Source organism: Ascidiella aspersa, chromosome 4 (assembly GCF_963924565.1).
Source record: "Ascidiella aspersa chromosome 4, kaAscAspe10.2, whole genome shotgun sequence".
NCBI classification, from domain to species: domain Eukaryota; kingdom Metazoa; phylum Chordata; class Ascidiacea; order Phlebobranchia; family Ascidiidae; genus Ascidiella; species Ascidiella aspersa.
The window spans coordinates 5389333-5641620 of NC_139450.1; the positions used below are offsets into that span (position 1 = coordinate 5389333).

Sequence of the window (252288 nt, forward strand, 5' to 3'; positions counted from 1 at the left end):
AATTTCGCCCAGTTCCAATGCGAACTGTGTGAGCTACAGGCGTTTTACGATTATCGCGATCGGTTATGAATACGAATATCGGTTATCGTCGATTTAAACCCTTATCCCCCATATCAGTGGCATCGTGTGTAGCATCGATGGAAAGGTGTGATCAAGGTCTACCCCAGTTTGTTGGTTAAACGGTTGGCAAGTGAAAATTTCACTTCATTTTAAGGGGATGCTACTGGGAGCAAAAATCGCGATATTGCTCATATTCAATTATAAAAATGAAATTTTCTAAACTTTCAAATTTTTCGAATTTTCTTTTTTCATTGGTCAGGTACGCTAGACTTAAACGCCGTGCTAAAATTTCGCCCAGTTCCAATGCGAACTGTGTGAGCTACAGGCGTTTTACGATTATCGCGATCGGTTATGAATACGAATATCGGTTATCGTCGATTTAAACCCTTATCCCCCATATCAGTGGCATCGTGTGTAGCATCGATGGAAAGGTGTGATCAAGGTCTACCCCAGTTTGTTGGTTAAACGGTTGGCAAGTGAAAATTTCACTTCATTTTAAGGGGATGCTACTGGGAGCAAAAATCGCGATATTGCTCATATTCAATTATAAAAATGAAATTTTCTAAACTTTAAAATTTTTCGAATTTTCTTTTTTCATTGGTCAGGTACGCTAGACTTAAACGCCATGCTGAAATTTCGCCCAGTTCCAATGCGAACTGTGTGAGCTACAGGCGTTTTACGATTATCGCGATCTGTTATAAATACGAATATCGGTTATCGTCGATTTAAACCCTTATCCCCCATATCAGTGGCATCGTGTGTAGCGTCGTTGGAAAGGTGTGATCAAGGTCTACCCCAATTTGTTGGTTAAACGGTTGGCAAGTGAAAATTTCACTTCATTTTAAGGGAATGCTACTGGGAGCAAAAATGGCGATTATATCGCATGGTTATTTATGAATACAAATATCGGTTATCGTCGATTTAAACCCTTATCCCCCATATCAGTGGCATCGTGTGTAGCATCGTTGGAAAGGTGTGATCAAGGTCTACCCCAATTTGTTGGTTAAACGGTTGGCAAGTGAAAATTTCTCTTCATTTTGAGGGGATGCTACTGGGAGCAAAAATGGCGATTATATCGCATGGTTATTTATGAATATAAATATCGGTTATCGTCGATTTAAACCCTTATCCCCCATATCAGTGGCATCATGTGTAGTATCGTTGGAAAGGTGTGTTCAAGCTCTACCCCAATTTGTTGGTTAAACGGTTGGCAAATGTTTTTATATTTTAATATTCGGCGAATATTAATATTCAACATTAATATTTTTTTAAATTTTAAATTTTTTTTTTGATATTCCTAAAATATAGACCTGTATTAGTGTGGTTGTAAAATATTTTTTTTCTAGGTGCTGAATAAATACGTTTATTTTGCCTTTGAAATTGTAGGATGAGATAGGGCGAGATTTTGTAGGTTGGCTAGCTCTTGGTGTTACATCCATGCTAGTTTACGTATAATGTTATCAGATAATGGCCGACCAGCATTGCAATTTTGTAAACTTTGGTTAAGATTGATATTAGGATAAAGCGGGGCAAAACAGACCCCTCACTTTTCTCGGTAATGAAAATTTCCAGCGTCAATATTTTTTACTGAACAGTGACCAACGTCCAAAAAACGTTGGTGGCCACAAATTAGACATATTTGATTTTACACAAACCAGGGAGGGGAGAAAATGTGTTTTGAGGGATGTTGATATAAGGATAGCACAGTAAATGAAGCGGCGCTGGTTTACAAGCCCAAACATTGTCCCTTGTCTAGACCAGCGGCCTAATTTTTAGAGAAATTAGGTTTATATATATTGTTGGGGCAAAAACGGACCCCTGAATGGGTCAAAATTGGTTGACAAAAGTGCACTTTTTGATACCCATGTTACAGATCTCAATGTTATTGCTTATATCCACAACGAAACTCGGTTTAATCAGAACTATGGGAGTACTTACACCTTAAAGATAAAAATTAGGCATACCATCAAGTGCCAGATTGGAAACTTCAGATTTTGCAGCTTGAAATTGCGCGGCTGTAACAACATTCCCGTCCAAATTTGCGCGGCTGTATTCACCTTATTTGTAATATTAGCACGACTGTAAATGGGAGTACAGGACTGAAAACCGTTAGCGCGACGAAGGTTCTGAGCGATTTTTCGCGGCTGGCCGCATTTAACGTTGATTTTACACGAAATGTGCGGCTATGACCGCGGCTGAGCGCTAAAATGCGCGGGGGACTTATCCCCTTACTTTCCAACCTGGTTCAAGTGTACAAATTTTAAGCATTTTAAAAAACGCATGGATTCAATTTGTTAAAGACTTTGACATGTTTTTATCAATTAGTGGTAACAACAGTAAAATCTTTACTTTTTTAAATATAGTTAATAGCTTTTATCGCCACTCTATTCATGTGCTTTGACCTGCACTCATAGTTATATCTCTCCTCGAGCAGACTCAAAGCTATAAGACCAACATTAGAATAACATCAAGATCAGAATAAAACACATGTTGGAATTAGACCAAAGTAGGATGAATAAAATCATAATAAGGTATTCTTTGGAATGAGACTCAAACCTGTTGTAATAAGACCTATAAGCAGCCAGGAAAAGGTCTAAAAAATATTTTTCCTAAACTCGTCCCTATTCCTGGCTTTAATATCACCTTATTGGCACACATTTCCTTGGTTTTCCGGCGGATTCTTCAACATACATAGTCACCAAGTCGCCATCTTTCTGCCACGCTCTGTTACTGTTCTTAATATTATGGTATTATATATAATCCTGCATATGATGTTGTTTTTATAAGTCTTATTGTGGGTTCCTTCTTAAACCAGTCTATTTGTAATTTGACTAATTATGGCAACTTTGCCACTCTTCTTTGTTTAATCAATTTTTTCCTACATATTTGACATTTTATGTCTTATTCTTTGCTTCTAGGCTTGTTTATTGGAAACAAACATACATAAAATAATATTGTAATGTCTGAGGCAGATTTTCACAAGCTTCTTTTGGATTTGGCATCTCCCGACAATAATTGCCGAAATGAAGCGGAGGTAGTTTTTTGGAGAATTTGATACTCTAAATAAACTTAATAGTCTACATTCTCAAAGAATACATGTTAAACCTGTTGCAAAGCTTACATATATTGGTGTTGTTAACATAAACATGTATAGCTTCAATTTTGACTTTGTTGGCCCATGTTTTTGTAGTAGAAATAGTACAACAAACATTTCTTGTGCACAACTTAAATGTAGCTTCAGGCTGAAAAAATCAATCAGTGTTGTTTGGTAAGGATTTGATATGGAACAGACCCCTGGCTAGGAGTATTTACATTCAAATGTGAAAAACTTTTCCTATTATTTTGAAGTAAATAAACTAAATTTAGACATTCAACTTCTGTAATTTATTTTTGTCATGCAATTTTTGAACTGAACTTATTATGCAAATGCCTGGCTTCAATTGATATTACAAAATCGATTAGAAATTTTAAGGCAAAAAAAAAAAAAACTCTGTTGTGAATCATTTTTTTAATTTCAGGAAAAGTATGACAATGTTCCGCTGCTGACTCGCTTTAAGATGTTAGTGACAATAATGTCAATGCAACATCCTAATCCAGAATTGCATCAGCTGTCAGCAGTTCTCTTGAGGAGAGTGATTACTACCAATTTTGATGAAAGCTTTTCTCAATTAGGTAATAGAAAAAAAATTTAGATCCTTTTGCTCGTTATGCTAATTTAAGTATATACTTTGTTACAATTATTTATATTTTATATTTTGCACATGTTTCTATTTTGTTTACTATTTTATGTTTTATTAGATTGCTGAACTTTGTTATCTGTAAAAAAGAAAAGTTTTTCTCTTTTATATGTGTTATATTTGGACATTAAGGACGATAAAAATCGTAATAACTAGGGCGATTATTTTTTACCTTGAAAAATTTTAACTCACAAAACAACCTTCAGACGAAAACGCAAAAGCCGAAGTGAAACAAAAGATTATTCAAAGCATCGAGGTTGAAAGCAACGAGGTTGTGCGAAGAAAAAAGGCTGACTGTCTAGCAGAACTTGCAAGACGACTTTTTGGTAACACTTGGTTTTCAATTCATTACATATTGATATGTCGGCGATTCCTATTTATTTATACATGTTCCGATTTTGTTTATTTTGTGTTGTGCCACTAATACTTTACAGTACAAGTAGTTTTATCTGTTATTAGGTGCATACAAAAGTTAATTTTGTTTCCTGTAAAGATAAACCTTAAATAAATAGATTAAATATCTCCCTATTACTTTCTGTTTCCATATTAAAAGCTGGTTGCTGCATTTTTGGAAATTATTATATTGAGTTGCTATTTTAACAATTACTTTTCTATTAGATGAAAATGGGAACAATCTGTGGCCGCAAGTTCTTAAATTCATGTTTGACTGTGTAAGTTCGAACAATCTCGGTTTGAAAGCTATTCCTTTGCATATATTTTGGTAAGTATTTTCTGTTCTTTGACAAAGAGTTTTTTTTTCAGAAAAATATGAATAATAGTTAAAAGTAATCTAAACTAAGCTTAAATCTATAAATTTTGAAATATGGTACATGTGATTCAAACAATAAGCGAAACAGGTTTCAAATGTAGTGTTTAACAAGTTTTGCATGTAACAACAAGCAATGGCATGTTGGTTGCGCTGCAGTGCAAATAACTGCTAAATGAATTATCAAAAGGTGGTTCAACTGGTTTAGTGTAATCTCTAGCTTACTATGGTATTATGAAGCAGAGAATTTAAGAATCTTTATGATATTTAAAGTAAAACCCACTCTAATATAAAAGATCTGTTAAATTTATTGGAATGGTAATCTGGAAAAATGGTAATCAATATAATTTAGTTGAATTTCAAAAAAACTTTTTTATTCTAGTTTTATGGCACAGATATTCAAAATTAAATATTAAAAATTATTTTTCATGCTTCTAGAATGTTCTTCAAGAAGTTTATCTTTACAATTAACGCTATCTCCTCAAATATTTGGAGATTTAGAAAATGGCCAATTTTGACTAGTTTCTATATACTTTTGGTTACCAAATTATTATAGAATGCTGAATGTGTACTTTTTTACACCTAATTTGTAATATGATACAATTCTCTCGATTTCTAGTTGACCTCATTTAAAATATTGAAAACACTTTTATTTAGTCAGTTTCCCGGCATATTTGGAAATCAGCAAACTCATTACCAGGAAGTCATTCACCAGATGTTGGGGCAGTGCATGCAAACCCAAGATTCTCAAGAGGTAACCATATAACTAACTTTCCCTAAAGCAAATTCGTATCATAAAATAATGCATATTGACCTTTTTGTAAACCATCCTTCTTCTTTATCGATTTTCTTAGGTTGAATATTGTTGCTTAAATTGTAATACATGGACATTAGACATCACCTGTTATTTTTAGTGGGTTTACCTGGCTTATATGGAATTCTATGTTTCTATTGCTTATACCCCTTACTATTGTATACATTGTTGTTCACTTTTTCTTTTAGATACGATTTCTTGCCGCTAAAGCCACCGTTTCATTTCTGTTGAACAACACCACAGAAACACAGCTCATACGCAACTTTCAAAATCTTATGCCTGGTGTCCTACAGGTATTATTAGCCAAAAAAATCCAACTTGTGTAGTATACAGGTATCATTTTTAGGGAAATTCATATTTTTAGGACATTGTTTGATGATGCTTATTTCCTAACCTAGTGGATGTTTCCAAACAATTTTACCACTCAACATAATTTGCTCCGAAGATATAAGGAGATAAAATAATTTAACGCTGTTTTTAAATCTACTTTGGCATGTCCGTTTAGCAAATAGCTTCCTAGCTTAAAATAAAAAAAATAGGAGTTATTAAGCACGAAAGTTTACAGTAACATCATAAAGCTATAAATATTTATTCAGATGAATACACATTTGGCCATTAAAGGGCATTCTTGTAATCTGAATTGAGTAAAAAAATGTTTTCTTATTTGTTTTGCATGCAAAACCTTTCAATGGTAAATTTGTAAGAAAATATTTTTTGCTAGTTTTTCCATTATTTTTACGCATGTTACAGAAATAATTTATCTTGTATTTAAATTCAGCATCATATACATAGTATTATTTGGCAGACTTGGACAACTAGATTTATTTTAGCTTTTAAAAATAGATTAGAATTAGATCATTTCGAGTTTTCTCAAAATAGATTCCAATTAGAATTACCGAATTCTTAAAAAATATCGAATTTGAACTAGAATTACATTTGATTTTTTACAATCAACTTCATTTAAATCGAGAACTATTCTAGTAAGAGTGTGAATGGTCAATATATTTGTGCTAATTTTGATGTATTTTAGATTAAGATATGTTTTTCAGACTGTATAAATTAAGTTCCAACAAAAGAGTTTTAATTCAAATTCTTTGTTTTCACTAAGAGACTAAGAATGTCGTTGGACAAAGTAGCATTTTGGTAAAATCCGAATTAGATTAGAACTAGAATTAGAGCGCACAAGCAATTCACAAATTAGATTAGAATTAGAATTAGCCGCATTTTGCTCTAATTCATTGAATTAGAAAACTAGAATTATCTAATTGTCCAAGTCTGTTATTTGGCAAATGTTATGTGTAATGCCTAATACAGTGGTTCTTAATTGGGTAACCCTGGGGAGCCATTCCTAATACTCAAGGGTGCCGAGAGATATCTGGGAATCTTTAAGAAACTGATTTTTGCTGAACTCTTGTAACTTTTTTTGTAAAGATTAGAGTGGAATAAATCCAATTATACCTTTCTACATTGTGTAGAGTTGATGTGTGTTGTTCCATTTCTGTTTATTGTCGCATTCTAGTGAATTACCTATGGAAAGATCTTGTAGTGGGTGCCGCAATCTTTTTGTTATTTCTGAGGGGTGCCGCTAGCCATAAAAGGTTGTGAAACACTGGCCTAGCTAATGCATTATTCTTCATTGCTAGCATGTTTTATTTCAGGCAGCACAGAAGATTCCTGTAGTATTATTTGACTAATGTAATTTGTGCAATGCCATATATATTATTCCTAATTGCTAGCATGTTTTGTTTCAGGCAGCACAGGAGAGCGCAGAAGATGAACAGGATGGAGTTTTTAAAAGCCTTGTTGAAATGTGCGAAGATGCACCCAAATTGGTCAGACCACATGTTGAAAACGTCCTCGCGGTTTCACTGAAGGTTTGTCATTGTTCAGTCTATATACCCTACCACTGTGATGGCACATGCTCCCTAGTGGAGACAGGTTGTCGTCGGATTGGACCTCTTTCTTGGCCAATGGAAAGAACCGATCCACCACATTTACCTACTTTCTTTACTTTTACTTACCTGTCCCTAGTAAAAAATGTTTGGTACCAAAAAATGCCAGTATAAAGTCTTATTTTTCAAATCATTTTTTTACATAGCTTGCCAAATACTGTCTGTATGACTATTGAGTGACAATTATATGCATAATCTGATGTCGCCTTAGGTGTTTTTAAATCCAATGAAAGTCAAATGCTTCCAACCGACATTGCAGTGGCAATGGAATATAAGTTTATATAATAAAAGTAAAAAAAAATGGTAAAATGTCCGTCAAAACCAAACGTAACACTTACATGATGCACGTATAACATGTTATATTTTACTTTTGGTGCTCTTTGTTAAGCTATAAGCTTGAAATTGTTTACTACCATTAAAAGTAGAATGCGATTTTACACAAACTCTTAGAAGCTATTTCAAGAATTTTCATTACTTATTTCAGTGGACTGCAGAGTATCACCGGTTGCACTTTTTGGGTTGATCTAAGTCGGTGGTCGGCAAACTGTGGGTTGCGACCCAAATTGCGATTATTTTTTGACCTAAAAAATAGAAAATTTTACAATTTTTTGACCTGTTAGAAATACATTGATTTAAATAACCTAGGCGTCGTTAATCACGCGTTTTTTTATACCGTATATTGCTCTAATAAAGATATAATACGGTTAAAATGACTTTGAACATAAATCAAAACTAAGTTTTTTTGATAAATTTGAACGATAAATTTCAAAACAACTAAAAGACCATTTTTAAAAAGCAGACTATAGTAATTATTTTTTTAGACGATTTATGTGCATTTTTATTCGATTTTGATTTTGAAAATGTTGACAAATTTTGACTTAACAGGTAAATTTTGACAAAATTTTGACTTTTTTGACAAGTCAAAACATAATCGATTTTTTTATGTAACGCAGATTGTTGCGGACTGCGACCTGATGGACAGCATTCGGCAACTTGCTCTCGAAGTGATTGTAACACTGGCTGAGACGGCACCTGGCTTGATCCGAAAGCAAAAAACTTTAATACCTTCTATAGGTAAGAAAAATGTCGCTTTCATGGCCTATTAACGAAGTATAAGCAACAAACGATGTTTTAAAACAGATTACAAAAAAAAATAAGCATTCTTATTTTCTGCAATTGGTATTCATATCCGGTTCTTGGTTATCCTTTGACAAGTAAAACTCATAGTTAAAAACATGAGTAAAAACAGGATCAGACGTTTTGTTTAAAGGAAAATATATTTCGCCAAAGTGGCATCATCAGTTCCTGTAAGAGTACAAATAAATAAAATCAGAGCGCAGCCATCAACAAACCAATAAAAGTAAACAATAAAAACAAAACGTCTGATCCTGTTTTTACTCATGTTTTTAACTATGAGTTTTACTTGTTAATATACGCGTCAGCGGAGCAGTGATCGACTGGCTAAAACCTGCCGCCGATGGTTTTCGATTCTATAAAGATACACCCTATTGTTGGTTATCCTTTAGTACGGGTAGATCTTTAACAATAAACTTATCTGAACTCCAATATAGTTTATTGATTTTAGGTTTACCACTAAAAATATGTTTTGAGGAAAATGACTTGACCTGGGGTGTTTCCATTGAGCTTTTTTATGAATTTGGGTTATTTATCTTACCTTTTGCGCATAAAACAATTTGCTTGCTATATGTTTCCTTCCGCCTTCCGGTTCACTTTTTTTCGGTATGCTGTTTAATGCAAACTTGGACAAGTAGATAATTCTAGTTTTTTAATTTAATAAATTAGAGCAAAATGTGGCTTTTCTACTTTAATTTAGTTTGTGAATTGCTTTTATGCTCTATTTCTAGTTTTTACCTAAATCTGATTTTACCAAAAATGCTACTTTGTCCGACGGCATTTTTAGTTACTCAGTCAAAACAAAGAATGTTGAAATAAATACCCTTTGGTCGGAACGCCTTGCAGGTGATTTTCACAATCTGAAAAGCATATTCTAGTTCTAATTTAATTCGGATTTTACCAAAAATGCTACTTTTCCAGTGCCTCAGATGTTAGCCTTGATGGTGGATCTTGACGAAGATGAAGCTGCATTGGCCGAATGGTCGGTGGCCGACGAGGCTGAAGAGGACGACTGTGATGCCAACACTGTAGCAGGGGAGAATGCCATCGACCGATTCGCTTGCGCCCTCGGAGGCAAGACCATTCTGCCGCACATCATGTCAACTGTGCCGCCCATGCTTCAAAATCGTAAGTTCTTCTTAAAGTGTCAGTCGACGGGAGACGCACAAAGCCGACAGAATAATGCGCTGCGTGTTTTTTGATGCTGCTGTTTTGCCTTCGGTTTTGTTTGTAAATTAAGAGTGCTTCAAACCGAAAAGTATTAATATATTTACCCACCTTTTGTTTGCGATTTTTGCTTATTAAAATAATGTTTGTGTGTCCCCATTTGTATCATTGTTGAAATATCTCAGATTTTTTTACGTTTTTTAGATGCCCAAAATTGTATAAAACCTTAATTTGCAAAAATTAACACACTCGTAAAAAACACGCCCGATAAGAGTGTCAAACTTTTTTTTTTTATCTTTGGTGAATCATAAACAATGCTCAATTTTTTCAATTTCTTGCTCGTCAAACATTGTAAATGGTTTCGTAAGAACAACGTTTGCCAAAAACACATCGTTTTTAGTAAAAATTGGCAAAAACATATAGTGCTTCACTGCTTAGTGCCACATAACCAGACCCGCGATTGTCCATTAACCATCATGCCCTGTTCTGTTGCAGCTGATTGGAGATACCGACACGCTGGCCTCATGGCAATCTCAGCTGTGGGCGAGGGATGTCACAAGTTCATGGAGGAAATTCTCGGTCAAATCGTCAACGCCGTGCTGCCCTTCTTGCACGACCCAGTTAGTAAACCGCATTTATTTTTTATTTTTTTGACTACCAAGGCTTACGTTACTGAGAGGGTTGTCCGGACCAAAATGTCGGATCGGAGCTGACACCCGATACCAAGTTATCGCATCGGTGCTCGATCCGCAATTCAGCGCAAAACAAAATTATTTTCAGCGGTGAATTTCTGAGAAAATATTTAGTTATAATATGAAAAAATTCTCATTGCTATTGCACTTGTGAATTTGAAGTGTTGCCTATTGGGCTATATTAATGACGTCAATTGGTAATAATGATGTCAATTGGGATCGAATCGCGATACTTTTTGCCCAAAATGTATCGGTATCAAAAAAATAACATATTAATTGTTAGGATAGTTAGTAGGCAAACAACATGAGCAGGCGGGGGTCATAACAGCTCCTAATAAAGCGCTAATCAAATGAAAACTGTACAAAAAATTGTGCAGCTCATCCTATTATCCGCTAGAGCAGCTATTCTTACACTTTGGAGTACGTTTACCCCCGAGAAGACTCTAGACACAGCATTTTAGACTATTTTAAAAAGAATCCCCTATATAACTATTTTTTTACTCATTCAAAATTACTTTGGGAATCGCTCCACCACGGTTTTTAATCTAAGTCTTATGTCTTTCAAAGAAAAAAACATCCCCACTTACATTATCTTCAACTCACGATTTTTTTAAAGTTTACTTGTTATTTTTTAAGTATAATGACTACATTTTTTAGTATAATGACTACATTTTTAGGTATATTGGTCTTCTGCTATGTGTTTCCACCAAAATTTTCTTTTGTCCAGCATCCCCGCGTTCGCTATGCGGCGTGTAACGCTGTCGGCCAGATGTGTACCGACTTCGCATCAACAATGCAGAAGCAGTTCCATGAGAAGATTGTGCCCTCGCTGTGCTCTGTACTGGAAGACCACAGCAACCCAAGAGTGCAGGTATTTAAGTATGAAAATATGCTAAAAATTTTTACCTTTTTGACCGATTTGTAATTTGTAACTGTGCACTATTTCGATTTAAAATCGTGTCCAACCTTAAATAAACGAACTCTTTATGTCTTTTAATAGTGATTATTTTATAAGCGTAAATTTAATTTTCTTTGTTAAATCCGGACATTCTTCAAGAAAATAGGAACATTTTCCGAATTGTATATGATTGTAATATGGTGTAGGTGTAATGCACAAAAGTCGGGGGGTCGCATAGGTTTTTTTTTAACTGAAAAGGGTGTGCAAAAACTAAAAGGTTGGGAATTACTGTTTTAGAACAACGAATTTCAGATTAAACCTTTTTTCGCCAAAAGTTACTTTATTACTAGTGTAGGAGTTAAGCAACCCCAATAGGTTTGCATTTTGCTTAAAACGTAAACAAATCTTTGGAGCATAATGGTTGCAGGTTGTAGTAAGACGCAATAAGAATATCAAAGCCCATACAGAAGTAGGTATCATTTTGAACGTTTCGAATAACTCTTTATTCATTTTCAACATCCTTATTCGAAACGTTCAAAATGATACCTACTTCTGTATGGGCTTTGATATTCTTATTACGTAAACAAATCTGTTCTTTAACTTTTTGAGGTTACTGTTTAATTGTTGAATTTCGTCACAGGCTCACGCGGGAGCAGCTCTGGTGAACTTCGTGGAAGATTGCCCGAAAACGGTTTTGCTACCGTACCTCGATCCACTCTGTTCGAAATTGGAGGCCGTACTTTCAAACAAAATCCAAGAGGTGTGGCCGGTTTGGCGTTTTGTTGTTTTTTGGCCAAATTTCACAACTTTTTTTAAAGTGATCGTTACTGTTTTTTACCATATCACATCAGTGAAGCTTAAGAACATTTGCGGCGCGTTTTAATGCAACTTTTTCTATCTGCCGAGTAGCGCGAAACGTTTGTTTTAAGTGTTTGCTTCGCCTATTGGCTAAGATTGTTGTCTAAGTCTTATTTTGGAGTCAATTAAACATTAGGTGTGTTATAAATTAGATGTATCCTAACTATTGTATTTCGTGAAATATCCTTATTGGTCAAAGTTACCAATTGGAAATAGTGAAAGCCTAATGCGCTTAGAAATATTTAAAATTCAGTGTAAACAGTATCCAATTGGTTCTAATTGTGTAGCGCACATAAATCGTAATTTTAACAATTCAAAACAACAGCAACAGCAGAAACAGTGATTTTGTTTGACATTCGAAATAATTGAGCAAATATTCGCGTTCAAAGCTGTTATACCGCTTGTAGCGGAAATGTTAAATCACTGGCGTTATATGACGATCATTCTTCCGCATATTGACACCATGCTTCAATTATCGGCGGCGAAAGCACCATTTCGAGATAACAAAATAACTCGATAATTGATGACGAAAAATATTAAACTAAGTACAGAACTTGGTAAACCGAAAATCAGTTTGTTTAGATGTTATATTGAATCACTCTAAGTAAGATACATATTAAAACATCCAAACAAACTGATTTTTGGTTTACCAAGCTCTGTGCACTTAGTTCAATTTTATCATTTTCACCTTTCATATTAAGACAGATTCTGTTATTCGAAAGAAAATTCTGAATATTTTAATTAATGACGATGTTGAATAAATTGCGCAACCTCGAAACAGTTTTTTTTCTGTGCAAGCCTTGCATTATCGCCTTTGCTTGTGGTTTTGCAGCTGGTGCAGAAAGGAACCAAACTGGTGTTGGAACAAATTACCACGACCATCGCAGCTGTTGCCGACACCGCTGAAGAAACCTTCGTCAACTTTTACGACCGCTTCATGCCTTCGCTGAAATACATTATGGAGGTGAGCTTTGACGATTTGCCGAAATAGAAGTGTTCCAATTTGCAAAGCGGTTCGATCAATGTTGTGGCGTTGTTGCATTCTTCACCTGCTCCACCATGATTTTAAGTTAAAGTATAAGACCAAAAAGAAGAAACACAGGGTTGCCACAATGTCGTTAAACTTTAAAAGTTTTTGAATTAATTTGTGTATGGAAAAGTCTTTGAAAAACTCTATGTATTTTGAAGGTCTTTCAATTGATTTTATTTCCAAATTTCAGCTCAAGTTGTTTATTCAAATATGCATTACAGTTTTGATTTTGTAAATATATTTTTCATTGTATTGACCATGGATTTTATACTGTTTTATTTTCGAAGTATATTAAAAAACGTTAAGCAACCGAATTTCAGGTGTTTAAAAGCCTACAAATGTTTCTTTTAAAAGTCTTTTTTTTAAATGTTGTGGCGACCCTAAATTACCAAAATTTAAGAAAGAAACATTGTTATCCATGGTAAAATAAATAAAGATTATATGAAAGGGCCGTGGTTGCTCATCTCAGTAATGATGTTGGTATTGCCTTTAGAGTCTTTCAAATCACTTCTATTCCGCCACACTGTGTTAATTTTGTTTATTTATTAAATCTTGTTTAAAGACACCTCGACATTTTTCGAAAGTTGTTTATAACAGGGTGCACTATGCACGGGTCTGTAAGGTCGCTTATATTATAATTAATCGGAAAGCCAATAAGTTCCAGTAGATCCACATCATCTTGATTAAGACGTTTCGATACGAACTTGTACCATCCTTGGTTAATGAAACTGTGAAGTAAATCAAAGCATCACTTATATAAAAGGTTGTTTATAACATTACGACGCAGAACGCCCACAGCGAAGAACTACGAATGCTCAGGGGAAAGACGATCGAGTGCATCAGCTTGATTGGCCTGGCAGTTGGGTCCGACAAGTTCATGCCGGACGCTCAGGTACGTTGCAATAAAGTTAACTCTACAATTCAACAATATAGATACATTTATTTATAGTTAATTGAGCAATTCAATTGCATTGAGGGAATATGCGATACTTGGTAGTTATTTTTTTGGGCTTCTTAAAACGGCCAAGGCGTCATTACTGCCGACTAATAAGCAGATTCGCAGGTTTAAAACGTGTGTGGGTAATGTTTAAGGTTGCCTGGCCGAAAATTTTGTGGTTTAGAATAGGGTTATATTTTTTACTTTGCAAGAATAAATTTAAAGAAATTTTTTTTTCTGCTTGCCATCTTTTGTATGATACTTGAAAAAAATTAAACTCATTATTTTTTTTCGTGTTTACTATTTTTTGTTATTTATCTTAAGCGGAGCAATGCAAATTATTCCATTTTAACTGCCAAATTTTCCAGAATCCAGATTTTTTTTGTCGCTCCACCCATACAAGAAAATATTCTCAAATATCTAATGCTCTAAAAAAATTCAATATCTAACGTTCTTTGCAATAATCACAAAACAAAATTCCAAGGCGAAACTTTGCTTTTATACACAAAATATTAGACTAGCAACTTTTGCTTGTCAGGCGATTATGGAACAACTGTTGAAGACGCAAGCCAATATTGAATCTTGGGAAGATGACGACCCGCAAATATCTTACATGATCAGTGCTTGGGCCAGGTCAGTAAATGCTTACGCGAAATATCTATGTAGGAAAAGCTTGTAAAGTATTCTAAATTATAATATGACAAACGGGTAACATTTTGCAGTAGCATTGAATAGTGTATTATAATATGAACGGGCAACATTTTGTAGTACTATTGAATTGTACCCCTATAAGTGGATTGCTGAATATCTACCGTATTTAGTTAGGTAATTCCGGATTGGGGCCTCAACAAAATCGCACATTTCTCCAGAGCCGAACTCAGTTCTTCGGAGTCGGACTCGAGTTTTTGTTTTTGACCGGAGTCAAACTAGGGTTATTTTTAACCGACTCTGCAGCCCTGGATGCCTGCTAACTGTCTTTATTATTGTTTTACCAAATCTGGTGCACAGAATGTGCAAGCTGCTCGGTCAGCGCTTCGTCGAATACCTGCCCGTGGTGATGGGACCCCTAATGAAGGCTGCTTCTATCAAACCCGAAGTGACAATGCTCGACTCGCAAGATATGGAATCGATCGATGAAGACGATGGTTGGGAATTCATCAAGCTCGGAGATCAGGTATAGATAAGGATTAGCGAAAAGTAAAATGTTTTTTTTTTAGTTTCAGCTTGAACACTTTCGTTTCTTGAATCTTCTTCAAAAATGAAACCTAATGATGTCCGTTTAATGGAGAAATCATACGTCTGTTTTTTTACAAACAAAGAAAAATATTTTTTAATGTAATTGTGCTTTTTGTCTAAACTTTACAATTTATAACGATTAAAACTGGTCTTTTACAAAGTATGTAACTATATTGTGGCCATTCTGAAGTCGCACTGGTTAAGATGTGAATATTAATAGTACACCCAGCTTGAACATTTTTCTTGGAATCTTAAAAATTAAACCTATGATACCCCTTCCGGCGTTTAATGGCGAAAACATACTTCCATTCTGAAGTCACACTGGCCAATCATTAAAAGATGCGCATATCAATAGTACACCCGGTTTGAAAGGTTGAACAAAATACTTGCTTCAAACAAAACGTCGCTCTATGTCTAAAGTCGTACTTTCCCAGCAAAGTTTTGGTATTGGCCATAGTAGATTTGTTCGCAGCATTCCATTGCCTAAAAAATGTCGACCTATAGCTTTTCCCGTTTACATTCTTAGCAAAGTTTTGCTAGTAACCTTAGTACAGTTGGTCGCGGCATTCTATTGCTTAAAAAATGTCGACCTACCTTTTCCCGTTTGACATTACCAGAAAAGTTTTGCTAGTAACCTTAGTACAGTTGGTCGCGGCATTCTATTGCTTAAAAAATATCCATCTCGTTTGACATTCACAGCAAAGCTTTGGAATCAAGACGGCTGGTCTCGAGGAGAAGTCGACCGCCTGTCAGATGCTCGTCTGCTACGCGAGAGAGCTGAAAGAAGGATTTGTCGGCTACGTTGAGGAGGTTGTCAAGCTCATGGTACCGCTGCTCAAGTTCTACTTTCACGATGATATCCTTTTTTCTACGATTCTTATGCCGTTCATATGTTAATGTCTTGAAGTAAGACTGGGATTTGGCGTGAGTAACTAATGACGTGGACCGGGGACTTAGCTTGCTATGAGTTCAAAATGACCTAAAAAAAAATGAGACTTAGACTTTACTTTAAATTTGTTTAGAACTTAAAATCACTTATTTACAGCTCTGGTCACAATTTTATTTCAACCCAAGTCATTTGTCCTAAAGAGTTAAGTCAAGCTAAGTCCTTTGAAAACAGTGACTTAGGTGCAGTCAAGTCAAGTCATTACAACACTTCAAAACGCACACTTCTTGACCTGCAATTTTGCCACCGCACGCGTAAGGTCGTGCACAAATTGAGATAAATAGCCCAATTTTATTAAAATTTTTTGTAGAAAATGCTTAATGACAACACTTTCTAAACCCAAGTCATTTGTCCTAAACCCTTAAGTCAAGTCAATTTATTTGCCCATAAGACTTAAATCAAGTCAAGTCTGGTCATGTCTATTTCTTCAAAAGATTTAAGTCTAGTCAATTTGAAAATAGTGACTTAAGTCCAGTTATTTACTTAAGTCATTTGTCCTGAAGACTTTAATCAAGTCATTTTGGTCAAAGACTCAACTTAAGTCATTGAAAAACAGTGACTTAGCTGCAGTCAAGTCAAGTCATTACAACACTTCAAACCGTACATTCCTTAACTCCTAATTTTGCCACCGCACGCGTGAGGTCGTCAGCTGCCGAGTCAATCCCCCTTCTCCTTGAGTGCGCCCAGCTGAGGGGCAACGAGTACGTGGGTCAGATCTGGGGCTTCATCGCTCCCCAGATGCTGGTGGCGGTCAAGGACGAACCGGACAAGGACGTACTGTCTGTGGTCATGGAATCGATGGCGAGGGTGAGTTGCTTGTTGTTTTTTTGGATGGTCAAGTTCTCAATATGGCAGACGGTGTGTTTTATACGGTGGATCATGTTTGTATTTTATTTATTTTTTTTTGTAACAGGTTTTATTAATTCTTAAATTTATTAATATGAATATACTGCTGTTGTCACAATTGTAAAGTTGTTTTTTACGATAAAATTTTATTAAAATGCCAATTTTCGATGAATTTAAGGGCAATCTTCTTCACGGCAATATAATTGCAACTGTGGACGAAAACAAAATATTTTTTCGACAAAACATTTTTTTTTAAATACCATAAAAAAATTGTGATTAATGTAGTGTTTTACCAACTCGGAGGTAGCAAAGTACACATGTTCGATGAACAATTAAGCCACTGCAAGCCCCATCTGAATTTAGGCTCATATTTGTATGATAATAAAAAAAATTATAAAAAAATAAAAAAACGCTGGGCAAGCGGATAATTAAGGCATTTTTTTTTGTTTTTCTAACTTCGGCGATATATCTTAATCGTCTTTATCGCATTGTGTATAAAATGCGATAAAACGATTAGGATATATCGCCGAAGTTAAAATAAGGAAAACAAAAAATGCCTTGTTGGTGTGCGTTCCGTGAAAAGAAGTTTTCTTTACGCGATCCTTTTTTACCATTTTGAGTTGTGCAGTGGTGGGCTTAAATCTAACGCATTTTGCGCAGAGCATTGAGCTTCGTGGTCGCGGGTGCTTCAGCATGGAGCAATACCAGGAACTGACTGCCATCTTACGCACAATGCTCGATCAACACTTCCAACGGGCCCAGGAGAGACTAGAGAAGCGTCACGACGAGGATTACGATGAACAGGTGCATTTAGTGTATAGTTGTGTAGTGTTGTAATCAGGGGTGTGGAGTCGGTTAAAAATACCCCGAGTCCGAATCCTCGAGTTTGGTAATAATTTAAATTAATTTGATGTAAAATGCAAAAAAAAAAACTATTTGTGTGGTGTTGTGCGACAGGATTACAAATTGAGATCGACTGATGTTACTTGTTTTCATCGACAACGGATTTTTTATGTTTTTGCCAATCGATGCCTCGATACAAGTTTTTTTGTGTATTAACTTCGTAGGATGCTGAACACTGTAAACTAAACAGTGTGTTAAATCAGTCAGTAATAATAACCAATCACAAATTCGCGAATGAAAAAAATAAGAAACTTATTTATTTTTAAGGCAAAATTATATAAAATTTTTGTGGTAAAATATCGGCCAAAAAGAACCGAGTTCATAGAAATTGATCAACTATTATAAAAAATTGTTGCACGCTTTAGGAAAAAACATATTTTATCTCAACATGGTTTGCAACCATAATTTTTTTTATAGTAGGATGTGCTCGCCCACGGTAATTAAAACTCCACCAAGCAAGAGAAAGTAATCCCACACGATTTTTACATCCCTTTTCCTTGCTATTTACAGTATTTTTTTTTCATCTTTTCTTGCTTGAGGTGGAGGAAGCGTTGCAGGATGAGGATCAGGACGACTTCTTTATCCTCTCAAAGATCGCAGACATCCTCCACGCCCTCTTCGGTTGCCATGGCTCTGAACTCTTCCCATTGTTCGACACTCTGCTCCCTCACTACGCAAAACTGCTCGTAAGTCGCGCCATCCAAAATATAAACTGACACAAGATACCTTCGGAGAGGCTTACCGAAATCAGTCAGCCTCATCAGGATTGTACTATTGGGTGCCGTTATGGTTGGCCAGTACGAAGGGCTTGAGTGGATAGTACGAAGGGCTCGAGTGGATAGTACGAAGGGCTCCAGATCCAGGAAGGCTTGATCACAGAAAATCCGTTTTGTGTCTGTACGTTTCAGTTGCTGAAATACCACAAACCTGATCCATTGTATTACCTCTATTGATAATGATTATTTTGTTTAATTAATCAGGGTTGTTACAAAAAGTCTTTGAATTTCCAGACACTCTGCTCCCTCACTACGCAAAGCTGCTCGTAAGTCGCGCTATCGAAAAATACAAAAACATGGAAACTGACACTAGATGCCTTTCCTTCTGGAGTCGTACTGGCCGACGATAACGGCACCCATCAGTACAAGTTAAAGAATTTTAAAAAGATTCAAGACCTTTTGTGACAACCCTAAAAATGTTCCAAATTTAACATAATTATTGTCAATAGAGTTTAGAGCAAATATATTTTCAGTAACTTAAACGTGCATATACACAATGTGTGCTCTGTGATCAAGCCTTTTTGGAGTCGTACTGGCCAACAATAACGGTCCCATTGTAATTATGGTACACAAGATGCCTTCGAAGAGGCTTACCAAAATCATTCAGCTGACATTGATTATATTTGTTTTGCTTTTCGAATCACATACAAAAAAATGTCAAGTGATTTAATTTTGAATTGATTGAATTAGTATAAATTTTCTCTAAAAAGTTTTTGAATGTATATAAACTTATTTCATAAAAGAGTGTGGTAACCCTACTTTTTTATTTCATAAACCTAAAAGCCAAAAGTTTAAAAATCTTCATCCATGCTGACTAGCTTTATCGTTTATACTTTATACCACTCAACTCATTTCTAGGAGCCACAGCGACCTTGGGCTGACCGCCAGTGGGCGTTGTGCGTGTTTGATGACGTCATCGAATTTGGCGGTCCAGAGTCTATCAAGTACAAGGATGTGTTTTTGGGGTAACTGCTATCCTAATATGCAAATAATTATTTAAATCATCGGTGGAAAAAGTTCAATTTGTAAACAAACGCTTTGTTAATTGTTTATTACATACGGAAAGACAAATAACGTTCAAGTTTAAAAAGTTAGTCCTCAACTTCTCGATTTCTTGTACAATATGTTTCCCCAAAATAGCACAAATGTAAATTTTCGAAGTCGGTGGTGTTATTTTAGTTATGCACATACTCGTCAATTTTGTTTTTAAGGAAATGAAAACATTTATAATTTCACGTATGTTTTAGGTATAGTTGCATAACGTCATTTGCAAGTTTGCCACAAAAATTGCGGGCTTTTTAGTTAAATAACTTCTCAGTTCGTACCGTGCTTTTTTTCCACCGTGCTAATCTAATATTCCGGTAGAGTTATTTGAATTATTTTCTTCAGGTTATTGCTTGAAAGGTTGTTCCTTGGCGGGCAGTTGTCTCAATTTCTTGTACAGTATGTTCCAACAACAAAGCATACACTTTCTGAAGCCGGTATTAATGTTATTTGAATTTATTCTTCAGGCAGTTGCTCGCTTATCTGGAGGACGAATCTGGCGAGGTCCGACAAGCAGCTTCTTACGGGGTGGGAGTCATGACTGGGAAGGCTTGTGAAGCCTACGCTGACGCAATTAAAGGTAAATCGTCGTTTCAGTTACACTATTAGATCGAAATATTCTTTTTTAGACTTTCCTGTATTAGCCAAAGTAAGTTTTTAATAAGTTTGGGCATTTAAAATAGAAACATATTTCGGCACAAAATAAGGCATCATCAGTCTCTTAATTCAATTCAATGGATTGAAGTTTTTTAAAATATACGGAATCTGACGCTCAAAATAAGTTAAATATTAGTGCAAAAATTTCCAAAACCAAACATTTCGCGAACAAATAAAATCAACTTGGCGCCGAAAATTGCAAACTAAATGCGCAAAAAAACATCTCCTCGCCCTCACAGGTAATAACAATAAATACAATTTAAAGTATATTCTTTAGACGTTCCTGTCTTAACCAAAAAGTAATTATTTGAAATCGAAAACGAACCGCTTTTTACCCCCTCCCCTTTTAGACGCAATCCCGCGTCTCAGGCGCGTTATCGAGGGGCCACGGGGCCGGGGCGCCCCGGGCGGCCACCTGGCTCATGACGACATGGCACCGCTGGAGAACTGCATCTCTGCCCTGGGGAAAATCCTCCGCAACCAGCCGCATCTTGTCGGATCCCAGGAGGAGGTTGCCCAACTGCTCCGGCTCTGGCTCTCCTGGCTCCCGGTGACTGAGGACAAAGAGGAGGCGGTCCATGTGTACGGATACGTGTGTGAGATGATAGAGAGGTGAGCGCTCTTTTGTGTTTTATCAATAGTTTTTAAACCTACGATTGCGGCTTGCATATCAATTAGTACACCGAAAGCCAACGCAGACTTACCGAATCTGTCGATCAATGATGCAAACAGGGCAGGCTACAGAAACAACTAGCTTGCAGTGAGTTTTAAAGTCACCACCTCCGGCCTTTCTTGTGAAGTTGCTTCTGCTAACAGAATGTATCCAGCAATGGCGTCATGGTTGTTTAGCGACTCGTTCCTTTCTGAGCCTGTGTAGCTCAGTTAGTAGAGCGACGGTCCCGGTATAACCGGAGGTTGTAAGTTTGAACCTCACGGCAGGCTAGTTGTTTTTAGCTTGCCCTGCTTGCTTCATTGATACGCAAGCCGTAAGCGTTTTCAACTTCAGAAGGGCTATATCACAGTGGTAAAACACTTATGTGTGTGTATCTTTCTCTAAATGCACTTGATATTACGTCTACATTCATCACTGAAGATTTCCCATTGCCCCAAGAAAGCTCAACACATGACGCACTTTAGCGTTAATTAAGTAATTCGTTAAGGTGCATCGCGGGCCGCACAAAATGTGCCTACGGGCTCGAGTGTTTAAGACCCCTGGCTTAGTGCATTTCTATATAGCCACCATTTATACTAGCCATTTGCCGTTTCTGAGACTCTTATGATTTGTAATGTTCTTGTTACATTTTTACGTATATTAAACATATGTCTTGTAATAAATAATAGTTAACTTAAGGATTTTTATTTTTCCATGCTAGCAACAACCCGATCCTGTTGGGGGAAAACAACTGCAACTTGCCAGCTGTGATCTCTCTCATTGCTGATGCTGTTTATGGCGAAGCACTACAGGAATCGAAGGAAGTCAGCAACAGACTCAACACAATTTGCAAACAGATCAAGGTAAAATATCAACTCAATGGCACAATATCGCTTTAAAAATGGATGTCTGACGTCTGTATTAATGTTTATGTGTTTTCAACATGCAAATACTAGTAGGGGTTAGAAAATGGCTTAGTGTTAAAATTATTAGCGGGTTTGTGATGTACTATTTCAATTGTTGTATAGGCCTGATTCTGACCATTTAGGCTTATTTCGACGGGTTTGCGACTTACTATTTTTTAGAAGTTATTACGACTATTATAGGTAGTATTCCTATTTTGGCCTCATTCCGAACGGTGTTTTATTCCGACGTTGATGTTGTTCTTCTTTAGTTCCATGGCTGGAGCCGTTTAAAACTAAACCGGTACTTTTTATTCTTTTTTCGTTACACAACGGTTGGAAATTTTACTTCATCCAAATAACGCTATATCCATTACCTGGCGGATTTTTATATCAGTAAACTGTTAATAGTGTACATAAATAAATCAACCATATTTGGTCGACTAAAGGTGTGTTGGGAATTTCTCCACACAAATTAAATTTTATGCAAAAAATGTAGGTTCCACAATTTTAGCGATTTATGGTAATTACGAAATCTTGTCGATGGTTCCGTCCTTAAAATTGTATTAAAAGCTAGCGTCAAACTCTGTCCTTGTACCTAACTTTTCTGCCTACCGAAAACTTGAAATTTGATTGACAGCTGTCGGCGAATGACGTGTGGAACACCAGCCTAGCGGCACTTCCCGAGCCCATACAACTGTCGATGAACAATTTCATATGCGACATCGCCGCCTAAAAATAGCCGGTTTGCCATCAATTAAGTGGCGCTCATAATGGCGCGTGTGTTTTTTTTTTGTACATGATCTTGCTACAGGTTTACCGCCGAGTGTTTCGCCATGTTTTTACGGTATGCGTTTCATCCCCCAGTCATAATGAGTGCTCTGCGCGTGTACATTTTCACCTTGCATTCATATTTTTTGCGCAGCAATTTTTCGAGCAATTCAACTTTTGCCAGGGCGGTATATTTTTTGCCCAGTTCTTGTACAAGAACAAGCATGGCAGCGTGTAGGCAAATGCGAGAATACGCCTTTTTTGTATTCTCGTTATTTGTTTTTTTGCGGCGAAGCTTCCTAGACGAGAATACGCTTTTTTGTGTTCTCGTTATTTTGTTTTTTTGCGGCGAAGCTTCCTTTTTTTCGCAGCCTATTATCTCGCAAGGTGCGACTTTTTTATGCAAACAAATATTGTATTTTTTACAGTGGGACTTTCTTACCACCGGATGTTGCAAAAGGTCTTGGCCGTGGTAGTTCTCTGTAATGATTTTCGGGTGTAATGTACTCTATACTATTTTAATATTTCCAATAAATTCAGTTTTCTATTTCGTGGGTTATTCTACGGCTAGTTCAGAATTGTACCTTTTTCGTACTCTCTCTAATTGTACTTTTTCTTGTTCACTGTCGCACCATTAACTGCCTTTTTAGCAGATTCGTTTGCCTACTGCTACTGCTGCTATATTTTTGGCACCTTTTTTGCCACTCCGATTTTTTATTTCTTGTTTTGTTTTAACACTCTTTTTGTCAAACAAACACCATCAAAAGCATGTTTCGGTAGGTTTTTCTCGCCTTGTTGTTTGTTTTTAAAAGTCTAATGCTTTGACATCCAAAACAAAACACTAATAGGGTGATCTACATTTGTAAAGAGTTCTTCCAAATAACCGAGTGTTATTGAGTCTTTTTTGACTTTTTTGTACAATGGGGTACTACTTTTTCAGTATCGCCATGGTTGGCCGTTTTGCCGCCATTTTAGCTGCACAATCGTTTACATGTGTTAGTAAGCTACAATAAAATCTCTTTGGCTTGGAAAATGATTTCTATGCCTGTATCAGGTAATATCCATCGACATCCAGGTAACATAACATACGGTGTGATTTAATTTTGAAATCCTGTTTAAATCACAAAATCAACAAAAACTGTTCGTCAAGTTACTGGTTGTCGAGTTATTGAAGGCCAAAAACACGCTCTGTTGGCCAATTGAGTTTTTGGATTGATAAACTACCATTTTATGAGTATCCTCGTATAACGGGCAAAGGTTGAGAACTAATAATTCAGCAATAATTAGATTCACAACTAATTTGACGCCTAATTGCCATCCATATTAAATTGTATAAACTTTTAGATGCAACAATATACCTGAAAGCCATTTATATTTATTTTAAACGAAAATGTAATCCCTCGTACACAAAACACTTTGCCTGCTAAGGAACAACATACTTAGAATTTATAACGGAATTCGTTGCAGCTGAAGTTAGTCAACATACTGTACTTTGGTCCTTTACGGCCGTCGGCAGTTTGCAAAAACTAGCGAGGTAAAAACCAGTTGTTAACCGGTGGGTAAAACTAACCCTGAACGAGTAATTAAGCAATTTTGACAATCATACGAGTTCCTTTTTTGAACGCTTAAAAAGAAAACTAGTGTTTAGCCTTTTTAATTTTTAAATTGATATTTCGCCAATTCAGTGTTTTTTACTTATTTATATAATCGCTGATTGTAATTTTTTTCTTCTTTAAGCAGTCTTCAGTGGTTGTGAAATTAACTACCTACAATTTAGGGTTTGATATAAATCAACAGTTTTGAGCTTTGCTAATCCAAAGGCAACGACGTTGAATTTTCTCTGCCCGTTGCCTCCTTTGGTTCTGTGTCCACACTGGCCACTCCCTTGCACAGGAAACAGCACATCGCTGTACAACCGCACATGCCAAGACCGAGCAGTATGTAGGTGATGGTGATCACCCAGAAGGCAAAGTAGTACGTTGCGTGGTCGCAATAGATCGGTAGACGCGGGTCGTCTGTTTCTGGAGCGTAGATGCTGTACACCCAAACGTTACCTACGAAATAAATTTGTAACACTGAACGATATACAAGGTGTCCTGTGATTTCATGCAAAATGTTGGTGAGTTTTAATGACTTGACTTTAGTCACTGTTTTCAAATGACTTGACTTAACTTAAGTCATTTGGGCAAAATGACTTGACTTAACTTAAGTCATTTGGGCAAATGACTTGACTTGACTTAAGTCATTCGGGCAAATGACTTGACTTGACTTAAGTCTTTTGGGCAAATTACTTAGGTTGAATTGAAGTGCTTTCTGTAAGTCTTTTTTTAATAAAATTGAGCTATTTATCCAAATGTTTGCACATAAAACAATTTGTTTGCTATAAGTTGCGTTTTTCTCATTTTTTAGTTCAGTTATTGCTCATAATCGTACGAGATTAAAAATTCCATTAGTTCAACGTTTTATTTTTACGACAAGGACATGACTTGAAGTTGACTTGCTCTAATTATGACTTGACTGGGACTTGACTTGCGCAACCGATGACTTGGACTGCGACTTGACTTGTTATTTATTCAAAAAGACTTGACTTGGACTTAAGTTGTTTTACAAATAACTTGACTGGGACTTAAGTCATTTCAAAATGACTTGTTTACAACACTGACTTTTTAAACCCAAACCACAAATAGAGGGTATATGAAGTATCAAAAAAATAAAGCAGTGCAGCGATTTAATACAGAAGGGTTAAATCCTGGTGTTGTAAACAAGTCGTTGTGAAATTACTGAAGTCCAAATTAAGTAATTTGTAAATGCCAATCAAGTCATTTTTAACGCAAGTCCTTGTCATAAAGATTACACGAAGCTAAGCTATTAAAGTTGGGTAAACTCGTCCGATTAAGAGCAATACTTTCATTAAAAAAATACCAAAAACGTTATAGAGGGCCAGCAAATTGTTTTATGTGCAAAAATTTAAAAAAATAAACAATTTTACCAAAAAATGCTTTATGAAAACCCCTAATTTCATTTGTTTAAGAACTTCAGTTAAGTTAAGTCATTCTCCCGAAAGACATAAGTCAAGTCAAGTTATTTGAAAAGAGTTACTTAAGTCAAGTCATGAACTTAAGTAGCCTAATTACTACACTGTTGAATCCTATTGAACGACTAAACAATTAAACGTTGAAATATTTCTTAACTTAATTAACAACCTGCAATGAACCAAGCAAAGCTGAAGCAGCCGAGCAATCCGGGGTAGGATTTCAAACAGGCCGTCATTTTGCCCTTCTTGTCGCTGTCCTGTGGTTTCATGCATTTGTCACGAATGTTGTCAAATATTGTGGCCAGTTGGAGTACAGCCGAGGTGGATCCAGCAACCACCAACCAAATCGGCACGAATCTCTCAATCGGACAGTTGTCTATGTTTATAGCCCCTGTGCATATAAAGTGCAAAGTATCACCTTCAATTAACTTTTAATTAAGCTGTTTCCCAGTTTAACGTTGAGTAATTTACTATTGTAGTGTATATAGCAGGGGTGTCCAACACGCGGCACGCGTGCCAAATGTGACTCGCAACCTAATAAAATGGCACGCAAGCCTTCCAAAAAATGCTAAATTTGTTATTCAACCAATTGTCATAAAACAATAAATTTGGTATCCAGCCAATTGCCATTGTTTATTTACACTAGCATTAGCGACAATTACTTCTGATATTACAACATTATACTTTAGTGGAGGCGAGCATTCATATAATTATATAGCTTGGCGTGAAGATACAAGTCAGCTTACGGACAGACGATTAGACGCAGTAATGCGCATTACTGCTACACAAGGCTAATCTTTCATGTTTGGCTGAAAACGAACGTTTGCAAAGAAGCAATAATGGTCAATTACAAATGTACAAATGTAAAGTTTTCAGGTTGCTTGGCGAAAATATAGTTTGCCATAAAAAGCTATTTCGAAAGTTTATATTCAATAACTCCTGCAAAATTTGTTTTTTAAAGTGGAAAAAGTTACGTTGGATGGCAAATCACAATCGAAAAACACAAGACAATTTGGTATCGGATCGGGACCGATATCTGGTGGCAAACGATTTTTTGTGTAAACGACTTACCCACTGTAATCATGGCGACTGGTAAAGCCAACAGCAAAGCATTTCCAATGGTACAATCGACTGTAAACATACAGGAAGATGGTTAAAAAGAAGGATTCTTGCAAGGTAAACAATTGACACACACTTGTCCAGCAACACATTATACAACGAAGGAAAGGAGTGACCTTTGGAATTAATAATTTATTATTTTAACGGCGTTGTTTTGTTCAGGGAGTCCTGCAATTGGGCTGTTGTTTAAAACAATCTATCTAGGGGTTGTCATCGTTGCAAATTATGCATGTCGGTGCCTTGACGCGCATTTAACCTCTGAAGCTTGACGTTACAAAGCAATACTGACGTTACAAAGCAATACTGACGTTACAAAGCAAAAACTCTCATGTCGTCCCAAAATAAGTCATCTGAAAACAGTGACTTGACTTGTGAGTTAGGTGCAGTCAAGTCATTACAACACTTCAAACCGTACATTCCTTAACTCTTAATTTGGCCACCGCACGCGTGAGGTCGTCAGCTGCCGAGTCAATCCCCCTTCTCCTTGAGTGCGCCCAACTGAGGGGCAACGAGTACGTGGGTCAGATCTGGGGCTTCATCGCTCCCCAGATGCTGGTGGCGGTCAAGGACGAACCGGACAAGGACGTGCTGTCTGTGGTCATGGAATCGATGGCGAGGGTGAGTTGCTTGTTGTTTTTTTGGATGGTCAAGTTCTTAATATGGCGGACGGTGTGTTTTATACGGTGGATCATGTTTGTATTTTTTTTTTTTTTTTTGTAACAGGTTTTATTAATTCTTAAATTTATTAATATGAATATACTGTTGTTGTCACAATTGTAAAGTTTTTTACGATAAAATTTTTTTTTTTATTAAAATGCCAATTTTCGATGAATTTAAGGGCAATCTTCTTCACGGCAATATAATTGCAACTGTGGGCGAAAACAAAATATTTTTTCGACAAAACATTTTTTTTTAAATACCATAAAAAAATTGTGATTAATGTAGTGTTTTAACAATTCGGAGGTAGCAAAGTACACATGTTCGATGAACAATTAAGCCACTGCAAGCCCCATCTGAATTTAGGCTCATATTTGTATGATAATAAAAAAAAATAATAAAAAAATGAAAAACGCTGGGCGAGCGGATAATTAAGGCATTTTTTTGTTTTTTTAACTTCGGCGATATATCTTAATCGTCTTTATCGCATTGTGTATAAAATGCAATAAAACGATTAGGATATATCGCCGAAGTTAAAATAAGGAAAACAAAAAATGCCTTGTTGGTGTGCGTTCCGTGAAAGAAGTTTTCTTGGCGCGATCCTTATTTACCATTTTGAGTTGTGCAGTGGTGGGCTTAAATCTAACGCATTTTGCGCAGAGCATTGAGCTTCGTGGTCGCGGGTGCTTCAGCATGGAGCAATACCAGGAGCTGACTGCCATCTTACGCACAATGCTCGATCAACACTTCCAACGGGCCCAGGAGAGACTAGAGAAGCGTCACGACGAGGATTATGATGAGCAGGTGCCTTTAGTGTATAGTTGTGTAGTGTTGTAATCAGGGGTGTGGAGTCGGTTAAAAATACCCCGAGTCCGAATCCTCGAGTTTGGTAATAATTTAAATTAATTTGATGTAAAATGCAAAAAAAACTATTTGCGTGGTGTTGTGCGACAGGATTACGAATTGAGATCGACCGATGTTACTTGTTTTCATCGACAACCGATTTTTTTATGTTTTTGCCAACCGACATCCAATACCGACACCGATTTGTTCTATACACCTATAGTTTGATAATAATTTGAATTAATTTAAAGTAAAATGCAAAAAAACAGCTATGTGGTGTTGTACTACAGAGGAACTAATTGGATCGACCGATATTACTTTTTTTTGCTCCTATACCGATAACGGATTTTTTATGTTTTTGCCAATCGATGCCTCGATACAAGTTTTTTTGTGTATTAACTTCGTAGGATGCTGAACACTGTAAACTAAACAGTGTGTTAAATCAGTCAGTAATAATAACCAATCACAAATTCGCGAATGAAAAAAATAAGAAACTTATTTATTTTTAAGGCAAAATTATATAAAATTTTTATGGTAAAATATCGGCCAAAAAGAACCGAGTTCATAGAAATTGATCAACTATTATAAAAAATTGATGCACGCTTTAGGAAAAAACATATTTTATCTCAACATGGTTTGCAACCATAATTTTTTTTATAGTAGGATGTGCTCGCCCACGGTAACTAAAACTCCACCAAGCAAGAGAAAGTATGCGCCGAGTCAAATCCCACACGATTTTTACATCCCTTTTCCTTGCTATTTACAGTCTTTTTTTTCATCTTTTCTTGCTTGAGGTGGAGGAAGCGTTGCAGGATGAGGATCAGGACGACTTCTTTATCCTCTCAAAGATCGCAGACATCCTCCACGCCCTCTTCGGTTGCCATGGCTCTGAACTCTTCCCATTGTTCGACACTCTGCTTCCTCACTACGCAAAACTGCTCGTAAGTCGCGCCATCCAAAATATAAACTGACACAAGATACCTTCGGGAGAGGCTTACCGAAATCAGTCAGCCTCATCAGGATTGTACTATTGGGTGCCGTTATGGTTGGCAGTACGAAGGGCTTGAGTGGATAGTACGAAGGGCTTGAGTGGATAGTACGAAGTGCTTGAGTGGATAGTACGAAGGGCTCCAGATCCAGAAGGGCTTGATCACAGAAAATCCGTTTTGTGTCTGTGCGTTTCAGTTGCTGAAATACTACAAACCTGATCCATTGTATTACCTGTATTGATAATGATTATTTTGTTTAATTAATCAGGGTTGTTACAAAAAGTCTTTGAATTTCTAGACACTCTGCTCCCTCACTACGCAAAGCTGCTCGTAAGTCGCGCTATCGAAAAATACAATTATACAAAAACATGGAAACTGACACTAGATGCCTTTCCTTCTGGAGTCGTACTGGCCGACGATAACGGCACCCATCAGTACAAGTTAAAGGATTTTAAAAAGATTCAAGACCTTTTGTGACAACCCTAAAAATGTTCCAAATTTAACATAATTATTGTCAATAGAGTTTAGAGCAAATATATTTTCAGTAACTTAAACATGCATATACACAATGTGTATTCTGTAATCAAGCCCTTCTGGGGTCGTACTTCCCCAGCTCTAACGGCACCCATGTATAGCACACAAGATGCCTTCGGAGAGGCTAACCAGAATCAGTCAGTCTAATCAGGATTGTAATATGTTCAGAAACTGAAACGTACATATGCAGTTATACACAAGGTGTATTCTTTGATCAACCCCTTCTGGAGTCGATAACGGCCCCCTGTATAATTATAGTACACAAGATGCCTTCGGAGAGGCTAACCAGAATCAGTCAGTCTAATCAGGATTGTAATATGTTCAGAAACTGAAACGTACATATGCAGTTATACACAAGGTGTATTCTTTGATCAACCCCTTCTGGAGTCGATAACGGCCCCCTGTATAATTATAGTACACAAGATGCATTCGGGGAGGCTTACTGAAATCATTCAGCTGACATTGATTATATTTGTCTCGTTTTTCGAATCACATACAAAAATATGTCAAGTGATTTAATTTTGAATTTATTGAATTAGTATAAATTTTCTCTAAAAAGTTTTTGAATGTATATAAACTTATTTCATAAAAGAATGTGGTAACCCTACTTTTTTATTTCATAAACCTGAAAGCCAAAAGTTTAAAAATCTTCATCCATGCTGACTAGCTTTATCGTTTATACTTTATACCACTCAACTCATTTCTAGGAGCCACAGCGACCTTGGGCTGACCGCCAGTGGGCGTTGTGCGTGTTTGATGACGTCATCGAATTTGGCGGTCCAGAGTCTATCAAGTACAAGGATGTGTTTTTGGGGTAACTGTTATCCTAATATGCAAAATAATTATTTAAATTATCGGTGGAAAAAGTTCAATTTGTAAACAAACGCTTTGTGAATTGTTTATTACATACGGAAAGACAAATAACGTTCGAGTTTAAAAAGTTAGTCCTCAACTTCTCGATTTCTTGTGCAATATGTTTCCCCAAAATAGCACAAATGTAAATTTTCGAAGTCGGTGGTGTTATTTTAGTTATGCACATACTCGTCAATTTTGTTTTTAAGGAAATGAAAACATTTATAATTTCACGTATGTTTTAGGTATAGTTGCATAACGTCATTTGCAAGTTTGCCACAAAAATTGCGGGCTTTTTAGTTAAATAACTTCTCAGTTCGTACCGTGCTTTTTTTCCACCGTGCTAATCTAATATTCCGGTAGAGTTATTTGAATTATTTTATTCAGGTTTTTGCTTGAAAGGTTGTTCCTTGGCGGGCAGTTGTCTCAATTTCTTGTGCAGTATGTTCCAACAACAAAGCATACACTTTCTGAAGCCGGTATTAATGTCATTTGAATTTATTCTTCAGGCAGTTGCTCGCTTATCTGGAGGACGAATCTGGCGAGGTCCGACAAGCAGCTTCTTACGGGGTTGGCGTTATGACTGGGAAGGCTTGTGAAGCCTACGCTGACGCTATTAAAGGTAAATCGTCATTTCAATTACACTATTGGATCAAAATATTCTTTAGACTTTACTGTCTTAGTCAATGTCAGTCATTTGAAAGAGGAATATATTTCGGCACAAAATAAGGCATCATCAGTCTCTCGATTCAAATGAATGGATTGACTCGAATGGATTGGAGCTTTTTCAAATATACGGAATCTGACGCTCAAAATAAGTTAAATTATAGTGCAAAAATTTCCAAAACCAAACATTTCGCGAACAAATAAAATCAACTTGGCGCCGAAAATGGCAAACTAAATGCGCAAAAAAACATCTCCTCGCCCTCACAGGTCATAACAATAAATACAATTTAAAGTATATTCTTTAGACGTTCCTGTCTTAACCAAAAAATAATTATTTGAAATCGAAAACGAACCGCTTTTTAACCCCTCCCCTTATAGACGCAATCCCGCGTCTCAGGCGCGTCATCGAGGGGCCACGGGGCCGGGGCGCCCCGGGCGGCCACCTGGCTCATGACGACATGGCACCGTTGGAGAACTGCATTTCTGCCCTGGGGAAAATCCTCCGCAACCAGCCGCATCTTGTCGGATCGCAAGAGGAGGTTGCCCAACTGCTCCGGCTCTGGCTCTCCTGGCTCCCGGTGACTGAGGACAAAGAGGAGGCGGTCCATGTGTACGGATACGTGTGTGAGATGATAGAGAGGTGAGCGCTCTTTTGTGTTTTATCAATAGTTTTTAAACCTACGATTGCGGCTTGCATATCAATTAGTACACCGAAAGCCAACGCAGACTTACCGAATCTGTCGATCAATGATGCAAACAGGACAGGTTAAAAAAACAACTAGCCTGCAGTGAGTTTTAAAGTCACCACCTCCGGCCTTTCTTGTGAAGTTGCTTCTGCTAACAGAATGTATCCAGCAATGGCGTCATGGTTGTTTAGCGACTCGTTCCTTCTGAGCCTGTGTAGCTCAGTTAGTAGAGCGACGGTCCCGGTATAACCGGAGGTTGTAAGTTTGAACCTCACGGCAGGCTAGTTGTTTTTAGCTTGCCCTGCTTGCTTCATTGATACGCAAGCCGTAAGCGTTTTCAACTTCAGAAGGGCTATATCACAGTGGTAAAACACTTATGTGTGTGTATCTTTCTTTAAATGCACTTGATATTACGTCTCCATTCATCACTGAAGATTTCCCATTGCCCCAAGAAAGCTTAACACATGACGCACTTTAGCGTTAATTAAGTAATTCGTTAAGGTGCATCGCGGGCCGCACAAAATGTGCCTACGGGCTCGAGTGTTTAAGACCCCTGGCTTAGTGCATTTCTATATAGCCACCATTTATACTAGCCATTTGCCGTTTCTGAGACTCTTATGATTTGTAATGTTCTTGTTACATTTTTACGTATATTAAACATATGTCTTGTAATAAATAATAGTTAACTTAAGGATTTTTATTTTTCCATGCTAGCAACAACCCGATTCTGTTGGGGGAAAACAACTGCAACTTGCCAGCTGTGATCTCTCTCATTGCTGATGCTGTTTATGGCGAAGCACTACAGGAATCGAAGGAAGTCAGCAACAGACTCAACACAATTTGCAAACAGATCAAGGTAAAATATCAACTCAATGGCACAATATCGCTTTAAAAATGGATGTCTGACGTCTGTATTAATGTTTATCTGTTTTCAACATGCAAATACTAGTAGGGGTTAGAAAATGGCTTAGTGTTAAAATTATTAGCGGGTTTGTGATGTACTATTTCAATTGTTGTATAGGCCTGATTCTGACCATTTAGGCTTATTTCGACGGGTTTGCGACTTACTATTTTTTCGAAGTTATTACGACCATTATAGGTAGTATTCCTATTTTGTTCTTATTCCGAACGGTGTTTTATTCCGACGTTTATGTTGATCTTCTTTAGTTCCATGGCTGGAGCCGTTTAAAACTAAACCGGTACTTTTTATTCTTTTTTCGTTACACAACGGTTGGAAATTTTACTTCATCCAAATAACGCTATATCCATTACCTGGCGGATTTTTATATCAGTAAACTGTTAATAGTGTACATAAATAAATCAACCATATTTGGTCGACTAAAGGTGTGTTGGGAATTTCTCCACACAAATTAAATTTTATGCAAAAAATGTAGGTTCCACAATTTTAGCGATTTATGGTAATTACGAAATCTTGTCGATGGTTCCGTCCTTAAAATTGTATTAAAAGCTAGCGTCAAACTCTGTCCTTGTACCTAACTTTTCTGCCTACCGAAAACTTGAAATTTGATTGACAGCTGTCGGCGAATGACGTGTGGAACACCAGCCTAGCGGCACTTCCCGAGCCCATACAACTGTCGATGAACAATTTCATATGCGACATCGCCGCCTAAAAAAAGGCCGGTTTGCCATCAATTAAGTGGCGCTCATAATGGCGCGTGTGTTTTTTTTTTGTACATGATCTTGCTACAGGTTTACCGCCGAGTGTTTCGCCATGTTTTTACGGTATGCGTTTCATCCCCCAGTCATAATGAGTGCTCTGCGCGTGTACATTTTCACCTTGCATTCATATTTTTTGCGCAGCGATTTTTCGAGCAATTCAACTTTTGCCAGGGCGGTATATTTTTTGCCCAGTTCTTGTATAAGAACAAGCATGGCAGCGTGTAGGCAAATGCGAGAATACGCCTTTTTTGTATTCTCGTTATTTGTTTTTTTGCGGCGAAGCTTCCTAGACGAGAATACGCTTTTTTGTGTTCTCGTTATTTTGTTTTTTTGCGGCGAAGCTTCCTTTTTTTCGCAGCCTATTATCTCGCAAGGTGCGACTTTTTTATGCAAACAAATATTGTATTTTTTACAGTGGGACTTTCTTACCACCGGATGTTGCAAAAGGTCTTGGCCGTGGTAGTTCTCTGTAATGATTTTCGGGTGTAATGTACTCTATACTATTTTAATATTTCCAATAAATTCAGTTATCTATTTCGTGGGTTATTCTACGACTAGTTCAGAATTGTACCTTTTTCGTACTCTCATTAATTGTACTTTTTCTTGTTCACTGTCGCACCATTAACTGCCTTTTTAGCAGATTCGTTTGCCTACTGCTACTGCTGCTGTATTTTTGGCACCTTTTTTGCCACTCCGATTTTTTATTTCTTGTTTTGTTTTAACACTCTTTTTGTCAAACAAACACCATCAAAAGCATGTTTCGGTAGGTTTTTCTCGCTTTGTTGTTTGTTTTTAAAAGTCTAATGCTTTGACATCCAAAACAAAACACTAATAGGGTGATCTACATTTGTAAAGAGTTCTTCCAAATAACCGAGTGTTATTGAGTCTTTTTTGACTTTTTTGTACAATGGGGTACTACTTTTTCAGTATCGCCATGGTTGGCCGTTTTGCCGCCATTTTAGCTGCACAATCGTTTGCATGTGTTAGTAAGCTACAATAAAATCTCTTTGGCTTGGAAAATGATTTCTATGCCTGTATCAGGTAATATCCATCGACATCCAGGTAACATAACATACGGTGTGATTTAATTTTGAAATCCTGTTTAAATCACAAAATCAACAAAAACTGTTCGTCAAGTTACTGGTTGTCGAGTTATTGAAGGCCAAAAACACGCTCTGTTGGCCAATTGAGTTTTTGGATTGATAAACTACCATTTTATGAGTATCCTCGTATAACGGGCAAAGGTTGAGAACTAATAATTCAGCAATAATTAGATTCACAACTAATTTGACGCCTAATTGCCATCCATATTAAATTGTATAAACTTTTAGATTTAACAATATACCTGAAAGCCATTTCTATTTATTTTAAACGAAAATGTAATCCCTCGTACACAAAACACTTTGCCTGCTAAGGAACAACATACTTAGAATTTATAAAGGAATTCGTTGCAGCTGAAGTTAGTCAACATACTGTACTTTGGTCCTTTACGGCCGTCGGCAGTTTGCAAAAACTAGCGAGGTAAAAATCAGTTGTTAACCGGTGGGTAAAACTAAACCTGAACGAGTAATTAAGCAATTTTGACAATCATACGAGTTCCTTTTTTGAACGCTTAAAAAGGAAACTACTGTTTAGCCTTTTTCATTTTTAAATTAATATTTAGCCAATTCAGTGTTTTTTACTTATTTATATAATCGCTGATTGTAATTTTTTTCTTCTTTAAGCAGTCTTCAGTGGTTGTGAAATTAACTACCTACAATTTAGGGTTTGATATAAATCAACAGTTTTGAGCTTTGCTAATCCAAAGGCAACGACGTTGAATTTTCTCTGCCCGTTGCCTCCTTTGGTTCTGTGTCCACACTGGCCACTCCCTTGCATAGGAAACAGCACATAGCTGTACAACCGCACATGCCAAGACCGAGCAGTATGTAGGTGATGGTGATCACCCAGAAGGCAAAGTAGTACGTTGCGTGGTCGCAATAGATCGGTAGACGCGGGTCGTCTGTTTCTGGAGCGTAGATGCTGTACACCCAAACGTTACCTACGAAATAAATTTGTAACACTGGACTATATACAAGGTGTCCTGTGATTTCATGCAAAATGTTGGTGAGCTACTGTACTTTTTACAGTGTTGTAATGACTTGACTTGACTTAAGTCATTCGGGCGAAATGACTTGACTTGACTTCAGTCTTTCGGGCAAATGACTTGACTTGAGTATTTTGGGCAAATTACTTAGGTTGAATTGAAGTGCTTTCTGTAAGTCTTTTTTCAATAAAATTGAGCTATTTATCCAAATATTTGCACATAAAACAATTTGTTTGCTGTAAGTTGCGTTTTTCTCATTTTTTAGTTCAGTTATTGCTCATAATCGTACGAGATTAAAAATTCCATTAGTTCAACGTTTTATTTTTACGACAAGGACATGACTTGAAGTTAACTTGCTCTAATTATGACTTGACTGGGACTTGACTTGCGCAACCGATGACTTGGACTGCGACTTGACTTGTTATTTATTCAAAAAGACTTGACTTGGACTTAAGTTGTTTTACAAATAACTTGACTGGGACTTAAGTCATTTCAAAATGACTTGTTTACAACACTGACTTTTTAAACCCAAACCACAAATAGAGGGTATATGAAGTATCAAAAAAATAAAGCAGTTCAGCGCTTTAATACAGAAGGGTTAAATCCTGGTGTTGTAAACAAGTCGTTGTGAAATGACTGAAGTCCAAATTAAGTAATTTGTAAATGCCAATCACGTCATTTTTAACGCAAGTCCTTGTCATAAAGATTACACGAAGCTAAGCTATTAAAGTTGGGTAAACTCGCCCGATTATGAGTAATACTTTCGTTAAAAAAATACCAAAAACGTTATAGAGGGCCAGCAAATTGTTTTATGTGCAAAAATTAAAAAAAAAAAAATAATTTTACCAAAAAATTCTTTATGAAAACCCTTAATTTCATTTGTCTAAGAACTTAAGTTAAGTCAAGTCATTCGCCCGAAAGACATAAGTCAAGTCAAGTTATTTGAAAAGAGTTACTTAAGTCAAGTCATGAACTTAAGTAGCCTAATTACTACACTGTTGAATCCTATTGAACGACTAAACAATTAAACGTTGAACGATTTCTTAACTTAATTAACAACCTGCAATGAACCAAGCAAAGCTGAAGCAGCCGAGCAATCCGGGGTAGGATTTCAAACAGGCCGTCATTTTGCCCTTCTTGTCGCTGTCCTGTGGTTTCATGCATTTGTCACGAATGTTGTCAAATATTGTGGCCAGTTGGAGTACAGCCGAGGTGGATCCAGCAACCACCAACCAAATCGGGACGAATCGCTCAATCGGACAGTTGTCTATGTTTATAGCCCCTGTGCATATAAAGTGCAAAGTATTACCTTCAATTAACTTTTAATTAAGCTGTTTCCCAGTTTAACGTTGAGTAATTTACTATTGTAGTGTATATAGCAGGGGTGTCCAACACGCGGCACGCGTGCCAAATGTGACTCGCAACCTAATAAAATGGCACGCAAACCTTCCAAAAAATGCTAAATTTGTTATTCAACCAATTGTCAAAAAATAATAAATTTGGTATCCAGCCAATTGCCATTGTTTATTTACACTAACATTAGCGACAATTCCTTCTGATGTTACAACATTATACTTTAGTGGAGGCTAGCATTCATATAATTATATAGCTTGGCGTGAAGATACAAGTCAGCTTACGGACAGACGATTAGACGCAGTAATGCGCATTACTACTACACAAGGCCAATCTTTCATGTTTGACTGAAAACGAACGTTTGCAAAGAAGCAATATTGGTCAATTACAAATGTACAGATGAAAAGTTTTCAGGTTGCTTGGCGAAAATATAGTTTGCCATGAAAAGCTATTTCGAAAGTTTACATTCAATAACTCCTGCAAAATTTGTTTTTTAAAGTGGAAAAAGTTACGTTGGATGGCAAATCACAATCGAAAAACACAAGACAATTTGGTATCGGATCGGGACTGATATCTGGTGGCAAACGATTTTTTGTGTAAACGACTTACCCACTGTAATCATGGCGACTGGTAAAGCCAGCAGCAAAGCATTTCCAATGGTACAATCGACTGTAAACATACAGGAAGGTGGTTAAAAAGAAAGATTCTTGCAAGGTAAACAATTGACACACACTTGTCCAGCAACACATTATAAAAGGAAGGAAAGGAGTGACCTTTGGAATTAATAATTTATTATTTTAACGGCGTTGTTTTGTTCAGGGAGTCCTGCAATTGGGCTGTTGTTTAAAACAATCTATCTAGGGTTTGTCCTTGTTGCAAATTATGCATGTCGGTTCCTTGACGCGCATTTAACCTCTGAACCGGTTGTTAATTAACTATAGTTTGCTGAAACTATTTGGCCTGACGTTACAAAGCAAAAACTCTCATGTCGTCCCAAAATAGGTCAACGTAGCCTAGAACAATTTAGATATGTCATTTTTTGGGTTAAAACGATCGTTTCAACTAATTAAATCGTCCTCTTTGCCTAAGGCTAGTCACAAGCATATATTATATCCTTTGTGGTACATAGCCTCTTTTTAAAACAAATTTACAGAAGCAGGTGTTTCTACCTGTTTAAACTTGTAGATTATAGTTATCTCAATGGATCCGCAACCTTTTAGTGTCGCGCCAAACTAAACCTTAGAAAGTCTCGGCGAACCGTTTTAAACTTTCACTAACAATTTTTAAAAACCGTGTGGATTTTAAGAATTTGTTTATATTAATACATCTAATTAGGGGTGGGCCTAAGATTTTTGTCATTTAAAAATAGGCTTAATTATAGTTAAGAAGGAAGAAACGCGCAAAGCTAGAAAAATGCTGCGTAAATAGTTAAAAGATAGTTAAGTTGGGAAAACTTTTATTTTAAAAGATTGCTGCAAACAATTTCCACTTAAGAGAGTTTTTATGCGCACGATGCCTTTAAGCTGAAAAGGTTCTTCTAAAACTCAAATATACAAAGCGCATATTTTGCATTTACCTTTAGTCAAAACAGCAAAAAAATGTTGGACATGACCTCGTGCCCAGTTTGTTAAACAGGTTTTGGGCCGAATGATTTACAGTAGGTTGCCGTCCTCGGCTTCAGCATAGGGTAAAGTACAGCACTGACAACATATCACACATTAAACACCAAACGATAAATAGCTAAAAACGCGCATGAAACGTAGAAATTGGTTATAAATTTCCAGTCGCCTTACTGTTGTCGTTGGCAATTTCGTAGCAGTTTTTGGCGAAATCTTGCTTGTTCTCTGATGTCTTATGGGCGTTTTTGATTTTGTCGATCACGCTTTGGTAGGAGGGCGGCTGGTCATTTTGGTTGCTGGACCCGCCATAGACTGGAAGGCCGTTTTCCACATTGACACGGTCTTGCTCTGCACGCGTCGAGCTGGAACCCATTATCTTTTCAATTCAATGGCCAAAGGCTTTTTTTAGGTAATAATATAGACATTTTTACTGTTATTCAATAAGCTACATATTTCATGTGTGAACAACATAGGGCACCAGTCTGGCCAAGGGCACCTATTTTTGTGATTATACACCACTACAGACTTTTTTATGCAGTATATTTAACCTTTATATCGTATGTTGTTGTTTCTAACTGGGTTATTGACAATTTAAAATGAATCTAAGTTAGTGAGATCGATGCCAATCCGATAGCGAATTAGTGTAGGGATGATTTGCGATTAAAAGCAACAATTTTAGCTTTGAAAGATAAACTTGTTGACAATAATAAATGAAGGTAACTGAAGTTCTTAACTATATGATGTAACCGCCTGAAAACAGGGACGCCGGAGAGGGAGGCGCGGGGGGGCAAAAGTGCCCTTTTTATGAAAAAAGAGCTACGGAAAAAGGCAAAAAAAATCGTAAAATGACATGGTTGGCATTTAAAAAACATTTTTGGTACCAAGACAATCTAGAGGGGCGTGGCCCCCAAAATTTTTTCAATATTTCGGCTCGCTACGCTCACCTGCGGTCTATGTTGCCCTTACCAAAAAAGTCGCCCCCCCTTGCCCTGAAATCGCTCTGGCGTCCCTGCCTGAAACCTTAAAATGATTACTCTTGGACTATTCAATTCATTTATGTTGTTTGTTTAATCATGGTGCTGGCGACATTGGTATTGGCTCGGAACGTGATATTGTTCTTCCGAAATACCGTATATCGGTATCGACAGAAAAGTATGGGATACCCCTGATTAAACGGATTGTAACGAAAGGTGTTATAAACCAATGTGCGCCGCGTCAGTATTTCATGTTCGATTTTGGTCCGAAAAAAAAAAAAACGGTTGCACCACTCTGTACTAAGACGTTCCTCGCGAGCAAGTAAGATATAGTTTTAAACTGCTGACTGGGCTGCAGGTTTAGATATAGGCACTGTTTTGTCCACTAAAAATGCACTGTTTTGTCCACTGAATATACACCTCCGCTAAAATACTTTCTTTAAGCCGCAGCAATTGTGAAACACATTTTGACGATAACCAAAAAACGCACAACATGCTGTGAATATTTTACAATAAACCTCACATGCTACGGCGGAATTTCGTTCACCGTCCACCGAACATTATATTTAATTAATTTTACACTCCAGCCAGAGGTGTTTAGCTGTTTGTAAGTCCATTCGCCTTTGCGCTAAACTGAAAGCGACATGATCGTTACCCAACGAGATACGAGAAAGGCAAAATCAGAATAGCTTCCCAACCATTGCGACCACGCCCTATAGGAAAACGCAGTTAATTTGAAAGTTCATCAGGACTTGCTTGGGGGTTGAGAAAACGCTATACTTGTAAAATACTGGTGGTCATTGCTCTTCGTATAATTTAACCTGGCACAGAATATTCAGGTGTTTCCCAACTAGCCAACTCGTAATCAACGTTAGGCAATAAAACGTTTTTGATAGCTATTTTGAGATAAAGCAAAAATGCTATTCCCAGCACATTCGTTTTCGCCATACAGCAATCACTGTTAATATCCGATTGGCGCGACAGTACAAACGTTGTGTGGCGGATGATTTCCATGAAAAGCAGACATAATCGAACCCGGTTAATGCGAAATGCTCACATCAATCCCAGTTGAATATAAATTCAATATACAGCAATACGTCGCTTTGACGGATTAATTCTGTCGAAATTTCCGTGTAACTCTACTACGCCATTGTTCGGCCTTCTAATATAGACAAGGCGTAAAAGAAAAGTTCGTTTATTTCGATTACATTAATTATATCTGTCATACAATCAGGGGTGGAAATAGAACGATTTTCTTACGGGGACGCTGAATTTTTTTTAACGAAGAGCATGAAATTTTTAGAGATGACGTCACAAAATTACGTCATAAAGGGTCGTGTGAAACACGTAACCTTAATAAACCTGAGGCTATCGTTCGATGCTGTGTACAAATATTCAAGTGAAAACCTAGTTTTAAAATCTTACCAAATTTATTTTAACACACGAAACGAGTTTTAAAAGTTGGAATTGCAAGAAAGACATAAATATGTAAGAATAAATATAATAATAATACTTGAACAACCCAAACCCAAACTCGCACCATAACGCAAATATTCTTAGACCATTCAAGGAGACGGTTGGCTGACTTGGTAAAAAAGGTCATGCATGGTAAAAAAAGATAAGCGCTAATATCTACTCCCGATAACGCTAATATGTACAAAGCAACGGCTAGCGTTACAATTATGTTTCCTTTGCCTTTCGTAACAATCCGTGCACATGGCGATTCGACATTTTGCTGTCTAAATTAAGATCTATTAATTGGTGGCTGTTGCGGTCTTGCAACATCTTTAGCCGTTAGTAATTACTTAAGGAATACTAAATTAACACACTCAGTAACCCAGTGGGTTTTAAACATTCGTGCATTTCATAGGCGCCGGTTACCACGCAATTTACCTCGCGAATCTGTGTATGACTATAGCATGTGATATCACTCTTTATTGTGTAGATAATGTTGGATCATTAGGATAGTAATTAGGATAGAAAGTAGATATAAGTTTTTGTTCGAGAATGTTATAGATCGCTAGCGTATTGTCGCTATGTATTGCTGCCGTTTCAAAGATATGTTCTATGATAAGGGAAAATGTTATGTAAAAGTCTTTAAATATAGTTGTTGATTGTTTAGTCGATAATGTATATAAGTTATTGTAATGCTTAAGCTCGTTTTTGTTGTCAATAATTAATAATGGAAATTACGTTTCTTGGTATTTTTGAGAATCAGGCAGATAGTCTTACTGCGGCAGAACATTAGCGCTAAGATACAAATAATCAGAACTCACGCTAAATTTTTATTTACGATATATGAGATCGTAAAATTGGTCCCCGAATATCGTAAAAGTGGCTTAAATTGCACCATCGGCCATATGTCCTTTTTTTCCTTTGCCACAGTGATACTTTCAAAATCGAGATAAAACTTCGATTTTACACAGAGATTTTATATAAAATTATGAAAATCTTTTATGGCAGACCATTTAATTTGAGTTCCTTGAACAAAGTGTTTTTATTGCCTACTATATGTTTTATCCTTCATTATAACGAATTTGATCAACAAAATATTTTTCTCTTGTTTCCGCCGGCGTTCGTACAAATATTGAAATCGAGCGACAGATCATTTTGAATGAGATAAATTTAAAAGAATTGGTTGCTCTTAGTATATTGTAGCCGTTTCGAACGTATTTTTGTTCACTTTTACCCACAAGATTTTTATTCACTTTTATCGACAAGAATCTTTACATCAAAAGTAATAGTTAGCTTTCTAACTAACCTGGAAAATATTTGCATGTATTTTTGAACCAACAGCGCCTAACAGTGGTGGGTAGATCGTAAAACACATGCCCACTAGACATAACGGTTTGTTGGAACAAAATGAATATTGGAGGGTTTATTGGAACTTGAAAGGGTGCCTGTATGATTAGAGGTGTCTAGTCTAGAGGTGGGGGGAAATAAAGTTGGGAAAAATAATTTCTCATGTCTTTTGCTTCAACTTATCGAAAGGTGTCCTACCGGAACTAAATCGCTTTCATTATATCGGGAATTTAGAGCAGAATTACCTGAAGCAAAAATGGCTACAAATACATGATACTGCTTGCACCTGAATTCAATACGTTCCATGATTTGTAATGTAAATGCATGGTTCAAGAAAACTAAACACAGAAGACTTGTGAAAGATAAGAGAAAAAATCGGACTGTCTGAATCAGTTTTCTCAAGCTATCAGTTACGACCAAAAATTGGGTCGCCTTCCGATTTGGTTGGTTTGCCTACTGCAGTGGTTCGCATGACCAGGGTTTTTTAAGGTTTGGTTTGGGTGACCGCTAAGTAGTTTTAAGAGACCGCAAGTGTTTCATTTAAATACCAAAAAGTTGCAAGTCCAAAATATGGGAAACCGCTGGAGAAATTTGGGGGACCGTTTCGGTCTCCCAAAACACCTTAAAAAAACACTGCACATGACTATATCTATAAAATTGGCCATGAGATTTCGATTTCGCAAAATTTAAGAATGTTTCAGAAGCAATGTGAAGCTATGGCTAATATTAATTGAATTCGCACTGATTAATGCCAATTTCGAACGTTCTGTGGAAAGAATTGTTTCGCAAAAGGTTCGCTGTTGTACTTACGCATATAGTTGTTGACTCGCAGCACTGAAAAGGTTAAAAACACTGGCCTAAATGCATAAGATCTGTCAGGATTTTAAAGAAAAAACATAAAAATGCATCATAGCAAAAACACAACAGCATACATACCGTCTGACACTTTGCCTCTCTCATTTTCGACTGGTCTACTCGTGTTAATTTTTCATATAACATTGCATCCTGTTTCGACCATAAAATTGTTTTGAATAATCAATTTTTATTTGATAACAAACCAAAATCCCAAGCTAGAAAACTCTAAACAGTTATCAAGTAGGCCGCATATAAAGAGACTCTTTATAACCTAACCTTTTTAAATCTTGGCAGTGTGTTGAGAATCACTAACTTAAAACACTGGACCCTATCCAGCCGAACTTGATTCTAGTGCGGTATATGTTTGCTAAGAAACCACCACAACTTATACCAATATTATTGTTTATTTGTCTTTAATTATGAGGCGTTTAATAATTACGTAACCGTGGGTGACTACAGCAGTTTGGCGAGCGTCCAGTAAATCGGGGATTTAACAGCGGGCAACAACTCCGTGGCCCCGGCTTCGATTAAATACGGACAGACAGATGGATAGATATAAACGGGCGTGTCAACAGAAAACAACAACAGAAAGAAGCAATAAACAACTCGTACAATATACAAAAAAAGACACAATGCGCGAAAAAAACACTGAACACATATGCTGTTGCTGAAAGGAGAGCGAGAAAGGCGGCGCTTTTGCGCGAACGATCGCCCGTGACAAACCATGCTTCTTTTGCAGGCGATCGTTCGCGAACGGCGACAGGTAAAGTTCCAGCACACGACGAAACATAGAAACAGCGCCGGAAAAAAACAAGGGCTTACCGAAAAAAAATCAGATCACAACTATATACTCCCGGGTGTAAGATCGCAACATAATATGCTGATTGGCTCGTTTATTAGTAAGGCAACTTTACAACGAAGAGATAAGACTAAACGCCGACGCACTATAGGGGTAGGGCGGCCTACTTTGTACTGCATAACGAAAAAGTAAACCGTTGGCACGAGTACATAAAGATAAATACAGACAGGAAAGGGATGACTTTGTTAAAGTCAACTATTTGCAAACGTGATTCTACAAAATCGAGCAGCACCTGTTGTAAAAATTTTCGGACGTGGAGCGGCCATCCCGTGCTCGCTTCCCACCGTTTGTCTAGTTGTTTTTTTGTTTGGTTTCATTTCTTTGTCAGTCGGTGTGTCGGTGTGTGTGCGCCCGGGCGCGGGTGATTAAACGTTGACTTTCCGGCACACCTGGCATCTGCTGATGCGGTTTCGCAGGTTGCCCGCCTTCAGGGTCTCCATGGACGGCGTGGCGAACTGCTCGACCAGGTCGATGGTGGACAGCCAGAAGCTGTACTGGTTGTTGTAGTAGAAGCAGTGGCCGCGGGCTCCGTTGCATTCGATAAAGGGCGTCGCGCGGAAGTCTTGAAGGCACGAACCGGGGCTGGACAGAGACTGACCGCTACCCTCGGCACCGGCGGCGGTGTGCTGTGGATAAATTGCCGATTAACAGGGAGAAGAATGAAGTTCAAGGTTATGAAGCACTGTTGTATTGACTAGAGTCAATGATAATGACTTTACTGCAATTAAGCTACTGTTTTCAAACCACTTGACTTGACTTAAGTCATTTAAGAGAAATAACTTAACTTAGATTCAAGTGATTTACAAGAATTACTTGACATATGTTAAGGTGTTTTAATTAAATGCTTTTAATAAAAAATAGTTATTTAAAGTCAATTAACAAATGTGATAAATGTTAACTTGTATGTGTTACGTTTTTTATGGTTTCTTTGCAAAATATCGGACGAAATTGAATGTGTTCACCATTTTTAGAAGTTTATTATCAATTTTTGATGCAAATGCTGGGACTTGAAATTGAGTTGCGTCACTAATGAAATGACTTGGACTGGGACTTGACTTAATACTTAATGAAAGCGAATTGACCTGGACTTAAGTCATTGCGCAAATGACTTGACTGGGATTCAAGTTATTTTCAAATGCCTTGTTTACAACCATGTTTAAATTGAAAGAAAAATCGCAACATCAACGGCTACAATCGTTGTATGGCCGGGCTCTTCTATACCTACCAAGTTGCTTAACGATAAATCTCGTAGTGACCAATTTCAGATTTTTTTGATATTTTTAAATGGATAGTATTGATAATGCTATGAAAGCTTTCTCTGTCCGATTGACATAAAAAGTAATCGGTCTTCCAGTTGTTGATTCGTTTGAATGCAAAGTATTAAGGCATTCCTCCTGAGTCATTTTATCGTTTATTGAGTGCAGTATATGATTTGTTAATCTTTGCCCTAAAGAGTTATGGGTATCTAAAAAAATTCTTTTTCAAAGGGAATAACGATACTAGAAATTTAACATACTTTTCAACTTAATACATTTGTGTTTTTATTCCTTTATACAATTGTTGGTGTATATCATGAAATAGGAAATTCATTAACAAAAAAATCATAGATTAAGTTAAAGGATCTTTCATTTTACAGAGTTCCATGCTATGAAAAATTTCCACTTAAACAAAGCTTCCATGCGCAAGTCGCCTTTGGTTTAAAAAGCCTCTCTCAAAACGCTAATATACTTAAAGGCAAACTCGATTCGCAGGGAGCGCGAATTGTTTTGCATTTTCGTTTGGTTAACATTGTTAAAAATAGGAGGCATGGCCTTGTGCCTAGCTTCTAAAACAGGTCGCGGGTCGTATGATTTTCATCGGCCGATCCGGCCCGCGAGCCGCAGGTTGCCGAGCCCTGGTCTAATGTAGCGACTTGCCGGCCAGCGTAGAAATACAATTTTTATAGGGTTTTCTCACCATTGCAAAACTGTAGCCGATCCACATCCCAGACCATCCAGGCGGGCATGGGGGGATCACCATGTCTTGGCTGTGCACGGCGACAGCGATCGATATTGATTCACAAACGGCGCATCTGCTGATGTGCTCTTGGACCTGGCGCACAACAAACAAGAATAGTTCGTTAAAAAAGGTGTCAGTTGTTCGAAGACTGCGTTGTGTCAATTCTGATATTTTGCAATGTCTGGGTTTTACCGCAGATAAACATCTACGGATATGAACTATTGGCTCTAATGTTTTTTTATTGGCGTAAAGATGGATCTAATTTAAATAGTCTGTACAAAATAAAATCGCCTGGTTTTTAATATTATAATCTCTTTCCGATTTTGTTCCCTTTTTTTAATGAAGACATTATCTGCGCTATAAAGTGACTACGTTGAAATAAACAATAAAAGTATGAAAAATCGAATACTACTATAGCTATTCAGTAAGTCTTGGGACAAAACAGTTTAATGCTAAACATGGAAAACTTAAACCTTATACCGTACCCTAAGATATATAGCGCAAATCATAATTTGCACAAAACTGTAAACCTTTTACCGTAAGAAAATATTGCAAAAAATAATATTTCGCACGAAACTCTATAGTACGCTGGCTGTTGTTATGCTGCGTCCTAATTCGATCTGGCGTGGGCGCTGGTTTAAACATACCATATCTACGCCAACTGGCATCATTGGGATAGGGGCCGTTGTCGAGAGCCAATACGACTTGTCGTTTCTGCTTCCGTACTTGCACACGTTGTTAGTGTTGCAGTAGAGGAACGGCATGGAGTTAAAGCGACGCATACACGAGCCAGATTGACCTGTGAAGCGCAAAACACTTTATTTCGTCTGAATTTTCAGGTTGAACGACTCATCATACATTAGGGAGGGCAAAATACTCTAGCAAAGCGAGCAAATTCAGGTCAGACACAATAAACAGATCTTAAAAGTTAAGATTGTGTCTGACCTTAATTTGCTAGTTTTGCTAGATTATTTTGCTGTTACTGATCAGGAATTAAGGTCAACATTCATCTTGCAAGGGTCAAGGTGATTTCTATTATCACATATTCAGTGCAACATTAAGGTACGTGATTGCTCGGCTGTCAGGTTTTTGGATGCCTTTTCACTTGATTGGAAGTTTGATTTTTCAGAAATGAAAATCGTTTAATCAGCCTAATACAGTTGCTGATGGAAATGCCACGCAATCGATTTCTATTTTAACGTGATTTACACTTGATTTATGATTGGTGAAAGCAGGACCCTCCTGGGAGATTTAGAATTAGGCAGTTTTGTAATGACTTAAGTCAATGACTTGATTTAGGTGCACTTAATTCACTTTTTTCAAATGACTTGACCTCACTTAAGTAATTAAGGGAAAATGACTTGAAATGATTTAAGTCTTTCGGACAAATGACTTGGGTTAAAACGAGGTGTTTTCAGTAAGAATTTGTTTTTATAAAACTCGGTTATATATCTTAATTTTTCTACATAAAACAATTTGCTTGCTATATGCTGCGTTTTTTGTTACTTTCAGGTTGTTTTACTACTCGTAATCGAGCTCGTTTACCAAATTTGGTAGTTTAAGGTTGACCTTTTATGACAAGGACTTGACTTGAAATTGACTTGCCATAATTATGACTTGACTGGGACTAGACTTGTGTTTTTTTGTAAAAGACTTGACTTGGACTTAAGTTATTTTACAAATGACTTGACTTGGACTTAAGTTATTTAACTAATAACTTGTATGGGACTTTAGTCAATTTAAAAAGACTTGTTTACAATACTGGAATTAGGTTTTGAAAATCTTGGATGTAGCGTTATAGGTTTCAGGTGACGAACAGCAGAAGCCAACCCAAGCCAAACCGAAACAAGAACGAATATTGCTAAACTTCAAGTCGAACATACCGAGGTCCTGGCCGTGCGCCTTTTCGCTTCCTTCCATATAGAGCAAGCTGAATCCGTCCCAGAGCTTCGTGGTGCCGACCGGGCATTCCGGAACGTCCACGGCCTGACTGTGTCGCACGATAATGTGGCCCGGCGGTCGGACGCGGCCCGCTTTTCCCGGTTCCCCCTGCAGGCCATGTTGGCCGTTGTTGCCGCGATATCCCTTCGGCCCGTCGAAACCCTGCGGACCCGGATTTCCGCGCTGGCCGTGAGTTCCGGGGGTGCCGTCTCGGCCTCGCGTGCCCTGCTCCCCGTGTTCGCCCTAAAGTGTAAGCAACACAAATACAGGTGTTTATTTCTTTGAAATAAATGTGCACAAAATAATCGAAATAAAATTGATAAAAATTCGATTGATATCGACATTCGCGCGATGGTTGAAACGACGAAATGAAATCTTCACAATTTCGTTTCGATACGATGTGAGCCAATACCGACAAAATGAAAATGCTCAGGCTAACGTGTTCAGTGTTCATTCCAAGCTGTATGTAATAAACTAGGTAGGCCCAGTGGTTCTCAACTTCCTTAGCTTACGGATCGGTAAAATTTCGAAACAAATTTTGCGGACCGGTGGAAAATTAAAAATCAATACAAAATGTAATTACGACAAATGTATGCAACCTAAAAGCAAATAATGTAGGTAAACAACTAGGTAGGTTACAAAAAAAAGTGATTATCCTTTAAATAAATGCGCACAAATGCTGGAAAGACGTGCGTGCGAAAACATTTGAGGATTACAAAGGTTCGCTTAGAAGTCATAACCAATCCAAAAAATTTCATCACTAGGAAATACGTAGTAAATACCCCCTCCCCTATGTAGAAAAAGTCAATGTTAAACGATGTTATGTTATATTAGCAAACTCGTGCATTTTACAAGTTTAGGAAAATCGTCTGAAAAAAATATAGCCATAAAAAATTAAAATCACGGATTTGCTCATCACTTTACACTACAATAGGTTTTTTCAATGTTTGCATTGTTAAAGGAGAACACAAACTATAGTTATGAAGGCAAGTTGTCGTCCAGTTCTATAGTCACTCCTGAAACGCTACTCTACGCAAATCTATAAAAACAACGGACAAAAACCTCCGATCGTACATACTCTAGTCTAAAAGGGAAAAAGCAGTTAAAGGAGGATTTTTGGATGGACAATTTCGGAGAAAGGATGGTGTGCTTATTGAGAATAACACAAGACAAATTCTATTTATAAAGCAACACAAAATGCTACTTCCGTAACTGGTAAAAATTACACTGATTTTTGCACTCTGCGAAAATATAAAAAAACAACAGACAACCAAACAAACCTTTAATCCCTTTTGACCGGGGAATCCCCTTCTACCGGGCAGCCCGGACATTCCTATGGCCCCGGGTGGACCAGTTTCTCCCTGCTCCCCTGGAACCAGATCGGATGGCAGCACGGAACGGCCTGGAATCCCCGATTCGCCCCTCTCTCCAGCCGGCCCCGGAAAGCCAGGTGACCCCGCTGGCCCGGTGAATCCCCTCTCACCCACCAATCCGTTGGGGCCGGGCAGTCCTTGCAGACCCTGGTCACCCTTTGTCCCTGCGAGAGGTAGTTGAACGATTTTACAACCAGATATTTAACTTTGTTGCAATGTAAGAAAATAAATATGATGTGTGCAATAAATGTAAGTTTGCAATAAATGTGATTTTGCCATAAATGTTTGTTGCGATAACTTTTTGCAACGTAAGAAAATAAATGTAAGTTTGCAACAAACATTTGTTGCAAAACCTTTGTGCAATGTAAGAAAATAAATGTAAGTTTGCAATAAATGTAATAAACTGCAATTTTCTATCCTCGCAGCTATTGGCATAATATAATGTCACTTGCAAAATATCTTGGAAAATAATGTGTTTATTGACTTTAAGTTTAGCACACATATGACGGAATTGACACCTTGCGTATAAGACGATGTCTTTCTTAGTTTTCTAACACGGAAATAAATTGTTGAAAGAATACCGCACTTTTGCAAAGTCAGGCGTCACATTTACCCATAACATACATTTGTCCCGTAATCATCTCACGTACTGTATGTAAAACTAAAGACTTCGCATATTCAATATTGTACGGTATCCCAAATATAAAAGTAAGACAGATTAATTTAGAAAGCTCCAAACCTTTTATTCCGGGCACTCCTATTCTTCCAGGCTTGCCATCAAGGCCAGATTGTCCGGGCAGTCCATCGAGTCCGTTGTATCCAACCTCTCCTGTCACCCCCTTGGACCCTTTACGGCCCCGACGCCCGAAAAAGCCCTGTTCGCCTTTCGGACCTGGTGGACCTATATACGGGCACAGAAAAAAATAAGTGACACTCTTTTCTCTGTGATATACAACGTTAGGAATGGCATGGATTAATCGGTTCTAGTTGATTCTAAAACGCGTTCAGGGTTGTTGTGCATTTTCAAGCACAAAACATGTTTAGTTATATAGTTAACATAGTCTTTTAACCTAATTTCTGTTGAATTAATACAATTTTTCAGGTCAACTAAAACTTAAATACTATGAAACGGTTGCACTTTTATGACTCATTACAGTAGGGCTTTTTAATCGTAGTGTTACGTTGTCGCAAAGCGTATATTTTTATGAAGTTAATTAATTTAGAAAAAACGGTAAAAATATCAATTAAAAAACACTTTTATGTTTTTGCTGTGATATAATCCCAGTCGACACGATTATTGTCAAAAAACGAGGTTAATTTAAAAACTCACCATCGATTCCGATCAGTCCGTGTCTTCCAGTGTTTCCCATTTCTCCTTTTTTGCCCGGAAATCCTGGCAGTCCAGTTAAGCCAATCTCGCCACGCAGACCGGTCAAGCCTTGTACGCCTACAAATAAAAATAAATTGAAGATATCTGTTAGGCCGCCTTTGAAACATTGGGTTACTAGCAGCGGTTCTCAACCAGTGGACCATTGAAACATTTGAGGCTATAACGGAGTGTTGCTCTTCCAGCAGAATATATAATAGATCGACGTTTCGACGTGCTATACAGAACGTCTTCATCAGGATACTGACGTTACATGTAAAACAGATTCCTTATAAATCCGTTATATATTATGCCTGGCAACAATAGCTTATTTCATTTGAGGCTATGTTACGGGAATACGGTGCTACTTAAAGTTAAACTAACATGTTTGTTTGACAGGGTGTTGTCTTATTACGTTAATGTCATATTCTTAGACTGAAAATGAAATCTTCACAATTACGACATGATGAAAACAAACAAAAAACATCAAATGATCGGGCAACTAGCGGTTCTCAACCAAAGCTTTGAGGTGGGCCATAGACCGATTTAAAAAAGCTAGATTTATTAAAGAATTTAGTTTCATTTGTGTCAATGTACTTAATTTTACAGGAAGAATGGCTTGGGGAGAAATTGAGAAGGCAGCAAGTAACTCACTAACGGTTTAATAAATAATAATCTGTTTCAAAACATGTCCTGCTTTTCTTAGTTATAAACATATTTTATAAGTTTTTTTATAAAAAATGATTAGGCCAGATAATTTTTGTGCAACGAAATTGGGTGACAAAAGAAAAAAGGTTAAGAACCACTGTAATAGAGGATCCGGTGTTTCAATACTGATTAAGTAACCAGTAAGCGCCGAAAGGCTTTATTATTATTTTGTTATTATTTTAGGTATGAACTGCCTCAAAGATTATTGCTATCTTACGGGCTGGCAAACAGTGTAGAATTTTGGCTTTTTTTAACAGGTACACTACATCGTTGCATATTTTGGGGCAAAGCTACAAAATCAAATCGTTTCAGAAAAGCTATGCTTTTTCATCGATATATTTTTTGAAACCGCTGTAAAATAACACAGCCAAGCACTTAATGGTTCATCTGAATACATCACACTGATCAGGCCAGTGGATAAAGCAGTTTCAAAACAAAGTTTTTCCTATGTATTTGGAGATATATGTCTTTTGGAGCGATTCAAATAACCATACCTCAAATAATTATTTTTACTGGCATTACTTACCCGGTAATCCTCGAATACCAGGGAACCCGACTGGGCCATCGTTTCCTTTTGGTCCCAGGTCGCCAGTTTCACCCTTGAAGCCTTTAAAACACAAAATATAACGGTTTAAAATTCTAGGCGATAAATATGAGCACAAACACAAAAATGTAGGTTTCAGAGTGAATAACTGATAACATTAAACAACGCAAAACCTGGTTATGACATTTTACTATTTTTACTATTTGCAAAGTTGAAAATGAAAAAAGAGTTATTCGAAACGTTCAAAATAATGCCTACTTCTGTATGGGCTTTGATCTTCTTATTACGTCTTTTTATTGTAGAAATTATAAACTATTTATAATGCATTTAACCTACCCATTGGCCCAGTTCGACCTTTGGGTCCTGGCACAATTGATCGCCCTGGAAGACCCTTGGGGCCAGGTGGGCCCGAGAGGCCATCCATGCCGTGTACACCAGGAAGACCCAGGTTACCTGTAAATACAGCGTATTTCTTTAACAGAGTCAGCATTAAACGTGTACTGTTAAATAAGCTTTTGCTTCCAGGCATAATATCCAGCCAGTAACTGCTGGATGAGCAACACTTAGTTATATGTACTGCAAAAATTTGTAAAAGTGCTGAAACAGGTTTCTGCTGCGAAATTATGTGTCTGGACCACCATTTTATTCGCTCTCACCTTTTTCGCCCTTTTCTCCCTTCAGGCCCACGAGGCCAGCTCGGCCAGGCTGACCGAAAATTCCTGGAAGTCCGATGACGCCTTTCTCGCCTGGCAAACCGTCGCGACCTGAAAGCAAGTGATTAAACCATAGAAAAAAAAAACACAAATGACAATATGTGAACAACACAGTAACCTTATTTGTTTGATGTCGAAAAAAAAAAACGTTTACGCTTACTTAATCCCAGAAATTACTTTGTGGTCTTGGTATTTTATATGTTTTTGCTACGTTCCTTAATATTCGCTCTCTGAGCGGATAAATCATGTTTAGGCAAAGTAAAATTTAGCTGTTTTTCTGTCCTGGATTTTTTTTCAAAAGAACTATGAAGCGAACACAACATTTTTTTCATAAAAATACAGAAAATTTACTTATTATTTTGGTAATACCCAAGTGCAGTTTTTACAATAAAAAATAGGAGAAAGGTGTAGTTTAAACGACATCGCGCAGTACACAGTGATTTAGCATTCGAAATTTTGAGAGGTGTTTTATTGAGTGATTGCGCGTTTAAGTTTTGCGAGCTGATTTACGTGGCAATTTGCTCAACAGGAGCACAATTTCACCATCTCCAAAATAACCAAAGCTAAAGCGCAACATTAAACAAGACAACAACATGATTATTATTTCTTAGTTAATATGCTCTGGCTATTAAGTGTTTTCCTAAAGTGACTTACCAGCGTCGCCAGCGGGTCCAAATGGTCCCCGTTCGCCTTTAAATCCAGGCGCGCCGTGAAGTCCTGAGACGCCGCGGGCTCCCTTTAGTCCTGAACGCCCGACCCTCCCCGGTTCGCCGTCCTTTCCGTCCAAACCGGGAAGTCCATCCAGACCTGCAGGGCCAGGTTCTCCAGTTGCACCTGTGAGCAAGTATAGCGTTTTAGACAAAAAAAATGAGGTTCGTTGCAAGCAGGTTAACATTGTTAACCACTTGTTAATGCACCTAGGTATAATAAACTGTTCTGCGGGGGGATTTGAAGCTTTAGTCAACGTCTTGAAACGACTAATGTTTTTCAAGTTACGGTTCTCAAAATTAAAAAAAAAATCACGGACACATTTGAAAAAAAAACAGGTATAGCCGTCAAATGTTACTGGCCAAAAAAAAATTGGCTTTATTTATGAATAAATATTAGTCGGCGAAGAGTAAAGGAAATAAAAACCTTAAAAATGCAATTTTCTTAATAATTCCTTATCGCCGTATTCGACATTTTAGTAAAACAGGCTTATTTACACTTTGCCAACGCCACGATGGGTTGGGATTGCGCTAGGATGAAGAAATTAAAAATCGAAAGGGGTTACTATACATTTTCGTACAAAAAACAATTTTCTATTGGCATTGTTAGTTGCGGATTCACAACTGCCACTACTTTGATATATTTACATCGATTTTAGCGGCTGTTCATTGGTTAAACGCTTCAATCGATTGGACTTCAGCTGGCGATAAGCGTACCACGCCAAGTAATCCGTACCTTTGTCTCCCTTGAATCCTCTGAATCCCAGGGGTCCGTCCACTCCTTGAAATCCAACCTCTCCCTTGGCCCCAACACCCCCGGAGATGCCGACGTTGCCCATGGAACCTTTCTCCCCCTTGAAGCCACGGCGTCCAGGCTGCCCGTCCTTACCAATTTCCCCGGACGGCCCCGGTTCGCCGGTCGGGCCAGATGACCCTTTCTCGCCCGGGACGCCCTGGATGCCATCGTCACCTCTCGGACCTGAAACGATTTAGAACAGACAGATGTAGCTTTTGCGTGTATATAAACTGTTGTTACCAGGCATACTAATATTTAAGCTGGAAAAATCTTGCCAGCCTTCTGGTGACAAGCATTTTGGCCCAAACTCTTCGTTTTTTAGTCCCGTCTCTAAAGTTAAATTCTGTGTCTCCCTAGCGTTTAGTGATAAACAATGTTTAGTGATAAACAAGGCAATTAGCAAGGAAAATAATGATGAAAAAGAGTTTAGAGAATAAAATTAGAAATTATTTTTTTTAAATACAATTTTTTGGGAACCAATTTTTTTGGTTTTCTGGCTGATTCTTCGGCCGACATAGTCGCCAAGTCGCCAGCATTCTGCAATTCTGGACTAATATTAATCAAAAAATATTAATTTATGTTAAGCGTTCCGTGTCATCCACCCTGATGAAGGCGACTTGCATAGGTTGCCGAAACGTTGGTAAATAATTACAATTACTAGAAGAGCTGTTTTTGCGTGTATATCTGGTAAAAAATTATTCGTGCAATGTTGCATACGGAAACCAGAAAGTGTGTTGCGTTATAAATGAACTAGCGTTAAGCAAGATTTAAGTTAACATTTCACCAATCAACAATTTCAGTCGTACCACAGAAAATTTGGCTAAAAACAATTAACAATGTATCAGCAACTATTTTATAGTCATTATTTTTATTGTGTAAGATCTTTACAACAACGCAGCGGCCAACGCCTTGCTCACAAGCTGGTGCATAGTAAAATAAGTGGTCTGTTAAAAAATACCTCGTTCTCCAGTAATTCCAGGTTCACCGTCGTCACCTTGCTCGCCGGGAAATCCCCTGAATTGAGACAAACCGCCAGGTGGCAGGCTGCCCTTCTCGCCCTTGGGTCCAGATTGGCCCGCGAAGCCAATCAGACCTGGAAAGAAAATGATAAATACAGCGTTCGTGAAAGACAGAATGTGAACAGCAGCCTTCTTAGTTCAAATAGATGCCAAAACCTTAATTAAATTGAGGAAATTAGATGAAGAAACTATATTAGAAGTTGTTTCTTTAAGAAGATTAAGGGGTTTTAAAGACGCTCAAATTGTTCAGGTATTTCTAAGTTTATTTAATTTTGGCCAGTGTTCAGTTGCATGTGACTTCTATTTGCGGCTGTTTAAGACATTGGCCTTCAAAATTCAAATTACCAATTACCTGATATTTATACAACCGACAACAAATGTACTGTACAGCACGCTCACCAATCGAAAAGAGCAGAAATACTATAGTTACGCAAAGCGCATTATCAGTTCTGGCTAAAAACTTAATTCGAATGAATCGTTTTGAATAAGTTGTTTTAAATCGTTTTCATACCCTTTGTGTTTCTGTTTGCATCTTACGATATGGAGATCAACAACTAGCAGTGTGGAACAGGCTTAGATCTCAATATGAACAATAAAAATAATAATAATATTAGTTTTTTATCTACCTAACTTAAGTTTTATCCTTTTCGATGTCACTCGGACCAACTCGTCCTATTGACATCTTACACCTCCACTAATCACCATTGATTCAACAACGTACCTTGATCTCCCTTTCTTCCTGGCAAGCCGAACATCCCGTCAAATCCAGCGAATCCCTTTAAGCCGGGTTTTCCCGGTGGACCAGCTTCGCCTGGGTATCCTTGCACACCTTCGAATTAAATGTAAATACGTTTAAGACAGATCAGTGAGCCTGCGATGGATTTCGGTGTTCTAATGGTACGTAAGCCGTAATCGTTGCCGTAATCGTTCGTTTTTGAAGAACTAGATCGCAGTTGTGGAACACATATGCGTGTGTATCTTTCATTACGTGTAAGATAATGTAAATTTTAGTGGAATTCTAAACAATGCGTTGGTTTATTTATTTAAAAAGGTGAGGTATTTATCTCAATTCATTAAATTCGGTAATGGTAAAATTCTTTCCAAACCAACAGAAATGTAAGGTGGTAGGATTAACGTTATGTGTGCTAACAGCACTCGTAAATACTGCTCGACTCTTTAGCGCAGTGATTCTCAACCTTTTATGGCTTACAGCAACCCTCAAAAAATAGTCGATAGATTTTCTGCGCCCCAACTAGAATTTTTAGTATAAATGTCACTATAAATGGATGTAGAAAAATGTCATTTGATATAATGGTCTCTAGTAGTACATAAAAAGTTGTATCAAGAAGCTTACCAATTAAGAAGAAATCAGATTCTTAATTATTCTCAAATATGTCGCGGCACCCGAGCATTAGAAATGGCACACCGGTTGAGAACCACTGCATTAGCGGTATATCGCCAATATTAATTCATAAGCCTGGTTAAATCAATAAATTACGAATTTACGGACAAGCGAGATGACTGGGTCATTTCTACTGACCTGTTTGGCCTTTAGTTCCCTTTGGTCCTGGGCGTCCATCGAGGCCATCCTGACCATCCCGGCCACTTTCACCACCTGGTCCCCTGTTTCCTTTTGGTCCTGGCAAACCTAAATTATCCAAACCAATATTTGATCGTCGTGTTTTGTTGAGTGACATAATAAAGTAAGCGAGGTTAAAAATGCAAATATACGATTGTGTTGGAGATTTGAGGGGTGTCAATAATAATTAGAATAGAAACACGTTTCCGTAGTTTTTTTCATTTTTTTTAATTTCTGGTTTATTCCAATGAAATTGTTTTTGTATTTATCAGAACCTAAAAAAACGAGGTTTATACTGAAATTATTCAACTCTTTGAATATTGTTCTTGGTCTTGTTCAACCAAAACGATAAATCAATTACTAAAACATATACTGTAGTATGTATTGTATATATACATTATATATATTCGCCTATACTGGCATCATCAGTTCCTTTTGCAATTAGAAGAACGGTTTTTAAACTGTGAGTTTTCTTGTTGATATACGCGTCAGCGGAACAGTGATCGACAAGCAGAAACCTGCTGACAATGGTTTCGATTCCATAAAGACACGCCCTTTTTTGTATATATATTTATAATATGTCATATAACCGAAGTGTCTCCATGCATACCTTCAACGCCGGGGATTCCAATAACTCCCTTGACTCCCTTCAACTTTCCGCTGGCCGCTGGACCCGGGGGTCCGACCTCACCCTTCGCGCCTCGAATACCCACGTACCCCTTGTTTCCCTGGGGTCCGGGTAGTCCGGCAGGACCCTGTCTTCCAATGATGGCGGATTCGCCTTTCTCGCCTGCAAATTAAATGTCGGTGGTGAGGTTAATTTTCAACGCGTAGCCAGGTTCTAGGCCAGGGGTATTAAAACTGGGGTCGTGGGGCAGAGGCGTAGTCGGGGTATTTTGCGCCCAGGGGCAAACTATAAAATGGGCGCCCCTCCTCCAAGTTTAACCACATTTTCTATTACATTGACATAATATACCTTACTTTATACGGAAAAACAATTTAAATTTTAATAAAACATTGTATTTAAAGAAGAAGCAGCCTTTTCTTTGCATTTTAAGCCTTATTTTGGCGCCCCTGTATCTTGGAGACCGGGGAAATTTGTACCCCCAAATTTGGCGAAAGATTAAAGTGGCCTAAAATGCTTATATTAGCGTTTTATGTTTCATTCGTTGGTGGCGCTAGAGCCTCACATGCGTGTTTTACAGGTTATTGTCTAACCACAATTCATAAAGTTAAGCGGGATGGCCATTACCCAACCTGTCGCATCTTAATAGATGCTATTTTTATTATCGTTCGTCTTTCTATTTTGTTGTTTCAGCGTAATTAAAATAAAAATTGTCTAACCACAATGTGAGATTATTTCACTTATAATATTACCAAACAAATAGCAGGCGACTGACAGAAATTAATGAATATTTTATTTCATAAACAAATATTTTGACTGAGGAATGTTTTGAATCTCGTCATTTATGAAAGTTCTTTTAGTGGGCGCATCAACTATTCTTCAAAAAAATTAGTTATAAAATAACTTACAGCAAATCTGGCAGCAAAGTGTTTGTATAGAGACTTCTATTACGATTCATAATTTTACGGTTTTACTGTAATTATATATAAGTAAATAGCTTCTGCTAGTTCAAAAAACTTACTTTTTATTTATATAAAAAAGTTCACTTTCCATTTAATTATTAAGCTCCTTAACCCTGACGCTTACCTTTAAAGCCGTCAAGTCCTTGTGGGCCCGGAAGACCGCTGACTCCGTCCAGTCCTGGAAGCCCCGATGCACCGTCCGCCCCCCTCGGGCCAGGCTCCCCCACTTTTCCCTGCGGCCCGAAAGGCCCCGGTAGGCCCGGAAGCCCGTCATTACCATCTGGACCATGTGGTCCGGGAATGGAGTCCCCGGTCTCTCCTTTTGTGCCGTAGTCACCGTCCAGACCGTCTTTGCCGGGGGGTCCTCGTTCGCCCACTGGGCCAGGCATTCCGCCTTCACCTTTTTCGCCCCTTTCTCCCGTGAACCCTAAACGGGGTCAACACACAAAAAGCTTTACAACCTTAACAAAAAATCCTGTTTCGACCTTTGGGCGTTTCGGAGGAAAACAAAGTGCGAATTCTGTGTTTTTCAACACACAAAAAAAATTATATTTTGGTAATTTAATTAATGACTTCATCCAAGTCGAGTCTTTTGTCCGACAGAACAAGCCATATCATTTTAGCAGAACGATTTAGGTCAAGTAAAGTGGTTTAAAAACAATGATTAAGTGCACAGTCTTTCACTTAAGTCTTTACACTGTCAATGCACTTAACAGAAGACAAACCACAACATAAAATTTGGTGTGAAACGGTCAGGACCAGTGGTTCTCAAAGGGGCCACTTGGCTTCCTTAGGAACGAATTTTGAAATTTAGGAAGGAAATAGATTTTAGGGAGAATAAAAAGCTTATCTTCATTGTGATTGGTATTGAAAGAGTCTATTAGGCTCATAATCTAAGTCTATACCTACGTCATAAGATCACACAAACTCTTTCAGACGAATAGCGCATCCAAACTTTGTAACAAGTCGTGGCTTTTGCCGCAGATGTGTCTATTGCAGTTTTACATTTATTTTTTTTTAATTTCTCGAATCTTTCCTGTAGGTCTAATTTTCTGTCGGCAGAGTACATTAAAGTAACAAATATAAAAGGTAGAATATTTCGTGATATTTTCTGGGAAGGAATTTACAGTGTTTGGGCTTGTAAGGGAGAAATATGAAAAATAGCTTTGAGAACCACTGATCAAGACACAGGTCAGGACTCTTCCCCGTAAACTGATTTAATTCCGTGTTCACCAATTACTAAATTTCTGCGACGAAAAATGAGCACACGAATATATAAAATATTCGTTTAATCTACGGGTCAAGATACACATAAGGCGTTAAATCCTTAACAGCAATTCCTGTTTAGACCTTTAGTTGTTTCTGAAGAAAACGAAGTGCGACTTTTCTGTGTTTTTTCGCGATAGAAGCAAATACGCTGCTTTTTATTTCGGCTATATTCTTTCTTACACGTATACGCTGCTTTTACAAAAAATGTGTTAATCTGGGACATTTATACTCTGGAAAAGTTTGCTCACAATAGACCAAATAGGTTAAATAAAGCTTGCCGAAAATTCTCGATAAAAATTTATATTTCATTATAGGCCCTCTTTTAGCCATCAATATGTATTTCATAAATTTCCAATAATAAATAAGGAACTGTATTTCATTATTCGAATTAGGAGCTTTGCCTACATCTTACTTTTTTATTAAACGTTATTGAAAACTACATTTTAAATGGACATCAACTTTTAAAAAAATACATTTTTTTTAAATAAAAAAACAAAATACAATATTTGTAGATATATATTTTTAAATATACGTCACTACTTGTTTCGGTCATACCTTTAGCGCCGGGGTATCCCGGTGGTCCTGGCTGTCCGATGTCCCCAGCTGGTCCATTTACTCCGTTGGCGCCGACCAGACCCCCGGGGCCGGGATTTCCCTTTTCACCCTTGTCCCCGACGCGCCCGACTAATCCGGGCTCCCCGGTCGGACCCATTTCACCCTTGGGTGCTTCCTGCATAAGGAGCTTGCCAGGGGATCCTGTAAAAAGTTATTTTTTCAGTTATTCAAAATTGCTTATATATATATAGCAATTGTAAAATTGCTCTTCCGGCCAAATTTTATTAAAGTACCAACGTTTCGACCATCTATTCGGGCAATCTTCTACAGGGTAAAGAAACAATGCCTGATGGCAGCAACATCATATTCAATTTTATAAGTTTTTCTTAAATAAACAAGCGTTTAATAATCCAAGTATCTAAAAAGAAGCTCTTCTGGTACTTATCCGTTTTCTCCAACGTTTGGGCTACCTGTGCAGGATGCCTTCACGAGGAAATTCTACAACACCATGTCGTTGCATTTCCTGATGAAGGCATTCTGGTTAGGTAGCCGACACGTTGGACAAATTATATAAGTTCTAAGTACAGGAGAGCTTTTTGTCAGTATATTATGCATGGTAGCTAGAGCATAATTAACCCAGGTGTAATACGACACTTCCTCGTTGTAATTGAAGCCAACTGAGATTATCTTTGACATTAAGAAGGTGTACGCGAATTACTTCACGTATATTTAACCCAAGTATGATTTGATACTCGGAAATTGAATGACAGATTGGCACAAATATTTTAAAGGGAGTTCTTTAGGTTTGCAAAGATATTGGAATTTTTAAAACATTGTGGGGTCTTTTGTGGTGTTAACTAAATTGCAACAACTTGCCCTTTTGTCCCTGGACTCCTTGTGCGCCCACAGGTCCCTGGTCGCCCTTTTCTCCTTTGGAACCAAGTGGTCCCGGGTAGCCGAACCCATCTTGGCCAGGTGCTCCGTCGATTCCTTGTGCGCCATCAAAACCTCTCACTCCTGCTAAACCGATCATTCCACGGGGTCCAATGTCACCCTGCCGGTGGAAATTCAGAATATTAAAAACAACAGCTACAAAATCAGTCTGAAACACAGCATACAAAGCAAACCAAAAAGGAAAATAAAAAACACAAGAAGTTAAGAGAAATCGAAGTTTGGCACACATAACGAAAACTTTTAACGCAGTGATTCTTGATCTTTTTCCTTGCTGCACCCCATTCAAAACTCCATTCAATTCTCGCACCCCCTTATAGAATTGCTTAAATAACAAAACCATTGGTATTTTATTTTTATACAAGTAATTGATAAAACAGCAAAACAATTCCAAAATATGAGTTAGTTTCACATTTAACTGAGCGATTTTTGTGTTGACTTAGCATCCTGGCACCCATTGGGGTTGCGAGCACCCCTGGTTAAAAAAAAACTGGTTTAACGGGTCATTAATTAACATGACAATAACCTGGTTAGTAGAGTTGTACTTTTATTTCGGAATGTTTTGTGCTAAACATGTCAGTTTTATGTAGAAAGGGTATCAAAAATATAATAGAAATAAAAAAGTCAACAATTTATAAATAAAAACTTAGTTTGAGACAGTCTAAGGAGTAAACACAGTATAATTTCAAATCGTTTGAGAACATATATCTATGTCAACAACATAGGGTTTGTTCAAACGTTTCAGAATATAAAACTAAACGGTTAAGGTTCCATAAAGTTTAATATGCAGCTTAAGTCGTAGAAACCAACTAAAAAGTAAACAAGCCTTTACCCCAAAGCACTTTATAGACCAATCTACCGTTTGATCAGAACGGAAATGGAAAACATCAAACAACTAGTTTGAATTTGGAACATAATGGTAGGATGTAGTAAGACGTAATAAAAATATCAAAGCGTTTCGTTCAAAATGATACCTACTTCTGTATGGGCTTTGATATGCTTATTACGTCTAACTCAGGAGTTCTTAAACTGGGGTCCATGGACCCCTTGGGGATCCATGAATTAGTTTAAGGGGGTCCATGAAGGCCTAATTGAAATATTAGTGTATATTTAACAAGTAATCATTTTTCAAAGAAAACAGTATAATTAAAAAGAAAACGGTTTTGCACCGACTTTGTTTAGACTCCATATCATTTTCACATTTTTTAGACCGAAATTAGCATACTTCTGAAGTCGTCATTTTTGAAAATTGTTTGCCTACCGTGGTCCACGCGAAGCAAAACTACATTTTTGGGGCTCGCGGTAAAAAAGTTTAGGAATCCCTGTTTTAAACACAAAAAAAAAACAGATTACCTTTTCTCCCTTAAGTCCATTACGGCCTCTTCTTCCGTTTTCGCCAGCCAGTCCATCGGCACCCTTTGGCCCAGCTGGTCCTCCTTGGCCTGGTTCGCCCTTCTGTGCCACCAAATTGTCGGGAATTGATGGCGTATCCCCCTTGGAACCTTTGGCTCCAGGCAGGCCGGTGCGACCAGGTGGCCCCTGTGAACAACGGATTAACGTTGGTTGCATTTAAAGTTTCTTGTTCGCCTATGAGCACTGAACTTTTATAGTATTTGTCCTTTTTGAAAAACTATTGTTTTCAACAATAAAAAATAATGCGTTTTGAACAACTGCTGATTTTGTCTGGCGTGAGTAAAACTTTGTTTTGTGGCAAAAAACACGAACACTCAGGTTTTTACGTTAACGATCACCGCTACACGTAATTATCTTACTTGAAAATACTTGAAATTCAGGTGGAAAAAGTTTTTTTTAAGTATAATATTTTTTTAACAGCCGTTGGTAACTTTAGCATCAAATGATCCGTAATAAGTTTTTAATTAAGTTAAAAGCTGAGATCCGATCGTTAAGTTATGACACTGCGTAAACATGCTAAATACAGCACTGCTTAAAAACTTATTTTGAAAAAAAATTTTACGTCCATGTACACCGACTTTTGTTTTACACAGGGGTGCTCAATATTTTCCGCTAAATATGACGTCACAAAATGCCCATTAAAAAGATGAATTATTATGTATAAAGTACTTATTTACCTTTTGGTGTTATATACTGTCACTGCTTGACGAACAAATCCCACGCATCAAACAAAATACAACAATTTTACAGAAATATTTATCTTTATTTGAGGGTCTGAGCATCCCAAGTTTATTCTAGTGCAGACCTTGGCAAACTACGGCCCGCCAAGCAATATCATCCGGCCCGCGGCTTATTTTCATCAAAACTATTTTAGGCAAAAATACGCCCTTTTTTAATAATTTCAGAATATTTTATTGAATCAATACTCTTGTAATGCACCTTCACCTATTACCACTATTACCAGCTTGTCAAAACAAGGATATTTAAAGTTTATTTTAATAGAAATCACACATTTTTTCGAGATCCCGTTTTTTGAAACGGTCCACTAAGACATTTTCTGTTTCTGGCGACCCGCTGTCAAAACTAATTACCAACCCCCTGTGCTAGTGATTCTTGAAGCACGTTAAACACCCCAAACCCGGCGTCCATGCTTACGTCAAATCCAGTTTCTCCTTTTGGTCCGAAATCTCCGGGTTCGCCGGGCAGACCGGCTTGTCCCGCAAGTCCAGGTAAACCAGCAATCCCGTCCATTCCAGGGAAACCGGGCGGACCAGGGCTGCCCTTCTGTCCCACAGCGTCCTGGCAGTCACACTCGCCCCCCTTGACGCCCTTTGGCCCGTCGCGGCCGGGAACTCCGAAAACGCCTGAATTATATAATGTAGGTTGATAATGTTGGCCACTTTCCGCCTTAATTGTAAGGTTTGAAAAACATTTTTTCAATAAAGCATCTTCAACTTGGGTACACTACGCACGGATCTGTAACGTAGCTTGATAAATAAATTGCAAAGCTAAAAAGGTCGAGTAGATCGACATCATCTAGATTCTAGATTAAGACGTTTTGATGCGAACATGGCTGTATCATCTTCAGTTAAAATTAATTTTCGAGCTACATCCTCAATTTTTTTAGGAAAATTATTTTTTGGACCTAGCTTGATCTTAAACTATTATTAGTGCCAGGGATGTTCGATCTTTGACATTTCATTCCGGTATGTTGAGCGAAAGGTATCGCGATCTAATCCGAAATGACGTCATTACTAAGTAAACAAGGTCAAACATACAGTGGCAATGTTTTTCAAAGTATATGACCGAAATTTGCTTTTGCGCTAGAAAACCTTTTCGTCTTCTATTTTTAATGTAATATTTTCTTGGAAATATGCCTTTAAATATAGAAAACTCTACGTTGGATGGCAGAACATGTCTGATTAGCACAAATTAATTTGGTATCGGGTCGGCACCGATATCACGCCAGTATCGGACGAGTATCGATACCACGACTTGGCATCGGGTATCGCCTCCGATCCGATATTATCGGACATTCCCGACTAGTGCACAAGACGTTAAAAGGACTAACAGTTGTTATGCCAAAACTTCACACAAAGAATTCTGGTCAAAAACATAACTCTTACGTTCCTGCATTGCCAAAAATAAATTCGCATAAAATAACGTTTGATTTTATTTCTCAAACGAATTGGTATTCGAGATTTATCCAACTTACCTCGAAGACCTTTTTCCCCTTTCGGTCCTTGCACGCCAGTGGGGCCAGGGGGGCCGGCGACCCCCTCGTCTGGCCCCAGAATTTTTCCGGGCGCCCCGGCGGCTCCACGAGGCCCGACTTTACCGGGTTCACCTTGCATCCCGGGGAGGCCATCGACTCCGTCGGTGCCAGGAATTGAGGCGCCGGGTTGGCCACGCTGCCCCTTGGCTCCTGTCATGCCCGGAAGGCCGATGGCGCCGTTTTGACCGTTTGGTCCAGCTTGTCCTGAAAACAAACATATTTTCCGCGATAAAGGGCTTATTCGTGGATAACAATGTTATTATTGGGTACAGTACACTATTATGCACGGAACTGTAATGTAATAGCTTGATAATGATTTACAAAGCCTAAAGGATCGAGTAGATCGACAGCATCTTGATTAAGACGTTTCGTTACGAGCCTGTATCATCATCTGAAGTTAATGTGACTGAGAAGCAATTCAAGCATTGTCTCTTTATTAGGATTTGTTATCAAGCTACAATGTTATCAGTTGTTATGGTCTATTGATCAACAAACGGCTTCTAAAACAGCTCCCTGCAAAAAATATTTCTTCTCCGCCGTTTCGGCAACCTATTCAATTCACCTTCTTCAGAGTGAATGACGTCAAACGCCCATAGTTATGGTCTATTGATTTTGATGGTCTTCAAATGTTTTACAACGGATTTTTCTGCTGTATTTTACACTTAACTTCAGGCAAAATTCTTGTTTCACATAAATGCCTTAGAACAGGTAACAGGTTTGAAGCAGTGGATAATTAGGTCAAAAAACTGTTGTACACAAATGGTCAAACATCACCACCGATCAAACTAGATTTTACTATCAAAGACGATGGGAAGTTAACCTCGGACCTTTTAAAAGAATGTTTATACTTCTGAAACAAAGGTTAAACGTCTTACTTTAAAATTTAACCAATATGCTCCTTATGACAGCAATTTTCTAATTTGAACTGTAGGACAGTTTCAACGAAGTTCTTTATCAGACGTTAAAAGCGCTTCTAATATCTCGAAAGTCAGGATGTGCTTGTCTCAATGAGTATCAATACTCGATTGGTGAACGGTAAGCATTTCCAAAACCCAACGGCCAAGTTTAATCTCACCTTTTTGTCCAACCTCTCCCTTTGCACCGACTCCAGGCAACCCGGGGCTTCCGGCCAAACCGGGGGGCCCCACGAACCCAGGTACACCAGGGGGTCCCGGCATACCGCTCAAGCCCCCTCTACCTGGGGACCCGGCGCGACCAGGTGGCCCAACTTCACCGATGATGCCCGGAGGTCCAGGAATGCCTTGAAGACCCTTTGAGGTAAAAGCAACGTTATGAGGTAGAATACATATGATTGAGAGATGACAGAAAGGCTTGGTTTAGCTGTCAGCCAACTTTAGTTTTTTTACACGTTGACCGTTTGTGATTTGTTCTGTTTTTGATGTTTAGTTTCGCGGAATATTATTCGAGATCAACGAAGTTTACAAATTAAATTAATTTAACAATTATTGTTGTTGCTAATTTAATGAATTGCCACGGCTAGCACTTTTGATTCTTACTTTTTACCTTAAGGACCCAATGCTTTCCTTAATTACGGCGGCATTTTTAAAACAACAAATTAAAAAAATACGCTACACAGTGAAATATATGGACACACAGTGTTTTTTTAAGGTGTTTTGGAAATTTCTTCAGCGGTTTCCCAAATTTTGGACTTGCAACTTTTTGGTATTTAAATGAAACACTTGCGGTCTCTTAAAACTACTTAGCGGTCACCCAAACCAAACCTTAAAAAAAAACCTCACACATATCATATGTGTTCAACAGCAGTGACCTAGCCCTTCTGAAATTGCTCGAATGGCTTTCGATGTACGCTACACACAATATAATAGTTACTCTTACCTTTCACCAAATCGCTTAAATCAGAACGCATACAAACGAATTGCTCGAAAACATTTTAGAAAATGTGACGCGGGCGCCTAAAAACTTCCACGGACCCTAGTTTGAAAACCACTAACTGCGACTCCACTTGGGTAGTTTAGTAAACTAGAATTGAAGTGTTAGTCGGCATTTTCTTGAAAATGGTTTGATTTCGGGGTTTGGTTATTTCACAAAGGCGTGATAGAGAATCGTTGTTACCTTAAGCCCTTTGAAACCTTGAGGACCATCCAGTCCTGGCATTCCGGAGTCTCCTTTCATTCCAAGTCGTCCGGGAATTCCAGAAGGACCAGTTTCTCCTTGTGAACCCTTTAAACATTTAAACCCCATTATTACACATATACATGAGTCGGCCAATAGGTATTTAGCGGATTTACTTAAACAAGCCTCTAAATGTAACATGAACATTTATACCTAATGTTATAAAAAACTACGTTGCGCGAAAACAGATAAAGGGGTTTTGCGTACTCAGAAAACCCCTACCTAAGTTTACAACCATACGCCACTACTTGGAGAACGACCACGAATTTAACACATTAATACAAGTGTGGTTTATCAGGTGGCACTATTTTACGACAAATTGTTTTAAAATCTTGACAAGCGTTTGCACAACCGTGCCTTATCTTCATCTATATATTATACTTCAATATTCTTATCGCCTTTTACTCGCGCGTGTGCTTATAGTTCGTGCTTTTTAACAGCATTTATTTTTGCTTTGACCCGATGAAGCACGGTTATGTTATACGAAAGCTTGTCAAGTTTTCACTACAATTTCTCATTATATAGTGCCACCTGATTACCCAATAAAAAAATAGACAAATACGGCCATTTACAAAGATTACCAGGAGTACATGACTGACGACTGTCTACAATTAACCATAGTCACCTTTCCACCGTTGAATCCATCTACACCAGCGATGCCAGGCGGTCCTCGTGGCCCTGCAAGACCGCGCACGCCTTTTTCTCCCTTTGTGCCTTGCATGCCTTTGTAGCCCTGCGTGGGAAGAAGTTGTAGGCAAGTTACGTTGTTGGCAACTTGCGATGTTTTGTTTCATTACTGGCAGAGGGCATATTTTATAGATATAAGAAGAGTTTAAATACAAACGAATATAACGTTGGATGCACCATGCACGAATCTGTAATTTTACACCATAGTAAAAAATCAATCGCAAAAAAAATCTTACAATAGATCCTGGGTATCCCTCGTCTCCTTCGATTCCTGCCTCTCCTTTTCCGCCCTGTTAAACAAACAAATCGACATGGTCAGTTGTTGTTATTATATGCCAATGCTGGTTTAGTTAAACCTCAAAAAACGAGAATCGATTCTATTCAGCTCCCAAAGTTATGGTTCTCACTTCGTTAAGATAGAGGGTCGTTAAAATAAACCAAGGGTGTCCAACATGAGGCACGCGTGCCAAATGTGGCATGCGACCTAATAAAAAATGGCACGCAAGCCCCTCAAAAATACAGCCACTTGTCAAAAACGCTAAATTTGTTATACAGCCAATTGTCATTGTTTATACACACAATATAAAACAATCCCAGCAATTACGACAACAATCAGTTATTTAATATTAGAAAAAAATATTTGCTAAACTTTTGCACGGGAAGAAGTTATAAGATAAAAATTGGCACGCCGACATGTTTGAGTTGGACACCCCTGAACTAAACAATTCGCACAACAAACCAATAAGAAAAAACATGCAAACGAAGAATTTTCGTTGTTTTTATTTCTACTTTGTACGGTTGTGCGAAAGCTGGTCGAGAATCAATACAATCTGTCTTTGTATAGTGGCACCTAAGTACCTTATTTAGTATTAAACAAAAACGGCCATTTACAAAGATTGCTTTTACCTTCTTTCCTTCGGCACCGGGTAGGCCTCGAATTGGAATCACATCAGAGCCGATCGGGCCTGTCAAGAATCCAGGGTTGCCAGGCTTTCCGGATGGACCGGCTTCTCCCTGTAGTAAATAATTGTTACGGCTTTACTTTATCTAATTTAATTTGTTACCAAAAATACTTAACTAAAGCCGAACGTGAGTTCTTAGTTCGGACTTTATTTCAGTTTAACACTAAAAAGAATGGTTTTGTAATCACAACACTTAACCAAGTCTATAATTTATTAAATGGCATCATATAAGCAATTATAACGTTTAAACAAATCCACTTACAGGCCGAATATCGTATAAAATCGTTAAAACCGCAAGGTCCTACCACACTCAACTCTACTGCGCTTAAAGCAGTGTTTGGTCAGAAACCTGCAGTGCCGGTGTATAACACAGCCGAAGGTTAATATTGCCTTACCTTATCGCCGGGCGGTCCTTGAAATCCAATGGCCTTTAAACCTTCGGGCCCCCTGTCTCCTTTTATTCCAGGTGGCCCCTGTTGAAAAGTGGTGCATCGTTTTTCTTAACTTCATTTAACAAAACTATATGGTAATCATATCGGAAAATTACATAAAAAGGGCACTGAATATGTGATAATGGAAATCACCTTGACCTTTGCAAGATAAATCTACCTTATTATTTGATCATTAATTTATTCGAATTAAGACATACTGAGATTGCCTTTGCTGGCAAAATATATTTTTAGACCTTTAATAGTGTCTGGCCTAAATTGCTAGTTTTGCTAGAGTTTTCTGCTGTTACATAAAAAGGCGTAACTTTTTGGCCGGTTTGAAAGCTCACTTTAAAAAGGGTCAAGAATTTTAATCAAAATTTCATTTTTTAACGAGATTTCATCGATTTTTACTTACTGGAGGGCCAGGTGGACCGTCGTAGCCTCGTGGTCCAATAGGTCCTGGATGACCGGGAAAGCCGTCTGGGCCAACCGGGCCGAATGGACCATTGTCCCCTCGCTCCCCTTTTATCATGTTTTCGTCACGGATCACTGCTGGTTCTCCTTTCTGACCCGAAGGTCCGTCATCTCCCTTTAAAATCAAAACAACCCAAATGACGATTCACAGTGTTGCAATAACTCAAGTCAATGTCTTGATTTTAGGTGCACTTAAGTCACTGTTTTTGAGTGACTTGACTGTTAACAATTCACAGTGTTACAATAACTTAAGTCAATGATTTATTTTAGGTGCACTTAAGTCACTGTTTTTAAGTGACTTGACTGTTAACAATTTACAGTGTTACAATAACTTAAGTCAATGATTTATTTTAGGCGCACTTAAGTCACTGTTTTTAAGTGACTTGACTGTTAACAATTCACAGTGTTACAATAACTCAAGTCAATGACTTATTCTAAGCGCACCTAAGTCACTGTTTTTAGGTGGCTTGACTTGACAGCCCTTTGGTTAAAACGACTTGACTTGCTAAAATCTTTTGGCCAAATTACTTGGGTTAAAATGAAATATTTTCATTAGGCAATTTTTTAAATGAAATTAGGTTATTTATATATTTTTTGCACATGAAACAGCTAGTTTAACGTTTGATTTTTAAGACAAGGGCTTAACTTCAAGCTGACTTGCTCTAAATATGATTTGGTCTTGACCTGGGCAACTGATGACTAGGACAGGGACTTGACTTTTTTAATTTTATAAATGACTTGAATGGGACTTTAGTGATTTTATAATGACGCATTTACAATACGGAAATTCACAACAGAATTACAAACAAATTGTTTTAGAATGCTTTAAGCGTTAAAATGATTACTAGACGCAAAGAATGTTTTATAATCCTAGTGGAAAAAAGATTTAAAAAACGTCTTACGTCAAGACCGTCGATTCCGTCCAGACCTGGGGGTCCTTCAGGCCCCATCATCCCCTCGGTTCCGTTACACCCGTCTTTTCCGGGAAATCCCCTGGGTCCTGCTTCACCCGGATGTCCGTGGATTCCATTTATTCCAGAGAAACCTGGAACCCCAGTTCGGCCCTGAAATTTAAAAGTTCACCTAATGTAATACAGTGTTTGAATGGCTGAAGTGGACTAAGTTATTGTTCGAAATGACTTGACTTAGTTCTACTTCACCAAAGGCTGGGTTTGAAGTAGCATGTTGAAAAAATGACTTTAGGGTGAAACAAGCGATTTTAAATTTCAATTTTCTGATATTCTAGAACTTACCTGATGTATAAGCGTACATAGTTTGGTTGCTATTACTTTGTTTTTTTATTAGTTGTTAGGTAAATGCTCAGAACGAAGCCGTATTTTACTCATGGTACTTTAAACTCTTTTTTTTTTGGTTAATTTAAGTCAACTTTTATGCCAATGAATTGACTTGATGGGGCAATGACTTAGATCGGGACTTGAGTTGTGTCAGTAACAACTTGAAGTTTGCACTTTAGTTTGTTGTAAATGACTCAACTTTAGACGTCTGCTGTTTTACAATACGACACCACTTGCTCACGACAAAATTAGGTCTAAAATACTACTGAAATCCTCATAGAGAATATCAAAGCCAAAATAGTACGTCGAAATTGATATTCTTGTTACGCCTTATAGAAAAGGTTCATTAAATTCAGTATAACTTTCGTTTCTCACCCTGTCTCCCTTGAGACCCTTAATCCCGGGATAACCAGCACTTCCGGCGTAACCTTTGGGTCCCATGACTCCTTCAGGCCCTTCGAAGCCAGTCTCGCCTTGCGGTCCTTCCTTGCCCAATTTGCCAGGATAACCCTTCGGAAAGAAACAGTAACTTTATGTTGCGTTACAAATGGAGCATATTTTATTGTCTGAGACATTTGAAAATACTCTGACGAGCGAATGTAATACAATGTCGCAAAATATATAAACCAGATGCCTTCAGAAAGGATATTACCTAAATCCGTTGGTTCTATCAAAATTATATTGCAAAGCAAGGTACGGCGGCCAGACAAAATTTTATTCTTTGGAAAATGTCGACGGAATGGCAACAAAATATAGAACGGTCGATTGAAGTAATTGTATGTTGACTAAACTTAGTTTACCTAAGAAAAAACGGGACTTTTAATTAACAAATTCGATTTTTTAAGATTTTATGTGATTCAAAACATCTAAGAATTATAAGCGGGGAGTTGTAACGCTTAGGTCCGAAACTAATAATAGGATAAAGATTAAACAAACTACATAAAAAAGGAAATAAACAATAAACTTTGAGTTACTCGGCAGCGAAAACAGCGGTAAACAAGCAGAAACTTGCCGTTAATGCTTTTGTATTACACAAAAATACGCCCTTTTATAAAAAGGAAATACAAACGCGAATCACTAACTACAAATAATAACTCTGTTTGTCGGGGACATAACCTCCGTTAGTTGGTTACCTAAATAATTTCGCGGAAACCAAGTGGTATAATAGAATGCTCTTAAAACCATACAAACGCCGACATGGTTTGCTAAACATCCTCCGATCAGGCTACGGCCTGTTTCAACATCCACTGGACAGTAAGGCGGTTCGATCGGCCGCAAAAAGATTTACAACTGCGGCGAAATAAAAATAGCCGTTTCGCGTATATGGCGGCGACTTTTTGGTCACTCTCCTGGGCAAACATGACCTAAATCTAAATTGTGCTTTAAGGAGGAATGAAAGCGATTGCCTGCTTAATCGTTAACCCGTCGCGTATTGTTGGCTTAACGGCGCTGCGCTATTCCATGTCATATTCGGCGTTGCTGCGTCGTTTGATGCGACGACCTAAATCAACAGTTGTGGACTCGGACAACGGTCAGGCTAGTTTTGAGTTTTTTCTGACTTTGCTCGTACTCACCCGTCGCCCTTTCTCCGAAACGCAGTGCGCGCATTTTCCCAGCTTGGCACAGTCGCGCCCGCCGCACGGTCCCTTCGATTTCTTGCTCTGAGGAAAACAAACGAGAAATCAATTAATTATATGTACACATCTTGTTTTTGCCGCTACTCTTTTTTGGTTTGCTATGGTTTTCTATTGTTTACTATGGTATGTTTCAGACTAATTTTTGTCCGAAGCTTTATAGAAAAAGTAATTGTACAACTTTCAAATTTTCAGACTTGGCGTAGAATGGTATACAGGTGCATATATTAGGTTTAGGAGTCTTCACCCCTAGGGGGCTTTGATTGGGAAAGGCGGAGGGGAGGGGAGGATTAAAATAGTGTGACGTTATCGTTTTAGCTCTTTAAGCTATCGACTCCTATCTAGATAGTTATACCTCCTGCAATGCTCTTAGGCTGAAATGTTGTATGAAAGTGCCAGGCGATACTTCACAGCTTTCAATACGAGGTACCTGCTTCTTTTCGCAAGGTAACAACATGAACATCAAAACAGACGTGATGCTCCCAGCGTGCTACAAACACACTTGCTGAAAGACTAGAGGCCTTTCGTTATCGCTAATTGTTTTCTTATCGTGTTGTTACTCGTGCTCTTTTTGTGTTTTTTCTTTGTGTTTTTCTATATATTGTAATACGAGCGTTCAGTGTCATTCACCCTGACGAAGGCGGCTTGTATAGGTTGCCGAAACGATGGTTAACAATTGCAATTACCAGAATGAGCTGTTTTTTTGTTAATAATACTATGTCAGGTAGCAAGAGTTTATGTACCTGGTTAATACTCGGTAAATAACTATAGTTACTTACTGTAAAAAGTCAAAGTCATTTTGATTAAGAGACACAACTTTTAACACAAATAATCGCAGATATTTTAAGGCAGGTTTTCTCATAAACCAAAAAACAAAACTAGCCAGAAACGTAGCATTTTGATGCTAATTGCTAAGGACATATTTTTTCCATTAAATAGTTGTTCTTTCGGCAAAATTTTATTATAAAAGTGCGAAACGTTTCGACCACCTATTCGGGCAATCTTCTTCAGAGCAATATAATTGCAATTGCAACTAAAGGCGAAAACATATATATATATATATATATATATACCAGGCAACATCTTTTTTATTACTTCAAATCAGATTGCATTAACGTAAAAGTAAAGTTTAACGTGGAGTTGAAATCGTACCATATACAACGTTATTAGCGGTCGTTCAAAAGGTATAAATCAGTTTAGTTTAAGTAGGCCGGTCACAGCTGTTACAGCTCACGGGGAACATGTTTCCACGTCGTCGTATGCGTTGTCGTAAGTTTTTATGACATGTGGTAAACACTTAGTTTAATGGCGACTTTTGACTATAAAAAAGCACGGCCATAAATGACAAAAATGTTGAAAATTTGCAACTCTAGGATCGAACCAGAAAGTTGCAATTTTAACCCAATTAATATCATGCCAAAATTTTGCCATTTTCCCTTGTTTTCCGAAGAGTGTATCAAGCCTAACTTCGCCTATAGTTTCCATAAATACTGCGCTTCGAATCGAACCATTTAAACTCGATTTTAACAAGGGCATTCGCACATTTAATGAGCACACGAATCGATCTGAACGACGACAGAAACGACCGGCAATTTCAAAAGATCACGCTGACCACTGACCGTTTGATTCTGACCCTTCGCAAATCCAAAGTGACCGGGTCAGGACTGCGTGAAAGGGGATATACGCAATTACTTGGACGTCGCCCCTTGCCTGCCTGCTGCCGCGCAGGACGCCCACCCAATTGAGGGGCAATTTCCAACGGGGGGTCAGCACATAAAAAGTGCCAAATCAATTCTCGGTAATGCTGTTTTGCCGGCCGCAGGAAACCGGGCGGTTTGTCAAGCAACTCTACAACAAAGCGAAACGGCGAATCGTAAAATCTCGCAAGGCCGATGACGTATTTGCGAGTTGCTTTCGGTGCAACGCCCGCTTGTCGTTTTTCTAATGGGAGTGGGTTTTATCGACGAAGCGCAGGTCGCGAAACGAGCTTTGAAAGTCTACCGGCACGATTCGTACAACTACATACGGGTGGAAATAACGTAATGACAAGAATATGAGCGACAGCAGTGCAACTGTAATCAAATTTGTGGAACTGTTTTAGCCATCGATATACCATGCACTTTGCACAATAAAACTCATCAAATACGGCGTCGTCAGGAAAATTAAACCCTTGGATTCGATGGGTTTCGTCCACCAAGAGTGATTTCCATTATTTTATTCTTTTGACAAGTTGCGGAGTTTCTTGCAATCATTATGTTTCATTTAGAAATTCCATCTTTAATAACCTTACATAACCTATATAGTCTAATTACAACTTTTGTGCGTTTTTTTCCTAAACGGACTTTGAAGCAATATATAGTAACGCAAATGGATAACTTAGAACTCAACAGGGTGACGCCTAACAAAAAACAAAACAAATTTAAATGAAACTACTGTAGGCTGTGTTCATCATCAAATCGTGAAACAACGAATATATGTCGATGTATTTGAATTAAGATACTGATGAACTTGGCAAATTCACACTTTTTGCGTTTTAGTTGTTGTGGTTCCAAAAATTAAAAAATATATCAAAAATTGCTTCTTAGTTAGCTGCAAATCAAACACGAAGGTTTTTTTCAGTTAATTTTTGTCAATATGGCTTGACCTAACAAAGAAAACATGGCCCTCAATATAATGTAGGCCGTAGGGAATCGCCACAAAGAATCGCATATATCAGTTGGTTATATATATAATGAGGAGATTGTCACAAACACAGAGTTTTTTACATCAAAGAAAAGCACATATGAGGCGTCGGGACTTAACAGTAGAGTATTTTAAACGTGCTATGTACCATCTGGGTGCGCTACACTTTTTGGGCTTCTGTAAATTACGTTTTATCCAAAAGCCGCACGACGCTATGTTGTGCGATTGTGCATTCCAGGCTTTGTTTGGAAAAAAACTATTGAAAATAATTTTGCGGCGTAAATTGGTGTCGTTTGGAAACAGTAACTAAATCCACGTGAGTCTGTAGTAACGTACTTTCCTACAATCAAAATCGTAGGGTGGAGCTCGATTGCTAATGTAAAATGAAAGATTTTAAAACTTTTTTTTTCTACGAAGACAAGTACGTTTTGCAGTTCTCCGTGTTAATTATAATTTTACTTTTTTCACTGGAAGAATTGGGTATTAAGCTTAACTGCGAGAAAACCAATAATTTATTTATTCCTGTGCAGTTTCTGTATATTATATATATATACACCTCATACTCGAAGTAAAAAACACGGATTTACAAGGAAAATGTTAAAAAACTACTTCAGCAGAATACTAGGTTAGACATCATTAAGAATTGCCAAACTATAATATTGTGCCTTTGCATATTATCAGACCAATTCTATAGTTCAATATACATAAAATGTATAGTCAGTGGGGAGTAACATTAACAGTATTTATTTTATTTTTTATTTTTTTATTTGAAAAAAAATCTACTTTTGCATATTATATAAAGGGCGACCGGCTGAAGGGCAGAACATTCCGATTAAACTGGTTCGACATATCATGAAAGCTTTTTTCATTACATTAATCCGTGGCCGTTTTGGGGTTAGGCCGAGCTTACTGGACCCATAATAACGGCCTCTTATTTTAGCACTCCGATCGGAACCAAAACAGTGTTACACTTTAAAAGTAATTGCAACATGGCTACACGTAAACCAGCGGCGAAAAAAAAATAAACAACTTTGATCGCATGCGACCGTAAAGGTAAACACAGCCCGGTCGTCTATTATCACAATCCGTCTTACTCTTTTGTCCTGGCGTTAATTACAAAACGCTTGGATTAGGAGCTGTAACTCAAATGAAGTTCCGTCAATCCAGATTCGATACTAGATCAGTTTCTGGGTGGCCCAAAGTAAAGTTTCAAAAAAAGATGTTCTTGCCAGATTTTAAGCTATGAGCGCTATGACCCTTTCAATTGTTTTTAAAGAATAGTGGACTTCAACAAAGCTTACTTACGTAGCACAGAAACACTTTAGTCCTGTATAACACCGTATGCTACAAAATTGAAATGTGTACACGAAATGTGTTCTATGACCAATGTACCATTTTTCTATTTTTACAGATCGGGCATCCTAGTTGGTTTAAATCTTGTTTGTATGAAGATAAAATACTTTTATCAATCGCAGATATTTTAAGGTTTTTATTATAGCGCGAATCGCCTAAATAATTTTTCGGTTCGTGTGGATCAGGGTCGGCAAAGAATTTTTAGGGATGACGTCATAAAACAAGTAAACTTAAAAAAATCGCTCTTTTCAGTTTAACAAATGTGTCACTGAAAAGAACTCTAAATACTAAAGCGTTTTTTTTTTCTTGTGAAAAAAGAAAAATGTTAGGATTTTATTTAGGCCTTCATGGACCCCAAAACCTAGTCGGCGTACACCCTTAAGGGGTCCATTGACCTCAGTTTATATAATATCCTGATTTAAGGTAACATTTCTGACGGAAACAGTGAAAGATCTAACTGAGTAAAATAATTTTATCGTGTGGCATAGGTAGTACTGCGTAATAAACATACATTTTTTTGATTAACTTGTATGGTACTACTTAAGACGGGGGCCATTTGCCTATTTTTAACCAGTATTTATAAATCCTGGAAACCGGGACACGTTTGTCATTCTGCAGTTCCTTTTGATGCCTCCTGAATTAAACAAGTTATGTACGGGAGAGGCCCTACTGCGAGCGTGTGTTCTACAGAGAACGCTTTGTGGGGATGTCAGACAGGTTTCTTTTAGCCTTTCGAACTGTAAGAACAAACAAGTTGGTGAGCAGCCAGAACTTGAACTCCCTAAGCTCAACCCAGAATCTCACCAAAACCGTGACGTAATGTGTTAAATTTTCAATGTAGAGGTTAGTCTAAGCAGAATACACTAGGAAAGCTAGCAATTCAGGTCAGACACAATTAAAAAGATCTTAAAAGATATATAGGCCTATATATTGTGCCAACAAAGGCATCGTCAGTATATCTTAATTCGAAGGAATCCTTGTTCATATATATATAAAATATATATTTTAAGATATTTTTAATTGTGTCTGGCCTGAATCGCTAGCTTTGCTGGAGTATTCTGCTGTTACTGATCAGGAATTAGGGTCGACATTTATCTTGCAAGGGTCAAGGTGATTTTATCAATACACATTCAGTGCAACATAGATGTGAGTATGGGATATTCTAGAACAAGCATCAGGTTGACCGCATCAACAAGATAAAAGGCAAGTGGCTAAACAAACTTGACGCTGCTGTGAAACATTGTCGACGATTGTATCTCCTTTCATTCATCAGTCGGCAAACATTTATTGGACGTTGGGCAAATTTGTCGAGCACTTAAACGTTCGGAATCGGAGATGCAATGGTGGGTCGCGTAGGAAACGAATCTCTTCAGAAGATTATCGCTATTCAAACATGTTATTTGTGGCACAAGCGAGTGTGGCGATGTTTCGGGCTATCTGTGTCAGCAAGTTCGAACAAACGCAAACCTTAGTTTTTTTAGATCGGTCACTTTAATTGCGATTAGTTCAAAACAGTATTTTAAGTTTGCAAAAGAAAAAAAATATATTTCCAGTTTACTTACGGCGGCGTCGACTTGCAGTAAATCAATGCAGCATAGAACAACCAGGAATACGCTGAAAGTAAAACGTCCATTATTCAGTTGTGTGGTTTTATAGAAAATCATCCCGCCATAGGCCGATGAAATCATGTTTATTGTATGACATAAACTATAGGTACTACTCAAAATCGAACATTTTGTCAAGAAACTGCAATATAAGTAATTCAACCGTATTTAGAAATTTCAATGCAGTATTAAGTAATGGCTCTGAACAACATTTTGCTCTCGGTAAAAAAGTCCCGCCCTTTATAAACGTATTTTTTAACCCGATTAAATACATTTCCCCAGGTGTTTAACACTTGGCATTTGTAAGAAACTAAACATCGTCACACTTTGTTACAGTATGTCACCTTATATATAACGTTAGGACGGATTTTTAAGTCACTTACACTACAGGTACTAAAAGGGCAACATTTTTACTGGCAAATAATATATTCAAGTTTTAAGAGAAAAACTGCGTTGTTGGGTAATCTCAAGGCATGGTGTAAAACAGAAACTCGGAAGGTTTGATCTGGTGGTTGTTTCAGGCAAATAAATCGCGTCAAGCATTTGCTTGATTAGTAACTTGAACACAAATAAATGGAATAACGGATTACGGTAACTATGTCTCTGGCCAGCATAGTGCAATTGAAACAAATCGGTCAGGTAGAACTAATCTCCACGGGGTGCCGATGCAGTAAACTGGGTTTGGTGCAACAAAAGCTATTATTGAAAAAATACAACAAGTGTGGTATCGGATTTATAAAAAGAAGCGCATATCTTTGTGTAGGTTAACTACATATTACAAGGCAAAGTGCGTAACTGTAATGCCCCAACAAAAAAGCCAAAGCGGATTGCATTTTTAACGCCCGTCTGTCCTACTTCCGAATTAACCTGCAATTAATAACGTCATCGTGTGATACACATGATAACGTCATCGTGTGATACACACCTTTTTGGCCACAATACTCAACAAACAGGCAGTTTACCCTTCTCAAACCAACAGACATTTTAACCCTAAAGTTCAGACGCCTGTACAATAAAACAATGTACAATTGTTCACCTATAAAAAACGATTTTTTTTAAATTGGGTCGATTGTCTTAATTGGCAATCACGAAAAACTGGTTAAGGTTATTTGGTCGCATTTGTTTTCGCGTGTTTATATATCACAAAACAGGCCATCACTTAAAATCTTGAGTATAGCACAAGACTCATAACCGACGCAAAATCGCAGTTCTCTAGGCGTTGACATTTGACGTTCAAGTTTGACGAAAGTTGTCCCACTGACTTAATGAGAGCAAGTAACGGTCAACAACTGCTGCTGGGATTCGGTTATCCAGGTCAACAACTGATTTGTTTACCGAGTTCGCTGATAGGTGATTGACACCATCAAAGCTACTTTGCCTATTTCAACACCCAGGCGGGTGTCAATGGATTTTCCGCATTATTTTGACAGCGGTATGTGTCAATTTTTGCGAAACACTGCCCAAAATTGCCCAAGCCTTAGTAAAAAACAAATTAACTCCAGACCAAACTGAAGAAAAATTACGTCTTGTTTCAATGACAAACCAACTTTACAAGAACATACCTACTCAAATAAATAACAACTCAAATTATCCCAGGATTACGAAGTTTAGAAAACACTTTATGTACTTCAGTATTTAAGGTATATACTTTAGCATTTAAGGTATATATATATTCTAAGCCAACGGTAAATACTTACAGGCATTGTGCCGAAAATGAATAAGGTTTCGCCATCATGAAAGCAACAGTTCAATTTCTGTCAAACCACCAAGCTCCTGTTAAAAATCGGCAACTTTAATGAACAAACCAACGTTCAGAAATGCGAAACAATTGTGAACAACATAACAATGACAAAATACTAGTTAAGTAACGTATACGCTGGGTGTGCTTAGGTCACCAAAACCTTATTCAAACCTCATCGGGAAATCAAACTTACATTGGCGGCAGCTGCGATGCCCAGACCCGGCGACGGTCAAATCTCGGTAAAAAGTCGTCAGCAATTCGTCAATTCTTTAACCAATAATCCAAACAATCACCCTTAAAAACTGCCTATTGCTAGCTGCCTTAACGTGCACCTGGCCCCATGCAACAAATAAACCGCGGGCCTCAGCAGTGCGACAACAATCTCCTGCAAGACGAACAGCACGAATAACGGCAAGCAAAATCGCCTGGCAAAATCGCAAATCGAAATAGGAGCGCGAATACTCGGGCAAAGCGCGAAACCCGTACGACGACCAGCGATCGCTCTCTCAGTCGGTCGCGGTCCAAAGAAGGTTCGCCTCTCCCTCTCTCTCTCTCACTCTTTTTCTCACTCCGTCACGCCGAGAGCGCGCGCTCCTCCCAGGCGCTTGTATCTCTAATAAGCCGCGCTCTGCTCTACGTCTATCTTGACTTTAAGGTCGTTTACGGTGGCGGTGAAAGTCGAATGCCATAGCCCCGGGGCTGGCCAAGTAGCACAGGCGACCTACGAAGATCCTCAAAAAATGCCGCCCTGCGCCGTTTCACGGTTCGCAATTCACAATTGGAACTCACACAAGGCGTAGCTAGTTCCGCGAAAGCTCGCTGGCCTGTAAAGCCGAAGCTAGACGTTTAATTCACCACACTTGAATCTATAGGCATGTTTAAGTGCGCCTTCTAACCTCATTTTACGGCGATTAATTTTTAAACTTTGCAAAGCTCTCATGCGATAGCTGGCGCGTACATCGATTAAACATCAATCGACAGCGTAGAAGGGCCGTCGACGTTTTTATTTCTGAAGCAAAGTTTGACTCGAACAAACGCTGAATGGCAGCAAATCTCTGTTTACCCTGGCGTACAGCCGAATCCCATTTGAAAGCGATTTGCGGACAAACATTGGAAAAGTGGATTTATTTATGTGCCAATTGACTTTCGGCGAGATAAAAATAGAGCCGGCGATCCCTAACGCTTTTAACAAAGGACGGCGTGCGCTTTGGGAACTGTGACATTTGCTATAAGCCTTTCCGCTTTTTATTGATTCTGCTCGCACCGCTGCAAATACTTAAATAAATGCCACTATCCGTCGCGTATAGCCTATATACAAAGGAATCTTGTGAAACTGTAAACTTCATAAGGTGAATAAACCATTTATCCAGTAGGTTTCTATCTCTGTTATAATTATTTGAACGATTGAGAAATAAAGGTTTTTTTCTCACAAATGCTGTTGGTAATATCAGAATAATAACAATTGCGTCCGAACTTTTGTAAGAGAGGATTTAGTTTACTTCTCAGCCGCATTAACTGAAGGTGGTAAGTTCGTATCGAAACGTCCTAACCAAGATGACGTCTACTCGCACTTTTTGGCTTTGCAATTCATTATCAAGCTGTATTATGTTAGCCCATTGTGTTTCGTGGTTCTTCGAACACCATTATGATAGATTGCAACCCGTATACGCATCACTGCACTGTTGTAACAGTTTCATAAAACGGCAGCTAGAAATCGGTGACCTTAAGCTGCCGCTGTATGCAGATTTGCGGAGTTGAGTTAGCGCGACAAAGGGCGTCTAATAATGAGATCGGATTCTCCACGCAGCGGGACGCTTCTAACATAGGAATCGCCTCTGACCAATATTAACGGCAGCTGGACGATTAATAAACGCGAAAAGGTCACAAATTGGACGCCAATTCAGTCGTTACCATCCACCCGTTTGGTGCATTGGAGCGCAATGCCTTAAACTTAAAGCGTGGCGTCAGTCTAAAGGGCCTTGTTTTCTTTCAGTGTCACACCCAACTGATAAATAGCGCGGTGTCGGCGACCGGCGGTCGGCAAGAAAAGTGTCACGCTGCGATCGGACTGCACAGCACACAAAAGGAAACTTCTGGAAGGCGCGGGGAATAGATCGATCAAAGCGTTCAAAAAAACTGTTACACATGCCACGAAAATGCAACAATTCTTTTGAGGGGTTTCTGCAAACAAAAGTTATTTTTTTGCCTAAATGCCCCAGCTTATTTTGTGTTTTCTGCACGTGCCATATCTAAAAACTCCGTCAAGCAGAGCTGATCATTGTATCAATGAACATTGATTAACGCAACGGCGTGACCGAAAATGATTCTTAAAAACACTTTTATGTACATTTTCCTAATAAAAGCTTAGATATTAAGCAAATCGAAACGCCGCTTGCTAATATAGTCCAAGTAAATGGAGTCTAACAACATTCAGTGCTAAAAAGTTAGTTTTAGTTAAATTCATTTCTTTTAATTGATTACTTCTTAAATATACACTAATATTTCAATTTGGCCTTTATGGGCTCCCTGAAATTAGTTCACGGATCCCCAAGAGGTCCATGAACCCCAGTTTAAGAACCCCTAATATAGTTGAATGCTTAAACAACCAAGATCCATTGCTTCGTTCTCTCACAAAATGCGAAAAACGAACGCCGGCCGTTTCTGTGTTTGATTTGAGACGCGAAAAAAAAACACGCCTCCGACAGTCTCGGGTTTGCAAGGCTGGGATGTAGAACGCGAGTTTGGCTATTCGAAGGAGGAGTCGTTCGCCACACTTTCCACGAGAGTCGGGCGCGACATGAAAGCAGCCCGCGCGATGAAAGGGACAGAAACGAGCCGATTTGTGGGGCATAATAGCGCTGGGGCGTCGAACTGTGTAGTCCCTTGTGGCTCGCCTGACCCGATTTCGTGTCTTTTGCGCCCGGCGCCGCCTGCACAAACCCGGAACGCCAGCGCCGCTTTTGTTGTGCGACATGTTCCGCTAATCGTTTCTCGTTTTGTGTCGAATGTTGATTGGCGGGTCACTCGAGGATGATCCCTTAGTCACCGAGTTTGCCTATTTCCGTGGAACAACGGGATTCCGTGTGTGCTGCAGAATGTGGAAAAAAACATTGATCAATTTCCGGCAAAATTTTATGAATGTTTTTTAAACGTTACCTTAATCAACAATATATGTGGAGAAAGGTTTTGTCAAATTAGCCTGAAAACTATTTTTATTGAGTAGTGAAACCGCTCTAATTGGTAACTGATCGAAATTAAGCTCAATGATTGCCGATAATCGTCGCTCCCAAGTCATTGGTGGCCCTGAATGACTCCTTTGATAAAGAAAAGGGATGTTTCCCGTCGCCCTTTAATGGGCTTCGTGAAAACTGCTCGGCCGTAATTGCTTGAGGTCGGGCGACTACTGAAGCCGACAATCGTTAACGGATTTACAAAATTAAGGGGATGTAATATCGAAGTCAGACGCTTGCGATTCTCCTTTTAGCCAAAAGCGGATAAGGTTGTCTCGCTTCTAGAAAGATCCCAGCTTTACTCCAGCATTTGCTAGAGGGACAGTTGTTTGGCTAAAACTTGATTTACCGTTAAGTTTTATCGGATCGGCACCGATACAATCCTAGTATCGGACAAGTGCAGATATTATCACTTGGTATCGGCTCCTTGCGATTTTATTCAAGCCGCGAACGCCCGGCAACAGTTTTAATCCTCGAAGTTTAAAACTACATTTTGCGATCTTATGAAAGCTGATTATTAATACGATTTTCTTTGTACGTAGTTTTAGATGCACTTTTCTCCAGGGCCACTCTCGGGTTCCGAGCACTAAGAGTCATTTATAGCTCGTTTTCACCAGAAGAGCGATTTCTACTAAACTCTACCACCAAGAGTCTTTGTTCGCGGATGAGCGACTTTCCCAAAGCACGACACGCGCGTGTCATAACCAGCGCCTCAGCCGGTCGCCACCGCTTCCTTTGTGCGCTTGTTTAGGTAACGGAAACGTCGGGATCTGGGCGAGTATTGAAACGACGGCTCGACGCACCTGCGAGGAAAGCCCGGGCTTTCAAGAGGTGTTGTTGAATCGCCGCTTATCACTGATCCGATTTGCGGATTGTCGCTGGCGCAAAAGCGGCTCAAAATGCCTCGCTTGGTATCCTAAAGACAACTGCATGGTAGTGTGGTGCGACCAAAGCGGGTCTTCCTTAGAGCCATCGTGACCAATGACGCCCTGTGCTCATTAGGAATTAAAAACTCGGATAGATGTGTTTTCTGCTGCGATGCTTTGGAAACTGCAACGCACGTGTTTTATTTTTGTACCAAAGTAGTAACTGCCTGGATCTCGGCGAAACTTTTGATCGATGTGCTCCCTAATCATGTTCATATGTTGTTTGGTATTGTGGCAGATCAATCTGAAACCCGTTTGAATTGATCCGTGCCGAATTTAAATATGTTTCTCAATATGGTCAAATCGGTCCAGAAATCGGAACATCTTATCGCCAATAAAAATTATGAAGTTAATGACTTTCTCTGCAAGCGGACATGGCTATTTTGAAGCTCAGTACAAGAACCCCGAATCCCCGACTGTATTTCAATGCCTTCCTGCTAAATCGTCGCTTTCTGGCATGTGTTTTATCCTGCTTTTTTCGCAATCGTTTTGTTGTGTCGATATAGAAATAATATATCTTTTGATAAAAAATGAATGAAAAAAGAAGAGAGCGAGTTTTTATGCACGCCAAGTGCCTACTACTCACGGTTTAAATGTCAGCGGTCATTCTGCATTAGCGCTCGCGCCGATATCTCGCGGCATATCCTTGTGATCTTGGCAGCAGACAAATTCGAATCGCTGTTGCGGTCAGATTCGCTGCTGGGAATGCAACACCGCTTCCAAGTGGAAACTGTAATCCGACGCCGATAACTTAATTTCATTCTTAAAAGCCACTTAGTTAATACTCGTACGTAAAGGTTCTGTGCGTTCGACTAAGGAGCGCTTGACATTTGCACCGACCGAAACTCGATAGCGCTCAATGGAGCCTAATTCCCAAGGCCAAACAGGCAGCTTATGTTTCGCGAACGCGCCGTGTTTGCGAAAAGGGCAATGCCAACTGGGTGCTTGCTACAAATCGGAACGCCGTGGGGAAAGATAAGGCGCAGTGGGAAAGGCGGGCGTCCCGTGAAAGCAAACCGCTGTTCACGACCTGAATTTCGCCTTGGAGAAGCTGTCCCAGGGACGGTGTTAATGTTAACCGCGGAATTCCTACACGCGGTTTACGTGTTTACCCCAGATTGCTACTGACATGGGGGAGGCGAACATTCCTGTTTTTTATTCCAATACGGACATAGCTAAACGAGTGCAAAAGAAAAACAAGAGGCGAGTTAAAGCACATGTGAGAAAGCGACGATTTAGCAGGGGGGCATTGAAATACTGTTGGGAATTCGGGGTTACTTGTAAAGGCACGAATTCGGCGTATTTAAAATGGTAAACAACAAAATGCCAAACCTCAACAAACAATTCAACAGGGTTGCGAAAGGGCGACTAACATGCCGATGTATATCTCGGCCTCATTTCGGGGCGGATCGCCGTTGCGAGTTTTTCAGAATTTAAAGCACAGATATACTCGAGTGTTCTATTGACTTGGTTATATAAACAAACTTAGAAAGCGTCGGTAATGTATTTGCATACTTACAATGGCATATAACGAGCAGCGCACATAGCAGTAAGCAATTTAACAAATCATTGTCAACATCAGTTCCAAACATGAGAGTTGCAGGCTTGTTTTGTAAGGAAATTAAAAGTTTTTGAAGAGGCGGCGAAGATGTTGATGCATATCTCGACACCGTTTTGGGGCGCAATGCCGCTCAGCTGAAGCGGAAGGGCGAGAGGAATCTCTGCACGGTCGCGGTCTAAAAAAAGAAACCGACGTAATGCAGTTTGCACGCTCGTCAGATTTCGCGGAAGCCGATTAAGATATCGGTCAATCTGCCTGTATAGAGCCATTCTCAGACGTTGACCCAAAAGCAGCTACGCGTTTTCCGCAATAGGCGAACACTAAGGAAGCAGGTTGTTGCTCTGGCGAAAAGTCACAGGTCCCTTTATTTTTTTTGTGTATTTTCAACATGTCCTACCCCCACGCCATTGTCCCCTTGTTTTTTCTCGCGCCGGTGGACCTGCCCGCTTGTACAAGCTTCGGGGTTTGAAGTGGCCGCGAGAGAAGGGCCGGGCGCGCCGATCCCCCCGAGGACGGTTTCCGGTTCCAGCGAGGCCCGAGACTGCGCAGCGTGGCGGCGGAATGCGCCCGGCGGAAGGGAGTTAGCATTGGCGCTCGGCGCTAGCGGCGTCGGTAGGGCGATAAGACGCGGAGAAATGCAAACATTGCATTGCGCTTAACCTTTCACGCCTCGATACATTTCGCTGGGCCGTCCCGGTGAGTTCGAGCCCACTCGCTCGCACCCAAGGACGTTGTTGACTCTTTGCGTTGCCTGCGGTTTGCTGGTTTTTCGTAGTGGGTCTCTGTTTGCTGTTTAGACCTGCAGCATCCAGCCGCTTATTGGCGCAACAACCAGACGCGACGCGACTATATGTATCCTGTCTGGTACACCTGCTATTATACTCGGACGTTACGCCTTGCGCAACCCACGCGTCTGTGCGTTTATTTTAGGCGCCGCTCCTCAAACAAAGCACTGGAAAGTGGATTTGAATTTGGCTCTAAATCTTCGCTCCAAATCCCTTCGTGCCCACGTCAGCAAACGGCGACTAAGTCATTGCCAGACGTCGGGTCCGCAAAGGTCGGCGCCGTGCCAAAACTCGGACTCGCCCGCCAGTTTCTGACGTCACCGGCATAGATACCGACGCGTATCCGTTGTGTCGAGACGGGGCCAGGGTCAAGGCGAAACGTCACCCCTAGGTCGTCGATAATTGCCCCCCGCTTTGGGAGAAATAGAGGGCGCCGCGTCAGGGGCTAGTGTTACTTTCCGCCGAAATTGGCGACGTCAACAGAATCCGAAAGCTTTTGTACGACGATCGTGGAACTGCCTACCATGTCCGGCTCCCACACGAAATTACTCAATGTTTTCACGCCGCCAGGTCGAGCGGCGTTTTTGTGGCTTTCTGCTGGGAACTTTTCCTCGGCGGTTTGCCAGGAAGTCTAACAAACATCCAAGGTGTTTTTGCGCCCGAGTTTTCGCTCCTTTGGGGAAGTGAACCCGCTTAATTCCTACGGGCTGACTAAACCTTTCACTCACTCGAATCGGCAACAGTGTCAAGCGTATAGGGCGAACGTTTCGAGTGCAGCCTTCAAAACACGTCTGGGTTGACGACCGCAAAAATTCGTGCCAACGCCTTGGCTTCGGGAAAACATCTGTCCTGTCATACAACGCGTGTGCTCTGTATACGTGATCGAAATGGACAGGCGGTTTCAGACAACTAAACAACCGTAGACAATTTCGCGCGCGACACATCGGTTTATTCAGGTCCCAATTTCAGCCAAATGGCAATGACGTCATCGATTTGCCGATCCTCTAACGCAGCGGTTCCCAAACTGGGGCCGTAGTAGAACAGTTTCAGAGGGTCCGCAATGGGAATTAGTATTCAAGTTTAAAAATATTAGGATTTAGTGAACGATTTTGAACATTATGTGACATCATAAACCATCTATTACGCGGTACTACGATCTATCAGCGTTCGCATTAGTTAGAAAGTCGTTACATTATAGAAAGAATCGTGACTGTACTGATGTAGTGCAAGAAACAGGGGCCAACTGACCCTTAACTTTTTATAGGGCCGCGAAATATCAAAATAATTACAAAGGGTCCACCAGGCAAATTTTTTAGAAAAGTTTGGGGCCGCTGCTCGAACGGCCAGGGCCATTCGGCGCACCTGAGAGATCAACACGCTAATGCTGATGGACGATCGGCCAAGTAGGCCCCTTGCTTCGGTTTCCGGCGGTTAGATTCGCCAGGCCCAGGGAAGAATCTAAATATCATCGGCGTCGGCGCGCCTTCGCCTCTCCGCACGCTCTCAAGCTGGAACAACGGTCGGAGCGCAGGCGAAATGCCGGGCGCCTTATCGAGCGTCGTAAAGTTGACTGTTGACACAAGCCACGGCGCACGGGCAAAGTAGGCCACCACCACCGCCGCCGGTTACCTTTACGTGCCGTACAGTTTCCGCCAGCCTAGAGATCGCGATAAATCTAGGCGCGACCTCCCCCGGAGATGCACTTTAGATTTCGGCCTAGGAATGTTTTATCGTCGCACTTCGTGACTGGCATTGTTGGCAGGGTCAAAGGGTTGCCGGCCCACTTTCGTGCCTTGCAAGTCGCGTGCTCACAGTTTAATGCGGATTTTTTCGGTTTGTGCTCAAATAGTTTCGCTCCTTAATTCGGCTTAATACGTGTGCTTTGGGTCGCGGGTACAACTCGCCCACGCGCCTGCTCGCTCGGCAAACCTTTCACCAACTCGACAAATCGTCACCTTGGGCAAGTGCAAGTTTTCTTGTTTGACGGCTAACTGCGCCAAAGAGGAGGAGCAGGAGCGAGAAAGAGCGCGTGTTTGCTCTCGCAGCGCCAAGCGCCTTTCTCTCCTTTAAATGAGCGAGGGCACTGTCCTTGTTCAGCGAGCCGTGACCTTCGCTCCTCGCCTTTTGCTCCTCGCCGACTTCTCTCGTCGCGATTTCGAGGCAGATTATTGCTCGCAGCTCCTCGACCAGCAACAGACCGCGCGCGAACGGGATAGCCTAGTCGCCGCGAACCTTCATTCAGTCGACTCGATCCCGCCCGGGCGTTTTCACGACACTTTGCCGGACTTGCGAAATCAGCTTGCCTTTCGCCTTCGATTCAGTTGCCAGAAGCTGACGTTCGGCCCGAGTTTTTACCTGTTTCGTGTATTCAGTGCTAGTTGAAGTTACCTGCTGAAAATCGAAGTCTTCAACGTTGTTCAACAAGCGCCATGACGGCTGAGAAGATTGGTTGGTTTGCAGCCGCCTTTGTGTTAGGTGTGTTGTTCGCCGAAAGTTCAATCCAAGCTAAGGTAAGCTGCATCTTTTTCGTGTTTTGTTTTATTAACTTTTAAATGTTTTCTAGCAAAAGAAACCGTACGCTTTTAGTTTAGTGTTTCATTAAAGACCTATTGCAAGGATACTGTGTTTTCCTTGAAAACGTAAATCTTGCTAAAGTTTAAGGACCTAGAATTCGTTTACGAAATGGTAAAGCTGCATATTTGTGTTTTACACTGTTAGTACATTTTAGAACCTATGCTTTACTTTGAAACCGCCAAATTTAAAGTATTGCTTCTAACAAGACGGCGACGATATTTTCCTATTAACACCAAAATATCACAACAAAATCACAAGGAATTGTCGATAGCCTTGTGACCCTTTTATTTGAATTAATTAGCGATAGTAGAGATATTTAATTAAAAAACAGTAAAAGTTTACCACGGGATACCTGAAGGTACAAAAATACGGGCAGGCAAATCTGTTGCCGTTTTGTTGTGTTATTTCTTATCAGTGGCATTATTAGGAGTGTGTGAAAAGGCTGTCCCCAACTTGACTTACCAAGACCTGTTTTGTTATTAAAAATCATATCGTTAAGCAGGAAAATACCGATGGTTAAATCTGTTGTATTTTTGTTGTGTTATTTTTATCAGTAGCGTTGTTAGGAGTGTGTGAAAAGGCTGTCTCTAACAAAATAACCAATTAACTTACCGAGGCCTGTTTTGTTGTTGAAAATCATATGGTTAAGTGCAAAAATACCAATGATTAAATATGTTGCATTTTTGTTTAGGCATTTAATTAGCAGTGCCATTGTAAGGCGGTTTTAAAAGGGCTGTCTCCAAACACAAAATCGATTTATTATCTAGGGCTTGTTTTATTATTTAAAATCGTATCATTAAGCGCAAAAATACCAATTATGTTGCATTTTTGTTGTGGTATTTATTTTAAGAGGCACTGTAATTCGATATGTGGAAGGGCTGTATCGCGCGACAAAACCGATTTACCTAAGCGGGGCTGCTTTATCACTCAATAGATCATTTTATGGGTGTTAGAAATCGCCATTGCGAAAACCATTAGCACGATTGGCCACGGCAATAAACGAAATTCCGACCATGTTGGCAAGAACTCTTCGCGTGAGATTTACAGGACGGCGTGAACGTGCGGCAAAGATTTCGCGACCTTCTAATCGCGTGAAGCGTCGTACAAGGACAACGTGCCTTGACTTTTACAGGCCGCATCATCAGCGCGTTTGTCAGGTCGCAAGTGCCATAACACACCTTGACAAATCGCGAACACGTAATCCGCGTATTGTTAATTTCCCCCTATTACCGTCCTTCGACGTTCGTCGGCGACTTGCGACACGCCCGCCGATGGCTGGTTATTTATTTACGACGCCCTATAATGTCGTGGAAAACAGTTTCGCGTCATATTGCGATTGTTATATGGAGCGGCTGCGAAAAATGCCCAGCGAAGATTATAAACCAAGCCGAATTGCGCGCCCAGCTGTACTTCGAATCACGCCATGGCTATTAGGCTATTTAGGGCAGGTCATCCTTGTGACTTACGTGGCTTCATACCGCGCAGAGCATCTGGAATGGCCATTGTCGTTAACCTTACGACACACGGACGGAGGTTACGAGTTTTTTACTGCTGCAAAGGCTGCCGCGTCCTTTTGGCTCGTGTGCCATTTCGATAGCTGTGCCATAATAGGAATGCAGGAAGTCGAAGTAAATCGTGGCCGTCGAAAACCCGCCAATGCTTGGCTGTTGTCACCACAAGTCTACCCGCCCCGCCTAACACAAGATAACCGGCGAGACTTGAACATAGTTTACGCACAATTATAGGGTTTTAATTGATTAAATTTCACAGTGGTCAAATTTAATTTCACAGTGGATTAACCTTATTAAACATTATTTAACATTTATCGCATTTAAAATCAAACCTAATTTGTTTATAATATGCTAAAGAAATGTTAATAATTTAATTGTCACGTTTAACTTCATAGCTATATTTGTGCAGATCTTGATACGTATCACGTTTTGTAACATAAAGCAAATTGATATGATCTTGACGTTTTAATTGCGATTAATAATTTCGATTGAAATTAAGTTTTCATTTCGATGTTTGCTTCATTACGTCGTTCCGATATTTACTTTCTTCAACCGCTCAACTTACAATTAAAACGAACTCCTACGAAGAAGGCCAACTTGCAGGGCATGTTAGCAAAGATAAAACATGTTTTAAAATCGCACTTTTCGTCACGTTTTCGGAGGTGGCCTGATTGCAAGTGTTTGCCTAGATGTACTAATCAGGCGGAACAACGTCAGTCTGAGGTTCAGTCCACGACACTCGTCATTATGTCGCACATTTGGCCCTAAGCGCCTGTCGCATACCGTCCGTTGGTCGCCCTTGAGGCCCTACCACATGTGCGTCGCATAGGGCCGTGTTTACAACTCACGACCAACATGGCGGCCATGACCCCTACACCAGCACACCTTGTTTGACGTTGACCGTCGTGGCCTGGAATCACGCTCGCGGCGGCTTTGAAGTACTAAAGCTGGCGAAAGTTGATTAAACAGATGCCCGGCTGTTTGACGAACACCGTCATCAGCCTTTGGCGAAAGGGGTTGACAGCCCCGTGATTCGCACTTTGGTCACATGCCTGTCCAATGTATTTTACATAGTGCGACACATTGTCTGCTCAATCACATACGGCGATAATAGGCAGCCTAACTGGAGCGCTCAATCAAATCTTGACCGGAGAAAGTCTCTCCCGGGTCGACATTGTTTTACAGACTTCCAAAATTGATTGCTACGTTTTTACGAAAAAATATAGCTTAGCTGAGTAAAGTGGTTTAAAGTTATGGCGCGAGTAGAACGCCTTAACCTTTGCGGCTTTTCTGGGTACATTTGTTTTAGAAAAGGCGGTTATATTTCCAAGTAGCGTGTGCTGTTTTTTGGCTTCCCGGTTATTTTGAGCGATTGAGAAAGGCAAGTTAATTGTGAGATAAGTAAGCGGATTTGCGATTGGGATTTAATAAAACATTGCGTTTTCTTCTTTTCCCAGCTGATAACATGATTACCAAGGTCGCCAACTTAAATGGGACCCCGCAGTCACCACCCACTAAGTTTTAATTTAAAAAAATAAGGCGTTGACTGGGCTTTGCGGCGTTGATTATTGCCTTCGCGAGTCGCCTGTCAGACTAGGACTAACCGCTAACTTCGCACGTCCAGCTAACCGCTGAGAATGGTCGGTTGTAGCGTCTTATTAAGCGTCTGAGACGTACAATTACGACAGGAAGGTAAAAATTCATTTTGTCTTCACTGTTTTCGGCGCCCGACGACTTTAATGTTGTGTTGTGCGCGACCATAAACAGCGTATAGGTACCGCCCTGGCTAGACGGTGGCTTTTAAGTGGGCCTGTGTAAAGTTGTCACGGGAAAATAATCTAAGTGTAATTGCTCAATTGGCCGGCTTGTGTGCTTGTTTTGTGGGCAGGAAGTTCGTAACGGGGATGTTGATTAACGGGTATTATGACACTGCTAGGAAGGAAGTGTGATCATATCTAGCAATTACCTGTGATGTTATAACAATTAAGTGACTGTTTCGCCATATTTGTCTTTCTGGAAAATTCTATTGAACAACACTTATAAAATCAACAACCACCGCAAAAATGTAAACGACGTCAATTTGTCCACGTCAATGCAAAAATTAAGATATTCTGTGGAAACTTTACTGTTGCGATTTTACTTATTTTGAATTATACATTTCCTGAGATTATGAATATTTTATGTTGAATACAATAGTTTTAATGTTTAGACTAAAGAGAAAACACTTTATTTAAGGCAGGCCTGACATTCCAGTTTACTTAGTTATAGTTACTTGAGTTTGCATGTTGGGGAACACCCTTTGAGATTTAGTGGTAATTTGGGAAATACCCTGCTTCTCAATATGTAAATAATTTGGTTTTTAGTAAATTAATATGGTTATTGAATGTAATAAATACACCCTGCAAGTACAAAACAAAAATCAAAGGTAAAAAGATTCCTAGTTTTTGGAGAGCTTGTCTAGCCTGTTATTTAAAAGATTGTCATCTATATGGCCTATAAACTCATTTACCACACCTTGACTTCTACAATAAATGCTTTGGCATACCTTATACTGTCAAACGCTTATTATTAATTTATCCAAACCAATAGCCAGAACTAATTTGGTTAGAATATCAAAATACTGTCCTAGTCAAAACTACCACAATACTTGTTGTTAAGTTGTTCAGGAATGTGAAACACCGATTAACGCACACCGCAATTATTATGAAAACCACCACAATTTTAGAATTATTTTTGAAAATATGACTTCAGAAATATTGAATGGTTTTTAAATATATCTAAATATCTGATTTCCCAAATGTATTTGTTGACATAATTATTTGTTGACATAACCAAATGTATTTGTTGACTGATTTAAACTCTTTAATTATGAAGTTTTTAAATTAATACCAATTTCTGTTTTATAGTCTGTGTCATATGGAATCTATAGTGGAGACTGCGGTGGACCCAAGATTTACTGTAATGCATCCAAAGGAGATCGGGTAAATACACAATAAGGTTACCTTTTCAAAGTACATCTATATATCATATTGTTCACACTGTGCTCTTTAATTTAGGGACCTCAAGGCTTTCCAGGTCTGGCTGGACCCCCAGGTCTTCCAGGATTTCCAGGCCCAGAAGGACCCCCAGGACCAAGAGGTTTAACTGTAAGTCTTCTTCGGTTAATGCAACCCTCTAAAACGAGGTCTTAGATTTGATATAACAATGTTTTGCTTGCTCATAATAGGGTGAAGATGGTCTTGATGGACAAGGTGGACAAAAAGGAGAAAGGGTAAGTCTGATTAAATCGTTGTGATTTGTAATTAGTTTTTTTACAACTGTATTGCTTGTTTTATCGCACGGTGTTTCACTTTACAATGTTTGTATGGCAGTTAATCTTTGTTTATCACCACAGCATTTTATTAATCTTGGTTAACCATGTTTCAAATTTTGTAGGGTACTCAAGGACAACCTGGCTATCCTGGATCACCTGGTATTCCGGTAATATTTCTAAAGACATCATGTTATTTTAATTTGATCAGTTTTTAGTTTATGACAAAAAATCTTTTTTAGGGTATTCCTGGTTTGCAAGGCCCCCCAGGAGAAGAAGGTATCCCAGGATGTAACGGAACTAAGGTACGCAAACACCCTCTTCTTTATGTAGTGATACGTTGTAATTTAAATCCACTACAAGGAAAACTTAATTTAATATTAATTTCAGTAAGAATATTAAGACCTACAGAAGTGGGTATCATTTTGAACGTTTCGAATAACTCTTTATTCATTTTCAATATAGTCTGACTATGATCCCTAGTTCTGTATGGCCTGTGATATTCTTACTACAACCTCCAACCATTATGCTCCAATATTTATTTTAACATAGGGAGAAACTGGACCTGTTGGTCCCGAAGGTCTTCCTGGAAAAATGGGAATTCATGGACGCCCAGGACGACAAGGATTCAAGGTTTGATTGGCAATCCTTGTTTTAAATAAGAAAAATTGTTTTAAATAAGAAAACATATTCAGTGAGCAATCAAACATTTGTCAGGTGTTTTATGTGTGATTTTTCAGGTGTTTTATTGTGACGTTTATATTTTAGGGAGAACCTGGAGAGGTGATTAATCTTGTTGCTGGAACGAAAGGTGAACCAGGACTGGCTGGAAGGCCTGGACCAAGGGTAAAAACATTTTTCACTAGATATTTACTAAATTTCTGTTGAAAATATTTACAAAAGACTCATCAGAATAATATGGAATAATTTTAAAGTATTTTTTTATTAGATATACGTATTTTATTCAATGTAAAAGACAAGTGTGTTTTATTTATAATGATGTAATCAGTTATAAATTTATCTTGTACGTAAAATAACTGACTTTAATATTAAATGCAAAAAAACGAAATTTTTTGTTGAAACGTTAAATAATAAAACTATTTTAATCTCACCCTTTTAATTTTAGGGATTTGAAGGTGTAATTGGTTTGCCTGGACCCATTGGACCATCAGGGCGTGCCGGTCCTCCTGTGAGTTAAATATGTGCTATTTGTTTGCTAGTTCTGTTCAATAAGGTTTGCTAAGTAAATTTTGTTTATTACCTTAGTCTTGTTGTTACTCTTAACCATGTATTTTTAAATGGTTTTAATATTCTTTTTAAGGGACCACCAGGACCTCAAGGCCTCACTGGGGAAAAGGTATATATAATTTATTGTACAAGTTTTTGCAGTGTTAAATAATTTGAACAGGATGAAACAACACCTTTTCTGTTTTAAATAGGGTACCATGGGCTTGGCCTTTGAAGGAGCCAAGGGAGAAAAGGTATGTTTTACATAAATATTATATATTAACATTATATTGATTTTAATAGTTTGGATTTACAACATAAGTATAACAATTTTAAAAACAAAGTAGCCATTTAAAACTCTTATTGTAAATAAAGCAACATTTAGCCAAATATGTATTGTTAATAACTTAATATAGTTGTTATTATAGGCCTACTACCAAGCAGGATTGTCAAAAAGCCATTGCTATCTTATTAAACTTTGATGCAATCTTCTTAACAGCATTAACTGAATAAAATATAAAGTAATTCTTTTGCATGCCGCTAAATCGGTGATTGTAGTTCGCTTAATTTTTCCGCAATCTAATGCTCTAATGTTCTGCTGCAATTCAACACGCACTTTACGTAGCGCTGTGTACATATGCTACGAATCAGGGCTGCGGAGTCGGTTAAAAACAACCCAAGTCCGACTTCCAAGTCCAACTCCGGCCAAAGAAATAAACCCGAGTCCGGCTTCCGAGTCCCGAGCCTGACTCCGGTCAAATGTGCGATTTTGTAGAGTCCCGAGTCCGGCCCTGACTCTACAGCCTATATTAAAATTTTCGTAACTAAATACGGTGTAAATTAAGCATTTAACTTCATGGGTGTCATATAATTTATCCACTCACAATACATGGCTGGAAAATATTCCACTATATGCTATTCCACCTTTCCAGTTGGCGGCCATATCAGTTTAAAAGTTTGGTACTGTGCATGCGTATGTCGGACTCGGGACTCAGGTAGTTTTACGTAATCTTACTCGAGTCCCGATTCCGACTTCAGCAAAACAAACCGACTCCTTGAATCCCGAGTCCCGAGTCCGACTCCGACTCCGCAGCCCTGCTACGAATCACTGCAATGAAAAACATCACCCGCCCTAATTGCCGTTGTGTTGTGTTTCTTTTTGCTTCTTGTAATGGCTGCTGCTTCCCTGCGCTGTGCATGGCTTAAATGAAGGGCGAAACCGGCGTTCCAGGATCGTCGGGAATCCACAGCGACCTTGACGCCCAAACTGGCCGGAGCGAGAATTTCCTCGTGGGTGATTTAGCTTATGCCGTTGTCCAACCCCAATGCATGCGCCAACAAACCCCAAAGCGACAAATCATCGACTTGCAGACTTTCTCACCAACTTATGCTTCCTTGAGTGGTCGTTTTGACAATCCGATTTGGCCCGTTGCGTTCAAAGTTTGGCTTTTGCAGTGAAAAATACTCAGGTCCAATTGGTTTCCTACTTAAATCCAGCACACAACAAAATTTGACAAATTTCCAGTGTTGTTAGCAAGTCATTTTGAAAAGGCTTAAGTCCAAGTCAAGACATTTTTGTGAAAAAGTAACTCATTTCGAATTGACTTAAGTCACAGTCACTTGATTTGTAAAATAACTTAAGTCTAAGTCAAGTCATATGTAAATAAACTTAAATCTAAGTCAAGTCATATGTAAAATAACCTAAGTCCAAGTCAAGTCTTTTCAAAAAATAGAAAGTCTAACCCATGTTTTTTAGCTCAATGACTCAAGTCCAAGTCAAGTCATTTGTTTAAAAATCTTAAGTCAAGTTAAGTCATTTGAAAACAGCGACTTAAGTCATATATTGACTTACGTCATTACAACACTGCAAATTTGTATTTCAATTAAAAGCAGTAGGACGACCACTGCATTTTTTACTGTAAATGCCAAGCTTTGTGCGCCGAATCACGACAAAGCAGCAATGATTTCCTGCATCACTGCTCCAAATGCAATACTCGAATAATTATTTTTTGACCCGTAAAAAATACTATAGTGGCACAATAAAGCGGAAAAAAACAGCAGCGACACAAGTGATTCTTGCTGCTTTTGCTTTGTGCTTCGTATTCGACAAAATCGGCAAACCATTAAGCGTATATGTCAACCTGATAGGGAGAAATGGGTACTTCCGGACCTCCAGGCCGCATAGAAGAAAGTAAACAGTCCCCGGAAGAGGATTTACCACTGACAACCGTAAGTTAACGCAGCAGCCAATAACATTGGACATGTATATCCACTTACGACAAGTACGGCTTCCCAAGTAGCGTTTATAGTGAGGCACGAAAAGTGTATGTGCGAGTTGGACAGGAGTATGTTTTTGAAAGAAGTTCTGATCAGTGAGGAAAAGTTTAGTAAAAGTGAAGAGAACAAACGATAAACGCCTGTCGTCTATTTTAAAGTGTTGTCACAATTCAAAAATGTAAGTCAAAGTGCGTAGCTTTACTTAATATCCAATTTTCGTAGATCATGCTTAAAGGGTCCAGAAATTTGTAGCGATGTGTGTTTTCAGCCGTTTTGATTTTTTTTAAAGATTTTAAGATAAACAAGTTATCACAAACTCTTGAAACTCCGTTAATTGTACACAGTCGAGTTGTTAAAAAATATTACAATAAAGTCGCTTTATTTGAAAGGAAAACAAAGGCAGGTCATATTCTGTTCAAGAAAAAGTTGTCACTGGATGCGGACATATTTCCGGAGCTCGTAAACGCTGCTGGCTCCTGCACAATCAATTAAGGCGCTGATTCGTAATTGCTGCTTTCGAAAATTGCCCGCTTCATTGAGCGTATAGCCCACTCGTGCAAGCGTAGAGTCACGCAGCCTTTCGATTTGAAACCGAATTTCATGCGCCGAACTGTTTGCCGTTAGGGGACCAGGGGAATCCCAGGCACGCCAGGCCGAGACACCGACGACGCGTCCCAAAAGGCCGACGACGAAGTAGCCGTGAGTATGATAAAAATCGCAATTTGCTCACAATTGGTTAAGTATGAAGTTCTGGAAGGACAGGGTTGAGCATTAATGCGAAAGAGAGAGGCCATGGAAAAAATAAGATATACTTCACATCACCGTAAATGTGTGCTTATGTAAAATAACAACAACGTGACGTAGGTGCTTTTATGGGTTTATCAGCTTTCTCGTTAGAAATTTCATTTTCAACAGTTGTTTAGGAAATGGTATATATAATGAGTAACAATTTTTAAAGTGCTGAATAAAACTTTATATTTTGTATTTTTGTGTTTTTGTATGGCGAAAAACTTATTATGTTCTTTGGGGTTTGTTTGCCATGGTAAACTTCATTCTGTTTTCTAGCCTACCTGTAAAAATACTATAGTTTAATTATAACGTTTGTAAGCATAAGTCGTAAAAACATTGTTAAACAAATGACCCTAAAAACAAAACCTATTTTTACATACCGTTAAACGCCTGTGTGCAGTAAAAATAAATAACGGCAGCTGGCACAAAATTAAACACTCCGCTTTTTTTGTTAAATTTGCAGGGGCCACCCGGACCAAAAGGAAAAGTGGTAAGTTTGTGTGTCTGGCTTGGTTCGTTGCCCGCTCTCAGCCGTCGTCTAACAAGCTTCTGTTTGTTTTCAGGGCGAAAAAGGCGAAGCCGGCGAAAAGGGAGACCGAGGAATTTCCGGCGAACCCGTAAGTCGCCTTTCTTCGTCGCAACAACTAACCACCTTATACAGGCCCAGTCGACTAGACGTTGTTTTTAGAGAGTGGTTCCCAAACTTTTTTATTCCGTGGCAGTGACGTAGCCAGCCGAAAATTTTTTTGGGGGGCCAAAAAGTTGGAATGTTTTGTTTAGCTCTTAGCATTTTATCAACTGCCGTAACGAACACAAGTAACAATGCCAGCAAACCGTTTTGAGCAGCAACTGACTGAGTGTTAAACGCAATACTCAAAAAACAGTCAATGAGCAAAAACTGTCTGAAAGTAGTAAAAGTACATTAATGTATAGTAAATGTTATTATAACTACATCGTTATTGACGTAACAATGCCTGACAATTGAAGGTGTGGCATGCCTGTGATCAAATGTTGTGGTACTGCTTATAAATGATACAAAACAAATTATTAAGAGTAAAATATTTATAAATTTTTTGGGGGGGCCATGGCCCCTCAGGCCCCCCCTGGCTACGCCTATGTTCCGTGGCCTAATTTTATTTCATAAAACAATTTGTGGCCCACCATGTGCCGTTACCTTTTTGTTATCCCAATTTACGCCTACATAGTCAGATAATTTCCCAATAAATACATTGATTCTAAGAACATCCAAATAATTTTTTTAGTTCTGGCTCATTTTTACATTGGAATTAAATATCTTGATGACAATAAACTGAATTTAAAGTAAACTGACGTGCTAGCTGCGTAGCGAAACAAACATATGTGGTGAAATTTTGCCTTTAAGTATATAGTTTACAAATACCAAAAGATAGCCTCGTTCCTATTATAGTTTTAAACATGCTAACAGCTATTTTCGTAAAACATAACACATTTAGTTGCAATATTTTCAAATAGCTCTATGGCCCAATGAAAATAGTCTTGTGGCCAACATCTGGGCCATGGCCCACAGTTTAGGAACCACTGTTTTAAGCTTAAGCAACTGGGCGTCATGAGCCCTAAAAACCGACACTTTGTCGCAAATTTACCTTTGAATTTATATAAAGTCGTTTTGTTTACCTGGGTTACTGTAAGAAGTATCCAAACAAGTTGTAGGGTTAAAAAATAAACCTTTCTTGTGAAGATTACTAAGTAGTCAATAGCTTACACGACGCTTTTTAACGTGTATTGTTGACACCTTATATTTACGTAGAAACCATCTACGCTTCTTTGTAGCACTGCGTATTTTTGACCGACGGGTGTTATTCCATTTTTCGTTAATTTGTGGTACGCTTTCGAAGGTGATCCAAATGATTTTTATTTCAGGGTTACCAGGGTATGAAGGGCCAAAAAGGCGGAAAAGGCGAACGCGGCCCTCTTGGACCTCAGGTATACTTATAAGCTCCGTTCATGTTTGTACTTTTTTCGGTGTTTCCTTAACAAAACTGTAAACCTGTTTTTCCATTTCAGAGCACTAAGGTCGGCAAACCCGGAACACCTGGAACCAACGGACTTCCCGTAAGTGTGTTTTAGTGGCCTTAATTGTTTAGCACGCTGATCAAACGCGCAAAGGGCGTACGAGCTTTACATTCGATTTAAGTTGTGAAGGCAAATAATTGCGAATTTGAAAAATGATTTTAATAGGCCCTGCCCAACAACGGAAACTGACCTATGTAGAGCGCAGTATATTTACTCTGCTCAACTAAGTTTTATACTTACTGAGCTCAACTTTTTTATATCAACTGTGCTCAACCTTTTTTAGATTTACTGTGCTAAACTTTTTTTATATTTTCTGTGCTCAACTTTGTTTTCAATTTACTGTGCTTAACTTTTTTTATCAAAAAACGCACCCAGACAGCTTCTTAGACGGTACAAAAAGCAAAAAGGAAGTAGTAAATAAAATCTGACGCCCGTGGTTTGTTTTTCACAGGGCGAAAAAGGAAACCGAGGTTACCAGGGCTATCCGGGCAACGATGGACTGAAGGGCAGCAAGGGAGAAACAGGACCCACTGGAACGCCAGGCTCAATCGGAATAACCGTAAGTCGTGTGGTGTCTTTAGATTTCAAAATCGGCCAGCTAACATACGAAATGCCAAAAAAATTACCTAACCTTGTGCCTGAATCGTTAGGTTTTTTTGTGACTGATTACGTGAAAAAAAAACTTGTTTTTTGAACACGTGGTGTTTTTGTCCGAATTATTTATTTATTTATTTATTTTTTTCGCCAGTCAATTTTTTTGTGGCTCACTTTTGACAAAGGAAAAAAAACAGAGTTGGAACATGAAATTTTCACAACTGTTAGAGACCCTTCCGAAGTTGTTTCTCATTTCGTTATGTTTTCCTGTGTCTGATTTTGTTAAGTTTTCGCCCCATTTGCAGCTCCGTCATGGTTTTTTATGTTGGTTTTGTGAAAGTTGATGGATAACGCAAAACCAGGGCGTTGAATTTTCTTAAGCCGTTAAAAACGATTAGAAACCCAGAATGATAAGAATTGCCTTTAACCTTTTATAAGTGAGATTAGGATATTTTCAGTCAAATTAACTGATGATGATACAAGTTCGTATTGAAACGTTTTAATCAAGATTACATTTACTCGACCTTTTTGGCCTTAATATTCATTAACGAGCTACATTGCAGATCTGTGCATAGAGTATAGTTAAACGTTAAAAACATATTGGTAGTAAACTGCAGGAGCCGTTTACTTTTGAGGTGGCTGTGTAAACTAAGGAAAAAATGCCGAGCAAAGTGTTTGACGCGGAATTTGTGGAATGCCGGTAGATTATTGTTTCAGCAGTTGGTCGCAAACGGCGGAATTTTCTTAACTCGCCCTTTGGCAAACTATAACTCCATATAGCGGGACGGTTTGCGATATATATAGACTGCGTGCCCGAAGCCACAAAAACGCAAGTTTACGATTTGATGTTCGTGCCGTTGCCCCTTCGATAGTTAACTGCAGGTGCTCGTATGCGCAATGCAAACAACTATGAAGTGCTTACCAGTGTTGTAATGACTTAAGTAAGTCAATGACTTGACTCAATGACTTGACTTAAGTGAACTTAATCACTGTTTTCAAATGACTTGATTTGACTCAAGTCGTTTTGGTAAACCAACTTGACTTGACTAAAGTTTTTTAGAAAAATGACTTGACTTGTACTTAAGTCACTGTTTTCAAATGAATTGATTACACTTGAGTTGTTTTGGTAAACCAACTTGACTTAACTTAAGTTTTTTAGAAAAATGACTTGACTTGCACTTAAGTCATTCAAAAATGAATTGGGTTGAAATTAAGGGTTTTCATTTACCATTTTATTATGAAATTGAGCTATTTAACGCAAGTTTTGCAGATGCAACGAATAGATTGCTACATTTGTTATTTTTTAGTTGTATTTTTGCTCAATCGGACGAACTTATCCATTTTAATGGTTTATCGTTTTGTTATTATATTAGTGGCTTGACTTGGAGCTGTAATAATGACTTGACTGGGACTTAACTTGGGCAACTGATGACTTTGGACTGGGGTTGGCGATTTTAAGACTTGACTTGGACTTAGGTTATTTCACAAATTACCAGACTGGGATTTAAGTCATTTCGAAATGACTTGTTTACAACACCGGTATTTACGATTGTACAATTGTTCTTCCGGAAAAAAAAAAATATATAAAAATGCCAACGTTTTGACCACCTATACGGGCAATCTTCTTCAGGGCAAAATAATTCAAAACTAAAGGCATAATTTTTCCCAGAAGAAGATTGCCCGAATAGGTGGTCGAAACGTTGGCACTTTAATAAAATTTTGCCAGAAGAGCAATTGTACAATTGAAACAATGCCTGGCAGTAACAGCATATTCACGGGTTTTTACATTATGTCCAACAGGGAGACAACGGTGAGCCGGGTCCAATCGGCTTGAAAGGGGAACCTGGCCACATGGGACCAAAAGGACCCATGGGCTTCGCCGGTGAAGACGGACTAGATGGCCCACCAGGCTCACCTGGCCTCCCCGGCCCGGGTGGCGAACAGGGACCCCCTGGACGCGCAGGATACGGACTGCAAGGACAGCCCGGTGAACCAGGACCACCCGGAAGTGCAGGTGCCTAGAGCTTTTTAAATCGTTTTAAAGAATGTGCAATGCCACGAATAGCGGTTATTTTCTTAAAAATAGTTTAAGTCTACTTAATGGTCCTAAATGTGCGATTTTTAACCACAAAAAAGTGTAGCGAATAGATAAGTGTTTAGCGCGTCTGAAACTTGTTTTTGTTTGCGTATATAAACAAGTAGATCTCAAAGTTTAAACTTTAAAAAATCGAACATGTTTTTATGGTAATATTGCTTGTTTCTACAATTACGTTCTATTGGCAATTGGTTTCGTTTGAATATACTTTAATTTAAATGTATAATTCTTATACCAGCCTCGCTTTCCCCAAACCTTAGAATTGATAAACCTCCCTTTAAAATTCATCCATTTTCAATTTTTAACAACTAGTCAATTAATTTTTCGGTTGTATGTTATCACTTTAAATTGTAGAACGAGGGTTGTTGCGTCATAATCAGTTATCGCGCTACGCTGTCACGTGACTTCTAAAAACGGAAAAAAAAATAAATCGGAAATTCTGTTTTTTAACTCACGTTTTTCCAATTGCAGGCCTTCCCGGCAGCCACGGACCACAGGGCCTGAAAGGCGCCGTGGGCGAGAAGGGTCAAGACGGCCTAAGTGTGGTCGGACCGCCCGGCCAAGACGGTCGAGTAGGCCAAGCCGGCCGCCCGGGACGCCCTGGCCCCTCTGGCCCGCCCGGAGAGCCCGGCGCCGACGCCGAGATTACCCATGAAATGATGGACAAAATGGTGACTCCCGGAGAGACAGGCCGTCCAGGCCCGCCTGGCCCACCTGGCCGCCCAGGACCCCCCGGATTTCAAGGTTGGTGACTTTTGACTCAACAGTTTGTCAAAGATGGCTGACCTCTCAAATAGCAGCTTGCCATTCAGGACAACCTGTGAAAACAGTTCACTGTTTTTGAAAAAAGTGACTCCGTGATTTCTTTTTCTGTTTGTTAAACAAAGAGGTAAAACAAGTGGATGGTTGTAAGATGTAGTAAGAATATCAAAGCCCATACAGAGTCTCATGCAGAAACATCAGATGTTGAAAATGAATAGGGCGTTATTCGAAACGTCCAAAATGATAGCTACTTCTGTATGGGCTTTATAATTTTTACTACGTCTTACTACAACCTCCAATCATTATGCTCCAATGGATTGTTGTATCTTTGCAGAAGCTAATGTTTCATGTTTTTCCCCTGATTTCCGCTTTTTATGAGGGAAATGTTCCTGCTTTTTACAGATTTATTAGAAAGTCTGAAAATTTTTTTTTTTTTGAAGGTAGGGACCTGATTTATAAATAAAACGTGTTTCGGGGAATTCTTATAAAACAAAACGTCAAAGGCAAATCATTAGCGAATTTCCAAAAAGTTTACAATTATGGCGATTGTCGGTAGTCTTACGATTTTTACAGAATTTTAAACTTTCACCTAGTTTTATGAATTTCGTCTGAGCGATTTTTTGTTATTTTCGTGCAGGAGAAGGCGGATCACAGGGACCTAAGGGAGACGAGTGTGGGGTCTGTCCCGTCGGACCCAAGGGCTCCACGGGCGAGATGGGTTACCCCGGCAACCCAGGAACCCACGGTGAGATGGGCAATCATGGCCAACCCGGCGGCAAGGGTGAAAAGGGTATTGAAGGATTTTCAGGACTCACAGGAGCCACGGTAAGAAGAATAAGATCACGAATTTTTTTGAAATTTACCTTATTTTTTTCGGCTGGCTTCGCTTAGGTCAGTTTTTGTTTTATTGTATTATTAATATAAATTTTTTCCGTTAATATAAATTTTGATTAGTTCTTGCTTAAAGGTAGAAGCTTATTGATAACATCCACGTTTTGTTTTAAATTTTAAAATTTGACATAGTTAAGCTGTGAGTTGAAAAAGGCATTTTATCCAAGGCATTATAAAGACTTATAAAATATCAAGCAGCATGTGGAACATAATATTTTGACGCCAAATTTTACACCTGATAAGGATGACTGTATATCAGCGCAATTTTGCTCATTAGTATAAAGTCTCATACTATTAGGGTTTTACAACGTATCTTGGACTTAATATACCAAGAGAGAGTTTGTAAAACAGTGTTTCTCAGCCTTTAATGGCCCGGGGCACCCTTTAGAAATAATAAATATATTGCGTCATTCCTACAAGATTTTTTCGTAGGTAATTCACTAGAATGTCACAATAAACCGAACTGGAACAACAAACATCAACTCTACGTAACGTAGGAAGTTAAAACTGGATTTATTCCACTCTAATCTTACACAAAATAATCTTACAGGTGTTAGAGTTAAGCAAAAATCAGATTCTTAAAGATTTTCAAATATTTCTCGCCACCCTTGAGCATTAGCAATGGTACTGTAAGATTATGTAAAAGATAGAAAAAAGAAGTTACGCGTCATTCACACTCCTTTAGCTATAACTTACTTCGCTACTAACCCTTTTTTCTTATGTTCAGGGTCGACCGGGACCCCAAGGAGACGTCGGTGCACCCGGGCCCAAGGGTGACGTGGGTGACCTGAGGGTCGTCCGAATCAAGGGTGAAGTTGGGGCACCTGGGGCCGTGGGGCCAAGCGGACAGGCAGGCGCCAACGGCCAGCCCGGCAGGTAAGATTAAGTTTTTTGGTGGAATCATAACAGTTAGTAGTAGGCTGTTGACTTTGCTCAGTGTTCATTTTATGAATGGTCGAAAGTTATAACGGCGTATAAGAGCTTTTATTACTGCGTTTAAACGCCATGGGTATATTTTGTACGGTTGTGTAGTAGTTTTTTATTGTTTACTTATTTGCCTTTGCAATTCCAATCAAGCTTTTTTTAACGTTTGTTTTTTTAATAATCAGCTTAAATACTATATTATAAAAAAAAGGATTGCTTTGTTCACCAAGTAACTCACTTCACCACAGCGCAAGTAATGAGAAAGGGAATAGGTAAAAGGCAACGTTTCAATATCGCAAAACATAGTTTTTTTTAGCTTTCATAGAAACGATATATATTCAGTTAAATACTTGAAAATTTTTAACGTTTGCTTAAAAAAGTTTTATTGTTTTAAGATAATGTTTCTTGCGACTTCTGGTAGCCGAAAATTAATCGATTACAAGGTAAACCACTAATTACAAGGAATTTTCATGCGAGCATACGGCAACGGTATTAAATACCCAATATCAATCACAATGCAAAACCAATCAACCCCTCCCTTTGCAATCAAAACATGCCAACGACTTAATTATTTCGATGGTGCGATTTCATGTTAAAAATGTTGAAAAAAACGTTCACGTGAAACTTTTTAACACTCGAGTAAGTTTCAAAACGGTTCAAATATAAATACAAAATTTGATAAATTATTGGGGGGTTAAAACACTCAAAAATATTCAATTGGAACTGGAGTTTGAGAATACAGTTAAAATAACAAGCGGCCATTACAAAAAAGATTAGATTTTTGAGCCTAATGTGGTTAGACGGAACAGGAAGTCAATACAGAAGTAGGTATCATTTTGTGAACGTTTCCAATAAATCCTTAATCATTTCCAACTTCAAGATTTTTTTAATTTTTAGATATTTTTTACATTAGATTTTTTCATTTAATTCTCACCTATTTTTACCTGAAAAGTCTAAATTTAACAACGTCTTATAGAATGACAAACTCCGAGTATGTTTTAGTGCCACAATTATACGTACTTAATCACCTTAATCAACTAAAACGCAGTGATATTTTACGTTTGCAGGAGACTAGGGATGTTCAAAGTAGAATATCGGATCCTTAAATTCGAATTCAAATGGGATTCGTATCCAATTCTGCTGTTTATTTTTGGTAATTGGAACCGATATAATTTAATGATTTACCGCCGATGGTTGCGCCTAATTGCACATACGCCAGTGGCGAGTTTAGATAAAGGCCTGTTGCTGTGGCGACACATTTGTAGTGCTTGCTTTAAATGTAGTTTGGTAGTGCAGTGTCAGAGTTTTTTCAGGCGACCAATTACTTCGCCTCTCGCGACAACTTTCGCCTATTAATTAAGTGTCAATCAAGCGTTATTGGACGAGCGACTAACGTGTAGTGACAGGTGCGAAACATTATCGAGGTTAAATAATAATTTAAAAAATTATACTAGGATTTGATATTCTGGATTCGAAGCCTAAGGTTCTTAAATCCCCTGGGATTCTGCTTTGAACATCCCTACAGGTGCTGAAGCAACACTTTACTTAACCTTTCTGCAGAAACGGAGATAACGGCTTCTCCGGCGCCAAGGGCAAGAAGGGCGAAATCGGTATGCCCGGAGAGGCCGGACCTGCCGGCGAAACCGGAAACCCGGGCCCACGTGGCCTGGACGGCCTTGCCGGTGCCGATTTGCCCGGAGAAAAAGGCGAGCAGGGTCTCAGAGGCGAGCCCGGGCGCCAGGGCGATTTGGGTTATCCCGGTCAAAGAGGTAAACTTGTTTGAAAAAAACTGTTGTTAGCTGTTGGGTGTGTTTGGATGTTTGGCGAACTTCATATTTCATATTTCGCCGTTTTGTAACTGCTATGACCTGATGAAGCCAGACTTGGACAACTAGAAATTCTAGTTCTAATTTACCAAATTAGATAAAAAAGTTTATTTTTACACACGATGTTAGTAATGACAGACTTGTCATGGGTCTACTTTTTGAGACTTGATTTACATTTCAAGAGTTGCGAGGGTATTAGGCCGATTGTAATATTTAAAACTGTCCTATTTTTTTATTTTCTTCTCCGCTTCGCCGAATCCAATTCCACGTGAGTACGTGAAACGTCCGAAGTACTTAAACATTCGCAAAACCGAAGTAAATCGTATTTTTTTTTAATATTGTATTTCTTGGATAAAAGTAGTAGATAGTTCAAAGCTCAATGAAAGATACACACACATATGTGTTTAACAACTGAGATCTGGCCCTTCTGAAGCTGCTTTTTAACCAATAATTACGGCTTAAGTATAATTAGTACACCGAAAGCCATCGCAGACTCACCGAATCTGTCGATCAATAATGCAAGCACGGTAGGCTAGAAAAACAACTAGTTTGCAGTAGGGTTTCAAATTTACCACAGTCTGGTGGTATGGCTGGAGAACTTTACTTCAAGTTAGTTATTTTTCTAGCTTGCCTTGCTTGCATCATTACTCGACAGATTCGGTGAGCCTGTTATGGATTTCAGTGTAGTGCAAAGCTTATCGCTAAAAATGTTTTTTCACAGGACAAAAGGGAGAGCCGGCCGTTGCCATAACAATCACGGGACAGAGAGGAGACAAGGGGATGCAGGGATCCATCGGACTTCCGGGGTCACCAGGAGAGCGCGGCGAGACAGGTGAGTGAAAAATATCAGCAAAGTGGAAATCAAATTAGGTTGTCGAAGACTGGATTGTTAGATACAAGTCGACTCAGCAATCACTCGAAAACGCACATTTATGTCATATACAGATCCCAAGTAAATAGAAGTATTATTTCTTCGCTGTCATTAACAAACAAACTAGTGTATAGATGATAGATTCGACACCTTTAAATTGAATTAAATGTTATTTAATATTGACGAACAAGTATGATTTTCGCCATTGATTATTGATATAAACCTTTTGCCATCGATTTCCAAAAGTTTTGTGTCTTATACGACCTAAGCTGAAAGGTTGACAAAAAATGTAAACGAAAGATTCTTTCTTTCGATTAAAATTTCACAGAAGCATATATTCGCCTTATGAATAGGCATCATCAGTTGGTTATGTAGAATTTAAAAAAAATTCTTTAAAATTTTAAGAAATAATTGATGTTTTACATCTGTTTTTTTTTATAAACAAGGTGATAGGACCGATATTCAGCGTCCAGTTTAGTTTTAAATCAGAACGACGTGTAAATTTCGGTAAACCATTCACAGGCGGCGTTGGTCCTCGTGGACAACCCGGATTTGCTGGGGACAAGGGGGTCGCTGGGCCTCCAGGACCACGCGGCGCCAGTGTGGTCGGTGTACCAGGTTCCAAGGGCGCCACTGGAGCCCCAGGAAGCCCAGGGTGGCAAGGACGTTCCGGTCCAACCGGACACGACGGAATGAACGGCATGGACGGCCTTCCAGGACCAAAGGTTAATGATAAATTCGATTTTCTACTAAAAATGTACAATATCTAGTTCGAATGAACTTTGGAACACAAAACACGGATTTTTTTTTAGTAATTTTGATAAAAATATCAAAGCCATAATATTCGATAAAATCGACTTTTCACAAATTACAAACGTTTCAGCAATACCTCATGCCATTATCAGTGTAAAAATCAAGTGAAGATAAAAGCGATAAAACATAAAAAGAAAGGAAATTTTTATGTTATTTCGCTTTATGTTTATACGTTATTTGGTAAACCAATGTTTTTCGTCTCATTTATTTTTATTGTCGTTTTTTATGCGACATCTCAACTTCAGATTCGTTGTGAAATGTTTATTGTCACCTATACTTAATAATTCGTACATATATGTGGACAGTCAGAATTTTTCGAATAAACTTTTTTTCGAATAACAGAATCTGCCTGAATTCGAAACATGAAAACAAACGATTCTGGTTGCACATCAATGATAAAGATAAAATTAAGTATAGAACTTTGTAAACCGAAAATCAGTTTGTTTGGATGTTATACGATAAATATAGGAAAGATTCATCCGAATTTAGATACTGGTGATGCTGTTAGTAACAAAATATGTTTATCATATAACATCCAAACAAACTGATTTTCGATTTACTAAGTTATGTACTGGAAACCTTCATGGGATTAAACGTAATAATAAGATTTCCAGCTTACCTCCAAATTATTCTGCCAATTTAAACATTCGTCATTCTTTCGCTAACACGCAATGTTTTACAATTCCAGGGTGAAAGCGGTTTCGGTCTACCAGGACCGGCCGGCCGCGACGGCGCCGACGGCGAGACCGGACCCCCTGGCCCAGCCGGTGAACGGGGGCCTGTTGGGGCGCCGGGACGTCAGGGCTACGCCGGGCCACCGGGAGAGGCAGGAAAGGACGGTAAGCTCGCTGTCTGCGGATTTGTCAGATAAATTTTAAGCCTATTTTTGTGAAGAACTTTGTGATGGGTTTATTAAAGTGACACAGTCAACATAAGGCTTGTGTAAAAATAGTCGATTGCCATTTATATTTAAAACTTGGCAGGTTTTTTGTGGCCGGACACGGTCATATGAATGAGACGCATGATATGAGCTTTGTTCATCCCAATTTATACAATTATTTCAATCGTTTTTTGACTTTGAAGTATGATCTTTGAAGTATGAACTATGATCCCTCTGTTGATCATTTAATAGCGCAACACGTTTATATAAAAGATACGCATGATATGAGCTTCGTGCGATCCAACTACCTAAATAGGCCTTGACTTTGAAGTATAATAACTGTCCTCTTGTATACGATCAACATAAAAGCGCCAATCGTGTTTTCCAACCTTGTACCCAATTAATCAGGATAGAACAACATTAGCAGGTGCCAATGAACTGCTCTTGTAAAATTACGTTGGGCTTTACCAATTTCCCGGCATAACCAATATCGACTGGACACCAATTGCAAGACGCCAGACGACAATAGCAACAATACGTTGTTCGTTGGCGTTTATTTTTGGGTGTTCTCTCGTTTTTCAAAAAAAGGTTTCAACACTTTGGCGTTTCGTTTTGTTGGTTTATGTCAATTATTTTCGCGCGTTTTCCAATTTTGTTGAAGTTTTTTTTTTTTCTAATCCTGTTTTATGTGCCCCCCCCCCAACAACGTTAGTTTTTATTTGCGACAGGAGAGCCAGGCAACGCAGGACCCAGGGGTTTCACCGGCGAAAAGGGTGAAATCGGAGACGCGCGAGTCGGACCCATGGGACCACCTGGACCCCGAGGCCCCCTTGGAGAGCAGGGTGCGTTCTTCGTTGTCTCTTTGGAAATTAATCGTTAACTTTAACTTCATTGAATAATGGCTGAACGAGTTTCAAACTGATTAAAGCATTATTGCTAAATGACCGTTAAATATTTACTTTTTTTACGCATTTTTATGACGTGTGTAACAACGCGTCAATGCTACATTTTATTGTAAAAAAAAATGTATTTCCTAAACAAGAAAAGTAGTTCCTAGTGATGACTAAGTGGTAAATTTATAATTTTCTTGTTCATATAACATACCTGTGACAAAAAACTATTCCTTCACTATTTTAAACTATAAATTAATAAACAACATCGAAATTTACAGGCGAGCCAGGGAACCCAGGATTCAGGGGCGAACCCGGCCTTCCCGGAAATGACGTCATGGGCATGAAGGGAGAGCAGGGCGAGCAGGGCTTGGAAGGCCCGGTCGGCCAGAAGGGCCAGACTGGCCCACTGGGATTCCCGGGTCGCGACGGACTGGATGGTGCCGCAGGAGACGATGGTGAAGAGGGAACACCTGGACAAAAGGGTGAACGCGGTCTTCCAGGACAAATCGGTAGGTTTTTTTTTATTTGTATATTTTTTTTACAGATTACGCGTTTTGTATTTAGCGGAAAGTTTTACATACAGCGGCTTAGCGAAGGCTTGGAGTTAAAACATGGCTAACTCAGCAGACAAATATTTAAATTTGCTCATTTTAAATCGATAATATAAAAAAAAGTCATTTTAAATCGATAATAAAAAAAGTCGTTTCAAATCGATAAAATAAAAGTCATTTCAAATCGATAATATAAAAAAAAAGTCATTTCAAATCGAAAATATAAACAATAAAGTGTTTGAAACTTAGGGTTACATTTACTTGGAATGGTTAAACTGTTTTTAATTGATTAAGTTTTTAAGTGAAGTCGTCCACGTTTTAACACGACGGTTGTGTTATTCTTAACACTACGGTTTTAAAGATTGGGTTTTATTTTGGCACAGCAGAACAGAATAGTGCTTCTCAATCATTTTTCAGCACAGAGTGGGCCTTTCTTGTATTTTGTTATTGTTGGCCTAACTAGCTACCTTCACATTGTTTTAGTACCATGTGTAGCGGCGAACATTTTTTCTTAATTTTTTTAAACATTTTTTTTAATTTTTTTTTTCAAACATATTTTTTAATTTTTTTTCAAACATATTTTCTTGTTTTTTTTTTAAATCGAGGCAACCGACACTAGCTGTTCCTTGAAATATCATTGAATCCCATCGTCAACGACATAACTTTTTCAAGGTGCTCCGGGTTTCGACGGAGGTGCCGGAGTCCCAGGCGCTCCAGGCCAAGACGGCTTACCCGGCTCGCCAGGGTCCCGCGGAGACAGGGGATTCACCGGACGATCGGGCTTCCCGGGTCAGAAGGGTGAACCGGCGCAGCTTCTCGACAGCCTCGTCAGCAACGGAACGAAGGGAGAGAAAGGTTAGTTCCAAGTTGTTTTGCCTACATCTGTGTATTGCTATACAACAGCGGTTCCCAAACTGGGGTCCGTACATTAAGAGATGGCGCAATGAGAATTAAGGCCCGTTTACACTACAGCTGCAGTGATCTGCACTGGGCGTAAAAATCGCTCCAAAACGTAACGTTTTTCTATTGCTGCACTGGGCTTGAGTTTAGCAAAGCGTGGAAATCGCTCCAAAGCGTATTTTTTTCCAGCTGCACGGGAGCCTGAGTTTAGCAAAGCGTAACTTTAAGCTAGCTGCAGCTGCTGCACGGGGCTTGAGTTTAGCAAAGCGTGAAACGCTCGCCACAATAGAATTTAAATGCAAATTACGCTTTGCTCAGCTCAGTGCAGCTGTAGTGTAAACGGGCCTTTTGTCTTTAAGGGTATAAACTATACATTAGGCTTCAGCGAATGTTTTTCAACATTAGTCCATGTTTTTTAATTATCTGTCATCAGTCATCACTATTGTCTTTCGTTATGATTTATTATTTGATCACATAGCGAGTTTTATGATGTCTCTTAGGACAGCATAAAGCATCTATTATGCTGTACTACCTGCTATCAGCGAATCGTTCGCATTAGTCAGAAAGTTGTGACATTAGAGAGAATCGTAACCGCACTAGTGTAATACAGGAAACATGGGTCAACTGACCTTTGTAGGTTCGCGAAATATCAAAATAATTGCAATGGGTCCTCCAGCCTAAATTTTTAGAAAAGTATCCACGAAATGGATACTGGTTTAGTCTTAAAGTTTGCCGTGTCATATCTTGTTTTGTCTGTAAACTAAGTGGCCCCAACCGATACTGAAGTGGGAATTTTTAAAATGAACATGGGTTGAAGTTCAATGCGATTAATTGCTCCGAAAAAGCTTTGCATTCAATCAGCACATATATGGGTGAAACTTATCAATTCAATGTATTTTATTCAAGTTTCGGAAAGTCGTTATCAGTGTGCGGGAAATTTTTAACAACACAAAGGCTTAAACAAGTGGTTTCATAATTCATTCAAATCGAATATAAATAAAAAAACAATGATATTAAAACAAAAGCCATATAAGTGTATGTTAAGCATCAATTCAAGCGACAAAGTAGTAAAACCAACTGCCGTAAGGACAACTACAATGTCAAGGCACCATGTGCTCAGAGACCTTTGACCGCAAGTAGCACAGTGATTATACATAATTAAATTAATTATAAAACACTTACACTGAAATGCGCAGGTTAATTTGTCCCATTCAAAATTCCCAACATACAAACTTTCTGTAGCACTTGAAGGCGTATATAGCGTGCTCTTTAATTTTTTCACCACCTAAAAATTATAAACAGGTCAAAAATCACGTTATTTTCGTGTTTTGCAATCTACGTTGTGCCTCACACAAATATTGAAACTTTGACTGTCACGGACTTTAGCAGTAAAATTTTGCTGTTATTTCAGGCACACCTGGCATCGTTGGCTTACCTGGAGACAAGGGTTCCGAAGGCCTGCCCGGTATCAAGGGGGCCCGGGGATTCACCGGGGACAAGGGCGCTCAAGGAATGAAGGGCCGACCCGGACTCGACGGCCTTCAAGGATACGAAGGACTTCCAGGTATGCTATGTGTAAAAGAAGTTTTAACGCGCAGTTAAAGTTGTGCAAAACAAGTGAACAATTAATCTGGTTGTGTTCATACAGTAGTTTTTGTCACTAAACCAACTTACATCGATGAAAACGGAATAAATACCCAAACGATTAGGAAAACTGAAAATTTTTGCAGGTTGTTTCAAGATAGTGTTGTTGTTGTGTTTCAGGCCATCTACCGTAAGCTGGTATTAGATTAGCCTAAATGATATCTGTTATCAAATATCGAAAGTTGACGAAAAGTATGTTTGTAGTTATTGTCGAAAACATGGTTTTGCAAACTACCGCCGAAAATATCAACTATACCTGAACGCATTGTTGTGCAAGACATTAAGTATTTTTTTTTTCAAAAAATAACGTGTCAAATTATTATTAGAGCAAGTCATCTTGAAGTCATGAAACCTGTAAAAGTGGTAAACTTGTTCCGATTTGGAATAATAAGTCAACTAAAAAAAACAAAATAAATAACTAAAATTTATGACAAAATGTTAAATACAAACACAATTCTAATCCAAGTCATTAGACTAAATGAATTAAGTCCTAGTCAAGTCTTTTGTCCAGAAGACTTCAGTCAAGTCAAGTCATTTTACCATATCGACTTAAGTCAAGTCAACTTATTTGAAAATTGTGACTTAAGTCAAGTATTTGAGTTGAGTCGTTACAAACTGCCTGAACGTAACACAAACATTGTAACTGCGTTTCAAACATAGGCGAAAGCGGTGAAAAGGGCGAAGTCGGACTTGCAGGTTTGACCGGGCCCAAGGGCACTCGCGGAGAAACTGGACAACCAGGCAGACCCGGCGGTCTCGGCCCGTTGGGCCCACCAGGCGAGAAAGGCGCCACGAGCACGGTGGCCGGACGGCCAGGAAGGCCCGGACCAGCTGTAAGTAAAAAATCAAACTAAAATGATCACTAAATATAAATCGCTCTTCTGGTGTAAACGAAGTATAAACCGACGTTTCGATAAATGTAGCTTAAAATAGACAGTGGACAAAAGTCCCCGAAATGCCTGTGAAATTTGTGAAAAAATAATATCAAAGCCATCAATGATGTTAAAAATAAATAAAGAGTTATTTGAAACGTTCAAAATGCTACCTACTTCTGTATGGGCTTTGATATTCTTATTACGTCTTACTATAACCTCCAACCATTATGCTCCAGAGAAATTGTAGGAGATTAACATTTTGCCATTTTGTAGTGCGACATTACTGTAACAAGCAGAATAAAGACTATTTGTTTGTAGCTTATTTAGGCTTTGCTTGGATAATGCCAGCGTTTATGGGTATTTTTTCAGTCTGTTTCATTCGGAGACCAGCGCATTTTAAATAAATATTATACGAGCCACGTACGCTGAAAAATATTCAAAAATTGAAAAAATGTGGTTAAAAAATGGGCAGGGCAATTTAAGAGTAGCGACAGCTTGAAAGTATACCAACAAAAACCAGCAGCTTTCTTCTAGTATTTTGATGCTCATTTTCGATCGTTCAATTCTCAATTCGCCCTGAAAAACACGACTAAAACTGGAACAGATCACATCCGTTAATAATTTATCAGTAAAAAAACAATTATTTCGCGTTAGTAATAAGCTGTTATGTAATAAAACTGTTTCTCAGTAATAAGCTGTTATAGCATAGTGCCGCTTTGTAGTAATAAGCTGTTATAGGATAAACTTAGTATTTTGGCGATCATTTTCGATACTTAAATTCCCAATTCGCCCTGATAACGACTGTTATTAAGCGCAAGAATTAGTTCGTAATTAAGAACTTACCTTTATCAACACAGGGACAAGATGGTTTGGACGGACGCCCCGGCCTTCCAGGCAACGACGGTCCCATCGGCGAACCCGGTTTGAACGGCGAACCGGGTGTCAAGGGTGAACAAGGAATTCCCGGCGGAAGGGGCTACACCGGTCGGGCCGGACTAAAGGGCGCCCCTGGAGCTCCAGGGGAGACCGGAATATCTGGCACCCCCGGTGACGATGGACTTCCAGGTAGAGATGGAGTCTTCATGTTGTGTTTATATATTTTCTCATTGTGGAGTTGGAATTACTATCGCGTAATATAATCTAATTCCTAAGTTGTCCAATCATGGAAAAATATAGTGTCATGGAAAAATTTAGCACCGTAGAGAATATAAATTTGTTCGCACTTGATCACATATTTAGACTATTCATTAAAAAGGCTAAAGCAGGGAACGTTTTTGAACACTGAACAGTATTATATGTATGTGTATGATCGTATAAAACGGTCATTGTCAACTCACATATTTGTATTTTGTACAAAAAAAAAACAGTTTTTCTTGTTTCAATAAGCCTAATCATACATCTCAGTTAAAGCACAAAATCTGGTTTTACATTTTAATATCTGCGGGAGATCTGTTATTAAACTTTAATCATACATTGAAATCTCCACTTTAACAACAACAAAAAATCGGACGATGTCCGAATAAAAATAATCTTCTTTCGAAACATTTTCGACCTTAAACAACATTGTTTCATCATGTAGGACGCGACGGACTACCTGGTGAGGCTGGTGCCACCGGCGCCGTTGGCCAACCAGGACGGGACGGACTCACCGGGCCCGCTGGACCAAGGGGATTCACAGGACAGTCGATCGCGGGACCGCCCGGTCGTCCAGGCGGACTCGGTATGCCCGGAAAGAAAGGAGAAACAGGACCGGAAGGACCACAGGTAAAATACTTTTTCACTAATTTTGCGTAAAAAACGTAAATAAACCGTATATTAGCTTTACGGTTTCTTCCACTGTAAAAATACACAATACTGGCCCACCGACAATTCAATACTGCATGTGAGTCAGCAGGATAAAAAGCTTTGTCTATACATTTTGTATTCTATATGCAATAGGTCCAAGAATGTCCGATACTTCGTTTTTATTGCGATACTGCGCCAGATTTTGGCTCCACTAGATTCAATACCAAAACTTTTGTTGTTAGTACAGTACTTTTAAAAACTGCAACATTTAAATTAAAAAAAAAAACGCTCAGTTAAATCCAAACATGGCTTAAATGCACGGATACCACCCTAGAATTAGACGAGTTTTTTTATATGGTACTGTAGATCACTTTCAATGTGAAGTTGCTTCTACTAACAGAATGTAGCAAGCATTGGCGTATGGTAGTTTATCGAATCGCTCCTCTCTGAGCCTGTGTAGCTCAGTTGGTAGAGCTACGGTCCCGGTGTGACTGAGTTCGTGAGTTCGAACCTCACTGCAGGCTAGTTTACTAACAGGAAGTAGCAAGCATTGGCGTCATGGTTGCTTCTCGAATCGCTCCTCTCTGAGCCTGTGTAGCTCAGCTGGTAGAGCGACGGTCCCGGTTTGACCGGAGGTCGTGAGTTCGGGCCTCACTGTAGGCTAGTTGTTTATCTAGCCTGCCTTGCTTGCATCATTGATCCACAGATTCGCTGAGTCTGCCACGACTTTCGGGGTACTACATTTCTCTCATAGTTGAGATTTGTTTGTTGAAGCACAAATCCGTACTCGTGTCTTGACTTACTACCGGCGTAACCTCGCCTAAGTTAAAAATACTCGCAAAATCAGATTAATCGTCTGAATCCAAGTTCAAACTCCGTGTTGTGGTGCTTAAGATAGATAAGCCGCGCCGCAACAAACACGGGCGATTCTCAAATCACCAGAAGTGTTGGGTTTTTTAAGTCGGGTGAGGCGTCTTTAGCTACTGAAAGATGCCGGGAGAAAATCCTGGTTTGTTAATTCGATTTAAACCGAGACGGCGCCAGTGTGATGTTGTGCATTACGCGATAAATTACGTCGCTGTAAACAATACCCCCACCACTTGACTTGACTTAAGTCTGTTTGACAAATGACTTTACTTGAGTTACGTCTTTTGCGCAAATGACATGGGTTTACATGAAGTGTTTTCTGTAAGCATTCTTTTAACAAAAAATTGCACCTAAAACAATTTGCTTGCTTCATGTTACTTTTTTTTCATTTTTGTAGTTTAGTTGTCACCAATAATAATCAGACAAACTTACCAATTGAAAGTTTACTTTTTATGACAAGGGCTTTCTTTGGCATTGACTTGCAATAATTATGACTTGACTGGGACTTAACTTGTTTTATTCAAAATGACAAAATTAGACTTCAGTTCCTGTAAAAATTTTTGACTGGGGGTGGGACTTAACAGATTTAAAAATGACGTGATTACCACGCTGCTTACATTTGAGACGCGACCTTCGGTCTTTGGCTTTTCGCGACGCGACCCTACCCAGTAGGTAGGCACTAGGCCAGGTAAAAAAACGTCTCGCGAAAATCACGTTCCCGTCAAAACTGCGAGACGACGAAAGCCGTTTTAGCCGGGTGCGGTGGCAAACGGTTTCCTGCATCAGCCTAATCCCGCATATCGCTTATCGGTCTTATCGCCGTTTCTCGTTGCAACGGAAAACACAGCTCCTGTCTTTCGCTCTTGAAAATGAACGCGCCCGCATTTACTTAGTCTCTTTAAGCTGCGTACCCCCGCACTCTTTTTGCCTTGTTTTGGCCCGGCGTGGTTTTTTGCTTTGTGCACAGCAGACTGTCGGGCATCAAAACCTGAATTACCTCAACGCGACGGAATTTTTCGAGTTTTTTTTGCCGTTGCTGCCGTCTTGGACGCGACCGCTGCTGAATGCCTTTTCTAAAATTGGCGATTTTTTCGTTCGTCTTGTGGCTGGAGATCGCCGTTTAGCGATAGAAATTTGATAGGAGCTTCTTAAAAGATTGCGAACCCTGTAGTCAATTTTCGAACAATAACTTTTGTTGATTTGTGTTTTATTTTTACTGTTAAGTTTTTTAACACCCCAAAAAGTTGCAATTCGTAGCATCTTTCCAGTCCGCAAGTTTACAAAGAAGATACACAGCAAACTTACGAAATAGCAACAGTACCTACAAATAAAACACGTTGATAGAGACTGTTTTAACACCAGTGCGAAGAATACTAATACAGTTAATTTCATTTCGTTTTAAAGCCCGACTGGACTGAACAAAGTTAATATTCCGTAAATTTAAATTAAACTATTATTTTATGCCTGGCAAGCTGTATGTGCAAAATAAGAAGATATCTCCTCGTCCTTACACGTAAATGTTGACAATCACTTAGAATAGGATCAAATATTCTCAGTCATTTGTAAGACCTTTTTAATCAAGAGACTGGTAATGTCTTATTTTGTGGCAAAATATATTTCTCTTATAAATTGCTATGGAACTTATAAATGAATGACTTTGATTAAGACAGGAAAGTCTTTAGAATATTTGCCATTTTATACTTCTCTACTTTTCTCAGCCAAGCCAAAATATGATACCCTTTAAAGTAATTTTTACGCCGTCGAATCTTAACTAATAGGATAGCTGTTGTACAAGTGTGAACAAGTGTTTCGCGGCGTGCGTTTCGAGTTGAAGTAAAGTGTTTTGGCAAAAGTAAAATGTACAAAGGAAAATGTCTAATATTAATAATTATTTGGTATAAAAGAGTTTCAACCGAACCGGTAATTGTTTTTTGTCTTCTGTTGAATATTTGTAATGGTTCAATATATAGCGCAGTTTACACGAATACATGATAATGTTGCAATTCAGTATATCAGGGAATAAGCGGTTTAAAAAAAAGTCGTGCCTTGACTTACTGAACAATATTTTCAATTTAAAATTGTAATAGACTTACCTAAGTCTTTCAATCTACTTTATTCCAATCTGAGGCGTGTAATTCCTAAAGTGTAAAATTCACGCGTTCGAGCATCACTGAGAAATACTTTTGACTTGAACCCTAAAGTAATGTTAACACTTTTCTGTCCAGGGCGACCACGGACCAACAGGAGAGAGTGGAGAAACCGGACCGGAGGGTATCCAGGGCGAACCCGGCCCACCTGGCCAACCCGGCCCGCGTGGACTGTCTGTGGTCGGTCCCAAGGGCGAAGTGGGACAGCCTGGACTCGCCGGACTGACCGGTAGGTGTCACTGTTTGAAAATTTTAATAAAATTACCCCATACAGAGTTTCTTAGCTGTGCGTCGTTTAAATTTTTGCAAATGACTACGTTTCGTATCTAAATTCAATTGCGGTGATAGCATAAGCTTATTTCATCCCCGGATATTAGTATTCCCTTATATGTGCGTTAATGTTATGAAAACTGCAGCAATACACGTCAAACAGCGAATAAAGCTTGACAAACACTGACACAAAAGATCAAAAAGTGTATATGAAAAGCGCATTGCATCTATTTGGGCAAAGTGTAAAAAAATGTGTTTTTTTACAACCCTATCCATACCTAATGGCTAATGCCCTGTATTTAGTTAACTCATATGTTTTCAAAGGAATCCCAACAGAGTTGATCTGGAATTCTATCATTTAAATGTGCAATAAATTTAGGCTTCTTCTCATGGATGACTTGTTCTTCCGTTTTGCTCAATTTTTTCATGATCCCCATGCGCTTCGCAATAAAACGCATTTATCGACTTGCAGGTGCACCTGGCGCTCCTGGCCCGATCGGCGCCCCTGGAACCGCTGGGGAACCTGGTGAAAATGGAATGAAGGGAGAGAGGGGCGCAACCGGCTTTAACGGCTTCGACGGCCCGAAAGGACTCGACGGAAAGCCTGTAATTTTATTTCTATTTTACTTAACTTTTTCATTTAACCTTTTTTTTCTTTCGTTGCCAATCTTGGTTGCACAACGTAGCAGAATAATTGTTTTTAAATAAAAACACTATAAAATAGGTTTAGAAAATAAAAACAGCAGAACATATGTCAAACAGATTATTTATTTTACCGTGTATTACATGAGTAAATATATATTTTAAGTAACTTCCATTTTGGTCTTGAGTTACTGTGTTATCAGCTAGTTGTACAAAAAATGGTTTTGTTATTTAAGCAATTCTAGAAAAGTTGCGAGAATTGTTTGATTTTTGAAAGGGGTGCAGCAAGGAAAAAGGTTAAGAACCACTGTTGTAGACTGTATCTTTCTCGATTTTTAAACTTGAGTTTTACTTGTTCTCATTTATCTTAAGTTTTATTGTTCATAGTTGAGGTTACTAAGGTGACTAAGGTTACTAGCACATAAGTGTGCTGTACAGGGTTGTGATCTACAAGTGTATTATACAGAGTGGGCCAAAAGTAGGCTTACAGTTATAAGAAGTAGGGTTTGGGTCTAAAAGTAAATTTTTTGTTCTGGGGTTCTTTTCATACATGTTTTTTTACAACACCCCCAAAAAGAAATCCATTGGTGTCAGGTCAGGTGAGCGAGGTGGCCATTCCATGCTACCTCTTCTTTCAAGCCAAGGTTGTGGAATAACTGTAAGCTTACTTTTGGCCCACTCTGTATAATAAACTTGTAGATCACATCCCTGTACAGTACACTTATTAATAGTATCCTTAGTAACCTTATATGTGAAGAATGTATGAATTTAAGCTCTATTAAAGCGTTTAACTTTTAACACGCGTTCGTTCAGGGTCGGGACGGATTCGACGGCCTGCCTGGAGAACCCGGTGACATCGGCGAGTCGGGTCTGACCGGTCTTCCTGGCCGCAACGGCGCCCCTGGCGAAACTGGAGCAGCAGGGCGCGACGGAATTGTCGGACCTAAAGGAGAAAAAGGTAAAACAATCGCCATTTCTCTTCGCTGTCGTTTGCCCGTGCGACTTTGCGCTGGCAATTCAACCGCAAAACATATATATTAGCTTACCTTGATATTAAGTCTAAAGCCAAAAAGGTGGACAAAGCACTGTTGGGCTTATTATCTAATTAAATTCAAATTTGTGTTTTTTACTCCCCCCTTTAAATGTGCCCCTTTTAAAAATTACCCCCCTCCACTACTTTTTGAAAATATTTTAATTTATAGAATTTCAATTTGTAGTAAATGTGAGCAGGAGGAAAGTTTGAGTACCCCCCAAAAATGTAAAAAAACACTTCCCCTAAAAAAAATATTTATATTAAATTGTGACGACAAGCATCACTTGTGGGAAGCTTTGAATTACTTCTCAGTCACATTAACTTAAGATGATACAAGTTCGTATCGAAACGTCTTAATTAAGATACTGTCGATCTACTCGACTTTTTTGGGCTTTGCAATTCATTATCAAGCTAAATAACAGATCCGTGCATAGCTTACCTGAACTTAACTTATTTATTGTATCATCTTGTTGGATCTATTTCAACAATTTTATGAGAAGTTTTAATTCACATTTATTCTTTCATGGACTATCGTTCATTACAACTTTCCAATAAAGAATACATATCTCCGTATCAACGGCATATTAAATATTGTCACGCTCATAACCAAAAGTGCCTTAGCCATTTTTTTCCAGATTTTAGAATGTTTGCTTAAGTCACTCCTTTTTACCACCCCCATCCATAGAAAAAAGTGCTTAAGTCATTTTTAGGTCATTTCGCATGCGCATGTGCAAAAAATACTTAGGCACTTTTCTATTGATATGACCTTCCGTGTACTTAACCACCATATTCATTTCCAGGTATCTCTGGACTTCCCGGTCTCGACGCGAGGCCAATCGTCACAAAGGGTGCAAAGGGTGAAGTTGGCCTTGTGGGGCCACGTGGGCCAAAGGGCAGCCCCGGCCCGGCCGGACTACCCGGCTTCGCAGGAATGCCCGGTGACTCTGGCGAGCCTGGGTCGGCTGGACTGGACGGACTGCCCGGACTCAGTGGGGACCGCGGATCACCTGGACGACAGGGACCAACCGGTGGGTGTAAATCCGTATTTCTATGTGAAATAGCCACATCGATGACTTGGTTTGATTTGTGTGGGTTTAATTGCCCTTCACACGGTTATATAGTGGCACCTGATTATCTTACCTTAAACTTTGACTCCCTAGAGGGCATTTTTTTCTTTACCAGGGGCCAGTGTTTCTGTGTGAAATAGCCACACCCATGACTTGGTTTGATTTGTGTGGATTTAATTGCCCTTCAAACTGATATGTAGTGCCACCTGATTATCCTACCTTTTTTGACCCCCTAAAGTGTTTTTTTTCTTTACCAGGGGTAGTGTTTCATTGTGAAATAGCCACACCGATGACTTGGTTTGATTTGTCTGCGTTTCATTGCCCTTGAAATTTAGATAATTTAAATGCTTATGACAGACGCTAACGCGCGTCAAAGTGTGAACCAACCTAACCATCCTCCCGTTTCCAGGCAACAGAGGACCATCGGGCGAAGACGGCATTCCGGGACGCGACGGTCTTCCAGGAGAGGCAGGATCATCTTCCCTCTTCCACGGATACTTCGTTACGAGGCACAGCCAGACGACTTCGGTGCCCGACTGTCCGCTCGGCATGCGTCGTATGTGGAGCGGTTATTCGCTGCTCTTCATTCAAGGCAATGAGCGCGGACACGGACAGGATTTGGGTGAGTAGATATGCCTTGGCTGCTGCTGATTTTTCTTTGTATTTAATGACGTTGGCCAACTAAAAAGTTTCCGCATTTTTTTTTATTTCGTTGAACTAGTAGCAATGAATATCGCAGCTACGTGACAAAGCAATGCAGAGTTCGAAAAAAATTGTAATATCATTTTAAAATCCCACTAATTTTAAATTCAAGTTTTTATTTATCATTTTTTTATAACCTTTAAAGTGTATATAATTCTGTCTTTTCGGAAAATTAATTTTCGATATTTTATTTATCGTCAATTGCCTCCTATAGCCCATGAAAAAAATGCCTCCTACAGCCCATTTAAGTGGTATGAAAACCATTTTTGTTAGTTTGTTTTTTCAAGTTGTTTTTAGTTGGTTAGTTCGGAATCTATCAAATTATTATTTACCATATCAAAACATAAATGCCAGAATTTTGTCACGGTCTCACAACACTTTGTGTAAACACCTGTTCAACATCAATGCTAAACTAAAAATAATATCTGGCATTTTATTAACTACTGAGTTCAACATATTTTCAACCTAGCTATAACATAACCAGAATATTATATAATTGCTTGCGTGTTACTCCAGGAACCGCCGGGTCTTGTCTTCGCCGCTTCAGCACAATGCCTTTCCTCTTCTGCAACGTGAACAACAACTGTCGCGTGGCTTCCAGGAACGACTACTCATACTGGCTTTCCACGCCAGAACCCTTCCCCATGTCCATGGAAGCCGTAACAGGTAAACAAGTCATAAACTATACATATACACCTAGCGTGGCTTGAAAATTTGCCAGTTTAGGAAAATTCAGACCACCGAGTCCAACTGCGGCTAAAAAAATAAACCCGAGTCCCGAATCAACTCCTGTATTCCGCCAGTTTACGTATCTAAATACTGTGGATATTGAGCAATCCACTCAGAGGGGTCAGTACAGTATATTAGTTACCCACTTACAATACTTGATTGGAAACTAACCACCGTATGCTATTCCGCCTTTAAAATTTACATTTGTCGAGTCCCATATCCCGAGTCCGACTCCGCAGCTGCTTGAAACGGCAAATCCCAACAAACCGCAAGTTCCTTGTTAACCGTAATGTTCCTCGTATTACCAGGTGCCAACATCGAGCCGTACATCAGTCGTTGTTCGGTGTGCGAGACTCCGTCGCTGACCATTGCTGTCCACTCCCAGTCCGACATCGTACCTAACTGTCCGGAGAGCTGGACAAGTCTCTGGATCGGATACAGCTTCGTCATGGTGAGAAGTTGTATTTTTTGGTGGACGACTTGGATGAGTGGTTTTCTTATTGACATTTCGCTTGGAAAAACAGCTGTTGAGTGTTTGGTCCAGGATAGCAAGTTGAAATCGTAAAGCACAAGTCTATGTGTAAAACAATTTTTCAGAAAATGATTCCTAAAAGGTCTTTATATTACTTAATAAATACTATAGTGGTGCATCGAGTTTCACATGAAAAAAAACCGCTGGTTGTAAGTTTAAATTGCGGTACAACCAATTGAAAAAATTCTAATCCAATTTGTTAATTGCTTGTGTGCTCTAATTCTAGTTTTAATCTAGTTCAGATTTTATCAAAAATGATACTTTAGGCCTACGCTATGCTAAAACGTATAAAAACAATCACAAAAATATTTGCCATTTAAATTCCTAGAATAATAAATTCCTTTTTAAACTTGATTAATTATGAATAGTTAAATGTAATTCTAGTTTAAATTCTAATTGATATTCTCGTGTTTAACAACTGATTTGAGTAAATGTGAATGATATAATTCTAATTTTAATCTAATTTGAAAAAAAAAGATAAAACAAATCTAGTTGTTCAAGTCTGTAAGGAACCGCGTTCTCACGATCCATTTGTTCCGTCTTCTAACTCCTTAAATTTCCCCTTACGCAGCACACCGGAGCCGGAGCAGAGGGAAGCGGACAGTCGCTCCAATCTCCCGGATCCTGCCTTGAGGACTTCAGGGCCGGACCGTTCCTGGAGTGCCACGGACGCGGGACTTGCAACCAGTACGCCAACGGCTACAGTTTCTGGCTGGCCACCATCGGACGCGACAACCAGTTTGCGTGAGTAGACCTTTGCTGGTTAAGTTTTTTTTTTTTTTACTAAGTTTGTTTCCTTAAATATCCGTTTACGGTTATTACTGCTTGTGACGCCGACTGGAGATGTTCGCTACTTGACGTTTTATTTCGATAGCCAATATTTTTAACGAGAAAAGTATCGCGATTGTGGCAGTATCGGTTCTCGTCCGATACTTAGTGGTATCGGTGCCGATCCGATATCAAATTAATATTGTTTTTAGCTGTGACTTCCAAACCAACGCAGCAAGTTTTACCTTAAAATGTAAATTTAATAAAAAAAATAGTAGGGAAAAAATTTTAACCCAATTTATTTAGTAGGGTAAAAATTTTAACCCAATTTAATTTATTATCAATAAACTTAATTTTTGCGTAATAATCTGGAAAAATTACCTTCAAGTGTTACAAAATGTCATCTATTTTCCTTGTTTGAGGATTGTAATGACGTCATTTAGTATCGGATCGCGATATTTTATCTTTTTGATAAAAAAATGGGTATCAGTATCGAAATGAAATGTCAAGTATTGAACATCCCTAGTGGTAAAGGTTGATCTGCAACTACACTTTTACTTCATGCACAAAACGGCACGGACCCCCGTTACAAACCCTAACTAACCCGTGTGTTTCGATCGCAGCAACCCCAGATCGGAGACTCTCAAGGCGGGAACCCTTCGTCAGCGCATCAGTCGTTGTCAGGTTTGCATGAGGAGCGACCACGACGTCGGACCAGGTGCCGCGACGCCAACTAGACCCCGAACTGACGGCGATCGCTTCGACCTTAACCGCAGGAGATCGGCCGACGACAGCCGCAGAAGCCATCACCACGGCCGTGGCCACCACGTCGGACCCCAAATGGCCGCCAGTCAGCGGTGAGGGTCTCCCCCTTATGACGTCACGGAAGCCACCCCCTGGCGTCGCGCGCTTTTCGCGCAAACTCCCTCTCTCTCTGTTTTATGAACCATGTTTCTGAACTTTAAAACTGGATGTGCGGCTTGATCAGAAAAACAAAATCGCTTTTATGCTGATCGCGGCGGTTTTTGTTGTTCTGCGTGCGCGCCTTCGTTTTCTTGCAGTTTATTATTTAAGTAACGCCCGCCCTTTCGTCACGGTTCTATAGCAGCAGTGCGGTCGCATGTGCGCCGACTGTCCTGTCGTTGTTCGCTACTGCTGCTGTCTTCGTTGTGCTTGTCCTTGTCGTCTTTTGTTTGTGTTCTTTTTCGCCCGGTGCCAATTGCAGTCGTGTAGCATTTTATTACTTATAGGAGCGCGTTTGTCGGTCTGTGTGTGTTTGTTTTTGCCGCCTTCTTTTTAGCTTCTCTTTTGCCCCCCTTCGCGCACACATACCCATCTATCAAGCCTTTTGTTTCGCGCATCAGCATAACGTTTTTTTTTCATTCTACAGTATATGCGTTAAATACTATACACGCGTAAAATCCAAACGCTAGATAAATACCCGAGTCACAATTCATGCCACGATTGATTAGAGTTATCACAAGCACGCAATTGAAATTCAAACTAGTTTTCATCTCACATTCGGCTCCAGTTTCTTTCTTCGGCCTTTTTTTTGCTTTTTTGACATCGAAGACGTTTAATGTGTTATGTAGCTTTCGCACTTTCTCTTTTTCTGTCCCCCGTTTCTCTAATCCCGTCTATTAATTTGCCCTTGCGGTTCTTTCTACTACATCTTAGATAATGCAGCATATTTGTGTTAACACGATAACACCACCGTTACCTACATAAGCCACGTAGTCGCAAATGCTTTTAGTTGTAGATAACTAACGAATCAGAATTACCGAAATTTCCAGCCCAACAAGTTTAGTACAAGTAACCTTTCAATAAATTAATAGAAAGAAGCTTTTGTAGTTAACTAACATCTACTAACATCAAAGTCCTGTCGCCCAAAGTTCTACACCTTACTAAACCAAGCTTTTTTCCTTTACGACGCAGTGTTTCTTTTATGCAAGTCGCGTTGCAGACGTGACGGTGTAACTCTTCCACAGCCCTTACAACCATACGCGAGAAATTGACTCCGCTCGTAAATAATAACTTTACTAACCAAAAATGTTTTGCCCAACGCTTTGGTTCGCCAAGCGTCGGGCTTAGGTCGTCATTACAGCCCAAACGCAGTATTATCTCAAGTATCGGGCACCCACACTTGCTGTACAGTATCGAGCTTGTCCCGTGTCTGATTGTCGTCGATTAACAAGTAACAGCAGTATACACTCTATATTTTCCAAATAATTCTAAAATTCCGTCATTGATATTTTATTAAGCAAAATGTTCATCGGATGCTAAACTAAGTTAATTTTATTGAATTTTTTAACTAAACGGTAATTTATATAGCGGAGCACTTTCAGAAGTAAGGAATCTCCCGCCAGACAATAAAATATAAAAGAAAGATTCTTGCTATCAATTAACATTACGATAAGACTTTGGAACACAATATACTCCAAAGTTTGTATATTGCACGAAGTGAACGTCTCTCATCTTGAAAACAGATTTTCAACGAGGCTAGAAAGACAATCAAATAAATTCACAGTTGGTCCATGTTTGTGTCTCTTGGCCTGTCGGTGACTTTTTTTCGAAAAACTGCTCGTATTGCTTTTTGCGACCTGTTTGAAATCGCCATTTTTTCACTGCTTGCGACGAACGACGCCTTACCCATATATATTTACTCACCATTTGCTGCACCGGCAGCTATTGTGCCCTTTACAACTAGCCTACATTATATCTTCGTAAGGAATATACGATGCAGCATTGAAACTCGTAAATAAACTTTTACAATACCAAACGGCACGGGTGTACTTTTGTGCAAGTTCAGGAGGTATATGGTCAATAGAATTCGTAATTATCGCTCTAATTCCCAAAACTACATTTTAGTAACAATTGATTGGAAACTGGGACTTAAAAGTCAATACAAAAACTCTTCACAATACCAGTTAAACGGGTTAAATTACACTAAGCGCTGTCAAAAAGTGTATTTAACAACAGAGTATATTAACGTCCTCCTCAGGATAACAGTGTCAATATAGTTTTACTTAATAGCTATACAATTTTATCTCAATAAAGTTTAGCATATTTTATCTAAGAAGACATAATATATTACAAATTTAAAACCGATATAGTTGCATCTCACGTGTAGCCCATACTAAACAACCGACGGTAGATAAATGCCCGTTTTGAAATGACAAATCAGAGTCAGTCTTATTAGCAAAAAATGTAATTAGGTTAACCGTTTTTGTAAACATTTTAGTTGGGATTTTTATTAAATACTAGCAATCAGTAACCTAAATGAAAGTAAATGATTTTTTAACTACATTTTAATGGATAAAAAGATAGTTTCTGACTTAAGGTAGGCTACTTTATGTTGATGAATCATCGACACTTAAGCGAAACAGCTATGGTGTGTTTATAAAAGTTCAAAATTAAAAAACAAAGCAAACAAACATTGATCTTCTGAAAAACGCTTTTTATAAAGATATTGTTTGAAAACCGTGACTGTAACACTCCAACTGAACTTCAGCCTTAGCCTACACATTGTTGTTTTAGCGAACGGGTTTCCCCGTTTGCAAAAAAAGAAACTGCTCTTGTTTTTTTAAAACGCCGCCATGTTTTCCTGCAAGTTTTAACATAAAACACTCCGCCAATACCAACAGAAAGCGATTAGGGGCCGCGCGCAAACTAATTAATTAAGCCGCCCGTATACCTCTAGACTTGACGGCACAACCTTGCGCTGTGCAGTCTCAGCGAACGAAATTGATCGCGCTTAATTGCCACTGTCGCTAACGATTTCTGGCCTTTTAACTCGATTAACTTGCACCCTAAATCGCTGCAGTCAGGTTTCACTTCACTTCAGCAATCGATTTTTCTTATACCCGACCCTTTGCACGCCCCGAAGTCAATTTGTTGATCCCGAAGGTCCACTTTGCGCGGATCGAGCGATCTCGGTGGAACTTTCGATCAAAGGATAGTTGATCCTGCTGGCAAAAACAAAAACGACCGGCTGGAAAGCATTGCGCGATAGAATGTACGAGAAGAAAATCATGTCACATTGTTTTTGTTTGTCAAGGGTATTTGAGTTGAAAGAGGAACGTTTTGAATAAATCTTCAAATAATGTCCGGAGGTTGTAGTTAGACGTAGAATGAATATTAACGCCAACTCAGTATAAGGTATCATTTTGTAAACGCTTTGAATGAGTAAATATTAATTTTTAACATCGGTATATTTGATTTGAATAAAGAATTAATAGAAATATTTGGAAGAAAAGTATTTCTAAAAATTGGATTTTAACACGCCGGCTTTTATAATATAGGCTACTTACAAACGTCGTTTTTTCTAGTATACACATTTTGTCTGATTTGAGTTGCTGATTGTCTTGTTATTCAATGGCTGAATGCAGGTTTTTTTTAAGGTTTGGTTTGGGTGACCGCTAAGTAGTTTTAAAGAGACCGCAAGTGTTTCATTTAAATACCAAAAAGTTGCAAGTCCAAAATTTGGGAAACCGCTGGAGAAATTTGGGGGACCGTTTCAGTAACCCAAAACACCTTAAAAAAACACTGGCTGTATGATTTCATACGATACGTTTGTATAATAGGAGTATAGTCTGGGACATACCGTAAAAACTAAATCGCTATATCTTTTGTGGGCAACACGTCGCTAAACACTTTTTAATGTGTAAGCAAACACACTTATCTTTATTCTACACTTCTGAGTCCTAGTTCGTTTTTTTCTAGAAAAATATAGAATTCAAGTAATAGGTTTAAAAAATATTATATTTTTTATAAACACATTTTAGTGTGAGGTTGAAAAACGTCTTTGGAACTTCTAAACATGGGTTTTTGTCATGTTTAGAAAAAGGAAAAGATGTTAGATTTAATCGCTGTTATAATAATTATTACGACACGGTTGAGAATTGTTGTTAAAAGATAAACAAAGTAGGCTTAACTATTTACGGATCTGTAATGTAGCTTGATAATGAATTGCAGAGCCAACCAGGTCGAGTAGATCGACATCATCTTGATTAAGACGTTTCGATACGAACTTCTATCATCTTCAGTTAATGTGACGGGCATTCACTGAGTCATCGTAACTGAAGATGACACAAGTTCGTATCGAAACGTCTTAATCTATGTCGATCTATCCGATTTTTTTGGCTTTGCAATTCTTGAACAAAATTGTCAAATGTTTCAACTTCTTTGGAACACATGCCTTTGTGAAATATTCGATTCAATAATAATATGAAATAACTTGATCCTAGTTCTGATGTAGTATGCTGAGATAGTGATACAAAAGTGGCCGACGTACGTTAGAAATTTTATTCGTAAGATACAACACTCTAACTGAGTTTTGCACTTCCAATTTGTTTTCTGAGATTTAGATATACTCTTGTGTTATAACCGAAAAATGCTCTTATCTTGGGGCTTCCTACTTTCGACTGTTGTGGCCATCAGTGTTGCGATGAAGAATTCCGACCACCTCATTTTGCAAGGAACTCGATGCGTCTCCCGGTAATGCGTTGTTTCTATTTATCGAATCAAGAAAAGTAAGATCTAAAATTTGCATTTTTCCCTATAGGTGTCTGCAAAATCACGCAAAGGCGCTTCTCAAACACCGAAAGACGTTGAACGCCTCGGCAAGTACAAGTTTACTGAAAGGCTAAACCAGTGATTCCCGAACTGTGTGCCGCGGTACACTAGTGTGCCTCGAAAGATTGCCAAGTGTGCTGCGAAACTTCTAGTAATTTCACAAAAAGGCATTGTAGACTTAAATACCAATTCCCATTACAAATTAATCGTATTGGGACATTTACATTTAGTTTGACGTGTGTTAAGGACGAATGTAAAATGACTCTACTGTTGTTCTGCTGAAAGTGTGCAGCGAAATATTGAATTTTTAGTGTGCCGCGAGCCAAAAATTTTTGGGAACCTGTGCTAAACAGTCTTACCAGACTTGGTATATTTAATCCTTCCATAGATAATTTTAACTTTTAATAGAAGGAAGTTCCATATTACAACTATTCACGCGTTGCAGTATGTTTTATACATATTTATTGATTTGTCCATATACATGTTTATGCATCAGACCCGATCCTGAATGAACAAAGTTTTATTTATGTATATAGTTTTCCACTACCTAAGCCCTCGGAAACCTGTTATAGGTCAAAGGCTAATTTTCATCAGTTTGTTCGGGTTTTAATTTTGTATCTCTGGCCTAATGGCATCGTGATTTCTTTTTTGACATGTTAAAACAGAAGTCGGCAAGTTTTTCCTGGCGGCGGGTCTGACCTAAACTCAGAAAGGTCTCTGTGGGCCTTACACAATATTAACTTATACTTTTGTTAAAACGTGTAAATTTAGGCATTTATTATGACTCTCATTTAAGGGCGGATTTTATATTTGAAAATTGGTCTAATTAGCAAGCTAGATTAAACAAAAACATACTATGTTCATATTTAAAAGACTAGTGCGCAGCACAATACAATGCATTTAGATTTATTAAGTTGGTGAAACCTTCTTTGTTGATAGTTTCCGCCAACATACTGGCTGTGGAAATAAGATTCACGCAAGGCGCGAAAGGGTTTACGTTTACGCATGGTTAAAATAGGCAAAAATATAGAGAACGGTTTCTTGCCCGGTTGACAAAAGAGGTGGCTGGCCGGATGATATACATTTAGCGGGCCGCGGACCGCAGGTTGCCGACCCCTGTGTTAAACTAACGAAAGGCAGCCAAATTCTTCTTAGCGTTCTGTTCGTTTGCAAACTAGTAACATGGGCTATGTATCTTGGTTATAGGAAAACTATAGCTGAGTCAAAGTAACGTGTGTGTTATATTTGTTAGGAGGAAATAAACCCGTTAAAATGGTGCGCCTTCTCCAAAGCGCAAACTTGTTCCTCTTGTATTCGGCCATGTGAACAACGCTTCGCCACCCTTCCGCAGTGCATGGCATTTTGTGAAGGCGACATAGATTGCATGTACAGGTAGGAATGTCTGGTATATTAAGTTTGGAGCTTTCACGTGATAAAATTATGGTCATAACTTGAAAAACCTACTCTCAGTATTAATGCTTATACGTTAAGTGTCATTAATAGAAAAAATACACTCATAAAATGTAACAAAAAATTGGCCAAGTTGTAACAAAAGACATGCCAGTCATTTCGTATCAGATCAGCCTTATAGTCGTATAATTAGCAGATACACATTTTTAAAACATTCCATTTTTGTTTTTCTTAATTAACAACTTAAAAAATAATTACATTTTGTCAAACATATCTATCAACGATTACGTGTCCCCATTTGTGCAAAACAAACCTGTTGCCTATTTTCGGCAAAATGATGATGCAGTAAAAAAGTCGCGATTGTTGCATAAATCTCGTTTCAAGCCATTTTCGCATTTGCAGCTGCGCATACTTCGAGGACATTTCAGGGACCAAGATGGGCTACTGTCCGGCGCCGACAGCCTACAACTCCACTTTAAGGACTCCCACCAATCTCGTTCCACGCAGCTCTTTAGCCCCACCGCGCGGTCACAGTGACGTGAGATCGGCGAGAAATTGCACTTCGACTTGCCGCACCGACTACGACTGCCGAAGCAACCGTAAGGTATCGAAACTGACTTGAAATTAACTTGCTGTAATTATGACTGCTTGTTATTTTTTCAAAATAACTTGACCTGGACTTAAGCTATTTCACAAAAGACTTGATTTGTTCACAACACTCGTAAGTCAGCAAGTTCTAGTCTTGTTTTGATTCTACTTAGCTCACAATCGCTCCAGCTTCCATGCCAGTATTATAAGCAGGAGTAAAGGGAGAGTTACCGAAGCGATGAATTATTTTTGTGCCATAACGTTTAAAATGTTAAGGTATGACGTCACAATGATACGTCATAACTGGACGTCGAAAACAAGTAACGCGATAGGAAACCTGAGGTTGACGTTCAATATAGTGCACGAGTATGCAACTGAAATCCTAGTTTAGAAACATTAAAAGCATGGCGAATGGTCTGGTTAAAATAACATTTGTGTTTTACTGTTCAGTGCTGCGTGGTTAATTGTCGCGGTTTTTGTCGCCCTCCTCTCTCAAAGCAAGCATGGTTGCCTCTCAAGTTGCCCAGGAGAAGCGTCACGATCAGAGAGACCGACGATGGACAGTCGGCCGTCTTAATTTGGACACAGGAAAAGAACGTAAGTCGTTCAAAAACTCTATTTAGGTTAAATTTGTCATGTTTATTTTAGGGTAGAAAGAAGTTATAATTTGATAACGTTAAATTTTAACCATTTTTAGTTGCAAAATTTATGGTACTAAATAAACAAACGTTGTTGTGCAGTTTCACCCTGTGTGGACGATGTATTTGGTGCAACAGCAATATCGACTTTCTCGCGGAATTCCTAAGCGATTTAGAAAATGGCAAACCATTACACAGGTATCGGAACTTACAATGCTGACTAACATAATCGTTGTGTTACGAATTTATAAATATATAAGATATTCTGCTCATTAACCTTATTTTATTATTTTGCGAAACCGCACGCAAACACATTATAATAAAATACTAACACTGTCTTAAAACTTTTTTGTTATATAGCGGTAGACTACAACTGTAAGCATTTATGGAGTACCAAAAATATATAGTCCATATACATTAGACTTTTATAGTGAAAACTCCCGATAGCATTATAAATTTACCGTTACTCTTTTCTTTCTAAATTTCTTGATTTAGAAAAATGCCAGTAGATTTGTAAACAAAAAATTCGAGACAAACTTGCGCAAATACGATTTATTGTGTAATTTTTTACCGATTTTACACTTGAAAGTTTTACACGTAAAGAAAATGATAAAGCACATGCACCGCTTTCAAAGTTTTTAACTATTTTGGACCGCTTATAATTACCCGAAACTAATTTTGCGATTTAGACATCGATGATGTCAGCGACATTGGTGCACCTGAGACGTGGTTACTGGTACCGGTTTCGTGTCGCACCGGTCAATGTTAACGGAACCAAGGGCTTTACGCTTTTGGAGCAACCTTTCAGACTTTCAGCTCGTGAGTTTAAATAAATGTCAGACCTGAGATATTTTGCTTGATTTGGAATCGGTAAGCTAAGCAAACGATTTTTTTATGAACAATCACGTTGAAAAAACATATATTTTCACTTAGTTTTTAACGTTTATTTTATCTAATATTCTTGTTTATGTATGAAGGACTAATATCAGTAATTTTTCTTAGAAAATATTTAGGTTTATTAAGTTAATTTATAAAAGGGTCGCTAACTGCGCTGGGAAAAATAACTGAGGTAAAAGTTTTAGCTAAAATTTATACTGTATTTATCCAGATCCACGTGAAAAAATATCAACTCCGAGTATTGTAAGCACATTTTGTTGCTGGAATTTCTAACAAAGTTTAACACGTATATTATAACTAAATAATGTTAGAATGGTTGATTAAATAATGCCACATACAGCGCTTTGGCAAATATCACCGGTAAACAAATCGATTTATTTTTTTTAAATAGAAGGGTAAATATTAAGCGATACAGATTTTAATTTGAATCTTAAGTATAACATTGTTCTGTTTGCCGAAGTAAACCAACTATGAAAAAAATCAATGGAGTCGAACCGTTTGACTTTTTCGGTTCAGGTTCGGTTCGGGTTTAAGGATTTTGCGGAATACGGTTCAGTTGCGGCTTCGGTGCGGAGCAATTTAAAAGTTTCGGTTCAGCTTCGGTTCCACTGAATTTTATTTAAAACCGGTTCATAAAGTTCCGGTTAATTTTCACAAAATTTCGAACATGGCATGCCTTGACTCTGTAAAAAGCAAGTTGTAACGTCATGCTGAAATAAACCTCTTTTTGACAGGTTCGGGTTCGTTTAAGGTTTTTTCAAAATATTCCGTTGCGGTTCCTTAAAATCTTACAAAAACGGTTCAGGTTCTGGAAAAATTGGCCCAAAACCGGTTCATAAAGTGCCGGTTCGGATTCGGTTCGTCTCCCTGTTTAAAATCCTCTTTTTTATTTTACTGATAAATTTAACACCTCCATCGTGGTTTGCCACAGCCCCTCGCAGGCCTCCGGCACCAAGCAACTTGGAACAAGTGAGTTTGCGCATCGCACGAGGCGGCAAGTACAGCATTCAAATCAGATGGAAGCTGGTCGACTACGCAGACAGCGACCTGCCCATCACAGGTTTGAACAGTCAGGAGGAAATCAGAAAACAGGCGGCCGATAAATTTGTGGAGCCATTTATATGCTGCAAAAATTTTTACTAACCTTTTAAAGTTGTTATTTAAATAAGACTGACCGGTAGTTTGTTCAATTAAGAATGAGAATTATGAATTTAGCGAGTGTCTAAAACTGAACAATTTTTTTACCAATGTTATTTTGTCTTGCCGACACATTGAAGTTAATACTTAAAAAGTCTGTATTTAAGTTATAAGTTCGTCGTTAATTGGTCTGAAAACGGATTGGGTGATCGCGCAATGTTCCGTAGGTTAGGCTTTATCAGAGTGAAATAAAATTAACCAAAAACAGTTGAAAACAAAAAAAAAACAGAGATTTAAGCGGGGCACCATCTATTTAACTGCAAACTCGAGAAAGAGAAAGGGAAATACACTTTTAACTTTTCATTTTTTTTAAATCTGTTTTTCGGGGGCCCGTAATACAATTTTCTTAAAAAAAAAAATGTTGTCAACTGTTTATGGCTTGCGGCACCCCTCACAAATAATAAATAGATTGCGGCACCTCTACAAGATTTTTTTGTGGATAAATCACTAGTTCACTAGAATGTCCCAATAAACGAGAAACAACACACGTCAACTCTACACAAGATAGGAAGTTATAATTGGATTTGGTCCACTCTTGGTCCAGATTTTCAAATATCTCTCGGTTGCCTTGAGCATTAGAAATTGAACCCCGGTTGAAAACCACTGTATTGGCCTATACAGCCCTACAGTTCCACGTCAACTAATTGTAGGATTCCACGTCACGTGGGTGCGGCGAAGCGTGACCGGCAATCGGGTACGTCACGGCGCGAGGCGTCGGTTCGTTAAAGTGCGACCACGGGCCAGAATCACTCGGAACAAGCAATGGACACTGTGGCTGAGAAGAATGCGGATGTACGTGAGCTACAACGTCTCTGTGGTGACATCTAGCGGATGGATTAACAGCACGCAGTTCAGTAGAGAGACGATAATACAAGGTATACTATAGAAGCACGTTGGTACAGATTCTTTGCTTTAGATTTTTAGAACAACACATAATTATTTTCTGTCAGTGAATGTTTTCGAAGCTAATTATTTGAAACTTGTTTTTGTTTGATGTTAATCAAAACGTTGCAAAATTTATGCCACACACACTTCTAAAACCTGCAAGAAGAGCTCAAAATTGTATAAAATATAATGATTTCGCCCACCTTCATGGATCTGAACTTATTTTGTAAAAATAATGACTTATTTTTCTCCAATTTAAGGCGTAAAATAAAGTTGCTTGCAGTTTGTTATGTTTTGGTGCTTTCATTGCAAAATGTTTCTTGAAATTTAATACACTAATTTTAACGGTTTAACATTTTTGCTCGATGCCAATAATATTGGCTTGAATTGACTTACCTGGCTAAAATTCCCAGAAATAAAAGTCATTAGAGACACTTATACATGGATTTCATGAAAAAATAGTTTTGCCATTCACTGTGGCATGAATTTTAGGATTTGGAACGAATGCACAAAACTGATGTTTACATTGAGGTTTTTACCTTCTTTTTTCAAGTGAAATTTCCCCACGACACTCCAAAGCAACAGATCAGCAGCTTTAAAGTTGCGCCACCCTTCCTCATAAGCAACAACCGGGTGTCAGTGAACATCACGTGGCGATTTCAATTTACCGGTGAGTGTGCTTACTTGATCGGAAACAGTTGAAAAACTTTCCTCCCAAGTGCGCACTTATAACAAGGGATGTCCGATAATATCGGATCGGAGTCGATACCCGATGCCAAGTGGTGGAATCGGTACTTGTCCGATACTAGGGCGAAATCGGTGCCGATCCGACAGCAAATTAATATCGGAATTTTAGCCATGATTTGCAATATAATGCGGCGATTTATACTTTAAAAAGTGAATTATTAAGTATTAGGTTACAACTGAAAGTAGCTAAACATATTAAAGCTGAAGCAAATTTTGGCATTTTAGTCTACAGGAAATACTTTGGGCGTTTTACTTTTATCTTTTTTGCTTTTGTGAGGATAGCAATGACGTCACTTGTTATCAGATCGGATCGCGATATTTTTCCTGGCAAATATCGGTTATCGGTATCGGAATGTCAAGTATCGGACATCCATACATAAGGTTGATGTATTAAAATGTTTAATGATTCTATCAGATTAAAATAGAACTTTACTGCCATAGTCTCTAAAGGTAACGGCTGATAAACCCAATTGTCTTACCTCAATACTTTTTGATGATTATTTTAAATTCACCGATAAGTGTAGCCAACTTGATCCTGGAACATGTCGAAGCAAATTGTTCCAACCTACGTGTGCCTAAGTTTGTATTGATTAAAAATGCAAATTTGTATTATCTTTTTAACACTAATATGCAGTGTTGTAACAACTTAAGTCGGTGACTTGCACTTAATTCACTGTTTTTAAATGTTTTGACCTGACTTAAGTCTTGTGGGCAAAATCACTTAACTTGAGTAAGTCTTTTGGACAAAAGACTTGACTTGGCTTAATTATTTTGGGCAACTTTACATTGGTTGACTTATTGCTCGTAATCGTAAGAGTATACTACTTTCATAAAATTGCGTTCAACTTTTTTGACAAAGAATTGACTTGTCCTAATTATGACTTGATTGAGACATGACATGCTATATTCAGAAAGATTACTTGACTGGGACTTTAGTAATTATTTTAATTGACTTGTTGGCAACACTGCCAATAATTAAAACAAAAGTTTTATTTATCATTATTTATTTTGTAAATTTTTAAGACAAATGGTTTAGCACTTCTTCACTAGATTAGAACAGTCAATTTCAATTTTTAACAATAAATATTCCGTTTAAAATTTGTTTACAGAGGCGCCGGAAAGCGTTGTTCGCTTCATGGTCGAATGGAGAAGTCAATTCTGTCTTGATAACGCACTTCAGTCTACGACGGACCGCGAAATTACCAATGTGAGTTACCAGAAAGCACACCACAACTTTGTATAATGACAAAACTAGGGCTTGGGTACACTATGCACGGATCTATGTAGTTTAAAAATGAATTGCAAAACCAAAAAGTTCAAGTAGGTCAATATCATCTCGATTAAGTCGTTTTGAAACAAGCTTGTATCATATTTCGGTAATTTTTAACTAACGATGATACAAGCTCGTATCGAAACGTCTTAATCAAGATGAAGTCAGTTTACTCGACCTTTTTGGCTTTCCAATTCATGATAAAACTAGGGATGTTTATGCAATAAAGGACCATAGGATCGTCAACACATTCTTTGCTGTTAGCGATGTGAGATACTTGACATTTAATTGCGATTCGGATACCAGATATTTTAGATAAAAAGTAACGCGATCCAAAGCGAATGACGTCATTATATGGTTAAGATAATCTAAGAAGATGAAATTGAAACATTCGAAGGTTTTTCGAAATTCAATTTTTCAGAAAATTTTGATGAAAACAAAAACTTTGCTGTAGTGTTAAAAGTTGAATTACCTCTAATATTAACTTACTGTTTTTTGAACAACAATATTTGCTGGTACTTGTCCATAGCAGTTGCTGTGGTTTTGCCACGATATTCGAGATTCAAAGCGTAAATGTCAGGTATGGATCAAAAGTAACGATGTGTCCTCATGATGCAATTGGCAAACTCAGTTAATCCAAAATACCAAAGCGGTTTTGTATCTGCTTAAAGGGAAAATTTCCCTCTTTTTCCTGGCCGCCACATCGTGTGATGTGAACGCGCGATTAGATAAGACGTAATAGACGGTTTAAAATTGTATCGATATTTCGGGGTTGTGGATTTCGCAACGAGAAACAGCGGTAAACAGGAAATGAGATGTCTGGCGATAAAATGGCAAGGGGTTTATATCAGGATTGTGTCGACTAAATATAACAAATATGTTGTTGTGCTTTCGAAACAGTAAAAACTTAATTAGGGTCTACAGCAGGGGTTCCAACCCTTTTTTACACTGAGGCCCCTTTGAAGATTTTAAGAAATCAATGGCCCCCCTATTTTTTATTTTTTTTATTACCCCCTAAAATTATAATTTATACAGTAACCGGTAGTTGGAGAAATAAAAACTTAAAGATGATGAATTAAAAAAATATTATATTTTAATTTGTTTCATGTCCCCCTTAAAAAAGCCCATGGCCCCCAGGTTGGGAACCCCTAATATACAGGGACAGAATACGTTGGAGTAGAAAGAAATTAGCTATTTGAAAATTTAGGAAATTAAAACATACGTTTGTTTAGAACTTAAGTAATTCGTGTATGTAAAGTAAAATCGTAAATTATAGAGGACCTTGCTTTTGTTAGGCCCACAAACAAAAAACACAGAAAATTTATGAATCTATTTTGCAAAAAGATGTACCCTGATTAAGAAAATACGAACCAAAACAAAGCTATCACTGAAAGCGTGATAAACAAAATCGACCTACTATACGGCACTATTTATGTTTGGCAAAGTTTAGCCTCCATGTTTCAGCTTGAACAAGGGAAGTCAAGCTTGCAACGTGCGCGGGTTTGCTTAATGCAGGTTGCACGTTTAAACAGGGCTTTTTAACGCCTCTGAACACTAAAGCTCAGTTATAATTTCTTATTTATCCAACGTTCAATACCAGGGTTTCTTAACCAGGGGTGTGAGAACTGTTCCCAGGGAGTGTTGGGATGCTGAATCAGACACAAAAGAAAACTACTGTAATTTATTTCTTTGATCAGTTAAATTTAAACTGACTCACATTTTGGTATTGTGTTATAGTGTTATCAGTTATACTTGTATAAAAATAAAATTACAATGGTTTTGTTATTTAAGCAATTCTAGAGGGGGTGCGAGAATTGGTTGGTGATTTGAAAAGGATGCAGCAAGGAAAAAGTTTAAGAACCACAGTTCTATACCAAATAGCAGCAAATAGCGCTATAGCTTATAGGCTCATGCACCAACTTGTTCAACCCATTCTACTTTGTGTAGCGGCTCGGAATGCTTTTGGACAATCTCCAAATGGCCTGTCACTACATCGTGTCTGTCCAGGCGCTTTACGGCTCGATGCGCCACCAGTGGTCAAACACGGCCATAACCGCCTTTTTCACTCCGCCCTGCGGCGTCATGGAGCCCAATCTTCTTCGGACGTCGAACGATTCTTGTTCCTTCGGTTGGTATTGCACTTTACGCACATATTTTATTGGCTCCTGCCGACAAATAAGGGCCGTAAAGCTATTGCAAATAATTTGACGCTTCAAACGCATACTGTATATCAAGAGTTGGATTTATTAAATTATAATAATGAATGGTGTGAAAATCACCACGTTCCGACCAAAATTTAAATGCTTTATTTCGACAGAGACACTAAAAAATGCCGTTGGACAAAGTGGAATTTTTGGTGAAATCCGAATTAGATTAGAACTAGAATTAGAGCACATAAGCAATTCACAAATTAGATTAGAATTAGGATTAGTCGCATTTTGATCTAATTTTTCGAATCAGAAAACTAAAACTAGTTGTCCAACTCGGCATGTTTGGCGAGGCGTAAAACTACAACAACTTTTATGTCTTTTGCAAAAACCAAAGGAACAGTCCCGAGCAGACCGCGCAAGTTGACCGCCACAAAACTGCCCGGAACCCGCTCAGTCGTGGTCAATTGGAGGGCGCCGAGGTTTCCCAACACCTGGTCCGACTTTCGCCTTGTGGGCTACTTCATGTACTCGGACGCTCGCCAACAGCGCGGCTTAAATTACACCTGGTCGGCCATCCCTCTGAAGGTAATGAGAGGTGTTCCTAATAGAAACAATCTATTGGAATATTTGTATTCAATGTTGTTATTGATATTAGCGCTGCGTACTCGGAGTTGGTTTGTTTTTCTGAAGTCGGACTCGGGACTCAGGACTTGTGTAAGACCACGTAAAACTACTCGAGTCCCGAGTCCGACGTATGCATGCCCAATACCAAATTAAAAAAAAAGCTAATTAATTTGACAACAATTTTCGTTTAATTGGGTTTTTGTAATATATTTCTAATTTGTAAATATTGTTACACAAAAATGGGATACCACTACTTTTTTTTCAAGGTAAACACTTTGGTTTTATTTTAGTTCTAAAAACTAACGGTCGCTTGTTTTCCGCATATGCATAAGACGGTTTTCAAAGTGTCTTTAACATTTAAGCTATCTAAACAATAAGGCAGGTTCTAAATCGCTTACAGCCTATATTACAACAGTTTACATGCACAGCAATAAAACTGTGGCATGATTGATTGACCAAAAGCAAACAATACAAGTCAGCGAAAATGCGCGACGCTCTAACGTCTGTGACTTGTACAGGTTACACCGCATTGGCAGCTGCGTGATCTTCGCCCCGACCGAGTCTATCAAGTCCACGTGCTGGCTGTTTACAGCTTAGCAGCCGCCGGTCTAGAAGCTTCGATGCAAATCAGCACCTGAGCTCATCATAACAGCCCTTTCCTGGGCGGATTTGAGGGATTGGTAAACACCAAAAAGAACTTTAATTTTCAAAGAAAAACAAACTGTGCATTTTGCGCGAAAAAAGTTTCTTTTTTTTCCATTTGCTTTCAGACGTTGTTCAGATTCCAGTGTAAAATACGCAATTTTACACTTGCAATAGTGATGAAACAAGTAGTTGTGATTTGTTAAGCAAATATTTATTTCAGAAATATTTAACTTCCTTTTGCTGACCTGCTGTATTATTGCCAATGTATCGTAAGCAAAAATAGTCTCCTCCATTTTACAATTCTGTGCGAAAAACCTGGTAAATCGCTTTCGCAGTTGGTTTATATACATTAAATCTGTGGTTTTTCAATTCAATCACTCGGAATTACACCAAAATACATTTACCGGTAGGCTAATCCCTTTTGCTAATTAAGGTATTCGTTTTACAAACGTTGTAAAACTCTAAAACGTAACGATATACTTCGACAGTGGAATATTGGTGTAAATATCAAGAAAGTCCCTTGATGGAACTCTATCTAACTCTAATTACTGCTTTTTCTACCTGCCACAAAATCTGACAATTAAACACTGATGTCCTTTCCTTCTGCTGTGCGACCGAGACAGCACCACATGTGTTTTTTTGTTAATTGTATATTGAAATGTGATGGTAACAGTATCATCGGTACAAGTATAGATACGCGAAACGAACAAGAAGTTTCCGATATACAGAGTGTTATTCTTGGGTAAATATATTGCAGGTTCACGCCGGGGCTATTGGTTCAAGTTGCACCAAAACGCAACTCACGAACTCGTGCGAAAAATACGATCGTGTCATGTATATTTAGCTGTCGAGTCAAAACGAAACAGAAGGAATCGTTCAACGCCGAGGGGTGAACTGTGCATGACAAACAAAGTAAACTTAAAATAATTAACAATAATTTTTTTTCTCCAAAAAAATGGTCGCACATATTTTTTTTAACAATTATTTTCAAATAATACGCGCTTATAGTAGCGCATCGCGCAACACACCAGTAACTTTCAACAAAACAATGTATCAGATTTTCAAACATTACCGAAACGGGGTTTGGTGGAATAACCATTTGCAACAGTGGTGGGCAGTTTTTAAAATATTTTTTGCTATTTTACGATAAAAGAGCTCACAAAAATGACTTTGGGCAACGTTTTACATTTTTCAGCGCGTTGATTTATGCACACGTACCAGATTGCGGCGAATAGTTATACCACCACACCCCTGCTTGGGGGTGCAGAACATAAGAAAACGAAAACGGGACGACGTGGTGCTTTTACAAAGGTGCCGTCGTCTAAAGTCGCACTGAAAGGAACTTGGAACGAAAGAGACTCGCTACTACCGACCGCACAACAAATGTTGGTTAGTGCGCGGTAATGTGCGAGGGTTGGAACGCTGGCCGTTGGACGACGGGCGTTCACCCCGACTCTGATGTTACTCCTATACTGGATAAAGAGATTCTACAAGCTATAAGACGCGGAGAGAAATAAACACGATTCGGTGCGCGAGAGAAAAAGAGAACTGGGGTTAGCGTTGGAAAGGAAGGTTGGTGGGGGGCACAGTCGTCTTTCAGACCCTTTCAGGTAGCGGGAGCAAAGCTGGGTTCTAGGAGTGGGGTCTGCCTCAGGGGTCAGGGGGTTGGGAAGTGTGTGTAGGGGGAGAAAAGGGGGGGTCGCAACTACGCAAATCAAGTGCTCCACGACTGGGCCGTGATTTCGAAGCGGGCTTTATAAATAGGCGTTGAAAGAAAACGTTAATGGCTGCTGCCTTGGGTGTGTAAAAAGAAAAGTAAATAGGGGACTGCTGTAGTCGCTGAGGCGGCGGGAGCTGAAAGCAGATTGGCATTCGAACGAGATGTATTGGTGATTTGCGCGGATGGCTTTGGGTTAAGGGTTCAGATTAAGATTAAGGGGAAAGAATTTGAGTTGGAGATTAGGAAATGGCCGCGGCTCTTTTTAGCAAATGCAGCAAACCTTAGTGATGCGATACTTAACACAGGCCTGGCTCGTTAATTAACTATTAGTTTTACGCAGGAGTTAAATATTTACGCGCGTGGTTACTCAAGAACGAAAAACGGGGGGTTAGGGTTAGAACAAAACAACACCGAAATCTACAAAGGATATGTATGTACAGGATAAATTGTCTGGGCGCTTGACGGTGGCCATTTGGCCTAACCGGGGAATTGGCGCCGATTCGCGGGCCGAATGAGTTTGCGCCACTAATGCGTTCAGAACTTTGTTAAGTTAAGGCACAAAGGAAGAGGGTAATGAGCAGCTGTGGAGTCCAAAGATACTAGGTATCACGCGGCGAAGCAAATTACCTAAGTCGCTTTGAAGGCTGTTCACTGCGGCGTGCTCGCAAATTTGCAGTTCTGGTTTGTACTTATCAGGACCAGCCCTTTGCATTTCGTGGGTGACTAAAGCCGTAACTTATGGAAATCAAAGCTGCAACGTTGCGCCATATCATTATCTGGACGCTTGTTTAGGCGTTTAGAACGCCATCGAAGGTTTGGCGGCTGCACGGCGCCGTCTTGCGGAGAAGCGTGTCGAAACGCGAGGCCGCTACGTGGCGCCATTGGTTGGTTAGCGTTTGCACATTTAATCGGTTAGCGCGCGAACACAAGGAAACACAATAGAGCGAAGAACAAGTGATCGGTTAGGGGTCCACACTGGAATCAAGCGAAATAAATAGGATTTCGCGCGAATTGCCGCATTCGATGCTGGTGCCTTGGGCACAGCTGGGGGTGGCCAAAATAACACTGGCGAAAAACGAAATAACGTCAGACGATTGCCGACTTGTGAATGCGACCAAGTGATTTTCGCGTCGCGAGAAAGATTTATCAGCGGTATGACAACAAAAAACAAAACAAAGTTGGTGTGGCGAAGAAAGGTGAAAACGTGGGTAAAACGCTGTAAAAGGATGCGAAATGTGCGCGTGGGGATGAGTCGAACTCGCCGAGTTAAAAACAGCGGTGCTATTGTTTCGCAGTGTGTGTGTTGTTTAATATTAAGGATGTCGAACTTATAAAACTTCAACACGAGAAGCTTTTTCCGTGTGTTAAAAACGCGCCATTTGGAAATATGTTAGCGTCGCCATCAGAAAACTGACAAAAGCTGGGAAGAAAGATTTCGCTAAAATGAAAACAACGGCGTCCACTTGTCACAGTACAAAGTAAAATCGAGACGTCGGGGAACGAACAGGTGCAGGGGTAAAAACGCAAGGCGATAAAAACACGAGACCAGGAACATGTAAGTATCTATAATACGGGTCGGTCGTTTCTTGTACGACGAGAAAGCAAAATGTGAGAGCCGTATCAAAGCCCATACAGAAGTACATAGTTGAAAATGAGTGTACAACCAAATTGAAAATGAATAAAACATAGTGGAAAATTAATGAAGAGTTATTCGAAACGTTAAAATGCTACCTACTTCTGTATGGGCTTTGATATTATTTTTACGTTTACTACAACCTCCAACCATTATGCTCCAAAATGTGAGGGCGAAGTAAGTTGCCGTGCTGCCGCTTAGCCGTGCGGTCGATAGGTAAAGCGCTTTGCCTGTACACAAAGTGCTGCAGACGTGGCCGCCTGAAAAGGTCATGATTTCTTGCGGTGGCGTTAATCCAAGGCCATAGCCCGGAGCTAGGCGCCGATAAACCAGGAGTGCTGTTGCAACTTTTGGCCGAAAGGATACACGCTGCCTGCTACGGTTTACACACCAAATAAGGGTCTCGGCAACTTGAGATAAAGTAAACTATGGCGCTTATTTAGCCGTCCGATCGATAATGTGTTCGGTTTTTAGTCTGTGGTGAAAAAACAATAAAGACAATACTGTCTCGCTTCTGAAGCGAAACAAGGAACCCGATTTCGTTGGCGAGAATGAAAAAAAACACGATATATATGTATATACACACAGTACACGGAGAACAGGCACAAAAGGAGAACCAAACGGCGAAATCGGAACACAAAGAGCGAAAAGTGGTACGCGAATATGGGAACAGGGGGGTGGGTTGACAAACGAAAAAAAAAATCCGGGGGTTGACAAAAAAGAGCACACAGGGATAAAAACAGCGACGGCTAGTCGCGGTAAAAAGGCTTCGCTTTAAATAGAACGCGATCGAAGAGCAATGGAACTTTGCTGAACTGAAGTAGGTCATACCCCGGATGGGTCGGCGAGCCCGTTGGGGTAACCGTGGGGCAGAGTAGGGAGAATCCCGCCGGAAAGGACACCCATAAGGCTGGGGTGACCCAATGCGCTGACCGATTGACCAGCGGGGGCATCTACGGTTGCGAAAGCGGCTAAAGGGTGACCGTCCATAATTGACCGGCCCTCCGCGGGGCTTGTTGGGTTAGAGGGAAGGTGGTAGAACTTGCACTGGTGTCGGGTGCAACGCCCTGATGAATAATGGAGAAACATTGGTTATTCCGGGCTTGCAGGTCAAACGGTGGCAGTCGTGTAAAGATTTGCCATACTTAGTGTTTTATTTTAATTCCGAAAGCCGAACGACAGTGATCGGCAAACTGTTTCTGCCGCGGCCAAAAAGTACTCAATTGGAGCTATTGAAGCATTACGACAACAGGGTAAAAAAAGAAGGGGAAAGCTTTTAAGCTTTTAGCGATGGAAAATTACCCAAAAAGCGTAAATTTACGACGTGCTATTGGCCTATTGCAGCCTTGTATATGGAGTTGCAATTTGCTTCCATGATAAGACACTAATTACATTTGTTGCCCAATTTCACGGTGTTTTATTTGAACTATACCTCCTTAGGTAAATGGCGGATTTTGTTCGTTTACCATTTTTGAGATACCTATATATCTACATCGATCACAGACCATAATTTTAAAACAACAGAATACGCTAACAAAAATCTAAGCAGTGAAAATGTGTGAGATTTAGAATTCCTTAACCTGGTGCGCGAAGACGTTTTCTGTGTTTTATCTCAAAAGAAGTGACGCCCTAACAGTTTCGTAGTGCTTTACAAAGTAATACATAATGTAATATTTAGGTTAAAAGCTTGTGACTGGATCACAAACACTAAGAAATACGGAAAAAATGCTCACTTAACGTTGAACAAATATACATAAAATGGCGCCCATCTTACCTTGGAGTGCGTTGCGGCAAACGGTCACTTTATCGTCTTTTATTTCAACATAATCTGCAAAGGAAGAAAACTTATTGTTAGCTTGAAAAGGGAAACATTTGGGATAAGCTTATTTTTGATTGCTGAAACAAAACTGAACTGGCGCAAAAGTGAATTAAAGGAGTTGAAATTACAACAACACAATGCAGCAGTGGCTTAGCGGCCTGCTTTCCACTTTACAGATTAGTCGAGTCGAAAGGTTGTAGGTCAATAAAATTACGAATGCGGCCGGTGTTATCCGCGAAGAAAACCCACATAAAATGGATGCAAGGAGATGTGTGCCGTTTTGCTACTATTAGTTAAACTATATTTCTACTTCTACTTTGACCTGATGAAGCACGGTTGTGCGAAAGCTTGTCATGGATCCATACAGTTTGTCTTTATATAGTGCCACGTTGATTACCCTTAAAATTCGTCAAATACGGCCGTTTACAAATCTTAAAATACTACAGTTAGATTTGAATGGGAAGGAGATTGATTCTTTTTTTGTAAGTTTTTTGATTATGGAATAACAAAAGGATTCTATCAGGTTAATTATTTTCCAAAACGTAAATATTGTGCAAATTTGTAAGGTTGAACTCAGATGACTTTTGTATAGGTAGATTTTCTTTACCAGACAGCAGTTTTGTAGTAACATCAATTTTGAAAAAAATGGAAAACTATGAAGGTATTACCACTGATGTGTAACGGTTATTTCAGCGAAAAAATCTAAATGTAAACGCTTCGAGTGGGTATAATACGAGTAGCCGATATAAAATTGATGATATTAAATGGAAATAAAACAAAAAAATAATTGCGCAACTCGTTGCCCGGCGAATTACGGTCGCAAACAAATTACAAGGATTAATTTTCAAACAGAGTGAAAACGAACATATAGAAAAGGCCGTTCAGGTGTAGTGGTATACCAGCATATTTTGTAGTGGCATACCAGCATATTTTGTAGTGGTATACCAGCATATTTCCTGCAAAAACTTAATGTGTGTGCGAGAATCCACTGGAACTGTAGATAGGATAATATGCATAGCGGTCAGAGTCAGGTTCGGCTGAGGCAAAAATTGTTGAATGAGATGCTGTTTCAAGGTTATGTGGGAAGCACAAAGAAATAAAAAAAAAGTGAAATTTAAAAATTGTGCACGTACGAGTACTACTTGGAAAAATTTGGAGACTTAGACCAAATTTTAGGTAAAAGTTGTGATACAGATCTGTTTAAGCTATAGAGAAATCCTCGTTCGTCAAACCGGTCTTGTTGTTCGAAATTGCCGTATGTGGACTTCAGAGGTTGTAATCCGTTACTGTTTTTGTAATAAAACGCGCGTTTTTAATTTGCGAGCGAAATTAAAAGCTCGCAGCATCTGATATAAAGTGCGGCCATTTTGTCATCAATTTCATGCTTAATTACATTAGCGCACAAGGTACTGGAGTCGCACGACTCACAAAATGTAATTATTTAAAACAATTAGGAATGGTAACAGCAACATTTGGCACAATCGCCGAAGAATTTGGGATTAAAAAGTAATATGCCCAACTAAGGCACCGGACAAAAAAAAACATTGGGAGTTTTAGGACACTGACAAACAAGACCCATTAAAAGAACATAGTAAAACTACATCCGCATTAATAATGTCATTATTTTTCTGTCGTTCTCAAACGCGTTGTTATTGAGGTCATTTGAAACTCTAACCCTCTAGTCGACTAGGACAGAATTAATGCGATTCGTGGACGACCCATGGGTTTATAGACACGCGCGCGAAAGAAAGAAAAACGGTGCAAAAAAGTAATTAATTCGTGCAGCCGATGTCAGCCCACAAAACACCACGTAAACCAGAGATTGCGTGCAACGCGGGGGGCACATGCTGCCGTTGTAGGTTACAGCCGCCGATAATTGCTGCTGCGCTATTTCAGCACTTCTTCCCGGGCTCGCTATACCTTCCCGAACGTGAACAAAACGGCAGTAGGGCCGCACGCACTTTCCCGACTGGTAGTCACGGCACACTGTCATGCTGGTAGCGCCACCCGCGGACTGCTGCTGCTGTTGACTCTGATGCTGTTGCTGTTGATTGGACATTTGGGCTTTCGCCGTGGCGTATTCGGCGCTGAGCTGTTGTCGCGAACGTCCCAAGGTATAGGCGGGTTGGCGTAAAGCAAGCGGTGAGTAAGGGGAACACGAGGCCGGTTAGTCAAGGTTACAGGGTTTGTGGCAAGCGAAAGGAAATCACAGTGCGCTATACCGGGAGATGCCGCATCGTATTAGATCGATGCTGTGGCTGGTTGAGTTGTCGTATTGCCGAACAAATTCACACAAAAATGTGTAAAATTTTAAGGTAACTGGTAAACATATTAGGCTTCGGAGCATAATGGTTGGAGGTGGTAGTGAGACGTAATATCTGTGCCTTCTTACAATGTTGAAAATGAATAAAGAGTTATTCGAAACCTTGAAAATGATACCTACTTCTGTATGGGCTTTGATATTCTTATTACATATTAAGCTTATATAATATAAGTCGTGGAAGTCAAATGAGGGTATTCAAATAGGCAAATAAGATTATTAGTTTTTAATTTTTTTAAAGTAGTCGCGAACCACTTTGTTCAATTCACTTCAAAATTTCGATTTTTATCGAACTTAAACTCGTTGCTTATTGACATCTCCCGGTATCGCCATACTGATTAGGTAACGTATCACATACAAAGCAACGTATAGTCAAAAAAGCGGTCGGTTAGTAGGGTCAGTATGGACAAAACAACGTCGACAAGCCGCTATAGTCTAAACGCACACACATACACAAACGAACGAGCTTGGTACAGTTAAACGTCAAAAAGTACATCAAAATGATCTAAAAACACCGACCTGGCTGGTTTGGCCGTTGAGCAGAGCGTAGCTAGCAGCAGCAGCCGCCGATCCGCCAGGGGCGCTGGCGCTGGTCGACGGCAGACTGAAGGCTGTGAGCTGTGCACTTTGGGCGGCGCCTGGTCCGGCTAACTGGAGCATCGGGAAAGAAGCGGCTGCGAGGAAGGTAAGGGTAACAACATTGTGTGTCAAAGCCCATACAGAAGTGGGTACTATTTTGAACGTTTCGAATAACTCTTTATTCATTTTCAAAATGACTATGTCCATAGAATGATAACCATTAAACCGATAAAAGGATGGTGGAAACGTTAGGTCTAATTTAACGGCAATTAAAAAAAATAACATTTCTTAAATTTGATCACAAACATGTACATAACAGTAGCCAAGAAATGCTATAGTAATCAAGATGATTTTATTTAGTGGTAAAAGAATACATATTGATTTCGTCAGCAAAGGCACCGTGAGTATACCTTAATTCAAATCAATGGAAAGAAAAAAAAATGTATTCAGCATTTTATCCCACCCAAATACAAAGAATTGTGCTTTGAAAACTCAGCCATACACTTATCAAACATTTTATTTAGTGTTAAGCATATTCAAAAGCATCGTCAAGCATGCCTTGATTCGAATGAATCGAAAGAAAAAAACCTGATCTATTTTGCATTTTTTTTTCAACCAAATCCAAAAACAACGCATAAGTGCGACTCATAACTGGGTCATTTTCGCGATCACACGGCTAAGCAAAAAACCAATCCACCTATACACTTACCCTGCTGGTAATACGCAGTGGGCGAGTGCAGGCTCTGATGGGGCAGAGTGGCCAGTCCCTGGAGGGCCGCCGCGTTGCTGTAGCCGTACAGCGCCGCCAGGGTCGCCGCGTTCTGGGAGCTGGTGGGGCTTGGGGCCAATCCGGGGGAAGACCCGAGTCCGGAAGCCGATGACGTAATAATGGACGACTCGAGGGCGTGTCTCTTGAGCGGTGGCTGACCGATGCCCGAGCCGTTGGTCATCTGCGCAAGGGAGAATTGGGAGGTGTGGTGGTTTGGGGAACGGACTTTTGTCAGATTTTTTAAAAGTTATTTGCGCGTGTTTGGCGCTAGGTCGGAGACGTTTATTGCGAAGGTCAACTGTGGTTGACAACGTTTAGCTCAGCGTTTCTCAGCCTTTTATGGCTAGTGGCACCCCTCAGAAATAATAAATAGATTGCGGCACCCCTACAAGAATTTCCGTAGGTAATTTGCTAGGATGTTACAATAAACGGAACTGGAACTACACACATCAACTCTACACAAAGAAGGAAGTCATAATTAAAGTTATTCGACTCTTACACAAAAATAAAAAAATATTTTCAACATGTTAAACAAGCGGGAGTTTATGGGTTTTACTAACCACGAGAGAAAAAATCTGAGATTAATTGGTGTAAAGTTAAAGTCTGGAGGTTTGATCGCATAAAAATGATAGAAATGCTTAAAATGAAAATGAAAATCTTTAAACTCAAAAGAATATTTAGAATAACGTTGATGTCCGATTGTTGTGAATATTTTTTCGTTCAGGTGTTTAAAGGTATAAAAGTCTACAATGCTCTCTTTGGAGTGCGTAAACAGTTTAAGGGTATCATTTAGAGAAGGGTCATATACTTTGAAAAGGGTCGACAAGTGGTCCAACGGTGACAAATTGATGATTAGGAAAACACAAACAAGGCGAAAAACCGGTAGCAAGTCATGCAGTCGTGAAAAGTAAGACACAAGTCGCCCAAGGGCCGCATGCAAAAAAGGCTTTCCCGGTTAAGTAAGCCGATACCAATTAACGCATAACGAACACAGCGTATGGTAATCAATCAAGCTCACAAAAGCCGTCATTGAAATTTCAAGAGCGCTTTGTATACAGATCAAATTATGGGAATATTTGGGGTAAAATTTAAGTATATTTAGTTTTATTTTAGCTTACCACGTCCTCCAGTGTAAGAACCCGTTTGGGAGCCTTGTTAGTGGTGGGGTGGTGGGGGTAAATTTTGGGGTGAGACGGGGTGAAAGCAGGCAAGAGGTGAAAAAGCGGGGGGGTAACAAGCAGAAAGCGAAAAGAAGAGCAGCAGTGGGTAAAAGAAATAATAAAAATCGCCATTAATCAGTGGTAAAACTCATTTAAGTATAGTTTCAAATACAAACGCTTTACACCTCGTCAGTGGTAATTAATTAATTATAGTAATGACAAAGCATGGCAAAGGGCAGTACATCATTTTTGTATAACTATATCGCTTTATGTTTACAGAGAGCTATACATTACAATAAACGAAATGATTGCACGTGAAAAAATGACATAAAAGCCATATGACTGCTATTTGGTATTACATATTTCTAATCAATTCATTGCAATGAAAGAGCAAGACTTGTTGTTGTATTTAAGCATTTTAAATAATTTGTGTGTACAAACGTAGTTTTAATATTACGATTTTGCTTGCATTAAGAAAAAAAATCTTCGGAAAAAAGGTTCGGAATTTAAAGAAAAGTGAACGAGAACTAGCCGAGATATGTTCGATTGCTGAAAAAGGAAAGGTAGCAACATAAGGGCGCACCAAGGGCCTCCGGTTAACCGCGCACCTCTTTATTGCAGTTAAAGCACACAAAACACACACACGCACACCAGAAACACTGCAAATTACTACGTCGACAACCGGTTGGCATTCCGGCTGAAAAATCGACGACATGCGAGGGAAAGACGAAATAAAACAAAACAGCACTGCCATGAGTGGATGTCGTGCGTTTATATGACGACGGCATTATGAGCATTGCGGGATGCAGCGGCTGCTAAGCTCGGTCAGGTACCAGCCCCAATCGAAATGTATACGTCGTACAGGGCTCGAAATTTGTTTTTTGGGAATATTTCGAGCCCTGCGCTGGTACGAGGCCCAGCAAAGCGGCCGATCTTTCGCAGTGCTTAATGGGACCTACCATGACGGTGGGCTGCGGTGTTAGTGACGGCAGAAAAGCGGCGGCGCCCGGATTCTGAGCGGCGCGGATTTTGGCCTGCAATGAATTAAAAGCAAAAACACGGGGTAAATTGCTGGGCGCGATCGGCCGGGTGTGAAGGGGGTAAGCGGTAGAAGGATGTCCGGCAATCTGTGCATTGTTTCGATACGGACAACTGGTATTTTGCGAGCACCGATACCCGATATTATCGGACATCCCTAGTAAGCGTGACGCGGTAGCACATAGAAGTCGTGACACGATGCGCGCAGCTGTAGGTGAGGAAACGCCGTTTCCACGCGTTCCAACAGCACCGCTGCATTAGAAAGGAGAAAATGACAATGAAATAAGCGCGGATTCACGCGTTCGATTAAAATGGCGATCGAAAACGAAGTTTGAGATTCGCTTTTCGCGCCACGAAAAATCACATTGAGGGCTGTTAAAAGGGTAGGAGGTAATATGGGCAGACAAATCAAGTTCGGATAAGCTCAGATTAGGAATTATACCACAAAACCGATTGGGTACACACGCGGTCTTCAACGCTTCTCTTGCTTTGCTGTTTTTTGAGTTGACCGAAAATTTACTGAAAAAGTGGGATGACGATTTGGTATAGACATGACTCCGCGGAGTTGTTTTTTTGATTTATAAATTAACCTTGTTTATAACCCACAAAGTTATTCTACCAATTTTAAATCAAGGGACTACGTTTTAAATAACCTTATACGATTGCTATGGCGTTACATGGAGGCCAGTCAGCTGTCTTAAGCAGTTTAAAACTTATAGAAAATTTAAATCAACTTGAATTGATGTCTTAACTTAACACGGCCATTTTGATAGGCCCACCTGAATATTTGTCTATAGCACTCCCAAGCGACAGGTCAAAATATATTGACGACAGTCTTGTAATGCGTTTATAATGAATGACTTGACCTACGCGTACTTAAATACTTGTCATTAAACTACTTTATACAAAAAACCTCGGCAAATTGACTGAAATAAAACAAATACGGGACAAGCGTTTACGGAATCAAATAATAAACAATCAAAATACGGGACGAGTTATCGATTTCAATAGTTTACCATTTGTTCTATATTCAATGATTTAACTTGCCATTGTATGATGTCTTTTATTTGAAACGACTGGGCTTGGACTTATTCGCAAGCAAGTCAAGTTGGACTTACAGGCCTTATAAAAAAACAATTATATAACAAGGATTTTTTTTTAAATTTCAACCTAAATCTGAATTTTCCATTTGACGTAGCAGGGTTAATACTGAACCAAAGGTGCTCAGATTTGGTTTGTGTGGTTTTTAATCGTAACCTAACAATTCTTGGGGGGCCCACAAAAATTCGAAAAAAAGTGTTTTTTTGATCAATATACAAATTTCAAAATCGCATTTTGATTAAGGTCTAGACATGTATATGACAAAAAAGCATACGAAAACGCCGACGGCAAGCGCCCTTACCTGCAGATGGGTGGGCGGGTGAAAGTACTTGCACTTCTCGCGCGTGCACCGGCCCTTGATGCAATCCATGCAGACCGTGACCGTGTTGTCGGTCACGTCGATCATCGATCTGTCCGGTGGGTGGCAGTAGCGGCACTCGTACTCGCCACGTGTGCAGTTGCCACGTTGGAAGTCGCGGCATACCTGGGTTAAGGAAAGCGGGTGTTCTTGTCAAGCGTTGTACGGTTATATGTTTGGAGTTTTACATTCTCAACGGACACCGAGCTTAAATCTTGTCTGTCCGAAAATGTTAACCCGGGAAATTGTTTTTGTCTAAGGCAGGGGTTGCTAACCTGGGGTACGTGGACTCCTTGGGGCTACATGAACTAGTTTTAGGGGGTTATTAAGGCCTAATTGAATTTTGGGTGTATACTTTTAAAACTTGAATGAATTTATACGTTAGGAGTTTCGCAGTCTTAACGGGCACTAAATTTTATCTTGCCTGTCCAAAAAGGTTGATGTCGTTTTTTTTTTAAATCGGGCGAAATATTATGTTCTTCGAAAACTTCGAAAACCCTGGGGTCCGTGAACTCCTTGGGGTACATCAACTAGTTGAAGGGGGTCCTTAAAGGCCTAATTCCATTTTGAGTGTATAATGTGAACAATAGAATAATTTTTTTTTACATTTAAAAAAAAAACACGTTACTTTATGAATGTATTTCAGCATCACATTTGCTGGAAGTGGATTAAGGAAAAGGTGTTCTTGTCAAGCGTTGTATTGTTATATGTTAGGAGTTTTGGAGTCTCAACAGGCATTAAATTTAAATCTTGTCTGCCCCCCGCCATTTTAAACAATAAAACGGACGAATTTTTTTATCCCTCAAAAACCTGGGGCGATTTTGTTGTTTAAGGCAGAGGGTTCTTAAACTGGGGTCCGTGGATGCCTTGGGGCTACATAAAATAGTTTTAGGGGCTCTACGAAGGCTTAATTGTATTTTGAGTGTATAATTTAAAAACTTGAATAAATTTTCAAAAGAAAATTATTTAATTAAAAATATTTCAGCTTCACATTTGTTCGACTGAAAACAGCAGGTTGCCGCGCTGAAAGTCGTGGTACACCTAGGTTAAGGAAAAGCGGTGTTCATGTCAGGCGTTGTATAGTTATATTAGGAGTTTTGGTGTCTCAACGAGCAGTGAGCTTAAATCTTGCCTGTCCATAAAAGTTTTTTTTTTTTTGGAAACCCGGGGTGATTGTTTTGATTTTGTAAGGCAGAGGGCTCTCAATCTCGGGTTCCCCGAAATTAAGGGTACATAAAATAGTTTCAGGGGTTCGTCAAGACCAAATTGAACTTTGGGAGTGAAATTTGAAAAATAGAATAATTTTATCAAATAAATTAATTCTAAGAAAAAAAGTACCCCCTGTTCGGTCTTCAGTTATGTAAGATGGCACGTTTTCATAAGGTATAAACTGAGCAAAGCTATTTGCTTACTAAATGACTTACTCCCCTCAGTGCCAGTATAAAAAACATTTATGTGGCCAGTTTTTTAATATTTCAACCGTTAAAAAAATTCGCGGTCTGTATTGTCAGGTTATTTCTGACTGGGAATTCCCACATTCGAGCAAGCGCAAGTTGAAAGGAACAAAAGGAAGCGAATTCAAGACGGACACGTAGAGCGGATTTGTCTCTCAGTCAGGAAATGACCGGAGCAAATAACGTTCGCGTCAACCGAGATCATCTTTTCGCTCCACAAAATAGAAAGCACCCGTCCCGAAAAAACAACATCAGAGATGTTGGACAAGGGCAAAAAATAAAGGAGGGCCGCCCGGGGCCCACAGACCGTGGCTAAACCGCAACGGAAGCGGCCGAATGAGAAACGACCCCCGTGTGTCTTGAAGCGGTTTTGAGTGGACGAAACCCGAAACCTGCCTGTTTGAGAAAGCGCAATACCATAGCTTCAAAATCAACCCCCACAAACACACACCGCCGCTGCGAAAGCAGATCGCCTTGTGGTTGAGCGTTGGGCGTTCTAGGAGGCTGCCCGCTTATATGGCGAGGTTTTGGGGGTCGGGGGTTTAAGCGGCAGACGGCAGGAAACCCTTGCGAACGTCGTTCATCACCCGGGCGCCGTTCCAAGGTTGGAATTTGCATTCTCATCGTTCCACCCCCTTAAGCTACACACATAGACGCAACAAGCCTTTCGCTCACTCTCGAGAAAGAAAATCATCTTTGGGAAGTTTTTCTAGCCACGACCGCGCTGTGTTCCCGTGGAAGTAACTGAACGATTTAAGGCTGAAAATTTGCTTAAACGTGTCGGTTTTCCGAGAGGTTGTCCACCCTTTTATCGACATTTTTTTAAATTACATTAGCGCTAAGAGTAAGTTTTTGTGAATAGCCGTATTTGTATAATTCTATATACATGGGTTAATCAGGTGGCACTATATAAAGACAAACTGTATTGAAATTTTGACAAGCTGTCGCACAGCCGTGCTATATCAGGTTAAAAGTAGAAATGAAATCGATTAAAATGCTAATAATGAGGATTTACAAATGAAATATATACAATGGCGTGAATCTAAAAAGAAATTTTAAACGTGCTAAGGATATCAAGGAAATTATCGGATATACCAAAGACCATACCTAAGTCATAAGACTTTACATACGTTTCGAAAACACCTTTAATTATTTTCAATTTTTTCGAAAACACCTTTAATTATTTTTTCAATTTTCTTGGCTTTAACATTTTTAACATGCCCCGGACCTATTGTTTTACCATGCTTAGCCGCCAATTCAACAAATTGGGCAACAATAGCTTCGCAAAAAGCGCATAAACACGGCAAGCCATTAAGCGCATGTGCGTGAAAGCGTGACGAAAAGGAGTTTCCGCCGTCACGCATGGTTGAGCGAGGGGATCGGGTTTAAAGGATGAGGCGGATTAGGGCTTCGCGTTACCAGCTGAAACTCGGCATCTTTAACCGTAAAAGCGACGCACTTCAACGTGATCTCGTCGTCTACTTTGTCTGCGATACTCGGTCGTTTTCGATTTCTGGCATTTCTCACGTACGCGCTAAAGCACTGCTTTCCAACCAGTGGGTCGCAAAGCATTTCGAAATGTTACAGTTTTCATTAGATCTGGAAATTATTACATTATCATTGCGTAACATTTATAACAATATCACAAGTACGTAACAATCAGATGTGTTGTGTGGCATAAACTATTTCAGTACGTACGCCAGTAGTAAATATACAGGTTTTATGTAACTTCATTTGTTTGTTAATATCTCATTGTGGGTCGCACAATAAAACTTGCATTAAAAGTGGGTCGCGAACTGAAAAATGTTAGGAAGCACTGCGCTTGAGCACGGTTGCAATATGCGTCAGCCTCTATGGGGCGGAAGTCGTTGGTATGAAACATGAAAAATCTTGTAATTTTTTAACGTAGATATTTGTTTAATACAATTTGTCTTTATATAGTGCCACCCGATTACTTTATTTAGAATTAGACAAACACGGTCATTTACAAAGATAAAAGATATTGCGTTCGTTTTGTGGATTATTTGTTAGGGAACTTCGTTGGTCTTTCGATATATGAAAAACGTTGCTTGATAATTAATCTCAAGCCAAAAAGGTCGAGTAAATCGACATCATCTTCACAAAGACGTTTTTCGATACTTACCTGTATAATCATCAGTCAATGCGACTGATATATATCCAAAGCCCACCTATTTCGGCTTTGAGATTTTTTCTCAAGCTACATTACAGATCCGAAGTGTACAAGAAAACCGTTGATCTTGTAAGTCAGGAACATTTTTTTTCAATTTGATTTATCCCTGGTATATTTGTGTCGTAAAATCAGCGAAGGCCGCTTTTTATGAGCAAAGCGTTTGAGACTTTTTTTGGGAATCTATTTTTTAATACTTTTTAAACGGTCGTTTTTCTCTGTGTTTCAATGAGGAGCAGCAAAATCTGTGTATCACGATCTTTCGTGCACGCTGGATGCAAGTAGCGATACCAGTATTCATTCATTTTATTTCAAGGGAGCAGCTAATTGAGGTGTTAAGAAACAAAAACTAAGGGTCCTAATTTGTATTGATGCTAACGGGGGTTACTTTTATCATGAGTTATCATTGTCATTCATATTTACTTCCTGGAGGCTGGATTCTTCACAGTGACTTTCCGAACACTTGACTACACACTACTTGTAATTTTTTAACGTAGATATTTGTTAAAAAATCGAAATAAAAAGCGAAAAAGCAAATCAACAAAAAAACGCGATCTTACCTCTAGTTTGTCGGCCCTGAAGGCACCAGCAGAGGGCAGCATAGCAGCGGCCATTTGCTGTGAAGCTGCGTGTTGCGCGAGCGCCAACTGGTGGTGACTCGGTGACGCAGCGACCGGGTAATACGTCATGTAGTGCTGGTTGAGACTGGACAGTTCAGCTGCTGAACGGTAATGGAAAAGTACTTGTTATTAAGCCGCCCTGAACTGCGTCGTATAGCCGGCGAGACAAGTTTGAAAAAAGGCGAGAGAAAATAATTTATTGGGTCGGTTAATGGCCGCGTGAAAGCGATTATTTGTGAAACTGATTGGATCTATAATGGACAGTGGTTCAACGAGAATTCAACGAAAAGTATTAAACTTTTTTTGACAACTCAAAAACTCGTTTGATGCTGTTTTTTTTTCGATACGCCGGTATAGACGGCGAGACGAACTTTGCCAGAAAAAAAGAAAAAAAAGGCTAGATAAACTGATTTATGGTGTCGGTTAATGGCCGCGTGGAAGCGGACTGGGTCTACATTGTACAGTGCTTCTAAGAGAACTCAAACTTTTTATTTAAACAAAAATGATTAAGATTTTTAACAGCACAAAAACTTGTTTGATTATAATGAATGCCGAGGCCAAAAGGTCGACCAAATCGAAATCATCTTGATAAAGACGTTTCGATGCGCACTTCTATCATCATCAGTTAAAGTGTATAAGTCAAGATGATGTCGATTAAGTCGAAGTATTTGGCTTTAAAGTTCATTGTCAAGATACATTACAGATCCGCGCATAGTGTTTCTTAAGTATGTTTGTATCCAAAAAAACTCCTTTTTCTCACTAAAAATAAAATTTTACCCTAAACTATATTCTTTATAAATACAAACTTAAAGTGACGTGGCAGAAGGAAATAGAAAACGAATATTTTTCAACATTCATAAATATGTGGTTAAAGGCCAATTAAATGCTAGAATTGTTCTTTAAAGTAGTTACTGATAAAGGCGTATTGCGCCATCTTTTTGCTTAGCCTTTGAGTTTAAGAGAACGTGCTTATTGATTTGATGAATGCTACGTCACGTCAGTTTCGTGTCATGCATTTAAAATATAGCACAAAAAGGAAAATTTCACTGTCATAAATATTTGTGTAATATTTGCCACTAAGACAGTTATGATTACTGTAAGACAGGCAACTTATTTTTTACCGCGGACTGCTAAATTATTTTTTTGCCTTGCATAGACCAAGGGTCGATAAACATTTTTTTGAGATGACGTCACAATACAAATGAACTTCAGAAATTCGCTGTTTCCAGTCCAAAAATGTGAAAGTGAAATGGAATACATTTCTGGGCAAAGTTTTTTTTAATTAAACTTTTTTCTTTAAAAAATTGATTAGTTTTTACATTATACTAATATTTCAAGTAGGCTGTAATGGACCATGCAAAACTTGTCCACACACCTCCGAGGGGTCCATGGACCCCTGTTTAAAAACCCCTGCTATAAGGGAACATATCAGTTCATGGTACACAACCTTTGTTCACCCAAAAAACTAACACAGCACTCAATATTCATAAAAGAACATGTTGCAAGACTACGCGCGTCAGCTGAAAAAGCAGCACACATATATATAGCCACGGCTAGGAGCGGCGGCGGGCACACTGCTGGCTGCTGCGGCTGCGCAAAAATCGCACACGCGAAAAGGTGGGAAAAAACACACAAACGAACAAAACACAACAACAGGTTGCATCTAAACAGAGCGCAAACACAAAGTATACCTGAGGGCAGAACGCTGTAAGTGGGTGTACCAGCGGCGGCCGTCGGAGCTGCGATGTTATGGTTATACAGGCTGCTGTGGAGGCTGTTGACCATGTGGGCGCCGCTACCCCCCGTCATTTGCTGCAGGTTGGGACCAGCCGCGGGGTACAGGTGGGGTTTAAGCAGGGGGCGTGCACGAATCAACGGCAAAGTGGGTTCCGGGGATTTTTTAGTGGTTGGGTGTTTTTTTAGGGTTAATGGTCAAACGAAACGGGGTATGGGTGAAAGAGGAGAAGAAAACAAATATGATTAGAACACGCTATCGCGACACACGCCACAAAAAAGCAAAACAAGGGCAGCATTGTTAGTAGGCTAACGTTACAGAAAAAAACGCTAACGCCATGTGCAGCTTTTTAGCGCAAACTGTCTTTACTTGTTTATCCACACCCTCGTGGAAAAATTGTAGGCGCGAAACTCCTACACCATTGTCGCACTTGCTCTATAACACTTAGAGCAATAGGTAATGCGAACCTTAAAAAAAAATAGAATTGGAGGGCTAGAAGGAAAGTGGCTACCAATAAACTTTGGAACACAATACACGTTTTTTTAGTAATGTTTTTTTTAGTAATCTTTTACACTGATGATGGCATGAGGTATTGCTGAAACGTCTGTAAATTGCGAAATGTCGATTGTATCGAATATTATGGCTTTGATATTTTTTTATTTTTTTTAGGGAAGTGTCAGGAGTATTTGTTGTGCGCATGGCCAAAGAAAACTCAAAACCGAATCTTCCGAAACGAAAGGTACTAAGTCTAAGTGCCTGCTCGGGTGACGCGTCGTCCGGGTGCGACCTTTAAGCAGTCATTCGGGTCCACTTCACTTCCAAGTTGCGTAGGAAAACTTTAACCCAGACTCACACACACCTGAAGCAACGACGACGCTTAGAGCTGCGAAAGTTGCCAAGCGCCGTTAAATGCTTGTCCGACGCGCGGATAAACGCGTTATTAGCGGCGATGCTTTTGGCTTGACGGCGCAGCAAGACGAAACAACGCCCTTGTTTGAATAGGCGCTCGGAACGGCAGAAAACAAACAGGCGGCAGCGGCGGGATCGGCGACGGAGCTTGACTTTGACGTCAGACCGATCCTTCGTACGTCTATGCATTTTTAACGAGATGCGTACTATGGCCGGTTATAGGTTTTTGCGCTTAAGATGTGAATTTAAAATTTAATAAATTTGCGTCTAAGTTATAATTTTTTTAACGAGGTGATGCTGTATATGGCCGGTTATAGGTTTTTTTGCTTAAGACATGAATCAAAAATTCATTAAATATGCGCTTTAAGAATAAATTAACATTCAATACATTTGCGTCTTTTGAAGTGTATATTGAACGTCATTTTTAATAATTTTACAAATTAACAAGCCTATTGGCAACACACAATTTCGCTTGCCACATTGTTGTTCGCACTAAGCCCTAAGCCCTACATGCTTAAAGTACGTAAGTCGGTTTAACGTTGTTTTTTACAACGGCGTACCACGTAAGATTAGAGCACGCTAAAAATACACACAACTTGTACATTTGTTCTGTTATGCCAAAGAAAAATGCGACGGGGTCTTGCTGCCGAAAACAAATCAACATTTGCGAACTAATTACTGTTCGGAAATTGGCCGAACAAGAAGGTAGCATTATATTTCCCTAATGCCACTCAAACGCTTTTTTCGCGATGATAGATTAATAAAAAAACGCGTATACAAACCTAACTTTGCCTTCGGTGCCAAGTGTGGATTGCGAAAAAAAAACATTTACCGCTGTATAACGGGCAAAAAACCTTTGACGAAGTACACTTAAAGCGCTGAGCGTTAGGCACACTACACTCGCGGGGTTGCGCAAGAAGGCTATAAAACTAGCGAAACGACACGGCTAACATGCAGCAACGCGGTACAAAGGGCTTTTGTCGATTGGCACAACTTGCATTGCACGGTTTTCCACCACAATGTCACGTCCCTCTCCAACCTTAGCTCAGGTTCGACTGTGGACTTGGTTCACCGGTTTCGAATTGAAAAACAAATTACCAGCGCAATTTTATGGATCGATGTCCTCTTGCCTTAAAATTTTAAATCGAAAACATTATAAAACAAAAACAGCTATATACAGTGAGATCGGCTACCTTGTAAATGTCATAATGGCGTTTAATGTTAGTTTTAAAAAAAAAAGATATTTTTTGAAAAATTACGTGAACGTGCTTCACGGGCTCCCAAGTGGTTGACAAACCATACATTGTGAACCTCTAGTTATATAAAGCGCATTTCACGTAAAACCATAGCCACCAAACGACTGTAACTAAAAAAAGTGGTTAAAAATTCCGGTGAAAAATGTGACATGGGCAGTACAAGGCGTCCAACGCAAGCTATACCCAGGAAAAAAACGCCCCAAAATAACTTACAAAACAACAAAACGGCAAAACAGCAAAGGTACCCACCTCATAGCTTATAAGGCCGGCGCTCTGCGGCAATGCAGAGGCCTGGACGACGTTTTGCTGTAGAGGCAACATCTGCTGGAGCATGGCCCGGTTCTGTAGCAGGGTCTGGCGACCGGTGATTTCGAGCTGCTGCTTTAGTTGGTAGGTGGGATGCAGGTACTTGCACGATTCGCGGTTGCAGCGGCCCTGTGGGTGAGTTAGGAACGAAATCTTACGACCGGTTCTTGGTCAAGCAGAACTCTCTCTTTCTGAGAAGCGATTGCAAATGATCGGCAGCGGCGGCGAAAAATCTCCTTTCGAAGCGTTTGACAGGCGGCGGGCGAATTAATGCGAGCTAATTGGGCGGATGGATGGCTATATTTTTTTTGCTATGTGCGGTTTAGCACTTAGGTGTGACTGCAATGGAAAGAGAATATGGGTTAGGAATGGGAGCCGGCAAAACGGGGAGGATTTGCGATAGCGGTGCGAAGTGCGTAAAATTCAGTTGCTACGAGTAATCTAAAAACATGAAGCTTGCCTGCAAGAATAGAATGCCACTTTCTTGTCCAAAAATATCGCGGTCATTCTTACACCTTTCACCTTTCACCTTTTCTCAATTGGTGAATTTCAATATAATCCTACCACAAAGCGACAGAAAAACAGAACCCGTCACAATCAACAACTAGATAGGAGTAGATAGCTGTTAAAAATTAAAACCATGACGTCCCACTTTTGTTTTTTGTCCCCCAACCAAAGGCCCCTAGGGATGCAGACTCATTAACCTCTTATACGCACCTACATACCACTTTACATAAAGTCTGAAATTTTGAAAGTGCTAATAAACATTTTGTTATTAAGGCTTCGGACAAAAAACGGTCTGAAACATACCAAGCAAACCATAACAACCAAATAAGAATGAGCAAAAACAAGATGTGTTTTAAAAAAATAAAATTTCGGCCCATATAATAAGAACAACCTAAAACTGTAATTAACCTTTCCACGTTATCATGCTTCCCAGCCTAGCACAAGCCACGTACGTACGACCAACAAACACTTACACACTAAAACTGCCTGATCGAAGGCGCAGCTTCTTTGCATTGCGTGGGACGACAAGGACGCGGCGTTGCCAGACAAACGATAACTTGATAGCGAGAATTAATAAGTAACGACCTGTATTTCGGGGCGTAAGGTGCTGCGCGCACTTCAAACCGCGACAAATAGATGGGCGCTTTGCTGCAGTGTTACAAGGTGCGCGACAGTGCAATCGCGAGGCCGTTGTTTGCATTGGGGCACCTGAGAATGGGGAAGTGTTTTTTTTGCATGCAAATTCACCAGGCCTTCCTATGTACCCGATATAGTACCGCTTACAAGAGTCAAAAAGTAAAACTTTCAATAAAAACACTAAAAAACAGGGGCCTTGGAGAAAGGCCTACCAGGTGGCCTTGAAAATCCTAATTGAAAAAAAAAAAAATCTTCAAATTTCTTTCATTATTATGGTATAGTTTTACGCTTTAACGATGAACCGAAAAGCGTTTTTAACGCTGAAAAGTTTCAAATCCGTCGCCCCCGCGCCGCACTGTTACAAAGGTTACGAAAAAATACAGGGATCGGCCAATTATTTTTTGTTTGAGTGGCCACACAGTAAAGTGTCCCCGTCCAGGCGACAAGCGGCGCTTTCCCGCATCAAAGCCGATCAATTTGGTTGAAGTGAAGCGAAAAGTAAGCGCGAACGCATCTTAGTCGTCAGGGTCGAGAGTCGAGTTTGAGCGCAAAAAGCCCAACGGGGCGCGCAAATCGCTAAACGCTCGATTAGGAAGCCGACTGAATCTTTACCTTCACCAACAAACCGATATGTGTGAGTCAGACTTGGCCAACTAGATTGTTCTAGGTTCTTAGTTTAATGAATTTAGAGCAAAATGCGGCGAATTCTAGTTCTAATCTAATTTGTGAATTGCCAGAGTGCTCTTATTCTAGTTTCGATCTAATTCGGATTTCACCACAAATGGTATTTTGTCCAAACGCATTTTTAGACTCTCAGCTAAAACAAACAATTTGAAATAAAACTCTTTGGTCGAAGCGACTTGTTGGTGATTTGTACATTCAAAAAAGCATAGGCCATGCTAAAAATATAAAAAAATGCACTGTAATTCAAGTTGAAATTCGTTGCCATAAGAAATCGGTAATTCTAATTCTAAACTAATTTGAGAAAACCATAATGATCTAATTCTAATTTGGAAAACGTCAAACACTCGAATTTAAATTCTAATATATTTTTAAAAAGATAAAATAAATCTAGTCGCTTAAGTCTGGTGTGTGTGCGTCGCTCGTAGCGCTCGGAAAGCGTCGTGTTTCCTTCTGCGAGAGGTGGCTACAAAAATGAGTGCCTAGGCCGCTGAGCAAATCACGCTCGTGGAGTGGCGCCGAAATCGAGGGGGGCAGGGCGCATCTGGTGAAAGTGGCATCGAAGAAGCGGCGTCGAGGGCCCTCCAGGCCCAGGCCGAGGGCAGAGTTGTCCGTTCAAACAAAAAGAAGCCTCCTCTGCTTTCACCACGCGCTTTCGGTCGATAGGCGAGCCACCCTTAATCCAACAACGGCACCGGAGCGGAATTTCGGGCGTTTGTATTGTTTCTAGGAGCGCTCGGGCTTTTAATACTAAACTGCTGAAGCCGGTTCTCGCCTGAGCGTTTTCGTTTTCGTTTTCGCACTTGTACAAAGTATATACCGCCGGGTGAGGCTGGTGCTGTGTCAGGGAGATGATTTTATCATAAAAGGTAGCTTTTGAGAGATTAAAACGGCGGTTGAGAAAAAGAAAACTGACATAAAACTTTGTTAAGGATTCTTTTAAGGAGCCATGACCCTGTTTGTAAGTCCTAAATGTTTGCTAATTTAAAAGTTCTCTTGTTGGCCAAGAAATAACAGAAGTATATGCCGGCAGGTGCGGCTGTTTAGTGGGAGATTCTTCTTTTGGACAAGGTAGCTTTCGATAGATTAAAACGGCGGTTGAAAACAAAGAAAACTGACATAAAACTTTGTTTAAAGATTCAATGAACTTCTCGTGTGTCTTTCTGTTTTCCTATTTTTTCTTTTCAACTGACTTGTTGAGCGTAAGGAAGGACTGTTAGCTTGCTGGAACGTTTTTTTTACAAGGTAAACTTAGCCCCAGCAATATGCTGTCGCGTTGTGAAAAATCCTTAAATGTATCTGGTTTAGCAATTTGTCGTAGAACAAGCGACTGTCAAAGTTACGGGATTTTGCTTGAAAAAACTTTTAACCTCCTGGATACAAATCCAATGTCAAACAGCGCGCTGCTGAGCAAGTCAGTCATTCACATTTGCCACGCCTTCAATAAGGCGGTCGTAAGATTAAGGCTGAGAATCAGCAGATTGCAGTACAGCACAGGCTGTGTACTCGAGTTTCTGAGGGGCAATCGCCCTGTTTTTAAGACGCTATCGTTGACTGATTTAAAACTTCTCTTGTTGGCTAAAAAATAACCAATTCGTAGTACTTCAGGATGCGTGCCTACTCTTTGATATTTTATTATCGGGGTACATCTTTAGCCACTTTTTTCTTACAATCCGATTTTCAGGTGCCCTGTGTTTGTGTCAAGGCGCCCTTGAATATCGCGGTCCAAGTGAAAGTCGCCTGTGCGGGGCAGAACGGCATTTTAGCGATGTGGTGTGACGCCGTTCAAAGAACACGCGCTTGCTCGACCGTCGACACACTCGCCTTTGCAAGGTCGTGCTAAAATGCAGGCGCCTGGCGGTGACAGTGAATGACAAGATGAGAGGCAGCGCAGATACACAACAGTAGCAGTGTGTGGCTTGGTCGCCAGTCGGTAGACAAAATATAGCGGCGCAGCAACCAAGAACAGCAGTTTGTGAATACAGGGCCAGCACAGTATAAATTGGGTTAAGTTAGATTTAGCAAAGCTTCAATATTTTAAGCGGTTCGACTTGAATTTTCACGGACTTTGCAGATGGTGATAGCATGAACACAAAGGAATAAGGGTACAAGGCGCCCCAAGGGTCAAAAAGCGCCCCATGAGTCCGCAACGACCTCGGTCAGAAGCTTCTTCCTCAGCTCGCTTCTTATTTACAAGGCTTGGAGCAAGTTACGGAAGAAGGGACTGAAAGTGGGAGCGTGCTACGGATGTGGAAAGCGTGAGAACCATCAGTAGAACAATCAGATGCAATTTTTTTGAGTGGTATCAAAACTGTTGCATCGGTCAGAAAGCTATATGATAAAATAGCGGTGCATTTCCCTCAATTAGCACAGTTTAAACAGAACATTTCACAAAATAAGGCACTTGAGGCATAAAGTGAGAAGTGCAGTTTTAGACAGAAAACCGTGGAAAACATCACCAATGTCAAAACATCTGTACCGTTTGTCGAAAGAAACCCAGGAGTCCGTCTCGACGCGTGGCAAAAAACAGGCGGCGATAAAACAGTCAACAGCAGCCGCAGCAACAGCTTTGGGCCGAAAAGCGCCTGTCGACGGCTCGGGTGTGCAGCGAAGCGTGACGCAAGATCGCCCGCCGACAGACGGGTCACGTGCCCAGACGAGCTAATGACGGAAAATTGCCGGGCGCTTTGACCCGTAAAAACAGACTTGCTGCAGTTTTTTGCCAGAGATTCATCACCCCGCTTTCTCTGTGAACAGTGGCTTAGCCAGTCGAAAATTTTGGGGAGGGACAAAAAGTTTGAACTTCTTTGTTCAGCTTTTGTCATTGCATTAACTGCCGTATCGAACACATATAAATATGCTAGCAAACCATTTCGAGCAGTAACTGACGGAGTGTTAACGCAATACTTAAAACCATTAAAATAGCAAAATCTGTCTAAAAGTAGTAAAACTACATCGTTTGTGACGTAACAGTGCATGACAATTGACGGTGTGGCATGCCAGTGGTCGACTGTTGTGGTTCTGCTCCAAAATGCTACAAAACAAATTATTAAGAATAAAAAAATGTTTATAAATTTTGATGTGGGCCATGGCCACTTAGCCCCCCTTCCCTGGCTACGCCTATGTCTGCGAACCCTGTGCACCGTTTGCGAACGTGCGGAATGGCCGATGGCGCGCACTGGTCGGTAAACCTGTGGTTTTAGTTAATGGCCCCGTCTTGAAGGTCCGGCTTATTACTCGATAACTCACTGTCGGCGAAAGAGCGCGACGAATAACTCGTGGGGCAAATTAGCTGCCCGATGACCTTATGCTTCTGCTGCTGTTTGTGCTTGCTTCTAAAAAGTGAGTTTCAATCTATTGGCGACGTGGCGTTATTTGCTTCCAGTGGTTCCCAACCTTTTCTAAAAATTTGCCTGATGGACTCGTTGTAATTGCTTTGATATTTCGCGGCCCTATTAAAACTTAAGGGTCAGTCGACCATGGTGTTTCTTGTAGTACATTAGTGCGGTTACGATTCTTTCTAATGTAACAACTTTTTAACTAATGCGAACGATTAGCTGATAGCAGGTATAGTACAGTATAATAGATGCTTTATAATGTCACAAGAGACATCGTAAAACACGCTATAAAAGACAATAGTGATGACAGATAATGTTTAAAAACATTCGCTAAAGCCTAATGTGGAAAAACTTAAAGACTAATTCTTCTTTTTGAGCCTGTGAAACTGCTGTGCCGACTCCAGTTGGTCCGGGGACCCAAGTTTGAGAACCGCTGGGCTAACGTCTCATGGCCGTCGCCAGATCGACTTAGATAACTGGGAGACGTCGGCTTGGATAACACGTTGAATCGCAAAGTAAACACGCCTACGATTTTTTTGGAGACCGTCGCTTTTTAGATTATTACCGTGTCTACGGACGTTTTCCTCTTACCATATGTGGATAGCGAAAAGGGGGATAAAAAGTGAAAAATGGCAAGTTCAGAAGGGCGGGGTTGGCAAGGGATGATGGATGATTTGTGGGAGGTCACACGCGAATTTAGAGACGTCTGGGGACCACACGCAAGAACCTTATACAACACGAAGTTCATTAATCTTGATGTGTGTGTTGCCGATCACGTGTTGAACGGGTTGGAAAAATATGGTTTATGCTGTCCAAGGTTTAACAGAGATACGCGGTTAGAAGACACTGCCACCTGGCAGATATATACGTGGACTTGTTACACTGATACTTTTTGGGAACATTTTTGAACAATTTTAACCCTATTACAGCTCAATTCATTTACATAGCAAACTGCCAGCGACGTTTTTCGTAAATTGCTGTTTTTTAAAAAAAATAGGCCCTGAAAACTGTTCGGTGCTCAGTCGATATATAGCACAAGCACGCATATACATTAGGGGGGACTTTTTTTAAATAATTTTAACCGCTATTACAGCCTAATTCAAATGCTTAGCAAACCGGCTGCGACGTTTCCGGTAAATCGCTGTTTTTTTGTTAAAATACCAGGAGAAACTGTTCCTTGCTGGCAGTCACTATATATCACATGCACCATCGACCGAGGTTAGCTACGGTCCACAGTCCACACTCTACTATGTAATTAATTATATCGCTGCTGCGCTTAACACACGGCAGAAGTATATTGCTTCTTTATGAAAGTGTGAGCGACGGGCAGACAGGCGGGAATGTGACGCAACTCACGAATTCGCGATTGCGGGAGTTTTCTGCAGGATTTAGCACATACGAAGCCAGCATTCCAACAATGGAGCCGGGCAAATCACGACACGGCAGCCAAAAAGAAAACACGGCCTGTGTGTGTTTCGCCTGTTGCGCTTGCGTTTTAAACACAAGAACACCGATGCCTATAACCCTGCCTATATATATTTCGATATATATATATATATTTACCTACATATACCATATCTATAAATATTACCTATTTATATATATTTATAAGTAAAAAAACGATTACTGCATAACTAACAGCAGAATACTCTAGCAAAGCTAGCAATTCAGGCCAGACACTTTTAAAAAATCTTAAAAGGTATATCGCCAGCAAAGGCATTGTCAGTATGTCTTATGAATGAATCTTTTAAGATATTTTAAAAGTGTCTGACCTGAATTGCTAGCTTTGCTAGAGGGTTTTTTTGTTACTGATCGGGAATTAAGGTCGACATTTATCTTGCAAGAGTCAAGGTGATTTCCATTATCACATATGCAGTGCAATACTGACGAACTAAATATAAATTGGCGAAACATTTTCAAGCTCGTAATAGCCGGGGATTAACTTAAAACGAATTGCTGGAATTTACAGTGAGCATTTTACGGCAAGAAACGACTTAGAAAGTAAAGCTTAGGCGTCCGCCATTACCAGTTTTTCCCTTTTTTCCTCGCGGAACGAACCACGTTTTCAGTGCCCGCGTCAACTTCAAAGTTCAACAGCAACGCCTGGCAGTGCAAGCAAGCAAGCAAGCGTTCGTTGGTTCAGGCGTACATTACACAGCAATAAATCGCGACGATAAGCGGGGCGGGTTGAGAAAGCTGGTTAAAGATCACCCGATCTCCAATAAAACGCCAAAGCGGGGGACCTTGTCGTGCCGGGAGACTTGAATCCGCCCGCCCGGGAATGATTTACAAGCGCGAGACAGCCGTGGCAAATAGCGGGTGAGATTGGACCCCGGCCTGGCTTCAACTTTGCGTCGATCGGCATCACAGTAAGGCAAACTCTTAGTCGCTTGAGACTGTGTGTACACAACTGAGACATGCGCCCTGGAGGGCTGTATGGGCTGACGTATAGCCGCCGTTGTCGTCGTAAGCTCCTTTAATTAGAAGTCGAAAACAAACAGTCGGGTCGCGCTGTCACCTGATCCGAGCCACGGCTAAACGCACCATTACCAGCAGTCTTAAGTGTCAGGTTATGTTTTCGGAATGGGTTAGAAGTGCTGCGAAATAATAACGCCTGTTTAATTAAACGTCGGTGGCCTTTCGAAACTGCAAAGTGCGTCAACAATATTTACACGACAGCCGAAAATACGCGATGGCTCATATACGGAGCTTGTCTGCAATTTACATATAACCAGTTAGCCACGGCGCGCTGATAATTTTGGGAGTAGGATGTCGACAAACCGGTGTTTAGCCTGGCGCGGTTGATATGACGTCACTCTCTTCGCGTTGACCGGGAAATGTGATGACGTCACTGTCCCACTTAACACAGTCACGTCATGCGAGACAAGGTTTAATATTTGGGCGACAAACTAAACATGCGAGATCTGCATCATGTATTGGAACAACTGCGCTTTAAAAGAAGTCAAACACTAAACAATATACACTAAGTAGGTTAAAAAACAAAGTTTGTCCAGCACAAACTTAACATACATTCCTTGTCGATTTAACAGAAGTGCCTTTTACAATACTCTCTCCATCTATGTTTAACTGTAGCTTTCAGTATAGAATTTTGAACGCTATTCTGTGTCTTTATTTCTATAACTCCCAACATTTCGTCTTGTGAGTGTAATTACAAGCATACAGTGACAAATAAAAAGACCACCGAGGCTCAACACAAGCTAACACTGCCCCTGCTCTTATCCAAAGTTCAAAATCTTTACATACTAGGACAAGGCATTTCGCACACGGCGATCGGGCGAACGCAATCTAACACGCAGAAAAACTGTGATACTTTGTAAAAGGCTAGCGCTATAGCGACTGCTGTCAAGTTAGCAACAAGCCAACTGGTTGCAAAATTATTCTGTTCGTTTTTTTTTGCTTGTCTCCGGAAGCGATTTTCGGCCGGTCGCTGCAGCGGCGTTCGCCAAACAATGGACGCCACAGCCGGAGTGTCAAAGTTTGCGCACGCAAAGTCCACGCCGAACGGCTTTTCTGGCGCATTTTTTTCTGCTCTACGGGCGATGTTTGGCGACGATACTTCGCGAAGCTGTGTTACTCATTAATTCGCGACGCTTCGAAACAAAACTGCCCAAACACACACAAACACACTACTGTAGGTCGCCGACTGGACTGACCACCTACCAACTGACGTGGCCGCCGCGAATGGCCAGCTGATCGACTGTTGAAGCAAAACGCAGCCCTCACAGCCGCCGCTAATGCCTGGCGTCAACTTATTTCGCTTTTTTTGGGAGAGTTGTCGGGCGTTAAAAGCCTGGCGACGGAAAACGCGCCGGTTTCGGGTCGAATTCGAGCCTGGACGGGAGACCAAAGAAACGAGTGGCAGCCGATAGAGGAGAGATAGAAAGAGCGAGTGCGCACTTTGCACTTAGAGCTCCAACAATTTCGGGCGCATAAGCGACTGATGGAGGCAGCGGTAACCGACCGTGACAAAACCGAGGCTAAAGCACTTCCAAATATGCGCATGCGAGTCGCCACTTTTTTGAGGCTCGAGTGAGCGGCTAGCCGTGAAAAAACCTATTTTCGCTCGGTATGAAAGCGTTAAAGCCCCCAGCGAGCGTTAAAAGGCACGGACGGCGAAAGAGCGATGGGCCAAGATTCGCAAGACGTGACTGAATTCGCCAGCACGGCACAGGTCTGGGGTGCGTGCGACCTTTTGGCTGTTTAGTATGAAGACCTTCAGCTAGCACGTCTGTATTTTCACCATGCCAATGTGTCCCACCCGCTGCGGTCTATCCTCTCGAATGGAACAGGTATTTTTATAGTTGACTGTTGCTTGAGACAACGTGATACGATCAATTCGCGGCACCAAAATGATGCAAAGACTGTCTTTCGGTTGCGCTTCAACTGACAAGAGGTATATATAGCGTTTTTTAATCCGGTGACAACAAAACTCGAGTTTTAACTTGCAGCAAAAAGCAGCTGTATTTTTTTAAACGGCTATACCTATTTATGACGATGTTTAAAATCGTCCAGAAGGCGTATGTCACGGTTACAAACCAGAAACTGTTTTATACAAGTTGAACAACTTGTTTTAAGCATTTTCACAGGAACAACGCAAAAATACTCAGAACTCTGCAAGCACCAATAAAGCCAAGCATCTCTGCAAACTGTCACCTAGTCCTGTTACAATATTGTTTCCTTTCGAGTAATTTCCCTTGCAATTAGTCGACGCTGCATTCGCGCCGCCTCATGACACATGGGATGCACATCTAGGTTTCCCATTGTCTGTTCCTGGCCAACTTCGTTTTCTGACTCACCCCTGCTCCACAATACAACGCTTCCACGGTACACCGCGCTTCAACGCGTGGCCTTTAGCAACAGAAAACAACATTGTACTGCGGCCTTAAACGGGCGATTAGCAACTGCAAAACCGCGACATGCGTGCAAGCGTGAAGGTAAAAGCCCTTGGGAAGGTTTGCCTTGCTTAGCAGACCAAACGCAACTGTATAGGATCGCTTGAAATCCAATTAGAAGCGCCTTCGAATTAACGATGACGGTTTAATGCTGTCTTGCCAAGAGCGGCGCTCGCGTATCCGCGCGTTCATACCGGTGCTGGGGCTACCATATAGGAAGGCAAGCGCGTGCGATAGACGTCAATTGACGGGTCGTGTTGCCTGTTTGCGCGTTCGAAAACACTATGGTGAGCGGCAGGTCGCCTAAGGGAAAAGGCACTGAGCATTGAAAATCGCATTTTGAATGGAACGAATTGCACACGGGCAATAGAACGTCCGCTCCAAATCGAGTTTTCCGAGCAAGCCGACCCCCCTTTTGGTGTTCCTGTGATTGAAAACTTATGGCGCAGGTTCTATCGAGGGAAATGGCGCGCGCGCCGTGCCATGTCGAATGCTCCAGAGGCGACGGTGGAATTCCGCGTATCGCAGTCCGCGCTGGAAAAACGTCGAGGCTATAGCGGCTGTTTACGAGGCTTACAACACCGATATCGGATTTCGCAGGTTAATGCGAGAGTTAAGCGCTGGTCTAAAAAAAAACGAAAAAAAGCTGTTCGCACAGAAAGCCATTTCTCCCTCAACAGGCGGCGCGATATTTCCTTTGAAATTCCTCAACTAATGGATCGCTGGAATCGTGTAGGGAACGCTTAAACGTCTCGCCCCGATAGGGATCGGGACAGGTCGGACATAAAGGAACGCTATCCGGGTGAAAGTTATTCGCGGGAGGCCTAGATGGGAGATTGATTCCGGTTCGTGTTATTGAAACGACAAAGGACTTGATTTACACGACGCTTGTTGAGCACACGGATGCTATGAGCGCTCAATATTTTGCCGCGATCGTTTCGAGTTAATGGGAAAAAGTGTTTGCGCGTTTACATTCGGATAAGTAAAAATCAATAGTCACTGATTTAGAGGTAAAGGGCAATAGACAATTGTACACAAAATAGGATCAGATATGAGTAAATTAATTCGCTATTTTATCCGGATTTTTACAAACAACTTAAATCGGGTGTTTGGGCTGAAAATAACATATCCCAGTAGTTAGTTTTTTTTTGAAAAATAAAAAAAAAGAAAATATCCTACACTTGAATGTATACGATAGAGTTATGTGTCTGACATGATAAGATTTTGCATGAAGGCAATTCTGGGCTGGGACTTACAAAATGATCGCTTAAAAAGTGAATTTTTATAAGGATTTCGCAATGTTGGTGCACCTCGTCTTAAATCACGAAGCCCAGTTAAGACTTTACACGAATAGATCACAAACAACGGATAGCCTTCAACACCGCCAGACGCACATGTGAGTTTTTTGGGTATCCCGGTGACGCACAAAGGGATAAAGAAAGCCTTATGTTATGGGGTCTCGAGACAGACACATCACCCTCACTGGCGGGTGAGTTGGTATTTTTTCGGCGGCGAATTTAGGGCTTATGGAGAAAGAAGGTGGAAATTAACAAGAACCCTTGAAACGCCGTCAGCTAGACAACAAATGTGTTGTTTCGCCGAAAAATTAGGAGCGGCCAGTCAGGGTTGGGAGAAAGTGAGTTAAAAATAAACTCGAACTATTTAAACGCCGTAGATAAAAACAACAGAATGCACTTTTGTTGTTAGCATCTCATTACCAGCTCTAAAATAAAAGGCTACTGTTCGAATCCAGTTAAATAAATCAATTGTGCCAAAACAATGCGCCCTTTCTGAATTGTTGTCTCGGTCTAAACCAGGGGTCTTAAACTGGGGTCCATGGACCCTTTGGAGGTCCTTGAAATTTTTTAGGGGGTCCATGAAGGCCTAACTGAAATGTTAGTGTATATTTAAGAAGCAACCAATTTAAAAAAAAAATAGTTTTTGGACCGAAAGCAGCAGATTTTTTGTAGTCTATTTGCATTGTGACGTCATCTCTGAAAATGTCTTGCCTATCGTGGTCCACGCGAAGCAAAAAAAATTAGGGGGTCTGTCCGCGGTAAAAAAAGTTTAAGAACCCCTGGTCTAATTCGAAAAACAAACATGAACGTAAAAATACGCATTATGTGATACAAAGATCAGCCCACTGCTGATAGAACTCGTTTGCTATTTAAATGGAACTTATAACGCCAACGTCGCGCGTTAACGCTTCTTCTGTTACAATCGCTGCTAACGTAATGACTTCAGGTGACCTTTTGCAACATCCGTCATTCTTTAATTGTTTACAAGCCAATCATACAACACGGCGCATGCCTTCAATTGACCTTGCCCGATTCGAGAAAGTGTACGTTGGCGATACAGGAGCAATCAAAATTTAAGAAAGCGTTCAAAATTGTGAAAAAAAGAAAAAGGGGCGACTTCACAGAACATGTTGTGTTTTGTTAAGCAAATTGAACGCCATCTATATAATTGTCTAGACGCAATTTGGACGCTTAACACGTAAAATGACGGCACAGTGCACAGAGAAACTTTGTTACCTAAATAGAGGATCCATCAAAAATTTGGAAATCATTGAGAGTTGAGAAAAATAAGAATAAAGATACATTTGCCCGAACATTTGTGTTTGTTAAGCTTATGAAACGCCAGCGATATAATTCTTGAGTAGTAGGTGGACGTGAAACACAGTAAATAACTGTACAGGAATACTGTGTCACCTAAATATTATTATGCCTCATTTATTTTTTCGGGCAATAAATGCATCGCCAGTATTCTATTCAAAGCATCAACAAGTTGTGACTAAAAGCCGCAAAGCAACGATAATTACGAATCGCATTTTGCACGTCCGGTCGTCCGGTGCGAAGGTCGCTCCGTTCATCAAACAATTTTCGTTGAGATTCGCGCGCAAAACGGCGCTTCAGCCATTCACAGCAAGCACAACACCACGCCAGACAATTACAAAGGGGCGCCCAGCCACTCGGCAAATACGCCCGACGACTTCAAGGTCGATTTTATGGCAGAAAGCTTTGTTCACCCGCCACTGCAATTAATCTAAGCGACCGGCCCTAGAAAGCAATAAGCTCATGCTGCAGTTTGATCACGTATTAGGTGCGAGTGCGGCGCCCACAGCGACAAAACACATGAGGGAAAGGCGCGTTTTTTCGACTTTGATTTAGAGCAGCGTTTTGGCAACATCGCGCTGTTTTTTCTAGTCCGCTTTGCCCCGTCGAGTAATGCAAACCAATCACGTTCAAGCACAAAAGTTTCTCCAAATGTGCAAGTCACACTGCACGGCAAAGAAAAAATGATATGGAACACATCAGGGTTACCAGACCGTTTAAAGCATTTTTAGCCATGCCTCAGTAAAGACTTGTTTTTTATTGAAAATATATATGAACTTGCCCAATTACATGCATTTTTGTGTGTGGGAATTACGTCCTTATTTATTCCCACGGTTCTGGTACAAACCCTACATTAGAATATAGGTGTGTTATCGCGACATTTTCTCAACAATAAAAAAATACATATAAAATCAAACTGCTTAGTAATTTCCAGCTTACACGGATGCAAATTACACTATGTATTAAGGCTGTGCTGCACGCGGGTTTGCAATAATTTCCGAAAAAATAATATTTTTTTTGTTGTCCTATTTTCAGAACTGCTATAGCAGACATAACGAAGCAATATGGAGACGTTAATTTTAATTTTGAAAGCAAAGACATATTTTTTTTACGAGCAAGACATTGATTGGACAGTACGACGTACGACCTTCCGATCCGTCAGAAATTAGTGCCGTTTTAACCAAAAAGGTCTACGACAATTCGGGCATCCAGGGCCGAAAAGGCCGATTTTTAGACCTCGAGGTCGTGGCAGTGCACTACTGGACCTTTTCGATAAACTCTCGGCATATAGATAAATTGAGAATATTAGCTAAAGATTTACAAAAAAAACAAAAAAATATGAGATAGAAATAATAATACTTTACCCACCGCATACCAAACGCTAACCCACACCTATGGATAATTAAATTTGTGACACCGACCTTATGTGAGAGGCTTTTACTGTTTTCACCTAGCAAGCAACCCTACTGCTTCTTGGAAAACTTATTTTACCAGAAAAACGAAAATACTTGCTAAAAATTGACAAAAAACTATGAGATAGAATTAATAATACTTGACCCACCCCAACCCAAACACTAAACAAACCCTCCCGTGATAATTACCTTTGTAACTTTGACTTACTGTTGGCGGGTTTTACTTTCCACCTAGCAAGCAGCCCTACTGCTTCTTGGCAAACTTTTTACGAGAAGTCCCCCGACAATGAATGGCTTGTTCGACTCGGCAGGTCTCAAACAAACGCGCTGTGAACTACACACGAGCGAGGCGAGACGCCTAAGATGTTATCGCTGCGCGGGTTTTCGGGCCGATTAATGTTGTTTTTGGCGGTCCTGAAGATATGAGCGTCTCACTACTTCACGTTTGTACTTGTGCAATGGCGAAGAAGAGTATGCGGGATTTTCCGGATATCCTGGTGTTCAATAAGACGATTGAAAACCCATTGTTTGCGATTTCTCAAGCGTTATCGGTTTTAATTGATAAATTATAATTCTTTACTTAGCAAGTCAGCAGACCAATGCGAAATGGCTCTAAGTATGGGCCCGTCACCATTTTGCCCTAGTTTTAATCGTGAATAATTTTAAATTTGTATGTTGCCCTCGAATTTCAACGAAACCAAATGTAGAAGGAAGTGTTTTTTCGCATTTCGAACAATACCGCTCTCTGTGCATGGTTGAAAAAATATTTAACAATAGTATTCAGATTTGTAAGAACAGTTTTTAACCACTAAGGCAGAGGTTATTCGAGCAAAGCAGTGGGCACACTCAGACAGGCATTGACAATATACCGCCACCGACTGGACAAACTCTTTTATTGGCTTTTCAAATAGGTGGCGCTGTAGCAAGTTCTACTTAAAACTGTTTAGTTTTGTCGAATTTCAAACAACTCTCATATGGTTGCCTTCCGTCAAATGTAGAAAAATAAAGAACAACAAAAGAAGGAAAAGGGTAAATAACGTACTTTGCCATATATATTCCGTCTTCATAACATAAGACGTGATGGAAAAACCAAGGAAAATTCGTATACTCGCTTTAACGCTTTAAACATGTGACACAAGTTTAACGATCAAGCAAATAGCAAAGTCATTAAAAAAACTGTCGTGCATGACGAAAAGTAATCGAAAGGCTGCTCTATATGAAATTGGGAAACGACGTTGCTTTAACACATAAAGTGATTTTCTTCCATTATTTCAAAATCACCCAAAACGGAGTTTGCTGCGAAAAGAAACTCGCAAACCGCGTCTAACAATGCTTTTCGGAGGAAATTCGACGTTTGCCAGTTATCAGGCCGGCAGCCATGGCATTAACTTGCCAGGCCTCATCTTTTGAAGGCAGTATACAAAGTATCACGTTTTGGACCGCAGCAGCTGAGGTCTTGAAAGCGACCCTACACCCTAAGACCTAAAACCGGCTTGTAATTTCCCACCAAGGCTACCGACTAGCTTACGTATGCGTACAATACATCTGTCAGCGAAGCAGCGCGTGCTCGCGTATTACGGAAATAAAGGGTGGACACCGCACGAGATAGCACAGGCGCTCGACGCCGAACTTTCAAAATTCCAGGGCGCTGTTTTCAACCAGAACAAAATGCTGATCACCAACGAAGCGTAAAAGCTCTTGGAAAACATTTTTTTGCGCTTAGGCTCAAAGAAACAATGCGTTGTGTCTCCTGTAATTAATTCAGAACAAATTGTTTTTTACTAAGCGATATCGGTCCTGTCCTTTCAGTGCTTCGGTCGGTTTATAGAATTCTGCGAAACTTTTTGCAGATGCTATACTTCCCAACGCCGTAATTCAGGAAAGTTAACCATAGTGTTAATGAACCTACACTGTGTTACCGAGGGCGTATTTTGCGTTATCCTTATAGTTTTCTCGCATGTAACTTGGTCAAATTCAAGGGCGTCGAAAAACGCTTATGCGTTAGAATATTACAGAGAGCGTCTCCAAGGTGGGTTAGGGCCGCACACGACGTCGTCCTAAGCCATAATAAGCGGGTTTACGTCAAAGTAGAGCGGCTTCGGTCTACAATTTGAATGCTCGGCCAAGATTACCAGCATCTGCCGACCAATAATTGCGAACCGATTGTCGCACACGTGGATTCAAGGCGATAGGATAAATCTGTGCGTCTTGGGAAAAATATGGACCACAATGCATTTAACGTGTTTTTAAACGTTGGCGACCAGAGCAGGATTCGACTGCATTCGAAAGACACCCAGTCGTCATTAAAGACATTTTTTGACTTCAATGCCCCAAAGCGTAGCGATTAGGTCTTCTGACAACTGTGCTTATACACTAAGAAGTTATTTTAAGGTCGACGGGAAAAAAGTGAATGTACACTAAAAGAAGCTCTTCCGATACTTTTTGTTGCTCCAACGTTTCGGTTACATATACAGGATGCTTCAAAAAACGTTGAGAAACTAATCAAGTCCTGTAGAGCTTCTTTTTAGTATACTATGCCTGGTAGCAACAGCATATCTTAAGAAGTGGCAGGTGTCGTTGATACAGAGTACAACAAAACAGAGCTCAGTCGAAACATTTTCAGGAACCCTTGAGCAATCGTCCCATTGTGATAAGAGGGCCGATGTTAACCATTTGCCTAATACTGTGAAGGCAACTCAAAAAAGCGACCACCTTATATAAAATACGTGTCCGGTTTGCGGCAAGAGATTGGTGTTTTGCCGTCACGAATGGCTCCTAGATTGGGGCAGACCTCCACCTCGAAACGTTACGCGCGCCCGGATTTACAGCGACGGCGGATCCTGGTTTGAACTAAAGCTGACAGAAAGTGCGATAAAAAGGCCGACGCCATTCTTTGAAGGCGCGTTCAATGTCAAAACCAACGACAAGGGCGCCCTTTTGTGCAGCGTTGCGAAAAACACAGACCAAAGAGGGGGTTCGCTTGCTGTACGATGGATAAAAGGCCCGTTGACTGAGCGTCTGTATTTGCCCACAAAGAGCAAATAAAAGTCCACATACGTCAGCGGCGGCGAAAGAGCCGCGCTAACTTTCGCTCAATGCGAACAACCAGACGGTGCGAAGGTCGAACGAAGCAGCTGCGCCAACACGAGCCACAATGGACCGTTTTTATTTCACATCGGCCCTTTTTGAGCGTTCGTGTACCAGTTTTAAGGCAGTTCTTTCATTACTAAGATGGCAATCAGGGTAACTGTATGTTTTTTTTAAATATTGGCCATGTTCTGAAAAATAGACAAAACCAAGGATTTTAAGCAAGCCCGGCACAATGGGCCGTTTTTATTTTACATCGGTCTTTTGTGAGCGTACGTATCGGTGGTTAAGACCGTTTGCATCACTGAGATGGTAATATGGGGGACTGTCGGTTTTCACATTGGTCATGTTCTGAAAAATAGAGATAAAACCATGGCTTTTAAGCAAATCCCTTTCTGCTTTAAATCAAGTCCGGTCATAATTTTAAGCAAACTTCGAAAACTGACTGTTCTGATGGTGCAGTGACGTCATTTAAGATCATCTTCTCCGATTGACCTTTACTTTGCAAAACGGTTAACGCCCCTTACGTGTGGCACGCGGCTGCCTTGGAAATCATCGCATAAGCTTTGTTATATTTGACGGCAGTAATCCAAACGCTCTTTGCTGAGGCTGAGTGTCATTGGTTTTACGCAACGCTACTGTTACGGATTTGCAGTCCGCGTATCCTAAATGGAAATAAATCCAGACACAATGGGTGTTAGAGTGATCTGAACACGGCAACGCATATGGGTGGTTTATTTTGTTTCTCACAATACTTTTACCGTGCTTTTAATCGTTGGCGACCAGAAGAGGGTTCGACTGCATTCAACAGACATCAAGTCGTCATTGAAGACCTTCTTGGGTAATATATCCAGGCACAAATAGTGTTGGTAATCCGAACACGGCAACGCGTGTGGGTGGTTAAATTTCCACGCCACTATCACGCCGCCTTTCGCCACTGTTTTACCTGCAGGAAAAAGGCAGGCAAGGTGTGCGGGCGCTCCACGAGAGCACTGCGTGCTGGCAACCGGAACATCAATTATGGAAGGACAGCAGTACGTTGACACGCATCTAGACGACAGGCAACATCGTGTATATGGCACACGTCATGTTACGTTTGACACTGATTTCGTACTATTAGTTGTTCATCGGGGTCAGGAATTTGCGAAGAGTGCTTGGTTTTGAACACTCCTCCTGATCGTAAAACACGTTTTTGAAATGCGCAAAGTGGTAACGAATATGTAATGCTGTGCAGTAATACTTTACCGTGGGTCACGTTAAAGTAGCCTCCAGTCCAGGTTTGCACGCATCTAGACGGCAGGCTACACCTTGGTATGAATGTATATGGCACACGTCGCGTTCCGTTTAACACCGATTCCGTACGATTAGTTGTTGATTGGGTACAGGAATTTGAAAGCGATACAAATAGCGCGTTTGGGGGGCTTGGTTTTAAACACTCTTCATCGTGAAACAAGTCTTTGAAATGCAAAAAGCGGCAAGGACGGTATGCAATGCTTTGCTGTAACACTTATACCGTGGGGGTCAAATTTAAGTCGTGTCCAGTGAGGTTTAAAAGTTCAGCGAAGAAAGGGGCCCGTCGAGTGTTGCGCTTCACCACGTCATATACCGGCAGCAAAGCAAGGTAAGAAGGCAGGAAAAATGTAGAGAAAATAATCCCGCTATTTTGGTCGGCTCGAGCCCAAACACTGCACAGAGTCCGCCCCGGGGGATAGCCTCGATCGAGCGGGTCTCGGCAAGCTTGCAAATCGCCGAGAAAACTGTTATTTTTATCGCGTCTGCCCGGCCACGACTTACCTCGTCTAGACGAAGAGCGGCGAACGAGAAACGGCCCTTTGGCTGCTAGCTCCATATCTTATTCTCTCACTCTCTCTGCGCGGGCTCTGCGTGTTTACATTACAGCGGTCGGCAGGCTTCGAGAAACGCCAGCACCCGTCGTAGCCTGCTGCTGATGATGATCATTTGCTGGTGGCCAAGTTCACTGTCATATGCAGGCCTACGATTTTCGTCAGATTGGCAACTATTACCAAAATGGCATACATGCAGAACACAACAGCCCCTGTCCGCCAAATACAGACCCACTCTATTGTGTTGTTATACAATTTCCATCAGGTTTGCGAATAATCTGGTTATTTCAAGTTGAATCAAAGAGTGTTGGAACTCAGCTCATTAGCATCTTAATGACAAAGGTTTGCATATGGAGGTCTCTTGTCCGCTAAAAACAGACCCACTTTATTATGTTGTCATACTTTTCTCACCAGGTTTTCGAAAAATCTGGTTATTTTCACGTTGAATGAATGAATGCCGAAACTCAGACCATAAACATCTTTATATTGAAGGTTTGCAAACGCCGTCCATACTACAAACTAAAACACAGAGCTATGTGACCATAGCACTCCTTAAATCATGGGCAAGCAAGACATCTAACCAACATTCGAACAATACCAAAATTGTTTTCGCGCTGCAAAAGCACTGGATATTAAGAGAAAATAATAAAACGTAAAGAAAGCAGGGAAAAGTTGTGGCTAGATTTTTCTCAGTGGCCAAGAAGAAGGGTATTTCTGAACAAGTCAGTAGTGTTGTGAGCCCAGTCCTCTGACAACCTGTCTCCACTAGGGAGCTGGTGCCGCCACAGAGGTATGCAAAATAATACAAAAAACAGGTGCTGCTGCCAAATATAAAATGTTGCCGTCCAGTGGTCTGGCATGATATTGGCGTCCATGTTTAACTTGCGCAAGCGAATCATATTGATGATGGATCGGTGATACGTGTCACATTCGAACACCCTCAGTCGTTCGTCCAGTGCTTTTGCAGCGCGATTTGGCGCCGCTTCGACTGAGGTCGCCGGCCCGATGGTCAAACTCGTTAGCCAAGTGGACAAAAGCTCTCCAACGACCCAGAAAAAGGTTGGAAACGTTTTCTGCGCATTTCGGCTGAGCGCTATAAATAGACCTTAACAAGCTACTTAAGGTTGGGTTGTGAAATTCTGAAATGCTAATGTTAGATATCGAAATTATCATATTCCAATCGTCTAATGCAGGGGTAGCTAACACGTCGCTCGCGCTGGCTTGGAATGCAATTCACGCACAAAATGTTTAATAAGTGTTCTTGTGACTTTTTTACTGAACCAGTCGATTGCGAGTCTGTAAAAAAATTCAAACGATAGCAATCAAACGTAAGTTGCTGGCTACACCATCGGTATACACCATAGGTTCATAGCGCGGGATTTTACGCGAATGACCAACATATATAAGACACTTGTAAGCGTTTGTCTACGCTAAATGTTATTAAAGCATAAATGTGGAGCAAAGTTCACACGATAAATGACCACGTAATATAGCTTGTTAGCAAATGTATTTAAATTAACAGTGGACATATGATTTAATGGCGTATAGATTCAACCGTTTGGAAGGTGACCAAAATGACCCGCGCATTGCCGACAGAGGATTGTTTGGGCAAACTGACGGTTCACAAAATGCCACCTACATGTGTTTGCACTTTGATATTCCTATCACGTTTGACAGCGATGTTTCACGCAACACTTTTGGCAATTTAAACCGAATCCGGAAACGTTGGCTGCCAAATCGAACGGCGAACACGAGAAGGATGTCGACGGCGGCAAAGAACGAGAAACGTCGATTCCAAATCGGGGATTGAAGTCCTCTCACCAAAACATCTGTCGGCGTTGAGGGTGCTCGCCAGCTCTCCAAATTGCCCGTCAAAAGGACACAAAAGGCACAGGCGACCTAGCGTCGTCATTCGCGCCACCCAAGGCTGCCCATGACATAATTCAGTTCAGTCGTGTCCGTGGGGATTTCTCTACGTGATTTGCCCATGATCTAGCTTACTGTAGGCCGATGTAGGGCTGCAAATTTAGGAGCACCACAAAACACGCTTTTTGGCTGTTAAAGTTGTAAAAAATTGAGGCATTTTTATATGCGTAGTTATTAACCGTCTTTTGCATTGATTTATCCTGGGATAATCCCGCAGTTAAGTTAGCACGAAACGCTTTATGGCCTATGGCTAATGACAAGGTAGTAATCCAACTAGCCAGCTTCCCTAAACCACAGAGTCGCTTCAAAATCACAACGTTCAATAAAAATACCCTTGACAACGAATTTTGACGAATACAGAAAATACGAATCAAATAATTCTAGTGTTATAATGACTTAAGTCAATGAAATGACTTGAGTGCAATTTAGTCACTGTTTTCAAATAACTCGACTTGAAGTTTTTCGGGCAAAATTACTTGACTTGACTTAAGTATTTTTGACAAATAAATTGACTTGACTTGAGTTTTTTTTTAAATGACTTGAGTTGAAATGAGGGTTTTCAATTCAGCATTTTTTTTCCATAAAATCGGCTTGTTTATTTTATTTTTGCACATAAAACAATTTGCTTGCTATATGCTGCGCTTTCGTTATTTTTTAGTTAATAATTGCTCAGAATGGGACAAGTCTAGTAGTTCTAATTTACCGTTTAATTTTATAAAAAGGGTATGGTTTGAAATTGACTTGCTCTTAAAATAACTTTGCTGGGGCTTGTTATTTATGCAAAAACACTTGACTTGGACTAAAGTTATTTTACAAATGATGTGACTTGGAGTTAAGTCATTTCAATTGACTTGTTTACAACACTGGGTAATATAACTCAAAATTGGATTTCTCTCTAGACGTAAGGGCCGAAATACGAAAATACTGCAAACGCGACCAAGCCAAAGAGGTCGCCAGACAAGATTGGCAGTTCCACGAGGTCAGAGAGCACAGACATTTACAATTCCAGAGTCACAAGGCTCCCGTAAATACCGTGATTATCCGAGAAAATTGCAGGTTTCTGACACGAGGACTCAGTCAATCCGCGCGAAACCATAAAGTAGTGTCTTGACTCTTAACTGAAAGGCTTTGAATGCGCCCAGTCGAGCATAACAACGTACAAACCATAAATCGGCAATTTTGCGTCGTTTGGTCTTGAAAGGAACGTGACGTTTTTCATTTTTAATGCACACCGTTAGAGTTTTGGGCTGGCAATGTAAGCTGGCTAAGTAGAGTTTTCCAGGTTTGGCAAAACATTTCATTGTTTAATTTTCAATTAAAATCGTCCCCGGCATGTGTACGAGGGTTCGTTTTTAAGTGACCTTCAGATGTGAGGTAAAACTCAGAAACTCCGGTGTCTTTTTGGTATCCCCACTATGTTGCATGCCTTTACAGACAGAATACAAAATCACAACCTGCTATAGTGAACGTATTTAAATACGCTGTCTTTGTAATGAACGATTCACTAGCTACGGTGTGTTTTTAAGGTGTTTTAAAGAACCAACTCGTTCCCTAAAAGTATTCGATGGTGTCTCAAAACGTAGCCTACTTCTGTACCAACCGGACAAGATCTAAAGTAGTTGCCAAAATTAAGATAGGATTCGAAAAAGAAGCATTGCGAAATTGAAACCAGATGCGACAAAAACTATGCGGATTGTTCTGGTACTATTGTTACACAGATTTTTTTTCTCATTGCATAGACTTGGGGAAATATTGTAGGGATGAGACAGTCAGGTTCGTAAAGGCTGGGAGAACCATTGGCAATTGCCACTTAAGTTCGAGCCCCCTTTGTGTCGCATACCGCATAACGTTTTACGCTTGTATTATTTGTATGTGTTCTGCCTGAATTCAATACAATTATTAGACGCCTAGTGTGACGTTCAGGCATGGTTAAGCAGATGATCCAAGATTTTTGGGGTAACACTATTGGCAGCCTAAACTCTGCGAAAACTTATTGTCAGCGAATATTCTGCACCGGTGAATCTCAAGGCCACGTGCAACTCGACAAAGATTAAAAGTGAAGCGTACAGCGGTTAACCAGGTTCAATGGCACCGAAATTACACAAGTGAACTCAACCGTTGCGGGCGACGCGGTCGAACTGAATACTCCAGAAACGCCTACTGGTATAGGAATTGAAATAACAGGAGGCCGAACAACCGTTCAGGAACTACGAAATGGGAGGATAAAGCGGCGGTTCTTGAGCACATTTTCTGCATACACAGGGCAACCGTATAAACCGCGGTTCAGTCGAGAACGCAAATTTGAAAGACGAGCAAGCGCCAAATTTGGCCTTTCCCCGGTCGGTTTATTGGCGCGCTGAAGTGAATCGACAAACACAAACAGACCCCCGGTGGAATTCGGCCTTTCGCGGCGAATAAGCTCACGAAAGGAATTGGGAGACGCGAGGGAGATAGATTATACCTTTTTCGGTGTAAACAGCTGCATACAACTCACTACGGATGTTTGGCCAAGTTTTTTAGCGACGCCTGGAAAACTAGAAGTACTAAAACAAACGGTCGATTCTTGCAACGTCACTGATCGAACTTTCATTGATTGCGACAATTTGTTTTACATAAATGTGTGATTTTGGATTTGCACGCTAATGATGCTTCGTCGTTTGAATCTGAAGCAATCGCTTGACAACAAGAAAGTATTAGGTGTCAATGTATAAAGACTAAGTTGTTTTCATTTCTCGACAAGCTTTCGCACAACCGTGCTTCACCAGGTCAACTTTGGGAAATCAATACAATTTGTCGTTATATAGTGCCACCTGATTACTGTATTTACCAAAGTATCTTACCGTGCAAATTCTCCACGGGATACTTACTTCCACGTGATTACAACATAAATTTCGGTCTAAGATCATTCAGCCGCTAAAACCGAACAAATTCGGCAAAATCAGCCACACGGATTAAAACCTATTGCTTCCTCAATAAGCTCGTTAGTGTCAACGACTTCCGCATTAGATTATCCAGAGAAGGAATAAGGCTGTATCATAAACGACACAACAACAAGCACTTTAAGGGGTTGCAGGTCAAGACTTTTTCAAACAGAATAGATTAGGATTTATTGCTGGACAAGTTTTTTTAGTGTAATGGATAGGGCGGTTCTTTTTTGATTTGTCAAAAAAAGTCAAAATTTGACAAAATTATTTCAAGTCAAAATCAATTAAAATTGAGCTTTATATAGTTGAGTATCTCTCATTCGGAAAATGTATTGAACAATATTTGCTATGTATATTTTCGCTTGTGATTTGCAATTAGCTTATTTCCTATTTAGATAATATGCCAGGTCTTTTTAATTTTCCGCAGTTATTTTTCCCTTGTTTTTTAAACTATATACACAACAGTTTTCTAAAATAACAAGCGTCTTGTTTTTTTAGGGTGTTTTAATAGTTGTTTGTCTTTTTAAAATAACAAAAATGTCTATTAAGCCTTTTCCAGGGTTTTGCATAAACTCGAAAAAAAAAACCTGATTTGTGTTCGACCGGTAGTCGGTAAAACATCAAAAGAGTGGTTGACAATGCCTAGCTTCTCTACCTGATAAAGCCTGGTTGGTCAAAAGCTTGCCAAGATTTCAATACAATTTGTATTTATACAGTGCCACCTGATTAACCTATTTAGAATTCGTCGAATACGGCCATTCACAAGTATGTGCAGTTTGTATTCTTGACCAGGTAATTATATAAGGTGAGTTTGGTAAAGAAAACTGATCGTCTGCTATAAGCCATGGTAAGTATTTAGTGGAATATAACACAAATAACAAACAAAATGGTCTCTTTGTCAGCACACAAAAGACCCAATCCACAAAAGGTCGAGTGTTCGGCGCCGCGGGCACTCTTGGCCGTTCAACAGAGGCCCTTAAGGCTCCCAGGGGGGGACTTGCGCCCCTCGATCACCTATACAAAAAGATGACGTCACAAATGAAAAAACGTTAAGAGGACGAGTTCGACTGAAAACTCGACAAATTCATCCGTCGTCTTGTGGAACAAACATTTCCAGCTGTGCGACTGACACAGATTCGACCAGGGATGTCCGATAATATCGGATCGGACCCGATATTTGATAATCGGCAAGTGGCATTATCGGTACTCGCCCGATACTAGACTGGTATCGGTGCCGATACTAAAATAATACGAGAATTTAATCCGTGATTGATTAGCGACGCAACGCAGGATTTCTACCATGAAAAGTTAACTTTTTAAAAACATTAGGTTAACAAGTGGAGATAACTAAACTTCTACGAACTAAAGCGCCGTTTGGTCCAAACAACAGATAAACACAAGTTTGAACGTTTAAATTCACCAATATTTTATTGGTTTGAGCACAGTTATGACGTCATTGGTATCGGATCGCGATACTTTTTGTCCAAAATATCGGGTGTCGGTGTCGCAATCAAATGTCGAGTATCGGAAATCCCAAATTCGGACGTACGAAGTAACGTTATTTGCCGACAGGATTGGCTGGGCATTCGCGAGTCGCCACCCAACACGTTGATATTTTGCCAACGCAGACGACACGCCGCCGACCTTGTAATTCTCAGGAGGAAAGGCAACCAGTTGCGAAAAATGAGCGACGAACGGCGAACCGCCACACGGAATGCAACGCTATACAGGTATAATGAATATTGTAGTGATCTATAAGGTCCCGCATTGTTTTGGTGATAACGTCATACATGTGGTAAACGGGCATATGTGTTGGAACATCGCGTTTTACAGCACGCCACGCCAGGCTAAAAATAGATACTTAATAATTTGAGTAATATACCGATATCTGGAAGGTCTTTTCTAAATCTGCGCCAGAATATAATTTCAAAAACATGAAACAAAGGACAGACGATGGCTGTTTTATTGCGTGTTCGGAATTTCCCGATTCCAGCCGCAACATAATCCGAAGAGCATGATTATCCTTCAGTACACACGATATAAAAGGTCATTGAAAATTTAAAAGGCGGTTTCTCCACAGCTTTGGAAAATAAATCCTATTTTTCCGACTAAAATTAACTCATGAATCACCAGACTTCGCCCAACACACACAAACAATAAATAAGGAAGGTTAGAAAAAGAGTAAAGCCAGCTTTTTATTTATTTTACCTTTGCTAAAGATAGTAAAGTGCGTTTTATTCACGGTAGGTGTTGTGTTAACCATGTCAACACATTAAAAATTAAAATAACCTTTCCCTAATATACTGTGTAATGCTTTTGCCAAACCTTCTTAACCTTCAGAAAATCTTTCATAAAGTAGCCGAGCGAAAAATGAAGTCCATTAACGTTGATGGTTTATAAATGTACATGAAACGTTTCTTTAGAAAAAAAACAACTCATTTTTGGTTTTAGCGTCCAAACAAGCCGCAAAATTTTAAACGTCCATGAGTTACGAAGTTTCATGTTACATAAAACCTGATTTAGGGTACTAATAACAGTCGCAAATTAAATGAACGAACGTTTAGTCGCATTCCACCTATAAAGCGACCTGTTTAATAAACACAAGCTTATTTTTAGGAATTGTTCGTCACATTCTAGTAAACAGATGCTTTGGCCCAAAAGCCACGCAGTTTTAAATGTCCACAAGTTACGAAGTTTCGTCCTATATAAATCCTAACCGCTTTAGGGTTCTAAATAACGGCGGGTAATTCAAATAAACGAACGTTATGTCGCATTCCATTTATTTAGAGACCTGCTTAGAGTAAACACAAGTTTATATTTATTTTTAGGCATTGCTCGTCTCGTTCTAGTAAACCGATGTTTCGGCCAAACTGGTCTGATCAGGTAACGTGCATGACACGCCGCTTCTCGAGTTACAACGCACAGGTATTAAGGGGTTTTAGCGATGATTCAGCATCTGATATTTACCGCTCGCGTGTAACCGTAAACACCCTAATCCGCAATGTCGGCGAAAATTGAGAAGCAAACCTGGCAGAGCGTCATTGCTCATTTCTGGGCCACTGTGCTTGAAAGATAAAGGAATCTGCCCATGAATACTCACAATTAAGCGGAAAAACTCGTTTTTTAGGCCAAATATTTGTCGAATATAAACATCAGCAGCGCAAAAAATAGTTGATCACAGTTCTTGGGCATTGGGCTAAACGAAAATGAAGATAACATGTGCTGCTTAAATATTCACCGATAGAACACATCAACGTTTGACCCCATAACACCCTATTTTTTATTTTGCTGAAACGATCCATTGCGGGGGTGGATATTCGAGAAAGCGAGGCATCAGCAGCAGTAGGTATTGTTGTGGCCTAACGTCTTGAAAAACAGAAGAACGCGATACGTTACAATAGTGATTTTCAAGCGGGGTGGCCCGGCACTCTAGGGTGCCACGTGCCATGTTTAACGCTCAACAGTGCCGAGAAATATTGTAAATTCTTTAGGATTCCAATTTTTGCTTTTTTTGGTAAGCTTCTTGATACAATTTTTTGTGTACGATAAAAGTGCCAAAAATTTGAAAAGGCTTTTGTTCAACCTTGTTGCACAGTAAATGTGCTGTATCAACCTCGTTTATTGTAACGTTACAGTTAACCACTCATCACTAATACGAGCAAGGGTTCCACAAACTATTTATAATTTCTGTAGGGTGCCGCAAGTCAAAAAAGGTTGCGATACACTGGGTTAAACTAAGCGAGTGTGCGACCAAACAGGCGAAACAGCCAATTTGGTAAGCGTAGATAAACCAATCACAGGCGTCTCCGGGCTCCGCGATAAGCAATATTTGGAAAAACCACGGCCGTTACGTCACCTTCGTCGCTCGCCACGCGATTGGTCGAGCCGATGTCACGTGACATGTCTGACGTCATGACTTGGCGGCGTGGCGACTGCAGTCAGAAATACACACAAGGCGAGCAAGAAATGGATAGAAGAAGCGAAAAAATGCGCTTCGAACTCAGAGTGCTTAGAACAGGAATTCTTAAACTGGGGTCTATGGAACCCTTGGGGGTCCGTGAACTAATTTTTGGGGTCACGTGAAGACCAATTAAAAATGAAACGTTTTAGCACTGAATGTATTTAGACTCCATTTTACTTAAATCATTAGCAGATTTTCTAAAAGTCAAGCTACAATTTGATTGTCATTGATAAATCTTATGGAAATAAAAAAATTAAATTATCTCCTTGAAAGAAAGAAATCGTTACCAAATATTTAATTTATTTTCAAGTTTTTATTTTCTGTTTTTGTTGCAACGCAATCCTACTTAAAACTAATTTTGTAATGATACAGTAATGAACAACTAAACACAAATAGAGAGTGGGAAATTTGCTTAAAAAAGTTTAATTTTACCATGAGCGTGTTTGGCTATTATATAAAACGAGCAAAAAGTTCAATGAAAAAAACGAGCAATCAGTAAACTACTAGCATACAAAAAGCTGGGCCTGTACCGACACTTAAAAACCATCAATGTTATAATTGGTACTTTTCAATATTGCTGTCTGCGCGATTAGTTATATAGAAAGTGGATAGGCTTCTGGCTTTTTGCGCCCGAAGGTTATTTTGGTTCCTCATTGGTGGAAGATCCGAACAACGCAAATGACGTCAGTCAAGATTGTTTTCGGGTCTGTGACGTCCAACAAACGTATACGCAGGCCGTAAGTGTATTTATAGAAATGATTTTTACTGTACACTGCATCAGTGGCAGTCGATACACTCGATTTACGTAGAAATGTACACAGTGGAACGCTTTCGATTTGCCAGCTTGCCATATTTATCAAATAGTGGGAATAAAACAAAACGATTGTCTTCTCAGCTAAATTTCGTTTCGGATATTAAGCAAATTTTATTCCACTGTTAAAACCGCATCCCATAACAAAAATTTATTAAAGTTTTTTTTTTTTTTTTTTATTAGTGTTGCACCAATTTTCGATGACCGGGGTAATTAATTCGAAATTTGAACGAATTAGAAACTTCGAGGCTTCTAAGGTGGTAATGTAGGTATATGAATAGCGTTTGTGCCGAATAGAATAAAATTAGATGAGAGTCAATACCTACAGCCAACTAAAACAATGACGTCACACTATTTTAGTTTTTTGTCCCCTAGTCGAAGGCCCCTGGGGGTGCAGACTCCCAAAATTATGTGCACCTACAATACATACCACGGCATGTCTGAAAATTTAAAAATTCTACGATGTACGCTTTTTCTATAAAGCTTCAAAAATCGGTCTGAAACATATCATAGCAAACCAAAAGAGAATACGGGGAAAAACAAGACATGCCCCGAAAATAAATTTTCGCCCTATATCATAAGCAGGCAGAAGGCTGACAACCAAAAACACCAACACCAGGGCCAGCCAGTCAAGCAGGCAAGTTTACCACGTGGCAGTTTGGCGAACAAATAGTTCACACTAAGTCAACGCGTCAGACAAGACGCGTAGCTGAGGTTGACAGCGCACATGGCAAACACAAGTACGAGGTACTTCGCGTCCATAAAAACACAAGAGATCGAGGAGCGAGACAAGAGTACACACGTTTCGCTTTGAAAAACTGATCGAATCATTGAGAAAAAGACGCTTAAGATGGGTTATTATTTGGATTGAAATCCCGAAAGAAAATAAGCAGAACCTTCCAAATGGAAAATTGAAGGAACCTGATTTCAAGATGTCCAAAAGAGGTTTAATTTAAGGGCGACTCCTTAATCCAGAATATTGTATAGGCTAAAAAAATTGTTTTCAAGAGGTTTTTATCGCTGGCTTTGCCCTTTTCTGTGGAGCAGTCGCTATCGAGAATATATTTTCTCCCCACTCTAAAAGTAATGATGAACATTTCGTTCCTATTTTTCTTATCCAATACAGTTAACCAAGTAAAAAAAAACACAAATAAAACAGAAGAAAAAATGTAAAGGCAGAGTACAGCACAGCTGGAAATCTTTACTTCTTAACCTTCATATAGGACAATTCGCGGAATCGGTGCCACGGCTAACTCATTTTTTTATATTATTTTCCCCCAAACGATTTTCACTCGGAAGGTACAAGAAGGAATAAAAACACACGGCTCCTAATTATGGTCACTTTTGAAGAGGCCCGGCCCGAAAAAATTAGTCCACAGAACAAAAATAAAAATAGGCTATAGAATAACAAAAAGTATGAACAAAAATGCGTCTGGGTATTCGCAAAGTTGCTCATGTAAACTGTCCTGGCGATGGCAGCGAACGAAGCCTTCTTCAGGCTGGCACGCTATAGACTTCTTAAAATCAGCGACATCCTATCTCGGGGTGCCCGCATACATAAGGCAAATATTTACCAAGGCTCGCAGACAGCGGCGTCGGAGATTAACAACCAACCCTGACCGGACCAATGGAAAACAATAGGACGCGTCAGAGCTCGGGACTTCGCTATAGGGCATAGGCCATATAGGTTAAGACGAATCTAAACGTAATAAAGTTCGCGTCTCCGTGCGCACGCGCCCGTGTGTGCGGATTCGGGCGTGAGTGATGTCTTCACGAGCGATTAACGTCGGTGAAAAGAGGTAAAGGGGCAAGGGGGCGAGCAAGGCCGGGAGAACTGCTTGCTTAAGTCGTCACAACTTCTTGTTGATCTGCTGGCTTGAGGGCCGATGTGAGTCGAACACAGTTGGATGCTCCCTTCAATTGAAGCATTCCAAGCATCAACTTGGCCAGAATTCAACAGTCAAGTTTGCTTTGAAACGTTGTTTAATTTTTTTTCTAAGAGTTTTTGCTGTTGCTAATGCAATGTGAACTAAACCAAATTTTAGGGCGGGAATCATCGTTAAAGGTGTCATTGGTAAAAGTATCTGCATAGACCTGGTTGTTTAACTGTAACCCCGCTCTTCACCAACTATGGGTTCGAAAGTTCTAATTGTTCCTCGCAACATTTCGAGATTCAATTGACTGCTAAATTACCTAGCCGGAGTAGTTCCTTTTGTTTGAGTTATCCGAATAATAATATTTTGATCATTTGACAACTTGTCAAGAGTACGTACAAAGGTTGTTTAACTGTTGTAGAGATTTGGATCCCAATTATTTAAAGTATGTAAAGGGATTTCAAAAGGTGGAAAAAAACACTGAACAATAAAAAATCTGGCTGCAGCACGATTTTTTATATCAATTACGAACAAGTGGCCAAATTGGAAGAATAACCACGTCGAAAACGTGTCTAGCAGTTTTAAAAGTGTAGTGAACGAATCGATAAACCAATCTGAAACATGCTCATCGCTCAGACTAAATTGTACACACAGATACCAAGTCGAGGAACTGCATCTGCATCATACACCAAAGACATCTGCGAAGCATCTTGACTTATAACCATAACAATTCGCAGCTGATGCGTTTTGAGTTGAGCTAATAAATCACGCGATATTGCTTTTTGCAGTGTGTCACAAGTGTGTTCAAAGAATTGATATAAACCTCGAGCTAATGCAGATGATCGCTCAGACATTTCCAACGTGAAACGATCAATAATTTATGCCATAGGCAAGGGAAATGACTTTACGTTACTCTGATTGCTGACAGTGGTGAATATATCCATTTTGAAATATACACACACATAGGTGTGCAACAACCCTTCTAAAGTCGCTTTTTGACCAACGATAACGGCTTACTTCCTAACACACATGAATTGAGGATTGATAAAATGTCGTACATGCTCCATTTTATACAGGTTGCATTAACACTATGCCTAAGGTCATTGTTAAAATAGCCTGCCGGTGTTAATGGCATGTTGTTAAACATGCTGTTGTAAAACGTAATTTTGTCGACAATTAAATTTTCACTAAAGAGCTCGTTCCAAACGACACTGATTACTTTGTGGATAAATTCTCTTGACTTAACACACTGAGGGTAATAAATAGGGATGTTTAAAGAGATGCTAGAATGTTATGTATCGGAATCCAGAACATAAAATCCTAGATTCTACTTGAATAAGGGTCAGGATTCATTTTGAATTATAGAATCTTGAGTCTAGCATGTTTTTGATAATTATCCACATTGGATTCGAATCTAATCTGATATTCTACTTTAAACTACTATTAAAATAGACAGAAGGCCGACAAATTCCGTTAGAAATGATTTAATAGGGACATAACACTTTGCCATTACACTACAAGAACACATTCCATCCAAAATAAAGGCATCTGCGTGAAATAGCCAGTGCAAGAGCCACTCGGATCCATAAATCAGGTTTTTAACCCGCATATTTTCAGTTTCGGCAGAGGTAAATCGATATTAAAATATGACGTCCATTAACCTATAAAGTTAATGCCCCGGCTGCTAAACGAACGAACCGTTACACATAAAAAGCGTTTTTTGTCGTGCTGACATTAACTTGCATGTATAACAGTTAACAAAAGCACTTGAAAACTAAAATAAGCATGGTGAGCTTTTTTACTAGAGTACTATATATACTCTTATGGGTTACTTAAAATTCATCACTTCGACCCACCGCATTTATTTTACACGAGTTTGCTTCTCCTGTTTATTTGAAGGACCCAGATAATAAAAAACACCTCACCTAAATATTACCCATTAAACAAGTATGTTGCACTAATTTTCGATCGCCGGGGGCAATCAAATCGAATTTAAACGAGAGAGGAACTTCGGTGTTTCTAAGGTGGTAATGCAGCTCTTGCTGTAAGGTGGTAATCAAGCTTTCGGTGTGTTTAACAATGACTTATAAGTAAATCACTCTTGTTTGTATAACCATTGCCACGTAATAAAGACAAAACAGATTTCTATTCTTAGGTATTAAAGTCGTCATGGAACAAATTAGCCTTAATCTGTTGCATGCTTCTGTGGTAAACACGTATGGATTGTTGCCGAATTTCAATACAGTGGGTTAAGAAGTATGAACATTTTGCTTACTTGTATATGCTGGTAATCTGATTTAAGTGTATAACGCTATAACTTGTTTGGATTTATGTGTTCCGCAAATAAACAGGAGAAGCAAAATCCTGTAAGAAAATGCGGTAGGCCGAAGTGGTGGATTATAAGTAACACATACAAGTGTGTATAGTGCGTTAAAGGATTCCGAAATTGGTGGGAGTAACTCGCGTGAAAAAACGCGTTCTGCAAGCATAAACGGAAACTTACCTTGAGCGCGTCGAAGCAAGCGATCACTTTTCCGTCCGGGGCGATCTGGATGTTCTTTTCAGGATGAGCGTAACGACACTCGTCGGCTGTTCGCTTGCAAGCACCTCGCTGAAACTCACGGCACACCTGTGTAAGGGGGAAGACGGAAATTAAATGGGTGATCACGATTATTTTCTGATAAGGAAATTGTACCTATAGTGTTGTCCGAAACTTCGTATTTGTTCTATACAGATACAGAGTCAAAAAGGTTGAGTAAATCGACATCATCTTGATAAAGAAGTTTTTTCGATGCGTACTTGTATGTTATATCCTGAATTTAATTCACTGAATTAGAGCAAATTGCGGCTAAGTTTAATTCTAATCTAATTTGTGAACTGATGTTGTTCTTTAATTCTTGTTTTTACTCTAACTCCAACCTGTATAAGGGGAAGATGGAGATAAACAGGTGAACATGTAACACGGAATATTTTATTCGTTTTGTATATAAGTTGTTTCCACTATTGCGTGTTTTCACTTGCTTTCTCATATGTCTTCACTCTTGCGGCACCTTACACTTCACTGTTTTATTTCTTATCTTTCAACGCTTTACATTGGCACCATCTTATCATTGGTCACCTTCTGCACTCACACATTTTTCTCATTACTTAGACTTTTGGTAAGGATTGTGTTGGGGTTGACAACCAGGTTTGAGGAGGCTAGGAGAACCATTATTGGACGCCTTGTGTAGCGTTCAGGCACCCGACAGGCCGTTATACACAGAATTCAGCATTTTTGGCGGCGTAAACAATCACGCTATTGTGCCTAAAGGGTTGTCTGACACTTCGTATTTGTTTCTATGCAGATACAAGGTCAAAAAGGTTGAGTAAATCGACATCATCCTGATAAAGAAGTTTTTTCGATGCGTACTGGTATCCAGGCTCTAAATCACTGAATTAAGGCAAAATGCGGCTACTTTTAATTCTAATCTAATTTGTGAACTGCTTTTGTTCTTTAATTCTTGTTTTAATCTAATGTGGATTTACTCGACCTTTTAGGCTTTGAAATGTATTATCAAGCTATATACCAAGTGTTTTCGGAATAGAGTACTGCAGATCCCGACCACGCCAAATACCGTACATACTATTCTCAAAAAATTGTGATAAATGTTCAAAAAAAATGTTCTGGTTGGAAACTATAAGTTACTAATATTGCTAAGATGCTATTTAAAAAATTCAATCTAAATTATACAGCGCCCACTTACACGCAAACCATTACTAAAATACTTAATTTGATAGCGCATCGGCATCTATGCAACCTATTATACAGAAAACTTGCCAACACTATTGCGTGGAATCAGGTATCGCCTCCCAACCGATCTTATCTGACATCCATCGGCTTAGGATGTCCGATAATATCGGATCAGAGCCGATACCCGATGCCAAGTTGTAGTATCGGTACTCGTGCATTATTAGAGTGGTATCGGTGCCGATCCGATACAGAATTAATATTGGAATTTCTGCCATTTTTGATTTAACGCAGCGATTTAACATTTAAGTGTAAATTTATCGAAATAGTATACGACGACTGAAAACTAACTCGACGTTTTCTTTTTAAAGCAAATATTGACTTATTACGTTGAAAAAAAAACTTTAAACGTATTTTTTTCATCTATTTTGCTTGTTTATGCATAGTAATAAAGTAATTTCTTATCGCTAATTTTCGACCAAAATATCGGGTATCACAATCGAAATATTTTGGAGCATGATGGTTAGAGGTTGTATTAGGACGTATAGTAAGAATATCAAACCCATACAGAACTATAGGTAGCATTTTGAACGTTTCGAATAACACTCTATTCATTTTGAACATAGTCAGAATAGGAATAAAATGTATCTGACATCCCTAAAGGTTATAATGCTGCTGTTTGGAGTCCGGAAACCGGGTGATGTGTATTCGTCCGTTTCGGAAGAGCTTAAGGTAGAAACACACAAGTGAGTATTAAGCGCCCAAGACAGAGTGATCTATGCGTTCGACTGTTTGGCTGGATTAATGCTTGAAACAACAGACTGGCGCGACTACAGTGGATAAATTGCCGTATCTCGTCGATTTTTGAGCCTAGATTACCGTTTAGCTGCCTGAGCCTACATAATGCGCGCGAATTAGCTTCGTCGGCAGTTGCGCCCAATTTGTATCCATTACAATAGTTGGAACGCTGGGTGAACACCACATTTTTATGGCGTACGCCCTTTTTAAAGTCTTTACGCCACTTACATCCATATTTGAACACAAAAAATGTTCGTTTGCTATTACCTTGGTATATTTTTTAACAAATACCGCTATTTAACTAAATTTCTACAATTGATCGATGTAGGGTTCAAATTTTTTTTCATTTCCATATATGTGAATTGCAACCAAGTGTAATGTTCAGTTTATAAAGGTCAGTTGTTAGTGGGAAAAATTGTTAACAGAAAAGACCTACCATCTATACAGCAATGCGGCTTTAAGTATCCATAAACGTCACAACGGCCAATAAACTAACAGGTAAAAACAGTCAGTCTAACGTTGCAGAAATTACAAAAAGGAAATACGAGTGACGTTATGAGATGGGAAACATCGAAGTATATTTATGGGGCATCACCATATAACAAGCTGAATTAAAACAATAGGTCAAAATTTCGATAGTAACATTTATTTATTTTTGCACCAAATTTAAATGAGAATTACGTTTACGTTTATTTAGTAATTACTGCGTTTATGGAGAAATTAAATAAAAAAGGACGAACCATTCGAGTTCGATGGGCGATTTGTTGGCGAAACTAGGTCAGACACCTCACGCGATCTATACTTCAGGTTATTTTTATCCCTATCGATTTCCCGTTGTTCTCATGCCCGGAAAAATAGCGATTTATGTGCGGCAAATAACTGCCCATATTTTAACACAAGGTAATAAAGTGCGCACGGCGGTAAAAAGCTGCGGAAACGACGTAGATTGCCTTTGGAAATAAATAAACGTAGATGGCCTTTGGAAACAAAGTATACCTAAAAACGCGTTTCTAAATGTAACGCGGTTTGAACGTGATACTAAAACTTTAAAACGAAAGAGGTAAAATACCATTTTTAATAAACTTGTTTGCTTGTATACTCTTTAATTTGTTTTGTTGTTTCTATAAACTGCCGCGTTTCCCGCAGTAAATGGTGTTACAGCAAAATGATGTCTTCAAAGAAGTCCACCGTTTTATTGGATTTCCCGAAGGATTTTATCAACCTTATGGTGTTGCCAAACAAAGCGTTAAAAATCCAAATCCAAACACCATTCAAGCTTTTCTGTCGTAATCAAAATCCGTCATTTTACAACATGAAAGGAAAAATATACTTCGCCAAAAAGACATGTTCGGTGTCTTGTGTAACTGAATTATAAACATTTAGTTTGCCACAAATTAAAACCCATTTATACTGTTTAAACGAGGGTTTATTAAACTGGGGCCCATGGACCCCTTGGGGGTCATTGAACTAGTTTCAGGGGTCCTTGAATGCCTAATTGTTAGTGTATATTTAAGAAGTAGTCAATTTAAAAAAAGTTTAATTAAAAATAAAACGTTTTATCACTGAATGTATGTCGACTCCATTGAGCTTATCCATTTTTTTTTAGATTTCTTAAGTTTATTTGTATTTCCGCGGTAAAAAAGTTTAAGAACTCCTGATTTAGAGCAATATTGAGTCCGGCTTTACAGAGAGAAAAGCGAACACTACACATTCAGTTAAAATGCGTGATTGCCGCATACGAAATCTGCGCTAAGTGACCTGAAACTGCGAATTTGCGTATTTCAAACCACGGAGATCGGCCAGTCGAGTAAATTTTGAGTCCGCAACAATCAAAACGGCATACAGGTGGGTATTTGTCAAAAGTCTCATAATGCGAGTCTTCCAACCGCCGGGTACAGCCAACGTAATCAAGGTCGTCGTCACAGGAACGTCTGCCGCGCGTATCGTATTCACGCCAACAGTTGTGCACTTCAGCGGTAACCGAAACTAAACAACGAACGGTGCAGTTGACAGAAGAGCAACCGCAAATCAACGGAGCTGTCAGGGCGCTGTAGGCAATTTGCGGGATCCTGACAATTTAGCGCGAATTTGAACAGTAAAAGTGCGCTACGAAACCGGCCGGCCCGTAATTTGCGGCGCCTTCGGTGTGATTAGACTCGAGATTTTTGAGTGCGATAGAATTTGCAAATCTTGGAATCGAGAAAAGGAATTTTCGACAGAAACTTTAGTTTCGAACGACTGTTGTGCAGCTTTTTATCATTCTTGTCACGAGTGTCCGATACTTTTTTGGGAAAAATTTCGACGAAATTGTAATGACCATTGTAATGTCCTTTCGCTGTTCTTGTGTTATTCGTTATGGCTTTTTTTAATGTTTAACAAAAATATATTGAATTTTGAATCTTGATGCAATTGTACACCAAACTACGTCATTACCATGGTCAAACAAGCAAATTGAATCAAAAAAATAAGGGTGTTGTTTTCCATTGAATTAATTCGAAGTTTGCTTTTGCGTTTGAAAACCGACTGATCGTCGATTTTTGATGTAATTTTTTTTAGAAATTTATCTTTCAAATTTGAAAACTTTGCTTTGGGTCACAAAACACGACTGAAATAAACAAATTAATTTTTCTTCGGGTCGGAACCTTAGAATCGGACGAGTACTACCACTTAACATCGGGTATTGTGGTCTTATATTTTGAAAAATCGTGGTCTTACATTCGAAACAATAAAGCGAAATTATGAACTGGGTCCTGGACAAAGTGATTTGTAATTTGATGCGAAAAAAATGCTTGCAGTAGAATCTTTACACAATGCAGATGTTTACTAGAGAAAATGCGGACTGCACAGGATTTGCAAAGCGAGGAATGGTTGTGCCTGGCACAACGACCCATAACAGGCACGCAAAAGTGCGTTCAAGTTCGCCAGGAGACCGCAAGCGGAGATCAGGCAACTTTCCGGGAAACACGAGGTTCGAGGAAAAACCGCCAGCAGGTAACGCGATTGGAGGTGCCTCGCGATTCTTGTCAAAGTTGATTGACCACAGACAAACTCCTGTTTTTTTTTTAAATTCGAACGTTTTTTTCCCAAAACAAAGCTGACTAACTCACTTCTCATTAAGTTGGGCGGAATTATATATTCATAGAGCGATCCGAAGTGATTTTTGATGTTTTCCTACAGAAATTAAATCGGTAGTCGATGCGCATTACAGCAAGTGTTTTACCACCCGTGTTTAAATCTAACATCTACGCGGAAGGTTTCGTTTAAATACATTTATAACGAAATTTTATAAAACAATCTAATTTTTGGTATTTTTTTAATAAAAAGGAACAAAATTTCCACTTTTTCACCAATCTACTGACAATTTTTCACCCATGGGCTGGCGTACACCGACACTTGACAAATCAGCTAGTTTTTTTCGCTGTTTGCGGCTATAAATGTAAAATTGCTTTTCGGATGAAGGTAGTTTTTATAATCCACGAAGTACGGCGTAATTTAGTGGAAAGCGACAGGGCTCATTTGAAACGAGATCAAATTAACCCGTCGTCCATGCAACAGCCCCATTAATAATGAAGAGCTGGCGTATAACTAACAAACACTACTGCCTCGCCATACTTTCATCAAACCCTTCATAAAGGGGTGCCCAGCGTAAATACGTCACGCAGGATAATGAGGTCTCCGATAGGCGCGCATCAAACTCCAGTAATGCGCGGGGGCAGCAAGTTAACCGATAACTGCCTACGCTATTTCGCCTCCCCTGGTGCTAAGTTGACGCTCAATGCCGTCAAAATTGGCCTTGACGGGTTGACATATGGCGCAATAGACGTCGAAACATATGGCGGTGGAATGCGTTTTGGCGGCAGGACGAGTTTTGTCAAAATCTGGAAACCCGTTCGATTTATCACGACCGAATATAGCTGCGTATGTGAAATGACAAAAAACTCCGCTTATGAAATTTAAGTAGACATTGCGCATGGACTTAAAGGTTAACGTTTGGATCTGCTGGTTAGGGATCGGTAGGGTTGTTGGAAAAGAATATATACCAGTGTAGCAAACGGGTGACTGTTGAAATTACTTAATTCCAGTTAAGTCATTTGCTGAAACACTTGTATCCAAATCAGGCAATTTAAAAAAATGCCATGTCAAGGTCTACAGTCGAGGGTACTATTAGACTATTAGTCCACGGCATTACAATAGCAAGTCGTTAAATAAAAAAAAAATAATGTTAAACTATTAACATCTGGAAAAACTAATTTAAGTGCAAAAGTTAAATGTTATTGAAAACAAGTGAAAAACAAGTCTTTCCCCAAAAAGGCAAGACAGGACTAAAAAACATATCTAAAATATTACTTGTGGTTCAAGACTGGTCCTTCTCCTAATACACTGACGTTATTTACTTTCTTATTTTGCGTGTCCATTGCATTAAAAAAAAAACTTGAAACTTTATGGACCCCTAAAGTTAGTGCACATACCCCAGTTTAAGTATAACCAGTCTACAACGCTAAAAATTCCTCAACAGAAAAGAAAGATAAACAGGCGACGGGCGACACGTTGAACAGTTATAATAATCAAAAGCAACTCCTTTGGTATTTGTAATTGTTAACCAACGTTTCGGCAGCCTATTCAAATCGGCTTTATCAAGGCGAATGACACGTAAAATGATTATTATTACTATGCCTGGTAACAAGAGTTTATATTAAAAACAGTTATGAAAAGAGTTATATGGTAAACAGTTCTATAAAGAGCTGAAACAGACAACATATCAATAGATAGAAATCGTTCTTCTGGTGTAAGCGAAGTATAAACCGACGTTTCGGCAGCAGATACCAGCTGACCTCATCAGGGTTAACCCGTTTACACCAGAAGAGCGATTTCCATTTATTGTTAAACAGTTATGTTCGGCAATGGAAGGAAACACTCACCTCTACTTTGAGCCATTCAGGATCGCGGATTTGCGGCAACTGTTGCATGTTGGGTAGCTGGCCGGCGGCCAATTGGGCAGATGACAGCGAAGCCACATTGGCAGACACGGGAGTGACGCAGCCGATTCCGTGAGCTGAAATGAGAAGCAAAGAAGAAGTCAGCTGGCCGCAGCATTCAGTCGATAGGGCGAGGGATCAATGCTCGAACCGTTCGGGCTTTGATTTCGACTCTAGGCCAAATGCTAATTGAATCGAGTCGCTTTCGCTTGTCGTTGCAGCGCGCAGGGCACAGGTCGATGTAAATGCGGTGGATGACGAGTCGCGAGGCTTTGCTAAGGCCACACAAGCCTTGCTATATATTTCGACAAGGTGAATACAGCGATTGCGTTATAGAGAAGCGTGACGCAGTTTATATACCTTCAAGGGAGGGTTTATTTTTCCGAGCCTTTGCCAAATTATTGATGTGAAAAGAATGTAAACGAGACTGAAATTATTTTTTTGCCATTTTATTAAAAAAACAAGCTTTTCTTAACAAAATTATGGGTGGTTTGAGTTTTTCAGCTTGCAGGTTCGGAGAGGTGAATACAGCGCCTGACTTCGTTATAGGGGAGCGTTTCTAAAATTTAAACGCTGATCGACCCAACCCAAGTGGTCGTTCAACAAGATTCATAAGTCCCCCCTCTACCCCTAAAAATATATTAACAATTTGTTTTTCGTGCTGTTTGGTTTATTTTCGAGCTAGAAGGCCACAGTGACGTAGTTTACATATCTCCATGGGATGGGGAGAGTTTAATTTACCGAGCCTTTGTCAAATTATTGTTGTGAAAAAACAATTTTTTTTTGCCATTTCATTCAATAAAAACAAAATATTTTTGACGTGAAAGCCTAATCAGTCGAAAGCTTTTTTAATCAAAATTAGGGGTGGTTCGAGTTTTTTAAGCTTGCAAGTTCAGAGAGGTAACAGCGACTGACTTCCTTATAGGGGAACGTTTTTTTCAACTTTAAACGCCGATCAACCCATGCCAAGTGGTCTTTCAACTAGATTCGAAAGTCTCCCTTCTTCCTAAAAAGGAGTTTACAACTTGTTTTTTCATGCTGTATTTTTATATCGAGCTAGAAGTGTTGTCGCTTAGGAGTTAAAATATTTCGTTAGAATGCAGTCTCCATAAAGTGTTTTAAGAACGTCGATAAAAGGAACAGGTGTCGTAGGATGAATGCGACGTTTGATTGGTGACTAAAATTATATGGACGTATTTAGGTAGATTTTTGACATGCTTTTAAATAACGTACTGAAAAAAAAGTGACACGAAACGCTCCATGGCTGTTAAATGGCGATGCCATAACTATAAAGAAAGTTTTACTTAATCTATCGTCGACCAGCTCTAGTAAAACCTACTCACAAAACTTTGCAATGAAAAGCGGAATGTATCACTAAACACCGATCAGGAGACACACACACATATAAATACACTGCTTTACAGTCACGGTACATACACTCCATTTATGACGGCAAAGCGTAGCGGTGCAAAGGCCCAAGTTCGCGAGAGCGGCAGGCAGCAGCAGTAGTAGCAGCAGGAGGTCGAGAGACGAATGAACGACAAGACTTGGCGACAGCAGTGTGTGCCAGCAATATGTGGGTGGCGGGTCAAGAAGCTGCTCTTTTGAACTTTTGGAAAGAGTCTCGCGGGGAGAAAGTGGTGGTTGCGGATACAGTGAGATTCGATGCGTGTTGGAAAGAGACACTGAACGGGATGCGGTACACAGCAAAAAAATGGAACTTTAGCAGGTAAAAAGGAACAAAAGATCGAGCGGGCGTTGTGTACTCGGTATTGTACGGCGTGCAATCGACGGATGGGTTAGGGTTTCGGGGATTTCTTTGGGGCTGGTGAAGATATCCTACACACAGAGAGCGCGCGATTGCAAAGCGACGTTTTTGGGGGGCTTACGTCTTCAGCTGGCCGTGCGCCAAATTTACGCTGCAGCTGTTGGTCAGAGAAGTCCGTTTCAGTTCGACACTAAAACCGATTGAGGTCAGCGATCGATAAAACCCTGGATTTGGCGTTGATTTTCTTTTTGCTCGGCGAAGTCCTCTTGGGTAACTGGAAGGGGGTTACGGCCGGGGTGCTTCGTGTATGGGTCGAGGGTAGGGGTGATGCTTGGGGTCCAGGTGTGTACACAGCCTTCTTGCCGGTGTCCCCGTGAATTTCGGTCCAGTTGCGACTGTGACGATGTTCTCGGAAGGTCGCTGGCGCTCTCACGTCATCACACGGGGGTGTGACCTTTTGTCAAAGGGGGTGGGCGATGGTTGGGGGTGGGCGACGCCTCCTCTATCGATTGTCGGCGGGCCGGGCTTCGTTTTTGCGGAATCCGGCGTTCCTGATCGTCTCGGCGGAAGGAATGCGGCGACACGGCAGCAACAACAACAGCAGCAGCAGCGGCACAACTTAAAGCACAGCGGCGCACAACGACTTGTGTCGTTTTAGGCGCGTCGTTAACAACAAAATACAAGGGAGTCGCATGAAAACAAAGAGAAAGAAGCGGCAAGGGTTAGTTGGTGAACGGTCAGGTCAATGGCCATCGAGATAATCGTCGTGGGAGCTCGAACAAGGCCCTGCGGTCTCGCCTATACTCGAGACAACTTTAGGCGAGGGTGCTGTTATACGTGTTGTCCCGCCTGAACACTATGTAGCAAACTCAAAATTTGCAACTGTTCTATTTGGTTGGAAATCGCTCTGGTGTAAACGAAGTATAAACCGACGTCTGGGCAGCAGATACCAGCTGAGGTCTTCGTTTACACCAGGAGAGCGATTTCCAACCAAAGGACAGTTGCAGATTTGTTACAGTCAGCGCAGATCAGCTGGTATCTGTTGCTAAAACGTCGGTTTAGTCATCATTTACACCAGAAGAGCGATTTCTATCTATGTATATGTTGCCTGGTGGAGCTAACTCTATTTTATGTTCGTTTGGTATTCTGTCGCACAAGGCTATTGATGCACGACAAGGCAACATCTACTCAAGCTCTCTTCAATTAAGTATGTATCAATAATTAATTCTCTTCTATCCAACAACTTGAGCACCACAGTAAAGAAACACTTGTAACACTCAAAGTACTTAAAGCTTTCCTAGGCCTGCATGCGTTTTGGTGCCCATTACCCACAAGTTCCAAATAAAATATCCGAAAAAAAAATTGAACAGCAAATGACTGATAACTGTGATGAGCTACCTGCACACCGCAAGCAACACACCTATCTGTTTGTTGAAAGCCGCTGTTTTACCGACCAGTCTGCAGTAAGAAGATTAACACATTTTTTGTCTGGCATTCACCTGAAAATCCAGTCGAGACTGTAATACTTTAAAACCTTAAGCTATTTTCCGCGAAACCATGCCCAACGGATCACTGGGCGTCGTAACCAAGCAATCACGTTCAATCACCGTGAATGGGATGGCCAGGCGAATACCTTTTCAGTTCAAGTTTTCTATTATCCGCCAACCACGAGTTTGCGCCTGGCTAATTACCCGTAAAGCGCAACACACACGATAGAGGCATGCCTAGCCGACACCAAAGCTAACACAGTCGACCTGGTCTCTCTTCAAGCCGAACTGCTGGCGGCGAGAAGATAAAAAGGCGCACATAATCGGCATAAGCGCATATTCAGCGGGCCTGCGAGACGAAACCGCATTGCGTGTTAGGCGCCCGACGGCAGGCTCCTGAGCCTTTCGCCAATCGCCCCCAAGGCCCCGATTAACATCGACTGAGCGACTTGCTGCTATTAAACAAAACACGAGCGTTGGTCGGCAAGCGCCCGCGAGCTGCACTGATACGCCTGGGCTGCGAGATTGCGGCGTCGGCAGCCTAAACACATCGCTGCTCTAACCTTTGCGCGTAATTAGCAAGCGTCTAGGCGTGCGGATTAGAGCCCGACTATGGTGTTTACTGCTTGGCATCTCCATTCGACAAACCGCCGCTCGGGAAATTTGCTATTCGGGGACAAAACCAACTCGCAGCCTTGTCTTGTTTACGGTGGCTCAACAGTTGGCCTGCTTCGGCTGTCGTTTTTTCGAAGAGCTAAAAACAGCACGCGAACTCGTACAGATTGCGCGCGTAATGCCGCCAAAGTCACCCGGGGAAAGCCAATTTAACGGTCCTTGCTTTTCGATCCAGTCGAAAATAGCCGCGGCTCGGCGTGCATGACTGGCATTTTATAGGCTGGGCGCAACATAAGCCCGTAATCATCCCGGGTGACCAACGGGGAGGGGGGTGGTTGAAAAGCTTAACTCACGCAGTAATCTCGAGGGTAAATATCGACGCAGAGCTGAGTAGGCTTACGGTCACAAGCAGGTCAATATTCGAGTGAAAGGACTTCACGACAACCGTGACGGCAAATCACTCTCTGGTATTCGCGAAAAAACTTGGATTTACATGAAAAGCGAGTCTGAGCTTAATATCCCGGCCTGTCTGCTAAACGACGCGCAGTTCTTGCTGAATAGCCGCATCAAGTGCCGCGATTACGCAACGCAACAGCGGCGCCCATAGAAACGGCACCAATTGGCAGCGGGCTCACTTGAAAATCCTCGCTCATTACACGTTCTTACATCGCGGAAAAGCGCGTATTACGACGAGCGTCGGCGGTGGCGAACCCACGTGCTCAGCGAGGCGCGAAAAGGAGGCACGTCACAATAGCGACGTGCAGTCTAGCCTGTTGGCAAGGTCGGTAAATACGGGCGTTCTTGTAAGGGTCCCGGGTCGCCCGCTCGGCACACAAAAGGCAAGGGCGCGTTCGTCGCCCGGTTATTCAGGCCGCGGGTCCTAATTCCCGGATAAAGGCGAAGGTTATTGCTATTGTGAGAACAAAGCCCGAACGCGCGCTCACCTTGAAAGCTGAAAAGCGCACGCGCTGTACGTTCTGTGTGCACTTGGAACAAGGCAAGAGGCGAGGAGACGATATACATGCGCAAATAGCCTGCAGGGCATTCGAGGAACAACGCACCGCGGTCGTATACAGCCTTAAGCTGCAGTACAGCAGTGTAGGCCTACACAAATAGCGCCCTTTCTTTATTAGCCGGAGCGACCAGTACACAACATGGCGTTCGTTGTATACAAGGCTTAGGGCGTTGATGCGCAACCGGTTTGGCGCCATTTCACGTGATTTCGCCACGTGACGCAGGTGTTGTGTTGCGAATACACCGATTTGACCCGCGTGCTTAAAAACTCTCGACTGCACGCGGGACACGACAAAGGCGCTGAACCTGAACAAAAACTATCCTGGCCGCTTTCCACCATGTGGCTCGACGTGCTTGTCAAGCAACAAAACACTAGAAACCTGCCAAGCTGGAGTCTCTGCATAATTACGACCTAATATGCAACTTAACCTGGTGACGCGAAACACCTTCGTCTTACTTCGGCCCATTAACCGACCGGTACAGCTGTAGGCTGGGAGTGCGTTGATCGACTGGCGAGCGGCGAGTACTTGATGGTCGCCGAGTACATGCTATAATGACATCACTGTTTGTTCAGCGCTTACTTGTGCCCGTGTGTCTGCGACGAATGGCCCGGGACCCGTATAAAGAGCAGGCGGGCGACTTGGCGTTCGCGGCCTATTCTGCTGTGCGTTGTACTGCTGCGACGGGCGGGAACCACCACGAAGGGAACTGTAGAAGTTGGCAGCATTCCGTTGAGAACACTGCACAGATTTAACGCGTTGTACGTTTCGGCGCTTTCTTTTTCACGCGGCTTAAAAAGTGTACGGGTAACAGCTAGCGGCCAACGTTTGAATATCGGAGCTTGAAACGCGATTTTTAGTTCAAAGCTGGATGTGTTTGAAGCTGAGGCGTCTCAGGACGCGAAAACAATGGACTTCTCGCGTTTTCTGGGACGACTACAAGCACACGCTCAGGTGGAAACACACGGGGGAGGCGCGAGCGAGAGTGTTGCGCGCGAGCGACGGCTTAGCGACTGGAAAGAGACGTGACTCTGCGGTCGGGGGCAAGGGAAAAATCGCTCGCCCTGGAAAAGCAAAGAGAAGACGGCGGGTGACGTAACACACACACACACACACACACGTGCAAACGCACGAGTCTGGACGGCCGAATTTTTTCGTTGTGTGCTTCCGGGCGGCGAAAGTGCGCGCTTGAAAATGACACGGAACGTCATTTCCGGGTCATTTTCAAAGCTATACGTGGCGAAATCGCGCGTCTGCCTTCTACAAAGTCAGTGATTCTTAACCTTTTATGGCTTACGGCACCCCTATAATATATAGATTTTCGGCACCCTGACTGGAATGAGTATTTTACTGAAATGTCACTATAAATGGAACAACACAATTAACTTTAAACATATGTAGGAAAATGTCATTTGATTAATAATCTCTAATCGTACACAAATCGTTGTATCAAGATGCTTAACAATTAAGCAAAAATCATATTGCTAAAAATTCTCAAATACCTATCGGCACCTTTGAGCATTAAAAATGGCACCCTAGAAGGCCGCGGCCCACTGGTGTATACCAAGGTTTGTGAATATACTCAACGAGCAATATCAACTGAGTGAGGTGACTCTGTCTAGAGTTCAAGAAGTTATGGACAGGTATTTTAGCAAGTGAACAGCTGAGCCGCTGTAAATTATGACGGATTTTCATCACAATTTGAAAAGCATTTAAGGCACAGGTTGTGTGGTATGTTATTTTTTTGTTACGCGCTAAGAGGCAATCTGTTTGTTGTGGCTAACTGGCTGCGGCAGGACTTGTGTTTGGGAATTTCCTCACACGCCATAACTAAGTCTTAAACTGGCAGCGCAAACCGTGTACGCATTAACCTGCTCCCCGTGGCCATTTGCCGTAAACGAAACCGTAAACGTTAGATATCCGTACGGAAAAATGGCGGTAATCCTCTTCAAACAACTATAACAAGATCACCTTTCCTCGTTTAGTCGCTCATTTTCCATTAATTTTTGCCTTTTGCGCCGTGCGGTCAAACTAATGAAAAGTTAGCAGTCGATCTATGATAATGGAAAATAACTCTGACAACGGAAGATATTTTGTCTGTCTGAAGATTGGTTGACAGAAAGTTTAAAAAGAGTCTTTTTAGAACGTAGGCTGTATAAACAGGCCGTCAAACACTTTTTAATTCCATAGGCTAATGCCTTACGGATGTAGATAAATAATGCAAAACGTGGCGGGTTATTTTATAAGCGCCGCGGCGTTTAATATGACGCAACCGTTTAACTTGTTTCACGCACTGCAAATGCATTACAATCTTAGAAAAGTGGAATAAGCAAACAGCTAGATGTGCAACATAAAATACCTAAAATAAAAATGTTATTGCAAATAAATTGCATCACCGTCCATCAATCCAAAACAGGAAACTAATTTGATGCAGCAACCACTCGAAATTAGATGCATTGTTGATCATTTTATAATCCAAATCACTACAATAAAAAAATCTGTAAAAAATAATCTATAAACATTGCCCTTTTGCAGTTCGCAAATCTATTGTTAAAATCTGATAAGCAGTTTTACAATAAGCTTTTTTTTGTCTGACGAAAACGTATCTCGTAACAGGATTAAAAAGCAGCTTTCAAACAGAATTATAGAAACTAGCTAAGGTACTAATAAAAAAAAACTTCTCTGACAATTATAATTCTTCTCCAACGTTTCAGCAACCTATCCAAGTCGCCTTCTTCCGAGTGAATGAAGAAGAATGCTTATAGTTGTCCAAACGTTGGAGAAGAAATATAATTGCAAGATCAGCTGTTTTTTTATTAATATTATGCCTGGTAACAACAGTTATATATATAGTTAAGGTATTAGCAGCAACCGAAAAGCGAAAGTCCAACAACCCAAACATAAAGAAATGCCCTATACTGCCCGTTAACTCGCAGAGCAAAAGAAACCCGTTAAGCTGCTGATGGAAAGCAATCACGTGTGTTCGACGTTCACGCACGGGTGAACCGAAATGGCGTTGCCAAACAAATTAAAAGAAAACACAATAAAATCGGCGCGGAATCGTAAAAAGTGTGCCGGGCGTGTTTGTGCCTGTACGGAAAGCCTAATTGCCCTTCTGGGCTTCGTCACGAATTTCCGGATACCTGGAAGTCAATTGCGCTGGCTTTGTTCGTGGGCTATATAGTTCAGTTTGCCGTTCGCCGTTGACAGAAGCTCCAACGACACACGGCTTGATGGACAAGTCTGCACGCGAATCGACATTGACAGTCGGTTATGCGAGGGACTACTATATGTCATATTATGGCTTCCACGAAACTAACTGAACTAAAGTATATAAACCTAATAAAGAGTTTTATATTCGGAAACTATTGACGGAAATCTTGTGCTTAAATTCAACCTAAAAAAATAGCACTACACTGACCCCTAAAAATAATTTGCGAGGGAATACTATATGCAATATAATGGCTTCGAAAAAACTAACTAGACTAAAGTATATAAACCTAATAAAGGGTTTTATATTCGGAAATTATTGACGCAAATCTTGTGCTTGAATTCAACCAAAACAATAACACTACACTGAACCCTAAATATAATTTGCGAGGGAATAATTTTTGTCATATGGCTTTCACGAAAATTTAACTGAACTAAAATGTATAAACCTAATTAGGAGTTTTATATTTGGAAATTATAGACGTAAATGTTGTGCCTAAATGCAAACTTATGAAAGAGCATTATACTGGATTCTAAAAATCATTACGATCATTGCGGAATCACGCGAAGAAAAGTTAGAATTTAATAAATCAGCACCAAAAGTTTCCTGGTAACTTTTGCCCCTCAGAACTTTATTCGAAGAACTGTGCACATCCAATGCCTTTCCCAACGGCAGGAGTTTACAGAAACAATTGACCTATAACAGCACACTTTTGGGCATAACAAAAAACAAGTTTGAAAAACACACCAAAAGCTGAGACAAACAAAAGTTAAAAAAAACCAAAAAAACAGAGTTTCGACTTAAGTTTTAAAATTAAAAATAAATTGTATAGCATTGCTGAGTATCAATTAAAAAAAGTAGCAACTCAAATGTTGTGTCCTAACTGGATTAATTTAACAAACCCAAACGTTTAGGATATTTTTAACGATTGAATGTCCGCAAATCATTTTGTTATTTAAAACTCCTTGATAAAAACAATATTTCAGCGAACGATTTTTTTTTATCTGTTGATTACCAAAATACATTTCGTGCAATAATTCTGTAAGTTGTAGTCAAGGCAGTTTTAGAGAAAATATATAAATACATTTTTAGCTTTAATCGAAACACAGTTGAAACAGGTTTTATCATGGACACAAGGAAATAAAAAACGTCATCTAACAAATTTGGATCTTATTACACGAGTTTCTCAATACCAGTATGATAAACAGCTTGAAATAGACTTTCCGGGAAATATCTATATATTGAATTTAAGCGCGAAATTTGTATGATATTCTAGTGTGAAGGAAGCCACATACAAAGCGCCAATTAAAATGCATGTTTTTTCAAGTCAAGCATTTACCCTTTGAAACAAACCAAAAACAAAAAAGTAAGTTAAACGTTAGTGAATTGTCCTGCCCAACAAAGCCTTTTAAACAACGTTGTAGCTTTTCTGGTAACTCAATAATATTAATCCCCAATAAAAGTACTATTAACACCAGAGTAAAGTATATTGGAAATAGTAAGAATGAGACAGGAATAACAAAACATGACAAATTTTCGGCACACAAATCTGCACCTTATCATATTACTTTAATAAAGCATGCCATTTGTTCTGATAATACAAAAGGCTGCTTTTTTGGAGGCTAGTTAAATTCATTTACAACTTATAAGTCAGCTCTGGTTACCCTTGAAAATTGTAATTGCATGATAAGCGTTTAGAAGCTTGGAAATTTTAACCCTTTTTCTTCTAGATGGAACATTTTCAACGTTTCAATATCCTACATCGAATTTTCTATAAATTTTTAGTTTAACAGATGTTTGTCAAATAACTTGCGTAAGAAATCAGCGTACGAACCATGTGCAAAATTTACCAAAAAAACAAACGTAGATAAATTGGCCCTCCGAAAATCACCTTACAGGTAACGAATTATTCTTAGGTTTCGTTAATTGAGTTTAGTGAACTAGTTATAACACGTTTTCTTAAGTTCTGTTTAAATTTACTTTTTTGTGCAATTTCATTGTTCAGAATGCTATTAATAGGTTTAAAAAGTTTGTTATTTCCTCTAAATTACTCAAATTTAAGGAGTCAACAAGTATCACAACATGGACGTACACCATTTTACAACATTAAAAATCTACTTAACAAGTATAGTATCGCTTTTGTGGTATAACTGCTTTGTAAATAATCTTTTCTGCGCAGTATAACGCAAGCCGAAACGTAAATTATATATATACACACACTTATAATATGTGTTTTCTGTTGTATACTAATTTCTTAGACGCGAGGGGTAACAATTTACAATGAAAACGATGCCTAGTTATTTCGAAAAGGAACGTAGAGCCAAAATGATACGGATATGGTATCGAGTGTTCCATTAAAAAAGAGGCTCCAGCAATGCGGAAAGGCTAAAAGGCATTAAAGGGCTGCATTGCGGAAGCATGTATTGCTTATCAATTTGCCCGTTTCGTGCATTAGGGCGTTTCTGCGAGTTAACCTACACTGGCAAATGTCTCTAAAAAGCGAAGGATACGACGCACAATATCGAATTGCAAGCACATCCGTTCGCAATGGTAAAAAATACGTTACAAATATTCAATAACGAAAAATATTTCTTTTTAATGGTATTCTGTTGTATGATGTTTTTCAAATATCTCTTTTTAATCTCCAGCAATAGTCTGCCATTATGGGACAATTCACAATATCGAATTGCAAGCATATCCGTTCGCAATGGTAAAAAATACAAGTAAGTTGTGCAGTTTACTGTTGCACAGCGCAACGGCTCCAAAAATAGCAACAAAACGCTGGTATAAAAAAATACCTCTCTGCTGCAAATAGAGATATAGACTTCAAATCATTGCACCTACAATAAATGCGGTGTGTTTGTGTCAATTATTGTTAATTACCGTTCAACTTAATTCAACCTTACAGAACTTAATGTAAAAAAGTAACAGCGTTGTTTATGTAACTATATATTTTATTCTTCAAGTTTAAGCATTTCTAAAATCAACAACCTCGACCTAAAAAACGACAGCTCTTTCTCTGTTTTGCAATGTGCACTACTAAATGAACAATGATTCAACCCAAACCAGTTAAGTTTCGCATATTTTTTTAAATTGTTTCCCAGTGTCCGTCATATTATTAACGTCGATCTAAGAGTTGACATCTCTTACCTAAAGCGTGCAATCTCAACCTGTCCTCAAGTAGATAAATGCTGCCTTGAATAAACTAATAACACGAAAACGACGAGAAAGTTAGCGTGAAAAGAACGCACCGAACCGACACGCCAAATAATTTAAAAGCAAAATGGCGGAGCGCAACGGTATCCAAGCTAAGGAAGATTTTTAAAGCAACATCCATTGCGCATAGGAGTTTTAACAGGCGGTAGCGTGCACTTCCGGCTGAAATTTACACTCGCAATCTCGCTTTTTGCCCGAAAATCTACACTTCACTTACCGTAGGGATTGGCCGGCATCGATTCGACATAAAACTGCGACGCAAAGTCGTGAAGTTGTCGGTGTGACGTGGACTCCATTTCTCAACTCCAATGAAAAAGCGGACGATCGAGAGACAAGGCGGCAAGCAGCTGCAGGGCTTCGGCCTCGATTCAGATAAAAAATAAGGAAAAAATACGCGAGTTTCGCTCACGGGGCAAAAACGTCGGCGGCGACTCTCACTCCAGACCCGATGAACAGCAAACAGAATAACGAGGGCGACGCCTGTGTTATTAGCAGGCTTTTCTGCTGCCGACGCGCGCATACATCGCCAAAATGCATCCGTTTCGGAAACGTCGCTTTTGCGTGTGTCTCTCGTTAAGGCGGCGCAAAAACAAGAAGGAACAGAAAAAATGTGCTTCTATCGCTCGCTTTTCTGCGCAACAGGCAGCTCGCGCTAATCGCGTGTTTTTTTGGCGGACCGCAGCCGCGCTGGCAATTGTACGCGAGCCCAGAAATTTAATTACGCCGATATGAATATGTACGTGTGTTGCGAGTCTTGTCTGAGGCGATCGATAAGCTCGCAAAATTGGCGTTTCAACCGACTAAAGCGCAAAGCTGCAGTTGACTCGCCAAGCCGAAATTTTTGGTTTCGGTTGCGCGGCTCCTGTGAGCACCAACAAAATTCCCAGCGATCCGCGAGTCGCCCTGTCTGTGCAAATTGCTGAACGACACATCGCTCAAGTCAATTTGACTGGGTAATGCGCCTTCAATTACCTTCAAAACTATCTCAAACACAGGCAAATCAGATTTTATCCAATCACCATCACGTTAGTTTGGTATAAAACAATATGCTTCTGGTTAGAACATTTGCATATAACAACCAATGGGTAGAACAAATTGCATTTTAAGCATGAGAAATTGAATTTTTATAGTCAGTAGTTGGGGGTAGAATTAAGTGCAGTTAAACTCAAGTAGCATGGTATTTCAAAAGATAAAATACAATATTTTTTTAGGTTTACCTATCGCTTGTAAATGACAAACTTTTTTTTTGTTATTCTTATACCAAAATGCTACAAACTTTAATCAATCTATTTTATAATTATATATTGCATTAAGTGATTGAGAAGACTTTAAACTATTAAACAGTGTTTTGTGGTGGTCATAAACAAAATATTCAACTAAAATTAACTGATGTGGACACTGCAATTTAATTTACTTTAAATTTGTCAAATGATACACAACTAATTTAAATTATCATTACAATATCCTCACAATATTCTTCCATCACATTTTTTTAGCAGATTTTGTTTGTAAAATACTAAAAACGAGATGTTAAATAAATACTTGGGCATATAAAATACTATAAAACATAAATTATTTTAACAGTTATATAATTTTGCCAAATATATTTAACAGGCTATATTACTTGCATGGGAAGTTATTCACCAGTAATTTATTTTCTGAAAATCATTGGTTTTTTGTTAAACGTATATTAAACAGTATAGTTTTGCAGTATTGTAAACAAGTCATTTCGAAAAGACTCGATTCCCAGTCAACTATTTTGCAAAAATAACAAGTCAAGTCCCAGTGAAAGTCATCATTCACCAAAATCAAGTATATACCAGTCAAGTCATTTTGAAAGTCAACTTCAAGTCATGTAAAATTAGAAAACTTGTTTGATTATAAGCAAGAATTCAACGAAATATTGACACAAACAAAATATACAGCAATCAATTTTTTTAACCTGCTAAACAACGAAAAACACTTTTAAAATTTAACCTCAAGTTATGTGACAAAATGACTAAAGTACAAGTCATGTCATTTGTCAAAAAAACTTGAGTCCAGTGAAGTCATTTTGGTCAACGGTCCAAAGTCAAGCAACGTCATTTGCAAATGATAAGTTAAGTGCGCACTCAACTCAACTCAAGCCTTGTTTTAAGTTAAACTTGATTACCATTAGCAACAATGAAAATGCTTTCTTTTACAAAAACTAATAATCTATAATACAAGCACTTGACCAGCAAAAACAAACCAAAACAGCACCTTAAAAAGCGTGTGGAAAGCAAATTTTAGTTCGTAACAAAATATTTATATCACATCCATAGAAATGGAATGAAATAAATCTTGAATGAAAAAATGACTCCACAAAGGCACAAACAAAAGTAATCTATGCAAATGCCTAACAAAGTGTAAACTAGTGATCTGATTTTGGTCAAGTCAAAAGTCTCTAATCTTTCAAACAACAATATTATATAAAAAAAAACGAATATTTTAATCAATTCATTTACAATTCATATAATATTTGTTTGACATTGGAAGGGGGAACTGTGCATGCCCAATTCATAAAACACCTTAAGGGGTAAATAAATGACAATCTCTGCCTCTAAATCTCAAACAGAATAAAACCACACAACCGATTATATGACAATATTTGCATTATAAATGTCAGCCAATCGTCTGATTCTGCAAAGTTTAGGGCCAAATATTGCAGCTGTCCACATGCTCAACACAGATGGCTGGATAATCGGATCTACCTAGCTAGCGACCTGCAATTGCACTACATCATATTCATTTTACAAATCGTAACAAGTGCAGTATTTTAAACACTACGTGACGAAGAAACCTAAAAATTTATTCCCAGCTCGACCAAAACGAAGTAGCTTTGCAGTCAAAACAATGGAGCCGTCTAGCCAGGCGCGCCAAGCGCAAGGCAAACGAAACCGTACACCCTCTCGTTTGCTCTACATCTGTCGTCGGTACGTCATGTGTAACGTGACGTCATGGGCCATTACCAAGGGACGAAGTACAGCCGTCGGGCGGCGCTAAACTCGAAGCTAAAGTGGAATCGTAGTTTGGCTGAAAGAGGTTAAAAATTATGAAACGAAATGTGATAATAATGTCTGGATGTTGTTTGTGGTAACACGTAGCATGGTATAACGGTTATAGCAAAGACCAAGTACAATTCATTGCCACATCAAGTCAAAGTCCCAGCCATGTTCTATTAAAACTTAATTGGTAAACTACTAAACTCGATTAGCTTTTTTGACAGAAATTAACCTTTAGCATGAGAAAATGTAAAGCGTATATAAAGCAACTGTTTACCGTGCTTGAAATCCAGATATAAAGTCAAGAATGTGTTTTATGACTGCAGTCCAAGTGCCGAGCTTTTTTACAAAATAAGACAGGTCACTGGTCAAGTTATTTAGCCCAAAACTTAAGTCAAGAAAACCATTTAAAAAAGTTACTTGAGTGCTTATTAGGTCACAACAAAGTTCATTACAACGCTAGGTCTAACAAAAAACGTCAATTGGCATAGCTAGCCCACTGACATGGCATGAAGGCTTTTTGGCGTTGTACACCTAGTGAAAAACTACGAATATCCGGGATTCCCCTTTGGGGGAATTCAGTGAACAGCACAACTGACCATGGCTGACCGCAAATTGTTAAAAGATGTTAAACGTTTTGATCTCCATCAATACAAAACCCAGACTTGTATTGACCACATCTTAGTCATTCAATGTCTTTTGGGATATACTTTGACGAATTATATTTTATTCAATTTTTCATAAATATTTGATTTTCCTTTATAAATAAGAACTTCAAAAGTTGTTAAAGTTAAACCTAAGAATTTTTTTAATAAAATTATGCTATTTTGAACTCGTTTTATTGAACGTTAGGCTACGTCCCTGATTAATTAACACGGGAATCCTAAATTTAAAAAAAGTTTTTTTAATGTCGTCGTAAAAACGTTGAATGTTTAGGTCAATTTTGCACGCAGGTTTTGTTTTAATCAGAAATCAGCTTTGGTCTTCTGACTTGTAGGGTTTTAGCTCACGGAATCTGGCGACCACCGAAACTAGTTTGCTACGCACGAATTGAAAACCAAATTTAATTTTATAAATTTGGGTTTAAGTTTTCTATTCGGTCAACAATTGGGTACTGAATATAAGTCCCTGTCATAAAAAACTTTAACTAATAAAACTGGTAGTAAGGATAAAATAACATAAACGTAGAGCAAAGCAAATTATTTTATGTACAATATTGAAGATAAACAACTCAATTTTATAAAAAAAGTTCCTTAAAAGAAATCCTATAAAATACAATTTTTTTTTTGATGCTTTACTACTTAACTGTCGAGACGATAAGAATTCAAAACAGTTCTATCCTATTTTAAACTAATAGATAATTTTGCTATATATTGTTGCTGTAGGAAGGGTTTTTGGTTTGGACAACATAATCGAGATAAAATCCATTGTTTAGTTATTTGCAAAGTGTTCGTGCGAACTATTGTAAAAAATACAATTAATAAAAGCAGTCCTAATTTACTTTTCGCTCGAGAATTTGACCGGCAACAACAGGTTACGTGTTTTGTGACGTGACGCTGAGACGTATTTGTGTGACGTCATACTTAAATGACTACGAAATACGCTTGATCTGTTGTCTGTTAAAATCGTCCTGATTTTAAGCTTCAAAAATATGGTAAACCTATATAATATATTTTACAGGGAAAGAACGCATGTGGCTCGCGAGCGTGATCATTAGCTTTGAGCTATCAAAAGGTCCGGTCACAATAATAGGGTTGGGAACCAGTGCTTTAGAAAAATGGATAAAAACAACCTTAATGAAGATTTTCGATACAACCCGTCATATGGTATAGCAACATTGAAGTAGACTACATAAAATTTTTGAGTGTCTAACAGTCACAACTTTTAATTTCGGGTTGTGTATTAACAAAGCAAAGAACAGACGTTGTCGTGGATAATTCGTACAGGCAAGAGTTTTGCACTTCGTTTCCTGCTATCTTCGTAGCTAGTTGAATCGGTTTAGCAAAAGAGACACTCATTACTTTTGTAGGTTTGGTTCACATAAATGGGCTTTTGCCTTTCTTTAATCTAGTTTTAAATTTTGCCGCAACTTTTAATCGATATATTATATAACAAAGTCGCATATAAGGTACAACAATCAAGCTGAAAGGTAATTGTGTAACTTTGAAATACACTGCGTTCGACAAAACAACTAAATTGCAAGAAGATTTTGCACAAAACCAACGTTATAAAACATTAAATAGAAACATGAAAAACAGAACATTCTAAATATAAACTATAAATAAAACATATAAACGTAGTTTCTGTCACACTTGAAATTTACCGGTTACGTATACGAAATTTCTCAATGAAGCATAAATTAATGCATTTAGCTTCTAATTGTACGCTAGACCTACGGAATGAAGGATAAACAGGGCAGCAACGAAAACAAGAGCTATTCGGAAAAGGGTAAAAATTATCGATAGCCGAGCTTTCTACATTGGGGTTGTGGACGGATTCATTACGGATAATTTACACATATAAATAGGACCATTGCAAGGAACGCTACAGTATTACACATCACTGCAAGGAAATAAGCAAGCAAGTAGCAGCATTAAAGCAGACCACCTTTATCGTTACATTTAGCAAATTAGCACCTATGCTGGGCTATGTGATATTTACATTTCAGAGTATACGTGCTAGACTAAAAACTTTTCAATGAATCCCAATGGGCCGTTTAAAGTGCACAAAACGTTGACGGTGCCGAAATAAATAAAAAGATAAATAAAACAGTGGCAAACGTCAGACACAGTTTAAAAATATCGGTTGAAAGTATCGCCTTTAATTGCTTGCAAGTAAAACTCATCCACGATGTGTAAGTGCAGAATCGCATAAATAAACAGTACGCCAAACTTGAGTTGTTGTTTGTTGCAAAATATACCGTTTCACGTCAAAAAAATTAAGCTATAGATACTTAAAAGCCCTAAAAATCACGAATTGACATTTTGCGCTTGTTGATGAAAAGCACAACTTACAACGACTAAAATATAAGTCCAACTTAGATGCTAATCACGTTAACCTTGTAATTTGGAAGTAACTATAACAGCAGTACAATATAAATACGGATATTCGTGGATTTAAAGTATTTTTTAAGTGAGGTAAATATTGTAAAAATATGAATCTCCTGTTTAGAATTACAGAAAACAAACAAATAAAGTTGGTATTGCCAAGTTATTACGTGGATCCGTGCACTGAACCATATTAACGTTACGTCATTACTTGACACGTCATCTGATGTGCAGCGGGGCGTGACGGACGCGGTATCGCCAGAGCGAAAGTTTCCATAAGATGGGAGCCATAAGCAGACTGAGAGTGGAGACGCTCAATATGAGAAGAAACACCTGCGACATTAGAATAGAAGGTTAGTGAAGAAAAGTGGAAATTGCTTTTCAATAAAAGACAGAAGGCGGAAAAAACACATTCGCGACGTGAAGAACAACGGTCTTATATTATGATGATATCCCATTTGTTAGAATTTTTTTTCGAATAACAGAATCTGCCTGAATTCGAATGGTGAAAAACAAACGATTCTGATTGCACATCAATGATTAAGATTAAACTTAAGTACACAATTTAGTGAACCGAAAATTAGTTTGTCTGGATGTTACACGATAAATATATAACGCTCCTAAATGCGTCATCAATATCTAAAAACGCAATACAATATAAAGCAAGATGCTACATCAGATGTTTCCCAAACCGAAAAAATCATAGATACCCCAACAGAAGTAAACTTAAAGCAATTTCTTGATTGTCGCCAAAGCTCATGTTTTCCAAATCCAAAAAAATCGGAAAAAAGTGACGCCAGACGGGAGCGGACCGTAGTTGGCCGACCAACGCCTGGCCTTAAATAAGAGAAACCACAAATCGGAATTAAGCATAACAAACTTGGACGAGTCAGAGCACAACTTTACGAGCCTAATGCGATTCACGCACGACTCCGAAAATTCCCGGGGGTTGGTTTTGGCGAGAAAGTCGCGCGCAGACCAACGTATAGATGACGTGTTGTTGAGACTACAGGACGTGGAAGTGCAGAGCGTTTTTAGACGCCCTGGATTTCTCGTAGAGCGTTAAAACTGGAGATCGACCGATATCACTTTTTTGGACCGATAACGATAGCCGATTTTTTAAATTTTGTCAACTGATAATAATTAAATTGATACCGATAACGATTTTTTTATATACCTGGAAAATTTTCAAAACCTGAAATCATTGAAAATAAAATCCAAATAGCGTTTTAGTTTATATACCTATATTAAATAATAAAATATTATTTTGCATATTGCCTTGACATGATGCTGAAACCTAAATGTTTTTGATCCAAAAATAGTTAAGTTATTTGTTGTACAGGAAAAATTATATCATATTTTCGTACTAAAACATCGGCAAAAGTATCGGCCTACGTTTACCGATACCGATATATCGGTAGAAGCGAAATATCGGCCGATATTATCGATAAACCGATATATCGGTCTATCTCTAGTTGAAACTGCCAGGTATTCGAGCAAGTTATGAATGAATGTGCAACATAATTTCTGTAGCACGGTCCTAGTTAACCGAAAGTAATTACAATTTACATGAATTACCCTGTATAGCAGTGCTTCTTAACCTATGGGTCGCGACTCAAAATTTGGTCGCTATTTGGTTTGGTTGGGTCGCCGACCGCAGTAGCTCACATGTTTATATTAATTGAGATTGGTTCTGAGAGAGAAATTTGGGAAATTAAGGAAGCAATGCAAATAATGTCTTATAGTAATTTTTTTAATTCTAAATTCTTAATAATGCCTATTTTTTGTTCGCTTACACGAAAAAAACAATTGGGTCCCCAAAGCTTAGTCGTCATGCTTACGTTTAACATTGGGGTCGCCGCGAAAAAAGGTTGAGAAGCACTGCTGTATAGGCACGAGGTCATAGGATCCCCAAACTGTGTTTTATTATGTTTTACGCAATATTTTTTTCAAATTATTTTTACGTTTTGCCCATTTCAATAGAAACTTTTTTAGCCTAAAGGTGTGAAAATAAAGTTTTGAAGGGCGTAATTGGTCGGCTCAGTGATAACGGGTAATAGCTGTTATCCAAGAGATCACATCTTTTATCTAATCAATAAGCAAGTTTGCAATGCCTAGAAAATAACGCCCTGGAATTTTGAAAGTTCGACGCCTATGGTTGTGAGGGTAGACTTGTTTTTCGTCGCCAATCCAGGATTCGAAAAGGTCGAAGAGGCTGCCTTGGGCGGGAGCCTAACACCGCGGGTTTGTTTTGTATATACTGTCGAGATTTTATTGCGCAAAAGTCGAGGCTGGAACGGAGACATCGCGCGGTCTGTAAGGGTCATTAGGAGAAGCGAGTGTTCTCTTTGTGGGCGCAACACGTAAAAACTTTAAACAAACACTAACGGATTGTCAATTTGCCGTGGTATTGTTATTTCTGTCCATTTCCTGTTAAATTGTCCTTTCTTACGGAAATAGGGTTTAACTGAGCGTTAAACTAGTATGTTTGTTTGACAGGGTGTTGCCTTCTTATGTTAATGTCATATCCTTAGACTAAATGAAATCCTCACAATTATGACATAATGAAAACAAACAAAAACATCAAATGATCGCTAAACCAGCGGTTCTCAACCAGTGGGCCATGGCTCACTGGTGGGCCTTGAAAACATTTTGAGGTGGTCCACAATTTAAAAAATCTAGATTTATTGAAGAACTTAGTTTCATTTGTGTCACTAATCACTATACTTGATTTTACAGGAATAATGAGTTGGGAAGGAATTACGAAAGAATGTAAATTAATTGTTCAGCTAGTATTTACATAATAATGCTCGGTTGAATAAATAAACTGTTTTGTAACACGTTCTGCTATTTTTTTGTTCTAAACCTATTTCACAGTTGTTGTTTGTTCATATAAATTTATTGGGCCACAGAATTTTTGTGCAACGAAAATAGACCACGCAAAAAAAAGGTTGCAACTTGGTTAAACCAATTAAATCTTTATAAACTGTTAAGGGCCGCTATTTGCCGCATTACCTAGTACGCGAACTGATGCGTGTTTTAGTCACGTGTTAACTTAGGTAAGATTAGGGGCGTACGCGGTTCATCACCAATGCCTTTCAAGAGATTTTACGCTTTATTCAACAGAATGGTGTCAAATCACAGTTACCCAATACTTTTTTCAACCTATTTTTTGTCGTACCAGGGTAACTGCCTTGTATCGGCAGAGAGAACACAAGCTTGTAGTTGTTTAACTGTTTAACTGTTTAACCATTACTAGGCAAATAAATTTAAACGATGTTACGAAATAAAAAATAAAATAAAACGGCTGCAGAAGGATATGGATTACGCCAAACCTTCATAAATTGGGGTCTTCAAGGAAGTTAGGCTTCGGCGCAACATGTTTTAAATTTAATGACTGACAATGTATATTAGCTAAATGATTTCTTTTCTTAGAAATCCTTCGACAACTTGTGTGCAGTGAGTGTTTTGTATGATCACCCGATTTAAACGTTAGTTTACTCCAGGGATAGTCAACACGCCGGTCGATCGCGTCGAATATGTGTTACGTCATTACAGTAGCTGTCGCACACAAGCGGAACATAAAAATTACCAATTGTCTGTCAAGCCTAATAAAGCGTTCTTTGACGTAACAAATTAACCTCCATCGCTGGCTTGGAATGCAATTAACGCTCAAAATGTTTAATAAGTTTTTTTGTGACTTTTTTACATAACCAGTCGATCAATAGTCTCTAAAAAATCGTTCAGTCGTCCGCAATCAAACATAAGTTGACTACACCTGGGCTTTACTCGATCATGATTTTTACCTTACGACCTCCGCTTACCTCTCGGCTGATGATCTTGAGGTGGTGGGCTCGACTGCAGAGCACGAAAGAGAACTCGGAGACCTGAGCTAGTCCCGAAGACACGATGTACTTGAGCTTACGGTTGGGCGCTGGTAGGACGAAGCGCAGGACCAGAAGGCTGATGCCATATTTGCCTGCGGAAAGAAAATCCCTGTATAGTGTATAGGAACGTCCGATAATACAGTATCGGAGCCGATTCTCGTCCGATATTAAATGGTGGCATCGGTGCTGGTATAGGAATTTCCGCCATGATTCAACGGAGAAAGTTTTTAGTGTGACACGTAAGTTTGCCAAATAATATTGGGTGTTCAACTTAAGGCTAAAGCACATTTTTGAGTAATAATCTTGAAAATTAGCTTTGTGCGTTTTGTCTATTTTGCTTGTGTTAGCATAGTAATGACGTCATTTCGTGTAGGATCGCGATACTTTTTGTCCAAAATATCGGACATGCCAAATGCCTATTACTGTGAATACAAATGTTGGATGGACCAACTTATGTGAAAAATTTAACACCCTAGGAAACGGAATTCTAAAAATCCTGAACAAGAAAGTCGACTGGGGATTGTTGAAATTAGGTATTTTTGGTATTTGAGATTTCAAACTTCTTCCAAATTTAAAGGTATACAGCATTTAAAAGGACGAATAGTGGCATATAACAAGAGAGCAGTGATAACTAGGGATGTCCTATATTTGACTTTTTTTTTCAAACAAGCAAAATAGATGAACTCAAAACGTTCATATTTTTCGTACATTCCATTAACTATTTTTTAGCCTAAAAATCGCAAACGAGTTAAGTAGACAAGTCGGTTGTTTGACACTGCATCTCGATATATTTTAATATTACACCAGAATCCTTCGAGGGGCCCAACCGAAATCATACAACAAGCCTAAGGCAAAAAAATCTAGCCCACGGTAAAATTCAAACTCATAAGTACCGTATAGCTCTACTAACTGAAGCACGCATCCTTCGGGGAACCCAGTCTAACCGCATTACGCTCATGTAGAAAATAACAATCGCCAAAGTAAAGGTAATTTTCCACGAAATATCGCGAAGTAGCTACGCGACCACGTATTTGGGTGAAATGGACTCCAGCCATAAGACCGAAAAAAGAACAACATCAACGTCAAAATGAAACCCAATTCAGAATAAGACCGAAATAGGACTAAAGTAATAACTAATAGTCCTAATAAGCAACGTACAAATCGAAATAGTCCTAAATCCGTGGCAAAAAGACCCAGCTGGCCAGAACCAGGCCTATAAAACACTTTACTTAACCCCAAACTCCGTCCCTAAGTACATCACTGACTCCAATAATAATTTGAACCCCAACCCATTTTCTAACCCTACCTATTACCTACCACAAACCCAAACCAGGACAATCCGGTGGAAAAGAAAAACAGCGGCGCCCTAACGGCGCAGGTCAAACTAGGGCATTCAAATGTCGACAACAAAACGTTCGAAGCCATACTCATGGCCCCTGAATGTCCCATACTCTCTCCCTACAGTTTCAGTCGTTATTTTGGCCATTTGGGCTTTATTCAGATGAATTAAGGAATTGTTCCGGCGGATTTGTGGCTTACTCAGACGATTTTGATCTTATTCTGTCGTGGATATTACCGCGTATTTGACTTTATTATGTCGTTGATCCTAATACTATGGTTTAGCTGTTGTTGCTTTGTTAGTCTTATTGTGTGTTCCCGGATGAAATGTGACGTACCGGCAACTACGAAAGCGGTGAGCGAGAGAAGAAGTGTAAGCTCCAAGAAGACGAAGGCTGGGAAGACGTGGAAGCCGATCGTTGCGAAGAAAAGCACGCTGAGAAGGTCGTGGACGGCCGTCACCTTCTGCTCGATGAACTGCGACAATAAGGAAAACTTGAGCTTGGTTGTGTCAAGGCTAAACGAGCAGGTTTCCTCGGGTAAATCGAAAACGAGGGTTATAATGGATTCATTTGTGTTGTAATGCCTTAAGTCAAGACTTGACTTAAGCGAATCAAGGTCACTTCTTTAAATTCAAATATTTTGGTAAAATTACGAGAATTAGACACTTAGGCCTTAAGTTAAATAACTTGGGATAGGATAGTTTTCCTAAAAAGTTAATTTGGTTTAACTGCAACTATAAAAATTTGGCATTTATTAACTAAACAACATTTATTTTCATCGTGTACCAGGGATGACCAACATATGACGCATTGCACGTTTAAAAAGGCGCACTATTCTCAAGAAGTAATAGATTAATAAGTATGCCTGGTCGTAAAACAAAATTACCCTATTTCTATTTAAAATGTACAGTTTTTCAAGTAACCTGAACGAATCAAAATTTTTTTTATTTTGTTGTTTTGTGTGCATTATCGTAAGTAAAAGTGACACACAAATTGACGCATTGCAGCAAAAGGTTTACTACACCTGTGGACCAACTACGGAAATCCCAGAGATAATGTAATTATACCGCAAAATCAACGGCCTCGGGGCAGTTCCAGGTAAAATAAATAAATTCGCGCCTATTTTCACAGTTTTTCTAGCAAGGAAGCAGTAGTCTTACATCGCAAATCAATCTCCAGTGCAAACTAATAGTGACTAACGTGACGCAAAAACACGATAGTTTTTCAAAACGTTTTAAAGCAGGGGTGGGCAACTTACGGCCCGCGGGCCAGATCCGGCCGGACAACGCAAATCATGCGGTCCACGACCTATTTTACAAACTGGGCACGAAGCCATTACTTTTTTGGGCTATTTCAACTATGTAAAATCATTTTTTGGCGCTTTGCGGTAATCGTGTTACTGCATCGAATGTAGCATGTAGTTAAACCCCTTTTCAATTGCAAAATACCCTATAATTTTAGTTTTACCCCTGATTAACAGTCGTTGCATTGGCATAATAAGATGCGTTAAGTCTACACATACAGTGAAAAATTTAACGGCCCGCAGAGACATCTATGAGTTTGGTTTTATCCCGCGACTAGAAAAACGTGGCGCACCCCTGTATTAAAGTATAGTAAAACCGTCACGTTTATTTGGGCGTTAAAGTGGAACAAAGAACAGTGCAAGTATAAACCTTAATCTGACTGTCGACAAAGAAACAAAAAAAACATTTCTACTTACCACTAGGTGGGATGATTGGGCAAGCATAGCACCGGCCACGAAACAACCAAGCTCCATCGAAATCCCGATGAAGCTCGTGGCAATTTGACTCAGGTACATCACGAACAGCTGCAATGGATGTGAATTTCAATGATTGAAATTTAGAGTAATTTACGATTCTAACTCCGTTTTCGTGTTGGCCAGACATTAAGATTATTGATTACTATACCAGATGTGCTGCAGTAAGAACAAACATTTATATTTTCTTACTTAAAGCTAAACACAAAATAGAAATCTATTTGAATAAGAAACTGTTGATGCCTATTCAAGGCAAACTGATGATGCCTATATAAGGCAAAATATAGATTTCTGTAAAATTTTAGGAAATAATTTCATGTTTTATACCTGTTTTTGTAAACAGTTTTAACATCATCTTCTTACTTAAAGAAACACTTTCCTTTATCAAACATTACGAACATTAAATGATGATTTTGTACAGAATCCTATCTGAAAAACCTTTGAGGTCATTTTTCGCAATGGCTAAACTTAAGTGCTCAAATTTATGCTGTCCGTTGAGTTAAAAAGAATCCAAAGCCATACAACGCGCTGGCTTACTTTCAAATATAAATTTTAGGTTCTTGAAAATTTTAAAGTACAGTCACAAAATGCCAACCTATATATTCTGTAAAAAACACTACTTTTAAATCGCCGCATTTGTTCTACTTTGACCTGATGAAGCACGGTTGTGCGAAAGCTTGTCGAGATTTCAATACAATTTGTCTTTATACAGTGCCACCTGATTACACTACTATTATAATAAAATGTCTGAAAACTGAAACAGATTACATCCGTTACGGAGTTATCAGTTCAAATTATTTGCTTCGCTATAGTAAAGCTGATTTAGGATGATAATGTTTCTTGTAATAAGCTGTTATAGGATAAAGCTATAGTATTTTGGTGCTGATTTTCGATAGTTAAATAGATATTTCTACTTCTGCTTTGACCTGATGAAGCACGGTTGCGCGAAAACTTGCCAAGAATTCAATACAATTTGTCTTTATATAGCGCCACCTGATTACACTACTTTTAAACTTAGCGTTGACTTACATTTTTTTTTAATTCAAAGTACAGTCACAAAATGCCAACCTAACCGTCAAAACCACTACTTCTACATGGCCGTATTTGTTCTACTTTGTCAATACAACTTGTCTTAATAGTGCCACCTGATTACAATACTTTTAAACCAAGCGTTGACTCACAGTCCCGAGCAGTTGCAGTTCTCGCGTCTGTTGTGAGAGAAGCCGCGCGTAGTGGGGCGTGACGTAACGGATGACGAACACGGTTACCATGGCGATCGTGCCGAGCGAGGTCACGACCTTTAGTGCCGACGTCACGGCGTGGAAAAACACGTCGGTCGCTCTGGGCAAAACATAAATTAAAAAAAATTATTTTAAATGCAAAATATTCTAATTTTTCAATTGTGAACTATAGATTAGAAATAATAAAAATATATTAAAAAATTGCAAATTTGGAGTTTTCTGCATTTAAAAAGATTTAGATGTTGTTTTTCAGGTAGAAAGTGCAAACGGTTCACAGCTTTGTGAAGCCGTCATTACGGTAGATCTGTAATTTGAGGCTACATTTTGTTGTTCTATTGGACAAAGATATTAGAATAAAACTAAAAAAATGGCCACAAACTCAGGACTTATCTGCTGGTCATTAGGTCAAATAAGCAATAGTACGAACCAAATTGTAATTGATAACTTTAAAACTGATTTTTATAAAGTAAGTTAAATAAGATATTTTTGGAAATGAAATAAGTAAACTTAAATTTAGGCCGAGAGACCGAGTATGAGAAGAAAAAGGTTAAAGGTTCTAAAGTGAAGTCCTAATGAAGCAAAATATATTAGTTCAATTCACTCCAATAAAATGTGTAATTCACTTAATAAACATCGACAAAACAGACATTATTTTGATTATATGACGTATTCTAAATATTCTGAAATTGCCTTCTAGTTCTAAAGACAAGATGTGGTTTAAAAAAGAGCCGTGGAGTCGATTTAAAACAATCAGAATCCGGCTCGAGGCTAAAAAATCGAGCCAGACTCCCGAGTTATGTACAACATTTAAAAAAAAGCAACGAATAAAGGAAGTGTGTTAAAACCTTCATGTTTACAGGCCTTACAGAGTTGGCATTCTTTTAGGTAGGACTAGAGATGACCGATGCCCGAAATTTTGGACAAAAACTTTCGCGATCCGATCTCATACTAAATGACGTCGTTTACTATATAACAAGCAAATAGATGAAATTGGATTGTTGAAAGACCCTTTTTTCAAGTAATTAGGCCAAAATTTGCTAGCGTTAAGAAGTTGAGTTAACTCCAGTTTCTAACATACTGTACTACAGTTTGATAAATTTACCTTTTAAAGTAAAAACCCTGTGTTGAAATGCAAATATTAGCTAAATTCCCATTATTTTGGTATCGGATCGGCACCGATAGTACCGATTCTACCACTTGGAATCGGGCATCGGCCCCGATCCGATATTATCGGACATCCCTATGTAGAACAATAGTTTAAAAAACAAAAATTGTTTTAATATATACTTAGCAAGTACTGCCGTTCACTACAAGTTAATATATTTTAACCAATCATCGGGGTCTGCGCTAACGTTGAACAATTAGCGTTCAACAAAATTACAATTTCTAACTGCATTATTTCGCCATTTTTCTACCTTTCGCTGTGCTTGTGTGAGGCCTAACCAAATAGAAACTATTACAATTATCTGGACACATATTTTAATTATTCTAAAACTTCGTGACCTTGATCTAAGAACGAGTCATGCTTCAAAGACTGTGGAGTCGGTTTAAAACAACTAGAGTCGGGCGGATCCCGGTCGAAAAAAGTCAGACTCGCGAGTGTTAACAACATTTTGCCAAAGGCAACGAGTCATGGATGGGTTCTGTAAACGCTCATTCCTTAAAGGTCTAGTTGACATTATTTTTAGTTGCGACATAAAGAGTTAATTTTCTTATTAGAATAAATATAGTTGCGCTTCAATATGTTTCATGCCGAGTGCTGGCGTTTACCTTAACAGGGTTGCCACACAAAAAATAATCAAAGACATTCAAAGATTCAAAGAACATCGGTTAAATTAGTGGCTTTCAATCGATTATTAGTTACTATGGCACAAAAACAACTTCTAACAGCAAACTTTGGGCATTTTTTTCACCTTCCACTGTGTTTATGAGAGGCCAGACTAGGGAGAAGGGCGATGATGATGCTGAGCATGACATCTTGAATGACAAGCACACCCATCAGTAGACTGCCGTACTCGCCAGAACCGATCGATTCTTTGCTCGAGCCTGTAAAGCAAAGGTTACTGGCTATAACGGTAATGTTTTGTGCTCAAAACAGCAGAAACGACCAAGCGGGCTTTCGAACAGCTTGGTGCATGGATTAAACAGGGTCTTGTAGAAAATCCGTAGTGTTGTAAACATAAAAGTGTTGTTAAAAAAAAGAAAAGGAATTTTTTTTAATACGAAAAATTCATTAAAGGCGGTTCTACCCGATTATGTAAGTCAAACTAAGCATTTCACAAACAGCTACAAAACCAGCATTTTACAAACAGCTACAAACAATGATTGAAAGTCATTTCAAATAATAAAATAACAAAACCACTAAGCTCTTAACATGTAGAGCAGTAAGTAAAATTATCTTTTATTAAAACAGTTTAAATAATTATAACAAAAACGCAGTAAAAGCAGACAAAACGACCAGATAAATAGCAGGACCTAACCATACCCGACGTAATCATGTCTGAAGGCTGAAGCGTAAACCAGAAGTAAACTAGAATACTTACCTTGAACGAATCTAGTCACTAGAGGCGTGCTGGAGAGCGATAGGCAAGCGGAAACGAAGGCACTTTCGCCCACTGGAATGTCTTGGATAAACACCGAGCCGATTATAACACCTGAAGAAACAACGAGATTAGGCCTGTGTGATAAATTGTTTAAGAATTTTGAATATTTATAAAACCGGCAACACATTCATGTTTAATCAAGCTTCATCAGGGAGTTGGGTTAATACAATGTTTCTTATACTCGCCGTTTGATTGGTTGGGTCGCTGACTGAAGTAGTTTTAAACATGGTTCGATTTATTGAGATTGGTTTTCAGCAAGATTTTTTCAAAATTTACGAAAACTGCACAAGCAATACGAAAACATGACCCATATTTATCAAAATTGACATTATTAATGCCAATATATTTTTTCTTCTTTGTTCACTATAAGCTTGCAATAAGTGTAATGAAAAAAATTGGGTTGCCAAAGCTTTGCTGTTATAATTACGCTTAGTAATTGGGTCACCGCACTAAAAGATTGAGAAAAATTGGGATAATACAACTTTTTAAATTTTACAGCAAAATTGTTTGTAGCTTATTGTATGACGTAGTTAAAACATTTCAGTTAAAATAATACTAACTTTTATCTTTTTAATGTTTTATATTTGGGGAAAACTTTTCTAGCATTTTTTATGTTAATTTTATTTCTCCTTAATTGCCTTTTATTTGTTCTTTATTTTTATTTCATGCACGAGTGATTTTGTACATGACTGATATTGTAGATGTGGCAGCATGCTTGCCAGTTATGTAGTTTAGTCGGTGCTGTTCATATGTTACCAGGTGTTAGCCTTTGCTGTATGTACCTAATTATATTTAGTTTGCCTGTGCTTATTATTAACAACATGTTATTGATTCATTAGAATTAAGGATGCTTCGGGATAATAAAAAGTTACTTGTTATAAGGTAGTATAACATTTAACTCTGTGCACTTGTGTGCAACAAGCTGATGCTTCACATCATTGGTGACTTCATGAAGATAAGTTTACATTTGACCTCGCGATTAGCGACTAATTTAGCAACTTGGGAAAATTACAGGACGCCCACTAGCTTCGGCAGAATAAAACAGCGTTCCCAAAGTTAACCTACACTTGCGTTGCAAAACCAGGAAACAGTTACGGTTTGATAAAGAGTGCGAGACATATGTGGTCAAAGTGAGAATTTGAAAACTGTAGATTATTAGGGAAAACGTAAAGAAACCCTAAGGGAAAATTAAATGACCAAGTGCTTGCCACTTTATCGTCAACATCCTAATATCAAACATCCTCATAAGAAAAAAAAATACTGTCGCAATATTAGAAAAAAAAACAGTAGTAAAATCTTTAAAGAATTGATGACGAATAAAAGTAAAATAAAAGGGTAACAAATAATCTGGATGTGAATCTTCTACTGTTGAGACGTAAACTTATAATAACTCCAATTTAGAAATGAAATCTAACTTTCCATTTGTTTTATTAATGTATAGTTTCCTGACTTAGTAGACAAACTAACACTTCAATTAAGACAAAAAAAAAATATTTTAAAAACAAAAAGGTAACAAATGCGGATGTGGTAAAAAAAGCTAGGAAGTATGATTTTTAGTAGATAAAGTCTGATTTACCAGCTAGCACCATGAGAAGGGTGGTCATGATGGGAACCTGCAGCGCCACCTTCCACACTTTGGCGACGCGATCGAACGAGAACTCGAGCCCGGCGCAGAACATGATCATGAACACGCCAAGCTCACCAATCGTCTCCATTTGAATCTGCGCGAGAAACACAAAACTTTTTCCTTGCCGGGCACACCTTGCAAATCACCAATCAAATCTATATTAATTAAACTTTTGGGCATCGTCAGTGGCGAGAAGTTCATAGACCGAAAAAGTTTTATGTTTATTTGAATTTTTACACTGTAGTGGGGGGGGCAGGAGGTATTTTCGAAACGTTATTATACACCACAATTTTTAGCTTACCGATTTTAATAGCTTTGTTATTGGATCTAGAACGGACTGCTAGCTAAATTTCCGGGGTTTAGTGTCGGTCAAATGGGCCTTTCAGTAAGGTTGCCTTACGATTTCTTGTACGATGTTGAGTCCAGACGGGCCGAGCAGCACCCCGGCCAGAATGTAACCGAACAACGACGGTACGCCGATCAGCTGACACATGAAGCCAAGCGGAACGGAGAGAAGTAGAAGAAGGATGATCTCTAGCACCAGCACGTGGTCAATGATGGGCGACGTCGCGTCCTTTTGTCTGCGAAGAAGCGAGTTTGCATTGCAATGGATTCGTTTTGCTTGCGATGTAATCGCGTAATGCATGTGTTGTGATATGCTTTCATAACGGACCGCGGCAATTTCACGGCGCGTCTGCCCAAAAATGAAGCACTTCAGTGTATTACGTCACGTTCCTGTGGTTTGGTCCCTTTGGGGTACGTGAAATAGTTTTTGGGGTCATTAAGGCCTAATTAAAACATTGGATTATGATTTAAATAAACAATAATTTTTTTTGATTTTTTGCGATTTAAAGTCAGTAGTTTAAAAAGCAAAAAAAATTAAAAACCTAAACTTTTGAATTCCAAAAGCTGATTAGAAAAGCTTCATAATTGCCTAGCGATGTTTAACACTAAACCAGTATTCCCAATTTTATTTTTTTATAAAATCGTCCGACTCTGATTTTAGCGATTTCCAGTACAACAAAAATACATCATTATTTGTTTTAGTACGCGCCAAAAACAGAAGTCATATGTACGGCCGAACATATGAACATTTTAAAACAGCAAACAAATGCTTTATCGATCTTAGAACACACGCAATGTACTGCGATGACGACGTCAAAGAAACTAAACTTATTAGGCATTAACATTGTGTTAATTTCGTTGAATTTCCTGTCGCCAGCCCTAACTATCGAAAATTTTCACCGTCCTTAAGAATGAAGCTGTAACTTATTTATATCACATATTGTCCCAGCACAAATTTTTTAACATTCCTAATTTATCCTAATTCAACATAAAATTGGTTCGTGCTTTTTAATCTGGTTTTGAGCTGCCTGTTTGCACACAAGTTCGCCAACAGCTTATCCCCGGGTTGTACTTTGACATGCCACTGATGTATCTGTTAATGTCGCAAATCGTCCTTTCACCTGAAGCAAAAATCGACAGTACTTAGTTTATTCGCTTTAGAATTAGGTTTGTTTGGCGGCAACAAATAATTTCATAAAAAAGTTCAGTTATTTCCTCTAATCGACGTTAACAAGTAACAACTTGACATTTCGCTTAGGAAAGGTCGTCATGCCAAAATGCCGGATTCTGTGGTGGATCAGTGGTTGAATATTGATTTTTCCTAGGGCTCATGTCGGTTGATTTTTGTTTAAAATCAATCACTTGCAACTTAACAAAAATTTGCTATTTAAGTTTGGGAAACTTTGTATCAGCATAATGGAAAAATGGTATGAGCAAAATTTATTAGAACTCGTCTAATGAAATTTTCATTAGAAAGCTAAGTTTAAAATTAATAAAAATTCTTGTGAAGAAAAATTAGAAACCAAAATGTAAAGCAATTACTAGATGTTTTTTATTAGTTTAAATGTGTAGGTTCTGTAATAACTAAAAAATGTCAAAATTTGTAAAAATAAAACGTCTTTAGCAGACGTTAAAAACTTTTAGTAGAAGACGCTGCTTGTCCATTAGACACTAAAAGATAACAACAGTGTGAAAATTTCTATTTTTTAACTTTTTTTTTTTACAAATTTAGGGGATGGTTTATTGTGATAACAATTATGGTAAACTTACAAAACTATGTTCATTTATATAGGGTTTTTGTACACAATGGTCAGACATAGATTATTCATGACACGAATTTAATTACTTTTTGACCTCACACAGTAGCACTTCGACCAAATGCGCTTAAAATCGATGCTTTGCAAGTCAAGTTATATGAAATAAGATGTCTGGTTAGCGCGCAAAACTGTGACCTCAAAGCGTCAATCATTTCACTCTTATAAGATATGAAGGTCTTTTTTTACGAGATATGAAGGTCCCCAAATACTGCCAAGGGGGTTGATGATAAACCTTCACAATGACGATTTTGTTATACTTGAACTTTTTTCACATTTTTTTTTATGTGAAGTCACTATAAAATTTAATTTTTTAGGAGGAAATAAACTCAATAAATATGCTAAGACGTGGCAAAAAGCTTTCCTCAGCTTTTTTTAAGTAATTTGGCGCACCTGGTCAGAATGTATTTGTTGTTTTTCGAGTCGATGAGGATGTCAAGTCCTTCTTCTTCTCCCTCTAAAGGATTCTCGTCTTCAAACTCGGGATACAGGTTATCTTCATTTTTCTCCTTAACATGAAGTACAGCCTCTATGTGGCCTCCGTTTAACTGCAGACAAAATATGAAAGTGATTATTTATGTAGGTCTAGTAAATGAGATCTCTCAGTCGTAGCATGTCTAAAACCAACACGTTCAACCCACAGGAATATATATTTACAGAGTACTGTACAGGAAGCAATAGTTACACTGTCCTGTTCCTGGTTAAATGCTAAACGGCTACGTTGTGTTACGTCGAGTACATATGCGTTAGTAAAATAGGTAAGTTATGCAGGGTCAGCAAATCCTGTAAAAAAAGTGTGTTTGCTACCCTATAGATGTATATTTGCGTTTTGTCAGATGTTTTTTTATATATTTTATAATATGCAAAGCAAGAAATTCGCTTAGTACTTCCTTAGAATATAATTATTTTAAAGTAAAAGGCATACAATTTAAAAATTAAAACAATGTCTGGCAGCAACTGTATATTCATTGAAAGGCATACATTTATTTCTTGTTCTGAAATCACGTTTTCTGCCACACTTTCTTCCAGCTGATCAGCAGCATGCGAAATCTCCTTAAGCAGTTCACTCATCCATGAACTGCTATTGGTTTCCACCATGTATTTCTTCATGTTGGCTTCAAATTCATTCATTCTGCAAAATGGGGTTCGGCAGAATTACATACTGCTCTCTGAGTAAGAGATTCAGATAAGCTATGTAACTTTAAAATTACTACAAAAACAAAGCTTTTTGGCAGTTAAATGAACTCTTTTAAACAAATTTCTTTATTCTATGATAAACTATGTGAAGGATTTGTAGAAAAGTGAAAATAAAAACCTTGCCAAGTCATCCTCAATACAAAAAAAATAAACAAAAACGTATCTTGTCTACCTGCAAATATTTATCAAATGCATACTTTAAAGAGATTTTTAATAAAAAAAAAATGTTTTAATAAAATGGCCAACACCTATTAAGACTCCTTTCTTCTTTTAAAGTTGCAATTCTTAAAGCATCCAGTCTGTTCTTGCTGTTGGTCCTTAGCACACTAGCATTCCAGAAATCCATAGAAAGAGATTTTTTCAAGGCTTTCAATTAAAAAAAAAGGATTTCAATTAAAAAAATATTTTATGACATATAATTTATTCAAACTACAAATAAAGCAATTTTAGTTAGGTAGTTTGTTTTCTTCCAGGGATTATAGAAATGAGACATATAAGACAGAAAATACACTTAAACTTTGACTTGACCAACAGCTGTAAAGTTTTTACCTTGCTCCGCTTCAAGCATGTCTTTTTCACTTTCTTTCAGTTCCTCCAAAAACATTTCCAAGACATGCAGTTTAAACTCCTTTTCCTTGTTGGACAAATGCCTGCTTTGATTTACCTGATTAAAAAACCTTGTGTTTGGTTTTAGAATGAAACGATTTTTTTAGATTTGACAAACTGTAACTTTTATACATTTCTCATATATACTAACAACACATTTCTGTCAACACAAACACATGTAACAATTATGGCAAATACCTTTGATTGAGCATTCTTAACACGTGATTCCATTCTTATTTTCATGTGTGACAGACCATTGGAAGGTATAATAACAGTTTCTAGAATTTTCAAGTGATAAGAAAGAATTACAATGAATAAAGTTGTTTGACTACCATATGGTAACAGTATGTAAAATAATTTTATCATATGAAACAAAAGTTGGAGCATTGCATTTAATTGGCACTGCATATTACCGCATGTTATTATTTATACCTAAACAGTATATGGTAAACTATCTATGCTCGCTATGATTACTTAATACAGATTTAATATACTGAATCAAATATTTTAATCTGTTGACCTTCACTCTACTAAGGTAGAATTGAACAATGATAACACACATACATTTACATTATGTTAAATGAACATAGCTAGTGTGGCATACCCTAAGTTAGTGGTACTTAGCCACAAGACTAAATTATTGCAAATTAAAATAAAACACAACACACTATATTGTCATAGAATATTAAAATTGAGTGCTATATACTGACTTTTCTTTTTAGAAATAGACTCTTGGGAGTTTCGCACAATCCTTTGTATTTGGGGGTTATTAGCTGGAACCGCTTTCTAAATACAAAATCATACATATTTTGGTAACTTATGCTTTCTAGGTAGGCTTACAAAACAGTTTAGAAAAATGTGATTAGTGTTAGCACAAAACCCTAAGTTTAATTACAAATTATTTTTAGGATTTTTTGGTATAATCTACATTTAAATGGAAATAAGGTGTGTCACATTTTACTATCATCTTTAAAAAATATTACCATTTTGATTAAACAGCCGAGTTTAGCAATTTACAAGCAAAGAAACCAATACCTACCACATCCTTTATTTTCACAGAAGCTTGAATGATATGTCCTGTAGAAATGACCAGTAAAAAAAGGAAGAGAACCACAGAGGGCAAATGGGCAAACATTGTTGTTAGACAAAAACACAATGGCTCGGAAATCAACAACTTTCGATAAACATTTACTATTGCATAACGTAGTTATGTCTGATAATGGAGGTGCTCCATTATTTTACCCTATTAACAAACTGCAGGAATCTTCGGGATAACCAGTCGACTCGATTTCGTGGTAAAACAAACAAATGAAGTTACAGCATTTTGTCCTAGCATGCTGCCTGTAAAGCATTGCAGATTTTGACGAGATCTCGCAGGTGCACTGCAAAACATAGGGGTGTCTGAGTAAATGACCCCCCCCCTCTTTATTCATAAAGATTAAAGAACACATTACGAAGAATGTCAAAAAGTAAAGTCATCATGATACCAAAAGCTAGGCCAAGCTGAGTTTTCCGTGAGAAAACCTGTCCATTAAATTTGCAGCACACTGCACACATTGTACAACTTATGGAAGTTTAGGTGACGATTAGTTTGTAATACATTTACAGTTATAGTAATTTAAGGTTTCCAGAAATCTTGGCCTTGCCTTTGCAATTCTTGCCAATAATTCCCCCTTTTTACTAAACTGTATAGAGTAGTGTACAATACACACAAGGGGTGCTGGTCTAAAATCCTATCACAAGGCACATTATTTGGGTTAGGGTACAGGTTAGTTTTTGGGTTGGTCAAGCGCTATTATTAAATAATAAATAAAATAATATTTGACACTCACCCACCCAAACCCAGATATTGGGCGTTGATCTAATAATTGTTTGAACCCTGTGGTTGGACTCTACACCAGCGCCCACACAGGGTAGTAAAGTTGAGTTTTTTCAAGTCTGGCCATTATTTATTTATGATAAAAACTAAGTTTGCTGGCAGCATGCCTGTAGGATAGAAAGACAGCAAAACTGCATTCAACGTACAACACCACTGATGCGTGTAAAACTTTCCTTTTATTTACATAAAATATTGTTTATATTTTATTTTAGTAAATTACCGCGTACCACAAAGGAATATTTTTACAAGGTTTAAACGCAGAAACAATTAGCATATAGTAGGGACACATTTTAGAGTTAAACTAAAGCAAAATGATTGAAATACATCCGAGTTTTACTACAAATGCGCAAAAATATTCAGGAGACTAAAAATGGAAGCGGAATTTAAAAACATATTCGATTACAGGAACTAACTAAAACTGTATAAAATATTTAAATATTGTACATTAAAATATGCTATAATTCTCTGGATATTATCACAAAATACTAATTACGGTGTACATTTGAACCCATGACGTTATAGTAGGATTAAAATATGGCATTCGCCCCTTTTATCGAAAAACCTTTAGAAAGAAATAGTAGGCTATAAATATGAAACACTGATGATACTTATTTTTCGTTAATTGTTAGTCGGAAATATTGCCTATTAAACTATTTCAAAATAAAAAAAATTGAATTTTTTTTACGAACGCATTTACAACAACGAAAAAATAATGTATGTTTTTTTAAGTGACCAAATCGGAATGCTTCGTGATGACTTTGCAACTAGCCGGGGCGAATTGCTTTGTAAACGTCCTCTTCTGACGACAGCCAATCGCACTGCTTACAGGGCGTCTAAAAGTGTAAAATATTTACACGTTGCAAAGTGAAGTGCTTTGAGTAAAGCTTAAACGCTTTCGTCATTAAACAACCACGCCGAATTGTTGCTAAACCATTACCACCTGGATGCTGTGGAAGGGTTGCAGTGTGTTTAAAAAACAACTCAAGTCATAAACGCAATCCGATTCTGGCGCGGAAAATAATATCGAGATCCAAGTCCGATTCCAGCCAAATTTATGATGTACCGAGTCCGGGGGCTGTATTCCAACAATCCACCTAATTAAAACAAAATTGATATCCGCAGCTACTCAAAGGGGTGTCGCCTACAACTCGCCCACCCATCATACGGTTTCGTATACATTATATGGATATTAATTTCTGTTTCGGCAACTTGATAAAGAGTGTTACCAGATGTGCGTTTTGTTTTTACCTAGTTCGAATAATACATTGGAGGGCGGTATTACCACGTGTCCCCTCCCTAGCAGTTATATAATCAACATTTTAAAAGTCAAAACTCCTGAGTTGGAAGAAAACAAACAGTGTGTAATATGGCACGGGTGAAATAAAAAAAACAAAAAAACTATAATTAAATTACACCACTTACAATTTCAATTGCCTTTCAAGTAATTCCACAAAGATTAGAGCTTGGCATATATTTCAGTGGTAAAGACAAATTTTAACAGTGGATTTAAAAGATATATATCAAAAGTCAAGTCATTGGCGACGGGCGTGACTTCGCTTCATATTCGCACCAATTTGGAAACCTACAGTTTTAGGAACATTTCTAAAGAAAAGTTCATAACCGTTGGCTGAAGCTCTTGTAATTATCAGGTCTCATATACTTGTATTTTTTGAGAATAGGTGGCTTCATTGCGCTTAGCTAACAATTTATATTGTTATTTGATCAATATAATAAGATTTTTAGTAAAGAATCTCACAGCAACATTCGTAATTTAGAAGGGTGGGACTTATGCGTTTCATCAAAGAATAATATTTAAAATAAAACGAAACCCGATATTTTGGTCAAAACCTAAAATCTAAACATAATAAAATGGAATGTTTGTGAGTCGGCTGCATGTTCGCGTTTTAGGGAGAGAGACAGAGAACCCGTGGCTCATTTTGCTCCCTCTTAAGCGAGTCGCCGAGCAAGTGGGAAAAATAGAAAGAAACTCGTGTGCTCTCAGACAGAAAAAAAATTGTTTCTTTCCATGAGAGAAAGTCTCGCATCTCAAGCGAGCGCCGTCGCAAAACGGTCATGAGTGAGCAACTTTTATTTTTAGGGCGTTTGTTAGCAATTCTGGATCGACAAATGTCGCTACATATTTTGTTGCCGTGTATAAAAAAACGTGTGAAAAGAGTAAATTAATTTCAATCCTTATAAGTCAAGGAACAACCAGCGCTTTGGTGTAAACAATAGGCTCAAGGCAAAAAGACACAACATGTTATGAAATTTATTGTAACCGAACGTGTGCCACGTTCCAAGTAAAACTTTTAGCAGTATATTTAACCACGCAAAATTTAGACAGAGTTCGCAAAACATCGCATTTGTTGTCGCCGTTTGAACACTAAGCAGATTACTTTTCAAACGAGGTTTTCTTTCGTTGGACGTCAAATACTGCTATACCACACGGGTCGTATGCTAAACATACTTTGAATAAACACCAGGAAACCTACAAGTACACGTATATCGTACAACAAGCCTTCCCAGCAATGTTGTGATGGTGATTGAGGTCAAAGTCTAATGACTTTTTACAATGGGTTTAACCACGCAATATTTGGCAGAGGTCGTGCGTTCATTGCAGCAGTTTACCAGAAAGCATTTGTTTTTTCAATGAGGATTTCTTACGCAGTTTAGCACCGGGATTACGTATTTGCTTAGATATCACGCTATCAAGCAAGTCTAAACAAATTGCTGCTACAACCTGAAGTTTTACGTTTGAGAGTTATTGACAAATGTCAAGAGATTTCGTAACTTAAAAGATGTATGACATTCTTAGCTAAGTGTTGTGTGCTATAGTCGATTATTTAGTCTTGCCATTCAAAAACGTCACACAACAGTGGTTGCATGTTAACTCGAAATGGCGGGCATGCGACCTCTCGCAAAATCTCTTTGACGAAAAGAGTAAAGCGTTTTCACACATTTATAAGGCAATAACCTGCGTAAAGTGCAAAATTTATACTTTTATGTTTGATAGCTTTTTGCAGTTTGTTTAACCGCGTAAAAGATAGTCTAAGTTCGCAAAATATTGCATTAATTGCAGCGTTTTCCTTAGCATTCTTTTATGAGGCTTTTAGACACTTACACGGACAACTTACAACAACCCTAACCGAGTATAAACTACGTAACATTTGGACTGAGTTAGCAAAATATCGCGTTTATTGCAGCGGTTTTAATACTAAGCAAATTTACTTTTCAAACGGGATTTTTTTTCGTTGGATGCAGTATGGTATTTACCGTGATGACGTATTTGCTTAAATTTCGCGCAATTTGAACAATTGCTGCTACGACTTTACATTTGTTAGTGATTTTCGATCGATATAAGTCACGAGTTTCGTTACGTAAAATATGCGAGACGTGTTTAGCCAAGGTTGTGTGTTTAGTAGCTCAATTAAAACGAACACACAGCGTTGCAATTTGGTTTAATGTTAAATACCCCAAGTTTTTTTAAAATCATCGGCTATATCACGTGACTTCAGCAAGCTTATACAATGCTGGTAGCACGTGAATTAGTAATTAAATGGTCACAGCGCGTTCGCGACTTTCCTTTAGTGACCTATTTCACACACAAAACTGCTTTTTAGGTTTTACGTTAATTTTTTATCTTTAGATTGTTTTAACCAAATGAAAAAAGTACTGGGAAATTACGGAGACAAATAATTAGAAGTCACAGAATTAAACACGTCATTCCGCTTTCACATTAATGCCGCTTTCACACAGGCTGTAAGCGTTACTCTGATTGTGGGGAAGCATAAATTAACCGATTTTAGACACACGATATGACATGATTTGATATTTTTTTATTTAGTGACACGCAGTAAAAACGTTTAGGCATAAGCAAATTTGTTATAACCTTAAAAAAAATATGTTTGCATTATTTATGCCACTTACGAAGATCTTACGCTATCCGTAACATTACTAACATTACCACCTAACTTAGCTTCCATAATTATGGGCTATAACATGAGGCTAACAGTTTAACATGTTACAACGTAATGTGCAGTAGTAATAAAGAGCCACAGTATGATAGATTGTTTCATTTTGTTTAACCAGATAAAATTCAGGTAGACTTCATACATTATGATGATTATTGTAGGTGTAATTACTTTTTAACCAGTAACAATAACTGGTAAATATTCCATTTAACCTGGGCAACGCCGGGTATTTCGTCTAGTGCTTTTTAACCTTTACAATTTCCATCCGCACTTTTTTATTTCGGAAAATTTCCATCCGCACGAAACAAGCTCAGTAAGTTGGCAACCTTTAGTTTTATTTTTGAAATAACAATGAAAAGGTTTGTGTATTACAACCGTGTGCCTTTGTGTATTAAAGCCTTGACCGATATAAAATAGATAGCTTAATCTGCAATGAACCATTAAACGAGACCATATTATTGTACCTGTGACGCAAAAGTGGGCGCACCAGCTTATTTAATTACTGTATTACACATAATAAAAATAATAACATGCACCATTTTCATCCTCACATTCATCCGGACGACGTTAGTCATCCGCATTACAATTTTTTTCATCAACACAAGTGCGTACCATCCCACGGGTTGAAAGCACTGGTCTAGTACTAATATAAACCCAAATGTTTTTCATAAAAAGCCAGATAACATTAATGCTAGACGACCGCGGGCCTATTGAGTATCAGTTTTCGTCAAACTTTATTAACTTGACTACCGTTAATTGGAGAAAAATAAATAACTGTTTAAAAAAAAATTGGTGAACATACAAGTTGTGAGAGCTATTGACCTCAGAGCTATATCGCTGGAAAACGACGTAAAATTTTGCAGGTCAAAAACGTAGAGTATCGTTTAGAGCAGTGGTCGGCAAACTGTGCTCCGCAGAGCTAATTTTGGTGGGCCGCGAGTTACTTTTTAATAGCTTGGTGTTATCATGTAGTTGTGGGCCGCGTGAAGCTGTAGATTCATTGCACTTTATTTTAAAAGTTGGTGTGGCATATATTTTTTAAATTGGCTCAGATTGGAAAGGCCCACGTGCTAAATGTGGTCCTGAGAGCCTGTCAAACTATATGTTTGGTCAACTTCAGTTGTATGTACACGTAAAATTTTTCTCGCTTCGTGCGTACATTCTTCTTTTCTATTATGTTTTACATTATGGCATGACAGTGTTTTGGGCATCAAGGCGCCGTGAAATATTTCACTCTAAAAACAAATATTCTGAATCCGTTACTGTTTTCGTAGTGGCTTTGCGTAGTGGGCCTTCAATAGCTCGGAAAAACATTGCTTTGGGCCGCGACAAAAAAAGTTTGCCGACTACTTGTTTAGAGTGTCGTATATAACAACCAGACTACGTTTATTACAAATATCCAAATTTCGACTTTGTAAGAAATAAATACATTCCCCCCAATAACAACTATCGTACGGAACCAACCAATGGAACTTCGATCAACACAGAGACATATAGGCCGGACAGTGTAGGACGGTAATAGTTGTGGCATTTCCCAACGCCAAAGTTGTCTCCAAAGGCACGAACTCAATCCACATTTGTCCTGTGGGAATTAAGGCAGTCTTTAAGGCAGCAAACAAATTAAACTGCCACCACTGGAATCATCTAGTGACGCATTCAGCCGCAGCATAACCAGGTAGAAGGAAACCCATTGACAATTTGACATTGGTATCCTTTTGATTTGTTGCCAAAGTGAGTAGAGATGTACTTATAGTCTCACGCCTGTTATGTCCGTAGTTTTGAGAAAAGGCAACGTAAAGGTACAGAATTAGCAGACATAATTGCTTTTTATAAATAAAAAAACAGCCCGTGTGGTAATTATTATTCTTTCAAAAAAAAAATAAAATAAAACGTTGGGCAAGAATAAAAATAACCAGAGGAGCTGTTTTTTTATTTATATTTACTATGCCTGGTAGCAACAGTTTATATAATTGTTTTTATCGAAAAAACATTTTTTTAGGGAATTTCTTTATTACCGTTTTATATTGCAAATATTATCGTTTTAAGAAACGGCCCTGGACGTTTAGTAAAAACGTGAATAGATTTCCTGTGCCGTAGTTGGGTGGGGTATGGTTTATGGTTTGGGTGGGTCATGCTTAAATGTTACAGCAATGTACAAAGCCTACTTTATTTTCAAGGCCTGTGCTTATTATTTTTATGCGGCCAACTCACAAGCAATTTATTTCTAAATCGCGAGGCTTATCAACAAAATAGCAGACTTTTCAGGCTAAGCGCGAATTTTCAGGACCAGTTAATAAAGAAAAGACCTGGAATATATTTGCAAACGATTAAGTTATGCACACCTGTCAACTAGGTTAATTGTTTGGGAACATTACACACTACGCAGCAGACTTGGATTTATTTTACTTTTTTAAAATTAGATTAGATTTAAAATTAAATCGCTTTGAGTTTTTTCAAATTAGATTAGAATTAGAATTACTGAATTCCTAAAAAAAAAATTCAATTAGAATTTGAACTAGAATCAAATATAACTATTTACATTTAATTTAATTTAATCGCAATTATTCTTATAAGAACGTGAATGGTAAATATGTGTGTGCTAATTTTATGCCGTTAAATGCTTTTTAGACTGTAAAATTTACATAAAAGTCGTTATAACCAAAGAGTTTTTATTGACATTCTGTGTTTATTAACTGAGGGACTAAAAATGACGTAGGACAAAGTATAATTTTTGGAAAAATCCGAATTAGATTAGAACTAGACTTAGAGCAAACAAGCAATTCACAAATTAGATTAAAATTAGAATTAGTCGCATTTTGGTCTAATTCAATGAATTAGAAAACTAGAATTATCTAGTTGTCCAAGTCTGCTACGCAGTGATGTAATACGTGACGCAATGTTAATGTTTCACAAGCAAAAATATCTTGAAATCCTTCCTGTCACATACGTCAAACAATTCGTCAGATGCCGACGAACTATGCGTTGTAACTTGTAGGTCAGGTTACTAGATTAAATATATATTTTATGGGAAAGTTCACTTCCGACCGAAAGGCAAACATCTTCACGCGATAACGACCTCGTTAAAAAGCTTTATACAGTTTGCCTGTGTGCCAATGTCGCGCTTCAGTTTTGGAGACAGAAAATGTGTTTATCGACCTATAGTCGGTCTCCAGTCGTTATCAACGCGTTACTACTTTGTCGTGAGCCAACAGATTCATAGCATTCCACAGCTCTTTGGCACAAGTACAAGAGGGAGCGAGAGAACAAAGTGTTTCGCCGCACATTTTCTCACAATTCACTGTAGTTTATTTAACGGCATTCAACGCTGCTTAACACGCCGCCGTGGAAGACACAACACGCGAACCATATACAGCGGCTAAGTTAACCTCAAAGGGTTGAATGACTGGAATTTGCGGCGAGCGCCTAATTCTCAAATGGCTTTTTTGCTCTATGGAACGCCGCCCGATCGTTCGCTATAGGGCCCGCGGTCCGTGTCATGTGGTTTCATTGGGTCCCTGGATGCAAAAAGCGCATTGGCACGCGGCGACAGATCCCGGTCCGATTGAAATCCGCTCACCTGTCAATTCGCAAAATTCTTTCCACTAAAACGCGCCGTGTTGCCTTTTCTATTGTCGAGCCTCGTGGCATCGTGCCTTCGAAGGCTGTGTGTAGGCTAAATGGGTGTTGACTTAAGCACAATGGGCAACCTAAGTCGACAACAATGACCTCGCGTTCATCTGAGGCGCGGTGAATCAACCTGTAGGTCGCAAAGCGCTTCCAAATCGCGACAAGGCTACACCTCGCGGTGGTCAACCACAATGACGAGTTTGGTTTTCTTAGCCTATAGCCGCATTTGCCCGGGGGAGGCCTCGGTCTCTTGTTTGTTGTTAAACAAAACACCAAAGTTGGTCGCTTCCATATTAAGGAATAACAGAGTTTTTATTGTTTACCAACACTCCACTTGATTTGACGTTTAACATGACGGCTCCGGGTTATAGAACTTTAAAGCACAGGGGGATTTTATTGGTTTAACACCTTTATCAATCAACGTCCAAAGACATGAATTAATGTTTGTATGGCTGCTGGGCTATTAAAAATAAGGAATACGCTAAGATTAGGGCACGTTTTCGTTACCTGTTTTTGATATTGATGAAGAATTAGTGTAGGTTTTCTTTAAACAAAGATGATCTGTATATGACAACTGAAATTAACTATAGTGGAATCCGCTGTTTTAAATTTGGCCAAAAACGTTACCTTAGTAACAAAGCAGTGAATTTCTCGGGTCCTTGTGTACCATTCCAAGCGAATACACTTCGTTAGAGTGAATTCCCTCGTTTGTAGGCCTTTTTCATCTGCTGTTGACAAGGGCAAAACTCGTCGGCCCATCGTGCCTATAGGTTTGCTTAGGATATTGTTACTGCATTCATGCAGTAAAATCTAGACAGGTTTCGTAAATCAGGTGCTGCCCAGGCCAGAGGAAAACCGCCCTCCACTTACTGCATGTGTGCAAAAGAAATGTCAAGTTTGTTTGAACGGCTAATGCACATAAATCTACCCACGTTCCCAGCACATCGATGAACGAGGCTTTCTTTTGGGGGAACCTTATCAGTCTGAAGTGCTCTTCATGTAATAGCGTATAACGCCACCTGAAAAGTAAACGCGGGCCCATTAGATTACAACGTTATATCTTAAATTGAAGATTCCCCTTTGGGTATTTCAGCGCTGTCACTAATGATGCATAAAGACGCTACATACGGGCATAGTTTTTGATTGGGTTACGTAGCCCATATTGGAGACATGGTCGCTTAGGGGTGCGTTAATAGCGACACATTGAAGCTACTATTTGAACAGGCCAATTCATGCACCTCAAGTGCTTGAATATAAGTAGGAGTTAGGCATCTGGAGTGTTTATCTAATGGCTTCGCGCTAACTTGTTTTCAGAAAGGCGAACTTAAACAAGAAGACGCCGTCAGTTCCGAGTGAGCTTTGACCGCGGTGTACTGTGAGCAGCAGAAAATGTATCCTGTGATTTTAAAGTAACAAAGTTTAAAGTCGGTTTTAAGGAAAATGTTGAATCGTACATCCGAGTCAGTAAAGTAAAGAATAACTTAAATCGATCCCGGTCACTTGTACCGCAAAATTAAACTTGAAGCGGGCATTTCTCGATATAATAACTTACCGTGGTACGGGCTTTGTGTGTGTAATTACCTGAGATTTTCTGCACTCAACCTGAATTTAACGTTCTTTATTCCCATTGTCCAATTCAGACCCGATGAGCTGTAATAAGCCGCCGGGCCGCTATATAAGAGAATGTGTCATGTTTTACAGCATATTACGTTAGGGTGGGAGTAGTACTGTGCTTATTCAATATTCGACGAATACCCTAGCTTACAAAAGAAGCAGATTCGTTACTGATATGAATTGAAAATTCATGCTAGTTATCGCTTTCTTGGCTGTAAATAAATCTTGTAGGATGCGAAAGCCTGTAAAAGCCGTTTGTAAATTGTCAATTGTAGAAACGTATATTGAAGCTGCTGAAATTCACGCGTTTATGGTATAAACAATTACTTTAAAGCGTGGAGAAAAACTTGTGAGAAACACACATGCACATGCAACCTATCAGTCAAACTTTAATCCCGTAATCGATTTATCAGGTGTGTTTAGGGTCGAAGATGCACTGAGGCGTCATTTCAAAGTTGATCTGCTTCCCTGTGTTGATGCGCCGGGTTGTAAATCCACTTAAGCCACTGTAGCCAGTATCCTAATCCTTGTTGATGGCTGACCGTTAGTTGAAAATCCTTAGCACCGGCTGCGCAGAAGTCTATAGCTTAAACTGAGTTATGTTAAAAAATGGATTTAGCTCCACCAGGCAACATGTCAATAGATAGAAATCGTTGTAAACGAAACCATTTAATTTTTTCACGTTTTGGCAACAGATACTAGCTGACCTCGTCAATAACTAAAACGAGAATGCTTTTTGATAACACCCGAAGAGCGATTTCTATACATTGCGTTATGTTTAGTTCAATATTGCTTTGAAATGAGCAGGTTTTCATAGGTCAAGCAGACGAAAAAGCGTGTAAGCCCTGCGTGAAGGGCAGTGTTGCGTCAAGGGTGTGTTTGAAGGCTGTAACTGGAACCGAATTGACACGTAATCATACATGCAGTCACCTGCTATATTTAAATGGTGAGCGCGCACGAGCGTCGAAACGGTCAAAACAAAAAACAGATTCGTCTCTGTGTTCGGCCGATCATGCGCACACGAGAAAGTAACCGGCTTTAGAGAGTGTACGTCAAGAAAACAGCGGTGTCATTATCAAAGCATCGTCTCGACCCGGCGATCTCGCTTGGCGATATTGCATTATCGATATGGCTCCATCTCGCTAACGCCTTGCGAAAAGGTCGACTCGAGGCTGAATTGGGGAAATTCGAATCCATATTAGAGGACGAAAAGGCGACTGTGCGAGTTTTGTGCGTTACGTAAACCGGACGAGGCAGTCAGGCCGTCTGCTGATGTTTGTGTGAAAAAAAGGTTTGTTTTCTGAGACGGAAATGTAGAAGTGCTTTAGAGTTGCCAGCCAACTTTCGCACGTCCGTGAAAGGTCTGGTTGCTGTGCAGGGAGTTATAACAAAATCTGTCAGAAGGTAGTGACAGGACAACAAAACGTATTTTTAGTACTTAATATTTATTATGATATCTTATGTTTGGTATAAGATAAAGGAGTGAAATGATTAATGCTATTGGAGGTACTACAATAGTAATACCGCATATGAAACATGAACATGGTAGATTTGTTGTAAGTGGTCATTTAGGGGTGAAAATCGGTTTGCGGGCATTGTTGTAAATTTTGTAAAATATAGTGTTTATTGAACCAGTCTAAAAATGTTTAACTTCAGGGCAACAATCAAATAACATTGGTGTCTATGGCAAGTTTAATGAAAATGGAATTTTTATTTTGCCTGGTTTGATGCTTTTTCCGTTGCCGAAGCGTCGGAAGTCACGGTTGAAATTGCCGCTGAACCGGGACTAGGATAAAAGAAACAGCGATGGCTAAATGCGCCTTTCACGACGAGCCGTGTGCTTTTTCAAGGTGCATTTGGAGATGGAGCTGCAGGCCTAAAATGCGGCTTCAAACCTGGACGCGTCAAAATCCGTCAAAACAAATCGAGCGCCGCGCGAAGGCTTGCGATTACTGCGCCGAATTCTTGCGGTCATTGACTGGCGAAAGGGTTTATATATAGAGGGAAAACTCGGCCAGCCAATTCCATGCCCGACGTGACTTTTGGTGCAAATCGATCAGGAACGCGCCAGCATTCCAAACGCCGGCGCGCTTTGTCGCAAAAGCCGCACAATTCGTAATTGACAGGCGGCCCTAATTGGCTCTTGCGCCAAAGCTGGACGCCCAGCCAGTTAAAACACGCCTTGGGATTAATAATAGCGTTCTTTGTGCCGCCCATGCGTCGCGACCGAGTACAAATATTTGAAGACATTCGGCATCTCACCTTCGGAGATTCGAGCAAATGAAACAATTCGACAAAAGCCGGCGCGACACGGTGATCATATTGCCCGCAATAACCGCGCCCCGGCCAATGTACGACGACGGGGCTGCTTAACCTGACTGTTTATGGGCTAAGGAGAACAAAATGCTATAAAGAAAATGCGGAAATTTGCTATTGTGCTTTTATAGCCCCCTTCGCCAATGACGTGCACCTCTCATCAATAAGGGCGGTAAAAAGGATGGGGATTAGCTATTCTAACAAAGCACTAAATCAGGTTAGGGCAACCTTTTCCTTGTCGCGGGCCAAAACCAAAGTTAGAAAGGTCTCGGCGGGCCGTTAAATTTTAACTGACAGTTATGTTGTTAAAATGTGTAGATCTTAAGCATTCTATTAAAACAATATAACGACAGTTTATTAGGGATGAAACTTTATTTTTTTTGCAATGAAAGTGGATCTAACTATATTTAGGAAGAAGGCTGTAAATCGTTGACGTGAACTTCGAAAAAAATGCCCACCCCTGCATTAAATAATCTTAGCGATGATAGTTTATGACTTTATTTCATTTTGTTACCACACGTGGACAAAAAGATCTTTTTGAGTTGTTGCTTGTGGGAATTCAACTTTACCTTATGAAAATGTAGCTTTACTGAATATATTGTTGCTTTCAGGCATTGTTTCATTTATGAAATTGTTCTTCCGGCGAATAGCTTTAGTTTAGCTTTACTTTAAGTGGTAATAAAATAACTTTGATTTGCTTACTGAAATAGTTTTACGAGCGTGTATATAGATGGACTTATTCACTTAAATTAAATGTTTATAAAATAATTGAAATGCCTCGGTATTCGCCTGTCCAACGCCCATGAACCGTCCGGGGGTGTTTTCGCTGTATAAAGAAGTGTAAAACGACTTTTGTGCAAACGTATGCAACTCGAGGTTGTGTATTACTGCAGCTCGAATCTATTTATCAAGTAGTGATTGATGTCGCCGCCCATACGACGTTGTGGCTGGTGCAGAAGTGTTTAACATCCAAGGTAGGGATGAGAAACAACGAACTAACGTGCAAATTCGCTTTGATCGTGTTTTTGGTATGGACGTGGGAGATATGTACCGCGTGTATTGTGGCCTGTCAAATCACATCGGGATTGATGTGGCCTTCAATTCTTCGCATAAGGTGACGCCGCACTTTTTGAAGGTTTGTAGTTCTCAACACGAGCAGAGACTTTTTCACTTATGGTTAATCCGACAGTCACATATATATGCTACGTTGAACGTTCAAATATAATAAACGGGAATATATTTCAAACATATTTAACGGCCTTCGAATATATTAAACGGAAAATATTGCCTATTCGTTCAGTAGCTGGGTGAAACGCCAAACGACATTTCAAGCTATCGACACTGGCAGCCGGAAATTAAATTTAGAAGCAAATGTAAATTCAAAACATCCCGAAAGAACTAACAACACCATATATACGGCACTTACAATCATCAAATGGCTTACATATACATTTTTTTACATATACATTTTTTTTTTACTTTTACCGAGAGGCCGGGAGACTTGTCAAAATGTTTTTGAGTAGAATACAATTTCTATAAAACCTCAAAATCCTGTGAAAAACTTTGAACGAATCAAAATTCAACTATTTTCCTTTTAACATATTTTCAGTACAATTTTACGCGATCTTTTGTAAGCTGCAGTTTCCGTCGTCTTTTCACCTGCGCAATTTAAGGCTCAGTGCGTCACAGATACTTATAGCCCACCGGTCGATTTTCGCCCGTTTTCTCCATTTCTACGTGAGCGGCTGGCGCTTAGGATGAGGCGAGCTGTCAAGAGAAACTCTTAACAAGTCGCCCTGCCGATCAGCAGTTGCCACACATCGCGCACCGGCCCGGGCGGCCACCAGGCAACCCGAGTTTGACGTCGACTGACTCTAGATGAGGGAGCGATATTCCGGGCTCGGTGGTGTTTTCTGCGCTGCAAGTTCCATTCCGCGCTTCAAT

General features: G+C 39.3%; 8 protein-coding genes across 9 annotated transcripts; 4 read left to right on the plus strand and 4 right to left on the minus strand.

Annotated features, from left to right (window-relative positions):
• The first annotated feature begins 2976 nt into the window (after positions 1 to 2976).
• Positions 2977 to 22753, plus strand: LOC146146810 (importin-5-like). The gene is made up of 25 exons (XM_083388461.1): positions 2977 to 3094; positions 3579 to 3732; positions 4004 to 4123; positions 4416 to 4518; positions 5221 to 5317; positions 5566 to 5670; positions 7129 to 7251; positions 8283 to 8403; positions 9385 to 9591; positions 10126 to 10250; positions 11050 to 11193; positions 11861 to 11980; positions 12911 to 13042; positions 13896 to 14000; positions 14584 to 14678; positions 15054 to 15219; positions 15981 to 16137; positions 16862 to 17034; positions 17734 to 17877; positions 18516 to 18662; positions 19611 to 19717; positions 20264 to 20376; positions 20804 to 21065; positions 21827 to 21968; positions 22648 to 22753. The coding sequence occupies exons 1-25, from the start codon at positions 3020 to 3022 to the stop codon at positions 22741 to 22743; spliced, it is 3333 nt and encodes a 1110-aa protein (XP_083244587.1). The 5' UTR covers positions 2977 to 3019; the 3' UTR covers positions 22744 to 22753.
• A 1661-nt stretch (positions 22754 to 24414) lies between these two features.
• LOC146146811 (transmembrane protein 272-like) lies at positions 24415 to 39273 on the minus strand. 2 transcript variants are annotated; one of them, XM_083387715.1, is made up of 4 exons: positions 39071 to 39273; positions 26884 to 26943; positions 25982 to 26203; positions 24415 to 24832 (listed from the first exon to the last, which is right to left on the minus strand). In XM_083387715.1, the coding sequence occupies exons 1-4, from the start codon at positions 39267 to 39269 to the stop codon at positions 24588 to 24590; spliced, it is 726 nt and encodes a 241-aa protein (XP_083243841.1). In that variant the 5' UTR covers positions 39270 to 39273; the 3' UTR covers positions 24415 to 24587. The 2 variants fall into 2 exon arrangements, with proteins under 2 accessions (XP_083243841.1, XP_083243840.1); XM_083387714.1 differs by lacking the exons at positions 24415 to 24832; positions 25982 to 26203; positions 26884 to 26943 and adding exons at positions 35507 to 35879; positions 36985 to 37206; positions 37887 to 37946.
• Positions 26962 to 34812, plus strand: LOC146146812 (importin-5-like). The gene is made up of 10 exons (XM_083386740.1): positions 26962 to 26988; positions 27094 to 27101; positions 27384 to 27549; positions 28249 to 28392; positions 29226 to 29372; positions 30662 to 30768; positions 31316 to 31428; positions 31851 to 32112; positions 32873 to 33014; positions 33694 to 34812. Exons 1-10 carry the CDS (start codon positions 26962 to 26964, stop codon positions 33787 to 33789), a joined length of 1212 nt encoding a protein of 403 aa, XP_083242866.1. The 3' UTR covers positions 33790 to 34812.
• Positions 39274 to 43927: 4654 nt separating the features above from the next.
• On the minus strand, positions 43928 to 80656 carry LOC146146813 (uncharacterized). The gene is made up of 34 exons (XM_083387071.1): positions 80154 to 80656; positions 78415 to 78466; positions 72758 to 72844; positions 71559 to 71693; positions 70791 to 70952; positions 69830 to 70003; positions 69379 to 69456; positions 68928 to 69035; positions 68258 to 68311; positions 67960 to 68067; positions 67275 to 67382; positions 66256 to 66451; positions 65121 to 65384; positions 64061 to 64269; positions 62846 to 63031; positions 61418 to 61595; positions 60542 to 60742; positions 58842 to 59144; positions 57741 to 57920; positions 57092 to 57199; positions 56273 to 56380; positions 55491 to 55625; positions 54473 to 54715; positions 53684 to 53863; positions 52973 to 53080; positions 52653 to 52769; positions 52299 to 52379; positions 51029 to 51145; positions 50438 to 50599; positions 49606 to 49862; positions 48268 to 48568; positions 47041 to 47183; positions 46343 to 46477; positions 43928 to 45012 (listed from the first exon to the last, which is right to left on the minus strand). The coding sequence occupies exons 1-34, from the start codon at positions 80189 to 80191 to the stop codon at positions 44752 to 44754; spliced, it is 5277 nt and encodes a 1758-aa protein (XP_083243197.1). The 5' UTR covers positions 80192 to 80656; the 3' UTR covers positions 43928 to 44751.
• Positions 80657 to 89105: 8449 nt separating this feature from the next.
• LOC146146814 (uncharacterized) lies at positions 89106 to 128271 on the plus strand. The gene is made up of 41 exons (XM_083387072.1): positions 89106 to 89209; positions 93691 to 93765; positions 93841 to 93930; positions 94011 to 94055; positions 94220 to 94264; positions 94337 to 94399; positions 94647 to 94727; positions 94863 to 94940; positions 95221 to 95283; positions 95416 to 95451; positions 95534 to 95575; positions 97470 to 97550; positions 98851 to 98874; positions 98951 to 99004; positions 100287 to 100349; positions 100431 to 100478; positions 100891 to 100998; positions 102834 to 103047; positions 103600 to 103872; positions 104528 to 104715; positions 105509 to 105657; positions 107266 to 107474; positions 108253 to 108363; positions 108925 to 109127; positions 109904 to 110054; positions 110824 to 110937; positions 111267 to 111497; positions 112212 to 112394; positions 113851 to 114003; positions 114744 to 114916; positions 115816 to 116023; positions 116538 to 116722; positions 119836 to 119986; positions 120500 to 120633; positions 121483 to 121627; positions 122503 to 122730; positions 123179 to 123391; positions 123988 to 124137; positions 124509 to 124651; positions 125304 to 125476; positions 126124 to 128271. Exons 1-41 carry the CDS (start codon positions 89129 to 89131, stop codon positions 126359 to 126361), a joined length of 5397 nt encoding a protein of 1798 aa, XP_083243198.1. The 5' UTR covers positions 89106 to 89128; the 3' UTR covers positions 126362 to 128271.
• Positions 128272 to 130892: 2621 nt separating this feature from the next.
• LOC146146815 (anosmin-1-like) lies at positions 130893 to 142118 on the plus strand. Its single transcript, XM_083387073.1, has 14 exons — positions 130893 to 130996; positions 131064 to 131121; positions 132327 to 132466; positions 132887 to 133088; positions 133523 to 133669; positions 133813 to 133908; positions 134400 to 134529; positions 135539 to 135667; positions 136455 to 136679; positions 137243 to 137359; positions 138546 to 138643; positions 140654 to 140834; positions 141251 to 141441; positions 141999 to 142118. Exons 1-14 carry the CDS (start codon positions 130893 to 130895, stop codon positions 142116 to 142118), a joined length of 1938 nt encoding a protein of 645 aa, XP_083243199.1.
• Positions 142119 to 142772: 654 nt separating this feature from the next.
• LOC146146816 (uncharacterized) lies at positions 142773 to 215620 on the minus strand. The gene is made up of 14 exons (XM_083387074.1): positions 214648 to 215620; positions 203064 to 203197; positions 196123 to 196248; positions 163034 to 163219; positions 160576 to 160696; positions 158825 to 158982; positions 154566 to 154748; positions 153076 to 153159; positions 152084 to 152134; positions 150906 to 151146; positions 150137 to 150291; positions 149218 to 149464; positions 147253 to 147306; positions 142773 to 146545 (listed from the first exon to the last, which is right to left on the minus strand). Exons 1-14 carry the CDS (start codon positions 214724 to 214726, stop codon positions 146304 to 146306), a joined length of 2061 nt encoding a protein of 686 aa, XP_083243200.1. The 5' UTR covers positions 214727 to 215620; the 3' UTR covers positions 142773 to 146303.
• A 3671-nt stretch (positions 215621 to 219291) lies between these two features.
• Positions 219292 to 238223, minus strand: LOC146146817 (solute carrier family 9 member D1-like). The gene is made up of 16 exons (XM_083387293.1): positions 237977 to 238223; positions 237648 to 237723; positions 237136 to 237215; positions 236881 to 236995; positions 236580 to 236697; positions 236116 to 236266; positions 235528 to 235682; positions 233376 to 233556; positions 232925 to 233069; positions 231289 to 231399; positions 230659 to 230791; positions 228686 to 228845; positions 227448 to 227555; positions 226064 to 226202; positions 224325 to 224479; positions 219292 to 220833 (listed from the first exon to the last, which is right to left on the minus strand). Exons 1-16 carry the CDS (start codon positions 238070 to 238072, stop codon positions 220720 to 220722), a joined length of 2037 nt encoding a protein of 678 aa, XP_083243419.1. The 5' UTR covers positions 238073 to 238223; the 3' UTR covers positions 219292 to 220719.
• Positions 238224 to 252288: the final 14065 nt, after the last annotated feature.

Bases quoted from the DNA above. Each gene is read 5' to 3' on its own strand.
- LOC146146811 (XM_083387715.1), bottom strand. From the start codon at position 39,269: ATGGGTTCCAGCTCGACGCGTGCAGAGCAAGACCGTGTCAATGTGGAA. The intron at 26,944-39,070 runs GTAAGGCGACTG...GTATGTTTACAG, and splicing joins CGAAATTGCCAACGACAACA to TCGATTGTACCATTGGAAAT. The intron at 26,204-26,883 runs GTAAGTCGTTTA...TTATATGCACAG, and splicing joins AGTCGCCATGATTACAGTGG to GGGCTATAAACATAGACAAC.
- LOC146146815 (XM_083387073.1), top strand. From the start codon at position 130,893: ATGCTCTTATCTTGGGGCTTCCTACTTTCGACTGTTGTGGCCATCAGT. The intron at 137,360-138,545 runs GTGAGTGTGCTT...ATTTGTTTACAG, and splicing joins GTGGCGATTTCAATTTACCG to AGGCGCCGGAAAGCGTTGTT. The intron at 140,835-141,250 runs GTTGGTATTGCA...CAAAAACCAAAG, and splicing joins GAACGATTCTTGTTCCTTCG to GAACAGTCCCGAGCAGACCG.
- LOC146146814 (XM_083387072.1), top strand. From the start codon at position 89,129: ATGACGGCTGAGAAGATTGGTTGGTTTGCAGCCGCCTTTGTGTTAGGT. The intron at 95,576-97,469 runs GTATGTTTTACA...TCAACCTGATAG, and splicing joins AAGGAGCCAAGGGAGAAAAG to GGAGAAATGGGTACTTCCGG. The intron at 116,024-116,537 runs GTAGAGATGGAG...TTCATCATGTAG, and splicing joins CGGTGACGATGGACTTCCAG to GACGCGACGGACTACCTGGT.
- LOC146146812 (XM_083386740.1), top strand. From the start codon at position 26,962: ATGGTTAAAAAGAAGGATTCTTGCAAG. The intron at 32,113-32,872 runs GTGAGCGCTCTT...TTTCCATGCTAG, and splicing joins GTGTGTGAGATGATAGAGAG to CAACAACCCGATTCTGTTGG. The intron at 33,015-33,693 runs GTAAAATATCAA...TTTGATTGACAG, and splicing joins CAATTTGCAAACAGATCAAG to CTGTCGGCGAATGACGTGTG.
- LOC146146810 (XM_083388461.1), top strand. From the start codon at position 3,020: ATGTCTGAGGCAGATTTTCACAAGCTTCTTTTGGATTTGGCATCTCCC. The intron at 14,001-14,583 runs GTACGTTGCAAT...TTTGCTTGTCAG, and splicing joins AGTTCATGCCGGACGCTCAG to GCGATTATGGAACAACTGTT. The intron at 17,035-17,733 runs GTGAGTTGCTTG...CATTTTGCGCAG, and splicing joins TCATGGAATCGATGGCGAGG to AGCATTGAGCTTCGTGGTCG.
- LOC146146813 (XM_083387071.1), bottom strand. From the start codon at position 80,191: ATGATGGCGAAACCTTATTCATTTTCGGCACAATGCCT. The intron at 72,845-78,414 runs GTAAGTAAACTG...TGTTTTCCTCAG, and splicing joins TACTGCAAGTCGACGCCGCC to AGCAAGAAATCGAAGGGACC. The intron at 48,569-49,605 runs GTTTGTTTGGTT...CTTACACTTTAG, and splicing joins CCGGTCAAAAGGGATTAAAG to GGCGAACACGGGGAGCAGGG.
- LOC146146817 (XM_083387293.1), bottom strand. From the start codon at position 238,072: ATGTTTGCCCATTTGCCCTCTGTGGTTCTCTTCCTTTTTTTACTGGTC. The intron at 237,216-237,647 runs GTCAGTATATAG...TGAAAATTCTAG, and splicing joins GTCTATTTCTAAAAAGAAAA to AAACTGTTATTATACCTTCC. The intron at 228,846-230,658 runs GTGAAAAAAATG...TGTTTTGCCCAG, and splicing joins TCTCATAAACACAGTGGAAG to AGCGACCGACGTGTTTTTCC.
- LOC146146816 (XM_083387074.1), bottom strand. From the start codon at position 214,726: ATGGAGTCCACGTCACACCGACAACTTCACGACTTTGCGTCGCAGTTT. The intron at 153,160-154,565 runs GTAAGGGCGCTT...AATTCATTGCAG, and splicing joins ACCCGCCCACCCATCTGCAG to GCCAAAATCCGCGCCGCTCA. The intron at 150,292-150,905 runs GTAAGTGTATAG...CCTTCCTCGCAG, and splicing joins CACTGCGTATTACCAGCAGG to CCGCTTCTTTCCCGATGCTC.